The sequence below is a fragment of the Melanotaenia boesemani genome, chromosome 14 (assembly GCF_017639745.1).
Source record: "Melanotaenia boesemani isolate fMelBoe1 chromosome 14, fMelBoe1.pri, whole genome shotgun sequence".
Classification (NCBI taxonomy): domain Eukaryota; kingdom Metazoa; phylum Chordata; class Actinopteri; order Atheriniformes; family Melanotaeniidae; genus Melanotaenia; species Melanotaenia boesemani.
Genome location: NC_055695.1, coordinates 28,522,056 through 28,808,235, shown reverse-complemented (window position 1 = coordinate 28,808,235; position 286,180 = coordinate 28,522,056). Strand labels below are relative to the sequence as shown.

The following is a 286,180-nucleotide window of genomic DNA, read 5'->3' as shown; positions in this document are numbered from 1 at the left end:
CAGGCAGGTAAACTTTAGCTCCGATTGACCCATTAAAAATAGCCGAATAAAAGTATAATACCGATAAATGATCACGAGATTACAAGACAGGGAAACTGCAGTTATGAGTTCGACCCAGAAAACTACGCGAAGAGACGTGAAAGGTGGAAAAAATGAAGACGGCAAAGCAGGCCCTAAGCAGCTAACGCTAGCTGAAGCTACACCATTGAAAAGCAGTGGGGAGGCTAATCCTGAACTGGAGATGCTAGCGGAGCTTCGTAAACTGCGACAGGAAAATATTGATTCCTTTCGTGACATGAAAGCTTCTCTTACTAGGCTTGAGTCTACCATGGACGAGTTAAAACAAAGGACGGAGGGACTGGATAGAAGACTGACCGACACTGAGGAAAGAACAGGTGCTACCGAGGACAGATGTATGCAGCACGAGAGAGTATTGAGCTACTTGCTACGGAGGGAAGCTAATCTCGCTCTCAAATGCGATGACATGGAAAACAGGCTCCGGCGAAATAATATAAGGCTGTATGGTATACCAGAAGGGGCTGAGAAAGATGACATGATGACATTTGTGACAGACTTTTTGAAAAATTCATTGGAGCTGCAAGAAGGGACTGATATTAAACTTGAGAGAACGCACAGAGCTCTCGGTCCAAAGCCTAAAGACGCCGCGGCGCCCCCGCGGTCAATAATAGTGCGTTTTTTAGACTTTAAGGTGAAGCAGACAGTTTTGCAACAGGCGTGGAAGCAACGGAATGCGCAGTACCAGGGTCATAAGATCTACTTTGATCAAGATTACTCAGCTGAAGTGCAGAGGAAAAGAAAAAAGGTTCGTGAAGTGATAAAAAAGCTGAAGGAGAAAAACATCAGAGCCCAGTCACCGTACCCAGCCCAGCTGAGACTCTATTTGGACTCAGGTACGAAGCAGTTCCCCTCACTATTGGAGGCACAGTCAACGCTTGAAGAGCTGGGTGTAGAGACAGGGATGGAGGACCGGGACATATTGGAGAGACAGTTGGTTCAAGAAGGATGGTCTACTCAAGGTGGACGGAGGAAGAAACAGCAACTGTCCACGGCAGACATAAGAACCATTATCAATGGAGGCAACAGGGAGTCAGTGCTCACGGACTGTGAGTAAAAAAAAGGCCAGACAGAATAACAGATGTAGGTGGACATTTGCAGAGACAATAAGTTGCAGTGGGAGATGTCATTTATCAGGTAATTGAAAGATGCTTATTTCTTTTCGGCTAAGATTTAATAAGTACACTAGTATTTTGAATACTGGGAGTTTTGTGGGGGTTAAGGCAAAGATTTCTACCTATTCTGATGAGAACTCGGCTTATATTGCGACTCGAGCACAACCCTGGGATTTCCTGGAGGCCAGTCGCAACTGCACTTAGTGCACTTGGCCCAGGGAGCTATTGCTCTCTGCCCAGTAGTCATCGGGAGTGGGAAGCCCTTCTTGCTATTGTTTTCTTGTTTAGTTTTCAAGGGCCAACCACTGGATTATTGGAAGTCTATGTATATTTATCGTGGTTAGACATGTTTTGTTCTCTTGTTAGTTGTTCAGGTTCTACGGCACTCTGCAAAAAATATTATTTTCTTTCTACTGGTACAAATATCACTTATGACTACTCTGAATGTTATCAGTTATAATATTAATGGTGTTAACCATCCCATAAAGAGAAAAAAAATTATGTTGCAGTTAAAAAGGCTGAATTGCTCAATTGCTTTACTTCAGGAGACCCACCTTTCCGACAAAGAACATAAGAAACTCAAGCGGGATTGGGTGGGACAGGTCTATAGTTCTGCATGTGAAGAGGGCAATAAAAGAGGAGTGGCTATTCTGTGCCATAGAGCCTTAGGGCTCACAGTTGAGAAATCATATGAAGATACAAAAGGGCGATATATTATGGTTGTGGGTACAATTGGAGAAATTAAGGTAACAATTTTAAATTTATATGCACCAAATGAAGACGATCCAGGACTTTTAAAAGAAACTTCAACAATCTTAACAATGCATGCGGAGGGATTCTTGATAGTGGGAGGGGACTTCAATTGTGTAATGAACCAGAAATTAGACAAACAACCGTTCGATCAGGGACCAACATTAAGGAAAACAAAAGTTTTGCGAAATATGGTGGAGGAGCTTGGTTTAGTTGATGTGTGGCGCCACAAACATCCAAAAGAGAGAGACTATACTTTCTTCTCAAAGGTGCACAATAGTTACTCCAGAATTGATTTGCTTTTGCTATCAAAGAAAGACATTTATAAAGTCACTGATTGCCACATAGAACCTATAACAACATCAGATCATGCTCCAGTTGTCATGTCCATAAATCTAGAGAAAGATAAAACAATTAAACCCTGGAGGTTAAATGTATCACTCCTAAATGACCTTGAAGTTGTTCAGAATATAAAACAAGAATGGAGGGATTACATGGAACATAATGATAATGGAGAAGTTTCAGATTCCACCTTATGGGAAGCTGCAAAGGTGGTGGTAAGGGGGAAGTGGATAGCACTCTCATCTAAAATAAAAAAAGACAGAGATAAGGAACAAAAAAGATTACAAACATGTATAATGGAATTAGAGAAAGAACATAAAAAGACAAATGATAAAAGGATTTTAGAAACACTCATTCAAAACAGACAGGCGCTAGACGACCTATTGACATATAAAGCAGAGGGGGCCTTGCGTTTTGCTAATCAAAGATATTATGAGTCGGGAAATAGGGCCAGTAGGCTACTGGCTTTTCAGCTACGTAAAGCCCAAGCCAATCGTACAGTGGCAAAGATAGTAAATCCGTCTTCAAAAAAAGTAGTATCTCATCCTAAAGATATAGCTGATGCATTTTCACTTTATTATGAGGCCCTGTACGACTCACCAGAGGTAGATAATAAAACAGAACTGATTGAAAATTTATTAGGAAAAATAAAGTTACCTAAACTGACGGAAAAGGATGCTAAAGCAATGACAGACCCAATTACAAGAAAGGAAATAGAGGATACAATAAAGAATTTAAAAAATAATAAAACACCAGGTGTGGATGGTTATCCGGGGGAATTTTATAAACATTTTAAAGATGAAGTCATGCCCCTTCTACAAAGGGTGTTTAACTATGCCCTCGCTAACAATGACCCGCCAAAATCTTGGTCCCAGGCAATAATATCCGTAATTCCCAAAGAGGGAGGGGATCCTTCTGTCTGTTCCTCATACAGACCAATAAGTCTATTATGCTGTGATGTTAAAATTTTAACTTCAATATTGGCTAAAAGAATCCAGAAATGCATAAATAATATAATTAAGCCAGATCAAACAGGGTTTATGCCTGGACGTCTGGGGATAAACAATATAAGGAGAACATTAAATTTAATGTCTGCAGCAAAACACCAAAAGGAACCATCAATGCTTCTCAGCTTAGATGCTGAGAAGGCATTTGATAGAGTTGATTGGTTATATTTGGAAGGTACTTTGAGGAAGATGGGATTTAATTCGGACTTTGTTAATTGGATTAGAGTGCTGTATTCAAAGCCGACATCAAGAGTACGAGTGAACGGACATTTTTCTCAAACTATTCGATTGAAACGGGGAACTAGGCAGGGGGATCCGCTTTCTCCGTTATTGTTCGCTATAAGTATAGAACCCTTGGCAGAACTTATTCGAGACAATGTGAAAATAGAAGGAGTATCAGTAGGTGGACTAGACCACAAGATTTCGCTATATGCGGACGATGTGATAATATATATTACTAACCCGTTGTCTTCTGTTCCAGCACTTTTACATTGTCTGGGGGATTTCGGACTGGTTTCGGGCTATAAAGTCAATGAGACAAAATCACAAGCAATGATGTTGGTTGGTGAGAGGCCGAAGGAATTGGACAAAGTTGCCGTGTTTAATTGGCCCACTCAAGGATTTAAATATTTAGGCATAATGGTTACCCCACAAACATCGCAGTTGTATAATGAAAACTATGGTAAATTGTTTTTGACTATAAAATCAGACCTGGCATGCTGGGAAATCCTCCCCTTGTCACTAATTGGGAGAATAGAAACAGTTAGGATGAATATACTTCCCCGTTTGTTGTATTTGTTTCAGGCCTTACCTATTTGGATCCCACCGTCCACCTTTAAAATGTTAGATAAAATGATCTCTTCATTTGTGTGGCAAGGAAGAAAACCTAGGATTAGATTAAAATTATTATGTAGCCCAAAGAAGAATGGAGGTTTAGGCTTACCTAATTTTAAATTATACTACTGGGCAGCACAGCTACGTGGGTTAGTAGACTGGGTATTGCAAGATGAGGAAAATAATTGGATCAATCTGGAGAATTATGATTGCCCAACCGTCTCGCTGGAGACTGCACCTTTTTTGGAACAGAAGAAATGGAGTAATCTCAAAATTAAAAATGAGTGGATTGTTTGCACACAGAAGGTGTGGGCACAGGTTAGAAAGAAAATAGACGCACCTTTAACAACGTCAAGAGTACTAAAAATTGCTAAGATTCCTGACTTTTTACCTAACAGATTGGACCCGGGATTTTTGATTTGGGCGGATAAAGGGCTTATAACTGTACATCAAATGTTTGATGGAGAAGTTCTGAAATCCTTTAAACAGCTGCAAGACAAATATGGTTTATGCTCTAGTGATTTCTATCGGTATCTACAATTGCGGGATTATTTAAGATCAAATGTGGAATGGGAGATTTTGAAACGGACGCCTACCCCAATAGAGAATTTTTTGATTAAGGTAATAACAGAGAAAACTAAAGCCAAAATAATATCGAACATATGTAAACACTTACTATCTCACATGTCTGATAATTCCTTGGATTTGAAGGGGAAGTGGGAGCTAGAGGCTAATACAGTTATTCAAGATGAAAATTGGGAAGAGGCCTGTGAAAAAGGTCATAAAATTACAAACAGTCCAATGTGGAAGGAGTTCAACTGGAAAGTTAAGATGAGATTTTTTAGGACACCATCAGTTATATTTAATACGGATAAAACTAAAACTAATTTATGTTGGAGGGATTGTAAACAAATTGGGGACTATTTGCATATTTTTTGGGACTGTCCCGTCTTGAATTCTTATTGGCAAGGGATACGTGCAGAACTTTGTGCCATATTAAATTTTAATTTACCACTTGATCCAGCATACTATATTATAGGGTTGTCTCCTGTGGGCAGTTTGGGTAAAAGGGAAGTTCATTTACTTCATATCTGTCTATTGGTGGCAAAGAAAATGATAACACGGTCTTGGCTTAAGGCCTTGCCTCCCACTCTCCTTCAATGGCAAGAGGGTTTAAAAAGGGTTTACTTGATGGAAAAAATTACTGCAAAGCTTCATTTGAAAATGGATTCGTTTAAGGATTTGTGGGCTCCTATCATTCTTTATTTTGGTTGGACATAATGTTTTTCTGTTTACTTTCTCTTGGAAAGGTACTTTGGTAACAATACCTTTGTTTACATTTGGAAATTTAAAGATATAGATATTTTTATTTTTCTTATTTGTAAAACCCTCTGGTACAAGGTTGAATGTTATGTAAGATGTACTTTTGAATTTTGGGATGGGCATGGAGGGAAAAGAAAAAAAGAAAAGAAAAAAAAAGAAAAAAAAAAAAAAAAAAAAAAAAGAGAGAAAAATGTTTGAATAGAAAACTTGCAGAAGTGCCATTTGTTCTAATTGTTCTTATTTTGCTTTTTTTTTTTTTTTTTTTTTTTTATTTTTTTTTTTTTTTTTTTTTTTTTTTTTTTTATTTTTTTTATTAAGTGTATTTTGTGAAGTTAACATATTAAAAATAAAAAATTGTTCAAAAAAAAAAAAAACTTCAAGGGGTGTTCTTGTTACATTTCCGACTGGGAACTCGGAAAATCCGACTTCTGAGTACAAATCAAATGCACCAACTAGAGTGTGCAATGCATGATGGGTATCGTAGTGTGAAGTCGGCGTAGCGCTGGTGAAAATGTTGGCAGTGACTGTTACAGGACCTCACATAATCCAAATGAGTTTACATTCAAGTTTGTTATTTACAAATGCGTTACGTTCAGTTCAGCATTTACACGTTTAATGGACACAACATGCACAACACATGCCTCTCATTTTCTAGAATAAATTTACCTTGCATAGTATTTAAAAAAAGCCTCAGCATCATTATAAACACACATAAAAAAACACATGCAAAGATTCCCAAAGACAAAAGTTGCATGAGAACAAGTTCTTTAAAACCATGATTTCCGGACTGATTTCTGCAGCGTGTTGATAAAACCAGCAGAGTGCTGCAACTCTTACTTGTCAATGAGGTCAGTTTTGTTGTGGACCTCTATGATTGAGCTCATCAGCCTGTCAGGAATTTGCAGGTTTTTCAGGACATTCAGAACGTTGACCTTCTGATTCACCGTCTCTGGATGGCTTATGTCTCTGACATGTACCAAAAGATCCTGGAAGGAAAAGAGATACAAGACCTAAGTGAGCAACTCAACAAATATGCTAAACAACTCATTTCATCATTGTATAAGGACATCGAGTACATTTTCCAAACACAGTTCAAACCCCAAGTAATTATATGGGAATGTAAGACAAACATGAGAACAGCTCTGTCCTCTTTAGAGCGTCTGCTAATTTTTCCACACAAGGTGTCACATGAAAGCAGAGATTCTGCTGATGACGAAGATGTGTGTCTCATCACTGTGGGACAGAAACTCTGGGAGCTAGCAGCCAGAATCAGAAATCATGTCTTAATTTTGATTTATGCGGTGAAAAGTTTTGTTCCAGCTCTAAAAGAAAAAACTCCGAGCTAATGTTTCTTCTAAGACCCTGCTTTTGTTTGAGATGAATCATGAAGGCTAGTTCCTTCCTGAGATATTTACCTGTGTACCACCTGTATTAAAACATCTGGAAAACTGCTCAGGTTGACTTTTTAGCTTCTACTTTTGCTCAGCTTCTCATCAGACAGGACATCAGTGGCGTTTCATGTAGTTTCTGATAACTGAACAATGTTTGCTTTTTGTGGACTCAACTTCAGCCTGTTTACACCTTTTTGTTCTTCGTGTGGATGGTCTCTGGACCTTTTTTTTTATAAAACACACTGTGTGCAGTTTTTGTCCTCAAAAAACCGCCACTGGCTTCCCATGTGTAGCTGAATCATTTGTTTGAACTATGTAATGAGGTCATTGCTGTGTCACATCTGGTATTTAGGACATGATCTTTCTGTTAAAAGCCATCTTTTGTTAATTTGTTTCAGGATTAGTATTTGTGTTTTGCCACTTGCACAAGAGGTTAATATTTTGTAAATGTGTTCCCTGACATGTATTTTTTTAGTATATGTATGAGGAAGAAAGGTTGGGAACCACAGATCTAGAGCATCAGCAGCACCTGGCTGCTACTAAGCCTCTGAATTCCTGTGGCAGCAGTAAGGATGGACTTAGGCTACATTCACACTGCAGATCTTAATGCTCAAATCCAGTTCTATTCTGAGATCCGATTGTTTCGCGTGGTCGTTCACATTATCATTTCAGTGCGAACTTCATCACACTTCAGGGTGAAAGGTATTTACAAAAGTGAATATGGAATATGGTCATGATTCAATATTGCCGCGTTCCCCTTCCACCGGCGCAGAATTGTGACGTTTGTCTCACTTCTGTGAAGTCAGCACCGGTCAGACTGAGGTCGCTTCAACACAGATCAGATATGTATCGGATTTTTTAAAAAAAATCTAATTTGTGCCGTTACTGTAATTAAAAAATCTGATACGAGTCACACGTCGGAAAAAAGTCCGAACTGAGCTCGAGTGTGCTGCAGCATTTTGGCTCAGCTTTGGTTGAATAAAAAATGACAGCCTAACATTTCATGTTGTTATATGTTACTGTAAATAAATCTTTAGCTGCTCATGTTGCTCATAAGCCAAAGACTTTTTGTGAGATTTCTCTCAGCCGGCTTAAAGTTTTCACTACAAAGTACAAGAGCAGAAGCTACAGTTCATGTTGCCAGAGTGTGACAAATCTTGATTTGGTTCCATACTGAATGTTTGATATCTTCCAGGGTGGCGGAGAAGGAGTCAATGAGCCGATGGGGGAGCTGGGATAAAAAGCCGATGGTGTCCACATACAGCACAGTCATGTGGCTGGGCAGCTGGCCGGCATGGACGGTCACATCCAGGGTGGCGAAAAGCTGGTTCCTGGGCTGGAGACTGGTGTCGCCGGTTAATGCTTTGATCAAAGTAGTTTTTCCTACACAGTTAAAGGTAAAAATAACTTAAAAACTGCATCTTAATAATGAATTAATTCAAGATACGATCACAGGGTCCCACAGCTGGACCTTCTACTCACCACAGTTGGTATAGCCCAACACAGACACAACGGGGAACTCTCTGTGTTTACGCTGAGATCGCAGGAGCTGCCTCTTTTTACGAAGTTTCTCCAAAGCTGAGCGAATTTTCATCTCGCGCTCTTTCAGCAGCCGCTGCTGGACCTCGTACAGCGTCTCACCTGTAAGAGACCATCATTACAGCGAATCTAGTCTCCATCCAGCGGGGCTGCGGTTGGTGCTGCGGTACCTGAGCCACCGATGTATCTTGTTCCTCCTCCCTGCTGATCCAAGTTCGCAATTTCATTTCTTAGACGTGATCTGCCATAACCATGATTACAAAGTGTTGTTTAACATATTAAGGCACAAGAGAAACGACATGATGGGAAGTTTGTGTTTACCTTAACAAGGGGATCTCTGCAAGGGAGATCTGTAACTTGGCCTCTTTGGTTCTGGCATTGCAGCGGAAAATGTGGAGGACCACTGAGTATCTGTCAAAGACTTTCACCCCCCAGGCTTCTTCAAACTCCCTCTAAAGTGATTTTTCATTTTAAAAAATGAGCCATCGGTGAATGAAGGTTGTTGTGTAGAACAGTTAGAAAGCAAACTTCAGAGATGCTCACCTCAGACAGAGGGGACAGACGCTCCACATTCACAAACACCGCAGTGATTCCTGCTGTTTGCCTGATTTTCTCTGATGGAGGAAAGCACAAATGATTCACATAACATACATGTTGGTGCGAGGCACTTCTTTACAAGGAGTGGACGGTACCTGTGAGATACTGGAAGTTCCCTTTGCCAAATATCCTCTTCTTCTCTGGTGTCTTGGTGGAGAGGATGATGTTGTCCACCACTATCCAGTTGTTCAAAGTTTTCACAAGCCCCACAGCTTCAGCCATCATCAGCTCAGCTGCAAACACACCAGTTCATATTTTAAATTAAAAAAAAACAAACAAACAAAAAAAAAACCCCCACTAACTGGCCACTTTATCAGGCCCACCTTGCTAGTAATGGGTTAGACCCCATTTTCCCCTCAGAACTCCCCTAATTCTTAGTGTCAGGGATTCAACAACATGTTGGAAACATTCCTCAGAGGTTTTGCTCCATATTGACATAACAGCATCACACAGTTGCTGCAGCTTTGTCAGCTGCATCCATGATGAGCAACTCCCAGCTGTGGTGGTTCAACCAGGCCATGTTGACACAAAGGGGCCCAAAGTTTGCCAAGAAAATATCCCCCACACCATTAGACCACCAGCAGCCTGAACTGTTGATCCAAGGCAGAATGGATCTATGTGTTCATGTTTCTGACCCTACCATCTGAATGTGGAGCTGAAATGGAGACTCACTCCACCTTTTTCAATCTTCTATTGTCCAGTGTTGGTGAGTGTGTGTGAATTGTAGCCTCAGATTCCTGTTCTTAGCTGACAGGAGGCACCCAGTGTGGTCTTCTACCCACCTGCTTCAAGGCTGGACGTGTAGTGTGTCCAGCAATGTTACACTGCAGACCTTGGTTGGAACCAGCAATTATTAGACCTCCTGTTTTCTTTCTATCATCTCCAACCAGTCTGCCCATTCTCCTCTGACCTCTGACATCAACAAGACATTCTGGTCCAGACAACTGCTGCTCACTGGATATTTTCTCTTCTTCAGACCATTCTCTGTAAACCCTAGAGATGGTTGTGTGTGAAAATCCCAGTAAATCAGCAGGTTCTGAAATACTCAGACCAAAAACCGTGGTACGTTCAAAGTCTCTTAAATCTCCTTTGTTCCTCATTTTGATGCTCAGTTTGAACTTCAGCTAGTCGTCTTCACCTTTGTGCTAACAAGCAGATGGACCTGATGAAGTGATTTTTAAGTATATTTATGTCATTTTCATCGTCAGTCTCGTGTATGTAGACAGCTTTCGTTACCGGTGGTCAGATGCTGCTTCCTGCTCCCCCACTTCACATCCGGGTGGACGATGAACACCCTGTGATGTCCCTCTCCGACCCCTGCAGAACCCTGCTGCTGAAACAGCTCTTCTACCTCACGGTCCTCCGGGAGCTCTTCATCCTCGTCTTCTTCCTCCTCTGGGTATCCGCTGCTGAAGTCATCAGTGCCCTTCAGTCTGCACGCGGAAAGCGTAAACGCCCTGGAGTACGGCTCGTACCTCTGGCGGTGCTGCAGGACGCCGACTACGGCTGCGGTGTGGTGTGTGAGGGGGAGTCTGCAGGTCGCTGCTGCTCTGGGGCAGCTGCGCGTGAAGGGCCGCTGCAGAAGAGACAGCCATGACCATGCCCTTGTCAGTGTTGTCATAATGCCTCAGGAAGCTCTCTTACTGGCATCATTCGCATTGTAATTAAAAGACCACTGCAGGTCACTGGAAGCTTCGATAACCTCCTCTGCGTCCTCTTTGCTCTCTGAATTGGGCTCAGGGGCTCAAACTGCCACACAAGTCGGCACCTCTTTATAAATTACTGTCATATGTCGGATATTACATATTTTATAAGTTTAATTTTCTATGTTTGCGCTTCATTTGACTACATCCTATAGATACGACAGCCATGCAATGCCGTGTTTTGAGTTTAGATGGGTTAATGGGATATTATCCCCCAAGAAAAGCCTTACAGGCAGCTTTTTCCTCACGCAGTAAATCTTAAACTAAAATTTAATCAAACAAACAAAAATTTTAAAGTGTATATAGTTACAGCAGAACTTTTATAGCAGACTGGCATTAATGCTGTCCCATGAAATTAATTTTAATATTTTTTAACGCAAACTGAAAAGAGGAAGTGTCCTGGGAAACTAAACTCAGGGCATATGATATTATATTACAATTTCCTGTTATGTCATATCCTGTCCAACTCTCATTCGTTTGAGTCGTAAATATCACTTAGAGCTTCACGGCTTATTATTGTTTTTCTTCCTATTGTTGTTGTAGTTATTTAGAAATAAAAAGATATTCTTTGTAATACTGACACGTTGTTATTTTCTGTTAATTCAAAGTGGTTATTCAAAATAGAGAAAATGTATTTAAAAGTGCGATGATATATTGGTAATATGAGCGGGTTGGAGGTCAAACTGAGAAGGAGGTTTCTGTCAGGTTTCCTTTATCTGCTCTTTTAAAATCAAGCCATCTGATAACTTTTTTTAACCTTAAAAGCCTTATCGGTTCTTACAGACTGGAGGAAACTTTCCCTGGAGTCACTTTCGCTTTTCTTTTCATGCTGGATTTTACTTGATGGTTGCTGCTCAGTCAGAAGAGGGCATCAACTCCCCACCTACTGGTGTCTCTGGTCCTGTAGTTGTTGATGCCCTGGTCATAGCAGACTCAGTTTTGGAAGATTTCTCTTCCTGTCATGGACAGTTTTCAGCTGAAAGCAGTTTGGGGTGTACAGCATGCATTTTTAGTAAAGAAAATTCTGCCTGATTGAGGTTCCGTATGGGGCGCCAAGTGTAAAAATTCAGTATAAAAGTTGTAGCTGACACATTTTCACTATTTATCTCACTTTTCTCACATTTAGCACATTTTTCCTACATTTTCCTACATTTAACATAACTTTTAACCACATGTATAATGGTCAAATAGAACATCTAAATCTAAATTTTAAATCTAAATCTAAATGCTATATGTTAAATCTAAATGTTATATGTTATATCTAAATGGTAAATCTAAATCTAAATGTTTAAATCTAAATCTAAATGTTATATGTTAAATCTAAATGTTTAAATCTAAATCTAAATGTTATATGTTATATCTAAATGTTAAATCTAAATCTAAATGTTAAATCTTATATCTAAATGTTAAATGTTAAATCTAAATGTTTAAATCTAAATCTAAATGTTATATGTTATATCTAAATGTTAAATCTAAATCTAAATGTTAAATCTTATATCTAAATGTTAAATGTTAAATCTAAATCTAAATGTTTAACCTAAATGTTTCGAATATATGCTAATTAACCCCGCCCCTTTTAACCTCAACCAATACGCTAGTAGGGAAACACTCGCTCGCACGCACACACACACAAACACGGGTCTTTACTGTGAATGTCTTTCGGCATTTACGAGCTGCACTTCGAAGTACACTTCCAACCAACCTCTCACACCATTAATGGTAAGATGCATATATTTATTTTTAACTTTCTAAACAACATTTTGCGGACTTTTCAGCTCTTTAGTTGATCTTTAGACCATGATGTGGAAAAGGAAAAAATTCCAACGAGACCAGCCTAAGCTAATCTGGTCTGGGTATGACAAAGACTGATGCTTCTGGAGAAAAAGGCAAGCATCTTGTTTTTATATGTTTTGACTTTGGCTCAAGTAGCCTGATGAAGCCCCATTTCGTCAAGGGATAGATGGCAGAGGAGCCTATTGAAAAAGAGAAAACAAAGATTTCTCTTAATGGACTGAGTACTTTTAAATAATACGCACACAAACTTTGGACATTACAACATTTACTCAGTTAAGGATTAGGAAATGCATTCTTGGTTCACTTCACTTTTCTTTGTGACGTGACGGCAGTGATGGCGATAAATTTGCCCTGGACGTTAGCTACAGCTAAGTAGCTAGCTAACAGTAAAAGTCCGCAAAATGTTGTTTAGAAAGTTAAAAATAAATATATGCATCTTACCATTAATGGTGTGAGAGGTTGGTTGGAAGTGTACTTCGAAGTGCAGCTCGTAAATGCCGAAAGACATTCACAGTAAAGACCTGTGTTTGTGTGTGTGTGCGTGCGAGCGAGTGTTTCCCTACTAGCGTATTGGTTGAGGTTAAAAGGGGCGGGGTTAATTAGCATATATTCGAAACATTTAGGTTAAACATTTAGATTTAGATTTAACATTTAACATTTAGATATAAGATTTAACATTTAGATTTAGATTTAACATTTAGATATAACATATAACATTTAGATTTAGATTTAAACATTTAGATTTAACATTTAACATTTAGATATAAGATTTAACATTTAGATTTAGATTTAACATTTAGATATAACATATAACATTTAGATTTAGATTTAAACATTTAGATTTAACATATAACATTTAGATTTAGATTTAAACATTTAGATTTAGATTTACCATTTAGATATAACATATAACATTTAGATTTAACATATAGCATTTAGATTTAGATTTAAAATTTAGATTTAGATGTTCTATTTGACCATTATACATGTGGTTAAAAGTTATGTTAAATGTAGGAAAAATGTGCTAAATGTGAGAAAAGTGAGATAAATAATGAAAATGTGTCAGCTACAACTTTTATACTGAATTTTTACACTTGGCGCCCCATAGTTCCGACCTTTGTGTTTTTTTTTTTGTTTTGTTTTTGTTTTGTTTTTTTGTCATTTGCTGCTGACTGCAAACCAATTTATTATAAAGCTAACCTTGAATCTTGAACCATGAGGACTGGCTTCAGAAATGAAGGCACTCGAGTCCTTCATCCAAAGGGAGATTTGTTACATCTAACAGAGCTATTGTGAATGCTGATGTTATGTTTTATAGACTCAAGCAGATTGTTAATCAAATACATACAAATATGTGTGACTCTGTTGTCATCACGTGATCTTTTCACAAACATTCACACACATCTGACTTGTACGGAACATGGGAAATATCAGCTTATACAATGTATTCTCTTTCCCCTTCCTCCATAACCTCAACCATCACAACTGAATGGCATTCACTCTTACCCTAAACCTAAAAAATGCTAAAATAATAATTTCACAATGTCGGATTTATAATATACACACCAGTGTAATAAATCTGTTTTCCACAGAAATAACCCTGATCATAGATATGACTGTGTTTTAGTAAAGAAAACTTACTTCTCAAAGGATGAAATTTAGATTAAAACTGTGATTTAACCACCTCTAAACATTTTCTACATGCCTTGTCTTATTTATTCATTTATTCATTCATTCATTCATTCGTTTGTTTGTTTGTTCTTTTTTTCCAGGTGTTTATGTGTGGCGTCTTTCTTTATCTCAAATGTGGGTGTGTATGACCTAAAAAGCAGTCAAACAGGTCCGACCAAACTCCGCGTAATGTCTCATACGGATCTTTGCGCACAGATGCTGACAGACCCCGAGTTTCCTACGAATATTCTGCACGAATCATCTGTTTTTCTTAATTTAATTTTTTGTTGCTGTTGCGTCAGAGAGGACCTAAAAGAGCAGATAGTTTATGACCCAACAAGCTGAAGCTTGATGATCCTCAGACAGAAAGGGAAGGCGTGTGAGGGTCGGCAGAAGACGAGGAAGTGAAATTAAACAGACGGATCTGGTCTGTGGTGCATATAGTCACAGATGGACGTGTTTTGTTTTTCTTAATCAAAAGGATCAGATATAATTTAGGTGTTTCTTAATCTTTTGTGCGCTAATCTGTCCGTGTGATATGCCGGTGGCACTGTGGCGCGCGGGACTGCTACACTGCCTGTTGTGCGTGTGCGCTTGTCTAGGTGAGTTAACTATTTCTCTCTCGCACACACACACACCGAGAAAAGTACTCAGATAAGAGTTCAGACTGATGTTTGTGTTCTCTGTCCAGAATCAGACTGTGTTCTGGGTGTGGTGGGTCGGCCGGTGGCACTGCCCTGCTTTTATCCTCACTTGCCAATTTCTCCCAACTTCTCAATCGAGTGGAGGAATGATGACGCTGTGGTGCTTAGATCAACATGGGTAAAGGATGGACATGTGGAGATATGGAGCGTGAACTACGCCACTCTGTCACCTGACGCTGCACTGACTGGAAATTTCTCTCTAGAACTGCCAGCAGTCCATCCCAAAAAAGATGGGGCGTTTTACAGTCTTTTCATTGTTTCAGGGGAGAATCAAAGTGCACCGATGTGCACAGTCTGCCTCAGGATAGCAGGTTAGTTCTTTACACTAGATGCTGTCAGAAGACCATCTTATACAAGGATGTCAAAGTCATCTTAGTTCAGAGGCCACATACATCGCAGTTTGATCTCTAGTGGGCTGGACCAGTAAAATAACTTCATAATAATAATTAAAATTCCTATTATTCCCTTTATTTTAGTGCGACTACATTATTAAGATGTACGTAGAAAACATTGTGAACCACCTAAAATTTCTGAAGAAAATTAAATGCAGTTTCAGCAACTTTTGCCTCGGCTATATATCTATAAAATATATTTTGCGAATTCTTATTTTTGTAATTTACTGTCTCTGGTATAAGAGACAAAAACTAGGCATTAGCTTGTGTTTATGCTAAATTGCATATTTACTCATTTTCATGTGCATTAATATGTACAGATCACAGTGAATCTACAAAATCACAAAACATTTAATCCCAGGTATCTGGAACTGAAAAAAATACAGTATTTCATATTATGATCTGAAAAAATTTTCATGATCTAGAGGTTATTTTAAATGCACATACGTGTACATTTCCACATGTGTGTATTAATCCTGACCACCGGAACTAACTCACATAATACAAACTGAAGTTAGATTTATTAAGTAAGAAAAGATAGAAAAAGTTATCCTCCTGCTTTTAAAATGTTTTATATTTAGACATAAAAAATATCACCTCACATGGACAAATTAAGAATAATAGTTACTTTAATAAAAACAAAATGGAATTAATACCTCTATGTTATTTTCATGTTTACTAAATTCATCCTGCAGACCAGGTTAGACCCTTTTTTGGCCTCTGGGCCGCATGTTTGACACCCCTGATCTAAAAGGAACCATCTCTTGACTTTGATGTTTCTTGGCAGCTAGTTTCAGCATCCCCCCGGTGAAGAAGGACGACACAGCAGAGGGTGATGAGACCACCTTCCTGTGCCACTCCAGTGGTGGTCACCCTCAACCTGCAGTTTACTGGCTCATCAACAACACCAAAGAGCCCCCTGAACGCTCAGCATCACTCCCAGACTCAAATCTGTACAACATCTCCCGTCACCTGACTGCCAACATTTCCAAAAACGCCGCTGTGAGGTGTACCATAACAAACCTGTCCACGAATGAAATTTTGATATCTGCAAGTGGTGAGTTTTTCCATCATTGTTCAGTCGGGCCTTTGATAAACCAGCACTTCAATTAAAGCGAAGCTTCCTTAATTCTGAGCTTTTACATATCAGATCATATTTATAAAAAATAAGCTGGTTCTTAGCAGGTTTAAAGTTAGGAAAATACAACCTGATATACATATTATATTGTGTTGTTTTTTCTTTTTTAAATTGAAAACTGAGCCAAAATGCAGAAGCAGTGTGTGAAAAACGAGGTTCATCCTTTCAGCTTTCACAGAAATAAAGAGACTAAGTAGCAGGCAGCCTGATGGGGATAATAAAATTGATCATCAGTTATTGGCACCTTTTTAAAACCAGAGGTTCGGGCAGATTCCTGGTCTGGAGCATTCAGAGTTTTAATCCAATATAAAAGAGAAAAAACAGCAATGATTTTAGAAACGTAACTGTTGCTGCTCATCAATCTGCAAAGGGTTATAAGATCATTTCCAAACTATCTGGAGTCCATCGTTTTATGGTGAGAAAAATTATTCACAACAGATGCCAGTCTTCTCAGGCAATAAGTTCAGCCAAAGATCAAACCCTGAAATGTTTAGAAGAAATGTAAAAAACCCAAGAGGTACATCTCAGACTCCACAGGCCTCGGGCCTACTCCTTACGTTTTCACACAATTATCTGTACGTTCTATGCCTTACATTTTAAAAACAGCCTTGTACTCCTATTTCATTCCAGCTTTTTACTGTTATTAAAAAAAAAGGAAAAACACACACACATACACACACAAAACATATCCAGATAAATCGTGTTATCTGGATAAAGTGAATTTGATTCAGAGAAGTAGAAACATATACCATTCAGACACACTTTTAGTCATATGCTATCCATCACAGTCCAGCAACGACATGGCAGACACATGTAGCCTAGTACAAAGATGTCCGTGGCAGAGACTAAAGACAACAAGTAGCTCATAGCATCCCAGATTTTTCACCATCACATTTTAAATATAAAATTATAGTGCACTATATGTACAGAACTATGTAGGAAGTGCCCTACAGGTCCCTGTGGCATGGCCTAAGCTTTTGTCCTTAATGGCATTTTTTCCCATTTGTTACTTTTATTTTTTAATTTTATGTAGTTTGAAACTAGTACTTTTACACTTTTACGTGAGTGAAAAGCTTGAGTTGAAACTTCAACTTCTACAGAAGTCTTTCTAAACCCTGGTATCTATACTTCTACCTGAGCAATGAATGTAAATACTTTAGACACCTCTGTCAGTCAACATGTTAAATATTTAAGTTAATGACAGGATGGGTTGTTTGGAAGGGTTGCAGGAGAAAAGGTCTTTCTTATAAAATCAGGCACTACAGTTTAGATTAGCAAAGTTACATCTGAACAAACCACGAGATTTCTGAAACCACATCTGTTAGATGAGACCATTTAATTGTAATGATCAGAAAACTAAACACAGCATATCAGCACAAACATCTCATGCCTGTATTCAACCACGGTAGTGGAAGAATGATGATTAGGGCTTGTTTTGTAGCTACAGGACCAGGACACCTTACAGTCATTGAGTGGACTGTGAACTCCTGTTTTTACCAAAATATCCTTCAGTCAAATATGAGAACATCTGTCTGTGAGCTAAAGCCTGGCTGAAACAATATTTCAGTGACACAGTCAAAGTCTAACCTGATGAATCTGATTGAAACGTTGTGTTGGGACCTTAACAGCTGCTCATGAGCAAATGCTGCAAACCTGAATGAACTGAAACAACGTAAAGAAGATTCCTCCACAGTGATGTGATAACAGAACAGCTAAAGCTGGTTCTACAAGCTGGTGAATCATGGGTGTACTTAGTTTTTATTCCCTGCTTCTTTATCTAGTTTTTGTTTTTGTTAAATATATAACATACAGTATATATATATAATATAACAATAGTTGTTGCTGCTCACATGTTGAGGTTTTTCTTTTGTTTTTTTGTTTGTTTGGTTTTTTTTTTACCAAATTTTAAGACCTGGTAAGGACTGCTTTATTTTTTATTATGTCCTAACAGCATTAAACGAGGGTGGACTTTCTCTTTCAGTTTAGTCCAGGAAATGTCCCACAGTTAAGCACAGCATGTCAGAGACAACACATTATGATGTGTCACCCACAGGTTGCCTCAAATGACGCTGTCCAGATAAGTCAACTTTTTCCATTAAGCACATTTCAAAATCAGTTGAAAATCAGTTTGCCACAGTTCTTTACAACCTAAAATATGCAATTAAAAAAAACAGCAGAATTAAACATAAAACATGAAAATATAAGAAAAAATACACTGAAATAAAAACTAGAGCTAGACCAACAGAGAGAACACCCAATTACATACGAACACAGACCCAAATATTAAAATTAATCTTGAATGAATGAATGAATGAATGAACAAATTTATTTCGAACAAATAATAAAAAATATAAAATAAAAATATGTTTCAAAACAAGAGAAAACAATTCTTTAGAAAACCAAAACACATTGCTTGTACAAATCAAAATGTTAACATGTTAATCTGGAACTAATCTTGAAATGTCAGTGAGAAAAAGTTCATTTAAAAGGTGCAGAGTGTAAATATCGATAAAACTGTCTTTCTATTTGTATTTAATCACTTTACTAAAATAACAAATGCTTTTATTCTCTTAGAATGAACCATTTTAATGTTGGTCCACATACATACAGCTACCATATTTGTGTCACCATTTTTACTATGGTGTCCCTGAATGGACAAACAACTCTGTGTGTGAAGTGAGAACGCTCTGAGCTTTAAAAAAGCAGTACTGGCTTGGTTTAGTCCCGTTTCTACCAACGGGTACGGGTCTGTTTGTATTTTCCACAGGCAAAAACTGGGATACCAGGATATCCAATCTGACCTGTCCTACTTTTTTGGGACAATTCTGTTGGTGTCCCAAAGGGTGGAGCTTGACACACTGAATATGTTAATTGGTCGAAAGAGTCCAAGGCCAGTGCAAGTAGGCGAGGACACGTGTGATGTGATCAAATGAGCATTTTCTTGTTAAAAGCCAAGCGGCTATGCTGGAGCAGCTGACTTTGTTATGCCCTTGCACAGATGGGAAATAATAAAAGCATGAATGACTCTCTCAAAGTAATGAAAAGATATAAAAAAAAAAAAGGTTTTTATCCTTCCAAAAGATCTAAGATTAAAAACTAGCTTTGACAGAGTTAATCTGAGTCTCGAAGCATCGATCACTGTCAAAGACAGTCTTCCACATTGTGTGATAAGAGGCTAAGATCAGCAGTATTAGCAGGGAAGTGATCAGAGGGTCCAACAAGCAAAACCTCAGTTTTATCAGGATTTAATAAAAAAAAATGATTACATTAAAAAATATATGTGCAATCCAGATGTTGATATTTTCAAGGCATGCTAGGTTGCTGAATGAGTAATTGGATTTGGATATCATCAGCATAAAATGGTATGAAATAACAGTTCTATCAAATTAAGACAAAAAAAAAAAAAAATAGAAAGAAATTAATGAATTATTTTGAAAGAAAAACAAAAAAAAACAAGCAAAAACCTGTCTGTTCATGAAAATTACATGGTCATGAGACATCATTTTTTGTTTTTTGTTAATGTAAAACAAGGAACAAATGATGTGGACAAGGTGAGTCGAGCATCAGGGGCCATGTGGCTCTTCAGCACCGCTTTGTGTGTGGTGGTCGCGTTCATGGTCATAGCAGCGGTGGCCTACCAGATCCACCTGGACCGGTTACATAAGAGGAGGAGCAAGGAATTCAAACAAACAGAGAGAGGTGAGCAGATGGAAAAACTCCTGGTACAGATGTTTCGATTCAGATTCTGTTAAATGGAAAGTTTTCTATCATCTTCATTTGAGTCCATTTCATCTTGAGAGAGAAGTGATTAAATGGTCTTCTCCTGTAATCCCATCCTGATGCTGATAAACTAAACAAATAGTTGGCAAATCCAACTTATCTGGTTTAGCTTTTGTACTGTATGAAGAAATTAATTTACTAGCCTTCAGCGGTTCTCCTCACCAGCTGAGAAATAAGGTAACAAGTAAGCCAACAGTTCAGCACTGAGACATACAGATTTACATAATTTAAATGTGAAATTTCTAGGTAAAACTAAACAAAACACTTAACCTCACACCTCCATTTTGGAGAGGTAAGGTGCCCATTTTAATGCATCTGAAGTAGTGCTTGCGTAGCCCTTCAGCTGGCTTGTCGGTGGCCTTCAGGAAGTCTACATGACTAATATTCCTTGGTCTCTAAAGGAAAATGGACAAGTTAATTTCCTAAAAAAGGTGGTGAACTTCAATGAGCTTTTCTGATGTCTGAAAATTTATTGCAGTGTCTAATATTTCTTGTCACCAGGATACAAGAGACGGCGTCAGTACCAGTTGGAAACAGAGGTCATGAATTTGGAGACAAATGAGACTGAAGTGTAAAAAAACTGTTCCCTTCATTTAGTTTTGAATCAAGAGAGCACAGAAATGTACATATATGTAAATATGTATTTGTAATTAGTACTGCTTGTATATTCTGTATAAATGGGTTTTTAATATAGCCTGTAGATATAAGGACATTATTAAAGATTTCCAAACCACAAATGGGTCCTTTTGTCATTACACAGATCTGTTGAGATCTGGGACAGAAATAATAGAAAGTGGAGATTAAATTAAAGTTTTCACACCCCTGTTTATAAGTTTAAGTTTATACAGCCTTAAATTTAGGGTTTTGTGGTGTTAAGTGAGTTCAAAATAAACTATTTAAAAATTTTTTCACTTTTAATGTGACCTGTAATCTGTACAACTGAAATGAAAAACAAATCTGAGGGGAAAAAAAGTACAAAAAACTTTGTTGAAGTACTTTTTGATTTATTCTCAGCATTCAGTCTTCTTGTGTAGGAATCCATCAGTATGACATATCTTCATGACAATAATTATCCACTCTTCATTGCAAACTCTTTCCAAATCTGTCAGATTGTGAGGGCATCTCTTGTTAACGACCCTCATCAAATCATCCCACTGATTTTCTGATGGATTTAGGTTCTGGTTTTTAACTGGAATGATTCAGAACTTTAATTTTCTTCTGGTGAAGCTGTTGATCTGGATTTCTGCTTGGGCTCATTATTGTGTTAAAAGAATAAATTCCATTTCAGCTTTCTAGCAGACACCTGAGGGTTTAGGGCCAAAAGTGAATGTAGTGTTTGGAAATGTTCATAATTCCACCAACTTGACTAAAGCTGAGGTTCACAAACTTTATGAGCCACGACCCCCAAGATAATGTGTGTCAGATTTTTAGAATAACAACCATATCTTAGCACCTGATGATAAAAATACCAAATGTAAGGTTTGAAAACCATCAGAGCTAAAGCCTGACTGAAACAATATATATGTTTTTTGTTTGTTTGTTTTGTTTTTTTCTCCAGTAAAAGGCTTTTGCAACCCTACCTCTTATTCCAGATGGCGAATACAGGACCTTGTTGTCACATGCAGGACACAACCAGAACCAGTCAGAAATTCCTCCAGCTCCTTCCATGATGCTGTAGCTTTCTTACCAGCCTCCTTGATTAGATTTCTTCCCATCGTTTCATCAACTTTTGCGGGACATTCAGTTCTTTGCGATGACCCCTCTCCTGACTGATGACTTTCTACAATGACATTCCTTTGATGACTTCTGCTGTAGCAGGAAATTGAGTTAATGTCAGGAAAATCCTCAGAGGACAGCTTTATTTAACTTTAATCAGGGTCACTTTGAACCCATGAAGACTCAGTGCTTTGATTAAATCCAAAGATCGGTTTGTTTTTCAGGTAATTTGTTCAGGTTAAAAGTAAAAAATGAGAAAAATTGAGAAAATTATTTATTCTGGTTTCATGTTTAACATCACAAAAACCTGCAATTTAACAGGGATGTGAATGCTCCATTCTACTTAAACAGCATATCTGAAGCCACAGTTAACAAAACTATACATAAAAAGAAAAGTAAGACCTAGAAAGACATTAAGACTCAAAGACATAAATAATTCCAGCAATAGCTTTTGTTGTAGAAAAAGACTTTCAAGAGTCTGGATGAGAGAAGTTTAACAAAGTTTATTAAAAAGAGAAACTCTTTTAATAAACCCTCTAATGCTCTAAAGGACAAAGACAAAGGAAGAATATTTTTCTAGGCAAGGCAAATTTATTTGTACAGAACATTTCATGTATAAGACAATTCAAAGTGCTCTACATAAAACATTAAAAGCATTACAGCAGGGTGCAGGAAGCAATAACAAGCGCATTAAAAAACAAACTTTAAAAAGAAATAAAAGAATTTAAATAAAAACAGAAAGAAAAAGCTCAAATAAAATAGATAAAATGCAAGAAATAAAGTTCCACTGTGGAGAAAAACAGTATTAAAACATGATCAAGTTTAAAAAGTCAAGCTTAAAAGAAACATGCAGATTTTGGACTTTAAAAAAATAAAAACTATTGAAATGCAGCAGAGAACAGGTGGGTCTTTAACCTGGATTTAAATAAACAGTGTTTCAGCTGATCTGAGGCTTTCTGGGAGTTTGTTCCAGACATGTGGAACATAGAAGCTGAACGCAGCTTCTCCATGTCTGGTTCTGACTCTGGGAACTGATAAGAAACTGGAACCAGATGACCTGAGGGTTCTGGTAGGTTCATACTGGGTCAAGAGGTCACTGATGTATTTTGGTCCTAAACCATTCAGAGCTTTATAGACCAGCAGCAGAACTTTAAAGTATCCTCTGATGGACGGAAGCTGGACTGATGTGGTCCACTTTCTTGGTCTTAGTGAGGACTCGAGCAGCAGAGTTCTGAATCAGCTGCAGGTGTCTAATTGATTTTTAGGTAGAGCCTGTAAAAATACTGTTACAATAATCAAGCTGGCTAAAGATGAATGCTGGACTAGTTTTTCCAGGTCCAGGCTGAGACATCAGATCTTTTACCCTTGATATATTCTTAAGGTGATAGTAGGCTGACTTCGTAATTCCCTTAATGTGTTTTTCAAAGTTTAGGTCTGAATCCATCAATACACCCAGATTTCTAGCCTGGTTGGTGGTTTTTAGTTGTATATACTGAAGCTCTGTGGCGTTCATACTCTTATGACCAGAGCTCCAGATCCACTGCAGGTATATCCCAGCCCCAACTTACTGGTATGGGATAGATACCAGTTGGTTCACTTCCCCCACTCCCTCTAAAACAGGCTCTCCTTTCAACAAGCACACATCTCAGTCAGAGGTCAAGTTAACCTTGTACACAGTAAGAATATAGATATAAAACAATAAAAATGTTAAATAAGGAGATGAGTTTAAAAAAGAAATTTCTTTCACTCTTTACTGCATTTTTTGACATCACCAAGACTAAACTGAATTCTACTGAATCAGTCTTCTTGACCACTGAGTGAAACATGCAGCTTCAATTAACAAAAAACAGAAAAAAAAGCTAATAAAGCAACATTACATAACATTTAGATCTTAAAACTCTTACCTCTGACTCGTTTTGATGACACGCTGACTTTTATTTCGTACATTTCCTGAAGCCGTCGTTGCCCAGCAGCATCCAGAGGCTGAAGAACTGCACTTCAGTTTTTATTCCAGCTCCGTGATGCAGGCGCAGATGTGAGACAGATGCAGAATGAACTTTTTTTAGAGGGCGCCAAAGTGTAAAACTCTACCAACGTTTCGTAGAGTTGCTTTTAAGACAGACGTGCTGTAACCACACAATAGAGTTGAGCTCTTTTCTGACGAGATGTACAGAACATTGGCAGCAATTAATCTCTTTGCTGTTGATGTTCCTCTCAGCTTCAGTCAGACCCGTGGAAGATTGGAAGCACCACGGTACATGTACATGAATGGACAGTACATCAGCTGATATACAGAATAATAAAAATGTCTATAATCACAGTTTTCTCACAATAAATTGTCATATTGTTATAGCTCATATTAGCGAGCTAAAGGGGCAGTGGTTGAGTAAAACATACGACAGTGGATGGAAGCAGCTGAACACTTTGAAGATTTCTGAAAACTTAGTTAAAACATCTTTTGAAACAGCTGATCACATGTCAAATTAGCCCAACTGTGTTGTGTCTCCTGGTTAATGCAGCTGCAGCAGTTCAGACTCGTGTCATGTTGAAAGTGATCTGTTTACGCTAGGGATACTCAGTCATGTCTTATGAGACCCGCAGTCTTTCAGGTTTTCAATGAATCCCTGTTCCAACACATCTGACTCAAATTCAATGGATCTAACAGTCTATAAAGTTATTAATTGTTCATTTGAGTCCTGTGCGTTGGAGCAGGGATACAATGAAAACCTGAAGGACTAAAACCCTCGTAGGACCGAACTGAGCAACCCTGGTATAAGTTAAGTCAGATCTAAGTTAGAGTCTGATTGCAAAATGTTACTGAAATGCAGCAGAATGCTCATTCAGACATGACTGATGAATGAAAGCAGCATATGTCTGAGGGCCTTCAAACGTGTCTCAGCGCAACATGTCCTAAAGTCCAAACCTGCTTATTAACAGACATCTGGACCGTCTGGTATAAACACTCATTCTGATCAGCGAGACCAGTGGAAGCATTTAATTTTTAATTAAAATAACAATTAATAATCTCATGAGAACAGTAACTGATCCAACCGCAGAACACCTTAAAGAAAAGCAGTGGGACGCTTTACAGCAGTGCATGCTGGGACCAACAGAGCGACTCATGAGTGAGTTGGATCAGCTCTGCCGTCTCCTCCAACCATCCTCCCACTGCACACACAGCATCAGCACAAACCCAGTCCGATGAACAAACTGTACAACGTCTTCCAAGATTAGGAATCAATCCTCAAATCACATTTTTTTTTTTTAGCATTTAAGCCACATCTGAAGGACAGGACTCAGATTTGCAGATTTCAGCCCGACACTTCCTGCACAGACGTCACTGCGTAGAGATCGTCCCGACGCTGAGATGTGATGGGGATCTGCTGCCGGATGTCAGCCAAATACTGCAGGTCTGGAATAAGCGGTCACATGAAGAGAGATGTTTAAGGCAGAGTCAGAATAAACAGATGGTAGGGCAAAAAATAAAGCATGTTCGGCATCAGTTACTGCTCCGTAGCAAGTTTTTGTTGCACTGTTGTTAAGTAATTCTGTGTTGTTTGCAGCTTTTTGGCATGTTTGGGTGCACTACCTCTTTAACTAATCAGTTATAAAATAAAAAATAAAAAAACAATCAGCATTTTTAACTTTCCAGATCAACAGAACCTGCAGAGACAAAAACATCTTTAACTCACCGATATCAGCATAAATGACAGTTTCCTCTGATCCAGCTTTAGAGATGACTTCTCCCCTGCAACATTATGTTAGAACAATTAAACCAAGTCAACATTTCTAATATCTACAAACATTATATCCTGTAGTTTGTCCAACGCGTAAAAACTGAGTTCGGTCTAAATTTAATGAAGTTTACATTTTACAACCTTTTTAACCTTACTACAAATAACTGGCAGTTATTGCATAAAACCGTCTTCATGGGTTTGTTTTCTTACCATGGGTTTACAACAGTGCTGTGACCCCAGGCCACATAAGAAGCGGTTTCATCTCTGGCAGGTGAAGCTGTGGCTACATACACCTGGTTATCAAGCGCCCTGCAAAGCAGACACAAAAACGATACAGATAGAGAATCTTATGTTGAACATTAAACACATTACTCAAGAAAGAGACCCTTGATTTACATGTGTTGTACTACAGAAACCTAACAGCAGAGAGCCACCTGAGCTGATAATACGCATCAGTCCAATGCTGACTGGCTGAAGGTTAACTTGAACTGGGAGGGGTCAGTAATTGAGGACTGGGCGCCAAAACTAATAAATAGCAAAGAGCACAGGTGAAAACTGGACAAACTCATCCATGATCAGCCCACAGCTCAGTGGATGTCAATTCCATGGTGCAAATATTTATTTTACACAGATGCCACATTTAGGTGCTTCAAATGTTTAAATCAGAAAAGGAAACGGTTTCACAGATTTAAAAAAAAAAAAAAAAATTCTAGTTTGAGTGTTTCTGCTATTCAGTATAATATTGAAATAAAATAAAAGCTGCAATCTTCTTGTAAAGTCCTGTAACTCCAACTTGTCATATTTAGTGGCGTCTGGAGGCGTATTTTTCAGCTTCTTAAACTCGACATAACATTCATGTGCATACGCATGGCTCACAGGAAATTTTATTTAATATTGTTACATCCAGCAAACAGGAGGAATAAATGGCCAGCTCTACTTCAGCTTTAAATCTTTCAAATGGTATATGATTTTTTTTATTACAAAAAAATCAATAGACTTCACCGACTTTCACAATTTAAAGAAAATACATAAATAAAAAATTAGTTGATTACTTTTAGATGGGATTTAACCTTAAAAAATATAAACTGGGATTATTTTTCTTATGTATTTATTTTTAAACAGACATAAAAATCTACTTCAGATTAAGGCTTTCAGTTGTATTTAGCTCATTTTCATTTTTTAATTATGGATTAAGCAATTCAACAGTTCAACAGTGATGAACATGAGTGAGTTGACCTACTTGAGATTATCTGGCCGACTCAAATCTAAAGTGCTCCAGCTAAATTCTAGAAAGATTTCTGGAGTTAAGTGACTTCAAGCCTCACCTCCCCCTCTGCAGGAGCTCCCAGTGGGCCGGACCAGTAGTCATGTTGAAGGCTCCGGGATAAACCAGCAGTTGACAGCCTGAAGACAAAAAGCACAAGCCAGTCACAAGTCATTAAAGCATGGCGGAAGGCATGTAAAAACAGGTCTCTCTATTCACAAAGAAATGCACAAAAACCGTATTTCACTCTACAAGGTCTCAATTACGTTAACTAAACCCAACTAAACTAAATCCAACTATTACTCTGGTCTAACCAGTTCAAATGAAGGCAACAGCCCCTCATCTCTGCTCCCTCTTATTTCTGCCATCACCCACTCTTCACTCACCACTGGAATTGTTCCATCGCTTTTCAAAGCTGCAGCTGTCACTTCAGTACTGAAAGAAAAGATCCCAATAACTACAATAATCTCCACCCCATCTCTAACCTGCTCTTCACTTCTAAAATACACGCAAAAACTGTCTCCCAATTCAACTCAGAACTCCCTCGATGAGCTTCTCCAGTCTGGCTTCTGTCCCCGTCATAGCACCGAAACAGCCCTCCTGAAAATCACAAACGATCTCCTCATTGCCGCCAACTCTGGCCTACTCCTCATCCGCCTTGACATCAATGCAGCCTTTGACACCATTTCACACTCCATCCTCCTCAACAGACTCTCATCCATTGGCATCACCCACACCCCCCTCTACTGGTTTCAATCCTATCTCACAGATGGCACTCAGTTCATCCAGCTCAAATCTTTCAGATCCAGCCCCTCTCCAGTAATTCCAGGTGTTCCCCAGGGCTCTGTCCTGGGGCCCCTTCTCTTCATTACTCCCTCACCCAAAAATTTTACACAAATTCAAACTCCACTTCCATTGCTTCACGGATGAGACCCAACTCTATCCTTCAGCAAACCAGATTCCACACTCCCACCCTCCTCCCTCACCTCCTGCTTATCCGAAGTCAAATCCTGGTTTACTTCAAACTTCTTGAAACTTAACAGTGAAAAACTGAGCTCCTCCTCAGCAGGAAATCAGTATTATCCAAAGTTGACAGCTTCTCCCTGATCTACTAAAGCAATAAGCCCCGAGAAGCCGTGGGTTACAGGGATTTTACAACGGTGGAGGGGTGTGCTAAGGCCCGAAATTTAATTAAAGAAACACACAAATCGAAATTTACCACAAAGTCTGACATTTCTTTTCTTTTTTAGCAATTGTAAAAACAATTTACAACGGAACAGGTAAGTTGCGCTCAGAGCTATTGGTTGCTAGGCAACGCTACGCCCGTTGACACTGGCGCAGGAATATTTTGTGATGAGGTCTTACCGGGTCTATGTGTGGGTTACACTCAATTTATCACGGCATGGAACGCTGCTCAGCCAATCACAATTAAGGATGAGAAACACCCGTTTTATAAAGTTCTTTAGTCTTCCCCTCCCCTCAGGTTAAGAGTTTGGGTGTCATCCTCGATAGCACACTGTCATTCCATTCCCACATCAGTAACATCACTCGGTTTGCCTATTTCCACTTTCGCAACATCAACCGCCTCCGCTCCTCCCTCACTGTCCACTCTGCCTCTATCCTTGTTCATAGTCTTATTACCTCATGCATTGATTACTGGAACTCCCTCCTCTTCAGTCTCCCCCAGAAGTCCCTCCACAAGCTTCAACTGGTCCATAACGCCGTTGCCCGGATCATTACAAGAACCCCATCATCCCATCTACCCTATCCTACAACAGTTCCACTGGCTCCCAGTTACCCAAAGAATTAACTACAAATTCCTCCTGTATACCTTTAAGGCCATCCACAACCTGGCCTCTCCATATCTCTCTGACGTCTTCCAGATCGCCACTCCAGCCCGTTTCTTCAGAACTTCCTCTTACATCCACCTCACCTTGCTTTCTGCCTGCCTCAGCAAAATGGGGAGCAAAGCTTTCAGCCGCTCTGCTCCCAAATTTTAGAACTTATACAACCAGACATCCGAAATATTGACTCTCTCTCCATCTTCAAATCCAGACTCAAGACTAATCTGTTTAAGTTTCCCTACTAACTTTAAGTCCATCTACACTGTCCTCCAGTTCTTATTTTATGCTGATTTTATTCATTGTCTTAGCTTTTTGTTGTACAGTGTCCTTGAGTTTAATATAAGGCACTTTTAAATAAAATGTATTATTATTAGTAACTTTCTTTTCAGCCGCTCACCTTTCCTGCTGTAGAGCTGTGCGAGCTCTGCAAACCTCATGTCGTAGCAGATCCCTACTCCCACTTTACAGAAAGCTGCAGAAGCATTAAAGAGAAGGGAGTCAGATGAAGATCCTCCTCCATGCTCCAGGACACAAGAGTAGATCTGGAGTTGTCACTCACGTGTGTCAAACATGGATAAAGTGTTCCCGGGGCTCAGCGTCTCAGACTCCTGGAAACAGATTTTCCCTGGAACGTCGATGTCAAACAGGTGAATCTTGAAAGAGAGAACATGGAACATTTAGGCCCATTAGAGGGACTCTGGTCTGTTAACTACTGGAGGAGATGAACACCGACCTTCCTGTGCTTAAGAATCATCTCGCCATCAGGACCAAACACTGTACAGCTGTTATACAACTTCCCACCATCCTCTTCAGGGATGGATCCTGTTAAACAACAAGCCGAATTGTTCATTACTCCACTTCCAGAAATTAAATGCAGTTTTATTTGGGCATGCTCATCTTTTTTTTATTCCTTACTTCTCTGAAAACAGCTTCTATCTCAGCACCAGGTGCACTGAATCAGCTGAGTGATCAGAACATGATCATTTAATTATTTCAACCATTTTTTCTTATTATTACAATTTTCTACTTTTCTCTCATGCCCATCCCGACTTTCTGTAAACTGAAAAATGTTACCCGCTATTAATAAATGACATTGTGTTGTACTCTTAATCTAGATTTTACACAATATCCCAGCACCTTTGGACTGTAAGGTAACACTGTATTGTGCATAAATTCAGATGATTTCCAGGAAATGTACAAAATGGATGAATGTATTAATCTTTTAGATGGACTGTAAATGAGTAACTATAGCCAGAGATGCTTCCCTACCTCCCACCAGATACACCTTATTCTCCTTCGCCATCTCTGACAGCACTTGGGTGGATTCTCCTGGGATCCGCTCTGCATAGGTGGGGAAGAAGTTGGTCCCATATGGAGAATTGAAGCATTCCTGTATTAGTGACAGATGAGAAACCAGCTGACATTTAGTCTCTTATCCAATTACCCAGAACTGTTCATTAATAAAGCAGACCAACAGCAGTCTTCATGTCCAACTACACTATGAAGACTTGGGAATATGTATGGTGCTGTGGTTGGGGGGGGGGGGGGGGGGGTGGCCTCTTCAGCCTCAGTCCGGGGTCACTTGTTCATCAGTGATTGCTGGTAGGGGTAAAAAAAACTGTTTACACCAGCTGGTTCCTGGGTTGTAGTGCCTGGTATGTGTGACAGCTGGCAGGGAAACTTTATGGAGAATTTTCCCAAGTTGAAGCAGCAGAGTAAGAGAACACCATTTTGCCAAGCTCAGTACAAACTTGAGGAAAGCTGAAAGTAACAAAATCTTGGGACTGCTCTGTAGTAGGTAGGTGGATATGATGGCAGCAGCCCAAGAATGGATTTGTAAAAGTAGTAATATCAGTGGAAGAGTCTGTGAATAGATAGTGATGATCAGATGACCACAGTACAATGTGCTACAGTGTGTGAGGAGTTTACAGGCCCTCAATGTCCCTTGAAAAACACATCTAACATATTTAGTGAGCTGGCAGATGCATTCATGTGAAGATGTCTCCATAGGAGGGAGGGAGGGAGGGAGGGATGTATATATGTGTGTGTGCGCGTGTGTGTGTGTTAATAAATAAGTAAATAAATAAGGTGCAAGCAAGTCTCTTCCTGGCATTGGACCTAAAACAAAATTTGTTACTAAAGAATAATCGCAGTTTTATTTTATTATTTTCTCCTGCTATACATAAATACATATATATATATATATATATATATATATATATATATATATATATATATATATATATATATATATATAAACCCTCCTCCTCACCGGTAGCAGCACCACTTTGCTGCCCTGTCCCGCGGCCTCCTTAACCAGCCTCCGCGCTCTGCTCAGGTTGTCCGCTTTGACGCAGGTCACCTGCAGCTGGACGACAGCCAGACGGAACTCTGCAAAAACAAAACCGCCACCGTCTGTTACGGAACTTTTTTCAGTTACTAACAACACTTAATAAAACAGAATTGCCAACCCGTTTTCTATTAAACTATTTAACGGTATGAGATTTAAAAATATGCAAAATAACTTACTAGACATTACTTTAGCTGAAGTGGTCATTTGGGTAATTTGGCTGGTCAAGACCCGATTCGTTCCGGAAGTAAATGTAAGTATTTCCGGGTGGCTATTTTGTCTTCATAATAAGAGTAGGATTATTTTAAGCTTTCTGAAAAACAAAGCAAAACAAACAAAAAATAAAGACATTAGGATACTCAGTCAGAGCAGTTTTGCTTGATAAAAACAATTACAAATGACGTTTATTAATATTGAATTATTTCTGGTCTCGTTTACAGCTTCTGAAAGGTCAATCCTTTAATATGAAGTTCAGAGGCAACCTTACTCGGCGGAGGGTGTTGACTTTTCCACCAATCAGGTTTCAGTGTAAGATTACAAAACTTTTCTCATTGGTTAATCATTAATATAGAAAACATTTTAATGTACTTGAGAAAAAATAACATCCTTAGTTAACCATTGCATCTAGTTGCTCATCAGCAGAATCAGTATTTTAATTGTGTGCGTTTGTGTGGAAATACTTTGTAAATCAATAAATGTACAACCTCCAGATGTTGAAACTGGGGCATTTTACAAAGTCCTAGAAAATATAAGCTCATTTTCAATTTTATGGCAGCAACACGTCCCAGAATATTTGGAACAGGGTGATGTTTACCTTTGTGTAGCATCCCCTTTCTTTTAACAATTGTCTGCAAACATCTGGGAAGTGAGGAGACCAGTTGCTGGAGTTTTGGGACTGTTCTTAAAATCTGGTCTGATGCAGGATTCTAGCTGCTCGATAGTTCTAGACCTCGGTTTCCCACACCATAGGCACTAATCTATCCCTATGCCACGAGAGCTGGATGGTCCCTCTCCTCTTTAGTTCACAGGACACAGCATTCATGGTTACCGTAAAGAATTTCCAGTTTTGAGCTGTCTGTCCATTTTTATATCAGAGAGTCTCTGCCTGTGAAATGTTACTGATCTGTCTTTTGATGCCTATCAATTACTTTTTAGCTTTTAGTTGCACTTGTTCCAGTTTTTTAGATGTTTTGCTGCCATCAGATTAAAAATGATCTCATATTTTCTATGACATGGTAAAATGTCAGATTCAGCATGTTTATGTTCTTTTGGGAACAGAGTATGGGATGATGAGGTTTGTAAATCACTGCATTCAGTTTTTTACTGCACAGCACCCAACTTTTTAGGCCCGAGCACCGACGGCGGTGCGAAGCCCTGTTGTAATTGCTCCGTTTTTTCCTTATTGTTCTTCTTCTCCTCCAAAGTAAATTGCATTTGAGGGGACCTGAACATGCGCGAAAACGCGCCTAATTTTGCGTACCCCCCCAAAGGAATACGTAAATTTACGCATTTTGGGTTGCTCGGGACTGTTTGGGCAAAATTGAACCAGAGCGCCACCTATTTATGATGCCCCGCCACTGCACGTCATCAATCTTTATGAAAATCGTTACACATATTCTAAATGTTTGGGCGAACAAAAAATCCTCTTGGAGCAACAGCCTAAACCCAACAGGAAGTCGGCCATTTTGGGTCAAAGTCGCCATTTTGGCGTTTTACTGACGTCGTTCAAAATCTATCTCCTCCTAGAGATTTCATTGCCGCTACCAAAATAGCACAGGATGTTCAGAAGGCATGTGTCTTTAAAAGTTATTGAAAGTTTTCTAATAGGAGAAAGGGCATAGAGGGGGCGAGGCCTCAAAGTTTGACGTCTCGCCATGAAGAACGAAAGTGATATAACATCCACACTAAACAATATATCTGAACCAAAATGGCCATGTATGATGCCAGTCCCGTCCTGAACAGATCTGCATGTCAATATTTGGGTTATGAATTGGCCACGCCCCCTGGCGACAGGAAGTCATGGTTTTTACTCGGAGACCCACTTATCTCACGTTTTGGACACAACCAGGTCCAAACTGGGTCAGACAGCAGAAAACAAGTTGGTGATGATATCCAGTGAAAACTGTTGCTTTATGCTGCAGGGTGATACCGTAGCGCCATGGCGATCTTCGATAAGACGCCATGACATCATAAATCACTATAAATCCCTCAAATTTCAAGCAATCCTCATCAGACTTGTAGGGATTATTCAGGGTCTGGCCCTGAACAGATCCATATGACCATTTCCGGAGTAGTAGAGATGTGACGATCATGAACGAATCGATTATTTTGAACGACTCTTTTAAATGAACGATGGGAACCGATTCACAGCTGTGAGCCGTTCATTTGTGAGCCATTCTTTTTATATACAAATTTTTGACACTGCCTTCATCAAATCAAATCAAATCTAACTTTATAAAGCGCTTTTCATGCCATAGGCAACACAAAGTTCTTTACATGATTAAAAGCATAAGAATAAAAACAACGAAATCTTTCACACAGTCACACGCACACACATATACACACACACACCAAGCCCAATCCCCCCCTTCCAGCTAAAAATGACTGAATGAATAAGTAAATGAATAAATAAGTAAATAAGAAGTAGTACAGTTGAGTAAAATGAAAATAAAATGAATAACGTGTGACATAGAAGTCTGATATCCAACACGCTCCATTCATGTGAAGCATCTATGGGCAGAGAGTATTGTTTGGAAACAAATACTGTGAGTTCTATCCAAAACATTTACTAGAATTTGCGCTGAATGCTCAGGTTTATCCTTTTTTATTTATATTTTTCCTATAATTTTTTAATCTTGTATAGTAGATTTTATATAGGTACATATTTTGATTGTTTGTCATTCTTATATATTGTGAAATTTTGTAAGATATTGTGAGAACGAGCCAGTCTTTTGAATGGCTCTTTGAAAGGAACGGCTCCTCAAGATCCGGCTCCCTTCAAAGAGCCATAAATCCCATCTCTACGGAGGCCCTAAGCCCCGCCCACTTTCAACAGGAAGTGCTTTTTTTCAGATGCCGGGGTCCTTCTCCTCAGGCATGAAATCCAGACACTTGAAAGTGCTTCACAACAGGTCAAACCCTTTCATGATACCAGAATAAAAATCTCAAGTTCCTTCGCCAAGCGTAACCATGGCGAATAGTGGTCCGACGCCATCAAACAGGAAGTACTTGTAACTGACCCATTGTACTGCTGATCTCCACCAAACCTGGCAGGAAGGACCGCGGTCAGGCCAGGAAATCAGCCACATTGACATATGCTGGAAAAATTGCTCTATAGCGCCCCCTACAAATATTTAATTGATCATAACTGCCCACTACATTGACCGATGTGGCTGAAACCCGGCATATTGATAGAACTTGGAAGGGTGTACAAAAAAGCCTCTTGGACCTATATGATAACGTCAACAGGAAGTCGGCCATTTTGAAAAAAGTGTCATTTTTGCATGTTTCTTTGCCTTGCATTTGAACAAACTTCTCCTACAGATTTTATCATATTTACCTCAAACTCAGTCTGAACACTCCAGAGGCATGTGTGGTCAAAAGTTATTGAAATTTTCTAATAGGAGGTGGCGTTCAGCGACAGCACCTCATCAAGTTTTGATGTTTCGCCATCAAGCACGGAATCCATTATTTCTGAAATACAACACTCATTCTGTACCAAACTGCACATGTTTCACTTCAGTTCCATGGCGACCACATCTACATGTCCAAATGTTCTCATCTGGACATTGCTCAACGCTGCATGGCGAGACCGTGGCGTCATGACAAGGTTGGATAAGACACCGTGACATAATTAATCAGTATAAATCCCTCAATTTTCATCCAATCAACATGACACTTACAGTGATTAATCAGGGTCTGCTCCTGGACAGATACATGTAACTACTTCTGGTCTTGGCCTAAGCCCCACCCACTTGAAACAGGAAGTGCCTTTCTCAGACACTGGGGTCCCTCTCTTCAGGAATGAACCTCACACACTCAAAAGTGCTTGAGATCAGATCAAGCCCTTTCATGATACTACAGAAAAAAAACTCAAGTTCCTTCCTCAAGCATAACTATGGCAAATGGCGTCCACCACCATGAAACAGGAAGTACTTGTAACAGACCCAATGTACTCCCGATCTCCACCAAACTCGGCAGGGTGGACAGTCGTCAGGCCTGGAATTGATTCACATAGACATATGCTGGTTATTTGGCTCTATAGCGCCCCCTATAAATTTTTAAGCTATCAGCTCCAATCACTGCTTTGACTGACGTTCATGAAATGAAGCGTTTTTATATAACATGCCATGACAAACAAAAAAAGCCTCTTCCACTCCTGATGTTGTCAACGCCATAGCCCCGCCCCCTGGGAACAGGAAGTCCCACCATTTTAACCCTCTATTGTCTGTAAAACAAATTCAAATGCATTCATATCATCCTTCATGAACTCATGGTTGAAAATGTGACTGACTTCTTGCAGCATCATGATTAAAATGGCTTCCTGTGATGGTTATATCATTCGCCATGAAACAGGAAGTGGCTCAAACCCTGCTGTCAGTTGAACAAAGGAGGTGATATTTTCCTGTTCTCATTAGAGTTCCAACCTGAACATGGTTCTTCATGAAAAACGACTATAGTGCCAACCAGTGGCCACGTGGAATTTTCCTCTTGATGAAATCATGCTCAAGTTTGTGAGAAATCAACACAGTTTGTAAGAAACAAGGTCATGAACGGTTCAGATGTCATTACTGGTCAGACTGAGGTGCAATTTGATCCTCTCATGAGGAAAATCACCTCTTGATGGAGATAAACTCTGGAAGAAAGGGCATATGACTGTCGGCGAGAGCCTTCGTGCTGTAGGAGGGAGGTGGCCGGCTGATGGGGCGGTGCAATAGAGGTGCGAGGGCCTTCATCGCTGCTTGCAGCTTTAATTTTAAATGTAACTTGTAACTGGACTGTGCTTTTACCTTTGTCATTAACTTTTAACTCTGTTTATCTAGATCAAAAAGCCTAACCAAGGACAGGGGCTGTAAATTAGCCTTTGGCTAGAAGGCTTGTGTACACTGCATCTGTTACCTAATGGGTGATAATGTTAAATTGTACTGTCTCTGTTAAAGTAAAATAAATATATCCTGGGTGTGTGCACTAGTAAGACTAGACAAGACAAGACAAGTCTGTCTTGAATCAGTCTGGATAAAACAGGTGTGCTGCATTTATTGGATGACTTCAGGCTTAATTAAAAGATGGCGCTAGTTTAAGTCTGATTATTTCAGGTGAGTCTTGCTTTTTTGAGCAACTTTCATTAAAAACTTCCCTGGCTTCCCCTGTTTATCCCAGTTAGTTTTGCGTCCTGCTACATTGGGTTTCTGTATCTAACTGCAGCACCTCCATGTAGTCATTGTCTCCCTCAGTTTAAAGCAACACTACATGAATTTCCACCCTTACAACTCTGTGCTTCTGACTTGTTTTGGTGGCACTGTAACATTCATAATACACATTTCTGGGGCTGTCATTGCCCTGTAGCATCCTGGGGCTGAGAAACCCCACTTCACAACTTTGTGTTCCAGCCCAGGGCATCGAGTGACAGCTGTGTTTTGCTTTACAGTACTGAACCATACACCAGCAACTCATGTCTGCTGCATGATGTTTGTTTTGATGTTTTGTCTTATGTTTTAACTGATTTTAATTGTCTTTTGTGAGGTGACCTTGGGTCTTGAAAGGCGCCTTGAAATAAAATTTATTATTATTATTATTATTAGAAGAGACAGGATGCAGACAGAAAGCGCCAAAGTGAGAAAATCCTCCAAAGTTCTGTAGTGTTGCTTTAATTTCTCCTTGTTTTTTTTCTCCTGGTCAGATCCTCTTCACAAATAGCCTTTAGCTGTTCCATTAGTCAGATTTTCTCTTTTATTTTTTGTTAAGTACTCTGAGGATCCCTTCTTTGCAGCATATTTTGCTGTATGTAAATGTAGTCAGATGTTAAATCATTCATTCCATTTCCCACATGCGCTGCCATGTATCCTTATGGCAGCGCTGTATTCATAAATGCTCATTCAGCTAACATTCCAACAGATGCTTCTTGGCCTTTCTTCTATTGACGTTCGTACATGGTTGTAGGTACATGGGTGATGGTGTTGTGAAACTGTTTGCTAGATGTAACAGCACAAGTATGTGATGTGTTGGCTAGAGGCTGCCATTTCTCCTCGTGTAGCAAGAAACTATGTGATGTCTAGTGTCCAATATGAAGTGTAATAAACTGCTGTGAAATGTCTAAATAAAGCACACAATATTTCCAACTGATTATTGTGCATTCCAGTTGTCCTCTGAGCTCATTTTCTGAAGGAAATTTTGCCAGAAAATGACAAAATGCTCTAGTTTATTCGAATGGTAAACACCTAAGTAGCAGACATTATAACTGACATGATATTTATAAATTTAGTTCCTCAAATGGCTCATAATTAAATAAAAAAAACAAAGAAACTCAGCTAAATGACAGAAAACATTTTCTCAGAACAAATATAAAAAATAACCTGAACTGAATTATCCAACAAAGGTGAATTGTTACTATCAGAGATAAATAGTTCCTACAGATATACTCTTAAAACAAACTTTTTAAAAAAATAAGAACTATAATATTGAGACAATTAAACTCTTTACCAAAGGCAAATTTATTTGTATAGCACATTTCATGTACAAGACAATTTAAAGTACTTTACATAAAACATCACAGCAGGATGCAGAAAGCAATACAAGTGCATTAAAAAACAAAAAACTACTAGACTGTTTTCCTCTGCAGGTGTGAAGTAACATCTCCTGCTTTACACATTTGTTTCCACCCAAATGTAAAAACAATTCATCACTTTCAGATTTTACAGCACAGAGAAAACTTGAATCATATTTAAAAACATTAAAATCCCATAAACTGATGAAAATCTCAGTTATTCAGGTTTCTCTTTCATGGTAATACTTGTGGAATGAGCACAAAATCTTTAACAATTCAAAGTCAGGAAGTTTTATTTCATCAGAAGAGAGTTTGTTTGAGCTTCAAGTCCAGTGAAAAGGCCCGTGTCAAGCAGCATTCCCAGTTAGAGCAAGGAGGACGTGGTGTCAGTGCTGAGCGTGGAGGTGGAGGAACGGAGGCAGAAATAATGGGATGCACAGTTGTGGAGGAATGGCTCTTGGTAGACTGCTGCCTGTCTGTGAAGTCCAGCTGGGTCTGGAGGAAAATCACAGTAAAGAATGACATGCATTCAGAGACCAAAGGCTTTATTTGGGTTGAGAATAGTGGATCAGTCTATTTTCTTTACATTTTAAAAACATCTGACTCAGCACCTTCATCATGATGGTCTCTGAGGAAGTGCTCGTCATTTGACTCTGCGTAGACTTGACCATCGTCTGTCTGATCACTGATGAACTTCCTGATGTCGGCCTGAAAGGAAACAAAGATATAATCAATAAAAGAAGGACAGCAGTGTGTCGGTGGTTGAACAGATCAGTCAGTGAAAAGGTCAAAGCGTGAGAAATAATCTGTTCAAAGCAAGGCTCATTTAAACAGGAACATTTCCCTTACCATGAAGCTTCCTTTCATCAACACCTCCCTTATCAGCTGGAAGATGGAGGAGGAGACTGCAGAAGGAGGTGAGGCTGGAATTTTCTGCAGGTGGATGGTAAAAGCAGCAGGTGGAGGTTGAAGGTGGATGTTTCTTCCTGGAGGTGGATGCTTTGCAGGTTGATGGCAGAGACTGCAGGTGGAGCTACATGTACAAAGATAGATGGAAGATGATGGAGGCTGTAGCTGAAGAGAGGATGTTACCATGGAGACGATTCAGGAAGAGGTTCGATCTGTAGATTTGTTTTTAAATAGTGTAAGTTGGAAAGTATGTGAATAGATGGAGATGGTGTTTTAACTCAGGTTGGATGATAGAGTCTGCAGGTTAAGGATGAAGGTGAGATTTATCTTAAGGGTGGTGCGAGAAGGTGGAGGCTGAAGGTGGATTTAGTTTCTTGATGTCAGAGGTGGTCGGTATAGAAGGAAGGTGGATTTATCTTCCTGGAGGTGGATGCTTTGCAGGTGGGTGTCAGAGACTGCAGATGGAGCTGTGTCATTTTAGTCTGAAAGACAATTAAAATTCTGAGTGTCAAAGCAGAAGGTGGAGGACTCCATTGGCCAGACTGCAGATACAGAGGAACATAAAAATACCTCAAGCTAATGGAGCTAGATGGAAGATGAGATGGAGCTGAAGAGAGGATGTTACCATGGAGGCGATTCAGGTGGAGGTTTAATGTGTAGTTTCTGTTTCTAACAGTGTAAGTTGGAAGATAAGCTGGATGGAGGTGTGGGGGTTAGCACTGTGGCCTCCCAGCAAGAAGGTTCCTGGCTTGAAGCTCAGCTGGAACCTTTCTGTGTGGAGTCTGCATGTTCTCCCCGTGCACGTGTGGCTTCTCTCCAGGTACTCTGGATTCTGAGTGAGTGAGGGTGCTTGTTTGTCTCTGTGTGTTGGTCCTGCGATGGACTGGTGACTTGTCCAAGGTGGACACGGTCTCTTGTCTGGTAGCTACTGGGATAGTAGATAGATGGTGGTGGCCTTCAGCAAGCCGACGGTGGTGGCTGCAGGTGGAGACGAGAGGCTGGTGTTTTGCAAGCCGATGGTGGTGGCTGCAGGTGGAGAGGGGAGGATGACCTTTTGCAAGCCGGTGGTGGTGGCTGCAGGTGGAGAGGGGAGGCTGGCCTTCTGCAAGCCGATGGTGGTGGCTGCAGGTGGGAGGCTGGTGTTAAAAAGCTGATGGTGGTGGCAGCAGGTGGAGAGGGGAGGCTGGTGTGTTGTAAGCCAATGGTGGTGGCTGCAGGTGGAGACGAAAGGCTGGTGTTTTGCAAGCCGATGGTGGTGGCTGCAGGTGGGAGGCTGGTGTTCAGCAAGCCGATGGTGGTGGCTGCAGGTGGAGAGGGGAGGCTGGTGTTTTGCAAGCCGATGGAGATGGCTGCAGGTGGAGACGATAGGCTGGCCTTCTGCAAGCCGATGTTGGTGGCTGCAGGTGGAGAGGAGAGGCTGGTTTTTGCAAGCCGATGGTGGTGGCTGCAGGTGGGAGGCTGGTGTTCAGCAAGCCGATGGTGGTGGCTGCAGGTGGAGAGGGGAGGCTGGTGTTTTGCAAGCCGATGGAGATGGCTGCAGGTGGAGACGATAGGCTGGCCTTCTGCAAGCCGATGTTGGTGGCTGCAGGTGGAGAGGAGAGGCTGGTTTTTGCAAGCCGATGGTGGTGGCTGCAGGTGGAGACGAGAGGCTGGCCTTCTGCAAGCCGAGGGTGGTGGCTGAAATTGGAGACGGGAGGCTGGCCTTCTGCAAGCCGATGGTGGTGGCTGCAGGTGGGAGGCTGGTGTTCAGCAAGCTGATGGTGGTGGCTGCAGGTGGAGGTGGGAGGCTGGTGTTTTGTAAGCCGATGGTGATGGCTGCAGGTGGAGACGAGATGCTGGTGTTTTGCAAGCCGATGGTGGTGGTTGCAGGTGGAGAGGGGAGGCTGGCATTTTGCAAGCCGATGGTGGTGGCTGCAGGTGGGAGGCTGGTGTTAAAAAAGCTTATGGTGGTGGCTGCAGGTAGAGACGAGAGGCTGGTGTTTTGCAAGCCGATGGTGGTGGCTGCAGGTGGAGAGGGGAGGCTGGCATTTTGCAAGCCGATGGTGGTGGCTGCAGGTGGGAGGCTGGTGTTAAAAAAGATTATGGTGGTGGCTGTAGGTGGAGAGGGGAGGCTGGAGTTTTGCAAGCCGATGGTGGTGGCTGCAGGTGGAGAGGGGAGGCTGGTATTTTGCAAGCCGATGGTGGTGGCTGCAGGTGGGAGGCTGGTGTTAAAAAAGATTATGGAGGTGGCTGTAGGTGGAGAGGGGAGGCTGGAGTTTTGCAAGCCGATGGTGGTGGCTGCAGGTGGAGAGGGGAGGTTGGCCTTCTGCAAGCCGATGGTGATGGCTGCAGGTGGAGACGAGAGGCTGGCCTTCGGCAAGCCGATGTTGGTGGCTGCAGGTGGAGAGGGGAGGCTTGTGTTTTGCAAGCCGATGGTGGTGGCTGCAGGTGGGAGGCTAGAGTTTAAAAAGCTGATGGTGGCGGCTACAGGTGGAGAGGGGAGGCTGGCCTTTTGCAAGCCGGTGGTCGTGGCTGCAGGTGGAGAGGGGAGGCTGGCCTTCTGCAAGCTGACGGTGGTGGCTGCAGGTGGAGACGAGAGGCTGGTGTTTTGCAAGCTGATGGCTGCAGGTGGAGAGGTGAGGCTAGCCTGTTGCAAGCCGGTGGTGGTGGCTGCAGGTGGAGAGGGGAGGCTGGCCTTCTGCAAGCCGACGGTGGTGGCTGCAGGTGGAGACGGGAGGCTGGTGTTTTGGAAGCCGACGGTGGTGGCTGTAGGTGGAGAGGGGATGCTGGTATTTTGCAAGCCGATGGTGGTGCCTGCAGGTGGGAGGCTGGTGTTCACCAAGCCGATGGTGGTGGCTGCAGGTGGAGAGGGGAGGCTGGTGTTTTGCAAGCCGATGGTGATGGCTGCAGGTGGAGATGAGAGGCTGGCCTTCTGCAAGCCGATGTTGGTGGCTGCAGGTGGAGAGGGGAGGCTGGTTTTTGCAAGCCGATGGTGGTGGCTGCAGGTGGAGACGAGAGGCTGGCCTTCTGCAAGCCGAGGGTGGTGGCTGAAAGTGGAGACGGGAGGCTGGCCTTCTACAAGCCGATGGTGGTGGCTGCAGGTGGGAGGCTGGTGTTCAGCAAGCCGATGGTGGTGGCTGCAGGTGGGAGGCTGATGTTAAAAAAGCTTATGGTGGTGGCTGCAGGTAGAGACGAGAGGCTGGTGTTTTGCAAGCTGATGGCTGCAGGTGGAGAGGTGAGGCTAGCCTGTTGCAAGCCGGTGGTGGTGGCTGCAGGTGGAGAGGGGAGGCTGGCCTTCTGCAAGCCGACGGTGGTGGCTGCAGGTGGAGACGGGAGGCTGGTATTTTGCAAGCCGATGGTGGTGCCTGCAGGTGGGAGGCTGGTGTTCACCAAGCCGATGGCGGTGGCTGCAGGTGGAGAGGGGAGGCTGGTGTTTTGCAAGCCGATGGTGATGGCTGCAGGTGGAGATGAGAGGCTGGCCTTCTGCAAGCCGATGTTGGTGGCTGCAGGTGGAGAGGGGAGGCTGGTTTTTGCAAGCCGATGGTGGTGGCTGCAGGTGGAGACGAGAGGCTGGCCTTCTGCAAGCCGAGGGTGGTGGCTGAAAGTGGAGACGGGAGGCTGGCCTTCTACAAGCCGATGGTGGTGGCTGCAGGTGGGAGGCTGATGTTAAAAAAGCTTATGGTGGTGGCTGCAGGTAGAGACGAGAGGCTGGCGTTTTGCAAGCCGATGGTGGTGGCTGCAGGTGTGGGGCTGGTGTTAAAAAAGCTTATGGTGGTGGCTTAAGGTGGAGAGGGGAGGCTGGAGTTTTGCAATCCGATGGTGGTGGCTGCAGGTGGAGAGGGGAGGTTGGCCTTCTGCAAGCCGATGGTGATGGCTGCAGGTGGAGACGAGAGGCTGGCCTTCTGCAAGCCGATGTTGGTGGCTGCAGGTGGAGAGGGGAGGCTTGTGTTTTGCAAGCCGATGGTGGTGGCTGCAGGTGGGAGGCTGGGGTTTAAAAAGCTGATGGTGGAGGCTGCAGGTGGAGAGGGGAGGCTGGTATTTTGCAAGCCGATGGTGGTGACTGCAGGTGAAGATGGGAGGCTGGCGTCCTTCAAGCCGATGGTGGTGGCTGCAGGTGGAGACGAGAGGCTGGCCTTCTGCAAGCCGATGTTGGTGGCTTCAGGTGGAGAGGGGAGGCTTGTGTTTTGCAAGCCGATGGTGGTGGCTGCAGGTGGGAGGCTGGTGTTTTGCAAGATGATGGTGGCGGCTGCAGGTGGAGAGGTGAGGCTGGCCTTTTGCAAACCGGTGGTGGTGGCTGCACGTGGAGAGGGGAGGCTGGCCTTCTGCAAGCCGATGTTGGTGGCTGCAGGTGGAGAGGGGAGGCCTGTGTTTTGCAAGCCGATGGTGGTGGCTGCAGGTGGGAGGCTGGGGTTTAAAAAGCTGATGGTGGTGGCTGCAGGTGGAGAGGGGAGGCTGGCATTTTGCAAGCCGATGGTGGTGACTGCAGGTGGAAATGGGAGGCTGGCCTTCTGCAAGCCGATGGTGGTGGCTGCAGGTGGAGACGAGAGGCTGGTGTTTTGCAAGCCGAGGGTGGTGGCTGCAGGTGGGAGGCTGGTGTTTAAAAATCTGATGGTGGTGGCTGCAGGTGGAGAGGGGAGGCAGGTGTTTTGCAAGCCGATGGTGGTGGCTGCAGGTGAAGACGTGAGGCTGGCCTTTTGCAAGCCGGTGGTGGTGGCTGTAGGTGGAGAGGGGAGGCTGGCCGTCTGCAAGCTGATGGTAGTGGCTGCAGGTGGAGACGGGAGGCTGGCCATTTGCAAGCCGATGATGGTGGCTGAAGGTGGAGAAGGGATGATGGTGTTTTGCAAGCCGATGGTGGTGGCTGCAGGTGGAGACGAGAGGCTGGTGTTTTGCAAGCCGATGGTGGTGGCTGCAGGTGGAGGTGGGAGGCTGGTGTGTTGCAAGCCGATGGTGGTGGCTGCAGGTGGAGAGGGGAGGCTGGCCTTCTGCAAGCTGACGGTGGTGGTTGCAGGTGGAGACAAGAGGCTGGTGTTTTGCAAGCCGATGGTGGTGGCTGCAGGTGGGAGGCTGGTGTTCAGCAAGCCGATAGTGGTGGCTGCAGGTGGAGACGAGAGGCTGGCCTTCTGCAAGCCGATGGTGGTGGCTGCAGGTGGGAGGCTGGTGTTTAAAAAGCTGATGGTGGTGGCTGCAGGTGGAGAGGGGAGGGTGGTGTTTTGCAAGCCGATGGTGGTGGCTGCAGGTGGAGACGGGAGACTGGCCTGTTGCAAGCTTGTGGTGGTGGCTGCAGGTGGAGAGGGGAGGCTGGCCTTTTGCAAGCCGATGGTGGTGGCTGCAGGTGGAGACGGGAGGCTGGCCTTCTGCAAGCCGATGGTGGTGGCTGCAGGGGGAGACGAGAGGCTGGTGCTTTGCAAGCCGATGGTGGTGGCTGCAGGTGGAGACGGGAGGCTGGCCTTTTGCAAGCCGATGGTGGTGGCTGCAGGTGGAGACGAGAGGCTGGTGTTTTGCAAGCCGATGGTGGTGGCTGCAGGTGGAGAGGGGAGGCTGGTGTTTTGCAAGCCGATGGTGGTGGCTGCAGGTGGGAGGCTGGTGTTCAGCAAGCCGATGGTGGTGGCTGCAGGTGGAGAGGGGAGGCTGGTTGTTGCAAGCCGATGGTGGTGGCTGCAGGTGGAGACGGGAGGCAGGTCTTCTGCAAGCCGATGGTGGTGGCTGCAGGTGGGAGGCTGCTGTTCAGCAAGCCGATGGTGGTGGCTGTAGGTGGAGAGGGGATGATGGTGTTTTGCAAGCCGATGGTGATGGCTGCAAGTGGAGACGAGAGGCTGGTTTTTGCAAGCCGATGGTGGTGGCTGCAGGTGGAGACGGAAGGCTGGCCATCTGTAAGCCGATGGTGGTGGCTGCAGGTGGAGACGAGAGGCTGGTGTTTTGCAAGCCGATGGTGGTGGCTGCAGGTGGAGGTGGGAGGCTGGTGTGTTGCAAGCCGATGGTGGTGGCTGCAGGTGGAGAGGGGAGTCTGGCCTTTTGCAAGCCGGTGGTCTCGGCGGCAGGTGGAGAGGGGAGGCTGGCCTTCTGCAACCTGACGGTGGTGGCTGAAGGTGAAGACGAGAGGCTGGTGTTTTGTAAGCTGATGGTGGTGGCTGCAGGTGGAGAGGTGAGGCTGGCCTTTTGCAAGCCGGTGGTGGTGGCTGCAGGTGGAGACGGGAGGCTGGCCTTCTGCAAGCCGACGGTGGTGGCTGCAGGTGGAGACGAGAGGCTGGTGTTTTGCAAGCCGATGGTGGTGGCTGTAGGTGGAGAGGGGAGGCTGGTGTTTTGCAAGCCGAAGGTGGTGGCTGCAGGTAGAGACGAGAGGCAAGCCTTCTGCAAGCCGATGTTGGTGGCTGCAGGTGGAGAGGGGAGGCTGGTTTTTGCAAGCCGATGGTGGTGGCTGCAGGTGGAGAGGGGAGGCTGGTGTTTTGCAAGCCAATGGCGGAGGCTGCAGGTGGAGACAGGAGGCTGGTGTTCAGCACGTCGACGTTGGTGGTTGCAGGTGGAGACGGGAGGCTGGCCATTTGCAAGCCGATGGTGGCGGCTGCAGGTGGGAGGCTGGTGTTCAGCAAGCTGATGGTGGTGGCTGCAGGTGGAGACGGGAGGCTGGATTTTTGCAAGCCGATGGTGGTGGCTGCAGGTGGAGACGGGAGGCTTACCTTTTGCAAGCTGATGGTGGTGGCTGCAGGTGGAGAGGGGAGACTGGTGTTCAGCAAACCGATGGTGGAGGCTGCAGGTGCAGACGAGAGGCTGGTGTTTTGCAAGCCGATGGTGGTGGCTGCAGGTGGAGAGGGGAGGCTGGTTTTTGCAAGCCGATGGTGGTGGCTGCAGGTGGACACGGGAGGCTGGATTTTTGCAAGCAGATGGTGGTGGCTGCAGGTGGAGACTGGAGGCTTACCTTTTGCAAGCCGATGGTGGTGGCTGCAGGTGGAGAGGGGAGACTGGTGTTCAGCAAACCGATGGTGGAGGCTGCAGGTGCAGACGAGAGGCTGGTGTTTTGCAAGCCGATGGTGGTGGCTGCAGGTGGAGAGGGGAGGCTGGTTTTTGCAAGCCGATGGTGGTGGCTGCAGGTGGAGACAGAAGGCTGGCCATCTGCAAGCCGATGGTGGTGGCTGCAGGTGGAGGTGGGAGGCTGGTGTGTTGCAAGCCGACGTTGCTGGCTGCAGGTGGAGACGGGAGGCTGGCCATTTGCAAGCCGATGATGGTGGCTGCAGGTGGAGACGGGAGGCTGGTGTTTTGCCAGCCGATGGTGGTGGCTGCAGGTGGCGACGGGAGGCTTGCCTTTTGCAAGCCGATGGTGGTGGCTGCAGGTGGAGAGGGGAGGATGGTGTTTTGCAAGCCGATGGTGGTGGCTGCAGGTGGAGAGGGGAGGATGGATTTTTGCAAGCCGATGGTGGTGGCTGCAGGGGGAGACGGGAGGCTTGCCTTTTGCAAGCCGAAGGTGGTCGCTGCAGGTGGAGAGGGGAGGCTGGTTTTTAGAAAACCGATGGTGGTGGCTGCAGGTGCAGACGGGAGGCTGGTGTTTTGCAAGCCGATGGTGGTGGCTGCAGGTGGGAGGCTGGTGTTAAAAAGCTGATGGTGGTGGCAGCAGGTGGAGAGGGGAGGCTGGTGTGTTGTAAGCCGATGGTGGTGGCTGCAGGTGGAGACGGGAGGCTAGCCTTTTTCAAGCCGGTGGTGGTGGCTGCAGGTGGAGACGAGAGGCTGGTGTTTTGCAAGCCGATGATGGTGGCTGCAGGTGGAGGTGGGAGGCTGGTGTGTTGCAAGCCGATGGTGGTGGCTGCAGGTGGAGAGGGAAGGCTGGCCTTTTGTAAGCCGGTGGTCGTGGCTGCAGGTGGGAGGCTGGAGTTCAAAAAGCTTATGGTGGTGGCTGCAGGTGGAGACGGGAGGCTGGCCATTTGCAAGCCGATGGTGGTGGTTGCAGGTGGAGACGGGAGGCTGGTGTTTTGCAAGCTGATGGTGGTGGCTGCAGGTGGGAGGCTGGTGTTCAGCAAGCCGATGGTGGTGGCTGCAGGTGGAGAGGGGAGGCTGGTGTTTTGCAAGCCGATGGTGATGGCTGCAGGTGGAGACCGGAGGCTGGATTTTAGCAAGCCGATGGTGGTGGCTGCAGGTGGAGATCGGAGGTGGATTGAGGACACTGCAGAGGGATAACATAAATAGAAAAGAAAAAAACTCACTTATCGTGTTTCAGAACTAGTTACATATAAGATGAAAACAAGAAAACATTAAAGAAAAATGGTGAATTGTATAAGAAAGTTAAACTAAATGTGAAACTTAGTGAAGTGGCTTCGATGGTGATCTCAGGCGCTGTCCCAGTGGTTGGAGACTCTAACGGTTCGAGCTGGAAACTGGATGCCCTCACTGTGTTGAAAGAAGATGATGGTGGTTCCTGCAGGCGATGTTAGATCTTCTTCCAGATGTTTTAAAAGCCAATGGCGGTTCCTGCAGGTGGAGACGGGATGATGGTTGTCATCACGCCGATGGTAGTGGCCACAGGTGGGAGGCTGGTGTTCAGCAAGCCGATGGTGGTGGCTGCAGGTGGAGACAGGAGGCTGGTGTTCAGCACGTCGACGTTGGTGGCTGCAGGTGGAGACGGGAGGCTGGCCATTTGCAAGCCGATGATGGTGGCTGCAGGTGGAGACGGGAGGCTGGTGTTTTGCAAGCCGATGGTGGTGGCTGCAGGGGGCTCATGGACACTGCAGAGGGATAACATAAATAGAAAAGAAAAAAATTCACTTATCGTGTTTCAGAGCTAGTTACATATAAGATGAAAACAAGAAAACATTAAAGAAAAATGGTGAATTGCATAAAAAAGTTAAACTAAATGTGAAACTTAGTGAAGTGGCTTCGATGGTGATCTCAGGCGCTGTCCCAGTGGATGGAGACTCTAACGGTCCGAGCTGGAAAGTGGATGCCCTCACTGTGTTGAAAGAAGATGATGGTGGTTCCTGCAGGCGATGTTAGATGGTTGTCATCACGCCGATGGTAGTGGCCACAGGTGGGAGGCTGGTGTTCAGCAAGCCGATGGTGGTGGCTGCAGGTGGAGACAGGAGGCTGGTGTTCAGCACGTCGACGTTGGTGGCTGCAGGTGGAGACGGGAGGCTGGCCATTTGCAAGCCGATGATGGTGGCTGCAGGTGGAGACGGGAGGCTGGTGTTTTGCAAGCCGATGGTGGTGGCTGCAGGTGGAGAGGGGAGGCTGGATTTTTGCAAGCCAATGGAGGTGGCTGCAGGCGGAGATGGGAGGCTGGCCTGTTGGAAGCCGGTGGTGGTGGCTGCAGGTGGAGAGGGGAGGCTGGACTTCTGCAAGCCGATGGTGGTGGCTGCAGGTGGAGAGGGGAGGCTGGTGTTTTGCAAGCCGATGGTGGTGGCTGTAGGTGGGAGGCTGGTGTTCAGCAAGCCGATGGTGGTGGCTGCAGGTGGAGAGGGGAGGCTGGTGTTTTGCAAGCCGATGGTGGTGGCTGCAGGTGGGGACGAGAGGCTGGTGTTTTGCAAGCCGACGGTGGTGGTTGTAGGTGGAGAGGGGAGGCTGGTGTTTTGCAAGCCGATGGTGGTGGCTGCAGGTGGAGAGGGGAGGCTGGCCTTTTGTAAGCCGGTGGTCGTGGCTGCAGGTGGGAGGCTGGAGTTCAAAAAGCTTATGGTGGTGGCTGCAGGTGGAGACGGGAGGCTGGCCATTTGCAAGCCGATGGTGGTGGTTGCAGGTGGAGACGGGAGGCTGGTGTTTTGCAAGCTGATGGTGGTGGCTGCAGGTGGGAGGCTGGTGTTCAGCAAGCCGATGGTGGTGGCTGCAGGTGGAGAGGGGAGGCTGGTGTTTTGCAAGCCGATGGTGATGGCTGCAGGTGGAGACCGGAGGCTGGATTTTAGCAAGCCGATGGTGGTGGCTGCAGGTGGAGATCGGACGTGGATCGAGGACACTGCAGAGGGATAACATAAATAGAAAAGAAAAAAACTCACTTATCGTGTTTCAGAACTAGTTACATATAAGATGAAAACAAGAAAACATTAAAGAAAAATGGTGAATTGTATAAGAAAGTTAAACTAAATGTGAAACTTAGTGAAGTGGCTTCGATGGTGATCTCAGGCGCTGTCCCAGTGGTTGGAGACTCTAACGGTTCGAGCTGGAAACTGGATGCCCTCACTGTGTTGAAAGAAGATGATGGTGGTTCCTGCAGGCGATGTTAGATCTTCTTCCAGATGTTTTAAAAGCCAATGGCGGTTCCTGCAGGTGGAGACGGGATGATGGTTGTCATCACGCCGATGGTAGTGGCCACAGGTGGGAGGCTGGTGTTCAGCAAGCCGATGGTGGTGGCTGCAGGTGGAGACAGGAGGCTGGTGTTCAGCACGTCGACGTTGGTGGCTGCAGGTGGAGACGGGAGGCTGGCCATTTGCAAGCCGATGATGGTGGCTGCAGGTGGAGACGGGAGGCTGGTGTTTTGCAAGCCGATGGTGGTGGCTGCAGGGGGCTCATGGACACTGCAGAAGGATAACATAAATAGAAAAGAAAAAAATTCACTTATCGTGTTTCAGAGCTAGTTACATATAAGATGAAAACAAGAAAACATTAAAGAAAAATGGTGAATTGCATAAAAAAGTTAAACTAAATGTGAAACTTAGTGAAGTGGCTTCGATGGTGATCTCAGGCGCTGTCCCAGTGGATGGAGACTCTAACGGTCCGAGCTGGAAAGTGGATGCCCTCACTGTGTTGAAAGAAGATGATGGTGGTTCCTGCAGGCGATGTTAGATGGTTGTCATCACGCCGATGGTAGTGGCCACAGGTGGGAGGCTGGTGTTCAGCAAGCCGATGGTGGTGGCTGCAGGTGGAGACAGGAGGCTGGTGTTCAGCACGTCGACGTTGGTGGCTGCAGGTGGAGACGGGAGGCTGGCCATTTGCAAGCCGATGATGGTGGCTGCAGGTGGAGACGGGAGGCTGGTGTTTTGCAAGCCGATGGTGGTGGCTGCAGGTGGAGAGGGGAGGCTGGATTTTTGCAAGCCAATGGAGGTGGCTGCAGGCGGAGATGGGAGGCTGGCCTGTTGGAAGCCGGTGGTGGTGGCTGCAGGTGGAGAGGGGAGGCTGGACTTCTGCAAGCCGATGGTGGTGGCTGCAGGTGGAGAGGGGAGGCTGGTGTTTTGCAAGCCGATGGTGGTGGCTGTAGGTGGGAGGCTGGTGTTCAGCAAGCCGATGGTGGTGGCTGCAGGTGGAGAGGGGAGGCTGGTGTTTTGCAAGCCGATGGTGGTGGCTGCAGGTGGGGACGAGAGGCTGGTGTTTTGCAAGCCGACGGTGGTGGTTGTAGGTGGAGAGGGGAGGCTGGTGTTTTGCAAGCCGATGGTGGTGGCTGCAGGTGGGAGGCTGGCCTTCTGCAAGCCGACGGTGGTGGCTGCAGGTGGAGACGGGGGGCTGGATTTTTAGAAGCCGATGGTGGTGGCTGCAGGTGGGAGGCTGGTGTTCAGCAAGCCGATGGTGGTGGCTGCAGGTGGAGAGGGGAGGTTGGCCGTCTGCAAGCTGACGGTGGAGGCTGCAGGTGGAGACGAGAGGCTGGTGGTGGCTGCAGGTGGAGAGGGGAGGCTGGTGTGTTGCAAGCCGATGGTGGTGGCTGCAGGTGGGAGGCTGGTGTTCAGCAAGCCGATGGTGGTGGCTGCAGGTGGAGAGGGGAGGCTGGTGTTTTGCAAGCTGATGGTGATGGCTGCAGGTGGAGACGAGACGCTAGCCTTCTGCCAGCCGATGTTGGTGGCTGCAGGTGGAGACGGGAGGCTGGTTTTTGCAAGCCGATGTTGGTGGCTGCAGGTGGAGAGGGGAGGCTGGTTTTTTGCAAGCCAATGGTGATGGCTGCAGGTGGAGACGAGAGGCTGGCCTTCTGCAAGCCGATGTTGGTGGCTGCAGGTGGAGAGGGGAGGCTGGTTTTTGCAAAACGATGCTGGTGCCTGCAGGTGGAGAGGGGAGGCTTGTGTTTTGCAAGCCGATGGTGGTGGCTGCAGGTGGGAGGCTGGTGTTCAGCAAGCCGTTGGTGGTGGCTGCAGGTGGAGAGGGGAGGCTGGTGCTTTGTAAGCCGATGGTGATGGCTGCAGGTGGAGAGGGGAGGCTGGTTTTTGCAAGCCGATGGAGGTGGCTGCAGGTGGAGAGGGGAGGCTGGTGTTTTGCAAGCCGATGGTGGTGGCTGCAGGTGGGAGGCTGGTGTTCAGCAAGCCGTTGGTGGTGGCTGCAGGTGGAGAGGGGAGGCTGGTGTTTTGTAAGCCGATGGTGATGGCTGCAGGTGGAGACGAGAGGCTGGCCTTCTGCAAGCCGATGTTGGTGGCTGCAGGTGGAGAGGGGAGGCTGGTTTTTGCAAGTCGTTGGTGGTGGCTGCAGGTGGAGACGGGAGGCTGGCCTTCTGCAAGCCGACGGTGGTGGCTGCAGGTGGAGACGAGAGGCTGGTGTTTTGTAAGCCGATGGTGGTGGCTGCAGGTGGAGACGGGAGGCTTGTGTTTTGAGAGCTGATGGTGGTGGCTGCAGGTGGGAGGCTGGTGTTCAACAAGCCGATGGTGGTGGCTGCAGGTGGAGCGGGGAGGCTGGTATTTTGCAAGCCGATGGTGGTGGCTGCAGGTGGAGATGGGAGGCTGGGTTTTTGTAACACGATGGTGGTGGCTGCAGGTGGATGATCTGCAGGTAGATGGTGGACACTGCAGAGGGACAGTATATACAGGAAATAAATTTTCAAATTTTAAATTTCAGAACTATTTACATGTAAAATGAAAAAAAACATCAAAGAACAAAAGTGAACTATATACAAAAGTTAAACATTTCATTGAAATGTAAAACTTAGTGAAGTGGTGATCTCAGGCGGGATCCCAGAACTTCTGGTCAACCCTCTGGAACCACACTTCAAGACGGCCACTTAGACACCTACAAGAGACAAAAGACACATGAATGACATCATGATAATAAATAAATTACTCAGAAGCTTTTTTCAAAATAGGTCAACTTTTAGTTTTCTAACAGTGTGTCAGCCTTTCATCCCCAGACAGACAGAGAACGGGCTGACTGCCTAAAACTAAAAGTCCTGCCACCCATTTTAGTTTCAGAAATTTTAGGTACCGCAAGTTTTCCGATGTTTTGGGAACGATGAGAAATAAGAAACAATCAGATATTTGAGATAAATTTATACAGAGAGCCAATGTAGAGAGGCTAACTCAGGAGAAATGTGCTCTTTCTTGTCAGTAATCTGGCAGCAACATTTTGGATCAGCTGAAGAATTTTAAGGGAGTAGTTTGGGGATCCACTTAAGATGGTGTTACAGTAGTCCAGCACAGATGGGATAAAATGTGTGGACCAGATGTTCAGCATCACTTCAGGACAGGATGCTCCTTATGTTGGTGATATGATGGAAATGAAGCTACTCTAGAGATGTGTTTGATGTGAGCACTAAAAGACAAATCCTGGTCAAGAATGACTCCAAGCTTCCTGCCATTAACAGGAACTAACTGAACAACCAAATATAAGGATTTTAGGGCCAAAAAAGTTCCCTAAAATTCTGAATAGGTGGAGTCTGTCTGGGCTGAAGGTGGTGCACAAGTGGAGGACCCAACAGGATCCACCAGGGCCTGGGGCTTACGTCATTAGCTTCAGGCGTTGCGTGGCTTTTTGACACATGGCAGCCCGTCGTTGTCATCACGCTTCCTCTTCCTGCAGCCACAAAACAGAACAAAATCAATCAGAGCAGAGCTGACCTGTTTCCATGGCAACTCACATTAAAAAAAGAAGTATTTAAAAGAGAATTATTGAGACAAAAAGGCATAAACTTAATCCACTGACACAGATCAGGAGTGAGGAGAAGAAGATCTGGAATGAAAGCATCCAGAGAAAACTTACTGTGAGCGGCAGGGGTTCAGGGTGGCTGCAGCAGGACGGGCTGGCATCCTGCAGGAACACACACACACATTTTACAGCAGGAAGACAGTGTGGACATACAAACAGAAGCTCAGCTGCTGATGCTAAACATTGATCAGGATTTGTCTTTTACTTACTGGGATCCAAAAGGGACCAAGAACTGGCCATTAAGGAGCCGAAAACACGGCAGAGCGCTGACCTGCAGACACAAACACACACAGAACAGATGTGAAACAACAAGCTGCTGTGGTGACATCTGCCCACCAGCTCACACATACAAAAACACATTCTTCCATCATAGGAAAGAGTTGGGAAACGGAGACATGTTCACCTGTTTGCGTTCATCAATCTGATCAGCTTTTATCATCAAAAGTGTTTCATGCCATTCATCTTTCGAAAGAAATCATCTGTTTATCTGACCATATTGTTGGTTTTTGGAATTTATTTATTGATTGAATTAAACTTATAATCCTTAAATTGTTGCCTAAAACAGACTTATATAGATGGACTACTTTCCCTGGACCCTTGCTAAACTTTGCTGGACTTTTAATTAAGTCACTTCATGTTTTAGCTCTTTAAAACAAATTGTATTTGATGATTTATTTCTATGACTTTATCCTGAATTGCTCTGAAATCTTCATTACTGATCAGCATCTTTATGGATGAAGCAGAATGAACATCTGCCCGTTCCCTCCACTCTCACCTGTTCCTGTCAGCACCTACCGGACTGGTCAGGTGAGCCGCCTGCAGAATGACGGGAGCAGGGTAAGCTGGACCCAAGACTGCAGGGAGACCAGGAGGAGGAGGAGGTGGAGGAGGAGGAAGAAGAGTAGAGGGACAAGGTAGAAGAGAGGAGGCAGGAGAAGGAAGAGGAGGAGAGGGACAAGGGAGAGGAGGGGAGGGAGGACAAGGAGGGAGAGGAGGAAGAGGAGAGGGACAAGGTAGAAGAGGGGAGGCAGGAGAAGGAAGAGGAAGAGAGGGACAAGGGAGAGGAGGGGAGGGAGGAGAAGGAGATGGGGGAAAGGGAGAAGGGAGAGGAGGGGAGGGAGGAGAAGGAGGAAGAGGAGAGGGACAAGGTAGAAGAGGGGAGGCAGGAGAAGGAGGAGAGGGAGACGGACAAGGGAGAGGAGGGAAGGGAGGAGAAGGACAAGGGAGAGGAGGGGGAGGAGAGGGACAAGGTAGAAAAGGGGAGGCAGGAGAAGGACGAGGAGGAGAGGGACAAGGGAGAGGAGGGGAGGGAGGAGAAGGAGGGAGACCAGGAAGAGGAGAGGCAATAGAGAAAAGAGAAGGAGAAAGAGGAGGAAGAACAGAGGAAAAAGAGAAAACAGGGGCAGGAGGAGGAGAGGGACAAAAGAGAAGAGGGGAGGGAGGGGAAGGACGGAGAGGAACGGGATAAGGGAGAACACGAGGAAGAGAGGAGGAATGAGGAGGAGGAAGACAAGCAGATAAAAAGAGAAGAGGAGGGGACGGGGGAAGAGGAGAAAGAGGAGGGCTGGAGTCCACCTCCCCCAGCGAAGTCTCCTCAGCGAGGAGTTCCTGTGACACATGATGACATGTTGCTGCAGTTTAACGTCTCCCAGAAATCAAAGAGCAGAAAACTAAAGCAGGAAAATATGTTGGACTCTCACTGCAGATTTATGACACTAAGACTGATTCTGCAGACTGAAATACAACACAGCTGATGCACTGAAGGATTCACTTCTTTAAAAGCTACATCAACCACCTGGACAAGGTCACTTCCACAGAAAAGAAGTTCCGAGCTGAAGAACGTCCTGACTTAACTTTTACATTCCCACCGAGCAAAATGTACAAACGCTGCACTGTGACCACGTCACTCCCACTTATTCGGTCCTTTGCATCAGACTTTACATGTCAAACCTTTATATTCCAAGCTGTGCAGCTGGCTTGGACAGTAAACTGTCAACTAAAACATTCCTGTTTATCTCAGGAACGTGTTTCTACTTCAGAAAAATGTCCGATTCACTCATTAGTGGCCACATTATGACATTAAAATGATTCATTTAAAATAGAGAAATTTATGAATTACCTGGACTTCCCTGCAGGGTGAACAGATGCTCCCACCGCCACAGCAACAGGGACACCACAAGTTCTGCAAATAAACACACACGTAAGAGACAAACTGTAAATCTGACACATGGGAAATTCACACAGTCTTACAAGACCTGTTGTCCTGAAGCAAATTAGTGACCTTCTAAGTGAATTTAAGAAGCCTGTAAACCTTTTTAACCCACAAAGTTCTGCTGCCAGTGTTGGATTTTACTTCCAGTAATATTACCTGTTTTATTCTTTTCCACTGAAATCTTTCAATTGGTTTTAAGTTTATGAGAAAGAAGCATTTAAAATAATCTCTTTTAAAATAAGATTGCGAGTCCAGCTGCAAACAAGAAAGTAAAATTCATATAGTTAAAAACTATTTAGCCTAAGACATTTATCATGTCCGCTGTTAGTGTCTTTTATTGCTTTATAATGCATAAAAATGTATAAAAAATGAGCCTGCTTTGCATTGTAGACCAAGTTAAGAGTGTTTCTGATGTGTACTGATGGCTACAGTGCAGAGTACACACACACATAATAAATGTACCACCTGATTTCTGTCAGTGTTCAGTAAACACACTTCTACTTTCTCTCTGATCTAAATTACTCTGTGTAATCTGTAGAAAGTCTAAAAGCATATTCTTTTTATTAATTACATATATTTAGTACTTAATTTAGTATTTAGTTGTATTTTAGTATCAGAATATTTTCTTTATAAAAAAAAAACCCACAGCCTTCTTCTAAAAACTTTTTTTATTCTAAAAAACTTTTTTTTTGGTATCACTGTTTAAAGTGAAAGCTCTGGCTTAACAATTTAATCATTAAAATGTAGAAACATATAAGATGAACTAAAAAATCCATCCATCCATTCATCTCCAGGTTGGGTCAAGCAGAGAAGCCCAAACTTCCTTCTCTTCCCCGACAATCACTTCATATCCAATATTTATTATTGTTTGTTTTAATAACTTATACATCTTCTTGTTCAATTAATAATCAGTATCAATCAGTGTAATATGTTTTATTATTATTGTTCAGCTGTTTTTGTCCTGGTTCTGCACATCCTTTTTGTGTATTGTAGAACAACACGACAGACCAGATTCAAATTCCATATATGTTTACAGGTAGGCTACATGTACCTTAATCACTTGTTGCCTTTAAATCGGCTTATTTCGCATAAATCGGCATTCATAACTTATTTCATGTTCTCATACTTACAGCCCTTTAAAAATACCACCTTGAACAAGTTGCTGCTAAGTACTTTTTTGTTGGACTTTGAACGCGTTGTTGCTATGATGACTCAAATCGCCTTCGGGGATTAGTAAAGTTTTCTGACTCTGATAATTTCGATTTTAAATAACAGCAAACAAGCTAGCGGAGACTTTGCACATGCGCAATTGATTTGCAGTCTGGACGCAAAGGGGTGAACGCGTGCGTCCAGCCAGCGGCTGGCGCATGCGCATTTCTTTTGCAGTCTTGACACCGGTGGTTGAACAGCGTTTTCAATTGTAAGGCAAGGCAAGGCAAGGCAGTTTATTTGTATAGCACATTTCATGTACAGGACAATTCAAAGTGCTTTACATAAAACAAAGACATTACAGATATTTAGAATAGTAAAAGGCATCAACACATAATCACAATAAAATAATAAATTACATTAAAATGATTAAAAGCAAGATAAGTTAAAAAAAAGTTACCGTGCAGATTTCATGCATAGGCGCATGAGAAAGAAAAGTTTTTAACCTGGATTTAAAAATGTCTACATTTGGGGAAAGTTTAATCTCCACTGGCAGTTTGTTCCATTTGTTTGCAGCATAACAGCTAAATGCTGCTTCTCCATGTTTAGTCTGGACTCTGGCCTGGACTAGTTGACCAGAGTCTTTGGATCTAAGAGCTCTGCTAGGTTTATATTCTCTGAACATATCACAGATGTATTCTGGGCCTAAACCATTCTGGGATTTGTAAATGATCAGAAGGGTTTTAAAATCTATTCTGTGACTGACTGGAAGCCAGTGTAAAGATTTTAAAACTGGTGTGATGTGTTCAGATCTCTTAGTCCTGGTTAAAACTCTAGCAGCAGCGTTCTGGATGAGCTGCAGATGTTTAATGCTCTTTTTAGGAAGTCCTGTTAAAAGACCATTACAGTAATCCAGTCTACTGGAGATGAATGCATGGATGAGTTTCTCTTGGTCTTGTAGTTGAAGCAGTTGAAGAATTTCGACATAATTTCGTTTATCATACTTTTAGTTGTTTAAAATGCAAAATAATGCAGTATAACCTTTTGTTTTAGACATGTCCATACAATTTTGTTACATTTAGAGATAGAAATCAAAGTTTTATACATCCAAAACACATTTTTAATCGAACAGAACAGGTTTAATGAATATATTAACATTTTCCTAAACTTGTCCTACAGTTCCCTTAAAACAAATCACTTATAAGCTGTTTTTTCTTGAAATGTACAAAAGTTTAATACCAACAGCCCAAATAATAAAATTTTAAGTGAGTTTACAGTTTTCAAATGCATATTTTGCCACTCCAAATTAGTTAAATCCAGACTTAAACTCTTGAATCTACTTTGTTTCCGTATTAGTGGAGTTAAAAGTTTTAAATTATGAACTACAGAATTTAAATGAGCTCAGATTTTACATTTTCCAAATTTGATGCTGTGATTGTTATATAGATTTGACATAACTATAATTTTATAACTTTTTATAACAAATTCTAACAAATAAAATCTGAGTTTTATACATCAAAAACAGTTTTTAATCAAACATATGAGGTTTGAGCAAAACATTAACATTTTCCTAAACTTATCTTACAGTTCCTTAAACCAAATCACTTCTAAGGTGATTTATTTTCTTGAAATGTACAAAACTCTAATACTTACAGCCAAAATATTAAAAGTAGAGTTTTCAAATGCACATTTTCTGCTTCAATTAGTTAAATCCAGATTTAATCTCTCTTGAATCTACTTTGATACCTCATTAATGGAAGTTAAAAGTATTAAATTATGACCTACAGAATTTAAATAAGCTCAAAACTTACATTTTCCATATTTGATGCTTAGAATTTCTTCTTGACTCTCAAGATGAACTTGCCAACTTGTCTTTATAAAGGACTTGTTGAGAAAAAACGGAATTTTCAGAAAATCTGTTTTATCAGTGAAAACTTTGTTTGTTTTTAAATAATGATGCACCTCCGTAGCAACCATGGAATCCAAGTCAGCCTGTGCCATTCTGTGCAGTTCAGTTTATGAAATGAAATGAAATGAATGAAATGAAATGAAAATGAAATGAAAAATACTTTATTAATCCCAAAGGGAAATTCAATATTGTAGTAGTAGTATTTTTTTTTTTTTTTTTTTAAAACAATCACATTAATTAATTAAGGGCTTTGTTCTTCAGCCTGATAGCTGCTGGAAGGAAGGATCTTCTGTATCTCTCTCTCTTGCATCGGACTTGAACAAGCCTCCCACTGAACACACTCTGTTGTTTCGTCACGGCGTTGTGTAGAGGGTGTGAAGGATCTTCCATTATCTTCGTCAGCTTGTACAGAATTCTTTTTTTGATGATCAACTCCAGCGGCTCCAGAGTTACTCCAAGCACAGAACCGGCTTTCTTGATCAGTTTGTTAATTCTTTTCAAGTCTCTGGTTCTGATGCCGCTGCCCCAGCAGATTGCTGCAAAGCTGATTGCACTTTCAACAACAGACCTGTAGAACATTTGCAACATTTTGGTGCAGACGTTAAAAGATCTCAGCTTCCTTAAGAAGTAGAGTCTGCTCTGACCTTTCTTGTAAATGTACTCAGTGTTGCTTTTCCACTCAAGTCTGTTGTCCAGCTGAACTCCAAGGTACTTGTATTCCTCCACCACCTCCACCTCCTCTCCCATGATGGAAACACTTCTATGTGTGTTCTTGTTCCTCCTGAAGTCAACAATCATCTCCTTTGTTTTCTTGGTATTCAAGATGAGATGATTGTCACCGCACCATTTCACAAACTGACCGACCAGTTCTCTGTACTCTGCTTCTTGTCCATCACTGATACACCCAACAACTGCTGAGTCATCAGAGTATTTCTGCAGATGACAGAACTCAGAGTTGTACTGGAAGTCTGAGGTGTACAGCGTGAATAGAAATGGTGAAAGTACAGTCCCTTGTGGTGTTCCAGTGCAGCTGACCACCATCTCAGACACACAACCTTTCAGTCTCACAAACTGTGGTCTGTTTGTGAGGTAGTCGTAAATCCAGGTGGTTGTGGAGGGATCCACCTGGAATTTCTGCAGCTTCTCACACAGCAGAGCAGGCTGAATCGTATTAAAAGCACTTGAGAAATCAAAGAACATGACCCTCAAAGTGCTGCCTGACTGGTCCAGATGAGAGTGGGCTCTCTGAAGCAGGTATATGATGGCATCTTCAACCCCAAGCCCATTACGGTATGCAAACTGTAATGGGTCCTGAAAGGTGTTCACCTGCTTGCTGAGGTGAGCCAGTAAGAGTCTCTCCAGGACTTTCATGACGTGAGATGTCAGGGCGACTGGTCTGTAGTCTTTTGGTTCAGCTGGTTGTGGTTTTTTAGGCACTGGAACAAGGCAGGATGTTTTCCACAGCACCGGGATTCTTCTCTGGCTCAGGCTGGTGTTGAACAGGTGCTGGAGAATCGGACATAGCTGTTTTGAGCAGGTCTTGAGAACTCTGGGACTGACACCATCTGGACCTGCAGCCTTGTTCTGGTTCAGTTTCACCAGTTGTTGCATGACTTGGTTACAGGAGACAGACAGAGTGGAGGTGGAGGCAGAGGAGGTTTCAGGAAGTCCTGATGTGGAGGGAGATGAGGTTGTGTCCAGGTCCTTGACTGAGCTGCAGGGTGACAGAGTGGAGGTTTGACAGGAAAGCTGTGGGCTCATGGAGGGTGTGTGGCTAGTTGGGGTTGAAGCAGGAGGTGAGCTAAACCTATTGAAGAACATGTTCAGTTCATTCGCTCTGTCCAGACCTCCATCAGTCAGATCCTCCTTTATCCCGAAGCCAGTGATCTTCTTCATTCCTGACCACACATCCCTCACATTGTTTTTCTGAAGCTTACTTTCCAACTTCTTCTTGTAGTCCTCCTTGCACTTCTTCATTTGTGTTTTAAGTTGTTTTTGTGTGGACTTCAATAACTCCCTGTCTCCATCCCTAAAAGCTTTCTTTTTGATGTTCAGCAGCTTTTTCAGGTCACTGGTGATCCAGGGTTTGTTATTGGGGAAGCACCTCACTGTTCTTGTTGGAACGGTGCTGTCCACACAGAAGTTATTATAATCTGTCACACACTCAGTCAAGGCATTGATGTCATCTCCATGAGGTTCACATAGGACGTTCCAGTCTGTAGCCTCGAAGCATCCTCTCAGAGCATCTTCAGCTTCATTAGACCAGGTTCTAATAGCCTTTCTAATGACTGGTTGTTGCTGAACGATGGGCTTGTAGGAGGAGGAGAGAAGAACTAGGTTATGGTCTGATCTTCCTAAAGGTGGCAGGGCAAAGGAGCTGTATGCATTTTTAATATTTGCATAAAATAAGTCCAACGTTTTGTTTTCTCTGGTGGAGCAGCTGACAAACTGTTGGAAAGTTAGTAGAGTTGCAGAGAGGGAGATGTTGTTAAAATCTCCAGAGATCGCCACAAATGCGTTTGGATGTTGTGTTTGAAGCCTGGCCACTACAGTGTCCACTGTTATGTGGACAAAATAGTGGTATGAGATGTTTTTATTGTCTCACATTAATGAAGTTGTATAATTTTTATCTGAAAAAGCTCCAATCACACATTTACACTTGTCCATAAAAACAAAGGAGCTCTGCTACATCTTGGCTTATATTTTTATTGTTTCATTACACCTAATGTGCTCATCTCACGTAAAAACAAGCAGTCCGTGTTTTTTTTGTTTGTTTTTTTTATCAATAAATATTTATTTAGGGTAATTCTGCATTACTTTTACATCCTCTTTAGAAAAAATGTTAACAGTCTATACAGATAAACAGAGTTTGTTCCCCAGCAGCCAGATGTGCAGGTGATTACAGCTGTGTCTTAACAACTTGATACTTTGGTTCACAGTTACTACAAATACTTCTTGATATCCCACTACCGCAGCAATGTCACGTTTAATAGAGCTACTTAGCTTATTATAAGAGGGCTCCAGACTAACTTTCAGCATTGGCTGCACTGGTGCGCCTAACTTCTTCATGTAGGTGCACCAGCCAAAAATTCAGGTGAACCCCAAATTTTACATTGATCTTAGCAGCTCATTTTAATACATTTTAAGGATTGTCTTTTGATCATTGCACATAGACAACAATGGTTATTTTAAGTTATTGTGACCAATAATGAGGTTTAGAAAGTACAGGAAAATAGAAGGAAATGAAATAAACTTCTAGCTTCACTGAATAAAAACTGAACATTTCAAATTTTGAAATAGCTCATGAGGTTGTGCTGCTTCTAGAAAATAATCCTCCTTTGGATTTACATTTAATCTTGAGACAGAGGAGGTCTCAGTATGTTCTGATTTAGAGGGAGATGATGAGGCTCATGGAGGGTGTGTTGTCTGTTGGGCTGGAGGCAGGTGGTGGACTGAATCTATTGAAGAACATGTTCAGCTCATCAGCTCTGTCCAGACTTCCATCAGTCTGATCCTCCTTTAACTTGAAGCCAGTGATCTTTTTTATTCCTCACCACGCATCCCTCCTGTTGTTCTGCTGGAGGTGGTATCTAACTTTTTACTGTTTGTAACCTAGATAACTTCAACTTTGGGCTGTAATTACAGAAAATCTGTTTAAGTGTTGACATACCTGAAAGGATCGCTAAAAATTCACTGCATTTCACTTTGAGTTGTAAATTTCTCCTTCCTGGCTTCTTATTCTTGGAGTAATCTATAAATTCCTTAGGCCCCTGTACCCCTCCCTTTTTTACAATTCACCTGTATGAGAGGTGGGTACCATTGTCATTTATTTATTACTTTATCCCAATCCATCCTTTTGTTTCTTATCCTTTTTTGTCATTTTTTATTTCTATCATCGAAACAGAATTTCTTTCTTAACATCTAATTTAGTTTCTGTTTAATTTGTTTAGGAACTGGAGCCAGCAGATTTACATGGTGGTTTTTACTTTTCTTTGTTGTTCTCAGCAAACAAACAGAGACTGTTTCTCCAAGCGATCACGCTGTGTGACGGCAGCACAACACAGAAACTCACCGGTTACATGGTGTCTTCAGTATCTCCCTGACAGGTTGTTTAGCAGCTTTTCAGGTCACTGGTGATCCAGGACTTGTTACTGTGGAAGCAACTCACTGCTGGGACGATGCTGTCCACAAAGAAATTGATGCAATCTGTCACACACTCAGTCATTGTATTGGTATTAATATCTCCATGTGGTTCACAGAGCTCATCCATTTAAATAGTGATCTCACATTTCCTATCAGATAAGTTTAAAGAAATGCTTTGAATTTCCTCAGCTTTTGTTTTTTTTTTTTTTAAATATGACTGCAGTGATTGTTATATAAAACTGAGTCACTGTAAGTCCCAAGTCAAAACAATAGTGCCCTTGTGTCAAACCACAAAAAATAAGTTATATGACTTAATCAAAAAGATAAATGAATTATATTAACACAGGTAAGTAGATTAGTGCTTGTTGGATTACTCCTTTGTAACAATGCTTCTTGACCAGAAAGTGTTTATTTCCCTTTAAATTGTCACATTTGTAAAGAAAATGCATTTGTGGGTTGAACCATGAAAAACTTGCCAAATCTTCTCTACCATGCCAAACAGCTTTTGCTGTTGATGGTGTCTGTTTGTCTCATCTTTATTTTACCAGGTGAAACAGCACCACCACCAACACCAGACAGGTCCATGTGGGACACTGTGGCATCCAGCCCTGTTTTGTAGAAGGTCTGAAAATGTGAAATACATTCAGAAATGAATGAAAGAGTTTAAGTTTGATGGGAAGCTTAATCTTACCAGTTGTAAGAAACTGGTGGAGGATATAGAGCAGAAATGTGGGTACAATGACAAAAAGAGAAAGAAGTGGGGCCAGAGACTGGTTGATTGTTGCTAAAGCTAGAGAAGAAGGTAAAAAAAAAAGCAGATGTTGAGCAGAACCAACAACCACCATCTACCTCAGCCATGGCTCTGGAAGATCCAGAGGACATTAATACTGTGGGCCGGACCAGGAGACATCCTAACACAGACCCTCCTAGACAGACAGATCCAGATCAGACAAGGCCGGAGCCATTAGCTGCTACACAGGGGCCTCCGCCCTATTTAGAGCAGCAGCAGCATGGTGCAGCAGGTGGAACAAATTTATATCCCAATTTGGATGATCTTCCACCCTCTCTTCCGCTTCCTGAGACATCTCACCCCCCTCCAGCACCACCACCACCACCAGACAGGTCCATGTGGGACACTGTGGCATCCAGCCCTAAGAGGTTTGGAAGAATGATACTGCATGTCATGGATGTTGCGACCAGATCAGGGAGACAGTATGGTTTGACTGTTAAAAACCCAGCACGAACATCACACTCACAGCCAGAAACAAATGATACAGGTGATGATTTCATGCCTTTAATTGCAGTACAATGCTGATTTAATTCAGAGAAAAAATGCTCTGTATAAAAGAATGAGAGCTAGATATCAGAAACAAGCAGACTGGACTAACATTAACAGATGTACTCAGAAAAAAGATGAGAAAGCAGTTGACTATATGGACAGACTTAGATGTGTTTTTGATCAAATCCAAGATCATCTTATGATCAGCAGTTAAAGAATGCTTTCATAACAAGTGCACTGAGCCCAATACAGACATACATTACAAAGTATATGGTAACACACCGTACAGCAGGACCAGATGACATGCTGGAATACGTTAAACATGCAGAAGACTTTCTGAAAGCTAAGAAAAAGAACAAAGGCAAGAGTGTAGACACTTATTTTGAGAATGACTGCGAGTTTGACCCCCTGACCCCAGATGACACAACTGTGTATGTGCTGCAGGAAGGCAGAGACAGGGGACGGGGACGAGGAAAAGGAAGAGGTATAAGAGACAGAACAGAATTAAATAAATGTCATGCATGTGGAGAATATGGCCACTGGGCTAGAAACTGCAGACAGAAAAAGGAAAATGACCAGCAGCAGCAGGCATGACTAGGCCAAGACAGACAAAATCAGGCAGGAGATCCTGGCTGGAAACAACGTGTCCAAGGAACGTTTTCTGTGTCTTTGCCATCTGACACTTCCTGGCCTTTAACTCTAACTGGCTGAGCGAATAAATAATTTAAACAACAAACCAATGAGCATTTGCAGGCAACATGTTCAGATTAGCAAGGGGTAGGGGGATTTCTAAGAAAAGCACATTTCAAAAGATAAAAAAATATATATAATGTTACATTTTTTCAGTTTAATAAAATAGAGTTGAAGGTAAGACATGCAGACTATTTTTTATTACGAGAATAACTTGGGGAAAAAAAGGAAATTCAACCACTCTGTACTGAAAAGATACCTTCTGCACTCTTCTTTGAGGGACCGTAGGTGTAGAGCAGTTTGTCTCGTCTGTCTTGTCAACTGTCGGTTTTGTTGTGTGTTGTTTGTTTCACACTTTGTAGACTTCTATTAGAGCCCCTGCACCTGCTCCTGCCTAACAGGATAACAAAATAACGTGAATATAAATTTTCTACCTTGCCATTTTTACTTTAAAAATATAAGCTTTAACATTTAATGAAAATAAAGTTATCTAATAGTATATCAACATTTTCTTCTTTGACTTCTCTGTTGCTCATAACAGGCTTTAACCACCAAAAGTTCCTGATTTAACCTACCTTTATGGCCTCTGTTTTTATGCTATAATGGTTACATTAACCTGAACATTTCAGTAACCCTAATCAGTTTCTCATAGTTTTAGATATTAAAAGGCAAAAAAAAATCTAAACCAACGTGGCAAAAATTATTCTTCTGTACATTCGAGTGACTGTCTATCTGCCACCAGAAAAATGCGTGGTAACAAAATCTTGCTTTAAAACCTGAATTTGTCAGTACTGTTGACTCAATGACAATAACACAACACACCTGCAGATATCATGGGAATTATTTCTATTCCTGAATAGTAAAATCAAATGAAATGTGATTCGCTGATTACTTCTCATATCCAGATGGTTTTCCTGCTAATGAAGGATTACCTTAGTGAAAAGTGTGATCATAAAACTGCTTATATAAGGAGGAGATGCAATAAAGACTGATGAGGATTGTGGTGTATATGAAAGATCAATTTAAGTTTATTTGCTCCACCTGATCCAAAAGTGATGGTAAATGTGCTCCCATTCCTTCGCTAATAACAGAACCCTGGGAAAAAATATTAAGCAGAAAGAGGATGAGAGTGAGCATGGTGGTGTGTGTATGTGTGTGTGTGTTTCTTAGAAAAATCAGTGGAGTGTTGTAGATTGGAAGCAACCCTGCATATTGAACAGATTAGATCATCTCGATTGTCAGCCGGTGTTTGGAGGATGGAGGTAGAAGGGGGTGACTGTTCGAAACCTGATGTGACAAAAACAGAACAGATGATAACAGATGCTGAGTCGGTATCTGAGAGGCAGATATTCTAGTGATACGCTTACATGGAGTCTGAAGTGTGCTGTGTTGTAGAAAAATTACCAAGAGTCTGGAATGAGTAAAAGTACACAAGGTTTATTTACAGGAGAAGTATTGAATAAAGAATTACTTGCAAGTTAGAGAGTGGTCGTCCCGACTCGCGTAGAGTCGGAAGAGACTCTGATGATTCATCGGAGAGAAACTGTTTTATTCAGCTGGTCCCCAGCTGAAGGTCAAACAGCAAAATGATAAATGAGGAATAAAAGACTGAGTGGCGCCACTTTCTTTCAGTTTTCAGACAAAAACCCACATACCACAACAAGCTGATATCCCAAACAACTATTGCTATCTAGCAGGTGTGAAAACCAGTCTCAACTCTGTCATATCAGAGCTCTGGGAAGAAAATGGTCAGTCTGACCTCACACACGCATACACAATGAAAACTGTAACTTCAGTATTCTGTAGAATGAGAACACACAATATGAAAATGTAAAAGTGAATGGATTAACAATATTAAATTAATAAAGAAAACTGAATATACATGTGATTATTATATGAGTTTATATGAGGGATTACCATATGCAGCAAAATTTCTTTCACAGTTATCACACTGTACTACTCATAGTGTAATTAATAGTAATTTAGATGCATTACCATGGTGTCTGCCTTGTTACATTTCAGCTAAATAAAACATTTCAAATAGTGTTTCTTTCTCACAAAATATATAACATAAAACTGTGCAATATTTCCAAAATTTCAACCCTATTCGTGCAGGATCTGCTTCACATCTTAGAGAGATTGTTAAACAAAATCCAATATAAAGTCAGCCATCCTGATGTAGATCTTGATTATTTCACTTTATGTGCTCTCATGATGTCATCTTAGTTTGAGGCAGTAGCTGATCACATGGATTTACCAGAGATCCACTGAGTTATAATATTACTGACAATTAAGGGTCTACTTTTAAAAGTAGATAGGGAAATTATAAAATGATTATAATAAGCAAACTTTGGTGGCAAGAAAAAACTGGTAAATTGATTCTCATTCTGATCTAGCCTGGAGTCAGTGTGTCAACTAAAACAAGCGCACCCTGCAGAAATGTGGTGAAGAATGGCTTGGTCAGCAGGTTCAGGAGGTTTGAACCTCAAATACTAAACTTGAGAAGAGGAGCAGAGTTTTGATAAGAACAATGATATATTAGAGAGCAAGAAGTGACTTTCTGAGTGTGAGAGTAGAGTTTTGAGAGACAGAAATATCATTTTTGAGTGTGAAAACAAGAAATCTATTACACTATTAATAAAAAATAAGGAACTACCCCTATGAAAATGAACTGAACTATAAACTAGTTAATGAGAAGCATGAACTTACACAGCACTGCTTGACACTAGACGCTAATCCACCTCTCTGACCTCTAGGCCACCACTCCTCCTCATTAATCCCACAGGGTGAAATAACTGAACATGGATCACTTACCCAACCAACACATTTTTCTACCAAACCACCTCTCTGGTTCTGTTAATAGCTGCAGCTTTGCCGGTTTTAGGTGAAAATGTGTTTGTATTCTTCATGCAGCTCAGTCAGCAGAGTTTAAGCCGCTGATTTTGCCTTTTGTGTCATTCATTTTAACAGGTTTTATTTAATCCCTTCATTTGGGCTTGTTGGATTTTATGATAATTTTGATAATTTGTTGAGGTCATTTAATGCACAAACTGAAACTATTTTAACGGGAGATTTTAACATAAATTGGATGGACAATAGTAAAAAGGAAAAACTCAAAGTGATTGCATCAGATCATAATCACTTACAACCTTTTAACGAGTCTGTCTGATCAAAATATGACCTTAATTGTCAGAAAACTGACCAAAAAACGACTACAGACAGGTTTTTTGGACCAACAGTAAAATTTCAACAAAATGGAATCCCTAAACAGAAAATGCTCCAATTTGAAAATGAGCTCAAAAACATAAATTAGGAGAATCTATTACAAACTGAAAATGTAAATCAGTGTTGTGATTTTCTGATAGAGACACTATCGAATACAGTTCAGAAGTTTACATGTTCATTTAAAAATAATAGGAAAAAAACTAATCTACCTTGGATAAACAATGATATTAATAAACTTATGAAAAAGAGGGATTTGGCATTGAAAAAATCAGTCCAAACAAAATTACAAGCAGATATGCCTGTCTTTAAAGGACTAAGGAATAAAGTGGTCATTGAACTGAGGAAAGCAAAGTCATCTTATTTTATGAAACTGTTTGCTGAATCACGGGGTAACAACTCACTTATTTGGAAACACATCAACAAGCTAACCAGTAGAAAATCTAATCAAACTAAATCTATAACCAAACTAAATTTTAATGGAAAAATTAGTACTGATGATGTGAAAATTGCAAACGAATTAAATAATTTGTTTGTTAAATCTGTGGAAGAGCTTGCCGCAAATTTTAATACCTGAAAAAACACATAAAGAGTTTAAAGTATATATAGACCAATGGGAAATTAAGGAAGTTTCTGAGTTCAAATATCTTATCCTAAGACCTAAGTATCCTAAACTTAGGTTTGATGCCCATGTTAGGAAAATGTCCAAAACTATCAAGACTAATATAAACTGTTTCCGTATGAAAGGCCTTATATATCTACCAAAGCAGCTCAAATGTATATGCATGCAATGATATTATCACAAATGTCGTACTGCTCTATCATCTGGGGCCAGGCCTCAAAATCTGTCATGAAGCCTTTAATGTCATTATATAAGCAAACTCTAAAAGCATTTGATCAGAATCCAGCAAAGTGGCATTATTGCCAAATTCTTAAAAAATACCACTTACTGAGTTTTGAAAATTTTCTCAATTTTTTTTTCGTGAAAACAATATTTAAGTGTATGAATGGTCTTGCCCCTGATGTGATTTGTCAGTTAATACACAAATATAATAATGAAGGCATGAGAACAAGAGCTGGAGTGAGTGGGAACTGTAGTCAAAAGGTGCAGAACCACTCTGGGACAATCATCGTTCTCAGTCAAAGGATCACAGTTATGGAACACTTCACCACAGGATCTAAAGTCACTGTCAGACATGAAGCTCTTTTCTATAAAACTGAAGCATTGGCTGAAACAACAACAACACTGTGAACACTGAAAACCTAATCTGGACTTTTTTCCTATCCATGTATTTTATTTTAAATGTAACTTGTAACTGGACTGTACTTTTACCTTTGTCGTTAACTTTTAACTCTGTTTATCTAGATCAAAAAGCCTAACCAAGGACGGGGGCTGTAAATTAGCCTTTGGCTAGAAGGCTTGTGTACACTGCATCTGTTACCTAATGGGTGATAATGTTAAATTGTACTGTCTCTGTTAAAATAAAATAAATATATCCTGGGTGTGTGCACTAGTAAGACTAGACAAGACAAGACAAGTCTGTCTTGAATCAGTCTGGATAAAACAAAGGTGTGCTGCATTTATTGGATGACTTCAGGCTTAATTAAAAGATGGCGCTAGTTTAAGTCTGATTATTTCAGGTGAGTCTTGCTTTTTTGAGCAACTTTCATTAAAAACTTCCCTGGCTTCCCCTGTTTATCCCAGTTAGTTTTGCGTCCTGCTACATTGGGTTTCTGTATCTAACTGCAGCACCTCCATGTAGTCATTGTCTCCCTCAGTTTAAAGCAACACTACATGAATTTCCACCCTTACAACTCTGTGCTTCTGACTTGTTTTGGTAGCACGGTAACATTCATAATGCACATTTCTGGGGCTGTCATTGCCCTGTAGCATCCTGGGGCTGAGAAACCCCACTTCACAACTTTGTGTTCCAGCCCAGGGCATCGAGTGACAGCTGTGTTTTGCTTTACAGTACTGAACAATACACCAGCAACTCAGAGAGAGCTCAGAGAAGAGACAGGATGCAGGCAGAAAGCGCCAAAGTGAGAAAATCCTCCAAAGTTCTGTAGTGTTGCTTTAATTAGGCCTGAGCCCCGAAGGCGGTGCGAAGGCCTGTTGTAATTGCTCTGTTTTTTCCGTATTCTTCTTATTTTTCTCCTCAAAAGTAAATTGCATTTTAGGGGACCTGAACATGCGCGAAAACGCGCCTAATTTTGCGTACCCCCCTAAAGGAATGCGTAAATTTACGTATTTTGGGCTGCTCGAGACTGTTCGGGCAAAATTGAACGAGAGCGCCACCTATTTATGATGCCCCGCCACTGCATGTCATTAATCTTTATGAAATTTGCTACACGTGTTCTAAACCCTTGGGCGAACAAAAAATCCTCTTGGAGCAACAGCCAGAAACCAACAGGAAGTTGGCTATTTTGGGTCAAAGTCACCATTTTGGCGTTTTCTGACGTCGTTCAAAATCTATCTCCTCCTAGAGATTTCATCGTGCCGCTACCAAAATAGCACAGGATGTTCAGAAGGCATGTGTCTTTAAAAGTTATTGAAAGTTTTCTAATAGGAGAAAGGGCATAGAGGGGGCGAGGCCTCAAAGTTTGACGTCTCGCCGTGAAGAACGAAAGTGATATAACTTCCACATAAAACAATATATCTGAACCAAAATGGCCATGTATGATGCCAGTCCCATCCTGAACACATCTACATGTCAATATTTGGGTTATGAATTGGCCACGCCCCCTGGCGACAGGAAGTCATGGTTTTTACTCGGAGACCCACTTATCTCGCGTTTTGGACACAACCAGGTCCAAACTGGGTCAGACAGCAGAAAACAAGTTGGTGATGATATCTGGTGAAAACTGTTGGTCTACGCTGCAGGGCGAGACCGTGGCGCCATGGCGAACTTCGATAAGACGCCATGACATCATAAATCAATATAAATCCCTCAATTCTGATCCAATCCCCATCAGACTTGCAGAGATTAATCAGGGTCCCGCCCTGAACAGATCCATATGACCAATTCCAGACTAGCCCTTAGCCCCGCCCACTTCCAACAGGAAGTGCTTTTTTTCAGACGCCAGGGTCCATCTCCTCCGGAATGAAACTTACACACTTGAAAGTACTTCACAACAGGTCAAACCCTTTCATGATACCACAATAAAAATCTCAAGTTCCTTCGCCAAATGTAACCATGGCGAATAGTGGTCCGACGCCATCAACCAGGAAGTACTTCTAACTGACCCATTGCACTGCTGATCTCGACCAAACCTGGCAGGAAGGAACGCGGTCAGGCCGGGAACTCAGCCGCATTGACATATGCTGGAAAAATTGCAATATAGCTCTATAGCGCCCCCTACAAATATTTAATTGATCATAACTTCCCCCTACATTGACCGATATGGCTGAAATCCGGCATATTGATAGAACTTGGAAGGATGTACAAAAAAACCTCTTGGACCTATATGATAACTTCAACAGGAAATCGGCCATTTTGAAAAAAGTGTCATTTTTGGGGTCATTTTTGCATGTTTCTTTGCCTTGCATTTGAACGAACTCCTCCTACAGATTTTATCGTATTTACCTCAAACTAAGTCTGAACACTCCAGAGGCATGTGTGGTCAAAAGTTATTGAAATTTTCTAATAGGAGGTGGCGTTCAGCAGCGGCACCTCATCAAGTTTTGATGTTTCGCCATCAAGCATGGAATCCATTATTTCTGACATACAACACTCATTCTGTACCAAACTGCACGTTTCACTTCAGTTCCATGCCGACCACATCTACAAGTCCTGATGTTGTCATCTGGACATTGCACAACGCTGCATGGCGAGACTGTGGCGCCATGACAAGGCTGGATAAGGCGCCGTGACATCATTAATCTGTATAAATCCCTCAATTTTCATCCGATCAATATGGCACTTACAGTAATTAATCAGGGTCTGCTCCTGAACAGATACATGTAACTACTTCTGGTCTTGGCCTAAGCCACGCAACCTGGAAACAGGAAGTGCCTTTCTCAGACACCGGGGTCCCGCTCATCAGTGATTAACCTCACACACTCTACAGTGCTTGAGATCAGGTCAAACCCTTTCATGACACTACAAAAAAAAAAACTCAAGTTCCGTTGTCAAGCAAAACCATGGCGAATGGCGTCCACCGCCATGAAACAGGAAGTACTTGTAACTGACCCAATGTACTCCTGATCTCCACCAAACTCGGCAGGGAGGACAGTGGTCAGGCCTGGAACTGATTCAAATAGACATATGCTGGTTATATGGCTCTATAGCGCCCCCTATGGTTATATCATTCACCATGAAACAGGAAGTGGCTCTAGCTCTGCTGTCAGTTCACCAGTTGAGCTGATATTTTCCTGTTCTCATTAGAGTTCCAACCTGAACATGGTTCTACATGAAAACGACGTGGAATTTTCCTCTTGATAAAATCATGCTCTGGTTTGTGGGAATTCAACACAGTTTGTATGAAACAAGGTCATGAATGCTTCAGATGTCATCACTGGACAGGCTGAGGTACAAGTTGATCCTCTCATGACGAAAATCACCTCTTGATGGAGATAAACTCTGGAAGAATGGGTTTATGGCTGTGGGCAAGAGCGGCTGTGTTGCTGGAGGGAGGCTGTTGGTCGATGGGGCAGTGCAATAGGCCGAAGAGGCGCCGTAGGTGCGAGGGCCTCCAACGCTGCTTGCAGCTTTAATTTGGAATTGGAGTTGTAAAAAAATATTTTTCATCTAGAGCAATGCGCCACAAAAATGCTGTTATTCATTTTGTGGATCAGATTTAAATTAACTCAGTTTTCTGTACAGTTATGCAACAAAATCTGTGGAACTCACCTTGTCAAACAAACAAGAACTGGGTTTAATTCACATACAACATGCGTTCAGTGATGTGTCCACAGGTGCAGTCCAATAATCTCCATTTATTAAAAACGGAAATGCTTAGAAAATAACAGCAGTACAGTAAGGTGCAAATTATACTTGAGACATGTTGCATTTTCAACAAGTGGTTCGACATAGTTTGCCAGGATTGGTACAGAGCAATGTGAAGACTCCCAGTTCAGGATGCTCCTGTCAATAAGAATACTGAAAATGATCACAAAATTACAAATAACACAATGCGTGGGTTACCTGGGAATGCTATTAAAGACCAGATTTAGTCTTTATTTCAAGTTTTTCTTGCTCATTTCTTAGATGTGAATTCTGATTTAGTCAAGATGAGGAAAAACCCAGTTTAAATCTAAGAAATGTTAGTGGATTAGTGTTCTCTGGACTGAAATTTGACTCCAGCAGTCACACAGGAGGCTCTGACACTTTGAACCCCGCACGCCTAAACAAGTAGACTTCAAAGCAAAAGCATGAGTAAGCGAAATGAGGAAACGTTGGAGATTAAGATCATAGCAGTGGTGTACTGTGATATGTTGCCACTGCTGAAGCCAAAAGTCCCATTACAGGCATGAGGCCGAAGGCAACAGCGGCAAGCCAACTGGAGCTGCTCAGTTTCGACTAATACAACTAACAGACTGATCTGAAAACAGATACGACTTTCCTTTAAACAAGTTCATGTTTAATTCACTGCAAAGATGTGCTTTTAAGTGCAAAGCACCGCCCTCGTTACAACAATCTTATTCGTAAGAGGTTGACGACGCTCACATGAGAAAAACATTTTTATCGAGTTAACCAGAAACTCACTTACAAACATACTAAACTGAAAAACTAAAATAAAATAAGGGTGAGGTGTTCAGGCTTTAACTACAATCACTGAACCTCCTGGTATGATTCCAATTTGGTCCAGATGAGCCATGGATGATACTTTGAGAGCTACAACTGTATGAGATGAGGATAATTTACTATTGGATTTAAATGCTGACAATAAATAGTATCCCCAACACACAGTTAAAAGCTTACTTCTTACTGTAGAAACAAGGGATGCATCAAACCATGTTTGTTTCTCAGAATATTAATAACTTTCAGGATATGCTGTCAAAATGACACTGCAGAGGTCTGTGCTGACATAGAGCAGTTTACACTGTATATACACGTCATATATATATAAAGACCCTCAATTTCTATTTAAGGCTGCCTGCTGGAAAAGAAAAATTATCAAAAACAGTTGTTGCAGTAGGAAACCTGCTTCATGTGTCTCTACATCTGAGCGTGGCTGACTCATGCACACTTTCTGAAGAATGTTTGTAAAATCTGTTTAACTTGTCGAGAGAAATGCAATGCTGCTCACATCAAAACAAGTTAGTAAGAACTGAGATACTCAAGTCGAAGGAAAAGGTCAGTCATGTATGGGTAGAATAAAGTTTGCCACTGGTCAGCCAGTATGCTACGTTAAGGCCTGAAGGAAATCATCTAAACTGAACTGCGCTGTAATGACATCCCATCTTTTACTAGTGGTAAGGAAGAACACACTATAACCAATATTTCTTAAATTAGTGAAAAGGTAATGGTTGGATCACTGTGGAGCACCTCTGTATTTAGACACATGCAGCCTGTCCCACAGGTCTGCAGTCGGCCCCGTGCCCACATCCCAGAGCAGACACATGGAGGGGGCGTTAACAGTCAACACTGCACTGGGATCTGTCCAGGGAGGACACCCGAGGGAGAGCAGGAGAAGGAGACTATCAGTTTATGTTGTGGGTGACCATCACGATCTCCAGTGATGACTAAATCTCTGCTTACGAGCTCTCCAGAGCATCAAGAACTTTCATTATCTGCTGCTTGATGACTTTTGTGGCATCACCGGCGTTGGGTATTAAATATCTGAGAGAAGGAAAAGAACACATCAGTTCTGATTAGTCACTGAAAAAATGACAAATACTTAATCTCTTGATTGTCTATTTATTTCATGTGAATGAATTAAAAATGCACTGCCAATAAAAAAAAAAAAGTACACCTGGATTTAACAAAGCAACTAGAGCCTCCCATTTGATTATTGCATAGATAATAATGTTTTAGCTGTAAAGTTATTAACTCCAACTAATGCAGTGAGTAGATTCTCATTTCTTAAACAAACATGTGGAAAGGCCTTTTCCATGACCTGTGGTCGTGGAAAAGGTGTTAGTCTGTTTAAGAAGGGTCAGATTACTGGCCACATTAAGCAAAACAAGAAAATAAAAAATCTATAATGCTGCAATTTTGCTCTGGTATTAAAAAATATTTAATTTCAAAGAAAACATCTAAAGAGATGTTGAAATACTAAAACTGGGTTATGAAATGTCCAACACATTATTAAAAACTGAAAGGATAGTGGGGAAACATTGTTTTTCAGGAAGAAATTTGGTCAGAAAAAAACCTTTAAATGAAAGCAATCAGTGAAATCATGCTAGAAGAAAACTACAGAAAGACTCACAGCTGTGTTTAACATTTCCACACAAACAGTATGAAGGGAACTCAAGGGATTGGGACTACACAGCTGTGTAGCTTTAAAAAACAACTATCAGTAAAGATAATCATAAAAAAATAAGGCTTCAGTTTCTGGGAGCATAAAGATTGGACTCCAGAGCAATGGAAGGTCATGTGATCTGATGAGTCCAGATTTACCCTGATCCAGAAAGATGGGAGCATCAGGGTAAGAAGACAATCAGATGAAGTGATTCCTAGCATCTGCTGTACAAGCCTGTTGATCAGGTCTAGGTTCATCAACATTATATGTGGATATGCCCTGTTATATGTTATATTCCAAGATGGCAATGTCAGGATTCACCAGGCCCAGATTGTGAAAGAGTGGTTCAGGGTGAAAGAGACAGCCTTTTAACATGGATTGGCCACCACAGAGTCCAGACCTGAACCCTATTGAGAATCTTTGTGATGTGCTGGAGAAGGCAGAACAGTGGTCTGAGTCTCCATCATCAATACAAGATCTTGGTGAAAACTAATGCAACACTGGATGGAAATGAATGTGACATTGCAGAAACTTACTGAAATGGTGCCACAGTGAACGCTCATGTAATCTAAGCTAAGGGTGGTCCAACTAAATATTAGTTTGTGACTTGTTCTTTTGGACAGGCAGTGTATATGAGGTCCATTTTCATTATACAACTGTAACTTGATGGTTTTCAGATAAACCAAAAACTGGATTACATTACGAAATAAAATGGAAAATAAATAAATAAAACAAGACTTAATCACTGCTTTAAAATCAAAACGTATGAGTAGATGAGCACCTCTCAACAGCGGATATCTCGACTCCAGCGGAGTTGTTAGTCCCAAACTTGAATGTGATAAGTTCCGGGTGCTTCTTTTTGGATGTGATCTTCACCACAGAGTTCAGTGCTTGTCTGGACTGGATGTATGCAAAGCCTTTCCTCGAGGCAATCTCCCTCAGGCAGTACATGTGAGTCGCTGTGATCAACAAATGACTGCAAACAAGAATACCAGAGTCAGAAGATTAGAGTTCCTTCATTTAATGCAACTTTCTCCTTTTTATGATTTAATCTGTACTCTTACACCCATGGCCAGAAGTGGAGATGTGTGTTAGTGTGTCTTTCCCAAATTCATTCAAACAGTAAGTTGTCCAGCTCACCTGGGGAACATGTGACCAGTTTCTTTCACTTCATTACATGGAATGTGATGTTTTACATCTGGTTTGTTTATCCAGGTCTGAATGTTGACGATTTCCTTCCTGTCATCATCTGACATGGATGAGCTGTCAATCTCATCTGCGGGGAGCATCAGACACTGTTTATTTATTGTTTGGTTTTTTTTTTTAAGATATAAAAGTACACATTTTCAATCTGTAGTTTAATTTGAACAAGCTTTACCCGTGTCATACTCTTCTTCGTCTGCAATACTGAAGACGGGCTTCACGCCCCGGTAAGGTTTGCCCACGCGATCACTGCTGCTCACGTGTCTGTTTACAGAAAGAAACTAAACTGATTAGATTGTCATATCAGTACTGAATGAAGGCTGTGGAGATATGCGACTACCTATGCTGAAATCATCTAATAAAACAAACACATAGCAGATAGTTTGCACATGTAAAGCGATGGCATGAGACTGCAGCGAAAATCATGAGTCCACTGCTGCAACAGGTTATTAAATAAGCCGCTTCTAGTTGGTATCAGGAGCTACAGATTAGTACTTTTATGATATTTAGGGCTATTTAGATGCATTTCTAGTATTTTGCATAGCTCTGGCTGTCATGGGAGAAAACGCAAATGAAATGGAAAGACGGACTCCTCGGTGCATCTCTAAAGCAAACAAGTAAAACTGATATTCGTCCAAAAACACCTAAAGACAGGAAGAAACGTCAGGCTCGGTGAGCTGAGGATGTAAAAATTTGCCGCAGATCCAGATGTTGTTAATGAAAGCATGAAAAAATAGTGACCTTAAGGGAAAAACAGCCCATACTGAATGGGAATGTGTGGTTATGTTAGATGAGCGGAGTTGGCAGAGATGCTGGCTCTAAACATGCGTTAACATGGCAAAGTGTTACAATCCCAGTGACTGTCGGGGGCCTGAAGCCAGTGGGCATGCTCGTGACAAACAGCTCGATGTCCAGGAGCTCTTACCGGTCAGGAATCACCTTCTCTGGCCAGGGAAGATTGAAAGACATTCTAGTGTGGAATAAGGGACAAGGGACTTTAATTTGAGTTGTACTACAACAAAACTTCAAAACTCAGTGTTGGTTGAATTTATCAAAATGACAATAGTTTTCTTCTTTGATTGCTCAGTTGTCGAGTGTATAAACAAGGTTTATTCAGGTTTAAAGATGAGATCAACCCCAATGAAAAAGAAGTAGCAACTCCAACTGTGGCCTTACAAATTTAACTTCAAATGTACTCTCTGAAAATTAAAGAGTGAGTGCGCTGTAGTTTAGATTCTCATAATGAAAGTGCAAGTTGGAAGTTGGAGGAGGAAGTGTGTCCCCACCTTTCTACAGGGGTGGAGGTGTTCTCGATGAAGCTGATCATCTTCTCCTTTACATTAACCGACTTGGATTTGAGAGCAAAGGTCATTTTGTTAACCAAGGACTTAACTCCTTTGCCGTCTCCAGGGCTGCTCAGAGACTCTCCCTGTGTTGTCAGGAAAAAAAAAGGTGAAAGAATAATCAGACGAAAGTGAAGAAGTGATTATACAAATCTTCAGCAGAGGGTGAACAATGTCTGCAGTGCTATTCATGAGAAACCTTTCTACATTTCTGACCACTTACATCAGCAGAGCTGAGGCTGCTGTGAGATCCAGATGTGCTGACAATCCAGTTGACGTACGAAGAGTCGAGACCTTCAACATTCATGTCTACTAGATGTTTCTGTAAAGCTGAATGTACACAAATATTTGCATTTTCATTTCTCAACAGTGCTCATAAATGCACAGTTCAGAGTAAATGTGCACATTTTTTAGTCATAATAAAATATTATTAAACATTAACTCAGTACTTTTTGTCCCACGTGCATCTGTTTTTAGAGAACAGCTGCAAACGAAAACAGTGTTTCTTTGAACAACAGGAGCAAAACATGCGATGAACTAATAGCATGGGAGCTGCACCAAGAGCCACTGCACTGCAGAGTAACCGTTTTCCTTCTGTATTTAACTCCCTCACCAATAAATCTGTTAGAAAAATGTGACAAAAAATAGCAAAACAAAAAGTTGAACCTTTTCTTAGAGCAGCAGGAGATTTTTCATATATTTTAAAGCCAGCTATGGGAGTGTGTGATTCATTTTGTGCATCCAGTTCAACAAAGTTTAAAACACCCATGTAAACAAAATGAGGATAACGTGTGCACATATCTAATTTATTTCTTCTTTTTAATTTAGTTTTGATTAATAACAAAACCAACAGTAAGAACAAGGGGAAAACACTACTTTACATAAAGATGTAGTTTAAATTTCTCCATCATATTCCCTCCATCTTGGAGCTGTTGATGTGTGAAAACCATGTTCACACAACTCAATTTTAAATCCGTTTTCCCATTTCACTTTTGTTACCTCCATCAAGGCGGAGGTCATGTATTCTGTGGCGCTGCTTTGTCCATCTGTCTGTTAGTAACATAACTCAAAAAGTTAGGATTAAATTTTCAGGGAATCTCAGAAATGGAATACAGATCAAGTGATTAGATTTTGTGGGTGATCTGGATCACAAAGGGATCCAGGAATTTTTTTAAGGACTCCTTTCTATGGGGAGATAGGAATAATTTATCCATTAGAGCTTCTAACTAAAAAATCATGCCCACAATCACTGGCAAAAAAATGGCAATGGCTTGGTGGAGGTTTGCACTCTCTGAGTGCTTTTAGTTTACTTTATATTTCTTCCTTGTAGCTTCAATAAACTCTCACACAGCTTTGTCAGCACCTCAACCACATCATTCCTTCCCAATGAGATTTCCTTCTTAATTTCGGCAGTGTAAAAGTTTCTTACTCTAGGCATCTATATAAATCTCCATTTTCCTATTTCAACTTATTTTTAAGTTGACTGAATAATTTAAAATATTGCTTATCTATAAGCATAGATGTAGCTGTTATTCCCTTATCTCTTAAAAGTGTATTAGGGAGGCCAGATCAAAGGATTATTGTCTTCTGTCAACTTTTACCAGAGCACTTCGGACTCAGTCTGGACGTTTACTTGTGGCTCCCAGAGTTCCCAGAGTAAGAGTACAATGGGAGGAAGGCCTTAGGCTACCAGGCCCCTCTCTTATGGAACCAGCTCCCAGTTTGGGTTTGGGAGGCAGACACCCTCTTTATTTTGAAGTTGGGCTTAAAACAATCCTTTTCAAACAAATCTTACAGTTAGGGATGGTCTAGCCATCCCTTAGTTATGCTGTTATATGCTTAGACTGCTGAGGGACGTTCCATGATGCACTGAGCACTTCCTCATCTTCCATGTAGAAACATATGACAGTATTGGCATCATTAACGTTTTTCTCCTCTCTCAGCAGGTCTTCCTGGCTAATAGTTGCAGTGTCTGTTGGTCTCTCTTTCCTGTCCTCTCCACCCCAACTGGTCAGGGTAGATGGCCGCCCTCCCTGAGCCAGGTTCTGCTGGAGGTTTTTCCTTCTCGTTAAAAGGAAATTTTTCCTTTCCACTGTCTCTTGCATGCTCAGGATGGGGGTTTGAATCGAAGTCAAGATTCAGTGCAATCAGTTGGTTTTCCTTAACTAGGCTATTATTTATTATTATTATTTATGAATTGGCTTGAAGTGATTTGTCTGTAAAGTGCCCTGAGATGACATTGTTGTGAAGTGGTGCTATACAAATAAAGCTGGTTTGAATTATATTTTTCAGCCATATCATACTAGATTTCAAGTGCTTCTATACATGTCAGTATTTTTACAAACTTACCCATGAAGCCTCCTTTAGCGATGCTCACATATTCTTTGTTTTTCTGTAAGAGAGAGAACATTAATTAGCAAAAGTGCTAACAAAGTTCCCACAATGGAAACAAATGATGCAATTTCTCATTTCTTTGTCAAGCAGTCAGGTAATAAACAGCTGTTATCAAGTAAAACCTATAAATACTTGCCTGCTATAGCTTCCTTTTTTAAAAAATGAGGATTAGCTTTTTTGTATAGTTGACTGTTGACATCCTCACCTGTAGAAAATGTGCCAGCACCATGTTCATGTACATGTCCTCCTCTTCTCTGCCACTGCCCATGAAGCAGAGGTGCTCTCCGCTGGCGATGGAGCCCGACTCTAAAGACTGCTTCTGTGCTTCCAAGAGGGACTTCACAGAGAGAGCAAACTCAGAGGGGTTCTGCAGCATCTGTGGGAATAAAGAATGCGAAATCCTTTACTTATACATTCTGCATGCACACTTTTAATCATTTTTAATACTGACGTTATCGCTCACCAGGTCAGAGTCCAGGTGGAAGGCTGTGGACAGGTGCCCAGCATTGTACTGCTCTGCAGGCCGACAATCCACCACAAAGAAACGAACCCCATCCTATAAAAGAAAATCCAACTTCATCACATTATACGTTATCATTTGGGTTATTTAGCAAAGGTTAATGATTTTCTGGCTGGAGCTGATTAATAATTAATGTGTCACTAACCTGCTGCAGCTGGTTGGCCTGCAGGATTTCAGGGACAGACACAGGGAGGCACAAAGCCTGACTCAGGTCAGTGTCCTCTTCTTTAAGGGCCACCAGACTGCTACCAAACAGATTCTGATTCATCTATCAGGGAAACAAAGATAAAACACACAATAAGCCTTGTTCTGACAGCTTTCTCACAGAAGGCTTGTTTGTGCTACAAACTACCAGCGAGTGTCAAACACAACGCTATACATAAAGATTTACCTTTCTGAGCGACAGAGGGGTTTTGCTCTGATAATGCTGAGCTAGTGAAAACAAATCTTCTATGTCCTCTGCTTCTAGAAGAGAAGGGGATGTCTCCAGCATTTCTGTGAAAGAAAAACTTGCTTAAGCCCAGTTATTAAGTTGTTCAACAAATACACAAACAGGATGTTAGGAACCCAAACTCACTGATGATGTCCTCTTTGCTCTCTTCCTGTGCAAGGATGGTCTCTCTGAGGGTGAAACAAACTTGCATTTAGCACAGAATTAAAGGTCCCATATTATGCAAAATTCACTTTTGGAACAGTCATACTGGTCCCCCCGCATGTGTAGGAGACCCGTAAGTGTGAAACTCTTTCAGGCGCTCTCTCTCCCCCCTGCTCCACCTCTAGGGAAGTAAGCGCTGAAATGAGCTTGTTTGAAAGCGTGTACGTTATGACGTCATAAGGGACAATAACCACTCCCCACAGAGCGATGGACCCGCCTACCGGCTCTCAAAGCCCGCCCTCTAAAAATCACCTAGCGCCCAGTGTTTTTCCCTCTTCGGCAACCCTCGTTAGCGGACATGGCTAAGCGACAGAAGCACTGTTCTGTTTGTGGCTGCATAAATGAACACGAAAACGTTTTTTTACTTCCATCCACTGAACCCACGAGGACTGAGTGGATTAATTTTATTTTTGGAGGAAATGTACCCGGAAAACTTCCAAAGGTTTTGCATGTCTGTGGCCAGCATTTCAAAGAGGACTGTTTCCACAACATGGGTGCATGGAAAGCAGGCTTCGCCAACCGTTTGAAGCTGAAGCCAGGTTCAATACCAACTGTCCGTGACACAGCTGGAGAGGTAAGAGCTGGCAGTTATTTTATCGTTTCGGCCTTATTAGTCTGATAGCTTGAAAATATTGTAACGGCTTCTCGACTGTAAGGATGACTCGATCAGTTGCTTTTAAACCTGCTCTTTTTAATCAGCTCCACATAGGTCGCTGTTGGCCGCGACCACGCCGTACAACTTTGCCCGGAACTCTCTCTCTTCTTCTACGCTCTTCCCTCTTCTTCTACGGTCTCTCATCATTAACACTGCAGCATAACAGATGAACATGCAACTTAAGTAACACAGAATCAATGCTAACCACAACACATTACAATATATTAGCACTGTTGTAAATGTAGCCAAGTCACTGTTTCTACTGTTTGTATCCGGTGCCATTGTGCATCAGATTGATGAGCGTAGCTAGCTGTGTTCTCCGTGCGTCACAGTTTGGGTCGGGATATTACTATTGGCGTTTGTTTATCCTTCACTACGCTGTAATCAGCGTCTAGTAACCGCTAAGGCCTAACCTGTCAATCACCTCATGACGGGCGATGCGATGGGCGGAGCCAACAGCTGAGCTGCTCCACCAGGGTTCCGCCCACCATAAACGGCACATTTCTGAAGCTGCTAAAAAGAGGGAGGTGAAGAGAAGCCGCTGCACTCAAACTGAGGGTTGATTTGTCCATACCATGGCGGAAATATTTCATTTAGATATTAATGAATGGTCTCAGATTGGGAATAAAGTGTATAATATGGGACCTTTAAGGTAAAAGGTTACTGTTTACCTCCCACTAACAGTTACATACTTGGCATTGACGAGGATGACAAGCATGAGAAAGAAGATGAGGAAAGGGTCAGCCTGTTGGAGGTAAGAATCCCACAGGGCCTGGGTAACTTCAGGAAGGCAGTGGCTGGAAAACACACTGCCCAGCTATGGAAAAAAAACAAAAACAAAAACAAACAAAATCAGCTGATATTCTACCACATATGCATTAAGAGTAACAACATGTTAGATGTTAACAAGCAGACCAACCCAGTTGATGGCATAGGAGTCAGGTGTGATCTTTTTGGTGTCCAAGAATGAGCAGAGTTCTGGCTCATGATACTGCAGCAGTAGTCTGTAAAGGTGGAAGGGTCGACCGTTCGGCACACAGTCCCTGAAATGGAGACGTTACAGATGTTAAAGATAAAGTTCTCTGTGCGAGTGGGGATGAAAAGGACCGCAGTGTTGAGGTGATTCACCTGGGGATGTACTTGTTCATGACTGCGTAGAAGCAATTGTAAAGGTCGCTGCGAGACAGCTGAAGCCCCAGCAGCGGTTTGAGGATGTGCGGCCAACTGAGCTCCGGGGTGAAGGTAATGTTGCGAGACTTGCAGTAGAAAGTGATGACGGACTCGACATCCGATACCATCTCTCTCCCCTCTTCCTCTGAAACTCCCAGTTGGTCTAAACATGGAAAACAATGAAGGAGGTGTTTATAATCATCTCTTACACGTGTGTCCATCTGCACATGCTTGTCTCTGACTTTTGTTCTAATGTTCTTTTTGAAGTATTACTAAAAAGTAGAAGAAAAAAAAAAATCAGAGGATGATGTGGATGTCTTCTTTTCAGTATTGGAAGACATGCTCCATTTTTGCCTCATTAAATCTGTTTGATGTCAAGAATGGAAATTAATCAAAGTCAGACCTTTAGATTTTTGGTTTTATGATCAGAGTCTGACATCAGGTAAACATTCCCTTAAATCATGTTGCTACAAGTATTTATTTATAAATAAATAAATTCACGTAAAGCAAAACACTACAGTTTTTCATCACCAATCGAGATTCATTAAAATATATCTAACCAGTATATTATAATAATAATAATAATAATAATAACAAGAAGAAGAAGAAGAAGAAGAAGCTGGTATCAGTTCTAATAGCTGGTTTATTATAACTACTTTGGAATAGATTTACTTCCTGTATCTGTCTTAAATATTGGCCCTCAAATCATTAAATTCATTCCCTTCGTGTGAGTATGTATGTCAACAAATCCAGCAGGCAGGATTGAATCAAGAGAGGCTGACATATTTACTCACTGATCAGCTGTTGGCTGCGGTTATGAATGAGCGTCTGTTCTGGTAGGTCGAGGACACCATCCCAGGGAGACAGGCTGTCTCCTTTTCCAGAGACATTTAAAGCGATCTGCAAACACAACATAAAAGGTACACTTGACAAACATGCAGTACAGACTGTGACTTAATGACTTAATGTTTAAGGACAACTGGTTTTATTTGTTTACTAGTTAAGAAAGAGCTGGCAAATTACACTGATCATCTTACATGCTAAAATACCAGTTTACCATATAAATTCCTTATATAAGTCATGTACATTTTCTGTCTAATAAAATGTCTTTGAATAAACATTGAATGGCAGAATCCAGTTTCTATGAACTCTAATAATAGGAATGGGATTTTAGAAAGAACTGATACCTGAACTGAAGGTGTATCAGGAGGTGAAAGTTGTGGCATCATCTGAGCATGAAAGCTGGTTTTTCCAGTATGCTGACTTCTATCTTTACAACACTTACCAGTCACAAGCAGACGACTCTGAGTGCGTCAATTTATACCCGATTTAACATTGCATCTCAAGATGTATTTCAAGGAATCACTTATGATGTAATGTAAATAAACAGGTAGCCACTAACTCGATTTCAGCAGAACATCAGTAGTAGTTTAGTAATGTTTCAGCAAAATAAAAAAATATTCAGTGAACTGAACAATCTTATTAATGTGCTAGATTATTGCCTTTACTTAGACAAACATATCAATAGTCTCTGTTACGTAATAGATGCATTATGTAACAGAAATAAAAATAAGGGGAGGTATTTGTGATGTTTCAGGGCTTAGTGACAGTGTGAAAGGCTGAAAATGGCTCAACATATGCTCACATTAGAAAGCAGATTCACTGAGCTGTGTGTGTCTGGAAATACACAATATCTATCCTTCTGCTTTCTTTTGTTCCCTCCTTTTCAGTGTTTTTATATCTATTTAATATGTTTAATGATATGTTTAATAAATTTGGTTATGTTACATTAAATTATTGGTTTTCTTGGAGCAGAAATTCGGCCACTAAGTTCTAAACAATCATGGTACATAAAGCTGCAGGGCTGTCACATAGATCCACGGTCTATGCAGAGATGAAAGGAGACACATTATATTTCTCTTTTTTTCCCACAGGTTGACACAGTTTCCTGTGATAGTCATGTCTGTTGGATTGTTTGGTCAAAAGACAACAGAGTGACATGACAACTCTTCCTTTTAAAACTATGACTTTCACAGCTCTTTTCATAGTATCTTGTTTTAAGGTTTGGAGGGATCCACTCAACTCCACTCCCCTGCTCTATATCCATTATCATGTGTTTAAACTGAGATTTGTCCTATTGTTTCAAGCTACCATGAGGATAAATTTGGAAACAGCTCAATAACAGGACGCTTGTGTCTAATTTTCTGTATGTTATTTAATAAGGTAATGTTGATATGATGCAAAAGAAGGAACTTAAAAAAGCTTAAGTAAAGTGACCGGTCAGTTTATAATATGTACAAGATAGATGAGTGAAAATCTTGTTGGCACCCTCTGCATCACAAGGAAGCAGTATGGCTTTTCAAAAGATAAACTAAAATATTCTGAAGCATAATAAAACCCTTTCTGCCTTCGTGCTAATAATTCTCCTTTCTTACCTAAATACATGCTCCCTTACCTTCCACATCTTGGATCTATGTTGAGTCGAGTGCTCCTGGACCTGAATGATGCTTCTCTCCATCTCCATGTCTGAACCACCAGAGTCCAGAGCCTCTGCTAGATCCTGGTCCCTGTGGAGGGACACGAGCCAGAACACAATTATAACATTATAACAGTAAGACATATCATAAATGAAGTTCTTGGTTAACAAATAACAGTAAGATATTATTAGGAGTTTGTTTGCTTATTATTTTTTTTTCAAAATAAACCAGTATTCATTGGTTGACCTTATAATTCCTTTGATTATCAAATCAAATAAAAAAAAAACTAGAGGCACTCAGGGAGCGCAGACCTCCTCCAAGCCATTGTATTTTTTTTTTTTTTTTTTTTTTTTTTTTTTTTTTTCAATGATTGTGGACATTATTTTTTTAATTAGAAGCTCCAATGGCAAAATTATCCCTATAGTAAGGAATCCTTTTAAAATTTCCAGGATCCAGGCGGTTATCACCCCCACAAAATGTTATCACTTGTTCCTTAATCCATTTCTGAGGTTTCATCTAAATCCGTCCAGAACCTTTTGAGTTATGTTGCTAAACCAACGCAGCATACATGCATGACCTCGGCCTTGGTGGGGTAATAATAATCTTAGATGAACTGGTGAAACATTGTGGAAGTAAATCAACTGTAAAATAAATTCAATCAAATTTGTAATCTGTAGTTGAACTTAAACTCGGCATTTAATTTCAATTATGCAGACAATAATAGTAGTAATTATAAAAATCATTAGCTATAACTAAGTGTTAAGAAGCTTCACAGATTTAAGGGATTTAAGAAATCCTCTCATTTGCAGAAATGACTAATACTGACATGTAGCTAGCTATTAGAAAACAAGTGCTCCATTTAAACTTTCCAGTGAGAAAGAAAGTATAACATATACTTTTGCGAGACAGATACTTCTCAAAATCTCTCTAGTGTCTGTTATCGATCTTACTTCCTTGGCAGTTAATCTATCTGATCAGAAGCAACTTAGCTAATTATTATTAGCTGGCTAGCTATCGTCGCCGAACTGATTTCAGACTAATATCCACCGTCAGCAGAGTACCCCAACAAGAGAAAACATTTTTTAGTTGATTTACATGGAAATCGTGGAAATTAAGCGAACACGGAATGACGCCTCTAAATTTGTTACTCTGAAAACAAATAGTCCTACCAGCTGCCCTGAAGAGCTTCCTCCCCGGAATCCGCCATTGTTGTGTTGACGGAGACACGTCAAGTGCCGTCAAGACGTCCGATATGTCGTGCAACGCTGTCGCTAATCAGCTGCTGAGATTGTTTACTGAGAGAAATAAATTACCTTCGTAGCTAACAGAAAAATACTTTGTTTTTATTTCTGACACAATCTATGATTATTTAAAAAAATAATGCTAAAAGAAGCCGATTAATAATTCATATTAAAACAATTGTGTGTATGCATAATCAGGCTTTGGACAACGCCAAGTAGTAATGCCTTTCTATATTTAACTACAAAACGACAAAAGAATGCTTCAAACAGACTTGATCATACTTAGTTTTTGTAATATAAAACATAACACAGAGATATTCCGTGAAGATTACAGACCCTCTTCTTTTCAAAGCTGTAACTCTCCATTCTAGTCTGATTCTTGGTGCATGAGCACTTAATTGGATTTAAATCGGGTGAGGAAGGAGGCCAGCTCAGCAAAGTTGTCTTTGAGGCCTTTGGTTGGTGTCCAAGCAGTGTCGTTCTTGGAAGTATGGGATGGAATACTAGCCCAATGCAATCTCATTTAGTCAGTCCATAAAAAAAGAAAAAAGAAAGAAAGTCCAGATTTTTTTGTGACACATTTTAAAATTTGTGAATTCAGTGGTAGAGTTGCAGCCTGCTTAACACCAGTGGTGCGATGATGTGATGGATGCAGCTCTGGAATATTCCAGTAATGGAGGTTAAAGGATTACTGGTATGTAAGTAGTTTCATGTCCATTTTTTTCTTAAGTCTTTGGAGGTTACTTGAACTTTTACATTTCTCTTTTAATTCTTGGTCTTTTGTCTAATGTCCACATCCACATAATTGTACATATTTATATTTTGCATAAGGCATTTTAGGTGATTTCCAATTGATCTGGTGTAACCTTAAGTACTGAAGTTTGCACCCTTCATAAGATGTTTAACACTTTAGGTTACACCCTCCTCCTTTAAACTTTAGAATTAAATGCTAAAATAAGCTTAGGAATAAGTCGGCAATACTAAAAGTTGTAAGTCAATTAAAAACATACAGCTAAAAATACTGATTTTTCCTTGAACAACTTATAAAAAAAGATTCCAACAAAAGGTCTCTAATATTTAAAGTGTTGACAGGATGAGAAACTTGCAGAGGTAAAATTCATTTCAAGAATTATAACTTTATTAGGATTCATATTCTTTCATTTTCATCTCACTGATCACATCACTAATAAACGTTTTTGATCAAAGAGCCAAAACTTACTTTACTTCTATTTCTTTGAAGGTAAATTCTGGGTTTGAGTTGGACTACAACTCTACGAGCATCCATCCTCACCAGCTGCAGCATTATATGGTTCTACTGTATAATCACACATTACATGAAATTTTACCCATACTGCTGTTAAGAGAGAACATCACAGATATAAGGAGCTGTTCAGTTTGGTTTTCATTCAGTTATAAACTCTCTAGATGTAGAACAAGTCAGCAAGAAAGGCTAATTTAAAGAAATTGTTCAGATATTCCTCAAGAACCAAATCATACACTGCACCAAGAGACTTCAGGGCTGCATGTGGGCTGATAACGATAAGGCCAAGTTCACGAGAACATTTCTCTTTCTTAAATTAGGACGAAAAGAATCATTTTAATAACTCTAAACATTTTGAACCAAACAGACTGGTGAAAAATAAAAATTCACAAGATATAGAAAATAAATCTCATTTCTAAATGAATGAGTTAAGAAAAAAAATATGAACTAAATACTCATTCACTGGTGTCAACGCCCGACACTAGAGGTGATTTAAAAAAGAAAAAATACATTAAAATAAAAACATAAAAATACCTGTTTCCCTAATCAAAAGTCCCCCCCCCCCCAGTTTTATAACAGTTTTGCTAGTGTTCAAGACAGCACGAGCATTCATTTACATTTATAAAGTGAACATGCTGCACAGCATTTATAATAAAAAAAAAAATAAAAAAATAAAAAAAAAAAACAGGCCCATCATTAAAACAGAAATCTGAACTGTGGGCCTGCAGCCATGAAATCACTTCCAGCTTTGCAAATACAAACATTACACATTTGGACAAGTTTTTATCTAGCATTTAGAATTGATATTGTACGTTACAATATGGAAGCAAGTGGGAAAAAAAAAAATTAAGTTTTTTTTTTGGGTTGGCATGAACGAACAAGTGAACAGTTCATAGGAACTTTATCGAGCTCTCACAGTATTTTCTGATGCAAACGTCACAAAAAGCCTTACAGCCAGTAACTGGTTCAGCAGATGATGCGCATTTCACTGCTCTTCCATTTCATGTGGGGGGTAAATATTTCAAATGGTATACATAGCTGTGTATGTATTTTTTCCTCAACTTTTCTCTTTATTCTGAGTAATAAAAAATTTGAAAATGATGTTGTGGCTGAATTACATGTCAGCAAAGAGCTGTGCTGGTCAAGATCCCCATGCCAACCTGCACGTGACAAACCAGTGAGCCAGAGACCTGAATCACGGTCTCAGCTGGATTAATACAGATCCTCCTTTTCCATGACAACAAACCCCTTTAATATGATGTAAACAGTATAAATTCAGGGTTCTTCCTTAGTTTTCCACAATATCCAATACTTTTTTCTTTAAACAAATCAAAGTTAAGTCAGACAGTTGCACTTTAAACACAGTTAGATTCAGCAATGAAGACTGATTGACGGTCAGCAGGCTGCAGAGTTAGAGTGTGGGAGGCTTCAGCCCGTACTTCCTGGCCACTTCTGTCTGGGCGTATGCTGCATCACATAACGAGTACAAATGGGCCATCTCCATCTCCGACTTGGCTAGGTTGATTGCTTTATTAAACATGTCTATTGCCTTGTCCAGGTTGCCCCTAAAATAATAAAAGGTAATGTTCTGGTTATAGAAAGCACTTCAATAAGAAAAGAAATGTTGGCTCTGATTAAACTGTTGACCTCACCTTTGAACTTCAATGGTTCCCATGGTTTCGTAGGCAAAGTCACATTTGTTGTCGATTTCAATCGCCTTACTGATGAGCTCTAGACCCAAGTCAAGGTCCTGTTTCCACTGTAGCTGCAACAGACTAACACATATTAAACAATTACCAACATGGTCAGTCTGTTAAATCAGGGTCACAATTATATTTAAGATGCTGCAAAAAATAACAGGAAAATCTGCCAACCCCTTGTGAACATATGTAGTAGCGTTGTCTGGTTCCAGTTCAATACATTTGTCATACATCTCATCAGCTTTTCCAAACTGCTGCTGGTCAGTCAAAGCCTGACAAGAACACAAAATAATCATTTTTAAACACATTGCAGTTTATGCACACCAGCCTGCCCAGTGTGGGTTAAAATTAATTTTGGTGGGTATAAATTAAAACTTGTCGTCGCATTTCTCATGATATTTCATGACGTATCACACATCCACTGCTCGTTTACTTTAGCATGCATGGTGTCTTTTACCAGCTACTGCCTGAAAAAAATGCCACTAAATGGGGAAAATCAAACAAAGTGACAAGTAGAATAAAATAAGAAATTGTGACAGAGGTTGGATGGTGGAAAGAATGAGGCTGATTACAGGGAAAAAAGAGATAGCGGAGAATGTCAACAAAAGAGGAGGTGGGAGGGGAAAAAAAAACAAAACAAAACAGGATTTGTTCATTCATATTTGCTTTATGGTTGTGAATGGCTGGTGTTTTGTCCAAGAAAGAAAACCCAATGTACTCGTAAGATTGAAAGAAGGAAATGAATTCATTTTATTTTTGTATAGCTTTCATAAGAGCGAACCTAAACATCTCTAGGGAGGCAGCACATGTGCTTCTGGTCCTGCCTGATTGATGCTTCTGGTCCTGAAGTGTGTACATGGAACAACTAGGTTTGCTGCATCGCTGGGAAAAATAATTTAAATTCCTGCATTTTAGTTTAATGTAATTCATTATTTCAACTCCATTTCCACATTATTCTTTAAGGCATACCAGTTTTACTTCATCCAGAACCGATACTCTAATTATAAAGTTATTTTTATTATTTATTTTCATTTATTAATTTATAATAATTTTTACATTATTTTTTATTAATAACTTTTTTTTTAATTTCACTTATTTTTCTGCTGTTTTTGTTTTAGCAAAGTACACTGTTTTTATGAACTCCTTTATCTAAACTTTTATATTTGTCACTTTAGGTTTATTTGATCTTAGTTTGTTTTTTTCTTTAAACTTCCATGTTTTATTTATGGGGATCCTTTATGCAGTAACTATGGCCCTTGTCTGGGTGGCTGAGGGGTCCTGCACTGCAGTGTGAACCCCGGACCACCCAGAACTGGGCCCTTCCTGTGCTGGAGATCTCTGTGGTCATGGGTGAACTGGCTCCTGGTGTTGACGGATCCCCAAGATATTGTTTCCTCACAGCAGTGTCAAGCCCGATTATACTTTCATATTATATTTCATATTCCGTTGAGAGAGAGAGAGAGGGAATGAAAGGTGTTCATAAATAAAATCTGATTTGATTAAAAACTATTCCTGGTGCAAATATCCAACAAGTCCCGATTAAAATCAGAGGAGGAGAGAATGATCCAAGACGACCTGGACCAGCAACGCAGAAGACACGGCTAAGATGTGGCATCAAAGTCAGAAACTTCAAAGTCTCCTTTTAGTCCCACAGAAATGTTCTAATCACTATTTTTAGCTCCTCCAATGGAAGAGAAGCAGCAGTGGATGTTGATGTAACATGATTTTCTTTATCCACGTCTCAAAATATTCATCCTAGAAGAATAAGATTAGAGACTAGCCTAGAAGATCACTTAAGAAAACACATTAAATTGTTGATTTAAATACCTGAGCATAAAGAGCGTATCCCTCAGCACATTTTGGAAACCTTCGGATTACGTCTTCAAAGCCGTTCATGGCCGTCTGTACCTGTGCTGGGTTGTTTCCAGTATAAGCTTGTCTGTACTAAAGGACATGAAAAAGAGAGAAAAAAAAATCACCAGCTACTATTAACATGTACCAAACACAGCTGCTTGTATAAACTTAGGGGGAGAAAATCAGTTATAAATTAAAACTAACTCCTTAAGGTCTACCTAAGGTCATTACTTACAAGGGCAAAGCACTTCTGTGCCTGCGCCAGAGCAGAGTCGGGTCTGAGTAGGATGCACTCATCAAAGTCTCCCACTGCCTCGTCAACCTGATCCAGCAGGATCTTCAGCTGCAAGGAAATATGAAGGTCTTGTCAAAACACGTTCAGCATCACGCTGTTGTCTCACATTATAGAAGCGACATCACAAACATCAAGCAAACACCAAATATACATAAAGAAGTGCTGAGAGAAACTAGGGCCCGAAGATTTCTGCCACATGGAAATCATGGACGGAATCACAGAATTTGACAATAAAACTGAAATAAACTGCAAAATGTTGCATTTGCTCATAGGTGGGTGTGATCTGTTTTATCTCCACCAGCCCCCGTCTGTGTGACGTCGCCTGAACTGACACAACTCAGTTCAGCAGTGGCTAAGAGGCTGGCAGAAACACACAAGGCGTCCAAAAAAATTAACTAATTCAACGCTACGTGGCTCAAGAAAAAATTAAAAAGCTACATCCATGTCTGGTGAAGCCTTTGGTTAAGAATGTACTGGCTGACAAACAAGGAGAGTTGCCAGAAAAGCAGAGCAGCCTCCATCAAGCTCACTTTGAGTGTTTCAGTTGCACCTGAAGGCTGTCCTGAAGCAAATTCCACAGGAAAAAAATGTATAAATCATTGTCGACAAAGCTACTTGTACAGGAGATGCCGTGTATTTATAAATAAATAAATACAGGATGTTTATGGCTGGTTAAAGCAGCCGGCTTATACAGAGGCTGATGCAGCCGACCCAGGTTTGAAGGCCAGACCGGACGTTTGGGGACAAAACATCCGGTCTGTAAACAAATTTCAGATGGCCCAAAGAAACCACAACCATGTCACTCATACCTGACCCCTGTGATGATACACATCAGGGTTGCGTGTGTCAATCTCTGCTGCCATGTTGAAATCTTGCGTAGAGAGCATCGGCTGCTGCTGCTGCATGTACATGCTCCCCCGCTTGATCAGAGCATTGGCCCGTAACTGTGAGGGTTCAGATAGAGAGGCTGTCACATTTTATGTTTTTAAATAAGGTTCAAATAATTACATTAATCTAAAAATTAAAATCCCCTTCATGTTTTTCTTTTTAGATTAAATGAATCCCAATCAAAAGTAATGGGGACATGTGTCTTTGACAATGAGTTTTACAGTGGTTTACTGTACCTTCACATTGGCATCCTCCATGTTGATCACCTGGTCCAAATCAGGTTGAGCTGCTGTAGCATTACCAATCAGCAGGTAGAAAGTGGCTCGCAGCAGCAGAGCCTCGGCTATGTATCTACCTCCTGAATCTATCTCCTTGGTGCATTCACTGATGATTTTGTCATAATTCTCCTCCTCCATGTACTGCTTTGCCTTCAGGTAGCCAGAACTAAGGAAATCATAGAGAGTGGGGAAAAATTGTTTAAATCGTCTACAGGTGTTTGTAAAATTATTTTTACCAATGAACCATAATGTCAAACTTCAATTCCCAAAAAACTGAGATGTTGTGTTATATATAAAAACAGAATGCAATGATTTGCTAATCTTATAAACCACATTTTCATGAAACAGATTAGCTCATTTTGAATTTGACCTCTGCAACACAACAGGTGTGATTCTGTCATGGAAATTACTGCATGTGCTCAGGAACGTTTCCAGAAATCATTGTGTGTGACCACAGTTCACTGTGCAATCCACAAATGCAGGTTAAAGCTATCTTGTGAAGAAGCAGCCATTTGTAAAGACTGACAGACTGAGAAAATGTTGCACGCCATATCTTCTGGACTAAAGAGGAGAGACCACTCCACCAGAAAAAGCCTGCATCTCTGATGGTACAGGGGTGTATTGGTGCTTATGAAACAACTTGCACATCTAAAAAGTAAATAAGTTTTTTTTTTTCAATGCTTTTCACAGACAAAAAGAGCAAAATAAATAATAAAATTAAGTGTCAGAGTATTCAATAAAAAATATAAGACAACAAAAAAGGAGTTAAAATAAAAATCAATAAGATTCTCAATTAAAAAAAGGCCTTCTGAGCCTGTAAACAAAAAACTCTCAGAGCTACAGTTTGTTTTGTAGCCCACAAGATTCTGAATCAGTAGATTCCAGGATGTAGTTCGGGAGGAGCTATAATCATGGTCTCGCTCTTGTTTGTGTTTAAAACAAGATAATTACTAGAAAGCCATTAATCACTAATCTGGTTTTAATAGTTGACTAGGGTGAACAGCCCATCTAACTGATGAGGCTTAAAAACATACAGCTGAATGCCATCAGCACCGAAAAAATAAGAAATGTTATTAAAAGACTGAATGATGCCAGCTGAAGGAAGCAAGAAGACAGAAATAATAGACCCAGAATTGAACCTTATGGAACCCCACAGGTTAGGGGGCAGTATGAGAGGTGAACTTGTTTTACATAAAGTTTAATCAGATAAGTGAGGGGAAAAAAAAACAAAGCAGCCTAATGCAGAGCCAGAGAGCTTGAGCTAAAGCTTATGCTTATTAGGTAAAATGTTATAGTCAATGGTAAAAGATTATTAAAAACCCCTAAAAAAGAAATCTTGGTGGACAGCTGCTTTAGAAAGATAGACTGAAGAGACTTTTAGAAATCTGTGATTTACATAGTAAAGAGCTGAACTGATTTTTTACCATTTTTTCTAATAATTTACTAACACATGGTAACTTTAAAATGGCCCGATAATCAATCCTGAAACATGTACATCGGTTTTGAAACAACATCTTTCTTCAGGGAAGGCCTTGCAAATTTCAGCAAGACAAAGCTAAACCGCATAACGCATCCATCCCAACAGCATGGCTTCACAGAAGCAGAGTCCGGGTGCTGAACTGGTCTGCCTGCATTCCAGACCTTCCACCAACAGAAAACATTTGGAGCATCATGAAATGACAAATATAGCAAAGAAGAACCAGGACTGTTGAGCAGCTAGAATCCTGCAATACAGTGTTTCTCAATCCAGATCTTTATGGGCTTTGCACGTCTTAGATGTGTTCCTACTCCAACGCACCTGATTTAGATTAATGAACGTATTCATCCAGTTCTGTGCAAGCCTGTTAACAAGCCATTCATTTCATTCTGGTGTGTGAAAGTAGGATTACTTCTAAAACATCCTGAGGACAACTGAGAAACACAAGGACAATATTCCTCTCCCAAATGTCTCACACTTTTTTCTCCCCAAAGAAAAATGAGTCACATTTAATACTCTTTGTATCAACTGGTAATAAAATATTGATTTAAAATTTTTAAGAACATATTTTACATAACTTTGTTTCAGAACCAAGAATGTAACTGCCGGAGGGTATGTGAACAATTTTACCTCTGAAAATATATTTTATAAGATCAGTTTGTACTTTTTGGATTAGTCACTTTACTATCAGTGTTTTCTATTGTTTTTTTTATATAAAAAAAAAATATTGAAAGATTCAAAGTCCAAGGTCCATACCAAATAGTTATTCTCCCCCACAAAAGACTGGGCTCTTGAACTGCCTGAAACACATTTGCTGTCCAAGAAGTTTCTCACATACTTATTTACATCAACATGAAACACAGGTGCACAACGCTTAGCATTTCCCAAAACAGAACGTGCACCTGTCTGCCACCAGTCAGAGCAGCCGGGACTTTCAGAGCAGCAGCTTTGAAGCAAGAGGAGGTAAAATGGAGCATTCAGAGAGACAGCAACACAAGGAGCTGCAGGAATGTAAAGTATGGCAAAAACAATGAAACAGTTAAGGATGATAAACTTTTTTTTAACAGGCCACCAAAATCAAATTATGAACCTTTCACTGTAATAACTTCTTATAAATATCACACTTATCTAAATGCATAACCAGAGAATTTCCTGAAAAAAATAATGCTCAGAAGAAAACAAGCAGCAGTTTTGCTTGTCACTAAACTTCGATTCTCAATTCAACCTACCAATCAGATTTTAAACCCTCTGGAGCATAAATAAAAACATGTGACACAGATGGGGATTTCTACACACATTGCTAACAGCTCTTTCTCCAACTCCTCTAGGTCAAACCCAAGTTTCATGAATAAAGTTTGTATTTAGAGATTACTCTGACCTCCCAGTTACTTCAGCTGCTTCTCCCTCCTTGTCCTTGTCTTCATCTTTTTTCTCGCCCTTCTGCAGGGGCTGGGAGATGATGTCGTCGGTGAATGAGCTGAAGTATGACTTAATGAACTGAGGAGAAGGCATCATTGGCTCTCGATTCTGCAAAGGATGGTTTTAGAGGGGCAAAATAATTATTTAACACTATTTTAGGGGACAGAAAACAGTCGTTTCAAGAATTACCTTGTATTTTTCTTTGGCCTTCTCTTTTCCGAGCTGTTTCAGCACCTTGTCTGCAAGCAACATGCTCTGTTGGTTCTGGAAGGCCTCAAGAATACACACCGCTGTGACATCTGGAGCGTGCAGGCAGAGCAAAATTAACCATCAGAGCCATATATTTTATTATAAGCTTGAAAAAGAACATTTTCTTTTTAAGAACAATAAAGTCTTACCCTCTAGGCACTCCTTCTTATTGTCAAGTTTTTCAAGAGCTTTAGCCCTCCTGAACAGGGCCTTGATATAACGTGGATTCAGTTCCACGGCCTGAGAGCAGTCCTGTACCACTTCTGTCCATTTCATCTGAAATCACAGTTAAGCCCAGTTAAACTTTAATGCACCTTTGCTGTAACATTATTGCTGGTTTCTTCATCCTTCAGCAGGCACAAAGTCAAACATAAGGGAGAGTAATGTTGATGATTTGCATGTAACCTGCAAACATGCCAACCAAACATCAGTAACCACTGCTTTCTGCAGAGATATGACCTTTCCTCTGGCTTGTTAATGAAAGAATAGAAGAATTTTTTTAACACAGAGGTACCATTTCAGTTATCATGAGTTCAAACAAGATAAAGGTGTAGTGACCAATCACTTTCCTCCTGCATCAGGTCAGCGGACACTAATGGAGACAATATGTAAATAAGTGTCTAAGCATTTTATCAGACATTTCTATACTGGTGTACATGCACTGGAACAATCCCCTTGAAGAATTTCCCCCACACTTTCAAAAATTATGCCAACCTGCTGTTCATAGGCTGCTGCTCTGTTCTGGTAAAATGTTGACAAATCAGCCTTCTGTTCTGTGGGACAGAGAGCAATGGCCTCTGTGTAGCACTGGATGGCATTCTCATACTTTCCAGCCTTGAAGTACTTGTTGCCCTTGTTCTTTGCTGCTTGGGCCCGATCCAAAGGGCTCTAAATGAGACACAGAGAGAAGACAAGGATTATTGATTCAACAGTTTCTTGTGTGACTCAGTGAACTGGATCAAGAACTAAAACTCAATAATAGTTTTGCTGCAAAGCGCTCAGAGACACTGAATTAAGCATTCAGTGATGTGCATGTTAATTTTACTTATAGATAGTACAGTAGGCTTGTGTATCATTTCCATATTAACGCGGTGATGAGATCAGGTATCACAAGAAATATGATGCCAGGTAAATAAACATAATTGAATCGTGCTTTTAAATTTTTTGTTGTACAATAAAAAGGAAAGCTTGCTCTGACTTAATTTCTCAAGACTAATCTTTAGGAGATTTCTTGGATTTCTTTTTTTTTCTTTAAATCCCTACTTGCACTTTCCTTCCCGTTCTCCCTCTGACAGCCTACAACCTGGAAGGACTGCAACTCTGTACCTTCTCCCTCATTGGTTACCATAAGTTGCAACCATACAATTGTCCCATGTCACATTTGGAATTTGTACCAGGGCTGTCAAAATTAAAACATTAATGAGGAGATAAATCTTTGAAAAGTAAACTACCAAAAACCACTTTATCCTCCTTATTTATTTATTTATTTTTACTTACTTATTCTGACAGTTTTTTAGTCTATAGAGAATGGCTGCAAGATGACCCATTTGATACATCACACAATTAATCACAATTAAGTCGTCACATGGAGAAGGGGGTCGCAAACACCAACATATGCCATCTTGAGTCATGGTTCAAAAGGCTTGAGAACCACTAGTCTAAGGCACAGATGGGTTTGTTCTCATCTTCGATGTGTTGAAACTAATTATACATTAGGAAGTTCAAGGGCTGAGTAGTTTTGTGCAAGAAACTGGTACAATGATACAGCTTTTGCAACTTAAATTACTTTCAATAAATGCATATTGATTGCATATGACAAAATTTCAAAATGTACTGCATAAAAAATATATCCTCTGTATAACCTTAATATATTAAGTCCAAATAAATTTTCATTTTTTCCTTCCACAATGTTAAAATGAAACCCCCTTAAGGAAGAAAAAAAAAAAAAGAGAGAGAGCGAAACTATTCCCATATCTACAGGGTTATAAGTTCATGTTAATGATAAACAAACATTACTCAAAAGTGCTCTGCAGTTTGAATCTGTTGTTACTAGTAACATGTGAAAGGAACCACACACTGCCCAACAGGTGTGATCAAGCACATGCAGCCTCATACACAGTTCTTGGTCAGTGAAACACGCCTCTAATTTAAGGCTGGCTTAAATATCTGTTATTATTTCACACTGATATTTCTATGTAACTTTATTTAAAACAAAGTTCTGATTTAGTCTGAAAACGCAACTGCTTAAGAAATATACAATTATAAAATTATAAACAAATTTTTGGAAATTTTATAAAATGATCAAAAACTGGTAAGAAACACCAATTCAGCTCACCCATTATCGACAGTGCAGTGAATAATATAATGGAAACTCAGAGTCATAAAATTACCTTTGCCGAAAACATACTGACTTAGATTACAGTCATCTCCGCCCATTTCGTCCTCTTGGGTTAGCAAGTTAGCAATGTCGCATAAGCATTACGCAGCTAAGCTAACCTCCAAAACTCTTAACCTGCGCTTGCTACTCATACTAACACTTAACATAAGAGCTGCGTCCAAAGACTTTCTATAACATGAACTTATCTTACAGGTGCGTAACGAAAGACAACAATTATCTTGTTTGAAAAAGTACGTGATTAACATAAGCTAACTAGCACTAGCTAATCCACATTATCGCACCGGCAGCGGTCGGCCTTGCTCTCGTGAAGGTAGCTGTCACTGACAGCGTCCGTAACGTTAGTTGTCCTTGACGTTACTTATACTGCAATGACATGTGCATAGGGAAACGTGAACGAACCGTACCGATGTAAAAAAAAATGCGTGGAGAGCAACACAAACACCAAAAACACGAGAAGTCTACAGGGTGCAGTTGCATTACCATGTTCTCCTGCTCTCGGTTGGCTCGAGCTGCGCCGTCTTGGCCCTGAACGGGACTGGCGCTGCCTTCTGGTGTTTTCCGCTCCCCAGTCCCTTTCCTTTCCTTCGTCCTACTGCGATTCCAGAGATAAACTGCCCCCACTCCAAGTACTATGGGGGTCCCGACTAACAGTGCCAGCTGCCAGCGTGGTAGTCCAGTCCCAGACTGGGGCTCGACTGGCTTCGAAGCAGCCATGATCTACAACCGAATCTAGCAATAGTTAGCCAGCCAGTACCACTACCTGACTGACAGCGTGAGCGAACGGCGACTATTCTTCTTCTACTATTGAATTAACGGCAGGTTGCGTTCTGTGGAGTGCAATGCTGCCCCCTACTGGTAACAGGAAAGATACAATGTCGGGCGGAAATTTACATCTGATAAATAAAGCTTATTCTTATATATTCTTGGTCTTATTAAACCCTATTTTGAGAGATATGTACTGTGTTACAATATTGTTAACTTAAAAGTATTCCAGAGAGAAAATAAAAAATTTGGTATGGCCTTAAAACTCATATTTCGTATTTAAAATTTGACCACACTGCACAAAATCAACAAAAATATTTATAGCCTGGCTGTTACAATAAATCCTGGCTCAAAGGTTGAAGTGAGTAAGAGCACATCTGATTCTCAGATCTCCTTTGGTGAAAAATATAAAACAACCTATATAATAATAATAATAATAATAATAATAATAATAATAATAATAATAATAATAATAATAATAATAATAATAATAATAATAATAATAATAATCACATCAGCAAGTAATTTAAAGTGTTAGTTGAATAAAACTACCAAATTATTCACGTGTTCAGTTTGAATACAGCCACCAGATGGCAATGTTGCTGCCTCTTGCATCCATAGTTTTGCCTGCTCTTGAGCTCAATAGCAACTTGAAAATGCTGAGGGTGTATTATACATCTGCATATGTCCACTTTTATTTACTTATTTATCATCATTTTTTTTTATTAAATAAAAATAGGAAACACGTTCCAAGTCGGTGGAGAACTATCAAGTTAAGATCCAGTGGGGCTTTCAATCCAATCCAATCCAATCCAATTCAATCCAATCCACTTTATTTACAAAGCACATTTTAAAAACTAAGAAAAGTCTCCAAAGTGCTGCACATCAACAATACTGATTTAAAATAAATAAATAAATAAATATATAAAACAATAATAATAATAATAATAATAATAATAATAAAAGATAAAATATGTAAAATAAAAGATTAAAAACTTACAAACAATAAAACAAAACAAAACAAAAAAAAATAAAGTGAAAAAATAAAACTAAATAAAAAGACACAGAGGGCCACACAACTCACACGGTGTTAACAGCCAGAGAATAAAAGTGGGTCTTCAGACGAGACTTAACGCTCTCCACTGTGGGGGCAGATCGGATATGGAGGGGAAGAGCGGTCCAAAGTCTGGGGCCGACTACACAGAAGGTCTGTCCCCTCTAGTTTTAAGTCTTGTCTTAGGCACCACGAGCTGGGACTGGCCCTCGGACCTCAGAGCAAGCGATGGAGTGTAAATTTGGAGGCAGTCGGTAATGTATTTAGGGGCAAGTCCATTTAAAGCTTTAAACACAAACAATAAAACAATAATTTCAGAGACAGACAACTAAATGGTAATACACAAATTACAGAATATTGTAATCCTCTATAAGCAGAAGAGGAAAGCCATTGTGATTGATGTAGGCATCATGAATGATGGCAACGTAAGTGAAGAGATACCAAGAGTTCAAAGGAGAGCTAGAAAAAGCTTAGAAAATGAAGGCAACATTAGTACCCGAGGTCATCGATGCACATTGGGCAGTGTTCCCCACACTGAAGAAGTGGCTCCAACAGGTACCTGGAGAAACATCAGACATCTCAGTGCTGCAGAGTGCACTATTAGGAACAGCAAAGATACTGCAGACCCTGAAGCTCCCATGCCTCGGGTAGAAGAACCTAGCTTCGAAGGGAAGAACAGTAACTCACCCCACCCTGAGAAAAGGGTTTATTTTTATTTATGTTTATTTTAAACTTACTTTGTCATTTAAAAGCATAGCTGTGGTGTAGTCTAGTTTGTTAACAGTGTGTCCTGTTTTTTATTTATTTTTTTATCGCGATCAATGTGGATTCATCATGTGAGCTGCTGTTTGCTTTATTCTCTTCTCTCTCATGTAGGAGCTCAGTGCTAGTCTATCTAGACAGTACTGAAGCCTGAATACTTCATTTCTGCCCAAGGCTATGTGTCCTCTAACAGTGACCAGCTCAACTTTATGAAGTCAATTTTGTTTAGCTGATTATAACGGAAGCTTGTGTGTTATGGCGTCATATAGTAGCATTCAGCTGTGATGGAACAACTCACAGATAGTAGACATATATACAGTAAATTAATCCTACAGTCAGGTGATTATTGTTTTCTCTCAAATAAGCAAATAAGCAACAATTTGTTAAAAACTTAGAACATTTTCAGCTGCTGATGCTGACATGTTTACCTCAAAATAAAAATGACTTTTACAACAATACCACAACATGTAATGAGACACAGATGCCTTTCCACATTTCGGGTCATGTATGGAGCCACACTAAAGCACAACTATTTCATTGCAAAGCTTATTAGGATCAATGTTACACTGGCAATATTTTACATTCTAAAAAAAATGTAACTTTATTATTCAGCTAAAATTGTTAGCTACTGTTAGCACTGCCCGGCTTAGTTTTAGCTGCTGCCAATAGATTTCTGGTAAGCAGTGAAAACAGAGACATGTCTGCACAGTTGTAATGCAGGGGCGTGATAAGAAAGAGGATAGTACTTTAAAAGTGTAAATCCTTAGAAATCGTCTTGTAGAACACCAAATTAATCCAGTAACAACATCTTACACTGATGTCTGTGTATGTAGTTTGTTGTTGTAAGGGGTTTCATAGACTTGTATTTACTTCAATAAAATTGCAAAACAACTGCCCTTAAGAGATAAACAACCTTAGAAATGCATAACATGCAATCTAAATGCTGGATTATTGTCCTGTAACTGAAAAATGTAGCTGTATAAAAGCATGCTTTACATTTTAGCATCATGTTGACAAGCATAAGACTACTTTGTCTGCAGATGAGTCCTTAACTGATTCTTGTCTTTGACATAACAGCAGATTACTGTAATCTTTCTGCAGGCTGGAGGTTACATGACTTCTAGCATTGATGTCTCATACAGGCACCTGCCCAGATTAGCCCTCTTCCTTAAGACTCAGGTCTTTTAAGGTTGTCGTCTACAAACTGATCCTTTAAGTTTATAAATAAATGTTGTTTTTGATGTTGTTTTTTTTCAAATTAAAATGGCACTTCTTTTTCTTTTAAATAAAAACACTTTAAGATTTTAACTCATTCAGACTGAATGAAATAAATTACTTTTTTTCTTTTTTGTGCTCATTTTCTGTTGAATATTTACAGTTCATATATGTGTGTACAAGCTTATGTGTTTAACTTGTTTTCTGTATTAAATAGCTAGTTTCTGGCTTTGTTTTGCAAAGCTGCATTTTAATTTAATTTTATAATAAAACATACAAATACAAAATGAAAACATAAACATATAACTAAGTTGTATCCAGTGCATTAAAATAAGATTTGCGCTCTGTTTGTCCTGTATTACACAAGCCCCAGGCGCTCTACATGCTGTGGTAGACAGAGTTGCCGGCACTCCATAATTATTGACAGGTTTGATGTAGTCTGCCAGTGGAAAGTATGGGGAAATTGGAGGTTCAGTTGTCTACCCTCAGGCCCGCAACTGTAATGGAAAGATTAAAGGCAGTGGTCACATCACCCACCCACTGCTAAAATACTAGTGGTGACTCCATGACTCTCAGTTTCCTCCACTTCTACTTTCTACCAGTGATGTTAATTAGATTACAGAGGATTTTCTTTATTTAAAGACTTGAGCAAAAGCTGTGCTGTTTATTTTTGGATCACCCAAGAATAACAGAACAGCAGAGGTAGAGGCACTAGGGGCGTCTAATAGAAGTGAGTAACCTTTCCCTTCGGGACAGTTGTGTGCAATAGAGCAGCAAGTCAGTTAGAGACTTAGTAGGTTAGCTGAGCGTTGTCTTTACCTTCTGCACCAGTGGAGTGGGATCACATTTAAATCTGCTCTGCTGGGACTTCCTGCACCAAAAGGCCGCCTGCACGACTTCACCATGTCTCTCAGACTCCTGCCTGCCATCGTCATGGACAACGACGAAGATGATGACGGTAACTTCACGAAATGGATGAGTAGTTACTGGGGTCATGGAGCAGAAAGTGGACATTCAAGAGAAAGGAAACGCAGCTTCAGAAGGCCAGCAAAAACACACATTGACCGTAGAGCATCGCTCCCTACTGTGGTAAGGACCATCTCTGTTTCATGGCTCAAAGCATGTGACTCTTGTCACTTGTTTGGTGTTCAGTTTTACTTCCACTAACATAAAAAGCAGCATAACACTTTTCTTTTCTCCAAATTCTACTTTTTCCTTATACCATGTCTAAAATGTGTTTAAACTGATGTTAACTTCTAAATACAGACTGTTTTTACAGATGAATTATATTATTTACAATATATTTAAATGGAATATGAAGCAAAGTTCTTTTTTTGAATGTGTATTCAAATAATAAAGGTGAAAATAAGGAAAAGGAAGGAATAAGTATACTCAGCAGACAGTGAGGTTGAAGCATGTTGTCATGAACTCTGTAGAGGTTGTGTTGGTCTGTTATGGGTTTTAGTTAACGGGTGTCCTGTTTAGTCTCACCAAATTTCACATAAGTAATGTAAGACAATAATTAATGCACACACAAACACTAAGATCCACTGTATACATGCCAGTCAATAAATAAACAAATAAAAAATACAAACTAGTAAAATACAGAATTTGCGAATCTTAAAGTGACAAAGCTTGTCATAGATTTTCTAAAAGTTGTTATTACGAGTGTCCTGCTGCAGACTGACTGAGTCAATTCACTACCTCATGATGATTTTCCCACTTAAACTAACAAATCCCGCTGTGGCAAACTGGATTTATTTATCAATTGTATCAAATCTGCTAATTTTAAATGAGCTGTTTGTAAGATCTCATACAAACAGTGTTTCCCATGGAACATTTAGGGAATTGCCTCGTCACAGGTATCCCAACATACAGAGGTCATAGGTCAACACTGGCCAACATAACTCATTTAGTGGGTTTGCAGCAGACTCGAGAACAAATCAGCATTTATATGTTTTTTATATTTTCTAAAATGTAAATGTGCAAATTTTGAGCCAACTTGGATGTTTCAATGTCTGCTTTATCAAGGCTCATAATAGCTGCAGATGCTAAACAGTACTTTTTAAAACTGTGCTAATAACTTCTTATACAACCAAATCAACGTGGTAAAAAGCTATTTATTTATGTATCTACATCTAGAATCTTAATATGTTTTCATCTGTGAGATGTCAGTGTCTTGACTCTAATGTTACTCAATCTTGTTCCCCCCAAAAATCCCAAATAATGCAGCTCAGAAGCAAATTTGGATTTTTTTTGTAAAAGCTCTGAGGTCCTGCATTTGTAGATCAGCTTCAGTAAGTGATTCATTATAGCAGCATGCAACATGATCCAGCTATTAATCCAGACATATGTGTGATGCAGACCTTTCAGAAACCAATAAAACGCACAAATGCATTTTTTACGAGTCTAATTTGTGGCCATAATGAATGCACAAATAAGAGTGTTTAATGTAGATCTGTGTTACTCATTTTGATCCTTACGGGGGCCACAGTCCTGCAGGTTTTGAAACTTTCCCTGTTCCATCACACCTGACTCAATTTAAATGGATCCAACAGTCTTTGGCGTTCTGCACAATGACCCATTAATTTGATTCAGGTGTGTCAGATCAGGAATATAATGAAAACCTGCAGGACTGCTGCCCCTAGTGGGACTGAATTGAGTAGCCCTGATGTAGATAAATGATGTGCATACTGGTGGAGTTCATTGTTAAAAGGGTTCACTTGCACAAGAGACTCAAAGCACAGCCTGTAGACAGCTGTCAACTAACCACTGAGCTCTGATGGGTCTTGTTCTCTCTGCACAGTCATTACACCACTGTTGTCAAAGGATTAACACATTTCAGCAGCCAGTGAAGAGAGCATAAAATTCACCTTCCTTAGTCAGAGAAAATTCACTTTGCTTTATTGAAACTTTAATGTCTGCATATGAGCTTTGCAACAAATGATGAGATTATCACTAATCAATTGACTGGCTGGTCTAAGTCAAGAGACAACTATAATTAGGTGGGCGCTTTGCTAATACATTACCTAAGGACATTAGTGAGTTTGTGATTAATCCCATTCACAGAAAATAGTTTCCCCTCTCTAATCTTTTCACAGCTGCTCCTAATATGATCAACTATGGTGTGAAATAAAAAATTTTCCTCCCAGCTTGATTTGTGTAACTGTGGGCATGTAAGGATCACCAATTTTCTCTGTGTGAGCCACAGTTACAGTTAGATGCCATGAAGCTGAACAAGATCCATGCAGCGACTATGGCACCAGCTCCCAAAACAAGAGAGGAGAAGGGGGAGGTCAGACCCCATCTGAGAGTTAGGCGTCACTCCTCAGACGACAAAGGTACCAAGGCGACCATCCCAGAGAGCCGCATCGCCACAATCCCAGAGATCACAGAGTCGTTTGAGAGGAGACTTTGCCTCAGTGATAAGAGGACCATGTCTCTGGTGAGCTCAGTAACAAGTGTTTGTTATTTTTCTATTTATTTTTCTTAAAGATAGACAGCTTGTTATAGATGATCCATTTATCTGTTGGGTAAGCCAGTTTTGGTGACCCCTGCCTTCTTTCATAAAGGTATTATAAAGCTGTTAAAGATTAAGAGGCACTTACAGAGTATTAAAAGGTGTGTCACCTCAATGTTCTGGCAGGGTGACAAACGAGTGGAATCTGCATGACATAACCAAAAAGCTAATATTATTCACTGATACTATAAGCACTTTAAGAAGAAGATATAGCAGGTGGGATGCAACGGCTAGTTGGGCCTGTTTACGGAAGTGGAATTCCCTTCTCCCAAAGAGGAACCATCATCTTAAGGAGCAGAGAGGAAAGGAAGCATCAGCTTCTGATGAATGCAGAGTTTAGAAACTAGCATATGTAGTGGTTTGGAGGTGCATTAGCCAACATGGTGGGTAACTCTGCAGGGATTCACACAGGTTTCTGAGCAGCACATGCCATTCAGAAATTTTCTTTTTATTTCAGCAAGACATTACTGCAAATTCTACACAAAATTAAACAGTCTGACTCCATGGAACAAGATTTCAGATGCTAAAAAAGCTCATCTGAAGTCCAAACCTTTAAATACAACTTTGGTGCATACCAATAATTCCTGTCATCAATCTAAAAATTACATGCAGAATTACCAAAACACAACACAAATCTTCATTTTGTGCATATTGTTTCCTTTGAGCAATATTCTGTTAAAAGATAAGGGTGAAATGATCTGCTAATAATTCAGTTCGTTTTATATTTGTGGTTTAGGCAAGCTTGAAATGTTTTGTAGATGGACATGCATTAAACAAATCACCCTTTAAGATTCAATAATTGTTAATAATTTAAATTGTGAGCAGTTCTGCTGGTTGCACAGTTCTAAAGATCATTTACTCTGATGATAATTCAGCTGGAATTACAGTTTGTTTGGATATGAGTAAGTAAGTAAATCATACTTTTGTTTTATAGAGTGATGAAGATAAACTGTGCCTGATCTGTCATGAAGATATGTGTAAGACTGGAGGAGGAATTCAAGAGCTTCATTGTACACATCGCTTCCACAAAGAGGTAAGACAGCCTGTACAGGTCCCATCTATTGCATGCTTCCTGCCTGCAGCGTTCCCTTGAATCCCACCATGCCAGACATCAGATCTCAGGTGCATGGAGGCAGTTTATTCCACGTCATGCATGATGTAAGCTGGTATGAAAGCAACAAACCAATAAATGAACCTGCAGTTTCTCTCTAGAAGCATGGAGCACCCTAACAATCTGTGGTCCACGGTTTAAACACGTACTGATTATATCGTCTTCCTTTGGCGGGTGCTTAAGGCCTCTCGGAAGTTAGAGCAAAACCATTCCCGCAGAAGCAGTGAAGCAGCTGCCTGTCAGATGAGGAAACTCCCAGTTGAGAGGAGGAAGTCTGCAGACGGGCCGGTTAATTCTGTGAAGGAGCAGCACACACCCCGCCGTCAGCTTTCCCTGCGGAGACATCGCTGATATCACGCAGTTGAAGGGGATGAAACTTCCCTGGAAAAATGGTGGATTTGCACTCTTCAGCAGAAACCAGGCGTTGGAATTTAAAGGCCTTGACTGGTGGAGCCTAAACTTAGAAGAAAACGTTTCTATGGGCCCTTTTGCTATGTCAGCTTTTGCAGCCATTACAGCTCTTTCTCCTCTGAGTCAAAGATTAAATCTAGGAGGATTTGAAAATAAATGCATTTAAGTCATCTGATAAATACTTAGATTTTGTGATTTTTTTTGAAGGTCAAGAATTAACAATTCAATTTGAGTCTGAGTTTAGAAATTGACCAATTATCTTTCCTCAAAGTTTCCTGCTAATATTATTTGTTTTTCCCTGTTTCCAAAACTGCATTTCTGTATGACAAAGGTTTCATTAAAGACATGATGTGTAAAATATGTCAAATGTTTGCTTCATTTGGGTATAGAGTATGTATGTAAAGTATGATGGTTTATGACTTGTTACCAATATCTTAAAAGATTTGTTGCTTTTAATTGTAATTATCTAAGAATTAATGTTTCCTCAGGACTTACTTAACATTCACTGATATTTAAAGTACAGTACCTTTAGATTTAATTCACTTTAGCTTTTTAAAAACAGGAAACAGTTTGGGATTAATCTAGAACAAATGTGGCACCACTGTCCTTCAAGCTTAGGGTCTGATTCAGTGCTGATCCTGTTGTGCACGTGGTTGCTGTCGATTAGCATGTGAGGAAATTACATCATCATGTCTGGCATCAGTGTAGAAAATCAATACCCACAAAAATTATCCAGTGTGGTTACTAATGTGCTTATAATGTGTTTCAGTGCATGCAGCAGTGGCTGTGGAAGAAACAGACGTGTCCCACATGTCGAGTCCATGTATCTATCATGAAGCCTCTCTACTGGTCTTCTTCCCGCACTACTGTCCCATGATGGCCCTTTACCTGCAATACCTGCATGTCTATGTTGACCCATTGGCCCACAGATCTCCAGCACACCTTCATTCCTCAGCCCTTCTGCATTAACTCCCAATCATATGCTGCCTCCTGTCAGTGGAGGGGTCTGGACGCTGCATGCGAGTTAAGAGAGAGAAGCTGGGATCTGGCAGTGCCTCATACTGCTTGTTTATGCATGATTTGATTGTACTGCATAAATAATCACACTCATAAAGGTGGTTAAACAACAAATCATGTGGATGATTTTAAACAATATTTCCCACCTATGTCAGATTCAGGTTAAAAATGTCATAGCAGAAAATGATTCATTCTGCTCGACTATACCTGCGCAGTTTATATCACATTCAAATGACATCTTGTATTTACTACAAGTTCCCCATGTTTTATAAACTCATATCTTCAACAAATTTAATTAAATTTAAATTTGTTAAAAATTTAATTAAAACTTGTAAACCAGAGTCCAGCCTACTCTAGAAAGCCCATATTATGTTAAGTATTTGTACATTTCAACAAATTGAAAGTTTTCATGTTTTATTATGTATAACTGTGCTTTTCCATCTGCATCCCCTTTCCTCTTCACCTCTGCTTTTGCTACCAGCTGCAAAAGTGTAGCAGGAACAGTTTTCGCTTTGTGGCTCTGTCAGTGCGTGTGTGTTTATGGGTGTACAGATGGTAAAATCTGGCGCCTGAAACATGTACGGTAGGAGGAACTATAACAAAGGCATGTTTCAGTACTTTGGGAGGTGTTTATCTGTCTGGATGTCTGGGAAGATTTTGTCAACACAACCGCGTCATACAAGTGTGTCATGAAACTTGTATAAGCTTGTAGCCGAGGTCAGAGTGAAGGCAAGCTCACAAACAGGTATGGTCTAGGTATTTACAGAGTACCCGTGGGTTGGAGAACCAATATTTGGGGCAACCCTGTGCATTAGAACTGGTGCAGTCTCATGTTAATTTACACTTCTGCACATGTAGGTTTTTTTGTCTTTACACTATTAAGCTTTGAAACATCTCTGTTGTGTTGTGTGTCTTGCACTGCCAAATGAGACGTTTACAGTGTGCTGAATATACAGTTCCATGTAAATATGTTCTGCAAATATGTTTTTTTAGCTACTTACAAATAAATGTCTTTCTGTACATAGGTTGAATATCAGTCCATTAATATTATTTTAATTTCATATTTTAAATTTTATAGTCCATTAAGATGGAAAAGCTGGTAACCTTATGTGACTATGCTTGGATTTGTGGCCAAACTACATGAATCTGTTTACATTCTGGTTTACACAGAATACATATGTGCGTACTATTTTAAGATTAAAGTTACAAAGGATGTTCATTATATTATATTGAACAATTTGTACTACATGGAATCATGCTGATAAACACACACCATGTCTATATATACTGTCCTGTGTTTCCCTGTGTTTGCTGTGGTTTGGCACTTTTAAATAAAAATACACTGATTTTGACACATCCTTATGAGACGTGGCTTGGTTTGCTTTCAACTGTGCTCTTGCCTCTTTCTTAACACACAATTTAGAGAAGTTATCTCATGTAATGGTTCAGATAATTACACAACAGCCCCTAAAAAAGCAAATGATAAGTATTTAAAAGCATTCAAATCCCTTAATAACACAGTCATAACAGAGTTTTTCTCAAACCAGACAGCTGGAATTAGCAGTAAGTCAGCATCAACAATACAAGAGCACTACTACCAACATATTTGAGAAGTCAATTCTTTATCAATGTGTCCAAGAAATGTCTGCTTGTCTTACTACAGCATGTCCACTGTGATTTAAAGAACAGGCATGGTTTGGAGTCAATACATGTGGACTTGCCCTAGAATTTCAAGTCAATATGTCTGCCAATAAAAAGGCAGGATGGCAGAATAAAAAGGATTCATGTAATTTCTTCTTAAGCTGTTGTAATGCTTCCTGTTCTGAGATCATTGAAAACTCAATGCAAAAATTAATTTTTGAGATGATCCCTGTGATTACAGTGGAGTAAACAGAATTGTCCCTTAATTTGGTTTTACTCTGAACTGTGCATTGATCCAACTAATGAAACAGAGATGGCAGATGAGTTTTGTCATATTTGGACTGAACCAAGTTACTGTAGCTTGTCTACTTTTTTTTTTTTCATTTAAGCGTTGATAAGCTCCTGGTGTAGCAAATTCAGGCTGACATTTAAAAGTCCAAATCCATAGGTTATATGTTCATTAGAATTTTTTGTTAAAAGTAATAAGAAGAAAACAATTTACTAAATAAACAAATAATTTCCTCCAAGTCTTTCTGCAAATGTGTGTTTAATAATCACTTACCACCCACTTTACCAGATACACCTTTTCAGTTGCTTAACACAAATATCTAATCAGCAACTCATCATGTTGACATGGTGAAGAAGACTTGCTGGAGGTCAAACTGAGCATCAGAATGAGGAAGAAAGGAGATTTAAGTGACTTTAAATGCGGCATGGTTGTTGGTCTGAGTATTTCAGAAACAAACATCTCTAGGGTTTACAGAGAATGGTCTGCAGAAGAGAAAATATCCAGTGAGCAGCAGTTGTCTGGACCAGAATGTCTTGTTGATGTCAGAGGTCAGAATGTATGTAGCAGACATGTACCCTGCTATTTTTTCTTCTAAACAAATTTTATTACTCTGAGTGGGTTTAGAAAAGAAAAGAAAAGAAAAGAAAAGAAAAGAAAAGAAAAGAAAAGAAAAGAAAAGAAAAGGGAAAAAAGAAAAGAAAAGAAAAGAGGGATGAATCCTCCTGCTTTCTTTCAGAGGGACGTCCTCTGCGATGTACGTGCTGGAGCTCTTGTCTCGCGACGGTCTGCCCACTTGTACGACGGAAAGTAACGGTTTCCTGTGAGAAGAGATGAACCGAGCCGAGCTCGAGCAGGCGGAGTGAAAGTGCACACGTGGACACCTGAGACGGACGTTCTGTCCAGCCAATCACGGTACAGACTGGTGACGCCATTGCTCGTCGCTCATCCAATGGGATCATGAGTAGGTAAACTCTAAACCGAGTAGGAGAAAAATTTGGTGGAAAAAAGGTTGTGAAACGGATCTGGGTTGGAAGCTGCTGTTAATCAGGTTTACAGAAGATTGTTGATGTTTATTTAGTGTCGAACAACAAAGAAGACATCCCTCTTCCTTCCAATGGAAACATAATTTATGTGATGGGAAGAGGGAAAGACTTTGATTTTTCTCTCTGAATATAGCTTCAGAAACTTTACCATCTCCAGACACAAACACTTTTGGGTAAGAACCTCTTTTTTTTTTTTCTTTTTTTTTTTTTAATGTGACGGAATTCAAGCAGCCATATCCTGTTCAGAAGCTATTTCCAAGCCTTAAAAGTACAACTACTTTAAATGCATTTATTGTCTGGCTTAGTATGAAATTAAAAGATGAGAAATAGTCTCTAAAGAATCTGCTATGAAACTCCTCAGCTGGATGCTTCATTTTCACTTTGGTCTTCTTGTAATCTGTAACATTAGACAACAAACTTTTTTTGATCAGTTTTCCCTGCAAAAAAGTTTTTCTTTGTGGAGAAACTGCCCCAAATAAAAACATATAAAGGATGTGATAAGTCAAATCTGTAACTGAAACAATTATCGATTATGTCTCCAGTAATCTAGTCATGTTGTAACAGACTTCATTTTCATTTGGTTAATCTACTATCGGATTGTGCTTGTCATATAATGAAGTGTGAGGTGTCGTATATGGAAACAAGCCGGCACAGATGTTGTTGGTTTTGTAAATAAATCAGTCAGATGCTGATGAATCTTCCAGTGGCACTCTGGTGATCTGAGTGAGGTTGTGATTGCCATGGCTGCTGAAGTGGTTTCCTCAGCCCGAAGAGGCAAAGAGACCATCTGACCCACAGATGAGCTCAGTTTAACATCTCAAACAGTCTGTTTGAAATGAGTGTCCTTCAAAAGGCTCCTCTTTTGTTGCTGGGTAGAATATATCATTTCCATCACAAAAGCGAGTACAGCCGTGGGCCTTGTTCTTATTCTGTGCTTATTATGTTATTGCTGAAGGGGCTTTAAGTGTTAAAAAAAAATAAAACGGAACATTTTTGGTTTCTTTGAACTCTTAAGAGTCTTTTTTTAAAAATAGTATTTCCAGTGAAACCATGAGGAGTGGGGGAGTGATGACACAAAATTCACAGTACAACAGGGCCTGAAATAGCAACCTGTTATAGTTTCTTTAATTTTTATAAGTTTTCACTGAGTGAATCCATGTGTAAACATAGACTGCAAGCAAAGATGACATGGTTTTACCAGCCCTCGTAAATCAGGGTCAGGTTTAATTGTCACGGAAACGTTGGCTAATCATTACAGAGGAGAAACTGCAATCAGTGTCTGTTGATGCTGTACGTCCGACTTTACACAGCAGGAAAATGCTCCTTTGTAGAGCTCATATAAAGAGCAGGTTTCCATTTTGTTCTTGTAAAGTTGCACTCGGAGACACTAGGAGACTTTCTTTCCAGCTAAATTCATTGCCCCAGAGGTGAGCTGAAAGACTGCTGCCAGCATAGTCATAATTATGTCTGATTGCGCTGTTTAACTAAGTACAGTCACACCCTCCTTTATAAATGCTGTATTTACCACCATCAGTCTGCTCTATAGAATATTTACCAAACTGTTTATAATGTGATTTGATCTAGTCTACAACAATGTAAAGGATTAAGGTAAACAAATGGGATCTGTTTAATCCATTAGTGCACTTATATTTGCAAATGTGATGCAGGCATCGTGAGTCATGGGCAGTTTCAAGGGCCACGCTCTCCCTGGGAGCTTCTTCCTTGTAGCTGGGATTTGGTGGACAGTAAAGTACTCGCTCTGGCACGCCACACGCAGGAACAAGAGCATAGGATCCACTCGGCTGACCAGCAGGGCCTCACAGCGACGCCTAGAGATTATTGAAAGCTCTGTCATACTCTTCTTCTCGTTAGTTGGTGAGAACCTGGTTGCTATCCCTTCTGAATATTCATTCTATTACCAAAGCTGCCCTTTACTTTGTCCACTCTTTAATGAAGGAGATCTGAGTGTTCCCTCCCCTTGTGCTCCTCAGGGATGCTGGCAGAGCAGTTTGCGGCAGATGGGCCGAAGCTTCAGTTGTATGATTTTACGGAGAAGCACTGGAAGTATCTGATGAACTGGCAACATGCCACCATGTACCTCTTCTTTGGTCTGGGTGCAGCTGTGTCTCTGATTATCCACACCACAGAGGGAGCACCACTGGCACTGGATCGGTTAATGCTGGCTTTAGCTTTCTTCAATGAAGGTACATAGAACCACATTTTTTGTTCATCATTGCCTTTAAAGAAGACTTATGACCTTTTTGTTGACACAGCTTCCTGAATTCTTGATGAAATGTCTATAATGTCAAAATATAACAGATATACTGTACAAAATTTTCCTTTTAACTTATTCATCACAAAGCCTATTTTTTCTGCCTCCCGCCTGAAATGACATCCAAAATAAATTAATTATATCTTCACAGCTACAAGGGCTGCATGGATAATCTTAGTCTCAAAAGAATTAGTGTGTGATTACAACAGAAGGGTCAGAATCAAGATATGTGTTGCTGTAGCACCTGGAACACAGTAGAAAATGTAAATAGTTATCTATTCCTCAGAGAAAACCACATTACTTTGAATGGTTTTCCATTACCAGAGGGTAGCAGCCCAATTCATCTAGGAATGAGTAATGTCTGATGAAGAAAGAAGTGAAGCCCGAGATAGTCTATGATAGGAAGAGTGAATACTTCACGACGAATCCTCCTTAATCTCCATGGAACCTAGCAGGACCTTCATGATTCATTTCAAAGATAGAGGCTGCATCTGAATGTCCACCCTACTCCCTAACCCCTAACACGAAGCTGCCTATTTTTATCCTTGCCCCAGATCACATGACTACCAGCCATCACCACAACACGCATCAAGATGTCATTTCAAATCCAATCCAAAGTTGTGTGTAAATATTTGTATTTTTATTCCTTATGTTGTATTTTATTGTTTGTTGCATATCTATTCAACAAGTAATTTTTTTTTTACTCCTTGCACCATGTTGAGCTTCTGCTCGCAATGCATTGTGGTCTATATTGACCTGTCTAGTGACCATCGATGCATTGTGGGTAATTTTGAGTGCACTACTTTTTTCTCTCTGGCCGTTCGGACACCCCTACAAAATGGCGTGACCCCTATATAGGACATTATGTAGGGAGCAGGGTGCACATTCGGACACAGCCAGAGTCATAGGAGAACACAGCAGAGTTTTTTTTTAGAGCTGGAATAAAGCTATTCACCACAAAACAACAACAGGAAGACATGATTTATGACTGTGAGTTTTTTTTTCTTAGCTACTCTTTAGCTGCTAGCTTATTCAGTCCCACAGTGATGAGACAGACTCTTTGTAATCAGCAGAGTCTCTGCTTTCATATGACACCCTGTTTGTGTGGTTTTTGTGAACAGCGCTGTTCTCATGTTTTTGTCACATTCCCATATAATTGTTTGGGGTTTGTACTGTGTTTTGCTGGAATGCCAATGCTTGGTAGAGTCTTTTAGCTGTGGGTCTCCTTGTTACGTTGGTATGCTACATGTTAGGATTGCTGCTTACTAGCATGTGCGGCAGATTTGAGCTATCATGCAAATGTAAATTTGGAAATGTGTTATGACCACATTGGAGAGAATAGTACATAAATGGAGAACTCACACTAGCACACACAGCTAACTGAGCTCAGACTACTACACACCAAATCTTTTTGGGGATTAGTCGCAAATATTTATAGGCTGTAGTCTGGAGTTTGGCCACAGACAGTTGGCTCTGATCCCTCTTTTAGGGACTATCTTGTAGTGAGTCAAGTGTTGACCTGGTCCAGGTTGGTAAAACTCAACACCAGAGTTGGAAAGGATGTAATAAACCTGCTGATTCACCATAAAAAAAAAAACAACGTAATTCCTCTATTTCAGGTTCACTGTTGGTCAGTTTGTCTGTGTTTTGTGATGGTTTTAAGCAGCTTATGTAAAAACTTTTATTTATTTAGCTTTTTGTTCAGATCTGTTAGCTAAACAAAAAGCATGAGCAAAACAGAGTTTATTTTCCACTTCTGATGTTCAATAAATGATTTGAAGATGAGAAGGTTGACCATTTATACTCCGAGTTGGGAGTGTGATATCAAATACTCTGCAATTCTGAATGACTCGCTAACTTACAGTACATATTTTTTGACCTAGAAGGCCCCAGACACAGTTCCAGGGTTGTTTTCTTTTTAAGCGATGTCAGAAACCCAGCTATCAGCTGTAAACATATCTCAACATCGTGTGAAGTGTGTTCATAAAAAAAAAGAAAAAAGTTGGAGGAAACTGAACTGGACAAGTGGAGGACAAAAAAGAAGAAGCAGGCCTGAAAAAACAACAACAATGAAAAAACAATCAACAAAAAGACAAAAAGTATCTGAAAGTGATGTCCTTAAAAACAGGGGGGAAAAAATCCAGTAAAGACCAGTTACAGGACCAGAGAGATGCATCTGGATTTCCAGCCAATCCATCCACTGTTGACTGAAGCTTCATAAGAAATGGTCTCCATGGAAGCGTGGCTATTGAGAAACCATTTTTAAAGCAACTCTACTGAACTCGGGCAGATTTTTGCACTTTGGTGCCCCGTAGCGACGGCTAATTCTGGATCCATCTTGACAATGACAACTAATATTATATTGTTCTATATTCTATGGTGCGCGATTAGCGTGTCGATATCCAGTTGCTGGCGTGTGATGCGGTGCCATAAGGCAGATGTAAATTATTGAGATGTAAATTAAACTGTAGAAATAAAATACACTTTACTGAATGTTTTTGTCGATCAAATATATTGATAATTGGCTGTAACATTGGATAGAAAAATGCTGCTGAGATAATCATATTTGTTGTAATCTTTTAATTTATTTTTCATTTTATGTTTTTTTTCAGGATTTCTTTTCCTCTACCATCTGCATGGAAGGAGCATGCTGGACGTCCACGTGCATCAGCTGCTTCTCTATGCCGTCTTCGGTGAGACCCTTGTTGCCTTTGTGGAGGTCTTCCACCGAGGTAACATCATCCTGGAGCTGCTGCGCTGCACCCTCACACTCCTGCAGGGAAGCTGGTTCTGGGAGGTAAATCTCAACACGAATCTTCAAGGGCAGATGCTCACCAGTTTGCTTAGACAAACTTTTCCTTTCTCTGGCCACAGATCGGTTTTGTGCTGTACCCTCCCAGTGGCTCTGAGTGGGACCTAAAAGACCACAACAATGTGATGTTTGTTACCATGTGCTTCTCCTGGCACCTTGCCTTCGCCATGCTGCTTGTGGGCGTGCTATATTGCACCGTCAGCTGGTGAGAACCTGCTTCATATCAGACATCTACTTAGCAGCTGCTTGTTTATTTGTCTTAGAAGTCTTACAGAATTCCTCCTTACAGATACTAACAGCCTGAGGACCTCTAAGAGCACTTCTGCAAACGTTTAAGTTATGTGTGACTGGTGTTTGTTGTGCTTTCTCTTAAGTGTGGTCCGCTCAAGACTGAAGAGGACCCCTCCTATGGAAATGGGACTTCTGAAGGCCAGAGAACGCGATGCAGAGTCAGAGGATGAGATGTTATGAGGTGGACTCTTGCATGCTGAATGATTAATAAATATCACAGGCAAATCAGGGATGTGACTCTTGCCGTTACGGCAGCATTATGACCAGACGCTCTTCACAGAGACAGAATAGGGATATGAACACAGTTTACCTTAGAGATATATCTCTACCTCTGCCTTATTTAATCAACTGTAAAACCCCTTTTAGCCTTACTTGCTATTTATTTTACAATGTCACAATTTACATATAATCTGTCATATGTGGTATATATGGTATTCATTTGCACATGAGTGAGTTTTTAATGGATGACATGCATTTTCCCTTTTTTTTAAGAGTTTGGTGCCATTTTGATCTAAAAGCAGTCATCAGTACAGTATTCGAGTATTACTTGAAAATGTGTCTTTACGTACTAATGTGGCTTTTTTTTTGTTTGTTTGTTTCATGATGTAAAACGTTGAGTTGCATGTGTGAATTAAAACCAAAATTCCAAACCATAAGAAGTTTATTAAAGTTGTATAAACATTCAGCTGTTATGTTATTTATTGCCCAAGAGAGATTGTAGTTGCCTTATAGTAGGAGTGTAAATCACAAGTTTGATCAAGACACAGTATCACATTGATTCAGTGGATCACAATTCTGTTTTTAACCAAACTCTATGTTTCTGACTGGTATTTACTATGTACATACCTGGAGCCATTGCTGCCCTGCACCTTCCCGAGGATGAGAAACTGTACTTTATAAATTTTTTCTGTCCAGAGCACCACTTTACAGCTGCAACTGGACATCAACACATCGGTGCACCATAAAAAAACGACATTATTGGGACAAGCGAGGAAAAGAAACAGTGACAGAGGAAGAGATAAGACAAGCATCAACATCAGAGTGGTTTTGCTGGAAGGAGAGAGCTCAGAGAAGAGACGGGATGAAAGATGGATGCTGAATCAGCTGTTGTTAGGGGCTGCCACAGTGTGAAAGTCCAGTTTGAGGCATTAAAGTTTTGACATATTGTAAAAAAAATTAATAAAGAAATAAAGACTAAAAGTACAGCTTCTGTTTGTAGAAATGAAAGCAGGATGTAGTGTAACTTCAGTCCTGTTTAGTCTCTTTTATGGGTGTATGCTTTACATACTAACGCCCAGAAGGAGGCAGTAATATTCTCTTTAAGCTAATAACACTGTTTCTATTGATTTCCATTATTATGGATGTTATAGTATATGTAATGGCTATGGAAAGTTTATGATCTCTTTTATCCTATATACCTGTTTGAATATGACCTAAAACATATCAGTTTATGCGTGAATGCTTTTTCTGTTTTTTTTTTTAAATAAATAAACAAACAAATAATTATAATATCAAATAGATATACCTGGTTATTTATTTTAAGAAAGCAATCTATTATTATGTCTGTGGGCAACAAAAGCATGTAAACGTTTCCATTTTTAGCAGTTAACTAAAATGTGAAGTTAGAGAAAAAAAATTCAGTCAGCAGGATGGGGTACAGGTTCGTGTCCTAATAAGACTAATCAGAATTAATCAAAATCTGATTTTAAAAACATCTGTGAACCTACCACAGTCCCAGAGTTATAGCTGTTTTTTTAAGAAGAAGAATGGGTTAAAATTTCTAAAAAGCAGATGTGCAGGACTGATCAAACGTTAGAGTACACAAAGTCCCAGTAGATACTGGAAGTACACTACCGTTCAAAAGTTTGGGGTCACTTTGCCATGGGATTCAATAGGGAAGTGACTTTTGAACAGTAGTGTACATGTTCACATATTTCTGCCACAAACGTGCAAAACTGGATCTGTTTTCACAGTAAACTTTGTTATTTAAATGGGCTCTTTTCATGTGCATGTTTAGGACTTGTCTAAAAATCTAATGTTGATATAATTTAACTTATTATATTCCATGTTATCATAATATAATCAAGACAAAAGCTGGGTATCGTCTACACCTTTGTCTTTAAACTTGACTCAGAGGCAGCAGGACCTGTTGGTATTAAATAAAATACCACTTTATTTAAATAATAATAATAATAATAATAATAATAATGTATGTGTGGACACGACAGTGTGGATTAGTGTCCACACTATCGTGTCCAATATAGCTTAGAGGCCTAATTTCTTTTATATATATATATATATATATATATATATATATATATATATATATATATATATATATAAAAGTTAAAAAATATATCAGAGTGAGAGCTCTTGTCTTTGCTGTTTTGTTCAGGCGTGTCAATCACACACCTGACCAGGTGAGATACTGAAAGCTCCTCGGCTCCCCCTTCTGCAGCAATGTGACGTTGTTTTCCATCCACGAAGATCTAAGGGAAATTCGACAGTTTCTCAGTCAAGGCAACAACAAGATTTCTTCTCTGGCTGGTTGACCTCTCCGTGATCTCCAACTATGGATAAATTAAAATCGGTTTTAAGTGGAGAGGAGGCGCGAAGAGAAGACCGAACCGTTTTAGAGGTAAAAAATAAAAATAAATACCAACTTCACCACCTTCACAGTGACTTCAGCTGAGTCACCAACCGATCATATATCCAAACCTTTTCTTTCTTTTTCTCTTTTTTCTTACTGCAGTCTATAAATGAAGCCTCTACTTTAGGATGGGGCACGCGTTTGAAGGGGTTCATCGCCTGTTTCGTGGTGGGAGCCGCGTGCACAGTTTTGGTAATTATAGTCCAATAAGATAATTTCATCAATAGCTTGTTCCTCTCCATTTTAAGGAAGAGTGCAGAAAGAGCCCTTACTGGTTCTTCCTGCTCTGAGGAATGTTGAAGATCCATGTTTCCATTCATCCACTCATGAGTTACGTTGCATGACAAATGCGGCTTTTTTCCCTGTTTTGCAGGGAGTTTGTGTGTTATTTCTCCCCAGGATCGGCCTTACTCTCTTCATCGTCTTTTACACATTTGGAAATATCTGTGCCCTTGGCAGGTGGGTGGGGAAAACTAAAAAAAAGTCCAATTAAACCAGCTGAACAAAGAGTCGGTAATGTGTGTGTGTGTGTGTGTGTGTGTGTGTGTGTGTGTGTGTTTTTTTTATCTTACTGCACATTTTCTATTATGTGACCAATATTCAAAATAGACGTGTGTTGTGAAACTTATAAAAGGCATCTAATGGACACATTTTAAACATTTGATATTTTGTCCAATAGCACAATGTTTCTGATGGGCCCAGTAAAGCAGCTGAAGAGGATGTGTGACAAAACCAGAGCCTTGGCCACCACAATTATGTTTGTGAGTTTTACATTTCACCTGGAATAACAAATGTCTAGAGCTAGAAAAAAAAATCATGTCCTTCAGTGAAGGGAATTTGATGAGGAAACTGTACTGAAAACAGAACTTGTGCATTTGTTCCTTATTCCTCCTATTTATTTTCTCAAGTATGTTCCCAATTATGAGAGACATATATTTTATATATTGTGAATTAATTTAAGAAGCAAAGGTGTTGCCTGTGTCATAGTAATGTTGAGTAGTTGCAACTAAACTTAATGTAATTTCGTTTTTTTTTCTCTAGAATGACAGAGCAAGACAGGCTATCATACGTAGTATGACAAGAAACATATTTTTTATATCTAGTCATATGAAAAAAGAAATAGTATCCTCTTTCAATTCTAAAGTCTTATGTGTCAGACTCAGTACATAATATTAAAATAGTTTGGTCCTTACCAGATCTTAATGCAAAGTAAATATGAGATGAACAGTACATATTACACCAAATAATTTAACAAAAACTAAACGAAATCAATGGTAGTGAGTGGCAAACTAAGTCCACCGTTACTGCTTCCATGTGAATTAAACGTAAATAGCAGCCGGGAGGAAAAACATAAGCAATGATCTAAGAGAAGCAGTTGTTCCTGCCCATCAGAAGGGCTATACCAAACTACAATCCTAGTACTAGAGTCGTTCTAAAAGATTATTCCCTAGTGGAAAACAGTCAAGACAGCAGCTGCCAATCTTCCCAGGAGTGGACATCCCCAAAGATCCACAAGGGCGGCAGTCCTGCATGTTTTAAATGTCTGTCTGCTCCAACACACCTGAGAAATGGGTCCAGCAACCCTATAAAGCTCTGCACAATGGCTCATTAATCTGAGTCAGGTGTGTTGGAGCAGGGAAACCTCTAAAACTTTCAGGATTGTGACCCTTAAAAACTAAAGTTTGAGATCCCTGCTTTAGAGAAATAAGACTACATGTTCATAAATCACGGCAACAAATCGGCACAAACTATCCCAAACACCCCCGACCGTTAATGAGATAAAGCAGCTATAAATAGAAAATGGATGGATGAATCATGGATCTGTTATTAATGTGGAAAAAAACAAACAGTGAATCTACAACAGAATGGCTGAAAAAGGGAAATTAATGTGTTGCAGTGACTCCGTCAAAGTACAAACCTCAACCTGACTTCAGAGACTTTAAACTGCTGCAACAAAGGTGTTTTTACAAGCTACTGAATCGTAGGATGTACTTAAGTTTTTCATAAACTGCTTCTGCTTTTTGGCTTCATTAAACAAATATAATAATGTGTGACATATAATATTCTGTAATTAATTTGAGGTTGCATTTATTTAATTTTAAGATTTGTTGAAAGGCTGGGTTTTTAAAAAATGTAAAAACTTATAATAAAAAGAGAGGATAATTTCTTTTGCAACCTTTATTGTCCAGCCTGTTAAATGCAACAAGTGTTCTGGTCTACCCATGGTTTACTTGGCAGTAAAACACAGTTTTAACTTTATTGGAATGCAATGAACTAAAAAAACGATCACTTAAGTGTGCATTTTTAAAACTCTTCTTATTAATTAAATGCCTTATTCACTTCTCTAGACTTGCCTTGTGTTGACTCTGTGTGCAGCCTTCTGGGTGAGTGAACAGTTGTGATCTCTTCTCAGCTGATTGGTACTTTGCATCACTGATTGTTGCATAGTGATTCTTTTTGTTTTTCCTTTTCAGTGGAAAAACTTTGGGCTTGCTTTATTATTTTGCATTTTGCAAGTCTTGTCGTTTACCTGGTGAGTCTGTCCGTATTCCTCCTCCTCTGTATTTATTGTTTTGAGTCTAATGTTTCAGGAACTTTGTGACATGAGGTGTGATTTTGTTTGCAGGTACAGTCTGTCATACATCCCGTGTGTGAGGTTGGTCTTCTTAGCGTCATTTATACTAATTATCTGTTTAAATGTTTGCTATCAGAGCATTATTTAAAGCCTGTTTGTATGTCTGACTTATGAATTGTTTTGCAGGGAAGCGATCATGAGGATGGTGGCTATGTGCTTGAAGTGAACCCTGGGTTTTGGGGGGAGGGTTCAGGTTGGATGAAGTAATTAAATAAAGGGACAGGTCTTACATTGACGTTACTGAACAGCCTGCTGGTGGCTCTGTTTAAGGGAGTCTGTGACTCTTTCTGTTGCACAGTCCTTCTAATTGGTGAAAAAGGCACATTTTACCTCTGAAGATTTTCTTTTTTGCAATATTAATAGAGATGATTGATTCTTGACATATCTGTTGATTCTTTTTAAGCTAATCCTGATTATCGTGGCTTTTGTGTGTGACGTGTAAATATCTCTAATAAATTCAAACTATTAAAGCTTTTGTAAATTAACAAATGACAGTCTTATTATTTCTATCTATTGGAGATATGTAAACACACTTTAACCATGTTTGTTTTAAAACATTTTTACAAGAAGTCATTTAGTCTGAAATCTTCATTTAGAATAGAATAGAATAGAATAGAATAGAATAGAATAGAAATACTTTATTAATCCCTTTGGAGAGGCCTCAGGAAAATTTGGGTTTTCCTTGGTTTAATAGTTTCATCATTTCATCATCTGACACTCAGTTCAGTTTAGCCTTATTTATATAGCAGCAATTTATGCCAATCATTTCGAGGCACTTTACAGACGCAGTTTAATTCACTCAATTTCATTTAAGTCCAAGAAGGATGTCCATCTGTCTCAACTGGTTGAGGGTAGAGATGGCCGAGGGTTCAACAAGCACCATAACTCTACGTCAAGGATACTTGCTGAGGAAAAAAAACAAACAAAACATAAGTTAAAGATGCCACATATTTAATAGATGGAAAAAAAAGAGTAAAGAGAAAAAATGGAGTAAGGTATTCAGTTCATCCTTGGATGTATTTTTAGAAACTCCGAACCACAAGTATCGCACATTGCTCTTAAAATGCAGGTTTAATTTTGGAAACGAAGTACTTGACTGGGTTAAACAGACGAATGGTATGACCTTAATCAAGTTAACTATTCATGGCACAGTTGTTCCTGATATCTAATATACTTTTGTTTATGAGCATTGTGTTTAACAGTATTCAGCATAACACATATTATAAGTGTTTTAAAGAATTTAAAAGAGTACCAAATATTACAGGGGTGTTGAAAATACACTTAATCTCAATTAATTGTTCACCCACTTAGGTGACTAAATAAAGAAACAATCTGGTTATTTTTTTGGATGACTTTACTAGTATATGAAAACAGAATAATACTCTAAAATAATAGGCCAGGTGCCTGTTTATGCATTAAAAAGTTTTTTTTTTTAGATGTACTCATACTGGTCAAAAATCAATTAATAAACAACTGCTTGTTAGACCAAATACAGTGTACATTATATCCTAAACAAACATCAGCTTGAGTGACCTCATTCAGTCAACTGAAAACATTGTGCATTGAAGTTAACGCCTTGTTACTGCAAAATTCCTCTGATTTATTGCTTTACAGCAAACAGACTAACTTAAATTATGTTACATTAGATCTTGAAATGACATTAAATGTAAAATGTCCTATTAATTCCACGAGGGAAACTATAAGGTAGTATTTTTAAAATATTGGGATAATTTTGTTTTATTCAAAATACCTTTCTTTTTTTGTTTTCATTTTTCCTTTCAGCGTCATACGCGCGCCTTCCTTAGTCACGTGACCCATCCCGGAAGTGAACGTTCATAATATACTCTGTACATGTCTGTATGAAGTAACTTTTACTCACGTTGTAGCTGTGTTAGAGAGAAAAAACATGACAGACATTTTGATGAAAATTAAGAACCGCGTTGCCAAGAACAAGAAGGCGGCTTTTGGTCAGAGCAACTTGCAGAAATGGGGTTTACGAGGTATGACGACTTTTTTTTTTACTTTGTAGAACGACAAAGTTTCTAAATTGATCATTCATTCATAGTTAAGAAGCGCTACTTGTTTGTATTTGAAAAGTGAGTTTAACCCATTGTACATAGTCTTTCCGCTTGTGTAAATTAATATGTTTACATAAATTATACTGTGTATAAACGTGTCTTAGTGATAAACTGTAATTACGTCCCCACAGGAATACAGCTGAGAGCCTACCAGCTGGATGGGGTGCAGTGGTTGACTCAGTGCCTGAATAACCAGCAGGGTTGCATCTTAGGAGATGAGATGGGTCTGGGCAAAACCTGCCAGGTGTGTACAGTCGATTAATCTACCTTATGAAGCAACCATCTCCTGTGCAAGTACATTTTTACATTTCACTGCCTCAGTAGGAACATATGGAAGGTTTTTTCTACATTTTACTACCAGTGACATGTCAGAATGATCAAGGGAGTGTAGGGAGTTTAATAAAGTTTATTCTTGATTGAAGTTTCTTTCATTTACTCAGCCTACCAAAAGAAGAGTCATGTCATTTAGCCCAAACTAAAATTTGCAGCAACAAAACCGAAGGTCAGACTAGGAACTAAACACAAGATCCACTACAATATATCCTAGAACAGTGTTTCTCTGTTATGGCCCTCAAGTTCTACTGCCCTGCATGTTTTAGATGTTTTCCTACACACCTGATGCAAATTAACGGTCCTCCTAATCCGGTTCTTTGCAAGCCTGTTAGTGAGCCATTCATTGCAGCCAGATGTGTCAAAGTGTGGAAACATGTGGTACTTGAGGACTGGAATTAAGAAACACTGTCTTAGAACGTATGGCAACTTATTAAACAGCCAATTTGCAAAACTAAGGAGCACCACACTATTTTACTGCACAGTAAACTTTGGAGTAGTCAGAGCTGCATCTTGAATAGTCAGAGCTGTAAGTGCGTGTGCATGTACATTGCAGCTGTAGGTGCAGCTTATTTTATATTGATACATACCATCTGTCCACATTCAAATGCGCTGGAAGCTTCTTGGTGGTATTTGAGATTTGATATGAAACATTTAAATGCGTTCAAATGATTATCTTTGTAAAAGGTCACATTTCACATGCCAGTGGAAGATGATTTTGGAGAAACATATAACATTTATCATTGTTGTCTCGTTTATCTGAGCAGTTTATAAAAAATATTATATGATTAAATTTTTTTGTGGCATGTTGATGTTACTAAATTAGCTGGTTGGAAAAAAGTGTTTGGTGTTCAGACTGTGTATCACCCTGTTTAGAGTTAAAAATCAATGCTGAATCCTGGGTGATGCTAACTGGGAGTGAGTAGTGGCAGCTCTGTGCTGTTTATAGGTTTCTGCAAAGAAATGATGAGCACAGTGTTTTACTTTTACACATTTATTTATTTTGTCAAGCAATGGATCAATGAGAGTGTCCATGTTGGGATGTAGACTGTCATAGTGTTAGCACCTATGGTAATGATGGGGAAATCTGGTGTTAAAGAGCTCAATCAGGGCTTTTTTCACAGCTGCATACATATTAAAGCAAGACAACAATTCAGTCCGTAAAAATAATCCTTTTTAGTAAATTCCCCCTGCAGTCTCGCAGACACTGCTGTACAAGTCTTAAGCCAACCCTGATTTTTTTTTATTATTATTTTGCTTAAAAATGGCAAATATTTTTGCTATTTGACAGTTTTGACCATTTAATGGCAGGGTCCGACATTAACGGTTGCCCGATTGCCCGGGGCAAGTAAAAATCGCTGCAGGGCAAGTAGAACCTTCACACGCATGCCCGGCTGGGCAAGTACCCACTTCGATTTTTTTCTATTGTCTATTTTGTCTCCTATGTCTCTCACACGAGGGGCCAGTTGCCGTGAGCTGCTCTTTATTTATGTGCTGTTGATTTTGATTGGGTGTCTCTGTTGACGTGCCGACCTCAGACGGTTCAGTCACGTGAGGTTACCGAACATGACAGAGAGCTCGAGAGGGAAATACGAAGCAGAAAAAAGAAAGAGAACTTTCCTGCCTTTGTGGAAGGACATTTATTCGTGGGTAGAATATGACGAAAAACTGCCAGGTATGTTTTGCACGGTCTGTAGAGAGTTCCCAACCAAAGCCGACAGAAAAGGATCTTTTTTCCGCGGAAACGACAGCTACAGAAGACAGAACTTGGAGAGCCATGCTAAATCCGTTTCACACTTGTCTTGTGTTGAGGCAAAAAGACGCCGGACTGTTCCCGGACTGATGGACCATTGTGTCCAAAAACTGTATGCGGATAGCCACAACCAGATAAAAAAAATGTCTTACCACTGCTTATCATGTCGCTAAAACGGAGCAGCCATTCGCGCAGTATACATCTCTTTTAAATCTCCAGGCGACAAATGGTGTTGACGTCGGGTCAAGATACGGGACCAATCAAGCATGCCGAAGGTGAGTGATTGTCTAACTGTCATGTTAACTGTTACCTCAACTTTTTACCTTATGTCCTCAGACTTAATTGCACAGCCACAGAGCTACAAGCTAACTTTAAATGCTAAATGCAGCAGGACAAGAGACACGGTCATGCGACAGAGTGCATTAGGTGTTTTTCTAACATTGACTACGGTACTTATTTGCTATATCGATTCCAGATTCATTAGAGTCATCTATGATGACATCTGGGAGCCCAGCTTTAACCAAATTAAGGCAGCCAAATTCATCAGTGTTCTGGCTGATGCTGCTACGGATGTCAGTGTGAGGGGCCTGGAGGGGATTTACGTAAGGTTAATGAAAGACGGACAGCCAAACAACGTCTTTGTAGCTGTGGAAGAATTAAAACATGCCACTGCTACAGGACACTGTGAGGCCATTAACTGTGGTAAGATGTTGCATGTGTAAATGAGTTTAAAAATTAAGTAAGGTGAAGTAGCGGTGTACATATTTTTTGTGCACAATGACAGCTATTTCTATAGCTTCTGGCTATAATTAAGTAAGTACACTAATGTGAACTGTCCTTTCAAATAAATAAATAAAAAAACCACATTTTAAGACATTGAATCTTTGATATCACTTTAACCATCCATGCTTTTAGCCCTACAGAAAGCTGGACTACATGACTGGAAGATGAAAACGGTTGGCTTTGGGTCTGATGGGGCTGCTGTGATGGTGGGACGACATGGGGGAGTGTCAGCCCTTCTGCGACAAGAGATTCTGGTTAACATTCAGTGCCTTGGTCATGGATAGGAACTGGCAGCGATGGATACCATCAACCAACATGCCAACATGAAGAAAGTAAGTGAAACTGATAAATGTTAGTATCAGTTGTTAGTGTACTTAGACAGACGTGACAAGTGAAAAGAAAGGAAAATAATAATAATGTATTGTGATTTTCTGTACAGGTAACTGACCTACTGCAGGGCCTGTACAAGCAATACCACTATTCACCCAAGGCCTGGAGGGAGTTATGTGAATTAGCAGAGGTCCTCGAGATGAAGATCTGGAAGTCGACAAATCTTAGAGGGACAAGATGGCTCCCCCACATTGAAAAAGCCCTCAATACCTTGATGAAAGACTACATTCCAGTCCTGACCCACATGGAGAATACACTTGAAACAAGGTACACCATGATGAGCAACATGATGCAATTCAGAATAACTGCATCATTTTAAGTTCATGTCTTTAACATTTTTTTTATTCTCCCTAAGATCAGCCAGTGCCGACATACTTGGAAGAGCCAGGCAGTGCATACAAGTGCTGAAGGACTACAGACAGCTGCTGTTTGTGGTGTTAGTGTAAGATATTCTGCATGTTCTGAGTTGGTAAGTGTTCACAGTCTTAATACCTTAACTAATGAGGTTGTATTTTAGTAGACATTACTGGGTGGCTGGTTCTCTGGAGCTTGCTTATATGTCCAGTAATTTCATGGCAGATTAGTATTCATGTTAGTTTTGGTGATCCACTGATTGATCTTTGTCCCCTCAATGGTTGTTCAATTACAGTCTAAGCTTGAAGCTACAGGAGGATGGGGTGACCTTGCCCAGTGCCTTACATGCATTTGAAACAGCACTACCGTCATTGACAAGCATGGCCACATCCCCAGGAGAGTTCCTAGAGCGCTTCTTGGAGGACACAGAGGATGGACAATTCCACTCTGTGCCCCTCTTCAACTTTAGTCAGGAGAGCAGAGATAGGTTTGACAGGTCTAAAACAAACGATTCTTCTGTCATCCCACTTATGTTTGTATGTTTGTTGTTGCAAGAACTTTGATTGTTCTTATTCATACATTCTTACTCATAAGGCTATTAGACAGGTCAAAGCAATGTTTTCCTCTGATTTCATTCAAATGGCCTGTTCTCCTCCATTCCCAACTCAAATTATGTCATTCATTTTATGTCACAGAATGAAGAATGAACTGCTGGACACAGTCCATGAAAGTCTGCGATGTGGAGTCTGATGAAGTCTTGAAGGCAGCTTCCAATCTTGCAGATCCAAGAGAGTGGCCCTCAGACAAGCAGGACTTGGCCCACTATGGCAGTGACTTCCTCCATACACTCACTGGCCACTTTGCTGAAATACTGGACCGCAGTGGCTGCAATCGCCAAAGGGCAAAGTATCATGAATGGCCAGCTGCCAAGGTCCTGATTAAGTCCCTGCCACCGAGCCAGCAAGCCAGGGCATGGGAGGATTTTCTTCTCTACCCAGAAAGAAAAAAGACTTTCTCCAACCTCCTGATGGTGGTGGAGTTGGTCTTGGTCCTGCCACTGTCCACTGCAGCATGTGAGCGTGGCTTCAGTGCAATGAAAAGAATAAAATCTGACTGGAGGAGCCAGCTATCTGTTAAAATGTTGGCCAAGTTAATGTTTTTGGCTATTGAAGGCCCTTCAGTGCAAGATTTTAACAGTGATCGGGCATTAAACAGGTGGCTCACATGTTCAGACAAGGCACGGAGGGTGTAACGTATTACACTTACACATACATACGGGAATTGTATTGTTATTTGTTAAAATGTTTTTCAATGCATGTCACTGTAATGACATATAAAATAAATAGTGTTTTCTGAAGGAAGAAGTGTTGTGTAGTGTTGTGTACAATCAACAGGAAATGTATTTTAGTAGGATATAAGTCGTGAGCAAAAGTTTGCATGACACTGCCAGAAAGAAGACCTCTTAGGCAGGGCAAGTAAGGATTTTGATGGGGCAAGTAGACTTGAGAAGTACTTGCCCGGCAGGGCAAGTAGGAAAAAACCTTAACGTTGGACCCTGAATGGTTTTCAACATTTTTCTATTTTAAAAGAATTTCAGCCCAGTCCTCGTACCTGAATCATTCAAGAATAAAAAAGGCACCTAACTTCAGGGATGAAACCGTGTTGAATCTAAGTTAAACATAAAGGCATAACTTTTGAGATACAGTTTACCTGTTGCTAATAGGTTTTTATGTTCCTGTGTCAGGTCTTTGCTGATTTTTTCCATCTTACTTAAGCAGATCATTTTCAGATGCTTTTTATCTGCAGTATATGTTTTTAGGTCTGACACTTTTTCTTTTGTTCTCCATTTGTCCAGTTTCCTTAAATTTCTCAAGGACACACTGCATACCATGCTGAGATATGCCAATGTTTCATCAGAAATCACCTTGTGGCTGAAAAACGAATGTTTGATGTGTGTCAAACTGTTATTTTTGGCATTTTTTTTGGCAACTTAAGAAATGTGAACAAATCATGTGTCTTTGTGACATGCTGCCACTAAGAAAGTGGCTAAATTCACAATTTAAAATGACTTATTTGCTGATTTGTGACATTTAGACACTGGTTCATCCTTTAAGTAAATGAAGCATAAATAAGGTGTTTAATACAAGGAATGAATCAGTGTTTTTTCTACACATAAACAACTTAAAACAACCCTGCTGAACTTTGGAAGATTTTTTCATATTTGTGCCCCTTGCGAAGACAAATGCAGCATCTCTTGTATCTCATCTCTTCTCTGAGCTCTCTCCAGGCAGTAAAAGTCAGTCCGATATTGACTCTTGTCTTATTTCTTACTTTTTCTCGCTTTCTTTTCCTATTCCATCGATATTGTCCTCCTTGGTTTCATTGCTGAACCATGTTACATGTTAAAAACGGCCAGTGTGTTGATATCCAGTTCTGGTGTGTGAGCAAAACACACCTCTAATCTGATACCTGGGCTGAAAAACAAAGTTGTGAATTGTAGTTTCTCAGCCTCAGGATGCTCCAGGTGTGTAAAGAATATCATCATCATCATCATTATGTCATTTACAGATAAATTGCACTGTAAATCACTGCACAAGAAGTCCTGATAATTATTTATCTCTTCAGACGATCTCTCTGCTGGTGTATATGTCCGGAGCTCTTGGGAAGAAAGGTCCGTTTCTGGTGCTGAGTCCACTTTCTGTACTAGAGAACTGGAGACAAGAGCTGGAAAGGTACAGTCACATTAACCTATCCGTCCATGTCCACTTTATCCACGATATTTAACTGGCTGTATGTGAGCTGTTCATGTGAGTTCATCCCCTCTGTGTGATTTGGTCATAGCTTTGCTCCATCTCTGACTGTGCTGTGTTACAAAGGAGACAAAGAGAGACGGGCTGAGATTCAGAGGGAAACAAACTTACAGGACTTCCATGTTCTGCTCACCACTTATGAGGTCTGTAGGTGTTTGTCATTATGACCCTGAAGTTTAATCTGAGCTAAAACCAACGCACCTCATCTTAAAAAATCTGCATCATTTCCAGCTCTGCCTCAAAGATGCTTCCTTTTTGAAAAGGTGAGTAAAGTCTAAATCACATCAGACTCTGAAACATGTTTTATTTCTTGAGAGATTTGAAGTGAAGATGGATTTTTTTAAGTGTTTTTTGGGGGGGATTTTCTTGTGTATATAACAGACAGCTTAACATTACAAACTCCTGCAAACACTGATGTATACACACATTAAACTTACATAAATTACCCTTTTAGTCTATAAAGGTCCAATAATTCAAAATGAAAACATAGAAATGGCTATAAAGCATCAAAAGTTCCACATCTCTATAAATAAGTCCTGTTTTCAGTTTCTATAATGCTCAAATGTGGTTTCCAGAGAGTTTATCCAGAGTCTTAAAGAAGGAGCATCCATGCTCTACTTTTCCAGCATGGTGCAAAGTCTCTCCTGGCTTGAAGGAGTCCAAAGTCCAGTTATTAGTTTATGTGACTGTTTAAATTCTACTGGGTAAATTACAAGCACACAGAGTTGAATATTTAGAGAGATTTTTCACTAAACACATATGACAAACACTTGATAACATCTTCCCAGAATTCCTGAATTTTTGTTCATTCCTGTAAACGGTGAAGCAGGGTTTGAAGTTTGAGTTTTAAAGAAACATTGATGAAGCAGATCCTGCTATAAAGCAATAAGAAAAGTTGACTTAAGTGATTGTTTCCATCCATCCATTTTTATTAAGTAAAAATGATTTATTTACACATACAAACGTTGCATTGTGTCTCTGGAGTTTAACTATTAACGTCACATTGGCTTGATCAAACAATGTTTAAATCAGTTGTAAAATTTCCTCTCAGGTGGAGCTGGGAGGTGCTTGTTGTTGACGAAGCTCACAGACTGAAGAATCAAGATTCACTATTGCACAAAACCCTGACAAAGGTACTGAAATGCACCCAATACTGGGTTGCCAAACATTGTTTACTTCATCTTTCCATCTTTTATATTCCTCCTTTTCCTCTCCCTTGTCTTGGTTAGTGTGTGTGATTGTGTGTGAAAAGAGACTAGAATCAGGTGTGTTTTTAAAATTGCTATATTATATACTGTGGTGTGTGAAGGCTTTTTTTTTTTATCCTTATTTGAACTTAATAGCACTTTGTGTTGCTTTTTGCATGTAAAGCACGTCATGTTTCTTGTTTAGTTCTCAGCTGGTTTCAGGGTCTTGCTGACAGGAACTCCCATTCAGAACAACCTGCAGGAGCTCTACTCCCTGCTCAGCTTCATTCAGCCCAGCATCTTTACAGCAGATGATGTGGACAGCTTTGTCAACTCGTACTCTAATGTACAAAATCAGCCTACTCTGGGTATGTTACAGGATTATGTCACACAGCATAGATTAGATTTGGTGATATTTTTATATGTATGCTACTGTCAAAGTATGAAATCCAGCATCCTATAAAAGGCTAGAAATAGGTCATACACATATAAAATACAATGACATTTCCGAGATTTCCTAGTCATTCTACAGAATACCAAAAGGCAAACCAGCAGAGTCTAGAATATTCTCCTACCTGTTTTGTTTTTTGTTTTTTTCCTGTGTCAAAACACTGGAGCTTGCTGTGCTGCAAAAGAAACAGTCTCATATTGTTCCAGTGAAGATAGCTGAACAAAATGCACTGTCTTAAAAAAATATAAAACCATCATTTTAGCTTCATTTATCTCAAAAACATACAAATTCTAATCATCAGTTTGCATACAGCCTGAATATTTAAAAAAAAAAACATTAATCGGTGGAATAAATTTAAAGAGAACAAAATGAGAAGTCAGTAACGAGCTATGTGTGTAAAGGCAAGTATATTTATATTTTCATAACTACTTACACTATTTTACTATGAGGTATTATTTACTTATTAACATATAGGCTAATACAACTATTTCCACCATGTTCCACCTGCTGTGGTCCACAGCGTTCCACCTGCCTTGCTGGCTGTTTCTCCTCCATAAACTCCACTCCGCTCCTCTACCAGCTGCTGCAGAAATTTTCCTTGTGTTATTTAGGTGCCATTGCACCTCTTGACATTTATCCTTGAAAAGTCCAGTATGTCGTAAAATACATCAGTGAGCCATCTCCTCATACTAGCCTACTACAGAATACTTCAGTGTCATCTCTTCAAAACGTCCAAACTAAAAGTAGAACGGAGCAAAATCCTTTGCAGCAAAAATGATCCATTCTAGACTTTTTTAATATGCACTTTTTACAGTTTTGTCTAAATATGTATGTGGAATGTCAGCACTTCATACTTTCGTGCGTCAGGTAAGCATTTTGAAAAGTTGGATTCAGATCCCTGGCAGTACACTCTTTTTACTCCTGTTTCTAGCTGCTGAGCTCCAGAGCATCCTGGAGCCTTTCCTTCTACGTAGAGTCAAGTCCGAGGTGGCCGTTGATCTTCCCAAGAAGACGGAGCTGGTTGTGTACCATGGCATGTCAGCCCTGCAGAAGAAATATTACAAAGCCGTTCTGATGAAGGATCTAGGTTAGACGTGCTCTGTGGTGTGTATGTTAGCATAATGCTAGATTTAATCTTTAATCTACTCATGAAACTTGCAGAGGTTTTTGGAAATGAGCAAGGGAACAAGAACCGGCTCCTGAACATCTTGATGAACCTGAGAAAGTGTGTTGACCATCCCTACCTGTTTGACGGTGAGACGTGTTCTATAAAAAGCTAACTTTAATATCTTAACTGGTGAAAAACTAAAAGCTTGTGCTGCATTTGAATGATTTTGTCCGATTCCACTTCAGGGGTGGAACCAGAGCCGTTTGAGATGGGGGAGCATCTCATTGAAGCCAGCGGGAAACTTTGCCTACTGGACAGCATGCTGGCCTTCCTGCAGAAAGGGTTAGCTACTTTTCTGGTTATTTAGCTTTACCTGGTGGCACTTTTGGCTCAGACTTTGATGCTCTGAAGTTGTCAATTTCTCTCTAAAGAAAAACACTGATAATTTTCAATCTGAGGCCACATCCAAATAGTTGAAAACCAGCTAAATATTTAAATTTGCCATATGGAAACAAATTTACCCCAGCAGTTCCTGTATGAGGCTATAACTAACATATGTCTCATTAGAATCGGTGGGACTTTTTCTTTTGTAAACATCACGTAACATGCCCTTTGATTTATACGAGGTTCTGAAAAATATAATTACAGCTGTATTTACAGAGTAAGGTTGAAAAATAAAAGTCTGACATCTTATTTCTGCTGTTTGAGGAAAGGGGCCACCGGGTTCTGCTGTTCTCTCAGATGACGAGGATGCTGGATATTCTTCAAGACTACATGGAGTACAGAGGTGATTTTAGATTGCAAAAGCAAAGGTTAACACTGTACATTTAGTATTTGACTGTTATTAATCACTAAACTGAGCTTTCCCATTCAGGATACAGTTATGAGCGTTTGGATGGGTCGGTCCGAGGAGAGGAAAGAAATCTAGCGGTGAAGAACTTCAGCAGCAAAGATATCTTTGTGTTTCTACTCAGCACTAAAGCAGGTAACTCAAAACTTCAGGTATATGCTGGAGGGTAAAATACAAAAAGCAAAAACTCATATAATAGCTTAAATATATATATATATATATATGTTTTAACCTAAGCAGTCATCTTTATCCTTACTTTTTAATATGAATAGCTAGAAAAGGGTAAAATTTTGTGTTTAATTTTCTTTCCAACAACGTCTCTGTCAGCACATGAAGTTGCATCAGATTTAACAGAGAGATGAAAGCAGATGGAGCAGAGATAAGAGCGCCTGCTAGCAAGGTGTTAACAAGGCAAGCAACATCCGACAATCTGGATAATTCAACCAAAAACAAACAAATCTATTAGGGGGAAAAACATAATAAATTAAAAACATCCAATAAGCTGGTTGCATAGGTGTGAGCACCCCTAAACTAAAACTTTGTAGAAGCATTGTTTGATTTAATCTACGTCTTTTTGTGTAGGAGTCTATCAGCGTGGCTCATCCGGACATGACCATATTCATCCGCTCTTTGTTGCAAACTTGTTCCTCACCGACTTTCTACTGGGTTTAGGTTCTGGCTGATCCGTACTAAAAGTCAAATTTTCTTCTTATGAAGCCGCTCTTTTATCAATTTGGAAATGTGCTTGGATTCATTGTACTGAAAGATGAGGCTCCTCTTCAGCTTCAGCTCTCTAGCAGACATCTGAAGTTAACATATTCATAATTTCCTCCACCTTCACTAACGCCCCAGTTCCAAATGAAGAAAGCAACCCCACAGCATCATACACTATGCTTTATTGTAGGTATTGTGATGCAATGTGATTTTTCTTTTGGAATTGTGGCCAAAAGGTTCAACCTTGCCCTCGTCATCAGACCAGAACACATTTTTCCAGATGCTTCTGGGAAACTAAATGGAGTTATTCAAACTGAAGGCAGGCTCGGATGTTTTAAAAGGCTTCCATATTCAACCCAACCTCATAGTCCAGACATAATTAGAAAACAAAAGGTTGTTGTCACATGTTGGACACGACCAGAACCTCCGGCAGCTTCTTCAGTGTTGCTGTCGGTCTCTGCCGCTCTGATCAGTGATTGTCTTTTCATCAGTGTTGCTGTTGTCCTATATTTTCTCCACTTCTTGGTGACTGTCTGCGTTCCATGGTTTATCCACTGCTGTGAGCAGTGAGACCTCTTTGATGCTCTCTGTTAACCATCACAGGGGCGTGTAAACTTTTTTTTTTTTTTTATACGCTGTACTTTATAGTTCCACAAATAAAATAGGAGCTGTTTTCAGGTGCTGTGCTGTGGCCTCACAACGCTCTGTCTTCTCAGGGGGAGTGGGCATGAACCTCACAGCAGCGGACACGGTCATTTTTGTGGATAGTGACTTCAACCCTCAGAACGACCTGCAGGCTGCGGCACGCTGCCATCGGATCGGTCAGAACAGGTGAGGCATGTGAGACGGCGTTTAACTCTTACATACTGTTCATTTTTGTGCCTTCGTAGTATGGTCCAGGTCAGTTTTGACCTGGGCTAAGATTTCCTTCATAGTTAGTGTATGTACATAATTTAAAACTGGAGATCTGTTTAGAAAGTGTTTTGTCACACAGATAAATGCACGTTTAAAGGAAGAGTGTATTTTTTAGGTTGTAAAACATGTTTTTGGGGGGGCGGGGGGACATGTGTTATCACACAACCTTTATTTATTTATTTACTTCATAATATATTCAAACAAAAACAGATGATAAGAAATAAAAACAAGAATGAAAAGGAGCAGAAAGAAGAAAAAAATCTTATATAAACCTCATGTCCTGTTTTACATAAAACCTTTAAAACATAAAAGCTATAAAAAACTTAGATGTTTTACTTAATTTAATAATGCATGAACTTTCTAGAACTGTTAGAATTTATAATATCACCATGTTTAGCCATTGTCATTGTTAAACACTGTCTTCACTGCTATATCATAAATACTTTTTATTTTCTTGGCTCTAGTGATCTTTATCTTTGTGTACTGAAAAGGGTCAGAGAGAGTTAGATGTGCAGTGAAGGGCCTCCGGTGGGGCCAAGCACCTTGTGGATGAGCTGTAGCCTCCATACGTGAGGCGGCGGTTCAACCAGTTAAGCTTAACACCACCCCATGATTTTAATTTATCATTCATCACACAAAACATTAAATAATAAAATGCTTATTATGAACTACTTCCTGCTAAATTTTTCCAGTCATTTGAGAACAGAAGTTACATCTCCTTCTCCTCTGTCCCCTGTGTTGGCTTCTTGTGCAACGACCAACAAACAGCTCTGTTTTGTTTTTTTTTGTTTGTTTGTTTGTTTTTTTCTTCTTCCGTGTTGTCCCCCTACTCTGACACATCTTCCTCCAAATCACTACCAACCTCTTCTTCAGACAAAGGGCATGTGTGTTTCTTCCATGATGTCTGTCACTGAAAAGACGGCTCATGTAATGTTGCGTGTCTCCTAACACCACCCTCCCAGCCCAAATTTATTCTTTTGTAGTTTATTTTATTACACTGTAGGCGTTTGCAGGTGCAGCTCTTGTGTCTGTGTCACGGCTCTGTTTGACCTCGGCATGACTTCTGTTCCCTTTCTACACCATATATGATCACGCCTCTGCTGTTTCACTACTTTGCTGTTTCCTGGTCTGCAGACAGATCTTATGACAGCATCCAGGCCCCTTCAACTCTTTGTAGCACCTATGCTAAAGTATAGAATTTTAAAATGTTTTTATTTCTGTGTATTTCTTTGTGTCACTTTGGGAAAAGTCATCAAATTTCAGACAAAAACAAAGATGTTAGGAAAATTTCACTGCTGTCAAATGTAAAAACAGGTCATACGGTCTGGGTCAAATGTATGTAAAGGTTAAAGTTGAAGCACAGAATGAAAGTTTGTTCATTTAGATCTTTGCGAAGGGGCATCCTGTTTTTCTCAATATGGAGAAAACTGCCCCACCCTTAAAAACTGCTGTATCAAAGGTTTCACAGGCTTGTGAAAAAAAAGTGAGGCTTCGAGGGTTATCTCTCTTCGCCAGGAGTGTTATCTGTAATTAGTGTGAAAAAGTATTTCCTGTTTGCAATAAAAGGTTCCTAGTAAAACTGTTGCTAGAAGTCCTACATACATGACAGAGATTTCTTCTTTTCTTTTTTTTATGTAACATTATGTATTACATTATGTTTTGTTAATGTTATATCTGACAGGGACAATGTTTCGTCTCTGTCAGATATGTTAAAAATGATTAAAGTGAAGGAAACTTCCTGTAGCAGTGTGACACAGTGGTTTTCAAAACCTTTTGAGATAAGATGCATTAGTGTTTGTGACCCCCACACGATGACTTAGCGATTAATTGTGTCATGTATCAAATGGGTCGTCTTGCAGCATCCTCTAAATGTCAGGCAGGAAAACTGTCTTCATACATAAAGAGGATGAAGTGGTTTTTGGTAGTTCACCGCTGTGACAAGGTACCTACGTGCCCAAATCAGCTTTTTTTCGTGGCAGTAATGTCAAATTCAGTTATTTACATGTGTACTAACTTCGTTGCTTGTGCATTATTGTGTTAAAAAAAATTATTCGCTCATTTCTTAATGGTTTGATTTTGACAGCCCTGGTAAAAATCCAAAATTTGTTTAAATGATCTGGGGACGCTCTGAAATTATCTCGCGACCCCCATGAGGGTCCCAACCCCCAGTTTGAAATCCACCGGTGTAGAACATTTAGGAGGCTCTATTGGAGGAAATGCCAGTAACCCAAAATAACAAACCAGCTGTGTTCTACAGACTGCCTGTTTGTTCTCGCATGCAGGGCTTTAAGTATTCTGGCAAGCTGCTGGATCTGTGTGCAGTTTTTACTTTCTTAGACCAGTTTGCAGTGGTCTAATGTTCATTTGACCTCATTCACCAACCGTTTGTTTTTAAGTCCTCCTTAGGAACTTTTTACAAAGACTGTGGCATTCACGAAAATCTTTGTATCTTGGATTTTTTTCTTAGGTAAGAACAAATCTTTCGAACACTCAGGTGAAATCTTACAAACATTTTAGTACTGACATGTTTGAATAAAGTGAGCGTTTTCTGCTGTTCACAGTAAAACTACAGTGATGGCCTGGTCAGATTTTTTTAAATTTTATTATTTCAGAATCAACAGCAAGATACTGCAGATTGTATCCTATCAATTAATCAATCTTTATTCATAGATCACTTTTTCAAAGAAAATGAGTAATTAGTAACCCGTTTGTATCTAAAGTTGCTTTCTTATGATCTGAATCTCAATGAGTGAAATTTATAACCAAGTTATCACTTACAAATGAGGACAAACAGGCTTCAGTGCACATCTTTATTATTATATTTAGTTTTCATTCATTTTTGTCATTTCATTTGTTCTTTTTCCTTAACTGTCTCACGGCTGTCTGTTTGCACACGGCCATCAGTTTTAACCTTTTATGGGCATTTTCAGGCATTTACCAGCAAAGAAGAGCCAGCTGGCACATCCTAGTAATTTACTGAGAGAGGAAGAGGTGAATAATTTCACAGTCTAGGGACACGTTACATAAATCTCACGTAGCGTTTTCATAAAAAACTTCTAAAGTACAACTTCAAGAGTCCTAATAAGATATTAGTGAGTGAGTTAGTTTCCTTCACCAAAGCTGCTTCTTATTGAAATTTTGCTCTATACCAACACAACTAATGGTCTCAGACAGTAACACATGACATGGCTGCATGTTAACTGGAAACCATTTTAGGTGAGGGCCTCATGATTCTGCTTAAAGTAGACCTACAGTGTGCGTATGTGCCATCGATCAGACGCTTTAAGGAACAGGAACTTTGTTTTTTTAACCTTGCCTCTGCTGCTTTCATCCTACCTTTTGCAAACTGTTGGTCTCAAATGCTTTTTATTTATAGAAGTAAAAAAAAAAGTCCTTTAACTTTGATTGTGATACATCACAGGCCTGTGAAAGTGATCCGCCTCCTGGCCAGAGACACTGTGGAGGAGATCATGTACTCTCGGGCTGTATCCAAGTTGCAACTAACCAACACCGTGATCGAAGAAGGGCGCTTCTCTTTGCTGGATCAGGCTCAGTCAGCTGCTGCAGGACTTAAGGTTTGTGAATTTTCAGTCAATGCTGCCGTTGTCTTCCTCACTTCTCTTCATCACTCTATGCTCTGCCCCACACAGCTGAGTGAGATCCTGAAGTTCGGGATAGATAAGCTTTTGTCCTCAGATGAGAGCTCTGTACAGGACGTAAAACTGGAGAAGATCCTTGGCCTGTCACATGACGGCCAGTGGATGGACGATGACTTCACTCCACTCGAAGAAGAGGAGGAAGAGGAGGAGAATGGGTTTGAAACTGAAGGGCAGAGTATGTTTGAATCACTTACTTTTAACTTCAATAGCTCAAATTTGCAGTGCATTCATCAGCTTAGCATGCTCAGAGCAGCTTATGTGATCATTATTTGTTTACTTTTATCTCTGTTTTCTGTGTTTCTCAAATTGTAATTAAATGTTAATAAAACAAAGTTTCAGACACATTTTAGGGAGGAAACTGCTGGTCATCTCTGTACTTTGCGGCTGGGTAGACTCACCATCATGCTGTTCCTTCCTTTAGACCACATGTACTTCTTTGAGGGGAAAGACTACAGTAAGGACCCAAGTTCTGATGATCAGAAGAGCTTCGATCGCTTGCTGGAGGAGCAGCTGGCCGAGTTTCAGAAAGCAGCTGGAGAGGGACGAGCTCTACGACACAAAGCTGGAGTAAGAATCGGACTGTACAGTAAAACAGGAGCATGTTTCACTTTTAAAGGTTTTTTTAAAGAAAAAAATGCTAATCAAATTATTTTGGTAAAGAGGCTGCATTGGTTTGTAGTTTTAAACATCCAAGGTATTATTACATAAGTCATTTCATCATCCACACAGATGACGCATCTTTTTCTGTTTGTTTCTTAATTTAAGAGAACTAGATTAGATGTGGGGATTATAATTTCCAAAATATATACAACAATAATAAAAGGAGGAGTCCAGTTACAAATCTGGACTTGTTGGATTTTTCCCAAAATATGTCTTCCTTTACTTTTTAGAGATGGAGGGTAAAGGGCAGTTTCTTCAGTGAAAAATTAGGGTGGGGTCCTCTGGAACCAGCACCTAGTATTTTTAACTTGCAACCGTAAATATCTTGAAAAGATTTGTGTCACTTTTGCTCAGGCTTTCAGGTAAGACTCCAAGATATAGGACTTTGAGTCGTGACACAGCTTAAAATCTCTGATTAAATCCAATCCAGAAAGGTTTCACTTTAACCAGTAAAAAACAAAATGATCTGCTACGACTGATCCACACTCCCAGCTAGAATGCTGGGGTGGAGTAAATTTAGATTTTGGGTTGTGGTAATAAAAGAACAAACAAACATGGAGGGTTTTTCCAGCTGAAATCTCTCCAGTATAGCTTAATGGCACATTTCTTTTAATTGTTTTATAATTCACTGAAAGTTTTGACTGTAGTTTACCAGTTATGTCTTTTACATTTCACATAATTTTGCAAGGCTCAGCATTATCTTCAATCTTTATTTCCTTGAGGAAGTGGTTGAAGTCATCTTTTTCCAGCTTGATTGTGTTAAGTTCTCAGAATGATCAAGATTTACATCTGTGATAAAAAAAAAAGTCTTTAAACCTCCTTTCTTTAGTTGCAAAACATTTTCCCCCATTGTCCTGCAGTATTGGGGCATAAATGTGATTTAATTCCCCCTGAGTCCAGTCAGATTGAGTATGCTTCTCTATGCTCTGTCATTTTTGTTCTGGATTACTCTCTTTCATTTCTCTTTACCCCTTTTCTTGCAACATCACTGGATCTAATTCTTTGCAGATTGATTGCAAAATAGTGAAGAAAGGTAAAAAGGAGAGTAGAAAAAAGAAAGAGGTACAACAGGTAGAAGCAATGACCCTTCAATCCAAACTAACACCAAACAACCAACTGCTACACCTGTACAGAAAAATTTCCTATGGCTTTTCCAGGTAAACTAAGCTGACAATCATCAGGAGCTCCTAAGAAAATAACAAACAGAAAAAATAGATAAATAAAAACAAGTGATCAGAGATGAGATTCCTACTCCATCTTTAAGGTAGAGCCAAGACACCCTGCAAAGGAAATTTGGGCGAGTGGTGGCCTAGTGGTTAGAGAGGCGAACTTGGTGCAGGAGGACCCAGGTTCAAGTCCTCAGACTGGCTATGAAGGTGAACCACTGAGCGAGGCTGTTAGCCCCCAACTGCTCCTCAAGTGCTGGAATCTGGCCTGGCAGCCCAGTGCTCCTAAAGCAATTAGGATGGGTTAAAAGCAGAGAAGGAATTTCCCAGCTAGGATGAATAAAGTATAATTAGAGAGAGAAAACAAACATAAATAATTTCAGATGTGATTTTTTTTTCCCATAGCGTAGAACACAGATCGACTGGTAAAACAAGAGCTTCTCTTTGTAGCTCAGCATCTTTTTCACCACAACAGTCCGCCTGCTGATCTCCTGCTCCATTCATCCCACACTTCTGAGCAAGATTCCGGGTTACTTGAACTCCTTAAACACTTGGGGCAGGATCTCATTACCAACCCAGAGAGGACACGTTACCCTTTTCTGGCTGAAGCTAAACTCTTCAAAAAATATAAGAAAAGCTAGCTATTTGGTCAGTCAGTGGACGATGCCACATAGTTTTTGATGTTTGATTAAATACTGAGATTTTTTTCAGGAACTTCCAAAATCAGTTGGTAACCTGAAATTGTCTTTCTGTTTAAGCACCACCGAACCTTGGCAGATCTATCTTGCATCCTGTCTCTTCTCTGAGATCTCTCCAAGTTAAAGTCAGTCTGTTGTTGACTCTTGTCTTATCTGTTGCTCTGTTCCTTTCTCTCTATCTTTTCCTCTCTTCCTCCAATAAAGTCTTGCATTTACTTTATTGAATTAGCCATGGTGTGTGTTCTAAACAGCCAGTATGATGATATTCAGTTGCTAGTGTGTAAAGCAAAACTCAACTGTAAAGTGATGCAGAAGCAAAAGTTGTGCTGGGCAATGACTGTTCCAGGAATGTACATAATAAATGTCACTGTGCCATCTAAATGAGTCAAAAACACATATTTTATAGGTCAGAAAGTTACATAGTACTGTTTTAAAATATTTTGCCCTTTAAAGTTGAGGACATTTTGCACAAATCCCATAATAATCAATCTTAATTTCCAGATTATCAGACAAACAAAACAGGCAAAAAATAATGCCAGAAAATATAACTTTTTTTCTCATTGTGTTTCTAGGTTTCAATGTCGGTGGTACTTGGAGTCCCAGCAAGGAAGAGAAAACCTCTCACTGAGGAAGAGCTGGAGGTCAGGCGGCAAAGGAGGGAGGAAGCTGCAGCAAAGAGAGCCAAAATGCAAGAGGACGTGAAGAAGAAGCAGCAAGAGCAAAAATACAAGAAAAAGTAAAAATGACTCAAAGTTTGGTCTTCTCTTTTTTTTAAGATATCATGAGCTAAGATGAATATATCTGATGCACACTCTTTCTCATGCAGAATGGCATGGTGGGAGTCCTGTGGTTACAAGTCACGCTGCCTGCAGCCTGTGGACAGTGAAGGAGAGGAGGAAGAGGAGGATGACAGCAGCACATGCTCTACAGAGTCTAACACTACAGATATCTGCTATGTACTTGGAGATGTCACTCACCCGCATGCCGCTCAGGGAGATGCTATCATTGTCCATTGCGTGGGTAAGCAGGTGGTGTAACCATTTTTTGATATAAAAGGCGGCTCTCTTGTAAAATGATAATTTCTGCATAGATGACACAGGCCGGTGGGGCAGAGGAGGCCTGTTTACTGCACTGGAGGTGAGATCAGATGAACCACGTAAGCAGTACGAGTTAGCTGGCAAGATGAAAGGTGAGATTAACCGTGATAACATAGAACACGAAGAATCGTCCTTTAACTGTTTTTAATTGTAAAATCTGGTTTAGAATCAAGCAATACACTGGAAAATTATCACATTTCAGATTTGGAGCTTGGAAACGTGCTGCTCTTCCCCATTGATGACAAGCAGTCTAGACTGGACGGCCAAGATCAAGTATGCTTCACTCAGTTTGTTCCATTTCTTCACAGCAGTGGCCATTAAACTGCTCGATACAGCTGAGCTGGGTTTATATATGTGATGCCAGAAGTTGTGGTCGGGCAGTCACTAAGAACACTGAAACGATGATCAGATATGTGGTAACCTCCTTCCTTCTGCTTCCTGTCTCTTCAGTTAGCCCTGATCGTAGCCCAGCAAAGAGACAAAGCCAACAACTTGTCTGGGATTTTTCTTAGTGCTCTGGATGAAGGTCTGAAGAAAATTTATGCAGCCGCTAAGAAAAACAAGGGTATGGTGAAACTGAAGTCATGATGTATGTTATGCATTTAAGCATGTGTGTGTGCACAATGAAATTCCTGACAATTACTGTAAAAAGAACAAGAAGCCAAATTCCTCTGATTATTTTTACACAGCGGATGAACTGGTTAGAGCAATTTTTCATTAAATATCTTACAAAACGCAGCTCTAATCCTCGCTGACAGCTTGTTTTATTCGTTTGTTTGTTTTTTTCTCAACTTAGGAAGTGTTCATCTTCCTCGTATTGGCCACTCCACCAAAGGTTTTAACTGGTATGGCACAGAGCGGCTCATCAGAAAACACCTAGCTTCCAGAGGCATTCCCACATTTATGTATCCCTTCCAACATCTGGGCCTTCAACAGGTCGCTCCACTGTTTGGTAGAGCAAATTTTTTCAGACTATAATGCATTTTATTAAAGATTTGAGGAAATAAACCTCCCTGATCCATCTCTACCAATTGGTTTGGTTATAAAATGCCAAAAGTAAATGTTTGTTTTGAAGATTTTGAGGATTTTAACCCTTTAAATGCCAGCTTCATGATTTGATGTCACTATTTTATGGTGAAACAACAAATTTATATTTTCCAATGCATTTTGGTTGGCTGGAGGATTATTTTTAAATCTGTTATGGTCATGTCATTGATTACCCAAATTATTAACTTTAATGCATTTTAAGTTTTTGTGTAGGATTAAATCTAAAATTCACTACCTACTAGTCATTAAGAACAAAATAGTCCACTTTCAAAAACTATTATAAAAACAAAAAATAAATATATTTACAGAATTTTGTTTTATTTTTTCTTTGGGTGTAAAATTTTGGTCAACTTCACTTATGATCAAAACTGTTAAATATTGACTATTGTTTTTTTTGGGGGGGGACCGGGGGGCGGTCTTTTCTTTTTTTTTAGAAGTTAATGTTATAATCAGTCAAGGATTTGCCAAAATATTGATTTTGATGCATTATTAGTTTTTGTGTAGTATCAAATTTGAAATTTACTACTCTCCAGTCTTTTGAGGAAGAAAATGTCCGTTTGACTCCCATTAAAACTACATATTTTGATCTCATAACTATTGCAAAATCTATTAATGCCTTTTGTGATGTTGGGCTTTCATTTTAGAAAAATTAGTCAAACATTTCCCTTTTATATGCCTATGCATACAATGCTCATCATTTCATTAGTTTTTTTGCTTTTGTTATTGAGCCAAGTAGGTTGTGAATTTAACTGGTGCCTGAGGGTTGAGAAATAGAAGCTGTTTCCCCTTAACTTGACTGACAGATACTATTACAGCAGAGCTGTCAAGAGCACAGCTACACCTCAAACATCAACCTCTGCAACACCAAGAACTGCCCCTGAACCAGCATCCATCACCTCTGATGAGCCAGCTGATGACACAGAAGTAGATGCCCCCGGCCCCTCAGCCAGTGTCTCCACAGATCTACCTGGTTTCATGAATGGAGTTCATGTATTTTTCTACAATGTTCCTGCAACAGAAAGGAAGAGACTGGCCCGCTACCTTGTCACATATCCTTTGAGGCATTTTGTTTCTGTTAAGGCTGGTTGTTAAACCTTTTTTCTTTAGAGTTAAAACAGTGTTACACGTCCTTAGCTGAAGTGCACGTATGATGGAGATGAGGAGGACATCATGAGTGCAGAAGTCACACACATCGTGGCAGAGGTAGAGAACATCATCCACACACAGGTCAGTAACATTAGGACCATAAGAAGTTTTGATCATGAACACTTAACCCAAAACAAAAATCTCTGGTTTATAAAAGTTTCTGTGCTTGTGAACCAGGAGCTCAGGGACCTGGTGTGTCGGCACACCGAGGCTGTTCCTGTGCAGATGGCCTGGCTGGAGTCCTGCTTCTCCAAACAACGAAAAGTCAACACTGCTGAGTTTCTACATCTGCTCTGATAGAAACCTGTTTTAATTTATGTTTTTTATTCATTTACCTGACAGGCTTGGATGAACTTGTAGGACTGCTAAATGTGGGATCATTTCAAAATAGCTCATTGGGGTTTATATACATATATGCATACATGTGGAATAAAAATCAAATAAAAGGGCCATAATTCTGCTGCTGTACTGGAGGTTGGTCCTGTCACACCACCGATCTGCTGACAGATGATAGTAGGTGACGTTTTATGGGTGATCTCAAACATGATTCTTTAAACATGGAAATACAGGAAAGCAAGCATAAAAAAATAAAAAAATAAAACATTTCCGGCTTTCAGGATGTTGTTTATGGAAGCTGATAGATTCCTACCTGGCTCGCCAGACATGTGCAAGCTAATTATATCTTGGGTTCAATAAACTTATAACATTAAATATTTCCCCTGCATGGCCACGCGTGGTACCTGATCTAATCAGTGTTTGAGTAATAAACTTAAGTAATCAAACCTTTGTTATTACTCCAGCATGAAAACAGAAGCGTACTTTCCTGTTTACACTGCGACCGGCAATCTCCTTGTGCCTCAAGCTGCCAAAGGTCCCTATAAAATGTTCAATCAGCTCATTTTTTAATAGAAAACATGTTTCTCAAAACACACATAATTTAAATGGAATAGAAATGTTTAATTAATGAAAAGAAGATGATTTTGGAGCTACTTTAGTCCATGACAACTCAACAGATGCTTCTCAGTTGTGCAAAGAAGACACAATATTTAACAATTTAACACAATGACAATAAAAAAGTGCAAAAGTTACTTGTATGCAAAGGAAGAATGGAGAAATAAATTAAGACGCATCACTTACTATAAAAAAAGGACTATTGTGTAATTTTATTCCCACCTACCTGAAACCCGGATAGAATATAAAAAGTTTTCTGAATGCATCACTAACCTGATAAATCTGTCAAACTACAGATACCAACATCTGTAGATCAAACAGACCAACGACTCGTCATTCTTGAAGCAAACCAATGGAAAGAAATTTTTAAATGAAGATGATGCATATTATCTTGCCACCCATCTATGTTGGCATGATATTTGTCAACAACTCTAGATGTGATGACTGTACAAACTGGCTGAGACTGCTGAAGAAACAGATTTAACTTGTGATTTGGTTGAACCACATCACAAGTTGCACCGACTGGTTCAAATCAGTTTAGCGTTTTTCTAGTTCTCAGTGACGTATGATGCGCCAAAGAGCCATACAATGCAGGATCATCCACAGTTAACAATAATTACTGAAAAATATTATAAGCTCTTTGTTTGGACTTAATTTAGCTTTGTTTTTGACGTGACTATTTTAGTCAGGCCTTTCAGGAATCAAGTACGTTTTTGGAATCGTAGCAACCAAAAATTTGGCAGCAGCTTTTGTAAAAACTTGTGACTAAAGTTTTTTTTTCCCCTTCATGCAAAAACACTTGAAAAGTTTTAAAATATAATTTATTTTATTTATTATATTGATTAAAATTTAAATCCTGATATTCCAACATTATCAAAAATGAAAATCTGGGAGAGTTTTTAACCTTAAAGCTGCAACTTGTTGCTCAAATAGCAAACTAAAAAGGAAGGAAAACATACTTTTTTCCGAGTATTTGCAGCAGATCTGGATATTATAGACTCTGTCATGGTGATTTGTTTTGTCTGTTTGCGCATTTAAGACATTCTCTGGTGGTTTTTAGCAGCAGAAATGAACAACTTTAATTTGTGTTCCACAACAATAGTTTTCTGTCCATCCATCAATGGATTTTATTGTTAGATGCCAATAGCTCTGCCTTAACGTACCGTAGCATTTTCCTATGGACCTACAACTGAAAGGGGTCCATAAATGGTGCGGTATGGTTCGGTTTTATGGGCCCCTTTTATTTATTTGTTTATATTTATTCATTTTTAAACTGTCCTGTCCAACATGGTAGCTGAAGAATGATGGTCTGGCTGCTGGTTTGTGCCGGAACAAATTTGCTTTGCCAAGGGGAGCTTTATGGGTATAAGGTTATTTATCTTATTTCTCTTATTTATTTATTTTGAATTATAGAATTTATGTAATCTTGCTGGACCTGACCTGAGGGGACAGGGGGATAGAGGAGAATAATAAAGAGAAGTAAAATGGAAAGTAGAAAAAAGGAAGAGGAGACAAAGACCTTTTAATCCAACCTAACACCTGACAACCAACTGCTACACCTGTACGAGAACACAACAGAGAATTTCCTACAGCTTTTACAGGTAAACTAAGGTGATGATCATCAGGAGTTACTAAAAAATAACCAAGACAGCAACAACAACATGTATCACAACAACCAAAGTACCAGAAAAAAACACACACACACAAAGAAAAGCTCAACCTATGGGTTGAGTGAAATCTGCAGTGTATATGGTAAGGAGCGGTAAGTGGACATTTGGGCTGGAGTGGCCGGGAGGGGGGTTAGGATGTGGTTTTGTGAAGATATGGTTAGTCATTGGTCCTTCTGTGTGTTCACTCTGCACTATAAGCCATGTTTGAAGTTCTGCCAGACTTTGTGTTTGTCCTACCAATGAGCTCATTCAAAGATCAAGTCTTTTCTAATATTCTTCAACCTATGGAGAACAATTGGCAATTTTTGAGTAATTTTGTTTTTACCTTTATATTTCACCTTTAAAACAGTTTACCTTGCCCTGTTTGGAATCAGCGTAACCTTGTATGTGTAATTTCACATTTTTTTTTCATTTTGACATATTGTATTACTATACTAGACCTACAATCACACACACAAAAAACTAAATCTGAGTAGGAAAAAGTTAGATTCTTTTAATGTGAAACCACAAACATATTTAATGAACCCTTTTTATAACTTAGAATGCAAAAATAAAATGTTGATTTTGTGTACAAATTTAGTAAACAATGTTAGAAACAAGTATTTAGGTGAAACCCCAGAAATTTGTCAGTTTTTGTACAATATTTACCAAACAATCAGTTATCACCATCAGATGCCACATGAATTATTTGTTCCACTCCAAAATAACAGCTCCTGTCCACCACGAGACAGAGGACGTAACGTGTGTTAGTCCTCCTGTCCACCAGGAGGCAGCACTTCAATCTGCGTTTGGTCACTCCTTCCTGATCCCCTTCTTCTTCTCTGGTTTGTTTCTTTTGCTGGTTGCATGTCAGCTAATCTGCTAAGCACTACCCCTATGATTTCTGGTGATATTGCTCCGTCTTCTGCGTCAAGCGACGGATGGCTAAGCTTACTGAAAACGGACCAAATGCGTAACCGACAAAATTGTCCTTCCACCTGCGTATCCGTCTACTATGGAAGCCCATTTCCGTCACTCTGATGAAAAAACAAAACATAGTATCTCATAATTATGACTTAAGTATCTCATAATAATGAAATACTATCTCATAATAATGAGATAGTTAAGTCATAATTATGAGATACTATCTCATTATTATGAGATACTATCTCATAATAATGAGATACTTAAGTCATAATTATGAGATAGTATCTCATTATTATGAGATACTATCTCATAATAATGAGATAGTATCTCATAATTGTCCTAACAAGATGGCGCCGCGCGAGTGGCAGCCTGCAACAGCAGCTCCTGCTCACCATTGAGCTTTTTCTTACTTTTCCTACTTTTAAATTATTTCTTTCTCTTTGCTCTTATTTTTGCTCTTGTGTGCTTTTAACTCCTCTTCGTCATGCACACAAAACTTGCGGAGTTAGCGCTGGTGGCTCTTCTGGTTTTTGCCCTTTTCACGGCTGTGTCCGGAGACCGCACGCGGAGTCATGGCGCCATTGTTTACAGCAGGGATCAGCTGTTAGCCCTGCGCAGCGCGCCGGTGCTATCTGTGGAGCGGCCCGATGTTCCCCCCGAACTGAAGAGGAGGAGACGGGGACGCCGGGCCGGAGCCGAGCGCCGCGCTAGGAGGAGACGTTACCGGCCCGTTCTCCCGTCCATCATCATGGGGAACGTAAGATCTCTAACCAACAAGATGGACGAGCTGGCGGCGCTGACCCGGCACCGGCGTGAGTACCGGGAGAGCAGCCTCCTGCTGTTTACTGAGACGTGGCTAACTGCGCTGGCTCCGGACACGGCTGTGGAATTGCACGGATTCACGCTACTACGGGCAGACAGAAGCAAGGAGAGCGGTAAGAGGAAAGAAGGAGGGCTGGCAGTGTTTGCAAATGATAGATGGTGTAACCCTGGGCACATCACTGTTAAGGAGCAGCACTGCTGTAAGGACATTGAACTGTTGGCTGTGAGCATGAGGCCCCACTACCTGCCGAGGGAGTTCACTCATGCCCTCGCTGTGGTGGTGTACATCCCCCCCTCTGCTAACGCAGATGCAGCCTGTGATGTCCTGCTCTCAGCAGTGAGCAGGCTGCAGACACAGCACCCCGATGCCCTCCTTCTCATCTCTGGAGATTTCAATCATGTTACTCCACCCTCCTCCTCACTGCCCAAATTCACCCAGTATGTCACATGCTGCACCAGAGACAATAAAACACTGGACCTGTTTTACGCCAACACCAAGGAGGCATATCATTCACTCCCTCTTCCTCCCCTGGGCCGTGCCGATCACAACCTTGTGCACCTCCTGCCTGTGTATAAACCTTTTGTGCACAGGCAGCCTGCTGTCACCCGCACCGTTAAGAAATGGTCCGAAGAAGCCGAGGAGGCCCTGAAGGACTGTTTTCACACAACGCTGTGGGGTGTCTTCAGTGATGCCCATGGGGAAGACATTGACAGCCTCACCGACTGCCTGACAGACTATATTAATTTCTGTGTAGAAAACACCGTACCAACCAGGACTGTACGGAGCTTCTCCAACAGTAAGCCCTGGATCACCCCAGACATCAAGGCTCTCCTGAAGGAGAAGAAGAGAGCCTTTCAGTCCAGGAACAAAGAGGAGCTGAAATTTGTGCAGAGGGAGTTGAGGAGGACGATCAGGAGGGGGAAGGACAGTTACAGGAGGAAGATGGAGTACCAGCTGCAGCACAACAACATCCGTGATGTCTGGAAGGGACTGAAGACCATCTCGGGCTACAAGGAGCCAAAGTCCCAACGGGTGGGAGACCAGGGCAGGGCAAATGACCTGAACTTATTTTTCAATAGGTTTGATCAGGCACCCGCTCTTCCATCGACCCAGTCTCCTCTGCTGCAAACCCCATCAGCTTCTACTGCCTGCAGCTCCGCCTTACCCCCCTCTCCCTCTCTTACAATCTTTGGCTCACACACCTTCACTTCACACTCTGTCCCGTGTGCCCCTCCCCCATCAACACCCCCCTGCTCTGGTCTGTCCTTCACTACATACCAGGTGAGGGAGGCCCTTAAGAAGACCAGGGCTAGGAAAGCTGCAGGTCCGGACGGCATCAGCTCCAGGCTCCTGAAGTCCTGCACAGACCAGCTGTGTGGGATCTTTGGGTACATGTTCAACCTGAGCCTGAAACTGGGGAAAGTGCCAAAGTTGTGGAAGACATCCTGCATCGTGCCCGTGCCAAAAACATCGCACTCAAAGGAGCTCAACGGCTACAGGCCAGTAGCTCTGACGTCTCACCTGATGAAGGCGCTGGAGAGACTGGTCCTCGCACATCTGCGTCCGATGGTGAGCTCCTTCATGGACCCGCTGCAGTTCGCCTACCAACCTGACATCGGGGTGGATGATGCCATCCTCTACCTCCTCCACACCTCTCTCTCTCACCTGGAGAAGGCTGGAAGCACTGTGAGGATGATGTTCTTTGATTTCTCCAGTGCATTCAACACCATCCAGCCCAGGTTGTTGGGTGGACAAGCTGCAGCTGGCTGGGGTGGACCATCACCTCACCTCCTGGATTCTGGACTACCTTACCCACAGACCACAATTTGTGAGGGTGCAGGGCTCTGAGTCGGACCGGCTTCTCTGCAGCACGGGTGCACCGCAGGGAACGGTTCTGGCTCCTTTCCTGTTCACCCTCTACACCGCGGACTTCGCACATAACACACCATCATGCCATCTGCAAAAGTACTCTGATGACTCTGCTGTTGTTGGCCTCATTACAGATGGAGACGACAGGGAGTACAGAGGACTTATTCAGGACTTTGTGGACTGGAGCCTGCGGAATAACCTCCAGATCAATACCAGCAAAACCAAGGAGCTGGTGGTGGATTTCCGCAGGCATAACAACTCTCCACCTGTACCAGTGAACATCCAGGGAATGGACATCGACCTGGTGAGGTCCTACAAGTACCTGGGTGTTCACCTGAATGACCGTCTGGACTGGTCGGACAACACCAACGCCCTGGTCAAGAAGGGCAACAGCAGACTGTTCCTGCTCAAGAGGCTGAGGTCCTTCGGAGTGCAGCGCCCACTCCTCAGGACCTTTTTTGACTCTGTGGTGGCCTCAGCCATCTTCTATGGGATAGTCTGCTGGACCAGCAGCATAATGGACAGAGACAGGAGGAAAATGGACAGACTGGTGAGGAGGGCCAGTTCTGTCCTGGGATGCCCCCTGGACTCAGTAGAGGTAGTGGGAAATGAGAGGATGACTGCTAAGCTGTCATCCATGTTGAACAGCCCATCCCACCCCCTCCAGCACACCCTGACAGCTCTGAGCAGTTCCTTCAGTGAGCGGCTGCTTCATCCTCGCTGCGTGAAGGAGAGGTACCGCAGATCTTTCCTGCCTGCTGCTGTCAGGCTTCACAACAAACTTAATGCCCGCTAGACTGAAGAATATAACGAACTATACGGACTTGTGCAATAACATATCATTTATCTTACTGTCCATTTTTCACTGCTGTTTTTGCACTACCCATTACCTTGTATATACATCCCAGACGCACCCCCTGTACTGTGTACAGGTTTTTTATTACATTTAGTCATTTATTTAACTATTTCACTTAGTTTTATTATGTTTAAGTACTTACATTTCTTTTTATTATCCTCTTAAATTGTACCATTTGTTGTCTATTGCGTGTCTTCTGCTGCTGTTGCGCTGCAATTTCCCCGCTGTGGGACAAATAAAGGTTATCTGAATCTGAATCTGATAATAATGAGATAGTATCTCATAATTATGACTTAACTATCTCATTATTATGAGATACTATCTCATAATAACGAGATACTATCTCATAATTATGACTTAACTATCTCATTATTATGAGATAGTATCTCATAATAATGAGATACTATCTCATAATTATGACTTAACTATCTCATTATTATGAGATACTATCTCATAATAATGAGATACTATCTCATAATTATGACTTAACTATCTCATTATTATGAGATAGTATCTCATAATAATGAGATACTATCTCATAATTATGACTTAACTATCTCAATATGAGATAGTATCTCATAATTATGACTTAAGTATCTCATTATTTTGAGATAGTATCTCATAATAATGAGATACAATGGGTTTTTTTTTTCGTCAGAGTGACGGAAATGGGCTTCCATACTAGTCTTCTGCTTCAAGCATAAATGGGCCTTTCCTCAGTAACCAAATGATTGGTTGGTTTGAGTGATTGGCTGATGTGGTACATTTTTTCACCAGTGAGAAAGGGGGTGTTAGTTTTATTAGGCTTCCTTTTCTTGTACGCGAGCACTTTCCCTGGAATTCGTCATTTATACTATTTCATCCTGCACCAAGTGAGCACACAATATGACTGTAATGTATTAAAAAACAACAACATATGCTATACATTTTTATCAGAAATATGGTTTTACTTGGTCTATCAACACAATGCCCCCTGGACTCAGTAGAGGTAGTGGGAAATGAGAGGATGACTGCTAAGCTGTCATCCATGTTGAACAGCCCATCCCACCCCCTCCAGCACACCCTGACAGCTCTGAGCAGTTCCTTCAGTGAGCGGCTGCTTCATCCTCGCTGCGTGAAGGAGAGGTACCGCAGATCTTTCCTGCCTGCTGCTGTCAGGCTTCACAACAAACTTAATGCCCGCTAGACTGAAGAATATAACGAACTATACGGACTTGTGCAATAACATATCATTTATCTTACTGTCCATTTTTCACTGCTGTTTTTGCACTACCCATTACCTTGTATATACATCCCAGACGCACCCCCTGTACTGTGTACAGGTTTTTTATTACATTTAGTCATTTATTTAACTATTTCACTTAGTTTTATTATGTTTAAGTACTTACATTTCTTTTTATTATCCTCTTAAATTGTACCATTTGTTGTCTATTGCGTGTCTTCTGCTGCTGTTGCGCTGCAATTTCCCCGCTGTGGGACAAATAAAGGTTATCTGAATCTGAATCTGATAATAATGAGATAGTATCTCATAATTATGACTTAACTATCTCATTATTATGAGATACTATCTCATAATAATGAGATACTATCTCATAATTATGACTTAACTATCTCATTATTATGAGATAGTATCTCATAATAATGAGATACTATCTCATAATTATGACTTAACTATCTCATTATTATGAGATACTATCTCATAATAATGAGATACTATCTCATAATTATGACTTAACTATCTCATTATTATGAGATAGTATCTCATAATAATGAGATACTATCTCATAATTATGACTTAACTATCTCAATATTATGAGATAGTATCTCATAATAATGAGATAGTATCTCATAATTATGACTTAAGTATCTCATTATTTTGAGATAGTATCTCATAATAATGAGATACAATGGGTTTTTTTTTTTCGTCAGAGTGACGGAAATGGGCTTCCATACTAGTCTTCTGCTTCAAGCATAAATGGGCCTTTCCTCAGTAACCAAATGATTGGTTGGTTTGAGTGATTGGCTGATGTGGTACATTTTTTCACCAGTGAGAAAGGGGGTGTTAGTTTTATTAGGCTTCCTTTTCTTGTACGCGAGCACTTTCCCTGGAATTCGTCATTTATACTATTTCATCCTGCACCAAGTGAGCACACAATATGACTGTAATGTATTAAAAAACAACAACATATGCTATACATTTTTATCAGAAATATGGTTTTACTTGGTCTATCAACACAATTTAAAAACTAGTAGATAGTCTGAAGTCCACACTTTTGACAAAAGTTAGAATGAAGGCTCTGCGCAGCTGTGTTTTGATGCAACATCATCTTCAGTAGGATGTGCGATTTGATTACACCAGCACATCCGTAGACCCCAGAGGGTTAAGAATGTGGTGGAAATACATTTAATTGCCAAAGATCCTTTAACTGCAAAATTTTTATTTATATGGTGGAATACTGAAGCTATTATAAATCATGTTAACTAAACCACCAAAAAAAGAAATCAGGCCTCTAAGCTATTATTTTTCAGACACATATGAATCCCTATATTGTACTGATTCCAAGGAAAGTTCATAATGATCCTTTTGGACATTGCAGTTGCAGTGTTGCATTGATACCCACTGACTGGCCACCTCACACTAACTAGTCTAATCTTGGCCAACCCATTAAAAATTTCCTGGATACGCCACTGCTGCCTCTGATTGTGAACCATCTTACGGACTTTAATTTTATGGCTGGAAAACAGGCTGTTTCGTGGTTGAGGGAAAAACTAATGAGAAAAAAATAGCCACAAACAGTTTTTAAATAAATTAAGGTTATAGAAGTTATTCCTGACCCAAAACCTTAACCCTTTTTCTCACATGACTAGGAGCCGCGGGTGTATGCGGGTGCGGTTAAAATGTGTGGAACGCTCTGTAGACAGTGTTGCCAGATCTTGCGAGAAAAAACAAGCGACCAGCCCAAAAGGAGGGAACACACACACACACACACACATATATATATATATATATATATATATACATATAAGAAATTAGGCCTCTAAGCTATATTGGACACGATAGTGTAGACACTAATCCTGAAAAAAATGGAGTTGCATTCACGCTTCCCGATCTACAGCCAGGAGTTATTGTCTTATTGTGGACAGCTGGGAAAGAATAAAGAGAACAGGACAAGCTCAAATAAGAAAATACACTTGAGAAAACAAACGATATTTCCAAGCGACTTTATAGGAAAACGAGCCCAAAGTTGCTTCAAACAAGCGGACTTGGCAACACTGTCTGTAGGTGGTAGTCGCGAGACTGTGCCGCTCAAGCTGCGCGCACCAAGAAAAAAAAAAACAAAAAAAAAAACTGCTCGAGGCTGAAACGTCAGTCATTTTCATGTGCCAAGAGGTGACGACTGTGTGGACAGCTTTTAGTTCATACTCCTGTAAGAGACAGATCCTCTTAACTTTAGTCATAGTTTTTTGTTTTTCTTCGGTGTTGTCTGAGTTACATGGAGGCGCATTGAAGCAGCGACGGTAAGTTAACGATAAATTGTACTTGACGTTACCGACGTGTTGCCTTCACGTACATGACACTTAACTTGTACTTTGCGTACCTTTCGTGTTTTCACTAATGCATTTCACTGTAACACGTTTAACGAAACATAGTTTTGTCCTGTTAACCGTCAGAATATCCTTTAAAATATTTTATGGTTTTTTTTTAAAGCTAAGTTTAGTTCACGTGTAAGTATGAGCAACATTTCGTCGGTTATTTGAGTCAAAATAACGAGTGAAAGTGTTTTAAGTGTGAGCGGTGGGAATTCAGACTGAATTACAAGAAGACAGAAATATCTGGGTCAGCTTTAATGGAAAGTGCCGCACATAGATCAGTGTGCGACCACAGAGAGGTTTTTAATGAGTGTCATGTTAATTTACTGGAACTATTAGCCGTATTGGAAGATTAAACTCACCTAAAATGAGGTTACATGGGGCCAAAATACCTACCAGGCAGCTTGAAGGCTTTAGTTTCCATTTCTTAACCAGCGTTATGGAACTTTTAATATTTGGTGGCAAATGTGTAAATGCAGTTAAAGATGCTTCCAAAAGTACAGTAGAATAGCAGTAAGGTATTATTTATTAAAAGATATGTAAATACTTTTTATTCTTTGAAAAGTTGTGTTGTTTGATGTTACTTGTTTCTTACCTGTCAGTGAGGGACATCATTTTGTCATTCCCACATGTGGGTTTTGTTGGCTCCTGAACGTTCAGAGAAAAGTCCCCTTGTGTGGGAGACACGTCATAGGCGAGTGTACTTTCATGCAAATAAAAAAGAAAAAACTCTTCTTGAGATGTGGGCGGATTTTATAAAATGGAAGGAACCAAAAGAAAAAAGCTTTATCATTTAACCTTGGACGTGCATGTATTATAGGTCTGTCTATACTTAACTTTAATAACATATCTGGCCTCACATTTCTTTCTTTAAAACAGACATCCTTACTCCAAACAAGTTTAGGAGCAGCTTGAACACAACACACATGGACATCAGGAGGAAAAGGCCCAATGATGCTGCCTACTTCAGCGTACTCGGCTTCAGCTCCAAATAGGTGAGTGTGACAACAAACATGCCGGGGTTTTTGGTCACAAAATGTACTTCATTGCAGAACCCTGGATTTTGGCATACTATGCACATTTTCAGGCGGATGTTGTCAAAGCCAGCCACTGTAGATCCCTCTTTTGATAAGAAATGACGAAACTGAAACACATTGCTATTAGAGGATGCAGCAGATGTAGAAATTCCACTGAAGATTAATTGTTTAGAGCTGTTTTCACAGTTGCATCAGCCAGCCGAACACCCACCTTAATACACCTGAAGAGGACGATGAGACTATGAACACAGAGGAGCAAGAAACCAGCGCTGTTCATAAACTGGACTCCACCTCCAACAATGATGGCAGACCCCCCTCCTTGGACCGTGCCGCAATTTCCGATGACTCCATGTTCAGCAGACAGAGGTGGGACAGAGAGCAGGAGCTCTCGCTCCCCCTGACCAGCTCCAGCTTCTGCTCACCCCAACCCCCTCACAGCTTGCCAGCCGGATACAGCCAGCCAACCCCATTCCCAAGCCAAGCCGGCTGGCTCCACCCGAGCTTCGCCAGCAGCTGGTCGGAGTATCCCAACAGTCTGCCGTCCTGTCTGAGCCAGAAAGATTACTCCAGCTGTTCTGAAGAGAGCTGCCTCTCCAGATACAAGTCAGTTTCCCTTCCTGGCCAGCACAGCAACAACATGATTAGCTTGGAGCAGCCGCTCTCTCTGCGCTCCAACCCACCTTCGGCTGAGCTGTATCACCACACCTTGTCTCCATACTCATGCCCACCGCAGGGACCAGCCTGTTGTGCTCAGTGTCCTGTAGATGTCTTTAGTAGGAGGCATGTGGCCAACAAACACCCCTGGCCTCAGTACCATCCAGCCTATGGCCCGTACTGTAAGTCTGCCAACATAATCATTCATGTTGCTACAGCAGAAGGAGGACGACCATGAGTGGTTTTGTTTTATCTTTTCAGATGCAGCAGACTGCAGATTCCCTGGAGCTCAATTCACACAGATGTGAGCCTTTTAAATGATTACTGTGCCTCCCAGCACACACCTGTTTGTCATGTTGAATGTTTGTGATTAAAGTAGTTTTTAACTTCACACAGTGACCCCAGTGCTCCAGCCAAAGAGAGAGAACCAAATTACAGCACACCGTTGTCTCTGGAGCAGAGTAGGTGTTCATAAACATGTCAGCAGATTATTCACAATATACTGCATTTACACATTTCTTTTCAAATGCAGGGAAGGTCTTCGTCACTTACGAAGCAGACAATGACAAACACGTCAATGAGATCATAAACTTTGTCGCACTGCTGAGACACAATGGTTTCGATACTCACGTACGTACAAAAAAAAAATCCAACATTTTAGACACAAAAATGAGAAAAAAGTCACTCTATCATATGTAATAATTACATTTAATTTAGTGCTGGAAAAGTGAGAGCAAAACCAAATCTACAGTTTTAATTATGATAAAGATGAACTGGAAATGAAAATGCTGAATAGAATTTATTATTATACCACACAATGCTTTTAAATATGATACTGAACAGCTTAACAACATTTAAAGGGTTCGTTTCACTCAAGTAAACAAGAACTCTTTGTTTTACTCCTCATGACTGAATTGAGTCATGAAGACTTACTAAAACGTCTTGATCGTCTAAATAGCCACAATATGAGCTAGTTGGGTTCACAGAAGGCCGGTTGTGGCTTTCTGTGCAGGATTTGGCTCTCATTTTGTTGTGCTGATGATTTTTATATCTGCTTGACTGTAATTGTGCAATTAACATGACACATATATGATGGTCGGTCCATTTGGCATCATTCTTAGTGTGAGGACCACATTGAGACGTATAAATGTCCTTGCTGGGTGTCATTTATTAAACTATCTGCCAAATATTGTCATTTCAGATTGATATTTTTGAGCAGCAGTTCAGAAGCATAAGCAAGATTGACTTCATGGAACGATACCTGAGCGAGGTGAGATCAGCCAGATTTTCAACGTTAATGAAAATGGGTGACACGAGAAGAAACCTGAAAAACGTTCAAAGATATGTCACCTGGACAAGTTATTAACCGCTTTGAGCCCTTTCATGTTCTGCAAGCATAGACTTGTTATTAAGCAGGTAAACAATTACACAATGAAAAATATTGAAGATTTATGTCATCTGCCTTCACAGAAAGAGTACCTGATCATCATCATCATCAGTCCGAAGTACTACAAGACAGTGACGGCTTCCCCTTTCGAGCTGGAGAACGATGAGAGGACCTTCAGCACAGTCTACATACACAAGCAGGTCAGTCTCCAGCCCGAAATATTTGCTTTTATATTTTTAGTCCTGATGAGACTTAAATGTGTTGTGGTTTTTTGCTTCAGCTCCAGAATGAATTCATCCAGAATGGAAGCAAGAATTTCAGGTTCATTCCCATTTTGTTTCCTGGTGCTAAAAAGGTAAATATTCTGCTTCTCGACAGGAGAAAGCGCCTTTAGTTTAGCTTCATTTGCTGCCCTCTTACTGAGAGATTACCTCGATATTTATGATGTGAAACAAGCATAGTATAGAGTATTCTCATAATTTTCTCTTCTTCTTTTCCTCATCAGTGTCACGTTCCCAACTGGCTTCAAAACACGCATGTTTACGGCTGGCCACGTGATCGCGACGACATTCTGCGGCGGCTGATGAGGGTGGAGAAGTATAACCCGCCTCCTATTGGGGAACTTCCAACCATTGTTTCCATCCCCATATAGGAGAAAGAAAGCTGATCTGAGGTCAGACAGGACTGTAAATCCAGAGCTTGCTTCTTGGAAAGCCGTCACTCATTTTTATGAGGTGATGAGGGATGCATGTGTGTGTTATTTTACTGTAGGGTGCTTTGTCAACAGTTTCCACTTTTGAACTGAACGTACAGAAATCTGAAATGGAGTTTGTAAAAGTGCTTGCAGCCCGTCACTGCTACATGTTTACTGGTGTCGTTTACATCCTGAAGCTGTTCGGAAACTTAAAAAATCCATCTGATTTATAATCAGACACATTTTCATAACATGTTCAGTGTTTTTACCATTGTGCACATTATACAATCAGAGCAGATGCGATGATAACCTGAGTGAGGACGGTGTGTTGAACCAACTTCCATTTATGATCTGTAAACACTGACAGCTGGTAAACGTCTGAGCCATATTGTGTATTATTCCACGTGCCTATTTAATTCAAACAGAGCCCAAACTGCTGTTACTGTTATGTGGCAAAAACAGGAATATACTGATTTAAAATGCTGTTTTTATTTGTGCATTAGTGGCTGATGCATGTTGTTTAAAGGGGTATCCAGGGTTGATATTTACTCAGTGAAGATTCATATACAGCTGTGTATAAACAGCACTGGAGGCATTGCTTTTCTAACTTCCGATATTAAATTATGTCAAGTTTCACTTTTTTTCCTGTTTGTAATTTTTTTTAAACAATGTGGTTTTCTAAACAAGCAAGCCACGGGCCAACAGAGAGAAATAAACTGCTCATCATGGATCTTTAAAGCGAAATAGGTCAATAATTGTAACTGTAGTACCAGTGTTTTTGCAAGTAATTTTAAGCCTTCACCATAAACTCAGCTTGATGCCCTAAACCTCGGTGGTAACAACAGGCAAGCAGAGACAGATTAATTTGCCTGCAAGGCAACAAAGGCATTTTTAAGATAGTGAACCATGAGAACATAAACACATTCTTTATTAACAGAAGATGCACCAACATGCTGCCACTTTTTTAATAGATGTCAGGTGAGTCACACGAAGCCTTTAAGAGCAGAGAACTAGAAATGAACGACAGAGCGCCAGGTTACAGCGGCTTGTGATGAAATGCTTCCACAGGATGTCGTATGAAGATAAGTTGCCGACACAGCTGTTGTGTGGTAGGGCTTCTCAAGAATCAGCAAATTCATACTCAAATGGGGTCATCGCAGCCTGCTTGTGGTTTACAGATCCTGTGCAGCACGGTGACACTAAAAGAAATTGTTTGCGTTCGCAGAATATGACGTGCTGTTCATCCCAGCTCATACCCATCATGGCATAGATCGATCCTGCATCTGAACCCCTAACACAGGGGTTCTATTCTATTCTAGTCATTTAGCAGACGCTTTTATCCAAAGCGACTTTAGCTTTCTCTTAAAAGTGGGTGCCAAACATAAGGCCCGGGGGCCAAACCTGGCCTGCAAGGGGGTCCAATCTGGTCCATGGGATGAATTTGGTAAATGTAAAACTAACAGAAAATATTATTTTTAATGAAAGTAATTTTAGTTCCTAATTTGTCCACCTGAGGTTGGCCTTTTTTTAATATATATTTAAGTATTCATTTATTCATTCATTATTTTAACCGCTTAGTCCATTACGGGTCGCGGGTAAGCTGGAGCCTATCCCAGCATTTAACAGGTGAGAGGCTGGTACACCTGGACAGGTCACCAGTCCATCGCAGGGCCGACACAGATATGGACAAACAGCCACTCACACATGCCCTCACTCCTAGGGAGAATTTAGAGTGACTGATTAGCCAGTTTAATTATAAAACATTTAAAACACAGCAGGATAACTTAAATATTTGACATCTTTCTTATTTAAGAGAGAGTCAAGATTACTTCACAGATATGGAAATGTACGCATGTACATTTAAAATAACTTCTAGATCTTGAAAAGTTACTGTAATCATGATGCGAAATGCAGTATTTTTCACTTCGATATCTGTGAATAAATGTTTTTCAATCCACTGTGATCTGTAAGTTGCAATGCACATGTAAATGAGTAATATATAAATTAAATATATATAAATATAATATAGAAAATACATTTTTATGTGAAGTTAAATATAAATTTATATATATATATATACTTAAACATATATTTTCATGTATAAAATATTGAATAAAATACATAAAATGAAAATATATGTAAACAGGCAAAATATTGTTGAAACAACTTTTTTTTTAAGAAATTAACATTCTTCATAATGTTTTCAAAAAGGATAATTCATTAAATGTTAACATCTTGATCATTTATTTGTATTTATATGTACTAAAACGAGGGAAAACATTTGGAGTTTTTGTTGTTATTCTCTTATTATTTTACTGGTCCGGCCCAGAGTTTGACACCCGTGCCCTAATGCATAAAATACAGCGTTCAGATGCAGGTTAATGGTTTATCTTCACTGCAGATGTTTATACAGATGTCACTCAAGAAAAATCTGAATACAGTGTTTCATATAGTCATCCATATATTGAAAAGTACATGAAATAATATTAATTTTAATAACATAAGCACAAAATAACAATGACATCTGTAATAAAAGTGGATTACACAGTGACATTTTATGTAAATAACTCTTAAGAATTAAGTAACAGAAGCACATAGACAATAGTTCATTTACTGTATGTAAAAACTCTGAAGTGCTATTTGTTCAAAGCTACAAAATACATTTAAAAAGCAGGAAGTGTTTTATTTCCTTCAAGGAAAAGTACTATAAAATAAGTTACAGTACAGTGAATTTGTCCAAACTGACTTTTGTTCCCGTCTTCCAGCTTTTTTTTTTTTGTCTTTTTTTCAAGCACAAATAGACAAATAGAAGTAACTCAGGAGTAAAAAGATAATTGAAAGTCCTCTTCCCCAAAAAAGGATTTTGTACAGCCGGGCTGTCGTCAGTAACTGTGTTTGTGTTTGTAACAGCCACATGAATGCTTCTGAAAATGTAAAAAATCTGGATCTTCATCTGCAGGTCGCTGTCCTGTAGCTATCATAGAAAGAACTTTGTACTTCATCAGCTCAGAAACTGTGACAAATACTTCATGTTTAGTCAGATAATACAGAGGTGAGTTCTCATACATCGTCAGCTGGTAAAGGAGGTATGTTGAACCTTGGTCTGGTGAAAAAAGCCATCTTCTCTCTGCGGATGAGACAAGTTATTAAAGTTAATCTTATTTTGAATTTAGTTTTTAACATGTAGGTCATCTGCGGTTGACAAAGAGATTCTGTAAACACATTCTTTAGGTAATTCCTGTTATGCTAAATACACTTGCACAGCCACTCTATCAGGTCCACCTTGCCAGTACCGGGCTGGACCCCCTTTTCCCTCAGAACTGTCTTAATTCTTGGTGTCATAGATTCAACAAGGTGATGGAAACATTCCTCAGAGGTTTTGCTCCATATTGACATGATAGCATCACACAGTTGCTGCAGGTTTGTCAGTGTGGTGGTTAAACCAGGTCACGTTGGTACTAAGGACCCCAAAGTGGGACAAGAAAATATACCCCACACCATTACACCACCGGCGGCTTGAAGCTTTCATCCAAGCAGGACCCTGTTGCCTTTCTATCATCTCCAACCAGTCTGCCCATTCTCCTCTGACCTCTGACATCTGGTCCACACAACTGCTGCTCACTGGATATTTTCTCTTCTTCAGACCATTCTCTGTAAACCCTAGAGATGGTTGTGTGTGAAAATCCCAGTAGATACTCAGACCAACAACCATGTCACATTCAAAGTCACTTAAATCTTCTTTCTTCCTCATTCTGATGCTCAGTTTGAACTTCAGCAAGTCATCTTCACCATGTCTACATGTGTTGAGTTGCTGTCATGTGATTGGCTGATTACATATTTGTGTTAGCAATTAAACAGGTGGACCTAATTAGTGTGCCTCTAGAGAGAGAGTGGCGTCATCTCCGTTCACTGCAATGGTTCAGTTTTTTCACAGCAATGGCGGCGTATGGAGCCCCTCAAAAGTTCCCGGAAGTTAGCAAAAGCTAAGCGACGGTCAATGTATTTCAATGGAGCAGATTGTCGGAGCTACACTTCTTCAAGGTAAGATGTTTGAATAGTCATATTTCCATATCAGTTGTGCATCTAAATCAACTTGACATGAGTAATTAAATATGTTGGCGGATTGTCACCGTCTAGATTAATATATTTAGAGATTACAAACCGATAAAAGTTTATGCTAGCACACTGATAGCAGCAGATGCCACAGGCTGATGAATGTAAATTCTGTTCGTCAATATAAATTGATCCAACACCGTTGATAGCGAGGTTAATGTGTAGGGAGAGCGATTGTAGTTACATTTTTATTTAATTTTAATATATTTATAAGGCTGTGGAATTATGGACAAAGATATGAAGATGATTCTGTATGTGGGTCATAATGTGTGACCACCGCATTTCACACATTTAACACTATAGGCCAGGCCAATAATTACACCGTTCATTTTACATAATAACTAGAAAGTGAGCTGTTTTGTCGAATAGTACAGCCCATACAATTATACAATATTAGGGCTGTCATTTGATATTGCAGGGTGAAAAGTTCAGTCATATATATTCACTATATATTATACTATTATATATTAATTATGTTGTATTATCAGTTCTGGGGTTGTCTGCTGTTAACTGGGATACTGTTCTTCTTCACCTTCCTGCTTTGGCCACTTTTAAGTGTTGTTTCCTGTCTTTTTTTCTATATTCTGCAACCTCAACCATATAAATCTCCCTGTGATGTGTTTAATTTAAAAATAAACTTGCCAATGATATGGTCTTTGAAAATGTGTAATGCATTGTTTTAATATGATTACTTCACATATTTTTTGTTTTCACAGTCCCTGATGGTGGTCAGATGTATCCTGCTGACTTTGGCCATCCATATTTTCCTTCTGTCCCTGTCTTTGGGGAAGCCATACATACGCACGCCTTTCTCTGAGCAATTGGAGCATCCCCATGCAGCACAGCATACCATGGTGAAGACTGTATTCAAGGATAGCAGAGAAAATAAATGGCTAGACATGCTGATCTTGTCGAGTTTTATTGTAAAAGAATTCTTTTAGGTATTAAATGCATTTGGAAAACAAAGGGTGTTTGTCTGATTTATTATGTATATGTAGGGAGTAAGTCTTGGGATAGTTAACAAATAGTGATAGAAAGCCATGTATTTTCCATGAATTGAAATCAAAATTTTATTTATTTGCCATGGATTTTCTGTAAGAACACATTATATTGTGAGTCAGTCTGCCTCAGTCAAAATAAGTCTTAAGACTTAAAAGCAATTCACACAAGTAGATATTAATAAGTAAGAATAGATAACCCATTTATTTGAAATGAATTGGGATCTAAATTTTATTTATTGGATATAGATTTCCTGTAAGAACAGTTATCATTATGCTGTGAGCCTAGATTTATTGTGTAGTCACTTGATAAATCATTGTCTTCACCTGTTGGTATGCCTCAGTCTGAAAGATAAAGTTAAAAAAACAGAAAATATTATGATTTACATTGCTGTTGATGTCAAACAGGTTTAGTAAAACTTTGATGATTCATATCAATGAACACAACTATAAAAATATTGCAGAGCAAAGCCTTGATTGATCATTATTTACCGATTATCGTAGTTTTCCTATTATTTTGTATTGGCCGCCAAGCACTTCCTGGAACTTTTGGAGGCTACATGGACCACGTGATCGGCAAGCGTTTTGAGCTTCCGGTGGCGCCACTCTCTCTCTAGAGGCACTCTAGACCTAATCAAGCGGCTGGTGAGTGTAAATCAAAACGATCTGCCTCTGGGTGGGAAATTTAATCCAATCAAAGCCACGCAAACACTGACAATCTTGTAACATATTATTCAAATACAGGACGGCTTCTCTATAAGTAACATTAGACATTCCTTCAACACAGAACACTTGTGGTATAGAGGAGGTTATTAGTTTCTTTACAAGTTCCTGTTCCTGAATTGGATTTTAATTCAATTCAATTAGTTATGCACTGATTCTTCTGATGAAATAAAATATCTGCTTGCTAGTGAACATTAATGTGCAACTTTAACAGATTTAATAGAGTTAGAGAATGAAAGTTGGCTAAGAGTCGGGATATTTCCAACCTGAATGTCTGCACAGGCAGGGGCTCCTTCTGGCTTTGCCCTCTCATCTGAAGAACTTCTTTGGAAGCCTTCCTCAGCCTCCTCTCTGCTGCCTCCTCTTGACGCTGTTCCTGCTTGCTTTGGTTGGCCTGCAGAGCAGCATAACATTCAACCGCTGCGTCGAGGTGAGGCTAATGCAAACATGCTTCAGTGCGACTATAGCATGCACTACTTCCAAATCTCACCTGTCTCTGGGCCTCTCTGAGTAAGCAGCGGAAGTGCTCGTCCCTCAGGGCCCAGTGGGGGAGCTCAGTGCCCTCCCTCGACTGGGGCTCCTCCAATCGCAGCTTCAGTTCTCTCAGGGCGCTCAGCTCCTCTGTCAGCTGCCTCTGACGGGTCCTGCAAGCCTGAAGATCCAGCTCCAGGTCCAGGGAGGTGCGTGTTGGCTGCTCGGCCAGGGATGAGCGGTACGACTGCTGCTTCCACACACACAATGCACCTCAGATAAACCGTAACCAAACTCGTACATATTCAAACTTAAAATCACAGACGACTGTACCTGCTTATACCGCAATGTTCTTCTTTCCAACGTGTTTCTGACAAAAGGGGACTTCTTTGGTAAAGTTGAACTGTCACTGTCGCTGCGATACAACTGAAGCAAAAGTAAAACTAGTCATGAGATGGAGAGAGAATCCACACAGCTTCTCAGACCACTGAGCTGAGATTATAAATGACCACTGATAACCTCCTTAACCCTTAAAACTCCAAGCTATTCTTTGCCATTTTTCACTCTGCCTGTTTTTTGGTTTTAATATAAAAATGTATTTTTATTTATTTATTTGTTGTTTTTTTTCTATGTTCTCTGTACTGTCTATATTATAAAAGAAAATCCTTATTAAAAAGAAAGTAAAAAAAAAGTATTTAATGTACATTTAATGTATTTCCAGACATTTTTTAAGGACAGCCTCAGATATAGCATCATAAAGGCCAATTAAAACAAGAAAAGAGTTTATTAGTAACAGAACTTTGTAGAAATAACACACAGATCAACAGTGACCAAGCCTTTTCTCATCATTTATGCTACTATTTACCTACTATCCTCATCAAATTAGCTCCATAATTTGCAATGCAATTGGCACGGTGGTGCCAAAGCATCTTCTTGGCTTTATTCCTTTTCTGCTCACTTGTTGATCTTTGGCTGCTCCTGACCAGACATTACTGTCAATTTAAGCTCCCTGACTGGTGGAAAATTTTTACAGGAAGTGGCTTCTTTATAATTTCCAGGTCAAAATAGAGTCCAATCTGTTGATTGGTTGAAAAAAAATAAAGTCCCTTCCCGTGAGACATGGCATAAAAACAAAGCAGAAACGGCTCCTTGTTTAGATCAACATATTTTCTTTTTGTTGATTAAATTTTCGTTTAAAATAGCTTTACGAAGTAACGCCAAAAAGAAAGAATGCAAACTGCTAGATGACCACCATCTCCTCCAGTTTCTGAGTCATGTTTTGGTTATTCTTTAAGGAAGGCGCTGAGCTGCGATATGGTGTCATGCTTTTATCTATCGCTATTCGGCTGATACTCCGCCTCTCAGGTAAGGTTAAGGCTGGCTGTGGAAGCGCAACGAAATTACAGTTTACAAAACATCTCCGCACCCTAACCGCCCCGACCCCGTTGGTGGAAACGAGCCTTTAGTAGTGACAGCGATATTTATTATTATTACAAAGATGGGATAAGTAATGGTGTTATCACCATCACTCATTGTGGATTTTCTATAGTCTCTGAATAAACACATGATGTTGCAGCTGGATTGTAAAACTGTTGGACAGGATATAAATGTCTGGAAAACTTCCATAGATCACCTGAAAGGTTTCATCACAATTCATCACAGTTCACCCCACAGAGTTACACACTGCTGAGATGGTATAAGTGACAGAGCTTGGTGGTGCAGGTGATCTAACAGTTTTAAGGGTTAAATAATGGATTCTCCTTTAACTGGAAACTCACCCTGCAGACATACTGACTCCGTGCACCGGGTGAGAAGGTCTGAGAGCGAACAATGGTGCTGCCACGCATGAATGGCGAGGCGTGGCCCCAGCGACCTCCCCTCTCTTTGGGCCGAACTCTCACCGGCTCTGGGAACAGGCCCTCTGTCATGGTGGCTTTTTCAACCTGAAACAACATGAGCGTTAAATGTAAATATTAAATAACAATAATAACTTCCACTTAACCCATGAAGCAGGCTTAACCTTTATTGTAGACTGCTTGCTGGCTGCCCGATCACAGCGCCCTCCAGTGGTGATGCAGACGCCCTCAGCCCACAGGCCCTCTGAGCAGGGAGTCGCGAACGCCGTGCTGTTGCTGCAGCCACTGTCCACAGACTCTGCTTGCCAACTCCTGCAACAAACATCCATTTCATGAAAAGGCATGCACGCTGGAGGCAAAAAGGTACAGATGTTGTAGATGATGCTGCAAAATATGGTTTAAATGCGAAATAGAGTCACCTTTCAGATGTGGCCTCCCCACGCTCGTCCTTCTTCTCAAACCTCTGCAGCTCCAGCTCAGTGTTCTGCTCCTCCTGGTGGGTGGTGGTGTTGCGTGACAGCAGATTGCTCATGTTATCCTGAAATGTCAGAAAAGGAAACACTATTTATACTCCGTTAGGAAGCTGGTGCTGTGCATTTATAACAGATTCTTGTCAGAGTGGTCACTGTGAGAAAGCCCTACAGTTCAGGGTTCAACAGCACCCTCTGCTGGCGAGAAGAAGAATGCTGTCTGGACAAGTTGGGGCATGTTCAGCCACTGACAAGCAGCAGACTAGTTGCAAGTAGACTGTACGAAGCTAAGAGGACTTTCTGTGTGTTTTCCATGTTATATGTGCGTTCTTGAGGAAATGTAAGTGTTTTCCACTTCTGAGTTATGGATAAGTTGTTCATTATTCCAATTCATGTTGCTGTGGTTTACATTTGATGCTGGTAATGCTGTTAGAACATTTTTTCTTTCTCCTGCTAAGGTTAATGATGGAATTTGCACTGTTTCAACCCCTAATACTGTGTCTACGCTATCATACACTTATAAAGCAGTTTCTTTGTAATGTTTATTGATTTAACTGCAGAATATTATGTTGAACATTTTGTAATACATTTTATTGTTTTCCTTTCAGACCACTAACACACACACAAATACACACCCACACAGAGACACGTATACCAGTATCCTGTACAACACTGTTAAACCTCAGAAGTTCTATTAAAGAAGAAGAAAACAGATCTCTCTCTCCAAGTGCCTTGATTCTCTGACCGGAATCTCAGTCCATAATCTGCCGCCTCAACCAGCATTCCTATTATTTGAGGCTCATCCCCTCATACACTGGTCCTTCGAGCCGGATTGAGTGCAACTTAGGAACAAGATCATGGATGATGCAGCATCAGGCACCGCAGAGCACCGGAGCCGTCCGCAGAGAGAGCACCGCTTACCTGCTTATTTGGAGGACTACCAAGTTGGATTTCAGCCACCCGTGCACCCAGCTCCCCCTGCCACTGTTTCCCGCTCTAGTAGCCACCACAGTAGCCACCCGAGCAAGTCATCCAACAGGAGTTCATACATCCACAGCAGATCCAGTAGGCGTACATGTTACTCAGTCGGTACGTATCCCACTCAGGGTCTCTCTACTGCACAAGCTGCAATCTTGGAAGAGAGAATAAAGCAGTTGGAGCTGGAAGATATCCGCCGTTCGATCGAGCATGAGACTCAGGCTGACTTAGAGTGTAAACTGCTAGATGAGCAAGCCAAGGAAGCACAGCGACTCCAAGATGAGGCACTCAAAGCCAGAGAAGCACTCACTAGGCGCCTAGAACAACAGCAGCGCCTAACGAGGGCTGAACAGAACCTTGAGATTGCTAAACTTCGATCTTCAATGCTGTCAAATAGCTGGACACCTGCACATACACCTGCACATTCTGAGAAGTCAGACCCCTTTCTGGACTTACCATCGCCAGTGCAGGCTAGACAGGCTGACATGCTTCCATCTACTTCCCAGCCCTCTCAGTCAACCCAGTTTCTTTCAACACCTACTCCTGCAATGCATCTGTCTAGTCCTCCTGCTGAACCACAGCCAATTCTGCAACCTAAAACTATCTCTGCACTCCCAGTAAATCCAACACACATCCAGGGTCCAGTACCCATGACATCCAGGTCTGTGAAACTACAACTTGGCCCAGCATTAGCACCCCCTCCTGCAATACAACCCGTGTCACACCCTTCGGCACACCTCATCACCTCAGCACCTCTGGCCCATATGACACCTCAAGTGGTACCGTCCTTTGAGTCACAACCGCCTAGTATCCCAGCGCCGGCAACAAGTTCATACATCAAGCAACCTCCTCCCAATCTAGTAGAGCCCCAGTCTTTAGCAGTGTATCAACCTGTTTACAGCTACAGCCAACCAGCCATGGAGCCACCCAACACTGCTCAGCATGCCAGCCAAAGAGCTCCACCACTCATCCCAACTCACCATGGGCAACATACTGCTCCAGTTATCTCTGCTCCCCATCCTGGGTATACACCACTACCCGGAGCTGAGTTACTCCTTGCAACAGCCCTTGGAATCCCTCGACCTTCCTTGCCAGTATTCGAGAGTGGTCGGGAGAGTGACTTTGCTCTGCTCAAGCTTGCACTAGACAACGTGCTGGGTAATAACCTTCACCTCAGTGAGCAATATAAATATCAAGTGTTGATCAACCACATCAAGCTTCCAAGTGCCCTGCAGCTTGCCAAGGCGTTCATGCACGACCCGGCACCTTATACGAGTGCACTGCAGGCTCTACAAGATAAGTATGGACAGCCACGGCAGCTGGTCCAGAGTGAATTAGGTACCATTCTTAATGCGCCTGCTGTCAAGATGGGTGATGCCAACGCCTTTGACTCATTTGCCTTGTCTGTCCAGTCCTTGGTAGGCATGTTAAGAACTCTTGAAGGACAAAATGGATATGAGCTCCACTGCGGCTCCCATGTTGATCGCCTGCTCAGCAAGATGCCCCCCGCCTACCGCGATGGCTTTGTTGAGTATTGCCTGCGATATGGTATTTTGCAGACCGGCACAGACAGAACTTACACCCTCCAGGATTTGTCTATCTGGCTCCAAACAAAGTCTCAAGCAATGCGTATCTCCAGTCGAACAGCAGCACTGTATCAGACTGATACCCCTCGACCCGCTAGAAAGGATCAGCGAACCTCACAACCCAAACAGAAGCCGACTGTGTGCTTCAATGCAGTGGAGAAGTTCACCAGGGATGAGACAACTGGGGCAGAGCCTACACGGGCAAAGACCAAGCCCAAGCCCAAACCCTACTGTCCATATTGTGACAGTCATGACCACTATCTTAATTCTTGTGAGGGATTCAAGAAGCTGAACGCCGACCAAATCTCAAAGTGGCTCAAGGATGGTAAACGGTGTTGGAGATGTGGACGCCATCATGCGGACGACCAGTGCACTCTTAAGCGCCCCTGTAAAACATGTAAGGAAATCCACCTCACTGTCCTGCATGAGGCAGTCCAGGAAACCAAACAGAAGGTGTACACTGTCAGTCTCCTTCCCACAAAGGTGTATCTGGACCGGCCCAACCGCTCTCAAAGAGTAATGTTGAAGGTGGTCAAGGTCCTCCTCCACAACGGCGACCGGAGGATGGAAACATATGCAGTGCTCGATGATGGATCAGAGAGGAGCATTGTCCTTCCTCAAGTGGTGAAACAGCTCAACCTTGCCTGCCATCCGGAGACTTTACCCCTGCAGACTGTGCACCAAAGCATTAAGCAACTCAGTGGTGCCTCAGTCTCCCTGGAGGTATCATCACCACTACGACCATCGGAGAAGCACCTGATATCCCACGCCTTCACCGCAGAGGGATTGGCTCTTGCTGAACACACTTATCCCGTTGCTGTGCTGCAACAGAAATACAAGCACCTCAGAGAGCTTCCTTTACCCCCCGTGAACCGTGCCCAACCTCTGCTTCTAATTGGGTCTGACATGCCTCACTTGATTACCCCAGTCCAACCAGTACATGCAGGACCATCAGGTGGACCCGTGGCCATCTGCACTCAACTGGGCTGGTCACTTCAAGGGCCAGTTGATACTGTCCACCTATCGCCTGGAGTCCAACAGTGCCTGCACATCACCACAGCTTCGGCTTCCAATGAGCTTCTCAAGAATGTAGAGCGCCTCTGGAAGATGGACACCTTGCCCTATAGTGAGAAGGCTGTCACTCGCTCGAAGGAAGACCAACAAGCTCTCACTCTGCTCCAGACAGCCACCACTAGAGTAAAGGTAGATGGCATCCTGCGCTATGCCACGCCTCTTCTTCGCCGTACGACCGACACCACTCTCCATGCTCCAGCAGAAGCAGCACTTCCCAGACTCCGGAGCACAGAACGGAAGCTTGCAAAGAACCCCACTCAAGCTAAGTCTTACTGCACTGAGATCCAGAAGCTGGAGGAAGCGGGCTATGTATCAAAGGTCTCACCAAGAGAAGTTGGCCAGTCGCCAGAGTCATGGTTCATACCACACCACATGGTCCACCACAATGGAAAGGACAGAGTTGTTTTTGACTGTTCTTTCCAATTCCAAGGGTGGTCACTGAACGAGCTCCTGTTGCCTGGACCACCTCTAGGGCCTTCCCTACTTGGTGTTTTGCTGAGGTTCCGTCAGCACTCGGTTGCGGTCAGTGGGGACATAAAGGCAATGTTCCATCAGATCCGCCTGCAGCCCACTGACAAACCAGTGCTGAGGTTCATCTGGAGAGACATGCAGAGAGAGAGAGAGCCAACCATCTATGAATGGCAGGTGCTGCCATTTGGCACTACATGCAGCCCCTGTTGTGCTGTATATGCCCTTCAGCGCCATGTCCGGGACAACTGTGGCAACAAGTCCAACTTGGTTGAGGTAGTAGAGCACTCCTTTTATGTGGATAATTGTCTACATAGCACCCGCACTACTGCTGAAGCCAAAGAGCTCATTGATGACCTTCGCCAGATACTCCTGGAAGGAGGATTTAATCTCAGGCAGTGGGTGACTAATGTGCCAGCAGTGATCAAACATCTTCCCCCAGAAGCTAAATCGGACAGCTGTGAGCTTTGGCTGTCTAAGGGCAGTGACAATCTGCAAGAGTCAACCTTGGGCCTCCAGTGGAACTGTCTCACTGACTCTCTGGGCTTTAAGCTCCGTCCGGCAGACCACCTTGAGCCAACCCTGAGGAATATTTATAAAGCCTTAGCGAGCCAGTATGATCCACTGGGCTTTATCATTCCCTTCACAACCAGAGCTAAGGTCCTCATCCAGGATATTTGGAAGCACGACATCGGATGGGATGATCTGATCGAACCCCAGTCTCTGAGAGAGCAGTGGACAGCTTGGGTGAGTGAGCTTCCTGATATTATTTACCTTGAATTCTCCCGGACCTACGCACCATTGTGTGCTGACACGCCTACTGCATCCAGGGAGCTCCACGTCTTCTGTGACGCATCCGAGAGAGCGTATGGTTCAGTGGCCTACCTACGCACAGTCAATGATCAAGGTCATGTCTACCTCTCCTTCGTGCTAGCCAGGTCAAGAGTGGCACCGAAGAAACGCCTAAGCATGCCACGTCTGGAACTTAGTGCAGCACTCACGGGGGCCCAACTCGCAAACCTTATCCAGACAGAGCTGACCCTACCCATCCAACAGACTTTCCTCTGGTCAGACTCCACCACGGTGCTCCATTGGCTGAGATCAGAGTCATGCCGGTACAAGGTCTTCGTTGGCACGCGTGTAGCGGAGATTCAAACCCTTACTGAGGTTGCCAGCTGGAGATATGTGGACTCTGTGAGGAACCCGGCAGATGACATAACGCGGGGTCTGAAGCTGTCAGATTTGGTGCATCCGCACCGATGGATCAGTGGTCCGGAGTTCCATCATCAGCCTCCTGACCAGTGGCCAACTATGCCTACAGTAGCAAAAGCTGATCCAGATTCTGTTGAACTCAGGAAGTCCACCCAGGTTGGTATTACATCAGAGGTTCAGAATCCAGACCTACCTGATCCGACTCAGTTCCAAACCTGGAAGGATCTAGTCCATGCTACTGTCACTTCCCCTCATGGGGCGGCTGCCTCCAGCGATTGTCAGACTGCAGATGCAGCCACTTATCTCTCAGCAGAGAAGTTACTCTTGGCTCAGGCTCAGCAGGACTCTTTCCCTGGTGAGTTAAAGTCTCTCAAGGCCAGCCGACCCATTCCCTCTGACAGTCGCCTGGTGACACTTTCACCTGAATATGACGAAGCTACAAGACTACTTCGCGTTGGAGGGAGACTGCGGCGCGCAGAGGATCTAGAAGCAGATGCTGTCCATCCGATCATTCTGGACCCAATGCACCAGATCACCAAACTGTTGATCCAGGATTTCGATCACAAGCTTCTTCATCCGGGACCTGAACGGGTGTTAGAGGAGATGCGACGGCAGTACTGGGTCCTGCGTGGCAGAGAAGCAATACGGAAGCATCAGCACAGCTGCAGGGAATGTCAGCTCTGGCGTGCCAAGCCAGAGGTCCCCAAGATGGCAGATCTCCCGCCCTCCAGGCTGCGCATCTACAAGCCGCCATTCTACTCCACAGGCGTGGACTGTTTTGGGCCACTTATTGTGAAGATTGGTCGCAAGACCGAGAAGCGATGGGGGATTGTGTATAAATGCCTAACTACCAGGTGCGTCCACCTCGACCTGCTAGAGAGCCTTGACACAGATGCTTTCCTGCTGTCCCTGCGACGATTCATTGCTAGGCGTGGCACACCATTTGAACTCCTTTGTGATAATGGTACCAACTTTGTTGGAGGAGAACGGGAGTTACGGGAGGCCTTTGATGCCATGGCACCAGAGCTGCAAGATCAGCTGGCAAGGCAGAAGATCTCTTTCCAGTTCAATCCTCCAAGTGCTCCACATTTCGGTGGGGCCTGGGAGCGGGAGGTTCGATCTGTGAAAGCAGCTCTCAGGGTCATCCTTGGAGACCAGTCAGTGCCAGAGCCGGTTCTGTATACTCTTCTTGTCGAAGTTGAGGGGATTCTGAATGCAAAACCTCTCGGATATGTCTCAGCTGATGCTGCTGACCCTGACCCAATTACGCCACATGTTCTACTTATGGGACGTCGTGATTCGTCATTGCCACAGGCCCTGTATGACTCCAGTAGTATTTTGGGGACACGACGTTGGAGGCATAGTCAGGCGCTAGCAGACCACTTCTGGTCAACCTTCATTCGACGATACCTGCCCAGCCTACAGGGGAGATCTAAATGGCAGACCGATAGGAAAAAACTTGCTGTGGATCAGGTGGTTCTGATAGTTGATCCACAACTCCCACGAGCACTCTGGCCAGTGGGCAAAGTGGTCAAGATCCACCCCGGAGCAGACGGAAACATCAGAACAGCCACTGTCAAGGTTAAGGACAAGATCTACATCCGGCCTGTCACCCGACTAATCCAGCTACCCGTGATTGACGACTCAGAGGATAACACAAGCTAATGGACTTTCTCTGGTGATTCAAATGTCCTCAAGACAGACATTTGGGGGCGGCTGTGTGAGAAAGCCCTACAGTTCAGGGTTCAACAGCACCCTCTGCTGGCGAGAAGAAGAATGCTGTCTGGACAAGTTGGGGCATGTTCAGCCACTGACAAGCAGCAGACTAGTTGCAAGTAGACTGTACGAAGCTAAGAGGACTTTCTGTGTGTTTTCCATGTTATATGTGCGTTCTTGAGGAAATGTAAGTGTTTTCCACTTCTGAGTTATGGATAAGTTGTTCATTATTCCAATTCATGTTGCTGTGGTTTACATTTGATGCTGGTAATGCTGTTAGAACATTTTTTCTTTCTCCTGCTAAGGTTAATGATGGAATTTGCACTGTTTCAACCCCTAATACTGTGTCTACGCTATCATACACTTATAAAGCAGTTTCTTTGTAATGTTTATTGATTTAACTGCAGAATATTATGTTGAACATTTTGTAATACATTTTATTGTTTTCCTTTCAGACCACTAACACACACACAAATACACACCCACACAGAGACACGTATACCAGTATCCTGTACAACACTGTTAAACCTCAGAAGTTCTATTAAAGAAGAAGAAAACAGATCTCTCTCTCCAAGTGCCTTGATTCTCTGACCGGAATCTCAGTCCATAATCTGCCGCCTCAACCAGCATTCCTATTATTTGAGGCTCATCCCCTCATACAGTCACCATCATTCTGTTATATTTATACACATAAACGTAGATACCATGGCTCTGGGTCTGTGTTCGTCATCCTGGCCGTCATGGTGTCTGCGGTGGCTAAGGCTCTTTTGTTCAGGCCTTTGCAGCTCTGTCCCATTCAGCATGTGGACTCTCAGCCAGTGGTAAACCATCTCTGCACTTCCCTCGCAGTCTGCCAGGCTAACCTGGGCTGTACCCTGCCAGGACACACAGAAAGCTTTAGAAAAACTAGAAAAGCAGCATAATTCTCCACCGCTAGTGAGGTTTGTTGCTGCAGAGCCTTTCAGACCTACCAGTAGCTCCTCCTGAGCCTGAGGTCCCAGCGAACAGACCGACAGCTGCAGAGCGCACACCGTCAGGGCGTTTGCGGGGACAGGTATGCGGAAGCCTTCGTTGAAACTCATCTGGCATTGTGGCTCCAACGCTGTACAACAGTAAAACGCACAGGCCCTGCTGGCGTCCAGTGGAATCAAGTGCACCTTCACGAACCTTAACATTAACAAAGAATAAAAGTCATGTAGGATCTTTATGACTCTGCCCAGCTACAGTAAATAAGCTTAGCAACTTTCAAGTGATGTTTCAGCATCCTTTAACTCTACAGTGTCTGTTTACAGACAACACCAACATGCTGATCCGATCACACCCTCTGAGTTAACTTGTGGTTTTTCCCTAATGATGTTTGGAGTGATAACTTTTGCAATCAGATTTCGCAAATAAACATCCTGACATTTCTCTCAGCTGTCGGTAAACAGGACATCAGTAGATCTACAAGATCTTTTGGTATACAAATCAACATTCAGTGACCTGAGTTGGTTACATTCTGTATATATTCATACACATCAGATTTGTAAAAGTTCTGGTTTTTGTGGACTATTTACAAGCATTTCAACAGGCTCAGTTATGAAGCAGGTGACATGACAGCGTTCGCCCACCTCTACTGACACAGTAGACACAAATTGAACCAAACTCAGAAAAAAAGCTTCTGCTGATAACGAAACAACATATTACTTCCTGTAAATGCTATTTTACACTAAAACACAAGAGAAATATGTGCAGCTCAGCTCTAAACTTTCAGGTTAGGGAATAAAAGATGACGGAACAGATCCAAACATTCAATGTTGCAGAAATAAACTCAGGTTTTCTGTGTTTTTTATGAAAACAAAGAGCAGACAGACCACTTTGTGGAGATACATCAACATCTTCGATGCACCCTATTTTTGTTACCATCTGCTCGTAGTCCTGTTCTCTTCCGATCAAAGGAAGAGAACAGTATGGAGAGAAAACAGACTCAATATTGTTACAAGTCTGTAATATGTGATTTATAAACTGTTTCAACCATTCTGTGCTTATCTTTGGGTACTTGCACGCTATTAATAATTAATCATTATCCCTTAAAAAATGTCACTTTCCATAATGGATTATGTATCAGCTGTAAGAGCAGATCAATGCAACTTCTAGTTGGAACAAAAACAAAGTTACATGCGCATGCTGTGCTGCTTTGTTTTTTCTCTGAGATGCAGAAGAGGCGTGTTAAGAGTGGAAAAGTATGACAGAGGAAGAGTTATTCCCTCCAAACAAACAGATTAAGTAATCTTTGTTGGATTTTTTTATTTTTTGCTTATAGAAAAAAATAGCCAAGGTGTCATTGTGGAGGACGGCTCATCAGCTTGTAAAGCATGACATAAAAAAGTTGCAGAGAAAGGAGGAAATACATCCAGTATGTTTCACCACCTGCAGGATAACCAGGAGACTGCTGCGCTAAAGTAAACTTTCTCCATAGTTTGGTTAAATGACGCTCACCAAATATAAAATTTTAATTAAATAATCGTATTATTTTTTGTAATTATTTACCACTCGGGTTGGGTTTATAGCAACATGACACATTCAGCAGTGTTTACTAAATGTTACATTATAAATACGTGAATAAGAAGAAATTTGTCTTCCTTTACTGATAATTTTACTGTTCAAACACACTCGGCTCAGCATGAGGTGCCTTTTAGTCATCAGTGTGCAAAGATCTGTAGAAGAAACCTTAGAAGGAACAATTAGAGTCAGGAGAAACAAGGGCTAGTTCCCAAATTTACATAAGAAACACCAGAGAGGACCCAGAAGAAAATAAACCCAAAGCCAATCAATAAAATCCATTAAAACACAGACTTTTCTGCAACCTGCAGTGTAAAAACTAGCAAAGAACCATCAAGCACAGAGCTCAGGCTAGCTTACTGTGAGTGTGTAGCATCACCACTGCTTTTTATTGGATGCTTTGCGATGCTGTCTGTAAATAAGACCTATTTTAAGTTTGATTTTCACATTGCTAAATTCATATTGCATTTGTAATTTTAGTTTAATTTCACTGCAGGATTTTTTACAATAACCAACACTAGGTCTGATATTCAGAGAAGAGACATGAGCTGCGTTCACACTGCAGGCAAATCAGAATTTTGTGTCCATATATGATACATGACCTTTTTTATTACAGTATGAACATCATAAATCCAATTTTGTCAAATCAGACCCCATCTGCTTTCATATGATAAGATCCATGTCTGTTGTTTTCATTATGTCACATTTCAGCACACTTTTATGTCACTGAAATGCGACAGACGTCACAATCTGCACCAGAGGAGGCAGGACAAGGTCCGATCGAATCTAAACAACGGACAAAACAATATTATATCATATGTTTGTCAACTCTGATTTCACAAAAACTTAAAAACTGATGCATGTATGCTGACGTGTAGCATCCATATGTGAACACAGTGTGCCGAGTGTGACGTCACGTCTTCTTCTGTGCATGTGGGTCACTTCAGGGTCAGAGTATGATGGAGGTCACATTAAAATAATAATGTGAACAACCACACAAAAAATAAATAAATCTGATCGAGCATTAGGACCTGCAGTGTGAATGTAACACGAGTCTACATTTAAATGATGGGGCGGTAGGCAACCTGGATAATGAACAAGGGGTCACACAAGGTTGAGAATCACTGCACTAGAGTCTTTTTTCTTGAGCTTCTCGTATTTTTAGCTGCACTTTCTCTTCTGACAGCGGTTTGTGCAACCCTGCTAACAATTGGCAACAAAATGTTGGTTTTGTAAGATTTACTGTTGTGTTGAGTTGCATTTGTGTCGTGGTTAATTTTTTTATTATCCAATTAAGTTTATCTACGCTTGCGACAACCTTCAATCACCTCATGCTGCACCTTTCTTTCTGACTCAGAAACACAAACGATTAAATCTAACAACTCAGCTTTAGATGGGTTGGCGCTATTAAAAACAAAATTGCTTTGGCAATGTCAGCAAAACTGACATAGCTGCTTAATAACTGTAAAAGCCAACAAGCAGAACAATTAAACCGAAGCAGTCTTATTCACCTACAGACATGAATCTTTTCTTTTTTCATGGTACTCACACTTTATAACCATCTCTCACAACCGAGCTATTCAGATTCTTCAGCTGCAGCAGGTGCAGTCGAAGAGACTGAGAAGTCGACTCCAACCTGTACAGAGGTCAACAAAGCAGAGTTAATAGCGTTAATACAATCAGCTGTCTGCATAAAACCATCGTTAGGGGTTACTCACAACAGCCCCAGCTGGATCTGGGTGGGCTCACTTGCAGACGAAAGCTCTTTGATGTACGAAAGCTCGTCAAACTCCTCTGCCCTGTTAGAGAAAATAAGTGGTTTAATCCTCTGAGGGTGTACAGCAGAGTGTGTGAGGGTGGATCTTCTCTCACCTTCTGCCCCACGCCTCAAACACACCGCTGTCCGTGGCCAGAGCGTCTTCAGAAACACCTGCGGAGACTCTCCTGGCTCTCCTGCCACTTCTGTTAGCGCTGTTTCCTCTCAGAGTCACTCCTGCAGAAAAAAAGGATCAACTCTGAGTGATGGTTGGGGAGTTTTTTTTTGTTTTAGAGAGAAGTCAGGTCTTTACATGCCTGTGGAGTTGAACGTTGTCTGAGCCCCGCTGTCTCTGTGACTCTTGTTATCCAGCTGATGCATGGCGGCTGGGCTCGCTGCGTCATCGCTGCTCAACATGGCGGTGTGTGAAAGGGTTTGAGACTGAACCCGCAACCCCTCTAACAGACCGCATCGCGCCTGCTCCATGTACTCCTCCGTCATCTGGGTGAGGGGGCAGTCCTGGGGAGCAGAGTGGTACGGCGTGTCCATCGGGGAGCTGGGCGGTGATAAGGAGGAAAGTGAAGAGCGAGAGGAAAGGGATGCCAGGGACTGGGGGGTGTCATGGGAGCGTTTGGTTTTGCTCTGGGTCAGTGGGTCGGCGGTGAACATGGAGCAGTCTCTAGACGTGGTCTCTGGGGGAAGCAGGTAACGGAAGTGGGGGTCAAGTGGCTCCCCGGCCCCGTCGTGGCGCTCGTACTGGGGGACACCGTAGATGTCGCTGAAACTGATGGAGCTGAGGGAGCCTCGGCTGGAGGCCAGGGAACCCCGGCTGGAGGCCAGAGACCCACGGCTGCTGCTGGACGACACCGTCAGGGAGCTGGCCGACAGGCTGGTGGCAGAGCAGAAGAAGGCAAGTCAGAAAAGACGTCGATACAGAGTGAGCTATTAACAAAACAAGTGAACTGCACCTTTTCAGCTGGGAATGAAGGTAAGTGGTGATGCGTGTTGCCTCCTCCAGCTGTCTGAGCAGAGCGTTCCTCTTCTCCTGCTGCAGCATCCTGTCAGGAGGTACACAGCGATGCATCACAAAGTCACAGCTCAAAGTCCAATGAACTGTTACACTCTTTTGTGAAAGTAGAAAACAGTGTTTTCATCATATTTTCTTTCCATTTACAAGAGCACAGCTGCAAAATAAGATGTCCTGATAGTGAATGAGATTTTTATAGTTTTGCATGAGCTCTTTCCCATAAATCAGACCACGTTTATATACTTGTGTTCAAGTAAAAGGCTAACGTTGATATCCCTGAAGTCAAATTTCTGCATGTGCAGAGAGAAAATCCATCAGATGCTCACCTCTGATTGGCTCCTTGGCTCTGGGAGCTGTGGGCCCTCTGCACCTCCTCCTCTAGCCTGGAGCGTTCCTCCTCCAGCTGCACCAGCGTATCCGGCGAGTGCTGCTGCTTGCTCACCAGGATGATCTCCTGCAGGAGGGCCTCCTTCTCACGCAGGAGCTGCATGAAGTCCCGGTCCCGGTCCGCCTCGGCCCGCCCAGACCAGCTCTCACTGTCCAGCTGTGCTAGCTGGTGCTGTATACTCTGCACCCTGGAACAGCAGCAGCAGAGGAGCAGCATGTCAGCACGTTTTGTTGTTGTTTTGTTTTTTTAACTCCTCATACTTGGCACTAGAGCCCTTATTAGTTTACAGTTAAGGAAGTTACAAGTTCTCTAAATATTGTCAGTTTCCAGATAAACATAAAACATAAAAAAAGTTACAGAGAAAGAAAGAAATGAATCCAAAAAGTTTCTCCATCAACTTAGTAAATGTTCAGGTTAAATGGCTTTAAAGTTTTCTTAACATAACAGAAATGTTATTGTGTCATCTGCAGTTCTGTAATCATGTAGGACACGGGTTGGACTAACAGAGCAACGTGACGAGTTAATTCACTTAAACATTACATAATAAGGATGAAAAAAAGTGAAGGTCTGTTTTGAAAGATTGTTCCTCAAACATAATCAACTCCGCCTGAGGTTCACACATTATTTAGCCGTCAGTGAGTAACAGGCTGTAGAAGAAACCATATTTATTTTCACATATGTGGGCTTGTTTCTTTATTTCCACTGTTCCAGTATTATTTATGTGTCAAACAGCAGCTATTCTGCCAAAGGACAGCTGGAAGTCAAAGCTAGCTGGATGCTTCTACTACATTATAAAAAACATTTTTATAATGTAGTTTCCAGAAAGAAGCCTCCAAAGGTTATAGTATTGTGAAATTAATAAATGCATAATGACCATGATAATAATATCATAATTATTTTTTATACATAGAAAATTAATAATCATTTCTATTTAAAGCTGATAATTCACAGCGGCTGTATTCTAAATTTAATTTTTTATTTTATTTTTATTTCAGGCAGTAATATTTACAGTGAAAAAAGCAGGAGACATGCAAGTCTGTCATTTTTCAAACAAGGAACCATGTCAAGAAAAAAAAAAACTGTTTATTGCCTGAAAGGGAGTGGGAAGAAGAAAACCTATTTAATCCCACCTCAGTTTTATATCCAATTTACATGCAATAACTTCACTGCTAAAACCACTAAAAAGGTGTTGAATTCTGGCATGTACCACAGGCAACAGTTAACTATTAACTCAAACAGCAATTTTTAAACAATAAGGGTAAAAAATTGCAATCACAAGGTAACCCAGGCAGGACAACGAACTGATGCACATTTAACATCTTCTTTCCATATATTGTGACCACACCAGATGTTTATATGACACTTTAAATCTGTGGATATTGTGGCATTGTTCATGTTGTTTCACCCTACATATAGACACACAGAAACTTTTCAGAGTAGTTTGGACATATAGGTAAAGTAAAATCTCAGATTATGACCACTCACTCGAACTGTAAAAACCTGTTGCAGGTTTGTTGGCAACATTTTGTTGAACTCTTTAGAAAGGATGATAGATGTGTTATATTTTACACAATCCAAAAACTTTAACAACTTAGACTGAAAAAAACAAATTATGAGCGTGGTCTAAAAAACGACCTTGTGAATGATCCGCACTGCTCGTTTCTGTAAAATGACTAAAGGATTTGATGTATTCTGATAAGTGTTTCCCCAACACAAGTAAAATATGAGAAAACCAAGGTGCAAAATAAAGAACGGAGTGTATTCTCATCAAGGTAAGGCTCAACTTTATTTAAAATTGAGAGGTTTTTAGAGATTTTTGTTTTATATGTCTGATGTGGGGCTTCCATGATAATTTATTATCAATTATAACTCCCAAAAATTTATTCTCATTTATGTATTCAATTTGGATACCTTCAATGATGACAGGTAATTCTGAGGTCATTTTTTTTACTACTAAACATCATTGCTTTGGTTTTATTCATATTAATAGATTTATTTATTTGTTTATGTCCATCCACGTTTTTATTTTATTTAGTTCTATATTCACAGTTTTTATGAGCTCATGAATTTGGTTACGAGCACTTGTTTACATAAACTTTGCTGGGAAATATATGTACCTGGCACATTTTTGAGCACAAAGAATGAAAAATAAAAAATAAAAACTTGCTCCTCTTCTCAGCTCAAGATGTCAAACAGGAACCGCTTCCTAACAAGTCTCTGCACATCTCCTAATTAAAGCCACTTTTAAAATGCTGACATGTTAATATCTTAACGCTGCTATATTAAAGCTACCGGCAGCCAGACTGCTTTTTTGAGTCCAGCAGACGCTTCATGCTGCGACTATAATGCCAGCACTGAGTGTGGTAATTTGTGCCTGAACCACCTGCTGCATCAGCTAGCGCGCCTACAGGTGGACCTCACCAGAATGTTTGTTCAGAATTTAAATGGGATCTCAGGGAGCTCTCGGCTTAGATTAAATAACTGTGTTTATGTGCATTGGATTTCAGACAGAGTGACTCAGTGACAGGGCATGCAAGTTTCCACAGATCTCCTCTTCTCCAACTCTTCTGATGTCATGATTGGCACTGCAGTTGCTGGGTCACCAAAAGCAACATTCATGTTAGACAAGAGAGCCAGCGTAATAACAAGGTTAACTATTTAACACACCTGAATTTACAAGCTGCCTTTTTGTAAAAGTAAAGGAATCTCAAGCTCCACCCAAAGTTGATTTTGCAAATGTATAATTAGTGTGTGCTATAAGAACGATGCAATGTATATATGTAAGCAAACAGTCTATATATCGAGCCACCTTGTGGAGGAGCAGGCTGTGCATTGAGGCAGAAGCCAGGCAGTCTGCTTTCTTGCTGCACACAAAGACAGCACACAGTCAGCAGCAGCATGGCCAGCGAAGAATGTGACCACCCAGCTCTTTCTGCTGGCCAGACATTGCTCAGCAGCCACGGCCACAGGGCGCAAATACTATTCATAACACATCCTCCCACTCTCCCAGTGGACAAGCATATGGCTGGACACTTACTTTTTCTTGGCCTCCTCGTACTGCCAGTTGAGTTTCACTTTGTCCACTAAATGGGAGGAATCTTGGGAACCATACTACAGAAAAAATAGGAGATATAAAAACATATGATTAGTTTGATCATTGGAGTGGTGTCTTTGCTAGCAGTCACTTCAGATTTGAGTAAATTAGCTAATAAAGTCTTTGTGTCCTCACAAGGACCAAAAGCAGACTATATCAATCCAGTTCTCAGTTCTTTGGCTCACAGGAAGCCAGAGTAAAGCTCTAATCGCTGGTGTATGATTGGCTGGAGGCGCGGATTGGCTGCCACGGTTCAGTCAGTCTGCACCGGGGCAGCTGTGGCTACACGTGTAGCTTATGAATGTGGAGTGAATGAATACATATGTACAAGCATGTAAAGCACTTTGAGTGCTTTGAAAAGTGGCAAATAAATCTGATCCATTTTTATAAAATGTTGCTGCTGGTGTACAAGGCTCTGAATAGTTCTGGTCCAAACTATATATCGGATCTAATATGGGTCAAGTTTGCTTTCCAAGTTTAAACTAAACATTTGCTTTTAATGCTCTTAATATTGGGAACAAACTACCAGAACACCTGAAGTCTGACCCAGACCTTAGTTCTAGTAAATCAGGTCTGAGTTTTTCTTTGTTTTCTTTCTTTCTGAATAAATTGTCTTGTATTTGTACACCAACAGTAGTGATGATGAGGTATTTCCCATTGATGTCTGTATCATGTGTAACACTGTGTGTATTCTGTTGTCTGTTGCCCTCTATGTTTTGTTTAATTCTTCTATTTTTAAACCCCTAAAAAACATTTTTACTATTTTTAGTGCCCTTGATTTTTTTGTTGTAAAAGTGCATGTAGAACCTCGACCCTTTTAAACACAGTCAGCATACAGACATTATTATATAGATATAGCACCATAAAGACCGACTAAAACAAGAAAACAGAATTTATTACTAACAGAACTTTGAAGAAATAACACACAGATCAACAGTGACCAAGCCTTTTTTTTATCTGCATATCATTCTCTCAAGTCTTGGCTTTCAGGAGAAAAAATATTTGCACTGAAACAAACACACAACAGAAACTATTTACACCTTTTTTCCTCCATTACAGTTATTTATGCTACTGTGGACCTACTATACTCACCAGTTAACTCATCTGGATGTGCATGAAAAACATCTTCTTGTCTTTATTCCAGCCATAGTGGAGCATTATTTTTGTCTTTTTCAGACACACATAGAACTTTCAGCTTGTTTATTGATCTTTGGCTGCTCCCGATCGGACATTACCGTCAATTTAAGCTCTGATTGCTCGAAAATTTAACAGGAACTAGATTTGTAGTCATTTCTAGGAGAAATTAGAGGTCTCTTAGCAACATAATGATAAATAATGATGTTATCATGGTTTACTCATTGTGGATTTACCACACAGTGTCTATAAGTAAACACTATATTTTGCAGCTAGATTGTAAACCTCCTGGATGGGAAATAAATGCCTGGAAATCTTCTTGAGATCATCTAAAGCAGTGGTTCCCAACCTACTTTCCTCGGGGACCCCCTTCAAACATATACTAAACCCCCTCTGCACCACCCCATGCTGAGGTCATGCTTAATTTTATGCTTTCAAAAGTGAGATTCTCACCATAAATACTGTATTCTGGCTGAGTCCCGTCATATGATAAAGCCAAAGTTAAATGAGCATATAGCCTTACTTTCTTTTCCATAATATAGGGACAATTTATGGACATTAATCACAATGGCTCTTAACGGTCTTAATGCCTCAGGGCCTCCCTATGATCTTTGGGGACCCCAGGTTGGGAACCACTGACCTAAAGGGTAAGCTATCATCACAATTAACCTCACAGAGTTACCATTCCTGAGAAACTGTTAACAATATAAGAGATAGCTCTCAGGGAGATCTAGCAAAGTTTTAAGGGTTAATGTACTTTTTAATGTTTTTATTGCACCTTGCTTTTAATGTTTTATCTAAAACATTTGGAGTTGTCCTGTTCATGAAATGTACTATACTAATAAACCTGCTTTGCCTCTATTTGAGCTGCTGATCATAATTTCAGGTCAGGCGGGGTGCTTCCTACCTCTCCCATGATATCAGTCTGACAGCCCGTGTCACAGTACTGCTGCAGACTGCACAAGTCACCCGTGGTTCCAGTGCTGTTCGCCACCTCGCTGGCCGAGTCGCTGATTGACAGGTTGCTTTGGAAGTTAATAGTCAGCTTAGCCAGGCTCTGAAATAGAAAACTGCAATTAATACAAAAATAAATAAAGGGGACACTATTAACATAATTCAGCAAGAGTTGAATTTATTCAAGAGTGAAATTTATTGATTATAAGCTGATTAACAAAAGCAGGCTCCAGTTCCCCTTTTTTGCAATGATTACAACATTAAAAATCATCCACCTTCAGTGTGTGCAGCAACTGTAACACTGTCAGGAAATGCCTTTCATAATCTGACCTAAAGTCAGCCCAAAATCAACATTTCTCATTGTTCAGTTATCTATCGGTAGATAATGGCTTATTTACATGTAAACGGTGGGAGATTCAAGTATCTGGACAAATGTAGTTTAAAAAAACAAAAAACAAAGATGTGGCAGAATGGAAGAGGTAATGGACACTAGAGGTCAGCATCGAACATGCAAACATAAACTGCAAAGCCCACTTTCAGAAGAGTTTGGAAGTTTTCTAAACAACACAAATTATTTAAATCATATCTTGTTAATTAATTTTAACCTTTGTTTAACAAAAGAATGTAAAAGATATGATTCACTTCATTTAGAAAACACAAATATACTTTAAAAAGTAGGCAGAGAAAGAGAAAAAATAGATTAAATATAAACGTAACAGTGTTCTGGAAGCTTTTCCAATCAGCAGATTAATTGGTAAAAGGTGAGGGTGTCAGGATTGGGTATAAAAGAAGCATCCATCAAAAGCTTAGTCTTTTCTAACAAGGATGGGTCATGATTCCAAACTTTGTGGCAAACTCCATCAGAGAATTATTGAGACAATTAAAATATTTCTCAGAACCGAGCAAAACCTCAGTGCATGAAGGGCGAACACTGTTGGATGCTTTTCACCTTTAATCCCCAGGCGGGACTGCACCATCAGGCCACAGTGATCGGTACAGCCACACAAGCTCAGAAGAACCTTTTCTGCCTTTTATCAAAACAACTGTTAATTTGTCTCACAGTCATATTTGATCTTATTTTATTTTAGCTTTTTCTGTCTTCATTTAAATTATTTTTTTTGTTTTTAAAATTTGTTTTTAATGATCTTTTTAATGCTTCTTCTGCATCCCACTGTAATGCTTTTAATATTTTATGTAAAGCACTTTGAATTGTCTTGTACATGAAATATGTACTTAAATTAAACTTGCCTTGTCTTACTGGATTAAGCTCATCTTAAATAGGAGAATCGGACGATGATGAAGCAGCTGAGATCTTTTATTCAGCAGAAATAAGCACAAATTCATCTTGCAAAAACTCCAACAATTAATACCTTCAACTCAGAAATGATTAGGAAGTCCAATCAAAATGTAATACAGTAATACAACATAATGATTGAGCCTCTATCCTAATTCTTTCTTTTTTGAGGTCGGGTTAAAAAGAGAGACTTGTTACCTGGATGAGGTCCTGCCTCTCCTTCTCGCCTGTGCTGATAGCCTTCTTGATGCTCCGCAGCTCGCTGAAGATGGCCTGAGCCTCGTCCAGCTTGTAGTTTGTTTGACTGCAGGACATCTTTCTGTCAATCCTGCAACAAAACATCAACATGCTGTTTTTACAAGGGAATCTCTTTAAACTTTAAAAAAAAAAAGCTTTGGAAGCTTTCTGCCAGGGTTAAGTTTAACCGTAGAATCCAACTAAACTTGGAAAATGCAGTAAAATGTGATCTATTAGTCATGAAAATTATTTAAATGTTTAATACATACATGTTTAATAATCCTTTCAACCTTAAACATATCAAGTGTTTTGTGCAGAAAGTACTTTGATGGATAAAATACACTCATTGGCCACTTTATTAGATCCACCTGTTCAGCTGGTCATCATGTTGGCTGTTGGCTCACTGTAGTGCAAAAAATACTCAACCAATAGTTAGTTGAAGTTGAAGTTGAGTTACTTATTTACATACTATAAGTGTCCTTTTCCTAACAATATTTGAGAACAGATCAAGTAAATAATAGAACAAAAAAATAGTTTGGATGGTTTAGTTTTTAACTGGTTTAAAAACTTAATTTATTAAAACACACTTAAAAGATTAACTCTAAATGTTTTTGTCTACATTAATAGGCACTAATATCTGAATGTAAGCCAGAGTGAGATCAACTAGTGGCAGCTTGGCATGATTCATTTTGTGTCTGGGAATGGAGCAGAGGTGAACATGTCCTGCTCTGACTGTCACTGGGAGCTGGGACTGCTGCTGCACCAGGACTGAGCCTCGTTAGTGCTTCTGGATGGGGGAGGGACCTGGGGCAGCACCCGCTGCTCACTGATCGAAGTAAACGATACACGATTTCCCATCTGTCTCCAAAAGTTTTCAATATCACCACAAGAGAGTTTCTAGGGAGACCTGAAAACTCAATAACTGTAGCGACAAGTCGCTAAGTTGGCAACACTGTAAACAATGGGTCCACCAGGTAGCTGCTGTAGGGGGAGGGGCTGCCCGCTGCAGTGCCTGTTCAAAATGGGTAGCGGAGGCCGGTCCTTTCCATGAACCAGCAGACACCAAAGTGGCATTTAAGCATCGCTACATGTGCTAATTAATATCTAACTACATACTAATTTTAAGTATCAACTAGTTTCTGAGAACAGACTTTTTTGACACAAGATGCTGTCATGTCAACATGGAGCAAAACCTCAGAGGAATGTTTCCAACATCTTGTTGAATCAATCACATCAAGAATTAAGCCAAGGTGGACCTGATAAAGTTGTCAGTGAGTGCACATAGTAGCTATATTACACAGGATGTGACATTTTTTTCAAAAGTGAGATATTAATTAAGGTTTTCTCCAGATTATGGGGCTAAATCTGACTTTCTACATCAAACACAAAACATCAGGAATCCAGATGCCATATGACTGCAATGCCTTATGATTATTGAAAAAAAAAAATCATCCTGTATTCTTCCATGTGTGTGTGCACATAAGGGTGACTGGAGGAGCGTGGCGAGGTGCCTCCTCCATCAGAGGGCTTGGCACGTGGCCTCCCCTCTCACCGCAGCCCTCTTCCTTCACTCTCCTTCAACAGCAGGTACTGTTCATCCACCCGACCCTGCCTCTTCCTCCAAAAACAAGCCTTGCTTTGTCCTCCTCCGTCACCCCACGGGCGGGGTCTGTGAGTTTATAAGTTTATATGTTTTTTGTTTTTTTTTGTGGGGGGGGGGTTAGTACCCACTGCTCTGTACCTGCCCCCCCACCCTGTGTGATCTACAACAGCAAGTACACTCACATTTCCTTGAACCTCTTGCGGTATAACAACAACCGGGCAAGATGTTGGGTGTAGAAACAGCCAAAACACACGCAGCGTCAAAAAATTTAAAGAATTGTTATGATAACGTTTCACATAGACGAGTAAAGTATGCAAAACTGTCCAAAAGTGATAAAACTCTTGACTCCAACTCCTAAATTCAAGTTATGCGGTGGCCATGAGGGAAGGGGGGTTGTATACTAGAAACTGCTTATCTGATGTGACATGGAGAACAATTAGCTTTATTGCTGACTACAGCTGAGATAGAGAAAAAAAACAGCCAGCAGGGTCCCTATGGGCAAAAAAACCCAATCCAGACAGAACAATAGGACATGCAGGCAAACAAAGAAACAATCACACATACACGCACGTATACATGTGAAAACTCAAAGAGGGGGATGCGTCCGTGTTTTTTTGCAAGCTGTGTATTCTCCTGGCTATTCTGGGAATCACTTAAGATGTGTATTATCTGAGAGATAAGCAACTCTTTGCCAGGACTCAGGAAGTGCAGAGGAATTTGCTGCCAGATATCTCTGTGTTTTTGAAACTGCTTTGGAAGCCCACACCTCCCTCCTCCTCCCTCCTCCTCCTCCTCTCTCCATGGAACAACTTCCTCTCCAGGCTGAGCCTTGGCTCCCTGCACTCCACTGGTGCATCCTCTTCCTGAGGTGGAGTCCCCTTTTCCATCAAAAAACTCCCTCCATTTGCCTTTTCTCAAGCCCCCCCTCCTCTCAAGTGGTGGAGCTTCTATTTCTAACATGAAATTTGGGATGGCTGAGCAGGGACAGAAATGTTCCCAGCACAGAAAGACGACTAAAAGGCAATGAAAACCAGAGAAAAACTAAGAAAGCATACTGAAAAACTCCTTTTAAATCCATAATTTGGGAAAGGATCCTCAATATCCTCAGTGTCAAGGTGATATTTACCAAAAGATTTGACATTTCATTAATGTTTACCTCAGTTTGACCACAAAAATATGTAGAGAGGAAACAGAAGAAACACAGAAAGACAGTTAAAGCTGAACATAATGGACGAGACCGAACATAGAGGGCGAGAGGGAATAAAAGAGGGAAGAGGCCGCTGGGTGGGGAGCAGCAGGGCTGAGTGTTGTAGGAAGGAGAAGGGTGGCCATGGGAGGAAGGGTGGACCTGGGACACAGAGGCAGAGGAACACTCACTCCTGCAGGGTCTCCACTCCCATTTCCTTATACTGTAGCTCCTGCTTCACCTGGGCCAGCTCCTGCTTCAGTCTGGAGAGCTGCGGACACAAGCAAGCACCGGGTTACCATGGAGCACAATGGGCTTCTCTCACCACCACCACCGGACAGAACTGCTTAGTCATGACTATTCACACACAGGAATGCTCAGCTATGTTTATACAGAGAACACACTGGATCACCCACCAACGTTTTTGATCCCGAAAATGTTTTGAAGTAAAAGTTAGCCTGTATTAACATAGTTAAAAAGCAATTTGGGTTAAAAAAAAAAAAAAAAAAAATCCATATTATCTAAGATTCATGCACAGTCTCCTCAGGAAAGGTCTCGTTTCCTTTATTCTACTTTTCTGAACTGTGTGTGTGAGGGGCCTGGGGGAGATTATAATAACTACACAATTATAATTCACCTCATGAGTGATATTTGCATCGGTTTGTATGGTTGGATCTGAAGATCAACAGCGGTTTATATCTCGTTACCATAGTAACAGCTTACGACTTAGTTTTCCGCTGCAGAAACCACCCACTCAACCTGGCTGAGAACTTTGACCCAGTTTCCACGGCATGGTGCGGTATGGTTCGGGTCGTTGGGGTTGGGTTATCCCTGTTTCCACCAACAGGTACCAGTTGGTATGAATTTTTTTGTGCTTCCACAGACAAAAACTGGGAAGGGTGCCAGAATAACCGATCTAACCCAAAAGGGAAGAGCTTGACATACTGCAGTCTGTTGATTGGTTAAAAGAATCATCACTTCCTGTGTGAACATCTCCACGTTTAAATATACAATTGATTTTTTTTTTTGTTTAAAGCCACATGCTAAGAAGAAAGAACACAAACTACTGGATGTCCACCATTCTCATCCTTTGTTTCTGTGTCACATTCGTCTTCGTTATCATGCAAAGACGGCTTCGCGCTGCTACGACATCACGTTGTTATGTTGCTGACGTATCTATCGCTATCTGGCTAATACATCGCTTACTGGGTAAGGGTAAAGTTGGCTGTGGAAACTTAACAGAGATCAGGGTTTATTGTGCCAAACCAAACCTGGGCAGGTCCCCTCAGTGGAAAAAGGGCTTTAGAGATGGTGTGGTTAGGTAAACAAGCTGGACCCTAAGCAGGTAGACGGAGTTTAGCTCACATGTCTGGCATGGTACCATACTGGTGCAACAACAAAAACCAGGAAACAACTAACAGCAACAATGAAGGACATCTTTTTCTTATTATTTTTCAACATTAAGTGAACAGAGAGGTGGAACAACTGAACTCTTACAGGGCGTTTATCGCTCACGGTTGCTTTTGTCATAAGAAATGACAGTTTTCTGTCCCCCAATCAACAGACTGTATTTGTGACGCGAGTAACTCCTCCCTAACATACCGTAGCATTCTCCTATAGATCTACAAACATAGAGGGGTCTAGAACTGTTATGGTTAAATTGAATGCGCCCCTTTTATAATGGAAACACACCAAATAGAGAACCATACTACATCAACCCCGAACCATACCGTTCAATGGGGCATTTGAGACCATCTCTGGAGTGTTAAGCCCTGTTTCCACCAGCGGATGCAGGTGGGGTCACAGGGGTGGCAGGTCAGAATCCTTTTTTTTTTTTTTTTTGCATTTCCACGGGCAAAAAGTAGGAAGGGCACCCTGATGTCTGACCCATCCTATTTTGTTGGGACCCTTCCCTTGGTGTACCAAACTAACCAAAGTTGTTAAGTTGTATCCAACCGCCCAATACACCCTAAACACTCGCATATGTAGTCTTTCTTCAAATGCTCGCTTAATTTCAACAGCTGTCCTCGTCTTCATTCTTCTACTGCTTTTCTGTTCCATTCCTGATCCTCTTATTCTTCTCTGGTGAGTTTCTTTTGCTGGTCGTACATCTGCTCAGTACTGCCCCCTGGGATGTCCGATGGTATTGCTCCATTTTCTGTATTTAAATCATAGATGTTTAACCACATTTGTCAGGCCTCAATTTAGAGCCCAGCTCTCAAGTATTCATATCTGTATCAATGTGCAGGAACATGAAGATGCACAAAGACGCATTTTTAAAGTATTGGAACTACTTGCCTGGATCCTCAGTTGAAGTATTACTACTAAAGCTTAAAGGTCCTGATATGATGCATTTTCTTTAGCGGAAAACCTCAATAACTCAGCCCGAACTAAGTGTTGACCTGTAGCTAATTACAAAACAAAAACAAAAACATGAGTAACTTTAAAATTTGGCTTTAAAAAGTTCATCTCGACGACATGATGTCTCTAAGACCAGAGCAAATATAACATTTTGTCACTATCAGTCCCTCATTTACAGAACTTAACCAAACACGCTCTAAATAAAAAGAAAAAAATAATAATTTGTTAGATTTTTTTGTTGTAAATCTAAATTAGTGAAAGAATTTCGTCCTGTTCAATACACGTTATTTTATGTTAAAAATAAAATTAGCACAAAATCTAAGGAAACAAAGAAAATTTGTATTTTTATCTCTTATTTCTTTAATGCAGCAATGCTTGGTAATAAATCTTAAGCAGTTTAAAAACTTGTTTATTTCCCTTTTAATGCGAACACTAAACATTTGGGCTGGCCTGATTTAATTCATTTAAAACGAGTCATTTTAAGGTAAAAAGGTGATCAAAGGAAAGTATTTATGTGGAATCAAGTTACAAAGTTAAGGAATTTATTCTACTTTTACAAAACTGGAAATAAGAACAAATTTGAAATAACTCCTACATTAGATTGTTCATTGCATGGAAATTATAGGGATTTATGAGTTGCTATATTTTCTTAATATTTTCTTTTTTTAACTCACAAAAATGGTATAACTAAAAGTCAGTTTTACAGGTTTCTGTTGCTTTAAGTCTGAAACAAAATGACAAATCTGATTAATAATATAATTACTTTCCCGTGGCTCTATTTGCGTTTTCTTTGACTTCACCAGGCAGTTTAATCTATAGGACATCATCAGTTTGATAACCTCAACACCTGAGGTTAAAATAACTCTGGTTCAGGAAACACTCTCATCTATGTGACTGATCTTAGAGAAATGTCCAACTAGGTCGTTTAAGTCAGGGACCTATCCTCTGCCTGACCCCTTGGTGATGATCTCATCTCATCCTCGAGGCCCCAGGCCAAAGCCACAGCATCCTGTAGGGCCACACCCCAGTTCTGCCCGAGAGGGCCCCTCACCGTAACTCATTGTTCTTTTCCGATAATGACTTACCCGCTCTCGCCTACAGGCTATTTCCACTTTGATTTGGTCAGGGTCGTATTTCGCATTTGAGGAGGAACCGGAGAGAGCTGTGGACACATAAAAAGAAAAGGAGAGATGGTGATCGACAGTTAGTTGATGGTGGTGATTTTACTGGTGATAGAAAGAGATTTGGAGGGAGGGGGTGACCCCCACCCAAACCACTTGCAGTGGATCCAGCAGGGGGTCCTAAAGAGCACAGGGGGTCCCTAAAGTTTTCAATATTCAAAGCCATTGTGATTAATGTCCCCACACGGTTCACATTTTAGAAAGAAAAGTAAGGCTATAATGCTGTTAATTTAACGTTGGCTTTTTTGAAGGACAGGACTCAGCCAGTATTTATGGTGAGAATCCCACTTTTGAAGCATAAAACCAAGCATGGCTTCAGCACGGGTTGTGGCAGGGGGCCCACGGCTTTTTTGCATGAAGGAGGCCCTCAGGTACAATAGGTTGGGAACCACTGCTTTAAAGGACTTCCAAAATATAGCATGTCCAGGCCAGCTGGGTGTTTCTGTAAACTTTTCTAAACTTTTCATTCTCTCTATTTTCAGTGAGGTTGCATAAATATTCTTAAGCAAGTTACTGTAGCCAGATCTGAACTGTGCAATGGTGGGCCTTACTGCTGGTGATGGAGAGGTTGTCCTCAGAGAGCTCATGAAAGAGCAACATTTCCTGCTGAGCCAGCTCCAGTCGCTGCTGCTTGACCAGGTACATCTCCTTCTTGGCTTTGAGGGCCTCCTGGGCCACCACAAGGTACTCCTTCAGCATGCGCTCCTGCTCCTGCCGCCATTGAGTCCGTGGGTTCTCAATCTGGGTGGTCTCTGACAAGAGGACAAAGCAGAAGTGACTAATCAGAAAATAGTTAAAAAACAAAACAAAACAAAAACAGTCTGGTAATTCTAGTAATTTTATCAGTCTTAAAAGCTTTAGCTTACTGGTGATGCACACCCTTTCATTTTTATTTCCATGCAACATTGAGCTTAATTCAATGAAAAGTAGTTACAGTAAAGTTAAATACCTGTAACATCATTTGTAAGCAGTCCAGTTTAATGTCTACAGTGAGGAGACACAAGCTCGGGGTTGTACTCACTATTAATGTGGTCAATGTAGTAAACGCCCACTTGCTGGTCATAGACCTCCTCCCATCCCAGAGGTAGCTCATCTCCAACACAGTCGGCAAACGTCAGCGGCTTTGTGATCCTTAAATAACAGATAAATATGTCAGATAAATGCAAACGTGCATCTTATCAATAGCCACAGTCATATATGCTAAGATATGCACTTGTTTTACAGATATGAACATTTTCAACATCATATCAAGTTTTATTTCTTTTTACACTTTCTTCAGCTATAAGGAGAATATAATTAAACATCCTCCCAACACACATCTGGTTTTCTGTCTGCCTTATGTAATTTTTCATGTTAGCATTTAGTGGCCTGCAGGGTGTTCTGCCTCATTTATTATGTAATAGAGTTTTCAATGTAAATCAAGGTTAAAGAAACAAAAAGTAAATGTTTTTGGACATGCTGAGGTAGTTTTATTGACTAACCTTAGCAAACCAATCTTCGTAAAAATTTCAGTAATTTTCCAAAAGAACTTTGAAACAACATTTGGTCACAAAGTATAACTTCAGAGCAATGAAAATCCTATGAAAGAGCAAGATTTAATGGATACTGATAAACTAAACTAAATCAGTAAACATAGTTTGGAGGTAAGACAAATCTGAGGCAAAGCTTCTTTGTTGTCCTCTTCCTATTTTGGTGGTTGTGAGATTTACAAGATTTACGAGTTTACAAATGTGCCGTCCAAGCAAGAAGCAGGTGGACTCAGTCCAACAAAACTGTTGGCAGTAAAGTCGGAAGTAAAGTCGTGAAAATCTTGCAACAGACTCATGAAAATGTGAATCAAAGCCTGCAGACTTTTAGAGGATGTTAAATTACCAGCAACAATTGGAGTTAGTTGGTGTTTAGAAAAGAAATTTAAAAACAATTTGACATAACAAATTAAAAAATATTCTAAAAATAGAAAATATTCATAAAACTTTTCTAATAGCACGTATCTTTTAATTCAGCTCAATTAAACCACAGTCAAAAGCGGAGTAATCCTGCAATGGCTAATGACAAACAAAAAATACTTTGTGAGAGCGTAATGGTTTATTAAATGAATGAGCTCCTACCAGCACACCCAGTGACATGCTGCAGTAGTGACCATGACAGGGCAGAGCTAATGACATCAGGCTGATCCATAAACGTCTCTACGAAGCTAGAACACATCAGTTAGCTGTGAACCAGCGGGTCTGATGATAGCAGTGCCCGCAGTATCAGCCCAGACAAAAGGAGGTCCAGCAACAATGACCTCTTCCACCACAGAATGCTCACAATGCAGGCAGCGCAGAAGGCCTGATCCTGGCCAGCTACGCGTACAATGAGGGGACGGAGAAATCACTGAGACTCTGCTTCAAATTCCTCAGGAGGCGGATGCAGCTCCTGTCTTTGGACTCCGAGGATAAACTCACCTCTCAAATGATCTCATGGACAACATCACCAGCTTCGAGAAACATTTCGATAATTTAAATTAGAAGCCAGCACGGATGTTCTCACTGTGGAGTTCTGGTTTAAAATATGTTCCAAGCATCATGAGCAGTACTCCATCTTAGCAGAACGTTAATCACACAGGTTTGTCAAAACCCTGCAATGCCTCAAATTCAATAAACTCCCTTTGCATTTCACACATTTTTGGGAAATTCTACAGGCTATGTGGCTGGTGTGCAGCTGCTCATGTGAGGAAGTGCATTATGGTAAGTCAATGTTATTGTTCAGTGTTTCTTCATTTTAAAATAATTTAATTTCACTTTTTATTGATTCGTTCCAGACATGATAAAATACATACCAAGACTAAAAGAAAATAGTCTTTAAAAATATCTATATATACACATACATATTTGAACATATAGAACTCCTTTTAAATAAATCTATATAAATAAATCAATCTGTTCTATGTGAATGTACACAAAATAAATAAATCTATACCCACTATGCATACACCCATCTACTGAATATATTCAGTTAATATGTCTGAAAAGTGGTAGGGAGAAGTAAATATTATGATGGGTGAACTTTCACCAAAGACACGCTCTTAAACGCTTACAAACACAGTTTCATGAATTACTACATTAAAGAGGGCAATTACACGACTGTGGAGCTGCTACTGCCTGCAAACTCACTGGTCAATCGTTTCATAAGATGATCCTTACTCTAGAGAAGCTGAATAATTCTGGCCAATTACATCTCTGTTGAATGACTAATCAAGTGATTCCTGACCTTCTTTAGCTTGTGACTCTGTAACAGTATAAAATTGTCTCATGATCCGTCATCATGTTTCTTTGAGAGCTTCAATCAAGTGTTTTTTTTTTTGTCCTTCAATCTCTGATGATTTAGATTGAATAATTTTCAGGCCCCAAAGAAGTGAAACCTTCCAGCACAATTCAAATTACCACATAATAATAATAATAAGAAGAAGAACCTCATGTTTAACTGCCACAACAACCTACAATTTACCAGAAAAAAACTGACATTACCGACATACGAGGACAAGTTAGCACCAGGTTGAGATGTGTCTCACGTGAGTGATGTGCATGCAGTGCCAAAACACCAGGTTAGAGCAAATACAAGCACACTCCCTACCTGCTGCTGCTTCAAGTGTTAGTGAAAGGCAAACAAATGTCCTGACACTAATGACACCTGCAAATACTTAAACACTCAGACAGGTCAGTTACCTTTGCTTGGAAGTTTTATGTAAATAATGTCTAATAGGCAGACCAACAACAGGACAAGTGAAAAGCTTTAGAGATTATGCTTTTAAGACTGAGTCAGAATAGTGTTTAAAATCAGAGAGGAAAAGACCGCAAACAGCATCAGATGGGAAGCTATGCGACGTCAGAGGGAGGTTAATCCTCAACTGCCCTTTGACCCAGCCGGGGAGACAAAGAGGCAGAGGGAAAAACACGTCCTCCCACAGATCAGAATCACAGTATCTGAATGTTTGGTTTGTTACGCAGTCTTGTGACAACCTCTGTTTTTCCAAGTCATGTCTTGCTCTTGGGAGAGACTTAACCGCTGCACAACAGACTCAAACAGAGGACGAGACACAGCAGTGCAGAGTAGGAAAGGGGAAAAGTGATGTGCATTTAGAGGATTCAGTCAAAATACAGTGTGAAGTAACATCTCAAAGTCTACTTTAAACAATATGAACATTTTAATCACTCAACTTAAGACTGACAGAGAAACACCTGAGTTATTCTCCTCTCACACGAGCACAGTGACTGAATAAACCTGTGCTTGCTTTTAGGGTGAAACCATGCTTTCTATAATAACTATAGACATATGGCACTATAATTATTGAGGAGGAATGCTGCAACTTTACAGTTACAACTAACAGGGACTGTTTAGGCAGATTTTAGCTATGCTTGCAGTGTGACTCCCTGGATGTCTGCTAATTATGGAAATATGTCAACAGTTAAATGGTTACTGGTCTGCATTTATATTTGTACTAATGTTCTCATTGTCTGGAGAGTTTCCACATCTCCAGACGATGAGCAATAATCACTCTGGTAATTACCTAACATTAACTCTCCCTCCACTACTGAGATCATTAATATTTAAATGTAAGTCTAAAATCAACATGCAACAAAGGAGACAGGCTGTATACTCTGATGAAGTCTTATTAGAGCTGCATTAATCGCTCCTTTTCACATGTAAATCATGCTAATGTTGTGTGAGGTGACCACCAACCATACAGACTTTGGGGTTGGAAGCAAATAATCATATCTTTGATCCACTGAAATGCTGATGTGTTAAGATTCTCAATCTGTTCATAAATGTCAACAATCAATTTCTATATATGTAAAATTCTAAAGGTAATGTTGCACTGCAAGAGGAGAAATCTGGAAAAGTCCAAATGAAGCCTTTAGTATGCAAAAGATGACTGAATGAGGCATCTGAGTAGCATTTTCTGAATAAAAAGTGAGCATATGAAGGATTTTGTCTGAGGGAATAACCAAAAAAAAAAAAAAAAAGTGAAAGTAGCTGCTGTCAACCAGAGGATCAAGAGGCATTATTCCAACTCATAAAGGTGAAGTAGATAACAAGGGGGGGCAGTGAGGGCAGTTAGAGGATTGGAATTGACAAACAATTGTCTAGTGAAACATCTGATTGCTTCTTAACTTTAGGAATCTAAAGCTGGTGATAATAAAAGTTCATTTAGTGTCCTGTCCCCCATACACACACGCATTTCCACAAGAGACTGATGCTGCTTATGTTAATGGACTGCCCTGTTTAAGGAGTTTCATGCTGGCCACAATCATGAAGGTGCAAGGCTCAGTTGGGCTGCACAAGACATAAATATCATCAGACAGTGAGCATGTGCCTCTCTGCAGACGGTGTGTGTACCAGCAATATTTTTGCTATATTTTGCAACAAAGATGACAGTGATGATAGCGCAACAGTCAGAAAATCTGTCAACTACACCACTGTTTCTTAATCTTGGTCCTCTTGACCCCGTCCTGCATGTTTTAGATGTTTCCAACTCCTGTACACCAGATTCAGATTAACTGAACTGCTTGATAAGTTTTTTGAAAACCTGTTAAGTAATTTATTGCAGTCAGGTGTGTTAAAGTGTGGAAACATCTAAAACAGGGACCACCAACTCCAGACTTCTTGAGCCAGGGATCACGAACTCTGGTGATCCTGATATCCTCAGGATCCCGTACCAACATGCAGGGTACAGGATCCTGAGGACAACAACTAAGAAACACTAAATGACTTATCTACAGAAAACTGTAGAAAATTAATACTAACAATGAATCACTTAAATAAGGATATGATGCTTATCTCCACTTCACAGCCTGAATATATTTAGTGTTGGTCTAACAATGAAAGACATCTTAAACTGTCGGCTGGAAAATGTAATATCACCGCCCTGAGATAAGTAATTACTTAAAATTAATAATCATGAATATATAAGAATGGAAAACATTGAAAGTTTTAAGACCAGAAAAACAAGGAGGAAAACACTGATCTTAGTCCACACACACACTTATAATTAATAAACACATACAAACACTCATGTTTGGTTAGGCAGCAGCAAACAAAGTTATTTATAAGAGCTAAGATTTTTGTTCTAATCTTTTACACATTCCTCAGGATCCCCTTTCAATCTAAGAAGAAACAGAAAATGAGACAGACATCTAAAATAGAACAAATGGAGAAGAAAATGACAAGCATGTTCAGCTGTGGAGGAGGGAGATGCTGCACGCTTTGCTCACGTCTCACAGAGTCCCAGCAACAATATATTTAGTTGTCAAAGACATTTGCTAATTCTAGAATAATCTGTGCCATCCTGGGTTGTCCCAGAGGATATTTCTATCTGCAGCACTGCCACCACCATCCCCCTTTTGCCTGGTGACGAGCTGCTGCATGGAAAAGGCATGTGAAACTGGAGTCTGAGAAGCTGGACCTCGTCTGGATGAGTCAGTCCCCATGATGAGCTCCTCAGCCTTTGTTCTTGGGTGGGGAAGGCCAGTAAGAAGACTGCAAAACCTACACTAAAGATGAACTTTTCTTCTTAGATTTTATCACAGAACCAAAGATGCCGGGTTTAACACTTGGGATGTGGGTTCCTATCCCTCTGCTTGGCCAAATATGAGCTCACAAAGAATCACTAGCTAGATGGTTTCAAGTAGCTAAGTAAATTCCATGCCACTCTGATCGCTACTGGCTCGCTCAGTTCATTTAAGACTTTAAAACTTGCAGCTCGTTACTCCTCCAAATATTTTAACTTAAGACAGGTTGGCCCAGCATGGAGTGTATGCATGACCCAGTTTTGAATCTGGGTTTTAATTGTGTAAATACAACAAACACGTGTGATTAAACTGTCCAAGACAATCATGATGACAAACTCATCACTTCTGCAGAAAGGCTGCTTAAGTCTGCATATGCCACCAGAAAACCAACAAATGTGATGATAGTGATGCTGTGTTGCAGACCAGCGAGAGTCCATCGCAGAAATCCTGTAACTCCATAGCCACCTGCTTTAATTCCTCATACTGTGACAGATAGACGGGCGTTGTAGGCTAAACAAAATAATTTTTGAGTTAAAAAAGAAATGTGAAAACAAGTTTAGGAGGATCATAAATTATGTCCAATCTCTTTAAAGGCCTGTTGTGGCATTTCAGAGCAAGGCCTCCAGCAGCTGACTGACAGGCGGACAGACACCCGCTTCTTCTATTATGTGTTGAATCTTATAGAAATAGGTCTCTATAAGTAGACTGAGATCCCTGTCTCTGTACACATTTAGACAGCGTCTGGACACGTGGAAGGGAGTGGAGCAGTTATCTGTGACTAAAGTAAAACCGTCTGGCTGTCAGAGCTTGAAGCTCAGTCACTTTAAAGAAGATGTGGTGTTTCTTTACTGTAATATTGCCCAAACAAAAATAGTAAACTAGCTGTTTAGATTTGCTGCAAGAAGTGATTTGTGGACAACTTTTGAACAGAGCCAGGTCACCTCTTTCCTGTTTTTTAGTTTAAGCTACCAAGCCAGATGCTGTGACATCCTTTTTCTGGGAGGGAAATAAAAGTGAACCGTACAGCTTGTCCATATTCTTTAAACCATCACAATCATCTCAGCTGCCACAAAGCGATTCCTTCTAGATCTTTACAAAAGTTAAACAAGAGTGATGAGGTGAATCTTCATTAATTTAAAAAAATGTCACAGGAAGTAAAGTGTGTGTGTGTGTGTGTGAGGATATCTCCAGCAGAAGACATCCAACCAAAGAATGTGTACGACATCACCTGGGCTTTGTCTGACATCTTGGGGGAACTTCTGTTTCCATCTACACTTTCAAGTTAACTTTGTTAGAAAATATCTAAAAACGAGCTTGAGAGAAACATTATTGCCATTAAAGGCTCATGAGAACTGAACAATCTTTACAATGCAAAACACCAAATAACAACTACTGCTACAAGCTGATGAACAATGAATAAAGCTGCCGCCTGTTTCCTTCTCAGACGTTGGAGTTTACCTTGTGTGTAAACTACACCTGTCATGATTTTAAAAGCTACTGAACATTAGATTGATATGCGGCTATTTAACAAACAGATGAAGATCTGCTAGTCTACAAACTACACGATCATACTGAAAACTATTATTGATCTGATATTTTGATACTGAAATCAAATGTGTGTCTGTGTACCTGTGTGGATTCAGATCAGATAAATAAATATATTCTGGTCATTATGAAAGGAAAAGACATGTCAAGATAATAAGGATTAATTAATAAATTTCATAAACCTGGTTTAGGCAAAAGAAGCAGTAAAAATCTGAAAGGAAGTAAAAATATGTGGAAAAATATTTATTTATTACAAGAACTAAATTAAATATACCAAAAAATGACAGAACAGAAATTGGGAGTCATGATAAATAATCAGAGAACAGCAAACCATCACAATCTGGTGGAGCAAAGTGATGTTCTCGTCTGTACAGCTTCCAAACCCCCAAATCAAATTGTTGTGAGCAACTCAAATGTAAGTGCTGTGGTGTTATTGACTGATCAGTGACAGGAGAAGATAATAACTTCTAAACAATGCTAAAGTAATTATTGTTGACAAATACATCATTTAAACTTCTTTAAAATTATATCATGCTAAAGCTACTTTTAATATTGATAAAATGCCTTAATTTTTATGTATTTATTTATTTATTTTAATTACTGGCTACATTGCAATCTTGCAAAATGTTCTTGAGTAATGGTAAAATGGGTGTAAAGTTCCGAAATGTAAACACCAAGTGGTGGAGCCACTGTTGTCAACTTCATTTTTCTTGCTTTTTGAATAAGAATTGTGCAGATGTGTGGAAGTGAAAAAACAAAACAAACAATGGTGGCCCTGAGCTGGAGGTTAGTCTGCTGAGTCTGGCATGTCCTGTTTAGGTAGTATTCTTCACAATATACACATGGTGAAAACACAGAACCTACAGGTCCGGTTCCTGGCTGCAGCTGTTGATAAAAGGGCATCGAGGCACCCTGACACACTGCTGCAAATTCAGGCTAACAGTGTCTGTCTTTATAGTTATTAATCATGCAGACATGTTGAATGATTGGATGGGAAGCTGGCCACTGACGGCGGGGTAACGTCTGCGACAGTAACAACTGTGTGCAGGAGGGAGAGGAAGCGGTCTGAACAAGAAGCAGGGTGAAAGCTGAAGACAAACATATTGTCCACTCATAAAAAAGAACACAGAAAACACACTGAGCTAAATGATCAAGCAATGGCATGTTTGTAACCTCCCCCACCTAAAGACAAAAAAGAGCCATCATAATGAAAACACTGGGGAAGCAAAATAACAGCGGGGTTCAGCGCATGTGAATAACCTTTCAGTGCTGGAAACACAGCTCACCCTTTCCAGAATAATTGAATTTGGTGTGCTTTGTGACCAAGTATAAAGGCCTCCCTTTGCTGAGCGGCAGGCCGGCCATGACTGTTGCATAACAGAGCTAATAAAGGAGGCCTACAGGGCCCAGGACGAGAGGAGGTAGACACATGGGAACTGCGTCTGTTCTGCTGCTGCTTTGTCTGGGGCTGCAAGCGAGCAGAGCCCCTGGGCATTAGTGTAGGCATGCCTCACATAACGCTCATTCCACTGCAACAAAAAAGCCTCGCAGAAGTGCTGGGCTTATCTGCAGGAGATGGCCGCAGGCTGCTCAAAGTATCCATCATCTTCAGAGACAGAAGCATCATCATCGTCAGTGAATGCAAAAAGTTCTACAGCACATTAATGGCCTGTAAGGCAAAATATATGCTCACATATACCACAGGTATCCGTTCACAGGTCAAACACTCTCATCTCTTGCATCTCTCCAATCCAGAACAAGAAAAAAACTTGAACTTTGGCTGATACGCAGCTCTGTTACAGCACATCATGATCATCACTGACAATTATGTTTCAGCTCAATGGCTCTTGTGTTTTAGTGATTAGGCGATAATCCATCGCTGACTCTCTGCAGGTCAGCAGACTCAAGGCTCGCACAAACCTCGCTGCGAGCTGCACGACACACCAGATCATAGGATGGCAGCACCTGCACGATACTCAGAACTGATATGCTTTTACTCTGCGAGCATCAGGAGCTCAACGGGAGCTCCTGAAGCTACCGTTTAGCTTCATAAAGGGTTTGATCACTGCTGAATACGGCAAAAATAAGGCCTAAATCCTGACAACACAAATGACCAAAGTCCAACGAATTATGGCATCTGATTTTTACATTAAGTTCTTTCAGATTCAAGTCACACTTTTCAAATAACAAAAACAAAGACTGCAGATGTTTCTTAATTGGAAAAAGATAAATCTGAAACTCTGCCAGGCAATAACAATAAATTCATTGGTCATTATCAAAAGAGGTCTATATAAAGCAGTTGGTGGAAAGATCAGCGAAATATGAGCAGTTAAATATTTACTGTCCCACTGATAATTTTATATAAAATGCCTGTCAATAAGGATTTACAGCAGGGGTGTCAAACATAAAGCCTGGGGACCAAAACCAGCCCACCAAAAGGTCCAATCTGGTCCCCAGGATGAATCTGGTAAATGTGAAAATGACATAAAAGATATTAACTGGAATTTTTAATTAAAACTTTATCCTCCTGAAGTTTTTTTTTTTTTATTTTGACATTTACAAGACAGGGATAACTTGTTATATCTTTTAGATATTTCTTACTTAATATATTTTACTTTAGTTTATACTATAAGGTGAATCGGTTCAGGTGGGAGGAATTTATTAAATCCATTGTGTACGTTGTAATGAACATAAAAATGAAAAACTGCAGTGAAATATTGTTGAAACTGGACTTTGTGAGCTGGATTTTTCTCAAAAAAATTTAGGTTGTTCATAATAATATAATTAACAGCAAGTATCATGACGTATTTTAGAACCATGTTAACTTTTTTTGTGCGCGTCCCCAGAAATTAACATTGTGCCATTTGTGAGCTGCAATATAAGAGCAACCACTAGGGGCAGTGTAGAGCCTGACTTCACCATGCTTACGGTCAGAGGGTCGACATTCTGAAGCTCTGAAGACAAGCTGGTTGAAAAAATTACCTGTATCGCTGCACACTGACAAATATGCTCGTCACAACAGCTGAAGAAAGATCGTAACTATTTTAGAAGTTTTTTGTGAAGATGTGCAAAAATAGGGTAAAACAAATCAGAGGCTGTTATATCCGTCAACGGAGGAAGATGATGGACAAACACAGGACAGATGAGGAGTTTTGTCCACCAGTCATCAGACACCTGAGTTGGCTCAGCAGCTTCATAAAGACCAGTCTATTGAGATTATTTGCCCACAATAGTACAGTAAGTAATTTTTCCATATAAGACCCAAATAATATATACATATCATAACGGCTTCTTTGCAACCGTTTTCCATAAGCTGTGATGGGAAATTTCTACAACAACAAGCTAAAAATCAACACATGGTCGCCTATGTTTCTTGTTTTGTTTACACTCACAAAATTCAGCAGTTCTAGTCAGTCTAGTTTCTCTATTGCGCCCTCTAGTGAAGTCCTCCGGTAACAGGTAACACATGCACACATGTGATGTTTTTTTTATTATTTTCTTTTAATTCTTTTTCCTTTTTTTTTTTTTTTACTGTGTCCTTTATAGCATCATGGCAAGTCGAATGGTGGTCTGGCTGCTGTGTTGTGCCAAAGAAATTTGCTTGCCAAGAGGAGCTTTATGTATACAAATCCCCTTGTGATAATTTTAAAAAAATGCAAGCAGTTGCACATGCAAACACATTAAATTTAAACAGCTGTATAAAATATACTTAGACATTGTTGAACTAAAAAAAAAAAAAAAAAGTAAAAATGTGAAGTTTTAGTTATTTATAGCTTATTATGTAATTATTTTACTGGTCAGGCCTACTTCAGATCAGATTGTGCTGCATGTGGTCCCTGAACTAAAATGAGTTCGATTTGCTGGTTTCCACTGTCATGTATCATTTTTTCTGTGTTATATCGATATAATTTTAATAATGTACTTTATGAAATAGTTGCACAGAGGAAATTAAACCGCATACATTCAGAAAACTTTTTAAAACTAAGAAATTAAGAGATAACGTGGAAGAATTGTCCCAGTAACCAAGCTGTCTCATTACGTGTCTATGTTTGCATTTATTTATATTTATTTTTTACATTACATACATTTATTTATAATATTATCCATGTTTTAACTGCATAAAGTCACATGTATACGAGTATGTTTGTTTCTGCTTTTCTTTCTTCCTTCGCTGTCTGGTATAGTATGGTATAAGAGAGTAGGTCGTCACAAGAGACAAACTTCCTCCTACTCCCTTTTCAGATATAAAAAGTCTTCTAAAAATCACCTTCAGATGATATCTGAGGTGTCTTGCTTTGCATTTCATTAATTTTATTTATTTTTATTCTTCTATATATAATCTACCTATAATGGTGGTTTAGGACTGATAGCTGGTGACAGCTCACATCTTACCGGCCTACCAGACCTACCACCATCATCATCCTACTACATTTGGATCATTTTTCTGATTCCATGTCACCTTTAAGGCATCTGATAACAACTGTGGTAGTAAAACACCCTCACCTCTAGCCTGTAACTCACTATGAAGGCTTATAACAAGACAAACTACTAATAGTTGTCCTTGAAGCAGAATAGCTGTCAAACTGGATCATTTCAAGGGGGGGGGGGGGGGGGGGATGAAATTCTTATCATTGCTGCTTCATCCACATGAAGCTTGAGCAGCTTCAAAATGACAGCTTATGTGTAGCCGATGGAAAGAAACTTATTTTTCAGGAGTGGAAACAGCAACTAAAACAAACTGACACCTCTTTGTAGCTGCTGCATGTTAGCGGAAAGTCCATCTTAGCGCTGTGCAGTGATGTGATTTATTGGAAAGACTGTATCAGGTGATGACAGAAGACATTCTTCTGGGAAGATAACTAATAAATCACTGAGCCAGCACCAGAACAAATGCAGAAAACATTTGTTTAGTCATGCAAACATACAACCTCCTCCCTCATACGCTGATGACTGTAAGATCTTGTGAAACTGCTATCAGCTCCACATAACAATGCTCAATCAACTTGCAAGGAGGAAGGGGGGAGGGCTTCAAGGAAATCAGGATTTTTTTCTTATCTAGACTACATGCAGCTACATCCCCACTGCTGAAATCAGAAGTGACAAATCAGGTATAGAAAGTGCTGGAGAAAGTTTCCTTTTATACACTACTCATTAAGTTAGGGATATTCGGCTTTTTTCTAAGTATGAATGAACATAAAATGCACTAAGCTTTCCAGGTAAAATTAAACTTTTTAATGTGCATGTACAACTTTTAAATGTTTAAGAACTTATTGCATAACACGCTGTTCTCCAACATGATGATTAACCACACACACAAAAAACATGAGCTGACAACTAAATGTTCTGGTTCACTGACAGCTTAAAGAGTCCTCTTCATCATATTGTTCACATTTAGACATCATAGGACCAAGACAACACAAAAAAAATGACAAGTTACTGAGATATTGACATTTTCATGTTGTGGTATACCCACCATTATTGTTTTGTTTTAATAAATTAAAGGACTTACTAGGGCTGGACATTGATTTATTTTCACGTCTGACAGTTTTAGCCAATAAAATTACCACAGAAAAAACTCATTCCCTCTTTACCGTGTCACATGATTTTGGCAGCCTATCAGATGTCAGTATATATAGCATATTTTATGTGACATTTTTACGCATTTCTTTCAAGTATTTATGGTGGTTAATTCTATTCATATTTACCTTGTAATAAAGATATTAAAGCATGCTGTACAACCATGTTGTCTTTAAATGGGAAAAAGTATCAGTATCAAAGAAAAAGTACCATAAGTATCATATTGACAGAAAAAATATTGGTATTCCGAGGTATTACCATTGCACGATTCTACTAAAATAACCTACATTCATAATATAATAACTTTCTGTGAGTTTTGTATGATCCTTTCAGGGACTCGTCCCTCTTGCTCAGACTTGGGAGTGCTGGTTTTATGATTCCCTTCTTTACTGTCGCAATACATCAGAGTTAAAATACTCGCTATAATTCCAGTAATCTCACAAAGTCTGCTTTGAATACCATTTCTGAGTTGCTGAAATCTCAGTCCCCCACAAAAGCACATCCCTGCAGCTTTCCCAGTGGCCCAACTAGCATTCTTCACATATTTCCACAAAGATTTCTGGGAGTTGAAGTTTTAGTTGCCTTACTCCACTCTCAAAACCAGTAAAACACACACACACACACACACACACACACACACACACACACACACACACACACACACACACACACACTAATGGCTACTTTGGGATGACTGTGACACCAACAAGTAGCTTTAAGGACTGTTGTTGACAAACTACTGGTCTCAAGGAGGTGTCTTTGTATGAAAAGGAAAGGGGAGCTGGATAACAATAGCTCTCTGTTGAGGTTTGCTAGCCAGGAATGTTTCAGGTCACTGGAAGTCATAAATCTACGAGCTTACTGATGAGTTGAAATTATTGAGGTTTGAAACTGACATCAAGCTTTTTTTTTTTATCTCTTACATTAAGATGAAACATATCTCTGTCTGGGGTGACCAGACTGACAGGGTTAATACAGGCTCTGCTTTGACACGGGTTGCTGGTGTAGTGACACCAAACTGAAACATAACAAACCGGAAAGGCTGAGCTGCTGTCTAATTCCTTGTCATAACACTGTCAGACTTTGCGTTTATAGGGACATCATGGAGCCGCATTAAAGAGAGAAGCTGCACAATATGGGCGTTACATCTCGTTTTTGCACCTTAAAGAGTTGGCGAGGTCTAAATGTGTTGCCAAATCTCAGCTGATCCGTGGGGTCGGAGCTGCTTTATCCACAGTAACCTCGTATCACATTAACCAGGGGTGGGCGAAATAAGTTCACAAAAGATAAAATAATAAAAACCACTCAGCTTGTAGTGGTCGCCCTGGCAGCTCTTTGTGATTTGTTTTGAATTAAAACTTGTTGAAATAAACTGTGTGAGAATGTGTTTAATCCCTCTACTCTCAGGCCTTTAACTTACCTATCTCTGGGGTCAATCCACGAAGTTTGCCGGGTGTTGTGGTCGATAAAAAACACTCTTCCATCGTAATCCCTAGCTTCTTCCCAGCCTGCGGGCAGCGGCAGCTCCGAGCTTTCTCTCCGCTTACCGCTGCTGACCCACGGCATAGCGCCGAGACGGTGAGAGGGCTCAAGCCCCCTGCCCTGCTTTTTATCCCCCCGAAAAAGAAGTTGCTCCTCACTGCATTACAACTAACTCTATCTCGACGCGCTGGAGAATAGAAACGCAAATACACAACTTTCCATCGAGATTCTCCGTTTAAAAAGTCCCGCTGGAAGTACATCCACTTTCTTCTTTTGAAACAAACCCCTCCCACCAGAAAAAAAAAAAAAAAAAAAAAAAAAAAAAACACTACAGCGGCGCTCTCACGGTCCTCGGTCCTCCATGTTCGCCTCCTCCACCATATTTCATTCCTCCGTGTCCATATTCGGGAGCGGATTTGCATAAACGGCCGGACGTTCGACGGAGCGAGCCCCTCTGTCCAATGGAGAAAGTTCAGAACTCAACACTGTCATTAAAGCTAATCAGCGCGGCCCAAAACAGAGTTTATAACTTGTATTTAATGTGTTAACTCAACAATAAACACCCCAACCTCAATGGTGGATAAAAACAGCAGCTAAAAACCGAAAAAAACACTTTAGCTAAAGTTCCTGTTCAGCTTTTAGACATCCGCTTATTGATTCTAATGGCGCAGCCGATGTTCATTTTAATGATTAAGCTATTTTATGCTGTATAAAGTTGAAGATATAAGCTAAAGAGTTCATTTAAAGGCGTCAGCTGCTTTTCGATTCAAAGACTACTCCCCCTGAGCACACGGACAAACCCGTGGTTTGTTGCTGACTGCGGGTGTTTGCGGCGGTGCAACAGCGACGCCTTCTGTCTGTTGAAGGAATAACACAAATCTACACAACAGGGATCAACCCATTGACTCTGTGTGTCAGACATACAGACATTAAAAAAAAAAAAAAAAAAAAAAAAAAAAGATAAGAGACCACTTCTCAAACTGCACATGCTGCTCTTGGGTAACTTTCTACCACTCTTTCTACAAAAGATGAATGTCTTTGGGGGAGCTCCTTGCTTTTCAGAGGATCCGAGCTCCCCTCGAAGCCATATATATTTTTTCAAAGTACAACATTTTTTTTCACTGTTTTGTAGAGGACTTACAGATTAATTTGTCTTTAAAAGCAGGGACAGGCTCGTTTAATCTGTTATTGTGTTGTCTTAACGACTTTAACAGTGGATGTCCTTAAATGTGTTAAAATGAAATAAAAAAAAAAAATAATAATAATTTCTGATAACTTTTAGTCTGAATATTGACAATGCCCTGAGCCCTTTATCTTCTTACTGTAAGGCAAATGTAAAAGAAAAAACTGTGTAGGCAGGTGAGTGCAGTTGTCTGATCTGCCTTTTTCCATTTAAGACTAACGGTGAAATCACCTTCCAGCTAACATGTAATTCATCTGTTCATCACTTCTAGATCGGACTACTGCAACTCTCTGTACTTTGGTTTGGATCAGTACTATGTCCATCGTCTTTAGTTGGTCCAAAATGCAGCCGTTCATCTGCGGACTGGTATGAAACGAAACGAGCATAAAACCCTAGTGTTGGCATCTCTACTGGATGCTACAATTTAAAATCTTACTTCTTGTTTTTAAAGCACTAAACGGCCGAGCTCCTTCATACATAGAGTATCTGAGCTCCTGTTTATTCATGCTTCAGCAAGAACCATGAGGTCCAGTTCACAGCTGATGTTACCCATTCCAAGGACTTGTCCAGTGCAGTAAGAACAGCTGGATCGACTTCTTAACATAATGAAAGATTTATTGAAAAGTCAAGCTTGTAAAAGGATCACGTCTCTTTGGTGCAGCGTTCTGCCGGAAGTGGGTGAGTTCTTAGCCGTGTAGATAAATTTTATAGATGATACACTAATTTTGAATAGTCATGCATGTCAGTACAGATTATTGGCTAAACGGTTGTGGAGGAGCCTTGGTTTAGATCTGGTCTTTGACCACATCTTCTTCATGAGAGTCTTGTCCAATGGTCAAAGACAGCGTCCTAAAAAAGTTACTCCCTCATCTTAATCTTAAGCTTAATTTCTTTCACTGCTACCTAGCAACAGCATCAAGACTTTCTCATTTTATTTTCCTCCTTTGTGAGTTTAATACACTTCTCAACTTCAGTCAAGTTTCAAGTTGTTTATTTGTCACATGCATGATGTTAATGAAATGCATCCGAGGCTGTGCCACTAGTAAAAACAAAAACAACAGAATATATATATATATATTGTATGGTAGTGCAAAATATAAATCTTGTTAAAGTGACATGAGTAAATGACATGGTAGAGTTCCCAGGTCGGGGAGTGTGAGGGAAGAAGCTCCTCCTGTGTATTTCTGTGTTCCCCTTAATGAGCCTTAGGCACCAGCCAGAGTGCAGCCCTCGAACAGACCATCGTTAGGATGATGAGCGTCTCTCATGATCCTGTTTACTCTGGCTTTTGTTCTCCTCATGAAGATATCCTGGAGGGTGGGGTGTGTTGTACCCATGGTACATACTACCCATTCTTGCTTAATTAAGCAGGAACCTGGCTGTATGTGGCTCTCATCTTCCCATTTGCAATAATTTGAAACAGTCTGTTCATTCTTGACTCCTACATATCCCTTCAGCAAAAGCATGTGTGTGTATGTGTGTGTGTTATATTTACAAGCCGCTATCTCTTTAGTGAATCTGACGTTCCTGTCTTATGATATCAGCCCATCGTAACACAGACGTGAGCACTTCAGACTTTCTTAAACTTGCAGGTTGACACTCAATGGTGGTTAAAGCATAAAGTCGTGATTCATGAACAAAACCATCCAGACAACTTAAATCCCAGGCTCTGGAATAATCTGAGGAGATTAGATCTGCACAATCACTGGTACAATTTAAATCCCTTCTGAAGACGCATTTATGGACTCACAAGTTTACCTAAAAATTTGTTCTTACTGTCTTAGTCATGGTTGTTTTAGTTATTTTTAATTGTTTTAACTGCCTTATTGTATTGTTTTAAATGATGGCACATGTATAGGAGACCTTTTAAAAAAGGGTCTAGATTTTGGGAAATAATGAACTGATTATTACATCTAATGTTGTCATGGTAATGTAGTAAAACGTGCAGCAAAATCATACAGTCATTGAAATTTTTTAATCACCAATTGTTTTTAATCACCAATCATCAACGTAGCACAATCTTATATTGTATGGCTTTAATCATTACCAATGATTATCAATTACAAAGGGTTTTTCAGTGTTTATTCAGCGTTATTGGCTGTAAAAATTTGCAGTGTTGTTTTATTTGTTGGTTTTGTGACTTCTACAATCTTTTTTATAAAACGGTATCCGTTAGATAAATGTATAGTATCATCCGCACAGGCAGTTGTTGGGATAATGCTGTATGAATGCTGCATTATAATCAAGAGCATAATAGCGTAGACAACATGTGGAAGTACATAACAAGCTGCAGTCTCTTGCACTTAAACATCTAATGTTCCCCATAGTAAAGGACAGTTTACATTAAATATTGTTAGAATTTGATTGTCTATCCCCTAAGAGCTGCTGCCTGCCTTGATCTGGACTGAAATTAAATAAATATTCTAATATTTTAATGTTCCACCGGATATTGTCCAAATCACAAATAACTTTCTAAAGAAATCAAACTTAAAACTGTGACCTGACCAAGCTCTGCATGTCTCCTGATTTGGATCTGCTATCATACTTCTGAATCAAATATGAAGGGATGAACAACTCTCTCCCATCTCTGGGGTTGAGGTCGCTGAGGTGGTTAAAAAGCTCCTCAGTGGCAGGGCCACGGGGATGGATGAGGTCTGCCTGGAGTTCCTTAAGGCTCTGGATGCTGTAGGGCTATCTTGGTTGACATGCCTCTGCAGCATCGCGTGGAAATTGGGGACAGTTCCCCTGGACTGACAGACTGTGGTGGTGGTTCCCCTCTTCAAAAAGGGGGGTTGGAGGGTTGCTCTGGGAGTATGGAGTGCTGGACCCCCTTGTATGAGCTGTCCAGCTCCTGTACAAACGGTGCCAGAGCTCGGTCCGCATTGCTGGCAGTAAATCAAATTTGTTTTCGGTGAGGGTTGGACTCTGCCAAGGCTGCCTTTTGTCACCAACTCTGTTCATAACTTTTATGGACAAAATTTCTAGGTGCACCTGAGTTGTTGAGGGGATCCGATTTAATGGCCTCAGGATTGAGTCTGATGGGGTTTTGTACGCTTAATCGGGCCATGATCTCCAGCTCTCACTGGAGTGATTCGCAGCAGAGTGTGAAACGACCATGATGTGAATCAGCAACTTCAAATATGAGACCATGGTGTTTTCTCCAGGCCAGGAATGAGGTCCTTTTCCAAGTGGAGGAGTTCAAGTATCCTTCAAGGGAAGGATGGAGTGGGACATTGACAGGCAGATCGGTGCAGTGTCTGCAGTGATGTGGACTCTGCATTGATCTACCATGGTTAAAATAAAGGAGCTGAGTCAAAAGTTTTCGATTTACCGGTCAATCTATGTCCTGGATCAGATCCCCTATGGTCATAAGCTGTGGGTAGTGACCGAAAGAACGAGATCACGAATACAAGCAGCCAAAATGAGTTTTCTCAGCAGGGTGGCCGGGCTCTCCCTTAGAAATAGGGTAAGAATCTTGGTGATCCTGGAGAGGCTCAGAGTAAAGTCACTGCTCCTCCACATTGAGAGGAGCCAGATGAGGTGGCATTTGGTCAGGATCCTACCAGGAGGAGACCCTGGGGAAGACCCAGGACACGCTGGAAGGACTACATTTCTTGGCTGGCCACATTCTACAGCTTGTCCAGGATCCCCTTGGACAAACTGTAGAATGTGGCCAGGTGTGGAGAGGGAAGTCTGCGTAGGCATAGGCAGCTATCCAGTGACCCGATGGATAGATGGATGGATGGATGGATTTGAATTGAAACCAAATGAATAATGAGTAATGATAAAGTTAATCTTTCAGTCACAGTAAATATTCTTATTTTTTTATCCATCTGTATTGGGGTTGCATTGAAGTGGAATCGAATGCAGGCAAATCAGGATGTTTGTTGGTCTATGTGAAACAAGAGGAACAAAACAAAATGGATAAAACCCATTTCTTCATAACTTTCTTTATGTTTCTGGGGCAGAGATTAAAAATGTAGTGTGAAGTTTCCAGATATTTCTCTTCTCTTCTTTTCTGGGAGTGGGAAATCTTGAAGGAGAAAGCAGCATATGACATTTGTATTTTATTTTTTATTTTGTTTTACATTTTGCTAGTACCAGGGTTCAGCCTGGTACTAGCAAGGTGGGCCTGATAAAGTGGCCGGAGAGTTTACAGATTATGTTTTAGGGTCTGCTGAAATCTCAGTTTAAAGCCCCAGTGTGTAAGAATTACTCCCATCTAGTGGTGTGCTAATGTAATGCAAGCAACTGAGTAGGGCTCTACTGGAACCTCACCGTTTCTGCATGTTATTACAACTATGAAATCCGCAGAGATTCATAAATGTGAAAATGTCAACATCTCGCAGAAGTTCGAGTGTCCCGTCAGGTGATGAGAATGATACATAATTCTGTAAGTAACAAGCATGCCCTCCATGTATTTGGTACCTAGCTACTGCTAATAGCTAACGTTATCGTGTGAAATCTTTTCTCGTGACTTGCAGACTCACAGATCATCTGATGAAGGGAGAGGAAGAGGAAGATAAAGAAGGAGTCTAAGTAGGGGCAGTGGACCTGACAAGAGGAAGATCCCGTGCTATTACATTACTCTGTGTTTAATAACATGTATTTCAGCTGATTTATCAAGGGAGGTGGGTGACCTATTGATTCAAAATAATTATTATCTGAGAGATATTTTTGCATTAGAATGCTTGCGGTTGTAGTAATTAAATCATGATGAGAAAATGGTATTACTTTTGTCTATTCTGTCTGACTAGAAGGAGGACAACTACCCCCACCCACGAGGGAAAGCTCTCGGAAAATAAGCCTGAGAAAACTGAAAACTGTTGCAATGGAGCTTTCCTGCTGTAGGCTGAATAACAAATTAGCAGTTTCTGCTGTTTTAAATAGCAAATAACAGTAAATGATCCTAAGATAAAGTAGTTGCTGGATTACCCTGCCCTAACATAACGCAATATAACATAACATAACATAACATAACATAACATAACATAACATAACATAACATAACATAACATAACGTAACGTCACATAACGTCACATAACATAACATAACATAACATAACACAACATAACATAACATAACATAACATAACATAACATAACGCAACATAACATAACATAACATAACATAACATAACATAACATAACATAACATAACATAACATAACGTAATATAACGTAACATAATGTAATGTAACGTAACGTAACGTAACGTAACATAACATAACGTAACGTAACGTAACGTAACATAACGCAACGCAACGCAACATAACATAACATAACATAACATAACATAACATAACATAACATAACATAACATTACACAATATAACATGACATAACGTAACACAACATAACATACTTACCTATCCAGCAGTCACCCCCACACACACTTATATACTTATTTATGATGGGGTTTAAGTTTGAACATACTTATATTAAGATCATGGGCAAGCTGGAGATTTTCAGTTGTACTTGGGAAACATATGGATTTTACTGTACATGCATTAAGTGAAAATTAAGAAAACTGAGAAATTCTTTAATCTCTTTTTAACTGTTTTTCTTTTTTTTCTTGTTTGAAAGGGACACTGTAGTCTTTCTTGGTAGTAAGTAGTGTTGTTGGATTTTATGGATTTAAAATGGGTTAAAAAGATCCATTTGAATCAAAACTCTCCTCTTTTCTTCACCTGTCATGGTAGAGGATTTCCCTTGAAGCTGTGCTTCACACATAGAAGCTCTTTTTTTATATACATAAAAGAGTTTGGTATTGTCATGTTTTCTGTGAGTCTTTGTCAAGACAGCAGAGCAGTCAGCTGAGCGTTCTCCTCCCCAGAGGAGGAGGAGGAGTCTGGCAGGCCGGGATTTTATCTGTGCATTTTTGTTTGTGTGTTTGTTTGTGGTTTGTACAACTTTCAGTGTGTTTCAGAATGGGAAATATTTTCTCACATCACAGCTTTGATCTATAGCCTCCTACGATCATTTCCCACAGGCTACACAGTGTTCAGATGAGAACACACAATAAGCTGCAGTGTTGTTTTAGGTTCAGTCACATGCAGCAAAAAAGCCTGACCACAAGAGCAGTTATCCGAAGCATAAAATATCTTTTTTTTTTTCCCATCAGCAAATTTCACTGTGGTTTGGGCCTGATTTTTGTCTCCTTGCATAATATTTAATGGATCTATTGTCCTGTCCTGTGTTGGAGTGCTTTATAATGCATTAAATGGGAGAGTTTTACATCTGAAATCTGTTTCTTCAGGAAAGGTTCTTTGTTTACACACTGGGATTTCCATCTCAAGAAAAATGCATAGGATACACACACACACACACACACACACAAAGGAAGTCATTTTCCAACATGAAGTGGATAAATGTTCTGTCTACATTTAATAACACCCCATGTGGCCTGCAATTTTGGACAGGCGTCTAAAATGGCTTTGTCAAATCATAGTCATCTCTGGCTCTGCCCCTACTGCCGATTGGCACAGCAGCAGGAGCAGGAGGATCACAAAGGGGAGGGCCAAATGGGCCCCCTCTCGTTCCTGCTCTAGAAGATGTGTGCTCCACTGAGAGGAAACTATTTGCGAACGAGCTCCGAGTCCTGAGCCAGCTTTAATTATCAGGAGCTTTGAGCAGCCTCTGTCCTGACTGGACATTAAGAGGCCTCTCCATCCAAAGCAAAGCCAGGGAAGAAGAACTCTTGAGGGCTCCGTCAAGCGTGGAGGTGTGGAGAGGGAGAAAGAAACATGGACACATGCACCTGTGCTTTGGAGCTGCTGGGGATGCTGGTCTACGTTGGTGCATGGCTGTGCGCTTTAGCCACTACCATCTTACCACAGTGGCTGACCATGTCCACCGCACTGCTGCCTATAGAGAGCTACGACCTGGGGCTGTGGGAGACCTGTGTGGTCCAGGATGTTGGAGGTATTGAATGTAGAGGTTATGACAGCTTGATGGGCCTGTCCTGGGACCTCAAACTGGCACGTATCCTCATGTGTACAGCCCTGGCTGTGGGTGTGCTGGGAATTCTATTGTGTATACCTGGCCTTCACCTGATCCACAGCTGTAAAGAACATGGAGGCGATCGAACCAAGAGGACTTTAACCATCATAGGAGGGGTGTTAGGGATTATTTCTGGAGTTCTGTGTCTGATTCCCGTGTCCTGTATGGCTCATATAGCAGTCACAGAGTTCCATAATGAACAGTTACCTGAAGTGGTGCCTCGGTGGGAGTTTGGAGACGCTTTGTTCTGCGGCTGGGTAGCCGGATTCCTCCTCATCGTGGCCGGGCTGCTCATGATTGCATCATGCTCGTGCTCACAGGAGGAACCCCAGCCCATGATGCAGCAGAGACGCCAGATGATGAGCAAAGATGGTAACCTCAGGGAGCGTATGGAGTATGTTTGATGGAGGAATTACCTGCAAAGAGACTGACAGCATAACACCTGTACCATCTGTAGAGCTGCACTTTAAACTGCTTTTGCCACAAAGATGTAAACAACAGTTTACATTTTTATATATATACATGTAGAATACAAGACAATGTACTATATGAAAGTGTTTTAATCATCTTGTTCCAGATATTTTAAACTATCAAACATTACATTTTAAATGACCTGCTGTGATCAATACAAATAAGTATTTTTTTTAAGATGGGTTTTTGTAAAAAATACATTATAGTATCCCTCATTCTCGGATGGTTTCAGGAACTTTCATTCATCAACAGCAAAAAAAAAAAAAGAAAAACATTATTTGCTCACCTTTTCAAATGCTGTAATTTGTCATTTATTTGTGATGCTAAAGCATAGAGAGTACTTTTTAAAGCACAAATTGTTTAATATCGTGTTAAGTTTGCTTATGAGCTGTATTGTGCAGCACTATTAAGATGATTCATACAAAATGTATTTTTCTTTTCATTAAAACAGCCTCTTTCCTGTGCTGGTACATATTCTCCTGCTGGGTAGGATCAGTTTTCACTGGTTAAATAGAGTTTGGTGTCTGATATAAATCAGGCCAGATATGTCTTTGATTATGTCAGAGGTGGAAAGATGGTCACTCTTTTCCTTTTTTGCCATCAGACAACCAGAGAGGAGGGGATAGAGATGGTGGCGGGGATTGGGGACTGCAAACAACCGTCTTTATTTGTCAGGTGCGTCTGTGGCGATGGAAACACAGCTTGAGACTAATTCCAACAGATTTCCTGGTCACTCGCTGAGCTAAGCTGTGTTTAATGAATGCTTTAATGGGCAGTGCGTACTGTGAAGAATGTAGAACAAGTTGACATAATTACACAAATTTGCCAAGGTCAGAGTGTGTCCCCACTCTACAAAACTGTCTTTATCATTTACATACAGTCAGGTAAAGTGACATAACCACGCTATCACATAGGAGGAGGATGATTTATAAAGCTTCACATCCCATGGATAGTATTTTCTGAGGAGTTATCCTGTAAAGAATGAAGTTAATGAGAGATAATGATGTTGTCACAGTTGCATATGTTTCCCGAGGGGCCCGAGACTTGTCAGACTTAACTTCTAAGTGGCTAACAGTGGTTCTGTCAGGCCTCCCAGAGCCAGAGGAGCATGGAGCGGATTGAGAGGCACCCTCCAAACATCTCACGCCACACAGGCTGCAAAGGTCTGTTGCTTTGCAGCAGAAAACAGCTGCTGAGATTCTCTTGTTGGCTATCTAAAGATTCCAGCTGTTATGAAGTTGGGCGTTGCTGCAAGAAGAGGAAAATTATGTCTAATTGCCTATGATTACAAACAAACAAAGCTACTCCTTTAGGATAATAAGAAAAATGCTTCCATATGTTGTGAAAGTTTCAGCCCAGATGATTTATGATCTGTGGAGATTTATAGTGTTACATGACTGTAAAGATGGCGATAAAGATAATTCGGGTAAAATTTTGACGATATTACAGATGCAGGTTACTATTTTTACACTTGTTACACTTTTCTTGATAAAAAAAATGAAAGGTCCTTGACAGTAACAAAAATTGTTCATATTTCATCCAAAACCTTTTATCTGGACCTGAAAATAAAAACAAGCGTATCAATCAAAACAGATGGTTTTGCTAATTTCATAAATGGGATGTTTCCTGTAAGGTAGGTTACACACAAGTTTTTTAACTGTGATCAACAGCATATTAAATACTGAAGTAGAAATATGTTAAAGCACTCTACTGCTGCTTTCAAAATTATTAATTAAATGAATACACAGTTACTGAGTTAAACTACCCATGAAACCAAATTCTCATATTAAGTATTTCTACATTTTATATTTTTTACTTCTTCAGAATGTTACAGATAGTTTTCTGGCTATTTTGAGTAGAATTCTTTTATGGAAAAAAATTGAAAAATGTTAATGATCATCCTGTATTTAGACTTAAACTAACTTTACATCCCCCAAAAAAGCTTTCTTGAATTTTGACCTTATACCAAGCTGAATGCAGATTAGTTGGTGGTGCCTGATCAGGCCACTGCTGCTGACTAATCAAAACAGACTTGGCTAAACAGGGGGTGGAGTCAGTGAAATTAATGTGAAACTAATCTGTATAAATAGCAAGCTACTTTAGCTTGTTAGACACATACTGCAGGGGGACGTCTGTTTTTTTATGTGCAAAGAACAACTGACCCTGTGATTTCATACTTAACGAGAAACTTTGCCCGTGGCAGGGCAGGACTGACCACGCAGCGGTGTTGCTGTCTTTATTTACCATGTGTTGAATTCATTTTCATACTTTCTCATCACCTCAATCAGCTGTTTATTAAAGCTATCCATTCAAACTTGTATCAGCTGAAAAGCAGAAGTGACAACTTTCTCTATCACGCTTTCCTTGTTAACCACGCCAATCTAAAACATCCAACCAATCACACAATACTTCTTGGAGCCCCACAAGAAGAAAGTTTTGCCTGGCGAATGTGTCGAGACAAGCCACAAGATGTCCTCAACCACGTCCACAAGAACAAAATGGTGTCATTTTGTTCTCGTGGCCCTGAGAACGAGATAAAAAGTTCTCATTTCTCGTGGAGTATTTAACAGCCTTTTGGGCACAGTGCTGCATCTCAAGCCGAATGTGTGAGTGGTTGTTTGTCTGTCTGTGTTGGCCCTGAGATGGACTGGCGACCAGTCCACGCTGTACCTGGCTCTAGTCCCCGTGATCCTGCACTGGTATAAGTGGGTATAGAAAACGGATGGATATCCAGTGAGCAGCAGTTGTCTGGACCAAATTGTTTTGTTAATGTCAGAGAAGATTTGGTTGGATGACTAGTTGGAGATGATAGAAAGGAAACAGGAAGTCAAATAAGCACTGGTTCCAACCAGAGCATGCAGAACAGCATCTTCGAACACACAGCATGTCCAACCTTGAATCTGATGAGCTACAGCAGCAGAAGACCACACCGGGTGTCTCTGCTGATAGCTAATATAAGAGTCAACATCAGACTGACTTTTACTGGCTGGAGAGGGCTCAGAGAATAGACAGGATCCAAGATGGATGTCAAATTAGCTGTCATTAGGGGGCACATCAGTGTGACAATCTATCAAAGTTCAGTAGAGGTCCTTTATAAAGCATGTATTATTCTCAGCCACAAGGTGGTACTTAAATCCTTCTAAATTCCTCCTACCATCTTTCCGTTTCCAATCACGTAAAGGAAAACAGCTTAGAAGAAGATTAAAGGAGGTAATTTATTTGACTATTTCCTGGGTCAGACGCACCTGACCTAGAATTTTGGTAGTTTACCCCAGTGATTCCCAACTCTATGCTTTCTTTAAATAATTTTGCATTTGGGTCTAATTATTAAAATTAAATAATTTAGGAAGTTTTATTTTTTAAAGAAAGGTTAAAAAGTTGTTTAGCATTACTTTCCTGTAACAATATCAAGATCTTAATGTTCCCTGGAAGTATGTACCGTATTAGTTCTCTGAGATTCACATATTAAATCTTTTTTTTTTTTTATTCACTAATTAACCTTTGTACAAGCTATCTCATTTAGGTAAGGGCTCTCATTTTCAAGTGAGACATGTCAAAGACAATCCAACATAGAATTATAGACAGATGTTAAAGAAATGAGCAAAAGGGCCAGGTGATATATGCAACACTGTGTTCTACATGATTCTTCATGTTGGATTTCCAACAACTAAACATTTGTGTTTTGCTTTTCTATGTTTGATTTATCTTGTGTTGTTTCTCCTGTCTGTTTATCACTGATAACAATCTCAGATAGGTTTGGTAATGAGCGTCCCAAGTGAGCTTAATTAAGGGGAAACTACTTTGTAGAGGTTGTCCCACATGATTAACACGACAGTTTTAATTTCCATGCAGTCTAAAGAAAAAAAAAAACTTTCTGAAAATTAAGATTGAAATAGATCAATGCCTTGAGAAAGAACTAAAAACACGTTTAATAAAAATCTAAGCAAGATCATCATGCAGTTAATAAATTAGTATGTCATTCAGAGAACAAACAGGTTTGTCCAGATAAAGTCAGACTAAGCAAGTGTCCGTTAGGAAAATGCACTGTATCCAGAGATCAGCTGTTAAAAAGCTACTGATGAGTAGCAGCAGTGTCACTACAGCAGTCTGAAGTCAATTAAAATTTAAATTTAATTTAAATTTAAGTTGTTTTTCCCAAGTAGTCACACTTTTAAAAATATTGACATTTAGCTGTATGTTCCTAGTAGAGATTTTGTCCCTGTCCAAGTATAATTATGTAAGGCTATTGACCTGATGTTAGCATTAAGTTGTGTTGCAGTGCTAATCTAGTTTTTTTGGTAGCACTAGACCAGTTTAAGATAACATGGGGAAAACATGTCATATTTAGTTTTCAGTTTGTGTATTTTGGGACTACACATCAACTCAGTTAATCAAGCGTTTCACATTGTAGCTGAAAATAAACTATAAAAATGCCCAAAGAGCACCTCAATATCCAAGTTATTTAGAGTTGACTAAGCTAGCACTACATGATCCAGTTTAATTTAAAAATATGGAGTGGTATATGCTGTCTTATTTTTTATAGGAACACATAAGAATGAAGAAAAGGGAGATATTTCTGATTTTATTGTAAAGAGAAAGGACACATATCAGGTCAAGACAGAACCCAGAAACCCTGACAGCTCCTAACATGCTAGCCACACAAGGATCATGTCTACCACCTGATACCAGACAGTAAACCAGAACTGCTAGATGGAGGGAAGCCATCGAGCCCCCTGCCACATCCAGTAGCACCCCAAAACAACAATCTTACCTTTTTTTATTAACCTTTTTTTTAACTTGCAAATACTATTTCCACTTGGCCACTTCCAGATTATTAATGTATAAGGATGTTTTGTTTTTTTCTCATGTGTCTGTAATGTCACCACAATTATCATGACAGTGTAATGCATTAATTTTCTTTCTAGGCAAATGACCCCTCTGCTAAAATGTTTCCTTCCTCACATTCAGAGTCTTCTTATCATTTCTGCACTATTATAACTGGTAGAGTGGACGACTTATTGCGACAGATTAGATAAACCATGAGAAACTCGGGGGATTATGTTAGTCTTATCTGTGGAGGGGTATGTGTGAGAGTGGTGGGAAGGTAGTCAAGATACAGATGAGCCTATGGATGGAAAATGATTTAAACAGCTTTCTCAAGTACCTTGTCTAAAGGAATGTTTATAAATAATATTGAGTTATTAATGTCATGATATGTTTGTGATGAAGCACTACAGCAGATTTCTGCAGAGGTCACAGCAGTTCTGTCATTAATCCACTCCTGGGACTTGTGTTTTTGAAAGTGAGTTGTGCTTGTCCGAAGTGAAGAAGGCCTTTTGTTTTTCACCCGCTAGCCGCCTCCAGAGAGGTGCAGCAAGCAACTAGACCAGTGTGTGCGTATGTTTGTGCGTGCATGGTCTCACAACAATCAGCACAGTGAGCCAGCCCCCTCTTCATACTCACATGCCTGCTCTCGTCAGTTTCCTACGCAGGTCACATGAGCAGTGCCCTGACTCAGCCTGGCTTAGTAATAACAATCCTCACATGGGGTTCGTCACCTTAGCAGGTCCTGCTAAGGTGTGGGCTCAGTTTTTGTTGTTGCAGCAAGATTCATGCACTGCTCGATAACCCTGCAGATATAGAGTTTATCTCAGTTGTAGATAGGAATCTGTCCATGAACTTCGGTTAAAGAGCCACATGAACTTAACATAAAACTCCTATAATCATGTGGAGATTTAACAACTACATATTACCCCTTTCATGCAAAGTTTCCACCACAAAGGAAACCTATTTAAATGCTGTTTTATAGTATTTCCTGGGTGTCAATGGTATATTTGCAAATTAGCCACTTCTCAAGTCCTTAGTGTGTCCTCTAATACCAGAAAATGATTCAGCTGAATTTTAATAGAATAGATATATAAAAATGACAGAAAATTATTTATGAATATTTTCATAGCATATATCAAAATAAATAAGATAAATAGAAGCAAATAATTCTCTAAAAAAATAAAATGTATTAATTTATACTGTCTTCAAACTATCAAACTTATCTTTTTTATATAAATGTGTAAGACTCATTTTTGAAACCATGTTTATTTTTCACATTCTGTAACAAAGAGCAGTTTCTCACAACTTTGATTAACTTTAAGCTAGCAGTGTTGTTTTTAAGTTTGCTTAAATTTTTTATTTTAGATTTGACAAAGTCTACTCCTCATGGATCAATAAAAAGAAAAAGGAAAAAAAATCTATAAGACAATCATGAGATTTCTTCACTGTGGAATCCAAGATTATCGACACCTTGACTATTGACTTTAGAGAAATCAGACTTGTGTTCCAGTGTTGTTTCTGTCCAGGGGCCATGAAGAGGGTCCATGGCTTTCTTGGGGTCTCGCCATACATATCTATAGCAGAAGAAGAGCATGCCACTCAGAAGCATCAAGATAGAGGAGAAGATGCCCACTCCGATTGCTGAGCCAACTCTCTGCCTGACAGGTGCAGCAGGAAGGTGGAACTCAGGGGGAAAGTCTATGGTGCTGTTGTTCAGCACAGAGCTCATGTTCCACATCAGCGGCACCAAAGAGACCACTGCTGTGATCACATACAAGGCCCCCGCCAGGAAAAAGACCACCCTGATGTTCCCTCGATCTTCCACTGTGAAGTAAGCTAACCTCATGGCCACTGCAGCAGTGATATTTCCTGCCAAGCCAGAGATCATTGCCAGCATCATTAGCACCTGAGCCACGAGGATCTCCAGTGGAACAAAGGTGTCCGAGATGCTGAAGCTCTGGCAGAACTCCGTCCTGGGAAAGGCGTGACTGTAGAAACATGCTCTCCAGATACCCACCCAGGCTTCACCTGAGGTTATGAGGGACACGTCGTCTGTATACCAAAGTCGCCACTCATTGATGCCAACTGCAGCCATGGTGAAGATCCATGCCAGGACCCCGACTATCAGGCCCAGGAACTGCCAGTGAGCTGTATGAGCCAAGTAAATCATTCCTGTCCTGTGTCTCTGCAAAGGTTCAAATAGACACAATGCTGCAGGGCGCCATCACTCCGGCTGAAAAGAAACATGCAGAAGATTGTGTGAAAGTACTTAAATAACCATCTGGCATCCTACCTGTACTGTGAGCTCTATCCAGCCAGTAAAAGACAGTAAATGTTTTGTCTCTTTCTCTCTTTCCTTTTCTCTCTTCCTCTGATAATGTCTTCTTGATGAATCAGCCACAGTTCAAAACAGCCAGTGTGTTTATATCCACTTGCTAGTGGAAAAGTGTGAAACTCAGGTGTAACGTCAAGCAGCCAAATTGTATATTGGGGTTTCTCAGCCTCAAGATGGCTCCAGAAATGCACATACATGTCACTGTACCCTCAAACGAGTCTGGAATGCAGAGTTTTAAGGCCGAAAAGTTACGTAATGTGTCTTTATGCTAAGTTATAAACTATGACACTTGTTATTTGCATGAACAGACTCTTTTAACAGGATATATATATATATATATATATATATATATATATATATATATATATATATATATATATATATATATATATATATATATACATATATATATATATATACATATATATACTAGGGGTGGGGTGCAAAAAAAATTCATCTAATTAATTAAAAGTTTTGTATTTGATTAGTATTGATTAATCACATTTTGACTGCATAACAATATTTGCCCCAAAAAGCAACATTTTTTATTAAATGTATTTTAGTGGACGACTGAATCAAATATTAGACTCAGACATTTATATTATAACCTCAACCTTTAGTAATGTCTGGAAAAATGCATTCAATTGCATTTCAATTAAAAACAGTAGATTAAGAAATAATGATAAAAAAAAATTCATGTTAAAAAATGAACAGACCTGAAGTGTCATTTTAAGCACTTTAACTAGCAGCTCCAGCTATTCTCAAATGTGGCTGAGGAGAGGGAAGTCTGGGCTTTCCTACTTAGGCAGCTGCCATCACGACCTATCTAAAAGTTATGACTTTGTTTCTCAAAATTTTGAGTTTGTAGAGGGTCTCTGCATATTCTTGAAGCAAATTAAATTTAATTACATAACATGAATTTTGATATTTCATTAATCCTTAAAGGAAATTACACAAATTGTTAAGAAAAAGTTGGCTTGATAACAAAAAACAAAAACATCAGATAATGCTATGCAATTAAAGACTTGGATTCACAAATAGTGACCTTTCAGTCATTTTGGAGAAAATCACAATAAATAAAATTACGTAGTCACACTTCATTGAAAGCCAGAAAAAATTAAAAAACAATTTAAGCTGAGATAATTTAAGACAAATTAACTTTCATACAAGCAACTATTGGCTATAACTATGACTACAATTTGTCTAAAGTTAGTTATTTTGCCCCCAGTTTTTTGTATATATATTAATTTAGATAATTATGTAGTATATGGATATTATGTAGCAAATAGATATCTAAACCATGATGAGTGGAAAGGGAAGGTAGAGCATACTTCTTCCCGCTCCTTTTTTGAAGTTCTTCATGACAATTTGATGATTCTGTTATTAATATTATCAATATTTTTATCAAATTTCTTCTTTCTTGTGATTGTTTTCTTTTTGTACATAGATTTGTCTTTCATAAATTTATTCATTCATTCACTGAATCAATCATTCTTAGTTGAACTGATCTTCTAATTTGTACTTAACTTGTAAAGAAAGAAAAATAAACTGATATGGCAGCATCAAAACTCAAATTTCTATAATTGTGAGAGCCAGTGTTTTATTACAGTGATAATCTGTGTATCATTTACTGTGTTATTAAACCTGGATAATGTTAGATTTTTTTATGGACAAAATACCAATAATTTGCTGGTACAGAATATATGTCCATCTAATTATAGGAGACTTCAAATGAAAATGACGTATTATTTCTACTTAAATCATAATAGTTCATCAAATAAACTCAAAATTCAAAATTTCTGCATTGATTTCCTGCATGCCCTCACTCTTTCTACTTCCTATCTTCTCTCACAATTTAATAAATAAAAAAAGGCATAAAAATATCATTAATTCATATCTTGCATTAACTGGGCTAGAGAAGAAAACACGGCAGCTGCATTTGCTGACATGGCTGCAGTATATTCAGTATATTTCCAGATATCACCTTGCTGCCCGAAATGTCCGTTTGTTATATTTGTTTGCCAATAAGTGAAAATAGACATGATTTCTAATAATGCCTTGATTTACCACCAGAGAGAAGTAACATGCAGTAATGATCAATAACAGAAGTGAGATCACAAGCTTTCAAACTAGTGAAACTATATTTTCACCTGCATTAATTCCTACCAACACAACTTACTTAAAACTGTATTTTGCTGTAAATTAAATATTGTTTTTGTGTGAACTCTAAACTACAAGACATATAACTGGAAGTGATAAGCTAATCAAACTGTAGTGTTTTTTTTCTTCCACACACACTATTCTGGTCGTGGCAACAGCAATAAAACCATAGCTGTCAACAGTCTTATCAGACGTTGTGTCTGAGTTACAGTTAAACTTTTATATGGACTACAGCAGTAGTTTGATCACTTTTAAATCTATTTTGCTCATATCTGAATTTTTTTAAGGGTTCTGTCCCAAAAAATCCTTTGGCAAAATTATATACATATTATATATAAAATATATAAATCAATAACTTCTACATCCCGCATGTCCCAGAAGAAAACACTGTTGGTCTTGACCAGGGGTGTCAAACATAAGGCCTGAGAGCCAAAACCGGCCCACCAGTGGGTCCAGTCTGGCCAGTGAGATCCGTTAACATGAAAATGACATAGAAGACATTAACTGCAATTCTGTCATAACAGTAACTGTAATTCCCAATTTGGCCACCTGAAGTTGGATTTTTCATGTCTAAATATAAAACATTTAAAAAACAGGAAGAGTACTTTTTACATCTTTTAATCTTTATTAAAAGATATGACTTCAGTTTGTTTTATGAGGCGAGTCCGTTCTGGTGGTCAGGATTACTACACACATGTGGAAATGTACATGTGTGTACATTTAAAATAGCATCTAGATCTTGACAAGTTAGTGTAAAATGTTAAGTTTTCGGTTCCAGATACTCGTGATTAAATGTTTTGTGATTTTGTAGATCCATTGATCGTGTAAATGATAAACTGAGGCTAAATATTGTTGAAACTGGGTTGCTTTTTCAGGTTGTTCATGAGGCTTTCTGAAAGGATAGTTCCTTCTATCTAATCTAAACATCTTGATAATATACTTGTACTTTTTTGCACTAAAACAAAGAAAAACAATAGGAAGTTTTTGTTAAATAGGTCATTATGTTTTTATTTTACTGGTATGGCCAATTTGAGATATAATTGTGCCGTATGCAGCCCATGAACTAAAAGAGTTTGACACTCTTGGTCTAGAATCGTATAAACATGGTGAACACTTCCTTGTTTTAAAGCCACTTTGCTCAAACAGTGCTGTAGTTAACCATTGTATGAATTGTATTAGGTTATTAAGGTAAACAAATCAGCTCGGTTTGATTCTTTTACTCACCTAAATATGTCTCGGCTTCGAACTTCTTCTTAGAGTATGCAGAATCCTCTAACAGATGCCTTATTTGTGAGGAGAATCAACTTGAGGAACGCTCCACATCCGGCTTCAGTTGTTTGTGACATAACAAACCTTGAAACACCTGATTTTTACAGGTGTTCCTTGTCATGGTAAAGTCTTTACTGTCTGTGTTATCAGAACGGAAAAGGGTGTGGTGGAGTTAATGATTGACTCTGGAGAGTGAGCTGATTACCAGGAAGAAATCCTTCCCAACTCTTCTGTGCAGTTTCTGCAGCTCTTTGATGTGAAGAGATGAAGCTGATAATCGTCTCAGGGCTTTGCTTCTAGGAGCCTGATTTAATCTATAAAGTCTTACATTTTAATATCTTATCACTGAAATTGTTTTGTAATAACTCAGTTCTGTATTTGGCTGAACCAGACAAACAACTGGTAACGACAGATTCAGCTTGAAGAAAAAGTCATAAGCCAAAATACAGAAACACTTTATACTTCCACTTACACACTACCTCAGTGGTACAGACTGTTGTATATTGTCATTCATTGCAGGAAGCATCCAATATTATAGCGCTATATGTTATACATATAAAAACTATAAAATACGTATTATATTACTCACTTAGCCTATTTTGTGTATTTATCTTCTATTTCTTTTTCTTATTTATACTTGGATAACTATACTGATTCTGTTTGATACTTTTTACTTGTTTGTTTTTGGGCTTGTACTGGGACCAGAGTAACACATTTCAATCCACCTCTTCTTTTTAACATGTGTGAAGTGACAGTGAATAATCCTTGAATCCTTGATATTGAATACAAACCATGAAAGATGGTCTTAACTTGCAGAAGCAAAGTGGAAGATGTTGATATTGATTCAAGGGACAATCTGATTCACCTCAAATGAGGATTTTATTGGAGTTTGAATGAGAAGTACTTCTTCGGTTAAGAGAAATTAAAAATGTTCTTCACAATGTCCATTTTTCCTGCCTCCTGTCTGAAATGACATAGCCAAAATAAATGGTCTTTCCTCCTAACTACAAGGTCTGTATGTATAATCTTGGTCTCAACAGTAAGCTGTGACATCTGAGATTCCTACAGAAGTGTCAGAATGAAGATATGCAGGGTTTGAATTACGGGGAGCTAAGGGGAGCTCGGCTCCCCTGAAAGGCAGAGGAGCTTCTCTAAAGACATTCAGCGAATAATTTGAGGGGGAGCCTTAAAAATGGTCATCTTTCAGGTTACATTTAATTTTTCAATAAGGTTCCTGATGTTTCTTGAAAAGAACAGCATTAAATTTTCAGGGTTGTGTTTATTCATTTATTTAAATTAATAGTTAAATCTTCCAAACAGCGCAGGTGAGTTGTTCTGTTTTCTTCTGCACCGGGGACAGCATTGTTTATTTGTGTGCTGTGAGCTTTTTACACCAGGGTTTTCGGGGGAGCCTTACTTTTAGGCGTGCTCAGCAACTTTGCAAGTTGTGTCAGAGTAAATTCACATGGAACACAGCAGATAATGTAAATGATTATCTCCTACAATAAAACCTTACTTTCAGTAAAAACCAGAGGATAGCAGCTCAATTAATCTAGGAATTAGTAAAGAAATGTCTGATGAGGAACTGTGCAAAAATAGAAACTAATAAAGTGAACCTGAGCAGGTTTAGGGATGTTTTAATAGAGGTGTTATGCAAGTAAATGTCTCAGGAAGCCATCAGTCGATGTTGACGATGGACACCTGTATCAATGGTCAGTCAGGAGGATGGAGAGATAGCCTCTAAATTCATCGTAGAAACACCATGAGGATCCAGAAAGAAGTGAAACCCAAGACTGTTTATGATAGGAGAAGGGAATACTTCACTATAAATCCTGCTTCGTCTTCAACTAGCAGGACCTTCATGGTTTAATTCAAACAAGGGCAAAGTCCTTTTAGTTGTGAAGATATACTTAGTTTATTTTGGGTATGTCATTTCTGACAGGAGACAGAAAAAATGGGCCTCGTCAAGAAGAAGTTAAACATCGGTTCACCTTTTCTTGATGGAAATGTTAACGTGCCTGCTTCACCCACATACCTCTAATTTGTTTTTATTACAGAAGAAATGTTTGGTCAAAGAGGGAAGAAGGTAAAAATCCCTCATGAAAAAGATATCAGTGTGTATATCAGTGGGAGGTTGATTTGAGTTGAGTAGACTGAAATATTTGGATTTTACAGATCATGTATGTGATAAAGGTTACAGAAGAAAATAGAAAACATGATGGATAAGCTTGCTAGCATGTAGCACACAGCATCAGGTAGCATGATTACTCATTTCAGCTCATAACAATATACTGTCCCCTTCTGTGTGGATCCAAAAGGCTAAAATAAATTACTAAAAAAAAAAAAAAAAGCAACATAACAAAGCAAAACTGGCATTCAAAACATTAGATAGTGGTTGGTCAATGCTACAAAAAGCAGCATCTTTCAAAAAAGGAGTTACTTTCAGTCCAAGTGGCGCTAACATTTTAATCCAGTTATAAAAACAAACAAACAAAAACGTGATGTGTATGACATGCTCTTAATGTTAAAAAAATCCCCTGGTCTCAGACAGACGTTCTGTCTACAGGATCTGATCTTTGTCTCCCTCTGCTGGCCACAGGGTTAAGTGCAACTTAGTGGCCGCAAAAATTTTTCCATTCAGTTCCGGTCATTCCTGTCCGACCAGTATCGACTGTTTTCACAAGACCAGCCTCTGTTCAATAGGCAGGCTGTCCATCAGACATTTCAGCTGCTCCTCGCCCAGTTTGATTTTGTCCTCAAGCTTGCGCTGCTCGATGATGAGCGCAGACTTCATCTTCACAAAGTGCTCATAGTCTGTAAGGCTCTCCTCTGGAAGGTAGTTAGCCAGGATGTCATAAACCACATTCTCCCGGCGGTCCAGGTTCTCCTTCAGCTCCTTTGCATCCTCGTGCTGTCGAATTAACAGCTTCCTCTTTTCAATCAATGTACGCTGAAGAAAAATAAAAATAAATAAATATATGTATATGACTTTGAGAGGAAAGACTAAAGAGTTTTCAGTGGTTTGCTCACCCTCTCCTCAGGAGTAGCATCCTCCTCCAGACTATTGAGGGCGTTTTCCACTCTGGCCAGACGACCCGAGAGGGACAGCAGCAGGCTCACCACCTTGTCCAAATCCCCGACAAACATCCTGAACTTGTCCAGCTCGTTGGGTTTGCAGACCTGCTGGACTCGGACCTCCACTTCGTCTCCCAGGGCATTGTTGTCCAGGATGTCCTCCTGAAGGCTCTCCCGTGCTTCTCGCAACACCTGGAGCTTCTTGCTGAGGCTGTCGATAAGCTCTTGCTGCAGAAAAACACAACGCACAAAAACAGAATTAGGCTAAATAAATAAACTTCAAATTATACCCACAGGCATGAATCATGAATGAGTCTTTGGTACCTTCTTGTTGGCCAAATCGATGTCCAGCTCATCCTCAGAGTCTTCCTCCTCATTCTGTTCCTGCATGTCCTTCATCTTGATGAGGAGTTCGGCTTTGGGAGCAGATGTGCTGTAATATGTAGAACTGGTCACCATGGTGACAGCTGCTGCCATGCTGTCCTCTTTTTCCCTGAAATACAAATAATTTGAATAATACTGTTTCTGAAAACGATTACAAACCTGAAAAAAACTTGATAAAAATGGCTCTCTGGATTAATATCTAGATTTAATTTGAGGTTATATTGATGATTTAATCCTTCTAGGAAGTTTTTTTGTTGTTCTTTCAGGTAAATTTTCCCTGAAGTTTTGGCCACCATTTTGAGTTGATTTTTTTTTTTTTTGTAAGAAATATTTCTCTTCAGGAACTTCTCATTTAAAATTTTCTTAAAGGTCAGCAAGACACCCGGGACAAATCTATTACCCTTTCAGGTCATTAGATAATGAAAATGCCCCCTTTTAAAACTGCTCAAAAATCTTTATAGATTAATATTCTTTTCCACTGTTTTTCCACTGGCAGTTTGTTCAACTTGTTTGCAGCATAACAGCTAAATGCTAAATGTTTAGTCTGGTCTGGATTCTGGACTGGACTAGCTGACCTGAGTGCTTGAATCTACGAGCCTTGCTAGGTTTATAATCTCTGAACATTTACAGATGGATTCTGTGACTTGTAAACTATTAGCAGCGTTTTAAAATCCATCCTGTGACTGACTGGAAACCAGTGTCAAGATGTTAAAACTGGTGTCATGTGTTGAGAAGTCTTAGTCCTGCTTAAACTTGAGCAGCAGCATCTGGATGAGCTGCAGATGTTTAATGCTCTTTTTGGGAAGTCCTGTTAAAAGACCATTACAGTGATCCAGTTTACTGGAGATGAATGCATGGATGAGTTTCTCCTGGTCTTTCTGGGATACAAAATGTTTAATTTTGTGGATGGTTTTAAATCGGTAAAAAGCAGCTTTGGTGTGGCTGCTGAAAGTCAGATCTGAGTCTACACTCCAGGTCATGAACTTGGTCGGTGATTTTAAGAGCCTGAGTCTTCAGGTGTTGTCTAATTCTGACCCTCTTCTCTTTGCTACCAAACAGAATAATCTCAGTATTGTGTTCATTTAGTTGTAGAAAATTCTGTCTCATCCAGGTGTTTATTTGCCCTAGACACTGACAGTCTAATGGGATGCAGTCGTCTAGTGACAGAAACATAAAGTAATGTGTCGTCTGCATAGCTGTGATAAATGACCCAAAGGGAACATTTAGAAGGTGAACAGAAGAGGTCCTAGAACTGACCCCTAGGGGAACTAAAGACATATCAGATTCAGAGCTGCCAGTCATAACAAAATAAATCTGATCGTCTAAACAGGACCTGAACCAGCTTCAAACCAAATTAAAAACATCAAATATGTAATTATTCGTAATATTTTAACAATATTAATGTTAAATGATGTCACTGTTTTCATGAAAAAAAGGAAAGACTCATAAAATTAGTTATTATCCTTATAATACATGTTAGGGAGATTTTATTTAAAGGTAAAATTTTTTTATTTTTTTTATACTAATTACTAGTATATTTAAAACTTCATACATTTAAAATCCTTATTAAATTGGCATTTAAAGGGTTCAAATACTTTGAATAATTACATATGTTGCAGCTTTGATTGGGATTTAAGTTGAGATATCTGAGAAGAAAAGTGGATTTAAGTAAGATCTTTTACTTTTACAGATGTTTTATTTAAGTTTTTGGAAGAGGACTTTTTTGTCCCCTAATGATCTGAAAGAGTAGTAAACTAAAGCGACCTACAAGGGTTAATTTCTCATATAATGAAGCCTATTGTTTGCATCTTGCATGGAAGCTGCATGAGGCTTACCTCTCCTCAACAGGCCGCGAGTTTGGCTGTTTGGTCTGCACCTTCCTGCGCTGGTGAGCTCCTTCCAACAGCTGCTCCCCCTGAGGGAAAATACCCTCCATCAAATCCATTGTAGTCTTCATCTTGCGCTGATCCAGAATATCAGCCAGTGACTTATCCTTTCCCATGATGTCCCGGGCCAGCTCCTCTCTCTTCTGGTCCTCCTCCTCAGTGGTTACAGCTGCCCGGTTGCTGCTGCGCTCATCTGTGGGCTGTGGACTCTTGCAGCTCGACTGATCTACCACAGCAATCATGTAGGCGTCTCTCTCAGGCATTTGCTGTGTCTGAGTATCTGGGGTATTGTCGGGCTCCTTCTGCCGGGTGAATGCGCAGAAGACTGAGTCCTGCCCAGCAGTTCCCAGACTGCCGAGCCTGGTCAGGCCATGACCTTCAGCTTCAACGGGATGGAGGTCACTTTGGTGCAATAACGGATAATTCTCCTTCTCTGCGTTTCCTTCTAAGTGGACAATCCTGATAGGAACCTTTCTTACTGTAGAATTCTGGTTTTCTATCACACGCTCCATCCTTAAAACATCAAGAAGCACACAGAAAGAGACACTTATAAAAACGTTTTCCTCAGGAAGAAGAAAATATCAAGTTGCAGTCATTCCAGCCATGCCTTGATTTCAAGCTTTTACTGCATGATGGCAACTAAGATTTTTTCCATGCCCAGTGTGTGCTGGAACATCCAAGACATCTGGACTCCTCCCATCCCTTTAGTTTCAGCTAAGGGCAATAATCCTTCTGCACAGTCTTAAGTTCACAACAGATGATATCAATTTGTTTGGAATTACGAAAATGAACAAAGAGATTCATGTTTGGGGCTTTAGCAATAACATTTTACATTTCCAGCATTTAGGAGAATTATCCCTGAACTGCCAGTGGCTTCAGTAAAAATGCAGAGAATCTCTCTAACTCACCACAGCTTGATAGTACTCACATGTTGATTCTAAAGAGGCACTTAACTCTCAATAAGATCTTTGTACATGTGCTATAAAGACACAGGAGCTACATGAACTGTATTGATACTCGAAGCAAAACAGTAGCACATGTGAATAAAGAAAAGCTTTACCTGTTTGATTCCTCATCCTGAAGGGAGACTGGAGGCCTGTCGCTGAGTCTCTGTGGGGAAAACTGTGGAGAGGGTGAGCGTTGCCCCTCCATGCTGGACAGCCCTAAAGGTCTGTAGGAGGAAGCTGGGGGAGAGGAGGGAGGCTGAGGATTGGATACTGACAAATGATGTACTGCCCCTTGTCCTTTCTCCACAAGTCCCTTGCCCTGCTCGGAGTCTCCCTTTCCAGAGTGGGTGGGGTAAAAAGCTGAGTTAGGTTCAATCTTAAGGGAAAACTGGCCAAAGGCTTCCCTCTGGGAACTGGTGAGGGATTCGTGGGAGTTAACCTCCCAACATGTGGTAGGGGGAGGCTTCTCTAGCACAGAGGGCTTCCACCTCGGTCCAGACGGCAGCTCTGCGTGATTGTGGTCTACAGGCTGAGAGGGGCTGGGCTCAGTGAGACTCTGAGAAAACGACTTGGGTCTGTGGTTCACAGTGCCAGGAGCAGCTCTCTGTGTGCAGTCGGGATTGGCTCCTGTCATGGGTGGAGTGGGTGTCGCAGGGTAATTTTCAAACTCTGCTGGCTTTTCTTGCACTTTGCAGTCACCTGGAGCACTGTCAGAGAACCTGAGGAATACAATTGAAAGCTTTTAATTACACAGCCAGGCAGTGGGGACTATCATCTGCAGCTCATTCAAATAATACACTGTGGATCTCCAGCAGCCACTATGATTATGCCACTATGATAAAACCCACGTCTCCCTCTCTGCTCTTTTCTGGTAACTGCTCAGCTGGCAGCCTGAAGAGGAATATTTCACTTCCCACAAAGTCTGCACAGAGGAATAAATAATCCTCCAGAGCAGAGGAGCACGCCAAGATTACTTTTTCCTGCCTGAATCATATTTACAATTTAAATCTTTGGAGATGACGTTGGGTATTGGAAGTCTGGGGAGTCATTAGAGGCCCATAGTGATGTTCATGTAAACACACTTAAACCTTTAAGTGTTCCATCATTCAGTGTAATTTAACCATTCAGCACAGTGAAGAGCTGTCATTAACGGAGCCATTCGGGCGGTTTTGTGTGCATAACGAGCTTCTTGCACACAGATTACATCTCCATGCATCCTCCTGCACAAATTTAGTTAGGCAGCACTCAAAGACGTTTAACACTTAAATCATGCAGCTTTGATTAAAGGCACCATTGATTCTGCAGTCACAAGATAAAACACGATGACTTGTGGGCAGACAAACGTCGCAACTCAAAGCTCCCGATTGGGATCCTTACAAGCTGTAACAAGTTACCCAATGAGCAACTGTTGCTGCTCACACCCTCCATCGAGCCTCAGCTTCAGCTCAGTGCAGTGTGAGAATCTTGTGGAAGCATGAAACATGATGCCGGAGAGATTAATGCCATATCCAGCTGGGGGGATACGAGTTACTGTATAGTTTTATGATGTAGTCCATCAACCAATGACATATTTTGATGTCAAATGTAATAATTTTGAAGGGAAGTCATAAAATTGTCAAGATGAAAAGCATTCACTGCAGTAAATTAAACACTGTTATTCCACTATATTATACTTTTTTGTTTAATATGAGATATATTTTTTGGTTGTTTTTATTTGTAGCAGATAAGGACGTGTAGGCCAACTTACCCTACATGATGTTTTAATCCAGTCATTTCCACAAGCCAGAGTTTTAAGTGGGTGTCCTCTCTGTCTACCAGCTCTGTGTGACTGAAGCTGCCTGCTTTCCACCTGTATCAGTATCACTATCTGGGTGGGGGAGCTCATCTCCCAGGCTTTTCAATGACAATAACATCCTCTGAGCTGTTGTAATGCAAACGTGAGAGTCATACGGTGTGGCTCAGACAATGAATTGGTTACTCTACACCTCCCAATTAGTTTCACCTAACACAGTTTAGATAATGCACAAAGACTCTTGAATAACTGGTTACCAACATCAAGACATCTTTAATGCGTCACTTTACAGATGAAGAGTGTTGCAAAGAGTTTAAAATGTTCTGCTTGGTTAATACCTACATCTTTCTGTAAATACCTGATGTAAGACTGGAAAAAGTTGGCTTCCACTGAATTGAGGGATGGAAGGAAAATAAAACATATAACCAAAGGACAGCATTTCGAAACAAGGAATGATCACAATCTGTCACCGTTTACAAATGACAAAAATATCAACAGCAACAACTTTTACCGAAAGACATCTTTGTTAAAACAGTTTAATCCAACGTCAATGATCCACTTGATATAGAGAAAGTTATTTAAACATGCTTATAGGAACTATTCGAATCATAGCTGAAATAAATATTTCCACAAATCATGATGGAACATAAGCATGTTAGAGTAAACTACACCTTACCATCATCATCTTCAGGTACAAAAATAAAAACAAGCCACGTCTACAGGGCTGATAGCTGCTCTGTGATCCTCTGAAGGTGCACAGCAGTGATTTAAGCTAAATGCTAACCTCAGTCTTTTCAGTAGCTAGAGTCATGTTAAACAGGGAGTACAACATATGAAATCATCTGGTCCATACCAAGTCTTAAAATAAGGGTAAATGCTAACAACAAGCTTTGTTAAACTGTCATTATTCAACAAAACCTAAGGCAACATGCAGCAGCAGCATATAAAAAACTACACAAGTACACCATGATTCAACACAACCACATTTAACCTCATACAGAAAATGATTCAGGTTATCAGTCTCTCGCATCATGGTGGAGGAATTTTGGCCCAGTCTACAATGTTCCTTCATTTCCTTGAGATTTGCGGGCATTTATGGCTCTCTTATAGTCCTGGTGCAGCATTTGAAGGTCTGGACTTTGACTAAGTCATTTCAGTACCTTGACTCTTTAGTAATTTGAGTCATTCTGTTGTATGAACCAGATTCAGCAAAGTTTTGGCTCTTAAACAGATGGCTTCACATTTGACTCCACAATATGTTGGAATACATGGTTGACTAAATTACTGCAAGGTGTCCAGGTCCTGTAGCTGCAGAACAAGCTCAGATCATCATTCTTCCACCACCGTGCTTGACAGTTGGTAAGAGTTGCTTGTGCATATATGGTGGGTTTGGTTTTCACCTAACATGTTGCAGTGTATAATTACCAAATATGTCCGGTTTGGTCTTTTTCAACAATCTTTCCAAAGGGCAATGTAGTTTTTTCAGATGCAGCTTTTGCAAACCTGTGAGAGGCTGCTTTGTTCTTTTTAAAGAGGGTTTCTCCTGCAAACCTTATAAACAAATCAAACATGTTAAGTCTATTTCTTTTTCTGTTGCAATCTTTAAGATTTAACACACCAACTGGCTCCAAATTACTTATATTGTTTCTCTAAGATTAACTCTGATATCTTTTCTCCTTGGCATTGTAGTAACACATAAATGAAACCAGCCGACACCAAAATGAGGTGACTGCAATTACTGATTATCGATTAAACAAGTGCATTTGATTAGCAGCATGAGAACAGCCATTTGGGATATATTGTATGTAAAGATGTGTGTAATAGGCTATAACTTCAGCATACACTTTCAGTCAATAATTTGTTCTCTTCAAATTTTATTAAATTATTGATCAATATTTATTTAACTGGTTTTTGCTGTTGTTGTTTTGGAGGAAATTCAAAATGACCAAAAGACAAGAAAAGAACATTTACCACACTATTCTGCATTTTACCTAAATTTTTTGTTCAGTAAATGATACACTGAAATATGCCCTGTGTTGTCACACATGTGAAGTTGCACTTCTGAAATTTTAAGACCATATGATTTTTTATTAAATCATGTTTAGAACTGAAACAGAGTGTAATTTCTTTTCATATAACCATATAATCCTCTTCATCTAACATTACTATGTTGCCTTGCCAACATGCCAAACAGCACAAAACAAAGTGTAGCTGTGTCAGTTTTGCAGGTATTTAATAAGAAAAGTCACAAAATACTAAATGTCTGAAGCAAATTTCAGAGCAACCCACCCAATAAACTGTCATGACATTTTATTCAAATTAAGATATGTCAGTGTGTCCCAGAGTGATTTGCCACACAAGACTGCATTTTAAAGAGCCACATCACAGTCCTGAACAATAATGTCATTACGCAGAGAAACAGATCTTATTGGTGATAATGTCATGCCTTCAGGCTGGCCCCTTGAACTTGGGGCGTCATTGCATTCCAGTAGAGGGTTGAAGAAATACTTCCTAACTGTCATAGACGTGGTCAGAAGCCTCGCCTACACCACTTAGGCTCCACGAAACAACAGAATGCGCAGCCACAGAGACGGCTTGTGTTGTCACAGCTGCACCAAGGCAGTGCCACTGCTACGCCTCCACAGATAATAAAGACTTCAGTGTTTCTCTACAAGATTATCCCCCTTTTCACTGATAAAGCTCAGAAGCAAAGCAAAATAAACAACAAAACTACAACGATTACTCTCTGATAGACATCGGTGTTTCCATTAAATGAAATGTACTCACCTGGTGTCAGGGCTGAGCGGTCCAGCAGGTTTACTCTCCGTCTGGGAATATACTGTGTCAGACTTTCTTGAAGGAACTGGAAGTTTCTGTAAATGAGGTTGAACAAACACAGACTCACTTATGCAAAAACATTCAAACGTGAAAGGCTTCCAGCCAAAGACCAAAGTTAGTGTCGTTTTCTTTTTGTTTCTTCTAATCTCTTCTAATTCATGTTGTAGCTTCCTAGTTTCTCACAGCTGGGGGGAAAAAAAAATCTGAATCAGCAAGCTAACGCCGCTGTCTTAAGCTGAGGGTGTGTCACCAAGTACAAATATGGATTAATATTTGACTTGGCCTTTCCCTTTGTTGCTTTTACTTCAGTGATGACAGCAATGAGATGATAGGTTTGATGCATTAGCAACTTATTAAAACCAAGTTACAACTCTGCTCTTGGTTTATTAAAGATTCATGTTTTGTTTCCCAAAAGTCAAAGTGTATTTTATTTGCTGATGATACAACTTTTTTTGTGTAATGGGGAAAACTTAAAGCAGCTTCTGGATGCAGAGGAAAATGAGTTTGAGTTAGTTAAAAATTGTTTGTTGCCAACAAATTATCTCTTTACTAAACAAAATGAATCATACTTGGAAACTGCAGAGCTAATAACAATTTTTTTTACATACATCATTCATTGATTTTTTATACCGCTTCGGGGTCACGGCATAGCTGGAGCCTAACCCAGCAACTAGCAGAAAAACATGCATGTCTTTGGATGGTGGAAGAAAGCCAGAGTACCCTGAGAGGATCCACGCATACACGAGGAGGACATGCAAAATCCACACATAAAGCTCTTTGTCATATACTGTATATTTAGTTGTACAGTATAAAAACAATAACAAAAAAAAATATTGTGAACCAACAAATCCATTATTCAGCCACACTGAAATGAAGAGATTCAGTAGATTACAACACAATTTAAATCATGTAAAAAGCAAATAAGAACCAATTAGCATTCTGTATCCAGAAACTCTTTAAAAAGAGGGATAAAAATAATTAAATAATCTGTTTAATAGCCCCCAAGTCTGGACAAAATGCAGTTATTTATTGCAGATCTGTCACTTGTGTCAAACTGTGGACCTGCTGATCTAACCACTTAAAAACAAGCTCTACTTTGAAGTCTTTTTTTATGTACAAAAATGATAAAATAATTATCATAAAAAATGAAATCCAAAAAATCCAGTTGTGGATGTTAGAAGTGAATTTATAAGTCGCTCTTGTAGTGATTGATGTGTCTAAATCATGTTTTGTTGTTTATCTTTTTCTTTTATTTAAATGTCCTATGTTTTCATATTTTAATGGGTAGGTGCTATATGAACGCTAGCTTCTACCTACACACTTTTGGTTTTCCATGTTTTTTTATTTCTTTATGTCTATTACTTTTACTATACCAAACAAATATCACCTAACCTAATGGACTTGTAATATCTAATAACTCCAACAGAATGTTTAAGTGCTTCTGAGATTAAAGGCATTGAGACTTTTGCGCCTCACCTGGCCATAGATGTCTGCTGAAGGTGATGATCGCGATCTCTCATGAAAACAGGTGCTCTTGGTTCTGTCCTCTGATCCTGGATCCAGTATGTTGTCAGCTGATCGGTATCGTCCAGAAGCTTTTTTCTCTGGAGGTTTCCTCTGTATATTCCACCTTGCCTCATATTCAGCAAATGTGCCCAATCTATGCTGATCTTGGCTGGACTGCGTAGCGTAAGGAACACTAGGGGCGTCCTCAGTGTACTCACTGCCCATGATGCCTTCCAGTATGTCTACTGTTGCACTGCAAGCAGCAAGATCTTGGCCTTGGATCTTGGTATGGCTTTGAAGGGATGTTTGATTGAAGAATCCTGGTTTCACAATTTCTTTCAAGAGTTTTTGCTGATCTAGAGAGGAGTTTCCTGTTTCGGTTTGAGCTGCATATTCATTAACCCCAAAAAGATGGATTTTGTCTGGTTCAGAGAAAGATCTAACCTTCTTTTCTGCAGGGAAGCGCTTCCGGCCACCAATGCGAGTTACATGGCCGCTGAAAAGTCCTGAATTACTTGCTACTGACTCTGTGACTGTCGGCAGAGGGTTCACATCTTTGTGAACATGTGTTGAGGATTGGTAGCTGGGCAGAGACTCAGCGGTGGAGTGCTCGAGTAAAACAGGCTCTAGATCTTTTCTTCTGAAAGAGGTAGCCATCAGCACCCTTGCTTGTGCTTCCTTCAAATGATCTTTATAGGTGTTGGAGAAAGAGCCATCTGCAGATGTTGGGGTGGAACTTTCAGTGGAGTTCCTGACATCTTGATCTTCCTCCGGCTCACATTCTGCACCAGGAAGAGCAGCTGCACTTCTACTTTTCTGCAACTTTGCTCTCCTCATCTGGATTTCATTTCTTAGCGTGGTGGCAAATCGGTTGCTGCGCATCATCTGCTTGCTTTCAGGGGACTCCTCTAGGCCTGCAGCATCCATGGAGAGAGAATGAAGCATCGGCGTCGCCTGGGGGCAGATCTTGTTGCTTGACTGGCTGTTATGTTTGAGGTCTTGGGGCAATTCTCTGAGCTGAGGTGGCAAAGACGGTCTGTTTGGAGGATTACTGATGTGTGAGGGTTCTGAAATTTGTGTATTGTGTCCTTTCTGGCCTCCCCTTTCATTAGAGCTGGGTTTTGGTGCAGAGTCTTCTGGTACATTAGTTACTTGGAGCTTGCTGTACATGTTACCATCTTTACTGTGTGAGGAGTGTTGGGTCAGAGGATATTTGAGTTTAGTGACGGTCTGTGGGCTAACAGAGCTCCAATCATTTCCAGTCTCTGTTAGATCCACACCTGACACACTCTTCCTGTCCTCTGGTATTCCTGAGAAAGACGGGGAGTTGGGCTTTGTGGGCTGACAAGTAGTGAAGCAGTAATATCGGCTATGTCCACTGCTCTCAGTGTTTTGGTCAGTGGTTGTGGAGGACAAGGCGGTGCTCAAGTTCCGCTTCTGGTTCAAGTGTGGTGTGGAGCCGTTAGTAGGCAGCTCCTGTAAGCTGCTATAGTAACCACCTACACTCTGTGGCTTTGCTGAGGATGTGGTCCAGGGCTGAGGATAAAAAGTGCTTTTGTCACTATGGTGTTTTTGATGGAAGGGCTGGCTAACATGTGGGACTTGCTGAACATCACAGCTAGAGATGGAATGCTGTTTATTGGAACTGAACTGGGCGTGACTGAATTTATCAGATGAAGTGTAAACACTTTCGCTGTCAATCTTTGGGGACATGTTATGGCTGCGTCGGGTTTCAGTGGAAGGCTTAGAGGCCGAGTGCGAGTCAGATCCTTCGGGACGTGCTGTAACCAGCCCTCTTTCGTGAACCCGTGCTGCAGCAAAGCTATCGCTGCGTGCAGGTGGAGGAGGAGGGGGAGGAGATGGTGAGGTGGTCTTCTTTTTCTCAGGGACGTTCCACACTGGTCCAAAGCTGGTTCTGCTTGAAGTTGAATGGCGGCAGCCAGCGGAGTCCTCAGCATGTGGACCGTCGTGGGCTGAGCTAACTCCTGGCATCTGAAAGTATGTGAGCCTGTCATCCTGTCTGACTCCCTCTGCAGCCAGACTCTGACCGTTCCTGCCGTTGTTGTGCTTTCCTCCTGTATCCCACTGGCTGACTTTATAAAGCATGTTCTCTGTCGAGGCAGCATTGCTTTTAGAGATTGTGTAGTCTGGAGTGCTAGAGCTGGTGGAAAAGGAGCTGTAGGCCGAGTCTCTCTTCCCTCCTCCGAGGTGCTCCATACTGTTGTTTGACTTGGCAGGAGACAGCTGGCCAGCAGGATATGAGTGTGAGACATGCTCTAGGCTGTCCATGCTGCCGAGGGAGCTGAACTGGTCAGACACTCTACACAGGTTCGTCTTCTCCCAGCTGGCTGAAAGATCAGTTGCGGATGAGCTGGAGGTTAAAGAAGATTACAGTGTGAGAAAATGTAAACAGCAGCTTGTTTTTGTTCTTCTAAAGTAGAAATGTACCAGAGCTTGCTGTTTACAATCAAACAGCTTAACCAGCTCATTTCAGGCCCATTTGATTAGATGTAGATCCTCTCAATTTTACGTTTTTTGGACACCAGATAATGCAGCAACAGGAGTAAAATCAAGCTAAACACAACTTTAAAGATGCAACATTTGAGTTTAATTACAATTCAAAAACTTGTGTTTTTGTCTTGGTTTACAGTGCACATAATATATAAAGTTAATTAAAGGGGCTTGGTGTCCAGCTGTCAGACTAGAGGGAAACTTCAAGATCTCAGATCTGTTACCTTGCGTCATATCTGGTGTGCCAGATTGCCGTGGGTGGAGACTGTGTTTTGCCAGCCTCTGATTGGCTTTCATTGAACTTGGTTGAGTGCCAGGAGTGAGGCCTGCTTATGGGTTCATTCCTCCTGCAGAAAGGGCAAAAACACAGACTGGATTAGAGACCCAAACCCTTATAGAAAACAGTATGTGCTTCCTCATATAAATCAGTAAATCTGAAAATCAAAAGTAAAGGTGGAAGTCAGGGATACAAAATATAATCTTGTTTAAGGCCAGATGCACAATTCTTCCCCTCGATCAAAAAGTTCTAGTTTATATGCATTTACTTTGACGTGTGCTTAATTTTTGCTTCTCATATGTACAAAGACCTTACATGTATGTTAACATTTTAATTATCACACTGAGAAAAAAAAGCTATGTAAATATTTATTTATTCAGCATTTTTTCATGTTCTTGGGACAGTAATAACAAGATTGAATGTTTTTAACAAATGGTTGAGAAAACAGTTAACATGGTAGCAAAAAAACTTTATATTATAATAACTACAAATCTGTCTCTACCAAACAGTACAAGAGGCAGTTAAAAGGTTATATCCATGTTTTTGAAAATCTCATTAATTTATTTATTTGAAATTTTTGAGAACATCTTTCGGCCCTCAGTGAATGTAAAAGTTTTTGAGGATATCTCATTTTAAAAAGGTATATTCAAGAATTGTATTAATACATGCTGTAATTTAAAACAATTATAAGAACAGTAAAAGAAAGAATTAAAGGACATTTTTGGGCATCTGTTTCAAGAAATGACTGCAACATTTTTAGATTCACTCCAACAATCCTAGATGAAAAACAATTTCCTTCTAATAGTTTTATTAGACAGATCCTATCAACTGTTGTCAATAAAATAGTAAAAACATACCCTTTATAGCAGTTCTTTCTGGATAGCATGTAAGAGGATAAACAAAAGACAAATTCATTCCTAGTACAAAGTATTTTTACATTTTACTAATAATACAATGCGTGCTGTACGAGTAGGGTAAACATTATTTATCTAATGACATGAACCATGAGCCACTGCAGAAAGGCATGCCAGTGAGGGCAGGTAATGGACCACAGGAGAGCTGCTACGAGAGGAATGATGGTGACGTTATTACTAGATGAATGATTTCTATGATTACAGGCTTAGCGCAGGCAGGAGGGAAGTAGAGGTAGAGGAGGACAGGGGAATACGTACTACTTTTTTACAATGAGGCCACTTAGCCATACCTCATGGAGCTTCGCAAAATCTTCGTAAGAAAGCTTCTTGCCACATGCACGTCATTCTCAGAGGGCATTTTGTGAGCTACAATATCCACCATTTTCAAATTCCTGGGCAGCAGGGGGGAGGGAACACACATAAACACTTAGAGCTGACTGATAACAATCAGGACAAAAACACCAGCTTACACTGAAATCTGGTGGATTGTTGAACATTTATGGACATTTGTGTGGTGCTGCAGGGAAAAAAGGGTCAGAATGTCATGAAATCACCTGGACAAACACTTCCTAAATCTGTTGTGATGTGAGTTTTCTAACTGATGGTACAACTTTGTAATCTGTGTAATCTACAGCACTGATAGATGACGTTATAGTGCCCTCTCCTGGACAAAATAGACTAATTTCAAGTTAAGACAATTATCTGACAGAAAGCCAAAATATGATGGACAGAACAGTATCAACCATCTCTTGTTAGTTTTGTTATCTGAGCAGGATGTAGTTGAGGTGAACTGATTGTGGTCAGACTTTGACATATGGTCCGTGGGGGGAACTCAAAGCCCAGCATGAGACCGGGGGGCTTAAGAGAATACAGAATCTCCTGCACAATCAGATCAGCGACCTCACCGCTTCATCCAAGCTGTCGTCTGCCTCCCAGACAACTTTTCTGACCCCCCCATCACGTCCAAAACTGACTCAGTTGGACAAGGGAGTTTACTCCTGGAGTGCTACTATTAAGGTAGTTACCTTGTATGAAACTAGTGACCCATTAAATTCTGTTAAGGGAAACATGACCAAATTCAGCAAATCCATTTTCTGAATCTAAAAATCTAAAACTTCTGAAAAAAAACATCTAAGTTTCTCATTAGATAAAAGATTGACCTAAAAAGCTGAGGTCAACATTTCCTGCCCCCGTTCATTAAGGGTGGTTAAAATAACACATATATGCATCCTTTTCTCCCTCAGATTGAGACAGTGATTTTGTTAAGCTCAATAAAATGGGGCAATTCCACAAAATGAGTTCTGGATTAGAGTTAAGGCCTATTTGGAAGACAAAGACAAGCCAACAACATGGAGCTGAGTCTTCCTCGTCTCATTTCAGTCCCCGTTTCTGGGGCACTACCAGCTAACCACACATGGCGCCTGCTATTGGTATGCAAATGAAGCTGGTTTTATTAGGCCTATCGTCAGGGCTACAGCTGGGCCAGCACAGATATGCTTGGAAAGTGAATCAGTTGGCTGCAGTGGGGGCAGGGGGAGTGATTGTTTTCTGAATGATCAGTTTAGAGCCTGATTTCACACAAAATGTGTCCAGTGCCAACCAGTCCAAATTAAGAAAAATTCACCTGGCACATACAGTACATAACACCTTTGAGCAAAATTATGCTCAGTTAATTAGTGATACTTTAAAAGAGTGTTTTCAAATGACAGATTTTGTTTAACCTTTAAGATTAATTTACATTTGTGCTTTGAAATGCTAAATCTCACTGATCATGGCTTAACCTAAATGATGGATGACCTCTGACTGAATGATAAGACAAAGCATTCACAACAATAGCAGGGTATTAGGGCCAAAAGCCAAGAAAAGAAGGCCCCAACATGTTGCCTAATTGTCCTTTACATATAAACCAATAAAAATCTGGAGGAATGGCAGCCTTCATGCTGAAAAGTTTCAACTGGAAGAAGTTATTAAAACATTTAATAAAAGTTCAGCCAGACTCACCGAACACCTGGACGAAGGAACACAGGAATGGTACAAAGAAGAAATGTTGTATCCTAAAAAAAAAGTCCAATAATATCAGGCTGGAGCTTAGTTTGGACAACAAAGTGCAACCACTTGCACCCGTGAGCTGGTCAGACACCACATTCCTCGGACACTTCAAAGACAGGCCAAAATAATAGGACATGTGGCGACTGAGATCCAAGCATCATCACACAACTCTACACCTGTTCCTCCAACATACAACTTACAAACAGATCATTCTCAGTACTAAAACTAAAAGTTTTCCTATACAGATTTACTTTGAACTGAGGGGGAGATTTCCTTCAGGATTACTGGGGTTTTTCCCCTGAGAAGGGGTAGAAAAGTGTAAAAGAGGGAGGAGGGCTATTGTCACAGCCAGTCCCCTTTGAGTTTTCCCCCTACCTTGCGTCCTCTCATTGGCTCTAAGGGTCTACTATGCTAATGATGCCGGACTCTTCTCTTCCCATCTCCCCTGTTGTGAGGCAGACATGCATTTCTAACATTACTATGGAAACAGGTTGATCTCTAGGGTGCAAGAGCACCCCGTTTCCCGGAAGCCCAGGGTAAGTAGCACTGCAACTGCCCATGAGGCGGATGTCAGCAGCTCATGGCAAATACAGCTCAGTACAAAAGACTATTTACATGTTAATTCAAATGGTACTGAGTTGATCTTTTTAGTCTAGTACTGACAAATCGTCTGGTTTCATAAAATAAAAATAAAGTGAGCTGTCAGGATATCTTCTTTACAAACTTCAACAGCTAATGAGAACAGATGATAGATGTTATCATGTTACTTATTTATTATGATCTGGTTCCCTAAATGTCCAATGTGTCCTTTAATGTATAGGATCCTAATGTACAGTGCAATTATAGGCAAAAGATTTGTGGAATGGCTTTCTTAGGAACAACAAAACCTTTTCCACAAAGGGAAAAACATTCCTCCATCCCTGAGATTTTTTTTTCTTCTTATTACAAAAATGTGCTCTGGCACACCAGCTAGAGGTCTGGTGACAGGCAAGTAGATTAGTGAGGAAAAACTGCAACCTAAAGCTGATGAAAAGGCAATAAAACTCACAGTCATATGTTGCGGGAGGAGAAATCAAGCATATAACCAAAACAATTACTCTATTGTGAGGTAAAAATTTATCCTTAAATTAAAGAAATGCATGTTAATGTTAACAAATAAGTCAACTAGAATAAATAAATCTAACAAATCATACACTTGAAAAGATGGAGGAGGATAGTTTGAGATGTTATCAAGGTGTATTGATCATTATTATACAGATCATTAATCCTTAAGGAAATCTCCCTCCTCAGCAACTTAACATAAATGCAGATAATTTACATTACAGATAGTTGCTAATGATCATCTACCAGGTCAGTGAACTCAGCAATGCAGTGACTCAGATAAAAGTGCAGCATAACAGCAGATAAATGCTGAGCCTGGAAGCACCAAACCTGCGCTTTGCAGGTGAGCTACTGGATCTCATTTGCTCACAAAGGCCTTCTTCAGCTCACCCTACAATCAAACCAGTCATGTTTCGGGTGAGAGAGGTGAACCGTGAGCAGCATGTAATGTCCGGCACATTCCTGGGCTGAGTGGGATTCCAGCTGTCAAGTCACGGGCTCCATGGTCTGACCCAAAAGTCACCACCTGGATTTAACAAAGCAGCTAAGAGGCTCCCAATGGATAATTCCTGCATTATTATGTTTCAGCTGGCAACAAGTTGTTTAACCCTAACTGATGCAGTGACGAGCTTCTCATTTCTTAAACAACCATGTGGTAAGACACATCCTGTAGTCCTGGAAAAGATGTTCATTCGTTTCAGAAGGGTCAGATAACTGGCGTCAAGCAAAAAAAACCATCTAAAGAGATACTGAAACTCCTAAAAATGGGTTAGGAACGCATTATTAAAAACTGGAAGGATAGTGGGAAAGCATCATCTTGGAGGAAGAAATATGTTCGGAAAAAATCTTGGACGATGGTGACTGACTATCACTTAGGGCTATGTTACATAGTTAAAGTATAAACATTTTCACAATCACTATGTGAAGGGAACTCAAGAGATTGGGACTGGACAGCTGTGTAGCCATCAGAAAACCACTAATCAGTGAGGTTAACCAGAGAAAAAGGCTTAAATTTGCTAGGGTGCATAAAGGTTGGACTCTGGAGCAGATTTACCCTGTTCCAAAGTGATGGGAGCATCAGGGTGAGAAGAGAAGCAGATGGAGTGCCATCATGCCTAGCGGCTGAAGGGGGAGAGGAAGGGGAGCGTATTTTTTACCTTCCTAGTTAAGACCTTCGATAGGTATCAAGAAGACGATATTTTTCTAATGTTAGACGTTGAGATTTTGGGTAAAATGACAAAAAATGGGAAATACCATCACTGAACAGTGGCTGATTTGTATCAAACTGTTGATTGTGGCTTTATAATGCAAATTGAGCAATTTAAGCAAATATAATGCAATAATAAAACATTCCCAAAAACATTAATGTTTAATGGGTTTTTTTTTGTTAAATTGTATGGGTACAAAAAAAAACTTTCCAGTATAACATAAAATCTACCCTAATGACTTGCTGTTGACTCACTTTGGCAGTGGAACAATCCATAAAAGATCGGAGGGATGGCGTTAAGACCAGCAAACGGCAAAATCTCTAAACTATGGTTTCCTTGCTTGAGACGCAAACAATTTTAAGAAATCTACTTAAGACAGGAATTCAGTGAAAAGCATTCCAAACATACTACATAGGCTTATTTAGAGAAAAGAAAAAAAAAAAAAAAAACAGAAAAAACAAAGCCCACTAAAAGTAAGCCACTGCACTGAAGCTTCTGAATGCTTCCACTGTAGCTTGCATCTGTAAGCTTTTCCAGGTATAACTGGTCTGTGCAACAAAACTATGTAGAGCTTTCACTAATCTAAAAAACAGCAACTTATGTACATAATAGTACAAAACAGTTTTTTTTGGAAACATAAAAAACAGTAACAAAGTGGCACAGAAAAGCTTCTGCCACAGCAGATGTTTTCTCTTTGGTTATGAAAATGATCAAGCATGATAGCGACTGATACTTCTCTGACAGTTCCAGAAGGGGGAAACCAAAAGCCACAACAAACTTCAAGCCTCATGTTGCGCACTTCACTCCCCATCAATTTTGTATATATATATATGACAGAAAACAGAAACAGCATACACTGTAAAGATTTTTTGAAGAGCTGCAAAAGACGTAGACTACATACTATGAACATATTCAGGGGGAGAAAAAAATGTATATATATATATATATATATATATATATATATATATATATATACATACATATATACATACACACATATGTATACATACACATATACATATATATATATACACACATATATATATATACATACATATATATACATACACATATACATATATATATATACACATATATACATATATATATATAGACATACATATATATAGATACACATATACACATATATATATATATACATACACATACATATGTATATATATATATATATATATATATATATATATATATATATATATATATATATATATATATATATATATATACACATATGTATATATACATACATATACATACACACACACACACACACACACATACATACACATATATATATATATATATATATATATATATATATATATATATATTCTTCAAAACATGATTTTCATGCAGGACAATGCTCCATCACACGCATCCAAGTACTCCACTGCGTGGCTGGCCAGAAAAGGTCTAAAAGAAGAAAAAATAATGACATGGCCTCCTTGTTCACCTGATCTTAACCCCATAGAGAACCTGTGGTCCCTCATCAAATGTGAGATCTACTGGGAGGGAAAACAGTACACCTCTCTGAACAGTGTCTGGGAGGCTGTGGTTGCTGCTGCACGCAATGTTGATCGTGAACAGATCAAGACACTGACAGAATCTATGGATGGCAGGCTTTTGAGTGTCCTCGCAAAGAAAGGTGGTTATATTGGTCACTGATTTGTTTTTGTTTTGTTTTTGAATGCCAGAAATGTATATTTGTAAATTTTGAGTTGTTATATTGGTGTCCCTGGTGAAAATAAATAAGTGAAATGGATATATATTTGGTTTTTGTTAAGTTGCCTAATAATTATGCACAGTAATAGTCACCTGCACACACAGATATCCTCCTAAGATACTAAAACTAAAAAGAGCCCCAATCCAACTTCCAAAAATATTCAGCTTTGATATTTATGAGTCTTTTGTGTTCATTGCGAACATAGTTGTTGTTCAATAATAAAATTAATCCTCAAAAATACAACTTGCCTAATAATTCTGCACACCCTGTAAACATGGAGAGGCAGCGCTCAGCTTTTATGCTCCTCATACGTGGAACAAACTCCCAGAAAACTGCAGGTCTGCTGAAACTCTCAGCAGTTTTAAATCAGGGTAAAAACTTTTCTATGTGCTGCCTTTTATCAAAACAACTGTTAAATTCCACAGACAAAGCATAAACTAACTGGGATGCATGCAAAAACAATGTGTCAATGTGGGGACAATATAGTGTATAGTTACTGAACGCAGGGTTACTGATGGCGAGTTTTAAACAAACTGCAAATGAAACATGCAATTTAGCCACAACCCACACCATAATTAGTTTTCATGCACAGTTGAGCTTGACCAAAATAAATCCAATGTGTTGTTAACTGTAAGCTCTGAGGATTTCATAATTAACAAACAGACGATGGATCACAGGATATACAGCTGTTTTGATGAGCATCTTCAAAAACAAGATGCTTTCCCACACAGAGCCACACCTACCTAAACCTCCATGTGACGTGTGACGGGTTCTTTCCCTGCCCCTCTAAGAAACGACTGCAACAAGTATTTCATATTAGTCACTACATGCAGAATGTGTGACTCGCACATCAAGCTCAGCCGTCCTGCTGCCTGTAAAGAGGCCGCACCTGTAGACAGGAGCAGGTTCTGACAGCTTTCTGATCCCCATTCAACTATCCAACATTATCTCAGATAAATGAGAAGGCGTTTCACAACTATCACTTTGCAAGCACAGGCAAAGCTGGAGCTCAAAGGGAAAACATTAGGGCTCCATACAGCATGGATACAGCTGGTGATGTGACAGCTATGAGGTAAAAATGTAACACCAGTTTTCAGAGTTAGGCTGGATGAAAAGTTGGATGGAAAAAATGGACCTGGGAGTGAAGCTCTGAGGTTCAGTAATGAACCACTATCACTCTGCTGTGTTCTAAATCAGACGCAGCCTTGTTATTGTGGCCTTGGTAAATGACTGACTTCAGATGCCATTTGAGACAGTCAGAATGCAGCGAATTCTTCAACACAGACGAGCAGACGGGAATCCTGTGGGATTTAAAGGCTGCGCAAAATGCAATGTGAACAATAAGACTTGTCCTTGTAAGGAAATGTCTTCCTCTACTCAGAATTTCAAGCATACTGAAGTGACAGTAACCAGATCCTTTATTCCTGCCTCCTGCTTTTCTGTAGTTTAACACATCTTGAATTTACTCCCTTTTTCTATTCCCATTTCAGAAGCAAATATGAACACAGACATCTAGGAAGACAAGACTTCTTGATCATACAGATAAAATAAAACCATGAAGGCCTGAGGAGCCCTCTAAATGCATGCAGTCACACACTTTTGCTGCATAATTTCTTAATATAAAGCAATAGTATTATTTCCTGATGAGTCACACCTCTTTATTTTCCTGTAAACTGTTGAAATATTGTTGATGGTTCATGTGAACTTGATGTCACTGAGATAAACATCTGTGACTGGGTGGAACGCTGATGAGTGTACCTACCTACTTGTTGTTAAACTGCATGTAAGAAAAAGTGTAGATCAATGGTTTTTGAAATTTTTACATCATGTACCACCTCAGAAGACATCAGGCTCTCCTAGCACCACCTTCATGATTGACAAAGTATCTCAGAGGAGGCCGACCCTTTTAATCACACTTCAGACAGAAGTAGATAAGTTCAAAATGCAAATATTACTTATTGTTGAGTTGTGGCAGCTATCGTTGTATGAACTGACATTTAAACTTTGTCCCACAACTCAAAGGTAAGCCTCAGCAGTCCTTAAAACCCTGAGGAGTGTGAGACTATTTTAGTTGTTTGAAAACATTTGATTTTGAAATTACAAACAACATTAAGAGTGTTCAGCATAGCAGTGTTCTGTTTTTTCCCCAGCATGTACGGGGATTCACCTCTACGATCTGATTATTTTTTTTCCACTTTAACATATTTTATTAACATATTGAGGCCCAAAAAAATACAAAATTAATCAAATCTGAATATAAAAATAAGACTATTTATTACAATAAAACCAACTAAACCTACCGGATAAATATTTTTGTATTATAAAATTCAAACTATCATACCTCTGGTTTTAGTTCATCAACATCATACAAAAACCTGGCGAGAGTTTCAGGTCTGCACTCTTCAATGAAGTGGACTACATTTTTTGTTACAGCTCTGTGAAAATTACATGCTGTCTGTCCTTTTACATGCCACAATATTAGAAGTAACAACATTATATACAACACACACTTATTTATTTAAAAAAAAATATCTGGTTGCTAAAAAATTGTGTTAAAGTTGACCCACTGGTTAGTAAGTGGAGAAACTGTTCCCAATGATCCTGATGAAAACGATGATCCTACCTCTGATAACAGTCCTCTGATACTGGGATCAATAGATGTTAGCTTCAGTCTCAGATTGATTCTCCGGCCTTCTTTATGTTTAATTTTTATTCCAGCAAGTAAAGAAAAACCTTTAGCCCAGAGTCTCACAGTTTACAGATCAAGAACAGTGTGAAGGCAGAAACATTAACCTTGGATCTTTGATCACAATGGAATGATAGGATCACGTGACGTGTTCACAGCTATAGCAAAAAAAAGTAGGTCATCTGTAGCTGCTGTCAGCTTAACTGAAAAGTCCAGATCTGAAACTCTCTCCCAGTTTTTTGGACATTGATGGACCATGGAAAACCAGAGATGTGATGTTTGTCTTTGATAATATTATCTGTAATTTTCAGATTACTCAGAGCATAATTTGTCATTTGGTTGATATTGGAAAATTCTTCAGTGTTCCACTAGAGGGAGCATGAGTATCCTCAAGGGATAGGGCTGGGCGATAACGCAAATTTTGGTATTGATCTGATACCAAGTAAATCCAGGGCAAGTATCAGCAATACAGATATCAATACCAATACTTTTGCTTAAAATTTTTTTTACCCTCAAAGCACTTTGCAAGAAAAAGATTGATTTCATCACGCTGGAATCGATGGATACCAGCCTTGGTATTGATAATATCAATATTTGGAAGGATCTGCCCAGACCTACCAAGGGGCTGTCCCACACACATGATTCCGGTTCTGGCACAGGCTACATTCTCAAGTCTCAGGGCGAACCGGTCTGCGTGCACGCCAGTTTAACTAGAATCAAAGTCAGAGGACTTTAGTACACAGAAGTAAAACATAAACATCTTAGAGATTTGGTCCTGAAAGTTGGTGGTTAGGGGGCATTCACATCAGGATAGTCTGGTAGACACAATTCGACTAGGCGGGGATTTCTGAAATTTTTTTTACTCCTTCCTTTGGTTTTCTTTGTGTTAAAGCTGCACTTAATTCAAGCGGACCAAACCTCCTGAACAACGTGACATAGTCAAAACAACTGGCTTTTGGTTTTTCTCCTACCCAAACTGTATCACTTCTACTTAATGCTTTATTGCGATTGGCACACATCACTTCCTTTTTTGGTCCACTGTATAATCTGTTAGCAAGTTAACTTTCAGGTAGACCAGAGTCTGCTTCTTTTGTCTGCATCAGAGAGCAGTTGGTGTTCACACTGCGCCAAATTGTACTATCCATGGAAGAGGACCATGGTCCATTTACAGCGAACCAAACAGCAGCAGTGCAAACCGGCCTAAGTTGTCAGGCTCCAATATAAAACTGCAATTTCCCAAAATAAACAATGTCTTCAGACGACTAAGTGAATTCCTTGAGATGTTAGGATGTCAACTAAAATTTATATAAATCTACTATAATTTAAATCAGTTGCCAGGCAAAAGAACAATGCAGCAACATTCATGTTTTATTGTTAACCACCGTTTAAACTGATATGAACTTATTTTCAATAGTTATCCTACCATCTACTGTCAATGGGGTGGCTGTCTAGCAGCTGGAAAGATGGAAACACCACCAACAGCTCCACTGCTGACCAAGTCTTATTTCTGTTGCGGTATTCTTTTTTTTCACTTTCTGATTCTGAATGATTAGTTGGTCTGTTCTTTTTTCTAAACTTTATTAAAACGGCGTTCAACGCAGCATTAGTATGAACACACTGGTAATGAACTGGCTTCGGTTCTTTTTTTCGAGATTGAGAATCACTATTTTTTGGTGCCTGTTAAGAACAACTTTCTACCATCTTCTTCTTGGTGTCAGTGTGCTGACCAGTTAAAAATTAGGCTTGGGAACTGGCACATGCCAGTGCCCTGCCAGTATGAAAGCCCTACCAGTGGTACACGTACTGCAGTTGAAGAACTATGGGTTAGATTAAGTTTTCTAACTTTAGCTTCTATGTTTACCAATCAGGCGTCCTTAGTGTGATCCAACTGAATCAAAAACACCAGTTTTAAAATCGCTGCATTTGCTCCGCCTGTTTTTCAGGATTGATTTTAAGGTCCTTTTAGTGGTTTATAAATGTCTTAAAGGTCTTGGGCCATCTTATTTATGTGACTTGCTTTTAAATTATGAACCTTTGTGGACACTGAGGTCCTTTGGTACCAGCCTTTTAGTTGTTCCTAAAGAAAGAACCAAAACATACAGCGGGGCCGCTTTCCATTATTACTATTATTATTACCCTTGTCTGTGGAACAGCCTACCAGAGAACATCAGGGCTGCAGAGACTGTTGATGTTTTTAAAGAGGCTCAAGATCCACCTTTATAGCTTAGCTTTTAACTGAATTTTATTTTATCTTATTTTATATAATTGTATTTCATGTTATTTTATTTTTTTTTATTCAATTCTATTACTCCATCCATCCATTGTCTGCCACTTATCCAGAGTCAGGTCGTGGGGGCAGCTGCCTAAGCAGAGAAACCCAGACTTTCCTCTCCCCACATTCACCAGCTCATACGGGGGGATCCTGAGGTGTTCCCAGGCCACCCAAAAGATGTAGTCTAGCGTGTCCTGGGTCTTCCCCGGAGCCCCGGTGTTTCGTGCCCGAAACACCTCACCAGGGAGGCGTCCAGGAGGCATCCTGACCAGATGCCCAGATGACCAGAGCCACCTCATCTGGCTCCTTTCGATGTGGAGGAGCAGTGGCTCTACTCTAAGCCCCTCCCGGATCATTGAGGTTCTCACCCTATCTTTACGGGAGAGCCTGGCCACCCTGCGGAGAAAACTCATTTCGGCCGCTTGTATTCGCAATCTTGTTCTTTTGGTCACTACCCACAGCTCGTGAACACTACTATTACTTTTGTTTAGCAAATTATTTCATGAAATCCTTTATGTGTATTTTTATTATTGCAGCTCTTAGTTGTTCTTATTGTTTCTTAAGGTTATTTAATCTTTGCTTTATCTCCAGTATTTTCCTTATGGGGATCCTCCACGGTGGGGGTTGTTGCCTCAGTGATTGCTCTTGTCTGGGTGGCTGAGGTCCTGCAGTGCAGCCTTACAGCTGAGGTGTGGACCCCAGCCTGCCCTGATCTGGGTGGTTGCTATGGTGGTGGCCTCTGTGGACGTGGATGGAGTGGCTCCTGGTGTGGACAGATCCCCATGATATTGTTTCCTCACAGTAGCATCAAGCCAGATGTTTATTACTTTTAGTAATTTATACCTACATTCAGTTTAGAGACAGAAATTAGGGACTGCTTTGTTTGTGTCTGTATGTGTGACTATGCAATTTTTTTTTTTTTTTTTTTTGCTATGTTATCTATTTTGGTGTGTGAAGGCTTGTTTTATTTTAATATGCATAAATTGTTATTTCTTTTAATCATCTAAAGCACTTTGTGTTGCCTTCAGTATGAAAAGTGCTTTATAAATAAAGTTTGATTTGATTGAAAAGATCCAGTTTACATATCTTCTTAATACTATACCAAGATAACATCTATTTATCTTAAACCACCAGTAACTAAAACTGTAAAAGCTTTAAGAACTTTTTTGGGTTTAAATTCAGAGCTGACTAAAAAAAAAACATAAAAATTACTCAAATATAACACATGACCTACATAAATATTAATCCAGATGTTATTTAAGTTTTAACTCTGACAAATAATACACAAGATGGAAAAAATGTGTTTTGGGAAGCCTTAAGCACTGTGAAAATGAAATGAAATTTTATCCACATGCTTCTGAGTTCATAAATATTTGATTTAGAGTATTCCAGTTCACTGAATGAATGCAGATTGTAACAGACAGTACATCACTGTTGTTTCCAGACTCTACAATCAACATGCCCACTGAGAATGAAACACAAGAAGACAGATTTGAAGCCTTGTCCTTGTAGAGAGATAAATGGTGACTGAACTTCCTTGTACGGTAAGATTTGTTATGGGATTACGTTATGATGTGATACAATACAGAAAGAAATGCAGACGGGAAAAAGAGACAATGAGACCAGTGTTTGACACACAAGGTCGTTTAAGAGGCCTGGTTGACAAATGATTCGCCAGTTAAACAAGATATGAAACCTAAACAATTAAGACGAGTCAACACATTAACAAGAACTAACTTTTGTGAAAAAAAAGAAAAAAAGGGAAATTAATTAAATGTAATTTTATTGCTTCTTTAGGCAAGAAGAAAGAAGATATATCCTCCAAGTGCCCCCTCAGAGAAAACAATGCAAATTAGAAATGTCGGATCACAGATCAGATGAGATCACCTGATGAGGTGTACTAAACTACAAAAAAAAAAAAAATCTCAGGGTTGCATAGTATCTTTTGCATAAAGACTTCCTTTTGTGTTCTGTGTGGGATCTAACAGAAACATGATGTCATCCCCTCTTCCTGCTATTAAAAGGTGTCACAAACCAGGAACTCCTGTTGTAAGCAACACAGTACAACCTGGCAAAACAGGATTATCCAGCTACAAAGAGCCCAGTAGTGACACCTTAGAAATACCATAAAGAACAGATTAGGTTCCAGATACACAGCTGCAAGGGCCATGATCCTCCATCTCCACTCATCTCTCTCACCTCAGTGTGTTGGAGATGTTGCCATGGTGAGCCATTAGGCCAGCTGGGTTGTGAGGGTAATTTATGCAGGAGTAGACTGGGAACTGAGCACCTACCTTTTAACTACCAGACTGAGGGTCTTGTGGGATCCTTTCACAAGGCAGATCGCCTCCTGTCTGTAGCCACTCAGGGAAATTTCGTTGATGCTGACAAGCTCGTCTCCCACCTGGAGATTCACAGCTGCTGCCTTGCTACCCTCCTCAACCTGGAAGACAAACACAACAAGATACTTTCATGTTCAGGGTGTTAACTTAAGCTGGCAAGCTGCAGCAGCTAACTAGTAATTGAGAATTCATGATGCAAGACATTTTAGAAAGCTGAAGTCAAGTCAGCATAATTTATCATCTTGTTTTCTAGCAGAGAGGCTTTCCATTGGCATGAGCTTGTATAGCTTTCTATACCACATTGTTGCTGTTGGAGGTTTGTCTCTAATTCACTGAAACAAAATACATTGTCTAACTACTAACAACAGTTTCATTAGCAAAGGGTACTGTGAAAAGTTGGAAACCCCAACATGAAAATTGGCTCCTCAAGCCTCATTTTCCTTTTTTGGAACATTTTTCCAAAAACATGTATCATAAGGCATTGCCATATTAAATGAAAACATGTTTTTTTTTCCCTTCTTTTGACATTTTTTTCCACAAAGGAGACATGTTCAAGCTGCATTTTTGAAGAAACTGAGGTGTAAGTTGTATCCTATGAAGTACTGGAAACTGGAATGCTAAGTTTATTATTTTTCTTTCACAGTTATCATATCTTTATGTGAGTTAATTTATCAAACTAATGACATTATAAGAGCAAAAAAAAAAAAAAAAATAAAACAACAGCCATTAGGCCAGTTTCCAAAGATCAAAATTAAACAGTCCACAAACAGAACAAAAATACTTCAAAAAGCTGCTTTTCAAACCAGTGGACTGATGTAAAAACAAACAGTATAGTGCTCGTCTAAAAGGAGACACCTGAAATAACACATGGGGGTGTATTGTGAAAAGAGTACTGTGCACTGAACTTATAAACTCCTGGTGTTGGACTATCTCTGCAGAAGACGCTGACATGAAGGTTGACTCGAGATAGAGGATATTAAAACTGACAGGAACATGGCTACAGCTTGGTATTTCACGTGTTAGAAGAACAGAGCTTTAAGGTCACTGCTGTCTTCATGCTGACGCAGAAAGTCAGATATGAGATGGGGAAGACAGCACAGCCCAGTGTGGAAAGAAAAGCAACAAGAACCTACTTGGCAGTTGGCACATTAACACACAAAAGCTCTGCAGCTGATAAACAGTCCTCTCAACCTGTGTCAGGAGGGGGCTGATGACTTAAGTACAGAAGTATGTGTAGGTTTACAGACAATTATGTCTTATATGGTCTTTATCTTGAGCACAGAAAACCAGAGCTCAAGATAGGACCAATAGCATTACAGCTTCTTTTCATTTTTCTGTAATGGGGGCGGGGGGTAGCGGGGTGGAGTGAGGATTTTCATACTGGTTGGCTAAATTCCTGAACTACTCCTGATATGGTGGTGCATGATACATTAACAGTGAGTTACAATGTTTGAAACAGACACACTTGTGTTTTACTTAAAGTGGAACATTTTTCACACCAGATAAGTAGTTGGACTAGTTTGGAATGAGCCAAAATACAGTCTGATCGGATTGTTGGAGAATAGGTAGAAAACGGATTCAAGGATCAAACTGATGATACTCGACTCATTTCTTTACCAAATCCCCTCTGCATGCACCTACCCCATCTCTGGCCCCAAGGCCCCTGGTTCCATCTAATGCTACAAACATTTACAAACAATTCCCATGCAAAGTTCCATATTTTCAACGGTTAGTCAATTTGATATGGTAGGTTTTGGCCAACTCTACTTTAACTGAGCAAAACTGGGACAAACCACACTGGGGTATGTTTTTACAAAACAGGCCCAGAAGAATGTGTGGAAGTCTTTAAAAATGAATCACAGTGCCACTGTTCATTGTAATGCCATGACATCCAAAGGTCCCGTATTATACATTTTTTCAACAATTTCATTTGGGTTTCAGAGGTCCAAAAGTGGCTCTAGTGAGCTCTACTGAGAACAGGCTGTTTCTGAACCTTAAAATGTTCATGAGTGGTGCCTTTCCTCACCCCTCAATAGTAAAGGAATTGGCTTTTGCTGGCGCCCACTCTGTGATTTTAGAGGATAGGCTCAGCTAGTCGGGGGGATGGGTAAATGACACTATCCACTGCAGGGGGGAATGTTTTTTCCCCTTTGTGATGTCACATCGGGAAAGATCTCAGATTCACCCATATGAGCACATATTCACTAAAAAGTGGAGCTAGAGAGAAGAGACAAATTTATAATTCTTGGGCCTAAAACACAGGCTATGAGGACACAAAAGACTGTTAGAAAACTTTTAGAACGTAAATGTAGCATAATATGAGACACACAACCATCTCTAGGTTTTCCAGAGAATGGTCTGAAGAAGAGAAAATATCCAGTGAGCAGCAGTTATCTGGAACAGAATGTCTTGTTGATGTCAGATGTCAGAGGAGAATGGGCAGACTGGTTGGAGATGATAGAAAGACAACAGGAAGTCAACAAAGCACTGGTTCCAACCAAGGTCTGCAGAACAGTAAAATGGTAAATGGTCTGTATTTACATAGTGCTTTAATGTACCTGGACCGATACCCAAAGCGCTTTACATCATACATTCAACCATTCACACACACATTCACACACTGATGGCGGAAGCTGCCATGCAAGGCGCTCGACCACAACCCATCAGGAGCAATTTGTGGTTTAGACATGAGCTCGACAGGTGGAGGATCGAACTGGCAACCCTCAGGCTACAAGACGACCAGTCTACCCACTGAGCCACACTGCCCCCCCAATCTACTATCATTGTAGGAATTTCTGAGTCGTATTACTGGTTTAAATAGATCCAGTATTAAAGTACAGATCCAAGTTTTATTAACATCAACACATTATCTGAAAATGTTTCCAACACCTTGGTCAATCTATGACACAGAGAATTAAGGGAGCTCTGAGGGAAAAAGGAGGTGCAACTCGGTTCTAGCAAGATGGACCTGACAAAGTGGTCAATAAATATACGTACACGAGCTTATTGGCAGCATAAACTGCCAATATTTATTTATATGTTTATCACAAACTATATCAATGCTGCAATATTTAACAGTGATACTGCATGTCTTCCAAACATAATGAAGCCCCAGTGGTCATTACGAAAGACCAATCAGGACAGAACTGCAGCTGCAATATGTCATCCCTTCCTGTTATTTTCTGCTATGGAAGCTTTCAGCCATATTATACATCTTCAAAACTTTGCACTAACCCAAATAATGTCGACTAACAAGCAACAGGTTGATACAGAAGTAATGTGAATGACATTGATTAAGGTATCAGGATTATAATTTGCAGAGGGCAAATGGTTATTAGTTAAGTGTGTGTTTTAAGATAGTGTAAAAAGCTGAATGCTAAGGATAACTTTAATGACACTGATGACAACTTATTGCCTTAAAATCTTGCTAAAAATTTGGCAACAACAGTTAATCCATCTTAAATGGAGTGATGTACATTTGTAGACCCCAAATATTGACCCCAAATATGACAGTCAAGGATGGATACTTTTAAACATGGCAAAATTGAATTTGGAGATTGTGATGAAAATGCTAGTAGGTCAGCTGTTTATAGCAAGTAAACTAGTCCTGAAACAGGCTGTCTTTTATAAAATCCTGTATGAATTGCGTACAAAACAATGATGTTTTGAAGATCAACAACTTGCTGACAGGAGCCTAGAAGTAAAAGCAAATCTTCCCTTTAGTTTTCACCCTAACAGGAACCATGGCTCCACATGATGAAAAGACTGTAAATGATAACAACTGATGGTGTCAAAAATTATAAAACACAACAAAACAGAAAACAAAGATGGTCAAACACTTCTCACCAAAGACTCGTAATCAGCACAAGTAATACCACATCTATTGTTGCCCACCTTCCTCCAAGCTGTAATCAGTCCAAGTGCAGCCATCCTGGATTGCTGAGTATACTAAAAATGACCTTATATCCTTCTGTGAGTAAAGGAAGGAAGGATGTGGTGGCAAGGGGTAAGGAATGTGTCTCTTCTGCTGACAGCAAGCTGACAAGTCACTGAATCCCTGTTTAGTGTTATGCTAGCACACATCTTTAGAAGTTAGAAGTTTAGAAGTGCCTGCATACATTACTGAGGATATTCTTTGTAGTTTGGAAAGGCATGAGAAACTGCTTTTTCAACTTAAAAAATAAATAAATAAATAAAAAAAGGTAACATATAAAAGATAACAAGGAACAAAAACAATAGTCAGAGGAGGTATATACAGACCATATCCACTAAATTCAACATCCATGTGATTTATCAATGTATTAACTGGAGATACACTACTGTTCAAAAGTTTGGGGTCACTTTGCCATGGGAATCAATAGGGAAGTGACCCCAAACTTTTGAACGGTAGTGTACATAATAATTAATTGAAAGTCCAAGTCTTGTTTTGGAGGGTGATGGCTGCTAGCAGGAATGACTTCCTGTTCCTTTCTATCTTGCAAGGGTACCTGAAGAAGCCTCTGACTGAGCACAATGTTGTTTCCTCACTGTGTTGTATAGAGGATGGTATTAATTGTCTGTGCAGCATTTTTCTCTGGACAGTCAGCTCCAGGAACTCGAGAGTTATCCCCAGCACTGAACCAGTTTGATTAGTTTGTTCAGTTTCTTTAAGTCTCTGGTTCTGATACCGCTGCCCCAACATATGCTGCAAAGCAGATTGAACTTTCCACAACAGATTCATAGTAAAATTAACAAAATTTTGAAAGAAAAAAAATACAAACCCTAAGGACAGAAAAAAAAAAGAAACTTTAAACCATCTCATTCAGTGGAGTTGCTCTAAATATTCTTAAAGTTCAGATTTCAGATAAGGTGTTGATGTTAATAAAACTTACAAAGAATACTGGATTTATTTAAACCCGTAATACGACTTAGAAATTCCTGCAATGATGGTAGATTGGAGGGCAGTGTGGCTCAGTGGGTATAGTGGTCGTCTTGTAGCCTGATGGTTGCAGGTTCGATCCTTAGCGAACCCCAAATTGCTCCTGATGGGTTGTGGTCGAGAGCCTTGCATGGCAGCTTCCGCTATCAGTATGTGAATGTGTGTGTGAATGTGAAGCGCTTTGGGTATAATTCCAGGTACAGTAAAAGCGCTATATAAATACAGACCATTTACCATTTAGATTCAGGTGTGCGCACTGCTATGACGACTCTATTGGCATAATGCCGGAGGAGGAGTAATACTCCATCTGCTCCTCACTGGAGCAAGATGCTTCCATCTTCACTTGTCTGACAGAATTTAGAAAACTCTTATTTTTGTCTGATTTTCAGCTGGCTGACGCCTATTCCTCTGACGGAAACCTGTGTGTGTGTGCACGCGTGCATGTGTCTGTGTGTGTGTGTACACAGAGAGCAGGCGCAGCAATGACATGCCGTAATGTAAACCAGATAAATGGCATCAGACTGTCTACTGTTTGATAAAAGGATGAAATGTAAACCTGTTCTAGAGGAAATGTGAATTTAAATGACCATGTTAGATTTATTTCAAAGTATGTGTGTGTGGTGACATCATTTCCTGTTGTGGAACGTGGCGGCACCCGTTAGCATTAGCTGCTAATATGTGTGCCCGCGGTTTTAGTGTTTGCTGCTAATGTGTGCACTAATACGCTGCAAAAGACTTTATAGATGAATGTAAACCACTCTGGTAAACAAAAACATCTAAATGTAAAATTATCTTGGCAAGAGAAGCTGATTTTCAGTCAGGTGTAGGGCTGATAAACTCAGCCCTACACCTGACTGAAATTAAATGGATCCAATGGCCTATGGGGTTCTGCACCCAGACTCATAACTTTGAGTCAGGCATGTTGGAGAAGGGCAACATGAAAAAACCTGCAGGATTGTGGTTGTTGAAGACCAGAGCTGGACCCCCTGTTGTAGATACTTCTGTTCTGCATTTCCCATTCAGTCTGTTGTCCAGCTGAACTCAAAAGGTACTTGTCTTCCTGCACTAACTTCACCTCTTCTCCCAGCATATAAACAGATTTGTTTACTCCTGTTCCTCCTAAAATCATCAATCATCTCTTTTGTTTTGTTTGCGTTCAAGATGATTGTTACTGCACCATCTCACAATAACTGAATGACCAGTTCTCTACTCAGCTTCTTGTCCATCACTGATACTCCCCAAAACTGCAGAGTAATCAGAGTATTCCTGCAGACGACAGGACTCAGAGTTGTATCGGAAGTCTGAGGTACAGTGTGAAGAGAAATGGTGAGAGTACAGTCCCTTGTGGTGCTCCAATGTTGTTGACCACCATCTCAGACACATAACCTTTCACAGTCTCAAAATGTGGTCTGTTTGTTAGGTAGTCATTAATCCAGGTGGTTGTGGATGTATCCACTTGGATTTTATGGAACTTCTCACATAACTCAACACTGAGTTTACAGGTAATGACATATGCTGTACAACTAAGGGCACATTCACAATGGCACCTTTTGATCCGCTTTAAACAAACCCTGGTCCGCTTTCACTGAGAGTATGGTTCATTTGGAGCAATCTGAATCCGCATTCACACTCTTGTGCGGACCAAAGAAGCAAACTCTGGTCCACTTTGAAACCAGGGGTTTGATGATGAAAAATTATGAACTTTGAACATTGAGTAGTTCTACTTTAACCTGCGTTAGCTAAACTTTATACTAATTTTTGTGCAGTGGGAACATGCACAACACTGTTATAGTTAAATCACTGATGACTCAGTTTCTTGACAGTTTTGGTGGATCTAGTTTGTGCTACTGTTAAACTATTGCATTTTAGAGAGAAAAGTTTATACTGTTTGGCCTCACTGAAACTAAACAAACATCGTAACCCTCAAGAACGTAGGATATAACTCAGGACTGTTATATTGTTGTTGCAATTAAGACTATAAGATAACTTTGTGCTGAAAATGATCAGGTAAAAATACTATTTATGCATGAAAACTGTTCTTTTTACATTAACAGTAAAACGCAGTGTTTAACACTTTGGGATCTGATAGTCAGTCAGTCTGATTCCCTCTCCTCAGACTGACTGATAAGCCCTGAAGCAATGCTCCATTAGCATAGCTAAACCTATCCTGTGCTTTTTTAATCACTTTTGCTCCAGGAGGTTGAGCAATCTTGGGGCACTCAAATCTAGTCCTGAATGTTGCCACAAAAAGGATCCAGTAATTGATAAAACCTGTTTACCTGCAGGTGATTTATTACAGCATGTAATAACAGAGACATTTTAGCTAGGTGTCTGGTACTGGCTCTTAAAGTGCAAACAATATTTTTTCCATATAAAGTTTGATCCTGGCAGAGGAAACGTGTATGAGGGGCAGGCCCAGATGTCTTGTGTAAAACAAGATTATTTAAAGTTTATTGAGACTAAGGACTTTTAAGTCCACAAGGAACATGAGCATAACCTGAGGTATGAGTGGAATGTTAAGCATTTTAATTAGATCCAGGATATTTTTTAACCAATACTCTGAACCTGTCATCAAACTGTGGGCCCCTCATTTTTTGAAAATTCTATTTAATCAAAGCAAGCTGCAAAAAAAGAGCCTTCAGCTGTGAGAATACAGCCAAAAAAAATGACTGATGTAAGCTCCTTCCGTTAATACATAAAATGTAGAAATTCCTGCCAAAGAAAAGTAAAGTGTGCTTACTGCTCACACTCAAAGTGGATTTTATGATTCCATCTTAGACACGTTTTCTAATCGGTTCCAAGGGGAGAGTTTTACAAAGGTGGACTTTGACTGAATTGAAGATTAATTTCTAACAGCTAACACAAAACTCTACGTAGATGCTGCAGTGTGACAAGGTTGAGCACTCTGAAGTGAGAAAAATCATTTTAACATTTTAAATCTCTTTGCAGCTTCATTTACATCACATTTTATCAAGCACATAAGATCAATCCAAGGTGCTTTACAGAATAAAAAGCAATAAAAAAAACACAACAACAAACAAAGAGTTTATATGAATATTAGCATGTCGCAATAATAAAAGATGGTAATAGACTGATAAAAGATATTTAATAATATTATGAAACAGATCACGTATCAGAATACAAGAAAAGCTAGAGATAAAATTAACAGAAATTTCTGTCAAACAGACACTTTTAAAGTCTTGTTTTAAAACCTGGCATTAAACTGTATAGAACTTCTAAGTGTACCAGTATTTTCCTCAGAGAAACAGTAAATTCTGAATTTGATTGTCAAATATAAAACTAATTCAAGTCATATCAAATCTACTGAGCAATATGCAGAAATTCAGCCTCATGCATTAAAGTACTTCCACTAGTAAACATCTAAGTCCAAAACAGCACTTTAGGCTTACTGTGTGTCATAGTATCTCTTTATGTTGGACAAAAAAATGAGAATTTTACACTTTAAAAATATTCTCCATCAAGCACAGTGTGTTGCAGATATAGCAACCAGCAGGTTTACCAACATTTCTTTCTTGTTAAACACATATTTCAACAATACACCACCATAAATTAATGACTGTAATGTGACAGGTGGTGAAAAAGAGTACAAATCTAACTCTCACTGAATTCATCCCATAATGACGCCATTCCAGCAGGCTTCAGGCTGTCATGGATAATTCACTACATTTAGAAAAATCAAAAAAAGCTCCAGCATTCCTTCCCTGTTCCTGGTACCGCTAGCTACCCTTCGAACTGAAATCTAACCCAGCACAGTGGTGTGAGAAGAAAGACGCACAGGTAAGACCTAATAATACCCCATATTTGAGGTCACAACAAAACACTCAACTCAGCTCAAAAAACAAATATGAAGTCTGGTCCATGACTATTTTTCTTTATGAAATAACTGAAAAAGCCCTGAAGTGCCAGATGGGAAGACTGTGGAAAAGCTATGAATTGTTACTGAAAGGATTCTAAACCAAACAGGAAGTAGAAAAATAAGTAACTCACCATCTGATGCAAAAATGTCCACTTTCTTATCTGAATCCTATGTTTGTGAACCCAGTGTTAGTTGTAGGTGGATTGCTCTGAGCCCACACAGTTAAGTTTCAACCATCTGTCATGAACTTTGGACCCCCAAATGACAAACAAAAATCAAGACAGGAAGCAGCCTCTGACCAACAGGTGCTAGTATTTTAACATGCCAAATTAACTAGCAAGGTCTTTTGTAGTAAATCATTACATAGTCAACAGAGAAGTGAGGTTACAGCAGGATATCAATGGCACTCTTCTGAATACTACCACATAAATCTACAGTACAGTAGTCATGTGCAATAGCTCAAAACACCTTTTTAACAAAGGCATTACTTGATTACAAGGCATTACAAGAGTTACACGATGCGGTGCATGTTTAGGTTTTAATTTAGTCAAAATCTTTAAAGGTAGACCACTCACTACAGAGTAGCTGCATGTCCAAATGTGTTTAATCATAAAAATAAAAAAAAAACTATAGAACTGAGTACAAATACAAGTACTTATTACTAACTACTTGCCAATATCAAGTAACAATTTGAATACTAATGACTCCTATTAGGGATGGTAAAGATATGCTAAAGTTATCATACAGTCTTAATTGCATCTCTCGGCTGGCCTAGGAACGCCTCGGGATCCCCTGGATGAGCTGGTGAATATGGAGAGGGAAGTCTGGGTTTCCCTGCTTAGGCAGCTGCCCCCGTGACTCAACTCCGGATAAGCAGCAGAAAATGGATGGATGGATTAGGGATGGACCAATACCGATACTAGAATCGGAAATACTCGCTGATTCTACCAAAAGTAAGGGGATCGGTATCGGCGAGTATTTCTGTCAAAACACCATCCGATACCATGGAAACGGAATCATAATTCTTCGTTTCCTGCCCAACACACCACGCTCAGACACAGGAAGTTACGCAGTCTTGATTGACCGTTGCTTTGAGCTGGTTTGCGGAGAAGCATCTGAGAGTGAGTCACTGTTGTGCTAACATTTAGCATTAATGGTATGTTAGTAATTTGGCGTCATTACTCATTAGAAAATCCGGCTAGCAAAAAAGTGACATGCCTAAAATGCAGGGCTGAAGTTTCCAGAGATGACATGAACGCTGCCAAATTTACCATCAGCGACGTTAAAAAGCATTTTGGTTAAAATCACATGAAAGAGCACGAGTTTGTTGCCTTAAAGGAAATGTGAAACAAACCACAGCAAAAATAAACACTGGCAAATGCTTTTGAAAAACATGGGGAATTTGCAGAAGAAAGCCAGAAAGCCACCAAAATAACAGACGTCTTTGAATTTATTGTCCTGGATTAACAGCATCTGTTCTTTGTGGAGAACATTCACTGTACGTCCAATTTCAATTTGTTTGATCCGAGTTTATTTACTCCATAATTAAAACAGTTCTGTGGCCATCCTGGATTTCATGTGTTGATAAAACATGAATTATATAAATAAATATTAAGGCTGTCAAAAATAATGCGTTAACAGCAGTAACTAATTTATGTAATTAATTGTGTTAAATTTTTAACCGGAATTAACGCTCCCTCATCCCCCACACTTTTACAGGTGAGAGGGTTCAACACGTTTTCATTTAAAGAAAAAAAAAAAAAAAAGAAACGAACGTTTCCTGCAGGTCTGTACTAATGTGCTTCTCCTCCTCCGCTTCTACTCCTCCTCCCGCTCCTGTTGTTCCGTGACTGGCTGTCAGTGATCAGCTGATCGGCTTCTCTGGTGCTAGCAACGTCTTTCTTGTTGCGCTTGTTTATTATTCATCTGAGAAGGAGGAAACTAGCGGTTCGTGGTTCATCTTATATTTAACCCAAAGTATTGTTACTGGATATGCTAGCAATAGCAAAAAATTATCAGTCTCATGTCAATCAGAACCATGTCATTGTCACGGGAAGCTGAAGAATGAAATAGATTTATAGACCTTTTATCAAAATAACACTGGTTTCAGATCTATACTCGGTATCGGCAGATACCTAAACCCCAGGTCTCGGAATTGATATCGGACAGAAAAAAATGGCATGGGAACATCGCAAAATCCTATTACAGTTCACTGGTTAGGATTAGAAAATGTGAGGACTGAGTGGTTAATTGTGTGATACACTATATTGCCAAAGTATTGACTCGCCTGCCTCGACTCTTGTATGGACTTAATAGAAATCCCATTCTTAATCAAATGAGTTCAGTATGACATTGGCCCACTCTTTGCAGCTATAACAGCTTCAAATCTTTTTGGAAGGCTTTCCACAAGGTTTACGACTGTGTTTATAGGAACTTTTGAACATTTCTACAAGAGCACATCTTTCATGGCTGAGTTGCTGTCATTCCTGGTCGCTTCCATTTTGTTGTGATACCACTGACATTTGACTGTGGAATATTTAGGAGTGAGGGAATTTCACGACTGGACTTGTTGCACAGGGGGCATCCCTATCACAGTTCACTGAGCTCCTGAGAGAACCCATTCCTTCACAAATGTTTGTAGAAACAGCCTGCGTGCCTCAGTGCTTGATTTATATACACCTGTGGCCATGGAAGTGATTGGAATACTTGATTTAAATTATTTGGATGGATGAGTGAATACTTTTGGCAACGTGTTGTCAATTGGGTCATCCTGCAGCCATCTTCTACTTGTAAGGTTGGAAAACGGTCAGATTCTTCATAAATAAGGAAGATAAAGTGGTTTTTGGTGGATTATGTTCATGGCTGTGACAAGACACTGCCATGCTCAAAATCAGCTTCTCTCACCAAGATAATGTCAAATTCTGAGTTTTAATTTGCCATGAGTAATAACTTTGTTATTATTGTGTTTTAAAAAAAATATGTGGAATATTACAACTTACATTTTATTTGATAAAAAATAGAGAGATGGATCAAAACATGGACTTTTAATGAAAAACCTCAATTTTCAACTGTCTTTGATAAGAAAAGGAGTAATTTTCATTCATTTACCTTGGTTATGAGCAGTGGCTCCCGATGCTCCAGTCCCCCTCTGAGTGTAAATCCCCATGGTGCACCGCCTGAAAGAAATACCTCCACCAGCTTCCAACTTTCTCCATCTCTGGCCCTCTGATCTGTTGATTTTGGCGTCACATACCAAAAATTTTCCGCATCTGCACAGCGCCGGTCATTTCTATATCCTTCAGCATCCATTGTACTGTTAGAAAAGTCAAGAAACAGGACTATCAAAGGAAGTTCAGAGAACAGACAAACTTAAATACTTCCTACAAAATAGTTTATGCTTCCCAAACATAGAACACTTAACACCACAGTGTGAGTGGGGTCTGTTCCTGCGCTATGCTGATGATATTCAGTTATCAATCACAATCGGATCAAATGAACAAATAGGATTGAGTTAAGAGGCAAAAACATACAATGTTTGTTTTTAAACAGATAAAATCCCCATTTCTACATATTTTTCATCCTGCTTTTGTTTTCTTTCTTTGACTTAGTTTTTCTTCGTTCTGTTTTCTAATATTGTGCAATTTGTAAAGTCTGCAGGACTTTGTTTAGAAAACATTACAATAAACTGATTTTGCAGTGTTAAGTCTGTAATTCTGATTCATGAAAAAAATACAGTCATCAATTGTCACTAACTAGATCTGAAACACTGTTAGCATTTACCCCTTTCTTTAACACAGCATCGGGTCAAATTAGCATAATCACAGTAATGTTAATAAACTAAAATAGCTACATTTACATGGAGCACTTTTATTCCGATCAAACGTCCATTCACAATAAAAAGTGTGATGTAAACATGTCAGCACAACCGTTAGAAAGGGGTGGTTTAAACCTTTTCACGATCGGATCAGTAGGAAAAAATAACCATATATACAGTAATTGCTAATCGTTTTGTGGTGTATGTTGTTTCTGAACATGCTTGAAACACATGGAGGTTACGTGACATAATGAGTTTCCGGGAAAACTTGAACAATATCTGCAGCAAAACAAAACAGGACCGTGGCGGATACAACGTTTTGGTTAGAAATTGAACAAGTTAATGATTATTGTGCATTTCGGTGTTCAAAATGTAAAAAAACAAACAAACAAAAAAAAAAAAAAACACACTTCTTCTCAACTAGTAGCACTGCGCATGTCAAAAGCGTTGCGATCTTATTAAATCTATCCATCATGTAAATGATACTGATTGGATCACTTTGTCTAGTGCCCATGTAAACAAGTCTGCAGGAATCTCCGATCACATAGATTTCAATCGAATAGATTAAATATTTGTCCACGTTAACTTAACTAGTGCATCGCTGTTCAGTGATAAAAAAGTTTATGTTCAGCCACGGCTACTAAAACACAGAATGCACCAAAAGGTTCCACAAATCAGAAATTTTGGGAAAATCACATGAATGTTTGGCTGGTGTGCTGGTCAAATAAATAAATAAATAAGAGTAAGAGCAAATGATTATCTAGGACTAATTAGAAGTGAAGTGCAGATCGAAACTGAAATATCTATTCCTCTTATACATTTATATAACTTTCAGCCAAGCTAGGAACTACTTCTTCTGCCTGCCATAGGCATATGAGAAACAAGACGCAAGAAAGTGTGGCAGAAGCACACAGGATTTTCACTGCTCAGTGATCAGACTGACGCCCAGTGCTGAGTGGAAACATTTTTAGCTCCACAAACAGCAACGATGCAGTTTGATGTGTGTGCAAAGACCATAAACATCTTTAAACATTGGAGATTTAATCACAAGACAGAAACATAGGTGATGAGGTCATGATGAGGCAACCTAAAGAGGAGGAGGACATGTGTTGCTAGGGTGGAGACGGACGCTATACTGAGTCCTTTGGCACTGCAGGCAGGTGCTGTCACTATCCAGGTACTATCCAGTACAGAGGGAGAAAATGTGGAGCTGCTGGCTATGGGAAGCACTGTCACTGGTTTTTTGGGAAGTGGTTTACATCTCTTTGTTTTTGTGCTGACATTTAAACAGCAGAAGCTTAAGTAATAAATATGGTTATGAAATACATAATAAAACAAGCAGGGCTGGAGTGGAACTGATTTTCAGCCTGGGAATTTTATATTTAAGACCAGCCTACATCTTCTTGATGTGGAGTAAACTGGATAAATTAAACATCTGTTCACTACTTACCATACTGTAGTTTTTATTACTTCCAAGAGTATAAATGTAGTTTTTATTGCAAAAATAAAGACATTAAAGCATAATCTCTGGTAGTAATACACCAGATTACAAAAACATTGGCCAAACAAAATTGTTTCTATGCTTTCATTGTGAAAGGGCTTTCCCTTCCAGCAGGTGTTAAAGCTCAACACACACAGCAATAAAGAGACCGTGTGATTATTCACACATCTAAAAAGACCAAAATTCATATAAAATGGAAGCAACTTATGTTTAACACAAACCATTTCTTCTCTTGTCTTTGTTCATCTACTCTGTACTCCTTTTTTTACTCTCTTCTTCCATCTATACTTCCTGTCTCCTCACATGTCTTTTCTACCAAAGGGCATCAAAATATTTATAGTAAAGGTGTCTACACCTTCCTTAGTTCCTCTTCATGTCTTGAGTACATTTTAGATTTGATCCACTGATATATTTTCATCAAGTACACAAATAAAAAGAAAACATGATTTTATTCTGTAATACACACATGTACTGTAGCGAGACTAGCTCTGCTCTGTTTTCTTGGATGTTAAATGGAGTTTATAGATGCCTCTGGAATAACTAAACACATCTCTCTGTGGTCAGTAGCTATACAGAGTGGAATTACAGCAGTCAGTTTAGCTTGTTTTGAACAACACAAGGACATACATACATCAAAATAGAATAAAATGGTCTTGCCATGAGAAAATTCAGGTAGGTTAGGTGATCCCTGAGATCACCTAACCTCAATTCAGTAGGCCTAGATTTAGTCAGGTAAGATTACCTGCACAGTAGATAATTACTTAGACCAGGTATCATTACATTCTGTACAAGGAATAAAACAGCCATCGCGACCGATTAAAGAAACAAAAATGACTGAAAAATATTTAATAGGTAAGATCGAGAATAACATCAATAAGTAATTTGTTTTGGCTGATGGTTAACTGAATATTTATAAATGTAGGGATAAACAGACAGATGAGGTGTCCGCCCCTGTGTTGTTCAAAACAAACTAAACTAACTGGTCCCATTCCACCCAGTGTAGCAAGTGACCACAGAGAGATATGTTTAGTTATTCCAGAGGCGTCTATATGCTCCATTTAACATAAAAAAACAGAGCAGAATTACAACTGCCTTATACCAAATGTGTGTATTACTGAATAATTCACATTTTCTTTTTATCTGTGTACTTGATGAAAAATTCATCAGTGAGTCAAATTTAAAATGTCCTCAGACATGAAGATGAACTAAGGAAGGTGTGGATAACTTTACTATAAATATTTTTGATGCCCTGTGGCAGAAGAGATAGGTGAGGAGACAGGAAGTATAGATGGCCAGAATAAAAGAAGGGGGGGGGGGGGACAAAGACAAGAGAATATGAGGGAATGGTTTATGTGAAACATAAGTTGCTTCCATTTTTGATAAATTTTGGTCTTTTTAGATGTGAATAATAATACAGTCTCTTGCTGTGTGTGTTTTAGCTGTTGCACCTGCTGGAAGTGACGGCCCTTTCACAATGAAAGCGCAGAAACAATTTTGTAATAATAATAATAAAGAAAATAAAAAAATACAAGGTCGTAAACAGTCAACAGGCGTTTCGCTTATGTACTTTACTCCACATTAAAAAGAGGTGGGCTCCCGGACTGAAAACTGGTTCCACTCCGGCCCTGCTTCCAACACAAGCTGAATAATGTAAATGTTCGTCAGCTAACTTCCCCCGTCATGAAATGTTTTCCTTTATACACGACATAAAGCGCAGCCTTGTGTGACTAATGTAGGAAATCTGTAACACTAAGTAAACACCTGTTGTCATACTCCAGACGGGCTGATTTAAACGTAATGCTCTTATATGTGAGAGAATTAAACACATCACTGTCGACCAGCACAATGGAGAACAAGCTACGGCAATAAATAAAGCAAAGTTAAACAGACCCGATGTTAACACAGGTTAATTCTTGGTTTTAAATAAATGCAATCTTAAAACTCACTTTTCCAGCCCATATGTTCGAAGGAAAAATATAGGAAAACTCCGGGAGGAACAACGGCGGCGCTTACCTGGAAATTCAACTTAGAGACAAACAGATGAACGCGAGGACTTCGTCGGAGTGGCACGCAGCTATATCCCAGGTTTACGCTGATCATACTTCATCTTCTGTAACAGGTTTTAACCCTAAAAGTCCTCGCTCTTTAACCACGCGCCGATTCGTGTTTTAAGCCAAGAACGTGACCCGTTCGGAACACCACCGTTCAACCCGTATCCTGCTTCATAATACAATCCCAGAAACAGACACTGACACACTCGGGAGAGTTTAAATTAGCTAAGCTAAACTAGCCCCATCCATGGGACAACAGGGATAACAAGTGTGACGCACAGCAGCACGAGCGTGCCATCTACCGTTGGCTAACGTGTAAGGTAGACTTTCGAGGGGAGCTTCTGCGTTTCCATGACAATTCGGATAGTTAAGGGTAAGCGTTAGGGTCAAAACAACCCAGTTCGCGGAAGTTATTGAGTAGTGTATATCACCAGCCACAAAAACTATAGAAAAAGTCGACCGTTATTTGTAAAATAATGTATATGAAAGTAAATTTGCTGGTAGAAAACCCTTGTTCAGTGTGTTTCAAATTTAACTTAGTCAATACATTTGCACCTTTAAACATTCATTAAACAAAAAAGCTACTAAAACTGTAACTGCTTGGACCAAATTTAAGCTATAGTTTTTTACTTTCTTTCTTTTATAAAAAGAAAAGGAATTACTGTGTTGTGTTCAACCCCCCTAGTCTTTTTTGTTATTGTTTTATCATTTATTTGTATTATTTATTTTTGCATTGTTGTCTATGAATAAACTACTTTTTGCTAAGGGTGTCTGGAGGTGCTATGTACCAATGCCACTATTTTCCCTGTTTTAATAGATGTTTGTTGTTAATCTGTTTCAGAGTGGATTTCAAGACGGAAAGGGTTGCACGAATGTTGACCTTCCTAAACATGCAACTGCATTTCTTCTTCAAGCCAGGGAAACCCATTTGACTGACACAGGTAATTTATGCCATGGATTTTCCAATGAATTGTATTTTATTCTTAGTGAGCTTAAAAGCAATATGCCTATACTGCTGAATGACTAGGGAACTGTTCAGACCTGGCATCTTACCTGATCTGATCACAAGTGGACAGCTTTAGGTATGCCAATAAAACACCTGACATTAGAATGTGTCTCCATGTGCTTCTTGAGTGACCACTTGTTGTTAGCTCTCTCTTCTTCGCTATAAAAGCAAATAGACATGTACTTTGCATAGAAAATCTGCCCATCCACTTTATTTGCTGAGCCACCTGTGATTCCATTGCTCAAAATACATTATAAAATCAAATGGAAACAAGGTCTTAAAGGTTACATGATATGCTGAATTCACGTTCTAAAGGCTTTCTAACAATCATGTGTCCCTATATACTGTGCATGAGGCCCAAAACTGAAAAATTCTGTCACCTTTCTCGCTTGCTCCGCTTTTTAGCAAATGTCTGCTCAAACGGGCAGTCTGAGATCTTTCCTTCAACGACGTCAACGAGCACAAAAGCCTCTTTTTGCTCCCTTCATCTGAGCCCCTGAAGACCCAATGGATGGATTTTATTTTTGCTAGAAATGTACCCACAAAACCTCCCAAAGTCTTTTATGTGTGCACCCGGCATTTCACAGAGGACTGCTTTCTCAACATGGGTGCATACAAAGCAGGTTTCGTTAAAACAGCTGAAGATGAAGAATGGATCGGCACCAACTGTCCGTGACACAACTCCAAAGGTGGGAGCTAGAAGTTATTTCATTTTGTGTTGCTGACGACTGTCACGGTGCTGTCCGTGCATTGCAGAGGAATGTTAGCCTCTGTTGTTTTGAGGAACGAGTGGTCTGTAGTTGAAACCGACGACAGATGTATCTCCTCCATGCTCAAACATTCTTTAGGAATGGCTGAAATTAGGGACCATCCTGAATTTAAGGCAATACACTATGAAAATGTTTTTGGACCTCTGACAGCCATTTGAAACAAGTGAAAAAATGCATAATATGGGACCTTTAAAGCTTCGCAAGACAATATTATTTCATTGTAGTTTTAGTGGAAATAACTTATTTTGACCATTGCATGTCACTAATAATATTTAATTGAAGGGTTCCTTTTTAAAGAAAAGTGTGTCTGTGAGTTTGCTGTATTTTCATATGAATTTTATAATGTAGTGTTTTTGTTTGTTGGCTTGTTTTTCCCTCCTCCCTAGAGAGCTGTTAACCAAATGGTGAGTGCAGTCCAGCTATATCAGACCGCATTATTGGAGCACCTAAAACAACAAATGAGTAACAAATGTTTGAGAGACATTGTGGGGACCTGGATCAACTAAAGAGTGGTGCAATGGTGGTATTTGACCAGATTGTTCACCCTCTCAGTATAATTTTTTCCACCAATTTGCAGGACAAGACCATCAAAAAACTGTTAAAACCAGTTGAACCAGAGATTATTGTCACAAAATAAACGGCATGTTATGTGAAACGTGGAGACTCCAGAGTTCTTACCATTAGGGATCACTGTTTTCATTATATACTCTTGGTGAAAAGTGCAGCGTAGCCTCCAAGTCCTGGTTGGTCTGCTCCGCCTGGCTATTAGTCTGGGGTTAAAAAACCAGGTGACAGACTGATTGTGGCCCCAAGAGCATGACAAAAAGATTTCCAAACTTGTGACACAAACTGGGGTCCCCTGTCAGAAACAATATATAAGGGAATGCAATAAATACGAAACACATGCTGGGGGAGATGGTCTGCCATCTTTGCAGCAGTAGGCAGCTTAGGCAAAGCAACAAAGTTTGCAGCCTTGGAGTATCTATCGACTGTGGTAAGGTCATTGATATTTCCTCTGAATGGGGGCAAATCAGTAACGAAATCCAGAGCTAAGTGAGACCACAGTTGGCTGGGAACCGGAAGAGGGCACAACAGTCCCATAGGTGGTTGGGCATGGGTAGTTCTAGGGGGGCGTCCAGGGTGGGCCAGTGCCACCCTGATAGCAAGCTTGGACTTGCTAAAGTGCTAAAGTGTTGTGAAATACTTTGTTTTCCTCCAGTATACAACCAAAAATGAAAAGGAAAAAGGATATCATGTCCTATTTCATCCCTGAGTGTAAAGTCAGCAATGAACATGACACAGAGCCAGATGGCCAAGATGTTGAGAGGAGAGCAGAGAAAAGGCGAGAAGTGGAAACTGAGGGAAAAACAGAGGCCTGGGTAGAAGAGGAAACTGTACAGGGAGAGGGCCATTTTGAGGGACAACAAACAGAGCAGGAGGAAGAGATGGACTCAGATGATGTGGCTGAGGGTGATGCAGAGAGTGAGATGCAGGCAGAGAATACAAGTGTGTCCATGAGCAACAGACCATCAGGTTTGTTGTGCTTTCATCATTTTAACTTTTCTCCTCCTCTCTACGTTCACATCGCTCCTCCTCAAATGCGTCTCAACACGCAGCTGACGGAGCGATGAACGCTCGTTCTGTACTCTATGATATTTTGGATACTTAAGTTATTTCTGCAGTTACTTAGTGGCTTTTAAGCTGTTAGCTAATGCAATTCTGGGCTGGCATGACCACAGCGATGTTATTGCTGACATAAACAGACAGGGAGTAACATAAGCTAGGTTAGCACAACTTCAGCAATGCAACGTAAGTGTAAAGCATGAAGCACAGGTCAATATCATGACACATGGCAATTAGAGTTAAACTGAGACTGGAGACATGTTCAGTCATAATTTCACAACGTCGTTATAAACTTACCATTCATCAAGCGCCACGTGACAGAGGTGAGCACTGAAAGGATTGAACGGAGTCAGAGCTCCATCTAGTGGACAAACGGTGCAACAACATCATTCTGAACGACTCCGACATGACAACTTTTACTGTTTTTTGTGAAATTAAGAAAATATCTGCATTTAATTGACAAAGCACCGGCTGATTATATTTAAATATATATATATATATATATATATATATATATATATATATAGTCAGAAACAACATCATATAGTCAGAAACAACATCATTTACTTCTCCAGTCAGCAGAATTTCCTCCAGCTTTTGCAAAACATCTGTCTCGTTGGCTGAACCTTTTCTGAAACTGAATATGAACAGTGTCAAAGCATTTAAAAGAAAAAAATCTTTCTGTAATACACCTCAGGAGACTTGGTAATGTGATGGCAATACACCAGTGTATTGTTTTGGTGCCCATCTTCAGAGCCAGCCCCAGGGATAAGAGAATAAGCGCCTGCTTAGGGCCCCCATCACCACTAGGGGGCCCACAAGAGCAGTTGTGTTTTTCTTTAAAGATTTTTTGTATTTGTTTATTATTTTTTCAATAATATTAATGTTTACATGAGTGAGTGATGATCCAAACATCCATTTGACAAAATATTATAAAATTTATATTATTAAAAAACACAGTATTATGTCAACAGATAACTGCTGGTACAGTGATTCTACTGTCTCCACGCTCTAATGCGTGCAACCAAGCATGTGTGCAGTGCGTGGCTCAACGTTGCAAAAATTACTTCTACAGAATCAGGGGGGAAACGGAGAAAAGGAGTAAGAGTACAATAAAAACGGCGAGATATACGTAAGTTTCCTGTTGTCAGAAAAGTAACTAAATATCTGACATTTTGATCCAACTGGTCTAGTATAGCCTATAAAAGCTAATTAGCTAGCTAGTTAATAACTGGAATATTGCTTTTAACTGGTAGGTCAGTTACTTACTAAAGCTAAGGTTTTTGTGTTTGTGGAATACTGAGCCAATTTTGATCAAGGTGATTTTTCCTCTACTCTGGGTCACTTTCTATAAATTTTTTTTTTCCTTCAAAAACAAACTTTGACAAACGTTTAGCTAATTAAAGACACAGCGTTTGTTTGCTAGAAGACAAGCTGGCATAGAGACGCTGGCTGCGTCCGAATGTATTAAATCAAAGATACTGTTGGAGAAAACCTTAAAAATGCACAAGTAATAAAGAACAGGTACTTCTTCCCACAGTATTAAAATAGGCAGATACTAATTTCCCACTTTCCTAATTAATCAGGTACTGTTCCACACATTTTCTTTATACCTTTCTCTTTAGGGTCTTCTGCGTGTTCTTTGATGGATCAAAATATGACAGACTACTTCTCTTAGTTAACTAATTTATTAATTACAACTTATAAGAGAAATGTGCAAATACAGAATTCTGGATTCGTATTGCCTGTCCCCTGGACTAATACAATACGGAGTCCGCTGCTGTTACAGTCAGAACTCTCTCTAACTGATTCTGGAATCCTTTATATAGGGGTCTGATTATACACAGTTTTGCTGACTAATGCTGCAGTTGCAGAAGCTGGGCCACATGCAGTCACAGGTCGACCACATGCAGATGCCTACCCCCTTCCTTGTGACATCCATCCATTTGGTGGCTTCTTGTGTTCTGGAAAACGGGGACAAAGAAACCATACACAAACAAGGGATTTTCTCTGAACTCCGGTTGACCTAGAAATTTCCCTTAAGTGTAACATCTCATATGTTGTTTTACTGGCAACACAGCGTTGGTCAGCCTCTCACATGTTCTTCTCACTCACCCCATATGAAGAGTCTCACTGTTGCTTAAGCACATTAGCACACTGTTAGTAAGTATATGACCTTAAAGATAAGAGATATTTAATATGATTAACAGAGTAAAAATATAAATGAAAATAAGTAGCACACTTAAGAAATTCCTTGATGAGTATCCCAATAAATTTATTTACAATACCTTGAACTAAACTGCTCTTCTTGTTTCTGTCTTTGACTGCCTCCTCACGTTGTTGGACTTACTGTACTTTACTGTACTTTCTTGTCGCTTCTGGTGTCCACTTGGAAATTGGCCATTTTCTCAAGCCATTGAGACTAATTAGCAGAGTGCCAAGTAAGTCAAATAATTCATTATTTACAGAACCTGGTGGGAAAATAGATGCTTTTCTCAAAAGCATCTAACGGAAGTATCTTAAACATAAATCTTCAAACACTGAACTATTTCATTATTATTCACCAAGGTTTGACCAAGTTTTTTTTTTTTTTTTTTTTTTTTTAAATCTGTGATGATGTCAGTCTCACTAAAACCTGTAATTGGTTGCGTGTTTGAATTTTGAAGAGTAGCCGTTTCAAAGGACATCCGGCTACAGTGTATGAAAGCTTGAATTTGTTTTCTTGTATTCATCTGTGCAGGTTTGAAACTGTTGTCCATAATCGTCGACATCCTGCCCATGCTTGGACATGTCCTCCTCTTGTTAATGTATGTAATTCACATTTTTGGTGTCATGGGAGTCAACCTGTGGACCGGAAAACTGCGCAACCGCTGCTTCCTGGGAGAGGACATTGTGACGTAAGTACCGTTTGGTCTACTCCTTCAGTTTTTTCTCTTTCGAGGCTGCTGACATTTAACTCGAACACTGTCAAGTTAAACCATTTAGTTTGAAACATAATATCCATCTTTAAGCAAGAAACAAGATGATTTCCATAAATGGGTTGTTTTTTGTCTGACTATTTTTCTGAAATCTCACATCTGTAAAGCTGGAACAAGTTAAAGCTTAATATTGGAAATGCCACCCCTGCATCTGTAATCAAAATCTAACGTGGTTGTCTCTTTGTTTTTCCTTTTATTTTCAATCCAGAATGTACAACTTATCCCTGAGTCCATATTTTGATCAAGGAGCTCCCTTCATCTGTTCACATCACAGCTCGACTGGGGGGCGGGATGCTCCCCCTTACTGGGAGCATGGGATTGTCTGCACACTGGCTGCTCCCCCCCAGGATAAAACTTGGTAACTGGGGAGTCACTGTGACAGCTGGGCCAACTGATGGAAACTGTGTGAACTGGAACCTTTTTTACAATGTCTGTCACCCTGATGGTCCAAACCCCAATTTGGGATTTACCAACTTTGACAATATTGTAAATGCATGGATCTTTAATTTCCCACTTGTAAACATTTCAGTCTTGATGCCAACTCAAGGTGCAGCTATATTAAGCTATTTTTTATGTTGTTATAGGACCCAGACACAGTCATTCACAGATGACATGATCCTACCTCTGAGCTTGGGAGCATTGACGCCACAAGGAATTTCCATGGGGAAGATTTTCAGCAAGAGATTCCAACCTGGATAATGTAAGTTTCTGAGAATATAGCTTTTAAAGTCTTTGAGTTTAGTGAACAGCTAACCTTTAGTGAACATTTTTTAAAGGTGTGTGATGAGATGAGAGATTGAGTGATGTGAGATCCTTGAACCTGATCCAAAGAGGGCAGCGCTGGTGCAAAAAGTATAAAGACTGGACATTGTACATTGTGTCTCCACAGAACAAGTAAGACTTGCATTTAATCCAGAAAATTATGGTTTGATAAAGCTGTTTTCACAAATGTCACTTTATCTGAGTCTTTGTGGTACTCTGTTTTTGCTTTTTTGTGGTACTTTTATTTTTCTTTTAATATTTAACTGATTACAGTGATTTAATTAAAGTGTCTATGTGTGTGTATTCAGGTTCCGCATATTGTGCCAGGATGCTGTTTCACACCAGTGCTTTGACAATATAGTTGTCTTTTTCATTGTGCTGAGTTGCATCACCATCGCTGTGGAGAGGCCTGACATAGATCCCGAGGGCATGGTGAGACAAATAAATTGACTGATCCTGGATGTGGCCTTTTATTTTTTTTTTCCTTTGTTGCTTTTGTGGAGATGTTCATAAAGGTAAATGTATCTGGTGTCTGTAAAATCAAAACTTTATCTTTCATTTTCAGTTGATTTCAGGATTGTTTTAAGAATCCATTGTGTTTTAAATATGTTGGTGATTGATGAGCTGTTTTTATTTGACATCAGGTCACAGCATTTGGTAAGATATTTAGAGATACAAGCTACTTCAGCAGCCCTTGGAACATGATGGTGATTGTATTTGTAGTCCAAATCCTAATCTCATTGGTGGCTCATGAACAAAATGAGATACTCAGCATTCTCTGGATCATCCGCGTGCTTCGAGCTGTCCGCCCACTTAGGTATTTTATTAGTTTTTTGTTTATTCTTCATTTTCGTAGCATCTCATCTCAGTTCTGCTTCCTTATCGTGTCATTTTGTTTCTTCAGATACATACACTGACTCCAACAAACTTTTTTGTTTATGTTTGTGTGGTCAGGGATGGTTAAACTATCCCCAAAACTGAAGCTGGCTCTGGACGCTCTGATGGCATCAGTGAAACCAATTTTGAACATTCTTTTCATTTGCTTTGTCTTCTTCTTTTACAGCATTGTTGGCATGCAGGTAAGGGGGACACATAGCTTTTATCTTTTTTTCTTCTTTTTTTTTGTCTTGGCTCTGGCTAACACATAGCCAGGCACTCACAGTTACCACACAGACATGTACCTCTTTATGGAAATAACAGAGATGCCTTGAGGTAAAAATAAAACTACTCTCACTCTGTCTGTAGTTGTTTAGTTGGCCACATACGTCATCGTGGTGCGCAAAGTACTGTCCAAATTCACAGAATTTGAAGGACCCTCCAAATCCACACTTCAAATCCGCACTTCGTTTAGCCTCAAATGAAGGCTGCTGGTGATGCATCCTTCGCGGTCTCGTTTCTCCCAGAATTCATTACGCACAAGACGGTGGTGAATCAGCAACCACAGAAGAGATGTATTAAGTTTAAATCAAGTTTTATTTTTTTTAAAAAGTACGCATTTTTAAAACTACACTTTAATATAAATGTTACAAAACCAAGTACATTTAAAGCCGGTCCAGCGTCCACTGAAGTGTCCTATGAGTAATTTCAGAGGTTTAAGTGATTCGACGTCCTGTGTTGTTGCTATGGGAAATTCTTGTTGACTAGGTAGACTGTCCCATTTCACAAACGTTAAGCAGACTTCGAAGTGTGTAGACTACGGAGGACACTCTGTAGCCTACGTAGTCTCCGCACTTCGAAGTGTGAAGACCCTAAAGTGGGACACACCTGAAGGGTTGGGAAACGAAGAATTTCTGAGTGGAAGCCAGGGGACTGAAGGGGAGTCACCTGGTAAGGCCAAACAGCTGGTTTACCTGAGACGCAGATGTTTTTTTTTTTTTTTTTTTTTTTATGTCTATAGATAATAGCATCTCTGAGTGTGTCAAGTGTTGCATATTTCCTGTTTTTGCATATTTAAATTTTTTTGTCATTTACATGCTGGCTTGTTTGTTTTAGCGCGTGAGCAAACGCCATCTTTTGAAGGTTCCTGGATGTGGCACCTTTTTACATAAGATATGTACCAGTGAAGCCCTGGATCTGTCAGTTACTGTTATCCTTATCAATGTTTTGCTGATGGGAGGCGAACACTATAACCAGCCAGAGGTAACGCACACATGCACACACTCACCATTGACAGTTCAAAGTCTGATTTAACTTCAACCCTTTGACTTAATTGTAACAATGATGCTGCTTGTGTGTGTTATTTTAGGTCATAAACAAAGTCATTGACTACTTCAACTATGTGTTCATGATCATCATGATCACTGAGGTTCTACTGAAACTTGTGGTGTTGGGTGTAGTGAAGAGAAGAAGACTGGTAATACACTAGAATGAGTGGCGTTGCTGTTCTCTTTTCCTTTGCTCTAAGTCCCTGACAATGTTTGTGTGTTTAGCTGGAACCTCCTGGACATCATCATCATCTTGCTTTCCGTCATCAGCATTGTTGTCACCCAGTTAAGGATGGCAAACGTCATTCCTTTCAATCCCAGCATCCTGAGAGTCTGTAGAATCCTCAGGCTCTCTCAAGGTATACACACTCACACACACATGCACTGAACAATGAGAACTTTGTTTTACTATTCATTATGAAGGTCTGTTTATGTGTGTGTATACATGTACATAAACGTGAACATTTTCTCAACAACAACTCCTGTGTTTCTTGCTAGTGCTGAAGGCCAAGACAATAAGAATCCGAATGAAAACCATTATCAAGACTCTGTCTCAGGTAAAAAAGGTTACATGGGAGTTATGTGTGAACTCTTCTATCTTGTTCAGGAATTTGTATTTAAGCTGATGAATCCCAGCAAACGAGGACAGAAGAAAAAAAGCAGACGCAAAGAGAACTGCCAACCATTGTCCTCCGTGTTTAGTTTCACTCTGGCTTTGCCTTTTCTGTACTTAGGCTTATACAAGTTGCCCTGCATTTGCACAAATAATGAGATATCTTCATGTACTTTGGGATCAAGGTTTAAAAATGTTGCAGTCTTCCTTTAAGGTGCACAAAATACTTTGAAAATTTAGTTTCTGGGTTATGAGGTTTGGTAACCAGAGAATTTAACATATGCTTTTGTTCCAGGTTTGGAATATCTGTCTTCTTTCCCTGGTAATCATCTTTATCTTCGGCGTGCTGGGAGTGGAGCTCTTTGGCGAGTTAGGTCAGTGACACTACTGACATGAAACACCACAAAAATATGGACACGCTGCAGGATCCAGTAGCTGATTTCATATTTGCACTGACATTGTAGAGCAGAAGATGCATTACTCTCACAGAAAAATCATCATGTGGATATCTGCTTTGCTTGTTTCTGTGTCGATAAGAATGTTCTCCTGATTATCCGTGTCTGGGGTTACATCGGAACAGCAACTTCCGTAACGTCTCCATGGCTATGCTCACACTCTACAAAGTGTGCACGGGAGACAACTGGAGTGGGATTTTGAAAGTATGAATGCTCTCACGCATGCATGCATGCGAACTCCTAGTATGATGGTTTTATTTTGCTCATACCCTGACCATCTACCATACAGTATGTTGTCACTTAGAGCAAACACTTGAATTGCAGCCACTATTTAAAATTAAAGAATAACACAAATGCACAAATAATGAGGTATTTTATGTATATTAAACCGTATTAACAGTTTGTTGATTGTGTTGTTTAAATTAAGTATTTAGTTGTGTATTTCTCATAAATACAGTTTTGGACACTTGAGTGTTCCTCTTTTGACTAAAACTTTTAATTTTAGAAAAACTTTGTTAATAAACAAAACTTCACTCTGTGCTTTGCAGGACACAATGAGGAAATGCCGACCTGATGACACCAAGTGTCAGATATCTCTTCTGGGTCTCTCCCTTTTACTTTTCAAGTTTTGTCATTATTGCTGAGTTTATGTTGGCATACATGGTGATAGCATCGATCATGCAAGCCCTAAAAGACTCTGAGGAGGTATGACTGCAGTTCACACGGAAACATTTCAGGAACGGCTGTAAAGCTTTTAAGAATTTAAAAAAATTTTTTAATCTGACACAGCTTCATGGCAAATTATTTTAATGGCCTTGATGAGAAAGAGATTTTGGTTAAATTTGTAATTGTAATGTATCAAGGTGAACCTATAAACCTTAACTTCATTGTCAAAACATTCTGATGACAGAAGCCCATTTTTGCCCATTTACTTTGAGACTTAAAAATACCAATGTTCACTGAAAAAAAAAACACTAACTTCTATCTTTCTCAGGAAGTTGAGACAAAGCTGCTCAGACAACAAATGTCTCCATCAGCAGAGGGCAATGCAGAGATCTCTACCTTGGACCAAACTGATGATCGATCCACACCATCTGATTCAATCAGCCTGTAACACTAAAATCTGTTGTTAAAATGGCAAATGTTATGAATAATCACCCATGTTTTGTAAACTAATATAGCAAATTGAATTTTTGTTTCTTTCACTTATCACTGTCTCCTAAATGTTTTATGCATTTATTCATGTTTTAAACAGTTTTATTCATCATATTAACTTTAAAATGAAATTTTTAAAGTAATGTGACTTGTTAATGTCTGTTATCTTTTATTTTATCTATTTTTATTGAGTTTTTGTTTCTTTGTTTTATCACTGGCTTATAAATGAGACCTCCACACCTCTGTTTGAACGTATTAACAGTTTAAATTCTTAAAATGTACATAGTTTTATTAATCATATTAACTTTCTGCAAAACGTTATTCAATAAACAGTTCAACCTTTTGTGTGTGAGTCAACCTCGTTTTTATGTGCCGAACTGTTAATGTGCCAAATGTGCATGAGCAACCAATTTAGCGTGCTATACAATTATTTATATTCACCAGTCTACCTAACGAACCTCTGCTTCGTTACACAAGCAAAGCTGTATAAACTAAATTCTGACATACAACCATGCAGTGTTGGGTTGTGTAGTTGCATTTCTAGTCCCATGTCAGTCACTAGGAAGTTACAACAATGACTACAAATTAGCTTCAATCTGATATTTAAATATAAAATGCTTTTATGTTCACACCTTTAAGTCCTTCAGAGCTTGTAGCAGCTCATCTTCACATAGATGGATATTATGTTATTTATATATTTGAATATATTTATAGATTTACAATATAGTCAATTATTGTCACACATTTTAAAAATGATTATCCACATAGATTCCATTCTTTCCCACTACGACCACATTCCTTTCTTAATAAAAAAATAAAAAAGCATACAGGAAAAGGAAATGGCTTTTTTTTTTATCATGGAAATTGCTTCATATTTCCTGCAGCACAGATAAGACATTTGCGACTACCAAAGGATAATATTGATCGTTCGCCGCCTGACTTTAAGCTTTAGAATTGGACATGTCATATGCACA

At 40.3% G+C, this 286,180-nt stretch overlaps 14 protein-coding genes and 6 long non-coding RNA genes across 26 annotated transcripts in view; 11 read left to right on the top strand and 9 right to left on the bottom strand.

Moving 5' to 3' along the window:
• The window catches only part of gtpbp6 (GTP binding protein 6 (putative)), an 11,807-nt gene extending 941 nt beyond the window's left edge, over positions 1 to 10,866 (bottom strand). Inside the window, exons 1-8 of the mRNA XM_042006539.1 lie at positions 10,210 to 10,866; positions 9,069 to 9,206; positions 8,920 to 8,990; positions 8,698 to 8,828; positions 8,547 to 8,617; positions 8,320 to 8,478; positions 8,012 to 8,220; positions 6,284 to 6,432 (exon numbers count right to left, since the gene is read on the bottom strand). Coding sequence (XP_041862473.1) covers positions 6,284 to 6,432; positions 8,012 to 8,220; positions 8,320 to 8,478; positions 8,547 to 8,617; positions 8,698 to 8,828; positions 8,920 to 8,990; positions 9,069 to 9,206; positions 10,210 to 10,594 — 1,313 coding nt within the window. The 5' untranslated portion in view covers positions 10,595 to 10,866. The remainder of the gene's footprint in view (positions 1 to 6,283; positions 6,433 to 8,011; positions 8,221 to 8,319; positions 8,479 to 8,546; positions 8,618 to 8,697; positions 8,829 to 8,919; positions 8,991 to 9,068; positions 9,207 to 10,209) is intronic.
• Positions 10,867 to 14,282: 3,416 nt separating this feature from the next.
• On the top strand, positions 14,283 to 20,809 carry LOC121652453 (ICOS ligand-like). The gene is made up of 5 exons (XM_042005198.1): positions 14,283 to 14,743; positions 14,833 to 15,156; positions 16,025 to 16,294; positions 19,907 to 20,074; positions 20,657 to 20,809. Exons 1-5 carry the CDS (start codon positions 14,680 to 14,682, stop codon positions 20,728 to 20,730), a joined length of 900 nt encoding a protein of 299 aa, XP_041861132.1. The 5' UTR covers positions 14,283 to 14,679; the 3' UTR covers positions 20,731 to 20,809.
• Positions 20,810 to 24,856: 4,047 nt separating this feature from the next.
• On the bottom strand, positions 24,857 to 31,354 carry nit2 (nitrilase family, member 2). The gene is made up of 10 exons (XM_042007250.1): positions 31,246 to 31,354; positions 30,989 to 31,107; positions 29,986 to 30,106; positions 29,450 to 29,538; positions 29,276 to 29,369; positions 29,114 to 29,188; positions 26,934 to 27,012; positions 25,819 to 25,917; positions 25,564 to 25,619; positions 24,857 to 25,283 (listed from the first exon to the last, which is right to left on the bottom strand). The coding sequence occupies exons 1-10, from the start codon at positions 31,271 to 31,273 to the stop codon at positions 25,183 to 25,185; spliced, it is 861 nt and encodes a 286-aa protein (XP_041863184.1). The 5' UTR covers positions 31,274 to 31,354; the 3' UTR covers positions 24,857 to 25,182.
• Positions 31,355 to 51,284: 19,930 nt separating this feature from the next.
• On the bottom strand, positions 51,285 to 53,339 carry LOC121653714. Its single transcript, XR_006012842.1, has 5 exons — positions 53,313 to 53,339; positions 52,727 to 52,788; positions 52,572 to 52,619; positions 52,315 to 52,385; positions 51,285 to 51,605 (listed from the first exon to the last, which is right to left on the bottom strand). It is a non-coding gene; the product is annotated as an uncharacterized LOC121653714 (long non-coding RNA).
• Positions 53,340 to 54,026: 687 nt separating this feature from the next.
• LOC121653715 lies at positions 54,027 to 56,041 on the bottom strand. The gene is made up of 3 exons (XR_006012843.1): positions 55,860 to 56,041; positions 54,637 to 54,699; positions 54,027 to 54,125 (listed from the first exon to the last, which is right to left on the bottom strand). It is a non-coding gene; the product is annotated as an uncharacterized LOC121653715 (long non-coding RNA).
• Positions 56,042 to 72,040: 15,999 nt separating this feature from the next.
• Positions 72,041 to 86,220, bottom strand: tbc1d23 (TBC1 domain family, member 23). 2 transcript variants are annotated; one of them, XM_042006419.1, is made up of 19 exons: positions 86,115 to 86,220; positions 84,924 to 85,035; positions 83,263 to 83,368; positions 82,427 to 82,631; positions 82,218 to 82,341; positions 81,991 to 82,115; positions 80,566 to 80,609; positions 80,380 to 80,483; positions 80,134 to 80,256; positions 79,932 to 80,024; positions 79,674 to 79,844; positions 79,424 to 79,466; positions 77,298 to 77,404; positions 77,018 to 77,160; positions 76,657 to 76,701; positions 75,907 to 75,995; positions 75,669 to 75,804; positions 75,310 to 75,504; positions 72,041 to 73,906 (listed from the first exon to the last, which is right to left on the bottom strand). In XM_042006419.1, the coding sequence occupies exons 1-19, from the start codon at positions 86,150 to 86,152 to the stop codon at positions 73,822 to 73,824; spliced, it is 2,088 nt and encodes a 695-aa protein (XP_041862353.1). In that variant the 5' UTR covers positions 86,153 to 86,220; the 3' UTR covers positions 72,041 to 73,821. The 2 variants fall into 2 exon arrangements, with proteins under 2 accessions (XP_041862353.1, XP_041862354.1); XM_042006420.1 differs by lacking the exon at positions 76,657 to 76,701.
• A 1,082-nt stretch (positions 86,221 to 87,302) lies between these two features.
• On the bottom strand, positions 87,303 to 98,784 carry tomm70a (translocase of outer mitochondrial membrane 70 homolog A (S. cerevisiae)). The gene is made up of 12 exons (XM_042006373.1): positions 98,486 to 98,784; positions 96,322 to 96,495; positions 95,757 to 95,883; positions 95,548 to 95,657; positions 95,318 to 95,466; positions 92,421 to 92,628; positions 92,106 to 92,240; positions 91,237 to 91,344; positions 90,975 to 91,091; positions 89,322 to 89,419; positions 89,100 to 89,222; positions 87,303 to 89,012 (listed from the first exon to the last, which is right to left on the bottom strand). The coding sequence occupies exons 1-12, from the start codon at positions 98,717 to 98,719 to the stop codon at positions 88,859 to 88,861; spliced, it is 1,737 nt and encodes a 578-aa protein (XP_041862307.1). The 5' UTR covers positions 98,720 to 98,784; the 3' UTR covers positions 87,303 to 88,858.
• A 3,917-nt stretch (positions 98,785 to 102,701) lies between these two features.
• Positions 102,702 to 107,110, top strand: lnp1 (leukemia NUP98 fusion partner 1). Its single transcript, XM_042007127.1, has 4 exons — positions 102,702 to 102,887; positions 105,010 to 105,243; positions 106,253 to 106,351; positions 106,613 to 107,110. Exons 1-4 carry the CDS (start codon positions 102,702 to 102,704, stop codon positions 106,778 to 106,780), a joined length of 687 nt encoding a protein of 228 aa, XP_041863061.1. The 3' UTR covers positions 106,781 to 107,110.
• Positions 107,111 to 110,791: 3,681 nt separating this feature from the next.
• On the top strand, positions 110,792 to 116,886 carry tmem45a (transmembrane protein 45a). The gene is made up of 6 exons (XM_042005329.1): positions 110,792 to 111,003; positions 112,498 to 112,705; positions 112,822 to 113,034; positions 115,715 to 115,899; positions 115,977 to 116,119; positions 116,289 to 116,886. Exons 2-6 carry the CDS (start codon positions 112,510 to 112,512, stop codon positions 116,383 to 116,385), a joined length of 834 nt encoding a protein of 277 aa, XP_041861263.1. The 5' UTR covers positions 110,792 to 111,003; positions 112,498 to 112,509; the 3' UTR covers positions 116,386 to 116,886.
• A 1,724-nt stretch (positions 116,887 to 118,610) lies between these two features.
• On the top strand, positions 118,611 to 121,960 carry sft2d2a (SFT2 domain containing 2a). The gene is made up of 8 exons (XM_042006582.1): positions 118,611 to 118,843; positions 118,958 to 119,047; positions 119,229 to 119,314; positions 119,535 to 119,616; positions 121,204 to 121,239; positions 121,330 to 121,388; positions 121,482 to 121,511; positions 121,617 to 121,960. The coding sequence occupies exons 1-8, from the start codon at positions 118,778 to 118,780 to the stop codon at positions 121,654 to 121,656; spliced, it is 489 nt and encodes a 162-aa protein (XP_041862516.1). The 5' UTR covers positions 118,611 to 118,777; the 3' UTR covers positions 121,657 to 121,960.
• Positions 121,961 to 123,312: 1,352 nt separating this feature from the next.
• chd1l (chromodomain helicase DNA binding protein 1-like) lies at positions 123,313 to 145,258 on the top strand. Its single transcript, XM_042006584.1, has 25 exons — positions 123,313 to 123,490; positions 123,700 to 123,812; positions 129,804 to 129,910; positions 130,020 to 130,131; positions 130,220 to 130,251; positions 131,040 to 131,121; positions 131,381 to 131,543; positions 132,558 to 132,713; positions 132,788 to 132,880; positions 132,980 to 133,076; positions 133,448 to 133,521; positions 133,609 to 133,719; positions 135,015 to 135,129; positions 138,635 to 138,788; positions 138,864 to 139,047; positions 139,294 to 139,439; positions 141,969 to 142,132; positions 142,223 to 142,416; positions 142,487 to 142,585; positions 142,696 to 142,766; positions 142,944 to 143,058; positions 143,290 to 143,398; positions 144,344 to 144,589; positions 144,686 to 144,767; positions 144,864 to 145,258. The coding sequence occupies exons 1-25, from the start codon at positions 123,397 to 123,399 to the stop codon at positions 144,981 to 144,983; spliced, it is 3,033 nt and encodes a 1,010-aa protein (XP_041862518.1). The 5' UTR covers positions 123,313 to 123,396; the 3' UTR covers positions 144,984 to 145,258.
• On the top strand, positions 125,213 to 128,066 carry LOC121653247. 3 transcript variants are annotated; one of them, XR_006012766.1, is made up of 6 exons: positions 125,213 to 125,926; positions 126,127 to 126,353; positions 126,567 to 126,766; positions 126,874 to 127,091; positions 127,180 to 127,293; positions 127,474 to 128,066. It is a non-coding gene; the product is annotated as an uncharacterized LOC121653247 (long non-coding RNA). The 3 variants fall into 3 exon arrangements; XR_006012767.1 differs by having other exon boundaries at positions 125,213 to 126,353; positions 127,474 to 127,674; positions 127,874 to 128,066; XR_006012765.1 differs by having other exon boundaries at positions 125,213 to 126,353.
• Positions 145,259 to 155,052: 9,794 nt separating the features above from the next.
• Positions 155,053 to 159,760, top strand: traf3ip2l (TRAF3 interacting protein 2-like). Its single transcript, XM_042007213.1, has 10 exons — positions 155,053 to 155,280; positions 156,232 to 156,347; positions 156,576 to 157,225; positions 157,305 to 157,347; positions 157,440 to 157,504; positions 157,576 to 157,673; positions 158,245 to 158,313; positions 158,514 to 158,630; positions 158,711 to 158,785; positions 158,936 to 159,760. The coding sequence occupies exons 2-10, from the start codon at positions 156,304 to 156,306 to the stop codon at positions 159,080 to 159,082; spliced, it is 1,308 nt and encodes a 435-aa protein (XP_041863147.1). The 5' UTR covers positions 155,053 to 155,280; positions 156,232 to 156,303; the 3' UTR covers positions 159,083 to 159,760.
• Positions 159,761 to 161,596: 1,836 nt separating this feature from the next.
• Positions 161,597 to 209,480, bottom strand: wwc3 (WWC family member 3). Its single transcript, XM_042006174.1, has 23 exons — positions 208,639 to 209,480; positions 194,567 to 194,676; positions 194,097 to 194,297; positions 193,450 to 193,526; positions 190,195 to 190,274; positions 187,176 to 187,305; positions 185,637 to 185,786; positions 183,539 to 183,612; positions 180,440 to 180,688; positions 180,055 to 180,144; positions 179,404 to 179,975; positions 179,203 to 179,323; positions 179,049 to 179,129; positions 178,880 to 178,966; positions 175,761 to 175,956; positions 175,494 to 175,664; positions 167,705 to 167,823; positions 167,450 to 167,597; positions 167,208 to 167,372; positions 165,763 to 165,855; positions 165,449 to 165,679; positions 165,225 to 165,352; positions 161,597 to 162,251 (listed from the first exon to the last, which is right to left on the bottom strand). Exons 1-23 carry the CDS (start codon positions 208,782 to 208,784, stop codon positions 162,185 to 162,187), a joined length of 3,486 nt encoding a protein of 1,161 aa, XP_041862108.1. The 5' UTR covers positions 208,785 to 209,480; the 3' UTR covers positions 161,597 to 162,184.
• On the top strand, positions 176,415 to 199,535 carry LOC121652996. Its single transcript, XR_006012724.1, has 4 exons — positions 176,415 to 176,736; positions 197,915 to 197,919; positions 198,912 to 198,914; positions 199,524 to 199,535. It is a non-coding gene; the product is annotated as an uncharacterized LOC121652996 (long non-coding RNA).
• Positions 209,481 to 216,440: 6,960 nt separating the features above from the next.
• Positions 216,441 to 217,826, top strand: LOC121652995 (putative claudin-24). The gene has a single exon (XM_042006176.1). It carries the CDS (start codon positions 216,630 to 216,632, stop codon positions 217,287 to 217,289), a length of 660 nt encoding a protein of 219 aa, XP_041862110.1. The 5' UTR covers positions 216,441 to 216,629; the 3' UTR covers positions 217,290 to 217,826.
• Positions 217,827 to 223,393: 5,567 nt separating this feature from the next.
• On the bottom strand, positions 223,394 to 228,688 carry cldn34a (claudin 34a). The gene is made up of 2 exons (XM_042005585.1): positions 227,903 to 228,688; positions 223,394 to 224,416 (listed from the first exon to the last, which is right to left on the bottom strand). Exon 2 carries the CDS (start codon positions 224,351 to 224,353, stop codon positions 223,613 to 223,615), a length of 741 nt encoding a protein of 246 aa, XP_041861519.1. The 5' UTR covers positions 224,354 to 224,416; positions 227,903 to 228,688; the 3' UTR covers positions 223,394 to 223,612.
• Positions 228,689 to 230,070: 1,382 nt separating this feature from the next.
• On the bottom strand, positions 230,071 to 273,808 carry shroom2a (shroom family member 2a). Of its 2 annotated transcripts, XM_042005583.1 has the most exons (13): positions 273,603 to 273,808; positions 269,383 to 269,587; positions 257,432 to 257,580; positions 244,368 to 244,469; positions 244,021 to 244,038; positions 243,111 to 243,233; positions 240,346 to 242,746; positions 238,819 to 238,904; positions 234,353 to 234,958; positions 233,242 to 233,805; positions 231,347 to 231,515; positions 230,978 to 231,250; positions 230,071 to 230,897 (listed from the first exon to the last, which is right to left on the bottom strand). In XM_042005583.1, the coding sequence occupies exons 2-13, from the start codon at positions 269,581 to 269,583 to the stop codon at positions 230,625 to 230,627; spliced, it is 4,965 nt and encodes a 1,654-aa protein (XP_041861517.1). In that variant the 5' UTR covers positions 269,584 to 269,587; positions 273,603 to 273,808; the 3' UTR covers positions 230,071 to 230,624. The 2 variants fall into 2 exon arrangements, with proteins under 2 accessions (XP_041861517.1, XP_041861518.1); XM_042005584.1 differs by lacking the exons at positions 244,021 to 244,038; positions 244,368 to 244,469.
• Positions 266,070 to 276,065, top strand: LOC121652681. Of its 2 annotated transcripts, none has more exons than XR_006012668.1 (4): positions 266,070 to 266,195; positions 274,482 to 274,581; positions 275,052 to 275,335; positions 275,803 to 276,065. It is a non-coding gene; the product is annotated as an uncharacterized LOC121652681 (long non-coding RNA). The 2 variants fall into 2 exon arrangements; XR_006012669.1 differs by lacking the exon at positions 266,070 to 266,195 and adding an exon at positions 273,593 to 273,674.
• A 7,148-nt stretch (positions 276,066 to 283,213) lies between these two features.
• Positions 283,214 to 285,256, top strand: LOC121652595. Of its 2 annotated transcripts, XR_006012637.1 has the most exons (4): positions 283,214 to 283,342; positions 283,482 to 283,540; positions 284,600 to 284,756; positions 285,046 to 285,256. It is a non-coding gene; the product is annotated as an uncharacterized LOC121652595 (long non-coding RNA). The 2 variants fall into 2 exon arrangements; XR_006012638.1 differs by lacking the exons at positions 284,600 to 284,756; positions 285,046 to 285,256 and adding an exon at positions 283,892 to 283,968.
• The last annotated feature ends 924 nt before the right edge of the window (positions 285,257 to 286,180 follow it).

Coding starts and splice junctions, on each gene's coding strand:
- sft2d2a (XM_042006582.1), top strand. CDS start 118,778: ATGGATAAATTAAAATCGGTTTTAAGTGGAGAGGAGGCGCGAAGAGAA. Junction 118,844..118,957: donor AAGACCGAACCGTTTTAGAG/GTAAAAAATAAA, acceptor TTCTTACTGCAG/TCTATAAATGAAGCCTCTAC. Junction 121,240..121,329: donor CTCTGTGTGCAGCCTTCTGG/GTGAGTGAACAG, acceptor TTTCCTTTTCAG/TGGAAAAACTTTGGGCTTGC.
- traf3ip2l (XM_042007213.1), top strand. CDS start 156,304: ATGATGCTGCCTACTTCAGCGTACTCGGCTTCAGCTCCAAATAG. Junction 156,348..156,575: donor TCGGCTTCAGCTCCAAATAG/GTGAGTGTGACA, acceptor CTGTTTTCACAG/TTGCATCAGCCAGCCGAACA. Junction 158,631..158,710: donor CAGTCTACATACACAAGCAG/GTCAGTCTCCAG, acceptor TTTTTGCTTCAG/CTCCAGAATGAATTCATCCA.
- nit2 (XM_042007250.1), bottom strand. CDS start 31,273: ATGACCACTTCAGCTAAAGTAATGTCTA. Junction 29,189..29,275: donor TTTATCCATGTTTGACACAC/GTGAGTGACAAC, acceptor ATGCTTCTGCAG/CTTTCTGTAAAGTGGGAGTA. Junction 25,284..25,563: donor TGTCATTTATGCTGATATCG/GTGAGTTAAAGA, acceptor CGCTTATTCCAG/ACCTGCAGTATTTGGCTGAC.
- tbc1d23 (XM_042006419.1), bottom strand. CDS start 86,152: ATGGCGGATTCCGGGGAGGAAGCTCTTCAGGGCAGCTG. Junction 82,116..82,217: donor ACTCCTATGCCATCAACTGG/GTTGGTCTGCTT, acceptor TTTTTTCCATAG/CTGGGCAGTGTGTTTTCCAG. Junction 80,257..80,379: donor CCCCTCTGTCGCTCAGAAAG/GTAAATCTTTAT, acceptor TTTCCCTGATAG/ATGAATCAGAATCTGTTTGG.
- wwc3 (XM_042006174.1), bottom strand. CDS start 208,784: ATGCCGTGGGTCAGCAGCGGTAAGCGGAGAGAAAGCTCGGAGCTGCCG. Junction 193,527..194,096: donor CAACCTCTCCATCACCAGCA/GTAAGGCCCACC, acceptor ATGTGTCCACAG/CTCTCTCCGGTTCCTCCTCA. Junction 179,324..179,403: donor GACAACGTTCAACTCCACAG/GCATGTAAAGAC, acceptor TTTTTTCTGCAG/GAGTGACTCTGAGAGGAAAC.
- shroom2a (XM_042005583.1), bottom strand. CDS start 269,583: ATGGATGCTGAAGGATATAGAAATGACCGGCGCTGTGCAGATGCGGAA. Junction 244,470..257,431: donor CTCAGTCTGGTAGTTAAAAG/GTAGGTGCTCAG, acceptor CCTGCTGCCCAG/GAATTTGAAAATGGTGGATA. Junction 238,905..240,345: donor CAGCAGACATCTATGGCCAG/GTGAGGCGCAAA, acceptor CCTCATTTACAG/AAACTTCCAGTTCCTTCAAG.
- tomm70a (XM_042006373.1), bottom strand. CDS start 98,719: ATGGCTGCTTCGAAGCCAGTCGAGCCCCAGTCTGGGACTGGACTACCA. Junction 95,467..95,547: donor AGGCCAAAGAAAAATACAAG/GTAATTCTTGAA, acceptor CATCCTTTGCAG/AATCGAGAGCCAATGATGCC. Junction 91,345..92,105: donor TGTATCATCACAGGGGTCAG/GTATGAGTGACA, acceptor ATTTCCTTGCAG/CTGAAGATCCTGCTGGATCA.
- tmem45a (XM_042005329.1), top strand. CDS start 112,510: ATGGGCAGTTTCAAGGGCCACGCTCTCCCTGGGAGCTTCTTCCTTGTA. Junction 112,706..112,821: donor ACTCTTCTTCTCGTTAGTTG/GTGAGAACCTGG, acceptor TGTGCTCCTCAG/GGATGCTGGCAGAGCAGTTT. Junction 116,120..116,288: donor CTATATTGCACCGTCAGCTG/GTGAGAACCTGC, acceptor CTTTCTCTTAAG/TGTGGTCCGCTCAAGACTGA.
- chd1l (XM_042006584.1), top strand. CDS start 123,397: ATGACAGACATTTTGATGAAAATTAAGAACCGCGTTGCCAAGAACAAG. Junction 129,911..130,019: donor TGGAGACAAGAGCTGGAAAG/GTACAGTCACAT, acceptor ATTTGGTCATAG/CTTTGCTCCATCTCTGACTG. Junction 144,590..144,685: donor CTGGCCCGCTACCTTGTCAC/ATATCCTTTGAG, acceptor GCTGAAGTGCAC/GTATGATGGAGATGAGGAGG.
- lnp1 (XM_042007127.1), top strand. CDS start 102,702: ATGTCTCTCAGACTCCTGCCTGCCATCGTCATGGACAACGACGAAGAT. Junction 105,244..106,252: donor ATAAGAGGACCATGTCTCTG/GTGAGCTCAGTA, acceptor TTTGTTTTATAG/AGTGATGAAGATAAACTGTG. Junction 106,352..106,612: donor CACATCGCTTCCACAAAGAG/GTAAGACAGCCT, acceptor CGGGTGCTTAAG/GCCTCTCGGAAGTTAGAGCA.
- LOC121652453 (XM_042005198.1), top strand. CDS start 14,680: ATGCCGGTGGCACTGTGGCGCGCGGGACTGCTACACTGCCTGTTGTGC. Junction 14,744..14,832: donor GTGCGTGTGCGCTTGTCTAG/GTGAGTTAACTA, acceptor TTCTCTGTCCAG/AATCAGACTGTGTTCTGGGT. Junction 20,075..20,656: donor ATTCAAACAAACAGAGAGAG/GTGAGCAGATGG, acceptor TCTTGTCACCAG/GATACAAGAGACGGCGTCAG.
- LOC121652995 (XM_042006176.1), top strand. CDS start 216,630: ATGGACACATGCACCTGTGCTTTGGAGCTGCTGGGGATGCTGGTCTAC.
- cldn34a (XM_042005585.1), bottom strand. CDS start 224,353: ATGATTTACTTGGCTCATACAGCTCACTGGCAGTTCCTGGGCCTGATA.